The sequence below is a fragment of the Panthera pardus genome, unplaced genomic scaffold, assembly GCF_024362965.1.
Source record: "Panthera pardus isolate Hobbes unplaced genomic scaffold, ASM2436296v1 HiC_scaffold_20, whole genome shotgun sequence".
NCBI classification, from domain to species: Eukaryota; Metazoa; Chordata; class Mammalia; order Carnivora; family Felidae; genus Panthera; species Panthera pardus.
The window spans coordinates 56,277,404-56,565,761 of record NW_026526766.1 but is presented as its reverse complement, the minus strand read 5'-3'; the positions used below and the strand labels follow the sequence as shown (position 1 = coordinate 56,565,761).

The window sequence follows — 288,358 nt, the reverse complement described above, 5'->3', positions numbered from 1 at the left end:
GAAGTATTATTTTTTAAAAGGACTGCTACTTATTAGTACTGATTTTCTTAGGTTATTCAGTCATTTGTTTTCAAGACTAAAAATAAAAATTCAAAATTCTTGGAACCTGGCATCATAGATGGTTTCTAACCTCTAGGTCATCTTAATGACTCTTACCTGAACTCCCTCCAAGTCCCCTGTGGCCCACTGGAGTTCTGGAAAGGGCCTGACTCATGCAGGAGACAATGGGGGATGTCCTCAAAGAACCTCCAGGACTGCTGTTGGCTCAAGATCAGGCTGAAGATCTCTTTTAAAAGTTACATCCTTTGATCTCAGTAGATAGATGTGGAAGTAAATTTACCTTAAGGGAAGAGCATACTACCCATCTCCATCGCTAGAGTTAGAAATGGTAGGCAGATAGGCAGTTTTCCTAGAATGCAGCTTTGGGGTAACTGCTGATTAGAGGCATTTGGCACTTTATTTTTCCCTAGCCCCAGTCCTATAGATCAAACAGGAGGGTGGCCAGTCCTTGGAAGACATTTTGATGGGTAGGAGAGAGGGAAAATTGATGGGTTTAAATTGCCTTCAGCTGCCACATTGATCATGCTTGTTCTATAGGGTGTTGATAAGCACTGGAAGAGTCTGCCTGCTCTGCAGCATTGTGCCCAGAGTGCTACACTTTTATGTTGGGGAGGCAAGTTTAAGCTGAGGAAACTCCACTCTTGGGAACTAGTTTTGTTTTTAATGTTTATTTTTGAGACAGATACAGAATGTGAGCAGGGAAGGGGCAGAGAGAGAAGGAGACACAGAATCTGAAGCAGGCTCCAAGCTGTCAGTACAGAGCCCGACGCGGGGCTGGAATTCACGAACCGTGAGATCATGACCTGGGCCAAAGTCTGCCGCTTAATCAACTGAGCCACCCAGGCTCCCCTCTTGGAAACTAGTTTTAAGGCCATGATTAAATATGCAGCCTATGTGAGAAGATCAGCAGAAAGCCTACAACTTTGTTTCATGAATGGGATTTGTATTTCTTTTTGGTGTGTCAGGACCCAAAGATGTAAAAGCCCCATAAGCCCTTAGCTGTTATTCTGGAGCATAGGCTTTTTTTTTTTTTTTTTCTTGCATTGTGAATGTATATCCAACAGGAATACTGTTTTGTTGATTGATATATCTTTAGATCATAGGACAGTGCCGGGCCTCAAATGTATACTTGCTAATTTGTTGAGTGAAGAAATGATTCGTGGAAGAGATTCCATTTTATTTCTTCACTTTCTCCATTGTCTGGCCTCCCTATATTGGTTAATGTTCAGATTTTCCTGAGCCTCAGTAAGAGGAGGTACCTCTTCAAATGGAGAGCCCACTGAGTCTAGTTAGTGATGGCTGGAGGTGAGCTAGGTAAGAAGTTGGTGTCAGATGAATGATCTTCAAGGAAATGATAGAAACTATTTAGACGGTTTAAACTGAGTTTAGACTTGGGCAACCTTAGTTTGGGTGAGGGATTTGGATTTGCTCCTTGTCTCGGCATTTCTTGGTTTTGATTTTTTGAACCAACATTGTGGAATTGTGTGTCTTTGAAGAGCTTTGTAAAGCTCCTTTTGAGCTTGAGGCTCTTTTTGAAGGTTCCAGATCCATTAGTTTAGTTTCGTTTTGTTTTTCCCAAATATCATGGTCTTTATGCTTGACATTTCTGTGGTATACAGAACGCACTAGCGTTCAGCAGGTTTGGCCAGTAAAGATGGTAGTGCTAATGATTGTGCTTCATTGTCCCCAGGCTTGCTTGGTGGGACTTGGGGCCTTCCTGAGCCCTACAGGAAGTTGTCTTGCTCACTTCATTCTCCAAGAAGGTTAGCAAAGAAAGAGCTTATGCTTTGTTCTGCAGCGCTAATCATTGTGACCATTAAAACCATGTACCAGGCATTGTATTGAACATTTTGCATTCATTATCTCACTTAAGACAGTAATTCTCTAAGATAGGTACTACAGTATTTGCTCTTTACATGTGAGGACATCAACATCCAGAGAGGTTGAGTAACTTGCCCAAATTCACAATTAAGCAGTGGCAGGGTTGGGATTCAGACCCAGCGGGTCTGATAACAGAGCCCCTTTTCTTAATTGCTATTCCATATTAAGATTATTGTCATTTCTCTAATTGTTATTCAACCTCTACTTCTGTTTAGTCTTCTCAAGCCATAGTTTCCTGAGTCTGAGGGAAGATCACTTGGGGCCTTGACATCTAGGATACCAGTGCTCAGAATACCAGGAGCTGCTGGAATGGGAATTGTATGTGCTAAATGTTATTCTTCATGACCTTGGCTCAGTATCCTTTATCTGACCTCTCTGGTGTAGGGACAGCTTCATTTATCCACTATTTCTTTCCTAAGTGTGAGTTTGAGAGACTGGTGCAGCCCTTGGGGCTGTTATTATGTATTGGGACTAACTTCATTTTCTCTTTCTAGTTCAAAAGGCGATGACTTATCAACAGCCATTCTTAAACAGAAGAACCGTCCCAATCGGTTAATTGTCGATGAAGCCATCAATGAGGACAACAGTGTGGTGTCCTTGTCCCAGGTAAGTTGGGTCCAAGGTCCAGTCTTTCTTTAATGCGCTTCACTGGAGGGCTTTTCCCAGGTTTCTTTCCTCATTTTTTTTTTTGCAGTGACCACAGATAGAATGGGGCTTACTGGGAATTCCAGCCTCCAGGGCTGCTGCTTACCCCGTGGCCCAGTGACCCAAAGGCCTTAACCTTCTTTCCTCAGCCCAAGATGGATGAGCTGCAGTTGTTCCGAGGTGACACAGTGTTGCTGAAAGGAAAGAAGAGGCGGGAAGCTGTGTGCATTGTGCTTTCTGATGACACATGTTCCGATGAGAAGATTCGAATGAATAGAGTTGTTCGGAATAACCTTCGTGTACATCTAGGGGATGTCATCAGGTGTGTGTGGGGTTCTTAGCCCCTCAGGGATGGGAGGCCAGAGACAGCCTGAATTATAGGCAGGACCCTAACAAAGGCCTTGGCAGCTGCCATTAGCAGAAGCCTCCTAGCCACGGGAAGACAACATAATAGGGTTGTGTTTTGGTTTTGATTATGCCTCCTTGGGACTTCAGAATTTACCTCTGCATTACTTTCGCATTTCTTGACTTTCATGATGCCTTTATTTATTTATTTATTTATTTATTTATTTATTTTGCCAGAGGTATAATTTATCACATGTTGGATCTTGGTTTAGGATGCCATTTGAGGGTGTTTGTCTACCAAATGATCTCACTGTTGTGTTGGAATAATGGCTTGTGTTGGGGCTGGAGTGAGGTGGGAGTGTGGGCACAGAAGGTGGACTCCCAAGTAGGTTTTTTGTTTTGTTTTGTTTTTTAATGTTTATTTTTAGAGAGAGGGTGAGAGAGAGTGCACGCACGTGGACACACAAGCAAGGGGAGGGGCAGAAAGAGAGGGAGAGAGAATCCCAAGCAGGCAGTACAGAGCCCAACATGGGGCTTGATGTCACTAAGCATGAGATCATGGCCTAAGCCGAAATCAAGAGTTGGACCCTTAACTGACTTAGCCACCCAGGCACCCCTCCAAGTAGGTTTTTTTTTTATTATTTTTTTTAAAGAATCCAAGTTAATCTAGAGGAGAGGCATAGTTTGAGCCAGATCCTGAATAACTTCAATCTGAGTGATTCTGGACTTAACTTTAGGCAAGAGAATTCCCTATCTTGGAGTCATTACTGGCCACTGCTATCCAGCCACCTGTTGCCTGGCCAGGAACATCTCAGATTTCCATTTTTCATGGATTCTAGGTTTCATGTAGCCTTCTTCATGGAGGTGCTTAGTCACTTTCTCAAGATGCTCTGACCACCTGGTTGAGATGATTGTTTTCAATTCTGTTTCTCTGATCCTGACACTTGTCTGACTGAGGCCTCCCTTTATAATATTGGGTTACTGATATTAGCCAGAATGGGTCATCTTTGGATATCTCTCTGAAGATATCTCACTGATACCTCCTTACTGCGTCCTCATTTTGGGAGCTTTAGATGTATGGATCTTTCTTTTGGCTCACTAATTGGGAGTGAGCAACCCCAGTAGCTTATGTTTTTTTGTTTTTTGTTTTATTTAAGTAATCTCTATACCCAGCTTAGGGCTCAAACTCATGACCCCACGATGAAGAGTCACATGCTCTACTGACTGAGCCAGCCAGGCACCCCTCCCAGTAGCTTCTAATGGCTATAGCTGCTACTCCACCTGAATATGATTTGTCTTAGTTCTGCTTGGCTGCTCCTTTGTCCTCACTCCCACTCTATGTTCCTGCCTCTCTTCAGCTAAAGCCATCCCTGCCTTTTCTCTTTCGCTCGCCATCAGCTCTCTGTGCCAGGCCCTTTCAGACACCCAGTGCTTGGGGCTGCAGTGTGGTTGGTAACATGGAGTCTGCTTGTCATCCTCAGCATCCAGCCGTGCCCTGATGTGAAGTACGGCAAACGTATCCATGTGCTACCCATTGATGACACAGTGGAAGGCATCACTGGCAATCTCTTCGAGGTCTACCTTAAGCCATACTTCCTGGAAGCTTATCGACCCATCCGGAAAGGTGAGAGAGAATTCTAGGGACTGAGCTTAAGCATGGTTATTTGTAGGGATACCTGGGAGTAAACCTTGGAATGTCTTTATCTCATTCTCATATAAGTGCTGACACACACATTCTGCACACATGTTCATGTGTACTCTCTCCTTCCCTCTTCCTCCCTCCCATTTTCCTGTTTCCCTACTCCCAGTTCCTGCTTCAGTAGAGTACGCTATATATATTTTTTTTAATGTTTGTTTATTTTTGAGAGAGAGATAGCGTGAGTGGGGGAGGTGCAGAGAGAGAGGGAGACACAGAATCTGAAGCAGGCTGCAGGCTCTGAGCTGTTGGCACAGAGCCCGATGTGGGGCTTGAACCCATGAACCACAAGATCATGACCTGAGCTGAAGTTGATGCTTAACTGACTGAGCCACCCAGGTGTCCCTTTTCTCTTTTGTCTCTAAAGGAGAACTTGGGTCCTTTTGACTGTGTCAAGTCCAAAGTGTATTTTAATATTTAGCACAGCCTGACCATTGGTGGTTGTTGAGAAAGCTTGGGTTATATATAGCCCAGAAGTCAAAATCTTTATTGGCCTCTGGACAAAGGCCAAAACATGATGTGCCAAAATCCCATAAGGTTTTGTTCAGTGCCCTCTTGAATGACAGAGGGACTCTTCACAGTTTAGTTTTCTCTTCTTACCTGATGCTTAATAAGATGGAGGTGGGAAGGGAAAAATGGCAATGTCTAGTGAACGTGGCATTTTAGACCCCAGGTTCTGATGAGGAATTCTCACTTGGTTTGGTATTTGACATCTCTGACTGCACTTGTGTTAATTGCTCACAGGAGATATTTTCCTTGTCCGGGGTGGAATGCGTGCTGTAGAGTTCAAAGTAGTGGAGACAGATCCCAGCCCTTACTGCATTGTTGCTCCAGACACAGTGATCCACTGTGAAGGGGAGCCTATCAAACGAGAGGTGAGTTCTCTCCTTCATCCCAGTACCCAGTTTCATGATTATGAAGTGGGGCAGTCATGTGGTGACTACTAAAACTGTACTGTTTGGGACCAAGCTTCTTTCCAGAGGTGGGAAATCTCCCAACTATTCATTTCCGGACCTACATGTTACTTAGAAATAAGTGATAACCAGTGGTTTTTAAAATCTAGATTGAACCTAGAGGATCTAAGTAGTCGTAATAATTTTTGTAGAAGTGACAATTGATGATGGCATCTAGACTTTCACCTGTTTTCCAGAGTTTCCAGCTTTAGGTCTTAGGGCAGTCCTTCCTAGTAATACTAAGGACAGTCTGAAAGGGTAAAGCTATGCTAGAAATCTTTGCTTTGGGATTTTTACAGTGCTTCTTTGGGGCAGCATCCCCTCAGAAGGGAATCTTCTCATATAACAGATTTCTCTACAGCAGATTATAGAAGGATTTGGAGAAACTCAACTTTGCTGATATTTAATATTGCTGCCTTCTTTTTTCCTTTGTCTCCTCAACATTCAGGATGAGGAAGAGTCCTTGAATGAAGTAGGCTATGATGACATTGGTGGCTGCAGGAAACAGCTAGCTCAGATAAAGGAGATGGTGGAGCTACCCCTGAGACATCCTGCCCTTTTTAAGGCAATTGGTGTTAAGGTGAGCATCCTGGGCCCAGTGGGACATAATCTAGGCTGTGATCAATGAAGGCTCGGTGTCTAATCACAGAACCTTTTTTCACACGTATTTTTCACTATTCCCTTGGATTAGAGGGGGAGTAATATATTCTTTGTGTGAAGAGAACTGTAAATTTATTAAGCTACTAATGGTCTAGAACAGACCAGGTCAATTAAGTTTTTCGTTGCATATCTTTTTTTTCTTTGTCCTCACAGCCCTTTAAAGATGTAAAAACCATTTTTATGTCATGGACCCTATAAAAACAAATCTTCATAGTTTGCCAACTAACATAGTTTGCCACTGTCTATAACAGTGCTATCCAATAGAAGTAGAAATTTAAGGAAATTTGCATTGTGAAGGGTACTGAGTCCAAAACATTTGAGAACTGCAGATCTCATTGTAACTTCCTAACCATTTCCATATCCTGGAGCACACTGAAGATGGAATTATCCCTTTCTATTATGTACCATGCCAATAATTTTATCTTCTGTGTGGGCATTTCCCATGTGCAGCCTGTGGATGAGGCCACAGAAAAGACAGCTTCAAAGAGGAAAACTTGTGGTTGGTGGTAAGGAAAAGCATTCCAATATGATAATAAATCCTGGAGGGTTGTGATTACTAGAGTGAGTGAGCCTCTGGTAATAACTCTTTCTTAGATGGCTAAGCTAGTCCTGGCCCTTGCCTGTCCAAAGTCAAGCCCTTTTGGCTTAAAGACCTCTTACTGTTTCCTAGTCCCAGGATCTTCAGACTTAGCCACACTGATTTCTTAGGAAGGTTTCTCTGCTCCTGCTCTTAGTCTTTTATGTAACTTGGAATCATAAGTGTCAGCTTTCTAAGCATATTTTCTCTGCTAATAAGAGGAGGGAGTATGATCTGAAGTAAACTGTCTTTCAAGCAGCTAATGCTGAGGGCTCCTAACTGATATTGGGGTTGAGCTCTGATTCTCACTGTCTCTAGATAGAGCCATAGTCAAACCATTTTAGAGTGGTTGGGGTTGGGAGAAGGTGGGAGTCTGAACCTAACCATACTCTCTGTACTGGTCCCCAGCCTCCTCGGGGAATCCTGCTCTATGGACCTCCTGGGACTGGGAAGACCCTAATTGCCAGAGCTGTGGCAAATGAGACTGGAGCCTTCTTCTTCTTGATCAATGGTAGGAGACTTGGTTCACCTTGTGTTTGGCTGGACCTTATTCTGAGCTGAGCATGATCAGTCTTATGAGCTGGAGAACTCATGGACACGTTTATTTATACATGTGCACTCGTGTATATTTCATCATCTTTCTTCTGCTGGGGTACATTACAGATAGAGAAGCAATAAGGGGAAGGTATTGCACTCTGGTGCCCCCTGCTCTATCCTTCCCCCACCCTTGAGAAAGATTGTGGAAAGGCTGAAAATATTTAGGGGGAGCAAGTTAAAATTTTTGTCTGCTAATTTATTTGAAAAGGTTTAGGGGAATATTGGCTGAGACCAACTGGCTCTTTGAGAATGATAGAGATCCAACTGGTGTGCTGCTTCTCCTGCTCTAGCCAGAGGTCCCAGAACATGTGCTGTCTTCCTGACACTTAGAGCTTGAATGTGAGATAGTCCTGAGCTTGCCTGATAGTTTGAGTCCTTGGCTTCTCTCTAGCCTAATCTGCTGGCTGTCCTGGGGTAGGGTCTGGTAGAGTCTATGAGAAAGTAGGCAGAGGTTACCACATTTTTGTACAGCATTTGTTTCTGGGCTGGGCAGATAAGAGATCTGATTTCTTTTGGGATTGAGGAAGGCTGTAGATTTGTCATTGGTTCTATTCCGTATCCTTTCAGGTCCCGAGATCATGAGCAAGTTGGCTGGTGAGTCTGAGAGCAACCTTCGTAAAGCCTTTGAGGAGGCTGAGAAGAATGCTCCCGCCATCATCTTCATTGATGAGCTAGATGCCATTGCTCCCAAAAGAGAGAAAGTAGGAACCTACCCAAGGGGATAATGGGGGTTGAAAGGTCCTCGCTTCACTTCTGACCAGACATCCTGTCCTGACAGACCCATGGGGAGGTGGAGCGGCGTATTGTATCACAGTTGTTGACTCTCATGGATGGCCTAAAGCAGAGAGCACATGTGATCGTCATGGCAGCAACCAACAGACCCAATAGCATTGACCCAGCCCTTCGACGATTTGGTAAGGACCCCAAATTTTTTTCAACCCTGTTCTTCCTCATAGATTATAGCTCTGCTGAACTTAATCTTTTTGATTCCATGTCTGTCCTTCATCTTAAGTCAACTAATCCAGAGGATTCCTTTTTTTTTTTTTAATTTATTTCTGATAGAACGTGAGTGGGGGAGGGGCAGGAAGAGGGGGACAGAGGATCCAAAGTGGGCTCTGCATTGACAGCAGCAAGCCCGATGTGGGGCTCAAACTCACGAACGGTGAGATCATGACCTGAGCCAAAGTTGGATGCTGAACTGACTGAGCCACGCAGGTGCCCCAAATGCTGAGGATTTCTTGAAGCTCCTTGCAAGTGATAGGTCGCAGGGTCCTTTCCCTTATCCCATGTCCTATCTAGGGTGACCAACCATCCTGGTTTGCCTGAGACTGAGGGGTTTCCCAGGACATGTAACTTTCAGTGCTAACACCAGGACAGTCCTGGGCAAACAGGGATGGTGGTCACCTTAGACCTGTTCCTTTCTCTCTCTGGAATAGAAATGAGCCCTGTCTGTGTTCATACACTGTCCTGCAGGTCGCTTTGACAGGGAGGTAGATATTGGAATCCCTGATGCTACAGGACGCTTGGAAATTCTTCAGATCCATACCAAGAACATGAAATTGGCAGATGATGTGGACCTGGAACAGGTGGAGTGATAATGAGGGGTGGCCCAGAGTTAGGATGTCTGTTTCTAGACAGTTGAAGGGAACTGGGTAAGGACACAAGCTCAAGATGTAAAGAGACTAATTTTGATTCCTGGGTGAGGGAAAGGAAGTGATTTGAGATTGAATTCAGGAAACTGGAGTTGGTGTGTTCTCGGTTGACACCACATTAGAGTAAACTGGAACTTTGGGGTCGGCTTTATTTCTAGGCCCCACGTCCAGGCTTGACTACTTAAAACCCAGCCAGTGAAAGAACTGCTGGTATGTGTTCAGGGAAATGGGAAGACCCACAGATAGGAGTCAGGGTAAGGGGCCAAGATTTTGTTGTCTCTGAGCCTCCTAAGGCATCTAGGTCTTAGACACAGAGTAGTAAGTAGCTCTTCTCTCTGCAGGTAGCCAATGAGACCCACGGGCATGTGGGCGCTGACTTAGCAGCCTTGTGCTCTGAGGCTGCTCTTCAGGCTATCCGCAAGAAAATGGATCTCATTGACCTAGAGGATGAGACCATTGATGCTGAAGTCATGAACTCTCTGGCAGTTACTATGGATGACTTCCGGGTAAGGATTGCACCCCCATCTCAGGTACACACACATGCACATTTTGACCTCACCTGGCAAGTCTCATCCCCAGCTGTTTTTTTGTTTTTGTTTCTCCTTTTTCTTCTTAGTGGGCCCTGAGCCAGAGCAACCCATCAGCACTGCGGGAAACTGTGGTGGAGGTACCACAGGTAACCTGGGAGGATATTGGGGGCCTGGAGGATGTCAAACGTGAACTTCAGGAGCTGGTCCAGGTAGGGTAACTTGGTCCAGCGTAAGTTACTGCCTCAGAACAACGTAATTGAGCTTAGATGGTCTTGGGGTGTTGGCGGTTATTACAGGAATTGTGAGAGCATAATTCATGAATCTGTTATTCTCAGTTTGGAGACACTAAGGAGCCTGCTCCTAGAGAGCCTGATCTTATACCATGTTGTGGTTGGGAGGGATGCTACTGTTCATTAAGTTTGTTTTAAACTGGGTGGGTATCCTGAACCCTCTTTCCTTTTCTTCCTAGTATCCTGTGGAGCACCCAGACAAATTCCTCAAATTTGGCATGACACCCTCCAAGGGAGTACTCTTCTATGGACCTCCTGGCTGTGGGAAAACCTTGCTGGCCAAAGCCATTGCTAATGAGTGCCAGGCCAACTTTATCTCCATCAAGGGTCCTGAGCTGCTCACCATGTGGTTTGGGGAGTCTGAAGCCAATGTCAGGGAAATCTTTGACAAGGTGAGTTAGAAGCAGCTGATTTTTCTGTTCACTTGCTTGGCAGCAAGGAAGCTATTTCTTTGGGAGAACTGAAATCATCTTGTTCTGGCAGTTCAGCTGGGGCAGTAAAGGTCACTTTAATTTCCTTTCCTTCTTAGGTCTGAGAGACCCAGTTGTGCTAATGCTTGAGTTCATCTGTCTCTCCCATAGGCCCGCCAAGCTGCCCCCTGTGTACTATTCTTTGATGAGCTGGATTCAATTGCCAAGGCCCGTGGTGGTAACATTGGAGATGGTGGTGGAGCTGCAGACCGAGTCATCAACCAGATCCTGACAGAAATGGATGGCATGTCTACAAAAAAGAATGTGTTTATTATTGGGGCTACCAATAGACCTGACATCATTGATCCTGCTATTCTGCGACCTGGCCGTCTTGATCAGCTCATCTATATTCCACTTCCTGATGAGAAGTCCCGTGTTGCCATCCTCAAGGCCAACCTGCGCAAGTCCCCAGTTGCCAAGGCAGGTGTAGCGCTATTGGTGATGTGCACTTTTATGAGTGCTCAGCCTAGTATGGAGTTTGGTTCCTGCAGAAGATTCCATTGGGGATTTCTAGGGTTAGCATTGTAAAGGGAGAATGGAAGATTTGACAAAAGATGGGACAAACTAAAATTAGGAGTGCTTGGAGTATATTACAGGGGAGGAGAGGCTAAATGCTAAGGTAGTTCTATTGCTTCTTTTAGGATGTAGATTTGGAGTTTCTGGCCAAGATGACTAATGGCTTCTCTGGAGCTGACCTGACAGAGATTTGCCAACGTGCTTGCAAGCTGGCCATCCGTGAATCCATCGAGAGTGAGATTAGGCGAGAACGGGAGAGGCAGACCAACCCATCTGCCATGGTGAGTCTGCAACTTTTCCCCCTATGTGCCTGTTGTGGGGACCCAGGGACAATCTCTACCATGCTCTATAGAGTTAAGAGTGTAAGGTTTTGGAAAGATATCTGACCGATGCCCTATTAGCAGGGCATCAAAAAGAATGAATACTGAGGGTTAATCTTTTCAGTCTGGAATTATAAAGGCAGAAAAGATATAGGTAGTCTATATATACTCTGTTTGAGGTAAGCTCTATGAAGGAAATCAAAATATGATTATGTAGATAAACAAATAGAGCAGGATTTAGAACCTGGGATCCATAGACCTGTCCTTCATTGGTGGTCCATGGATCTCCTGAAATTAAATGCAGAATTTGGTGTGTGTCTGTGTGTGTAAGCTTCGTAAAGATAAGGAATCTATATTATCTTGCATATTTCCCACTCTATCTTGGCATCATGATAGAGACTTAATGAATGAATAAATACATGAATGAAAGGCTTCTTTACCTTTTGTAGGGGTTCTGAGACATCCCTTCTTCTTCCCATAAAAGCTTAGAATGTATTGATACGGTTAATGCTATGGAGCACTCTCATAAATCACAGCAATTGGAGTGGCTTCTCAGTGGAAGAGATAGGGTTTGAGCCAGCTTATGAAGGGAGAGTGTAAAGGCTAAGGAAATAAGTATCCCAAATAACTGGCTCAAGAAATAGGATTGCAGGAATTGGGGAAAACTGGGGTAGATTTAAGAGGGCATATGTTACTGGAAGTAAGGCCACTAGGTAAAGCATAATGTGGATGTGGTAAGCACTTTTTTACCTTTTTAAAATTTAGGGGTTTTGTTGTTGTTGTTAGAAATTGCTTATTTATGGGGCGCCTGGGTGGCTCGGTCGGTTAAGCGTCTGACTTCGGCTCAGGTCATGATCTCACGGTCCGTGAGTTCGAGCCCCGCATCGGGCTCTGTGCTGACACCTCAGAGCCTGGAGCCTGTTTCAGATTCTGTGTCTCCCTCTCTCTCTGCTCCTCCCCTGTTCATGCTCTGTCTCTCTCTGTCTCAAAAATAAATGAACGTTAAAAAAAAAAAAAAAAGAAAGAAATTGCTTATTTATTTTTAAAAGTTTATTTATTTTGAGAGAGAGAGAGAGAGTGTCTGAATACGCAAGTGGGGGAGGGGCAGAGAGAGGGAGAGAGAGAATACCAAGCAGGCTCCGTGCTGTCAGTGCAGAGCCCAACATGGGGCTCAAACTCCTGAACTGTGAGATCATGACCTGAGCCAAAATCAAGAGTTGGATGCTTAATCAACTGAGCCACCCAGGCGCCCCTGTTAATTTTTAAAATTTAAGTTTATTGAGATACAATTCACACATAGTAAAATTCACCTTTTTAATGTATAGTGTATCTGTGCATCTTGACAAATGTATTTTTAAGTTCTATAACTACTACCACCATTCAGATAAATTTCTGTCATCCCAGAAATTCCCTCCTGTCACGTTTTAGTCACTTTTTTCCACCCTAAGCCCCTGGCAACCACTCAGATGATTTTGTTCATACAGTTTTGCCTTTTCCAGAATGCACTGACAGGTTTTTAAACAGGGCACTGATGCAGTTTTAGGAAGATTGGCCTTGCAACTTATTCAGGGTGGATTAGAGAGACAGGGAGACCAAAAAACTGCTACAGTAATGGGGGGCAGGAAGGTCAGGGAAGGAATCCAGGCTGGACTTGAGCTCTGGTGGTCTGTGTTTACCAACCCTGCAGGAGGTAGAAGAAGATGATCCAGTGCCTGAGATTCGCCGAGATCACTTTGAGGAAGCCATGCGCTTTGCTCGCCGTTCTGTTAGTGACAATGACATCCGAAAGTATGAGATGTTTGCTCAGACCCTTCAGCAGAGTCGGGGCTTTGGCAGCTTCAGGTAATTATATTGCAATGGGCAGTACTTAAGTTGTCTTAGGAAACTGTACAACCAAGGTTGTGGGAGTCCTAAGGAGGCTGGAGGGTTAATTGTGAAAGTCCCACACAGGCCCCGTCCTAACCCTCTTTTTTGGATCTGCTCTTGTGCATACAGATTCCCTTCAGGAAACCAGGGTGGAGCTGGCCCCAGTCAGGGCAGTGGAGGCGGCACAGGTGGCAGCGTGTACACAGAAGACAATGATGATGACCTGTATGGCTAAGTGGTGGTGGCCAGCATGCAGCGAGCTGGCCTGGCTGGACCTTGTTCCCTGAGGGTGGGGGCGCTCGCCCAGGAGGGACCAGGGGTGTGCCCATGGCCTGCTCCATTCCTCAGTCTGAACAGTTCAGCTACAGTCAGACTCTGGACAGGGGGTTTCTGTTGCAAAAAAATACAAAACAAAAGCGATAAAATAAAAGCGATTTTCATTTGGGAGGCGGAGAGTGAATTACCAACAGGGAATTGGGCCTTGGGCCTACGCCATTTCTGTTGTAGTTTGGGGCAGTGCAGGAGACCTGTGTGGGTGTGAACCAAGGCACCACCGCCACTCCCCACAGTAAAGCATCTGCACTTCACTCAGTGCTACTCAAGCCCTCCCTTCTTCCCTCTACCCAACCTGGGCAGGAGGATGAAGGGCCACAGTTGCTGGGTGTTTATATAGAGTAGGTTGATTTTATTTTACATGCTTTTGAGTTAATGTTGGAAAACTAATCACAAGCAGTTTCTAAACCAAAAATGACATGTTGTAAAAGGACAATAAACGTTGGGTCAAAATGGAGCCTGAGTCCTGGCCCCTGTGCCTGCTTCTTTTCCTGGGAAGGGCCTTGGGCTACCCCTTACTGTCAAGGCACTCTTCAAATGTGAAATCCTGAGAGTAAGATTGCACCCTCTTCCCCTCCTGATTAACAGTGGTATGAACTGCTGCCTTGCCCCATGCCTGCATTATCACTGGATAGGATAGCAGTGGAGGGGTGTGCAGCCTGAAGAAGCTCTAGTTGTGGAGAGTATGGCATTTTCCACCTGTGTTTGATGTGGATGGTAAGGCTAGGCCTGCAGAGCTCTCTCCCTTTTTCTGACCAAGGACTGAATTGGGATGCCCTCCCAAAATCTTAAGGGTTGTAGAAAGAATTTCTGTCTGCAGTGGATGTTCTTTTGAACATCTAAAAATCCTAAACACTCATGCTGTGGTTGAGGGTCACGTACAATTATGTCCACTTTATGTAATTTGTATTATAAAAAAATAGTTTTTTTCTAATATAAAATTCTAGTATTGAATGTGTTTTTTTTCTAAACTTAACATCCTCCCCTGCTCACAGTTTTTCAGATGATTGCTTGCGTAGTTTTGTCCACCTCCCAGTATAGAATATCCTTTTTGTTCAACAGGTACCAACATAATCACTTAGTGCTTTTGGGATCAGTACTGTGATACTGTGATGCCTTACCCAGAGAGGAGTATGGTGCAGAGAAGATAATCCCAAGTCAAAATTTTATTGGTCATCCTAGTGCTTATACCAGTCTCAGGTATGGGTTATAAAGATAGATAATCTACAAGGACATGAGATCATTATATTGGCTGATGAAACTGGACCATTTTGAATTCATGTGCTGTGAAATAGATTTTTGTATGTTGGAGATTTGGGTTGACTTTCCCTTATTTTCCATGACACTTTCTCTACCACATTCTGTCTTTGGTCCTCTTCTGGTTTTCCCACCATTTAGGTGTCCTGATGGCTAGCCTTCAGTCCTGTTTCCACTTTGAACATTGTTATTCTGTCTCATCCATGTGGCTCATCCCTGTGGGTTGGCAGCCTAACCTCATTGTGGGTCAAAGATAAGATCTTTTGGGGGAGAGACATTTGGTTGGTACCTCTGCATCCAGCTATAGGAACAGAATAGAAGGCAAGTACTATTACCCTACGAAATATGTAGAGATACTGGTTGATATGTGAGAAATTTGTATTGGAATGATTGGTTGGTTTTTACATGTCACACAAAGCGTGTCTATAGAAGACAGCGCTATAGACTCTTCAGGAAAAGCAAGAGCAGACTTGCAGTGAGAGGCCTAGTTCTAGTTCTGGCACTTGTGTTTATAGCCATGTAGCTTTGAACAGGGCACTTAGTTCTTTTGGAGCCTCTGGTAAAGTGATGAACATTCTTTTGGAGCCTCTGGTAAAGTGATGAACAGTGCTTTGTAAACTGTAGAAAGCAGGGTGGGGGACTGTCAGCTTACACACCTGCAGATGCCTGCATGCTTAGACCAAGAGGCAGGTCATACAGGCAGTCCATCTTTTCCCTTGCAGTGTTCCTAGAAACAAATTGGATTTTGTAACTTTACTGTAGCTAATCATTTCTTCCATAGGGCAAATGCTACAATTTGAAGATGGATTTTTTAAACGTTTATTTATTTTGAGAGAGAAAGTGCGAGTTGGGGGTGGGGGGAGAGAAAGAGAATCCCAAGCAGGCTCCACGCTTTCAGCGCAGACCCTGATAAGGGGCTCGATCCCAAGAACCCTAAGATCGTGACCTGAGCTGAAATCAAGAGTTGGACACTTAACTGACTGAGCCAGCCAGGTGCCCCTTGAAGGTGGATTTCTAACTAAAAATATGGCATGAAACATTATAGAGTATCAACAGTATATCACAGGGGCAAAAGCAAAGATGGAATTATAAACCTGACATCTTAAGATATATTTGGATCCATACTGATCTACAAGTTGCTGTGAGAGGCTCTAGTCATGCAATAATCCCCATGAGGAACACAGGCCTGCCAGTCATTAATTAGACTGAACTGAGGCGCATGTTAAGTGGTTTGTTACTCTTGTCCAGCCATATAACCTACTGAAGACTTAATTAAAAAAGACTTAAATAGCACTTTGATTTTTCATAAAACTACCCAGATGTGCATAGACTCATGAAATGTCCCTGTGTCAAGTAGAAATTTAGAATTGCATGGTCTTTGGGGTACTGGCTGGCTCAGTTGGTGGAGCATGCAACTCTTGGTCTCAGGGTTATGAGTTTCAGTCCCACGTTGGATGTGGAGCCTATTTAAAATGAAATTTAAAAAATTGCATTGTTTTTGAGACTATTTTGGGAGAATAGTGAGATAGAAAGAAAATACCTTCATTTCCACTCCTGGCCAGCAGGTGGTGAGTTTTGGACTTGGACCCTGTAGACAGGTTTGGGCTAAACCTTTGGAACAAAAGAGTGACAGGAGGCAGAGGGACAGCATGTGCCTTCTGTTTTTCTCAACTAAATATATGGAGTAGAGGGAATATTGTAGAATGGAAAGAGCACTAGATTGGGAATGTGGATTTGACCTCACTGAACCATAACTTTTTTTTTGAGGGGCTTGATTATCATACTACCAGGGAATTGGAGTGGTGAAAAAGGTACAAATTATAGGGCTGCAAGGAACGGGAAACCATACCAAGACAGGAGAATCAGAAGGCTCTGGAGGTGTTAGGGGGAAAAAAGCCTCTGGAAGCAGTCTGAGCTGGGCATTAAAGGAATGTGTGAGACTTGACATGGAGAAGTAGGGGAGAGCAGTCTGAGCAAAAAGCACAGAAGTTAGAAAGTACAGAGCATGCTTAAGAAGCATCAGTTGACTAGCAGGGGAGTGTATTTGGAGAGGTCAGCCACCTCATAAAGAATCTTAAATTCCAGGAGTGAAGTTTATTTTTTTGAAGATTTTAATTTTGAGACACCTTGGTTTCCCAGTCTGTTGAGCGTCCGACTCTTGGTTTCAGCACAGGTCATGATCTTGCGCTTTGCAAGATTGAGCCCCGTGTGGGATTCTTGAGCTGACAAACACAGAGCCTGCTTGTGATTCTCTCTCTTCCTCTCTCTGCACCTCCCCTGCTCGTGCACATGTTTTCTCAAAATAAATAAACTAAAAAAATTTTTTAAGTAATTTCTACACTGAACATGGGCTTGAAGTTACAAACCCAAGATCAAGAGTTGCATGCTCCACTGACTGAGCCAGTCAGGTGCCTTAAGTTTATTTTAAAGATGTGGGCTTTCTGTGCAGTTTAGGCAGGGAAGTGACAGATTTCAGTGCTAGATAGTTCACTTTTTATTTTTTTAATTGTGGCAAAAAAAAAAAAAGCACACCTATCCAACAATTTCCAAGTGTACATAGTATTGTCAGCCATATGCACATTATGCATGGACAAAAAAATTTTTAAAGTAATCTCCAGCCCAACATGGAGCTCCAACTTACCACCCAGAGATCAAGAGTTGCACCACCCTACTGACTGAGCCAGCCAGACACCCTGACAATTCACTTTTTAAAAAACCTGTTTTTATAGAAGCAGTAATGTGCATTGTAGAAATTTAGAAATATATAAACAAATTATTAAAATTAATATTCCCAGAGATCATCTTAATGACTTTAGTTTATATCTTTTGGTGCATGTAAATACATGGTACTGGGTTTTTTTTTTGTTGTTTTTTTGTTTTTGTATGAGAATGATGGATGAGATGAGGTGTTTTGTTTTTTTTTCCTTTTTTTTTAATGGATTCTTTACTTTCTTTAAAATGTCCATAAAATCACATGCTTCCATGTCATGGAATCACTGAATCATATTTCAAGAAAGGGTTTGGTAATTATACCATGACAAAACAAATTTATGTAAAAATTGAATCTCAGATACTATATTCTAAAACAAATATACTTCATTTGTTTCTTTAATACCTAGTCTTCACTGTTAACAGTCTCAACTGTTAACTAGAACAATCACTGTAACAAAAAATTTTGAAATTAGGGATGACATAGGAGATTCATGACTGTTCTTAGCGTATATGTAACCAGAACTGTATTTACGTTTACAATAGATGGGACATGCATAGTCTTCTGCTTGTGGGAACTTGGCCCCACTTGACTGGCCTTTATTCGTTGTACCCTTATGGTCTACATGTGGTATTTTTAAATCAAAATGAGATTATATTGCTTTATATCTTTTTTAAGTCAATCTCTACCATTTCCTTATTTCCTTTTAGTAAATTTTCATTTAATCTGATACTCATACCGTATTCAGTTTCCCAAGTGATCCAAATATGTCATATATATATAATATACACAAATATATATATATTTGTGTGTGTGTGTGTGTGTGCGCGTGCGTGCGCACGCACGCACAAAAGGAATTTAATCTCCCTTTTAAGCACCTTTATTAGTGGGTTTTGTCATTCCCACTTCTTGGCCAAACCAGTATCCATTCTAGGATCACAGGTTGCATCTGTTGTGTTCCTTTATTCAAATGTGTATGACACTTGTTGAAGAGATGGGGTTAGTTGACCTCCGGAGAATTGTAACCATGTGGAGGATGGATTAGAAAGAATAGGGCAACCAATCTGGTGAGAAATGACTGAACTAAGACAGTGATGGTGGAAATGGAGTAGTGGAAATGGATTTGAAGTGCATTTCATAGGTGTAATTGACAGGGTTAAAATTGACTAGATTAGGACGTGAGGGGAAGGGAGGAGTCAGGGATGACAGGCTTCTGACTTGAGTATTGAGATGGATGTGATACCCTTCAATAGGAGTGGGCATACTGGAGGAAAAGGTTAAAAGGGAAAATGAATTTTGGACAAGCTAAATAGGAGATGATATCTAGTAGGCTATTGGATATGTGGATCTGAAGCTTAGATAGAGATGCTTTAAAAATGAGCCATATTTTGTCAATGAGAAAGAATGAAATCTGGCCATTTGTAGCAAAGTGAAGGGAACTGGAGAGTGTTATGCTAAGTGAAATAAGGCAGAGAAAGACAGATACTATATATTTTCACTCATATGTGGATCCTGAGAAACTCAACAGAAGAACGGGGGAGGAGAAGGGGGGGAAAAGTTACAAAGAGGGAAGGAGGCAAACCATGGGAGACACTTAAATACTGAGAATAAACTGAGGGTTGATGGGAGGTGGTGGGGGGAGGGGAAAGTGGGTGATGGCGATTGAGGAGGGCACCTGTTGGGATGAGCACTGGGTGTTGTATGGAAACCAATTTGACAATAAATTTCATTTAAAAAAATTAAAAAAAAAATTTAAAAATGAGCTGTATTTTGAAATATGGCACTTAATGAGATGAGTTCAGGACATTTTTTTAAATGGTATTGGTAAAAATGGACCTGTATTTTGGGGTGGGGTAGTTAGATTCTCACATCATACTCAAAAAGTAACAATCTAAACATTAAAACTGTAAAAGCACCAGAAGAAAGTATTTTGGAAGTCATAAGGAAAATGTTGGTTGATTTCATTACTTTAAAAAATGTTAAATTTTGGTACAGTAAAAGTCACCTTAAAATTTGAAAATAATGGGGCGCCTGGGTGGCGCAGTCGGTTAAGCGTCCGACTTCAGCCAGGTCACGATCTCGCGGTCCGTGAGTTCGAGCCCCGCGTCGGGCTCTGGGCTGATGGCTCGGAGCCTGGAGACTGTTTCCGATTCTGTGTCTCCCTCTCTCTCTGCCCCTCCCCCGTTCATGCTCTGTCTCTCTCTGTCCCAAAAATAAATAAAATACGTTGAAAAAAAAAAAAAAATTTAAAAAAAAAAAAAAAAAAAAATTTGAAAATAAGCCACAGATTGGGGAAAATATTTGCAGTATGCATAATAGGTTGAGATCTCTGGTAAGCAGGATAATATTCCTTCCAAGATGTTCACATCCTAATCCCTGTAACCTGTGAATATATTATTTTACATGGCAAAGGAATTAAAAGTTGCAGATAGAATTAAGATTGCTAACCTTAAAATAGGAGGACTTTAAGATAGGAAGAGTATCTTGGATTATTCAGATGGACCAAATGTGATTACTAGCATCCTTAAAATTGGAAGAGGGAGGCAGAAGAAAGAGTGATGTGATAAGAACTTGACTTGCCTTTGCTAGCTTTGAAGATGAAGAGGGCCAGTAGCCAGTGAATGTGGGCAGCCTCTAGAAAGTGGAAAAAGACAAGGAATGGATCTCAGTGCCTACAGAAAGGATTGCAGTCCTGCCAACCTTGATTTCAGCTCAGTGGGACATGTCAGACTTCTGACAATTTGTTGTTTTGTGGTAATTTGTTATGGCAGCAGTAGAAAAATGGATAAATATAAACAGGCAATTATAGAAGAAATCCAGATGGCTACTAAACATGTGAAAAAGCATTTGTTTTTGTGGTCCTGGGAATGGATGAACTCACCTAGGGAGAGAAAGAGCAGAGGGCTGAGAAGAAATGGTTCGATGTGTAGAGAACTTAGGGATCAAATGGGTGAAGAAGGGGACTTATACCCAGGACCAAGAACAGCTGCCTGGACTCAGACTAATTGTGTCTATGTGAATAGATGTATTTTTTTCCTGTTCATTCGATGTGAAGTTTTTCTCAAGAGCAACATTGGACTGTGTTCCCCTGGTCTCCTTACAGGCTTACCCTGTAGAACAGGGATGTGTGGATTCCAGGATGATCATCTGTGAAGGGCTTGAGAAGTTAAGCCTACAAAATCCTGATGGAATATAGCTATAGTAGAAGTTAATAAGGAACTGACATTCCCAGTCTGCCAAACTCCAAAGACGACATGAGTGGAATTTATCTAGTTCACCTAGTTTATTAGGATTTCCTCTGTCTCCCTACCCCACAACTGGTTTGGCTTTAGGTCTTGTGGTATTGGGTGCCAGTGCTACCAGCCTTTCCTTTGCTTATTGGATTTGGTGGGCAGGGGCCATGGGTACCTAGAAACTTGGCTAACATTCTTGGGAGACCCCTCGTAAGGGGAACCTGAGGTGTGGGGGAGGAGAGATGCTTTTCCATATGGGCCCAGGGGCAGTGCTTAGAGTGTTGAGGGGTCAAGATGTCACCAGCTCCCAGCCCTGCCCCTTGATGAATTTGGGGACCTGCTGCCTTAGAGTGAAGCTGCTGAGGGAGAGCAGCAGTGTGTTGAGAGCTCTGGTCCTTGTGCTGAGATCTTTGGGAAAGTCTGCTTAAAGAGGCTTCCTTTACTCTTCCAACCTGGGCTGGGTGGCTCTTCCCTATAACTGTGGATGACTCCAGTCTTACATCCCTTCCTCTGTGGTCTCCTGCTTTGGGTTTCCTGGGACTCTCTCTCTTCTTGGCTGAAGATAGGGCTGAAGCCTTGTTTCTTTTGCCTGAGGCTGGGACCTTAGGGTTTGAGGGCTCGCCCAGGCCTGGGCAGTTCTCACCAGCCTCCATGAGAATACGTGGCTCTTGGGATGAGATCTGGGCCACCATCTTCACTTTCATTCTTTCTTCTCTCTGAGACCCTTGTTCTGCCCTGCTAGACTCTTGTGGCTGAGGCTGGGAAGAGGAGTGGGAGTGGTAACAATGGGAGACCTGAATAGGTTGAGTTACTGTGCTCTGAACTTTTGGGGGATGACAGCTTGAAGAGTGGGGGCACAAATTAGAGGGATGAATCTGCTGTGGGGGACAGGAAGAGAGTCTCCAGGTGCCTAAAGTTGTGGAGCTTAGGGCAGTGGAGTTGCCAGATGAATGACTTGGGTCAGGGGATCTGAAAGCAGGGCTTTGCTGTAGTTTTTTCAGCCTGAGTTCCAACTCTCTACTCCAGTGCCAGGACTGGATCCCAGAGTGGGTGGGCACCTCTGGGACAGCCCCTCCCTGGAAGGATGGAGTTTCTACTTTAGCCCCTGGGAAGAGCTCTTTCTTAGGTAGATCAAGCTGGTTGGGCTCAGTTTTCAGAGTTTTACCTAAGGTGGAAGGCCAGGGTATTGGCTCTAGGGGATCCACTGCTGGAGGGTTGGACCCCTGGGGGATACCTCTTGGTTGCACATTCTTCCACACAAACTCAAGGTCAGTATGTAGATCTGGTAGAGGAGCAGAGACTGAGTTGGTAGTTGGGGCTGGGAGCTCAGTGGCCCAGCAGTTGTCTCTCTGCTCCACAGCTTCCCCTTTAGGCTTACAGGTATATTGGTCTCCAGTAGGCTCACTTATGGGAGACTTTGACATAGAGTTTGGAGGTGGGCTGGGAATCCACAGTGGGGACACAGGAATACAACAGATCTTTTTCTTCTCCTTATCCTCCACAATAGGCTCAGAGTCAGACAGGGCTCCCAAGGATCTGACTCCATGTGGGTCTTGAGGTAAGCTGCGAGCCGGGATCTCAGAGGTCCAGGAGTTCTTTCTCCTTTTTATGTCCCCACATGTAGCCTCAGAATCAAACAGGACCCCCAGGGGGCTACCTCTGAGGGGCTCCATTGTAAGAGCTGGAGGTGAGCTGAGGGCTAGAGATGGGGGCTCAGAAGCCCAGGAATTCCTAGAATACTCAATGTCTTTCCATGCAGTTTCTGATCTAGTGAGGCCTCCCCTAGGATTGATTCTGTGGAGTTCTAGAATGGGAGCTAGAGATGGGCTATGGGCAGGGGCTGGGGACTCAGAGGTCCAGAGGTTCTTTCTTTGTCCCTTGGTCTCCCACATGGCTTTGTACTCAGACAAGACTCCCTGGGGACTCAGAGAGGATGAGGGAAGACTGGTAGAAGAAACTGGGTCTGCAGAGATCCAAAGATGTTCTCTGCTCTGCCTGTCCTTCCATGGAGTGTGAGATCTTGGTGGGACACATGCAGGACTAGTTGCATAGAGCTCTGGGTTGAGGTCCAAGGCTGGAGACTTAAAGGCCCAAACGTTTCCTGAATCTTGTCTGTGTCTTCCCTGGAGCTTATATCCAGATGGATCACCCAGAGAACTGCCTCCCTGGAGTTCTAGCAGAGGATCTAGGGGATGGCAGGGGCATGGCATTGGAGACCTAGAGGTCTGAGAACTCTCTCTCTGACTTATGGTTCCCCAGAAGTCCCTAGGTGCAGAAAGTCCTTCAGGGATGACTTTCTGGAATTCTGACAGAGAATCTGGGGGTTGGCAGGGAGCTGGCATTGGAGGCTCAAAGGCTTGAGGACTCTCTCTATGTCCTATGGTTCTCCACTGAGTCTTAGATCCAGGTGGAACTCCCAGGGGGCTAGTTCCTTGAGGCTCTGTCATGGGATCTACAGATTGGCAAGGGACCAGGATTGAAGGCTCAGAGATCTGAGGATACTGTCTTTGCCTTGTAGTTTCCCAGAGGGCCTTAGATCCAGGCAGCTCTTCTGTAGGGCCGACTTCTTGAAGTTCTGGCAGGGAGGCTGGAGTTGGGCTGGGAGCTGGCATTGCTGGCACAGGGGCTTTGGGAGCCTCATTTTGCCCCATAGTCCTCCATGGGGCCTCAAACCTTGTCAGGACTGCCAGAAGGCTAGAAGGATATAGCAGAGAGGCAGAGAGTGAATCTAGAATGTGTTGTTGGAGGCTGGGATCCCGTGGCATACTCCACCAGACCTCAGATGGTGGGGAAAGCTTGGAGGGTCTGGTTCTTTGGAGTTTAGGCTGTAGGTGCAGGGCTTGATCCTCAGAGACCCAAGGGACCTCACTCTGCTGCATAAGCCACTGTGGATATGCCTTAGCACCAGATAGGACTCCCTTGTGGTCCATGGGAAAGGACTGAAGATGGAGTGGTGATGATGGGACAGAAGGGGATGATAGAGGAGGAAGTTGCTGAGGATCGAGGGCCATCCCTTCCAGATCTCTAGTATGGATTTCATGAGTAGGTGGCTGAGTTGGGAAGCAGTACTGGGGAAGCAGCAGGTTGGACCTAGTCAGGAAGGCAAGCTGGTTGAAGAAAACAGAAGGGCCGGTAGACAACTTTAGGGGAGAGGGGCCACCTGAGCTCAGGAAGATGGCCTCCAACGACTCACTGTGCAGAGAGGGGAGACCCCAGAAGAGCTGGCTTTTTCTCTGATGTAGATAACTTCCTGTTGCTGTTTTGTGCCTCACAGGCAAGTTGGTCAGGATCTGAAATGTGGGGAAGGATCTGGAAGGGCTTGGGGTCTGTGTATGTACTTGCTTTGGTGCCTCTGAGGCTTTGTGGAGGCCCTGAGAACTGCAGGATTGTTGACATGGGACTGTGGTGGCTTGCCCTCCAATGGGAGCTTCTTTGGGAAAAGAACATGGCTTCAGTGGATCCAGAGATGCCTCCTCTTCTTCCTCCTCTGACTTCTGCTTCCACAGGTGATCAAGGAAAGTCACACGGTACAGAAGTGGTAGGCTCTGAGGAATGGAGAAAGATACTTCAGGCATGAAGCCTTTTCAGAGACCCAAGGCTCTGGCTTCAGGCGTGAAGCCCTCAATCTCTGTTCCACATCCAGAGGGAAGTTACTTACTTGGCCCCACATCTGTGGTCAATAGTCACTTACCTATCTGGTGTTAATGGCCATTACCTAGCCCATATTTGGAGATCAGCATTCCCTTACATAACTGTACATCTAGGGTCAGTAATCACCCACCTGGCTTCAAATCTGGTGTTAATAATGGTCATCCATCCAGCCTCACATTTAAGGCTTATAGTCAGTCAGTCATTCACTTGTGCTTACATCCATGTCAATGATTTTTCACCTGAACTCACATGTGGTGTCAAGAGTCATTCACCCAGCTGCACATCCATGTCACCCACCTTGCCTTGCATCATGTCTCCAGAGTACCACAGTTGAAACTGTCGCCACCTCCCAAGCTGCCACCATCTCTGGATCTGCCAAATCATGAATAAGAATAGTGTCACCAGATTCCCTGGGCTCTGGAGGCAGTTGCTGCCACAGTGTCTACAAGCCAGGGCATGGGTCAACTGGCCCCAGAGAAGCTCCATGTTCCCTTCAGCCCCAAGCAGGCCTTCTATCCACCATTCCATTTTCCTCCACCTAGTGGCAGTTTACCCTGAGGTCATCACTGCATCACAGAACAAAGAACTCCCATCCCCCCCATGCCTAACAGCATTTTCCCTGAATTTAGAGCCAAAAAATTGCCTCTACCAGGCAACTAGTACTTTGTGACTAGTGAAACCTGAGTGATTCCTTTTTGTCTTGATTTCCAGTGCCAGAATTATGCTTCAGGCCTTGTCATTAGGACATAGATTCTAACATCAAACTGCCTTATTCAAATCCTGGTTCTGCCACTTCCTATTTGTGAAATCTCAAACTATTTAAATCTTCTAGTGCCTCAGTTTCCTCACCTGTAAAATGGGGATGATATTCCTTACCACATAGGGTTGTTTTGAAGGTTAAATGAATAAATTCATATGATTAGGATAGTACATAGTATATGTTATATTAAAATTTATTTCTTTTAAGGTTTCTGATTACAAGCCATGTTCTATCTTTAATATATCAAGTCTGTCCTCCCCGCCCCCCCCCTCCACTCTTACTCTCATGTCAGCTATGAACTGTCTTATTTGACTTTAGGTTGTTTGAGATCTTTTTGGCAAGGATTTATGTTAAGGATGCCAGATCAAATGCTCTTGACCATTTTTCTTCATTTGCCCCTCTTTCTCTTAAAGCCAGTACTGTGTTCCACATCAACTCTTTCTTTTATTTTTTTATTTTTATTTAAAAAATTAAGTTTATTTATTTTGAAGGAGAAAGGAAGCAGGGGAAGGGCAGAGAGAGAGAGAGGGAGAGAGAATCCCAAGCAAATTATACACTGTCAGCACAGAGCCCAATGGCAGAGCTTGATTTCATGAACTGTGAGATCATGACTTGAGCTGAAATCAAGAGTCGGATGTTTAACTGTGCCACCAGGTACCCCACACATCATTTCTTTCTTTTAAGGCCAAACTTTAATCTCTGCCATCTCAGTACAATTTAATGCCTCTCTTTTCATCCCACCCCCATCAAAGGCCAGCTTAGTCTCAAAGAAAGAGTATGGAGCTGAAATTAAAGAGACGGGTTCTCTAAGATCATGTCACTGATAGGCTATGTGATTTTGGGCAAGAAAGATTTCTCCCATAGGTATCATGAGTTGGACTAGATTCATTCATTCATTCAACATGTATTTAATGAGTGCTTACTATAGATCAGGTATTGTGCTCAGTTTTGAGGAGATAGAAATAGGACAGAGTCTGCACTAAAGTAGGTCCCATTTCAGTGTGTGCATGTGTGTGTATGGCAAACAGTCAACTAATAGACAATTAAAATAGAAATATGCACAGAGTACTATGGGGGCAGAGGAGGATATCTAATCAGCCTGGAGAAGGAGGTTGCTTGTCAGAGGCTGCTTCCCAGAAGAGGTGATTAATAACTTGGGTTTGAGGAACCAACAAAATGAAAGTATATGGAACAAGAGGAGGACAATTCAAGCAGGAGGAACAGCTTGTGTAAAGGTGCTAGGTCAGGTAAAGCATGTATCATTAGGGAAATTTGAAGGTATTCCAATGTGTGGAGGTTGGGGAAGCAGTAAGAGATGGACCTGGAAAGATAAATAAGATCATAAAGGGGCCTCAATATCAGTCTGAAAAACAAATTTATCCTGAAGATGATGGGAAATCATTGAAAAGATTTGAGCAGGAAAGTGACAAGATCAAGTGTGTGTCTTGGAAAGAATACTGACTCTAGTGAGGGCAAAGAGATTAAGGCAAGAGATTAGTTAGGGAACTTACGCTTTAGTTTAGTATAGGCAAAACATATGATGAGGTCTAAATCAAGGCAGTGAAGGTCAGAATGGAGTATAATGAATTCAAGTAGAATTCCAAAGATATAATTGATTAGACGTCATTACCAATGGGATGGGGTGGAGGAGAGTGGGAGTTGAGCATGACTCTAGGTTTCTAACTTGGGAAACTGAATGTGTATGTTGGTGCCATTTTACTGTGGTAGAGAACACAGACCTTGGAACCAATTTAGGGCTGGGTGGGGAGAGGGTGATAGACTCCATTTAGATATTTGACTGTGGCAAGAAAAAAACTAGGCAGGAGGCAACTAGATACATAGATCTGAAGTTTGGAAGAGCAGTCCATGGTGAAGATGTAAAACTTGATAGCAGCATATATGTAGCAGCCAAAACAATTAAAGGGCTTAAAAATGACCTACTGATATGTAACATTTGGCTCACTGTGGCCAGCATTAAAAACTGGAGTAGTCAACGCTGTAAAACAAGTAGATTGTACATAACAATCAATATTTCAAGTTTAAAATATGATAGCACTAGACTCTCATTTCCACAAAGTAAAGGCCATTTAGAGGTAAGTAAGAGTGGCTTCCCTTAGAATGTATGTCTGCTTTTCAATGCACCATGGTTCTTACCATGTTCTTATTGTTAATGCCAAGACTAAGGGCTAGTTGCTGTTTTTTCATTGTGCCTATGATTTTGTTTTCTTACATTTGTCCATTTTTACTCATTTGTATTACCTCCTGGTATTTGAGTTTGCTACCTCTGGATGAAGAAGGTAAGTTGAGTCCTAATGGGAAACAGAGAAAGCAATATTAAATACTTATTCTGTGTTAGCTAATTTACATATATGGCAGGACAGTTTACCAAGTTATTAATTGTTGTCTCCTTGCTCCTTTGCCAAAGGAGACATCCTGTAGTATAAAAAGGTAACTTTGCTCACCTGTCTTGCAAGAATTCTAGGTTTCTTTCCCATGGAATTGGTAATATGTTTTCTAGACCCAAACCAAAGCTTCAAGACACCTAGTCTACAGCCTTATCCAAGCTCTTGTGTGGGAAGGGAATTTAATTTAGCTGAGTGTTCTTGAGAAGAAGATGGAGGATGATTGAAAGGAGGAATTGCCCAAGGATAGAAGTGTATTCACGCATTGAGAAAAGAGATGTAGTGATGGGTTCCATGAGTGACAGGATCTATATAGAAGTCCACTAGGAGGCAGCAGGACTTCTGATGGGGAAACTTGATTTAATGGTTAGGGCACTAAACATCTAGCATTTGGTCTTGGGAACTGCAGCAAAAGATGCTAGTTTGCATACCTGGCAGAGACGCTGTGGAGCCACCCTGCCTCTGAATCGTCATATGGGTTTATACAATGCACATCCACGTGGCAACCAGGACAGAATCAAGACCCAAGTTTCTTTTCTAAGTGGGTTTTTTTTTTTTTGAGGGGGATTATTTTCTTAGTCACTGTATACCATGCTAAAGAGGAAAAAAGCCCCCCCATCATGATTTAATATTGGATGTCTTCCGACTCCAGTAAATGAGATTTTTGAACCAGATTTAACTTTGAAAAATTAAGTAATGTGATGTTTCCTGCTCTTCAATGTTGTGGAACTAATTTATGCTCTGACATTTACTACTCCATTTAATCTTTACAACTCTTTGAAGTAGGTATTGTTATCTTTTTTCACATAAACAAACTGAGGCACAGAGAGGTTAATATATATTAACTATATAATATACATAGATAAATTAACTAATAAATATACATAGAGCCCAAGTTTGAGAACTCTGGGGAATCGTGGATATTAGTGACAGAAAATAAAATGCAATGGGAAATATATTGATTCATAACTGAACCATCCAGGATTAGGGCTGCCAGCTTTAGGTAGTAGGGTTGATGCAGGGACTCAATGCAATGCTATCAGCATTCAGTTTCCACTTCTTGGCTCTCTCTCTGAGAGTCTTCTGTGCTGACTTTATTCTTCAGTTTTGTGTCATAGCAGGTTCAAGTGAAGCTGACAATGTGTGGTGTTGTTCTGACAACATTGTGCCTGTGGGTTCCAGTTGGTCATGTATCCATCCCCAAACTACTCACTGAACTGCTCACGGGAACAGAATGCTTCTTCTGACAGGTTGGAGTCACACTCTACCTGCACATGGACTGAGACTGAAGAAGCAGGGATGTGGTAGTTCCTACAAAGGAAACAAACATACTGTTTTCAGAAAAGTGTGTGCATGCTGGTATCATAACAAAATAAAACAGATGTCCACTAGAGCCCTCTCTAACTTTCCCATACTGTTTTCTGGCTCAGCCATGCCATTATCACTTTAGGATCTAAGGCTTGAATTGAAATGGGAATGCAGATCCTTTGAAGATTGGGGAAGGGGCGGGATGGAGCCCAGGGTAAGATCTTGAGGAGGAGGAATCTACGGGAGACCCAAACATCTGTGTTGATAGATCATTTAATGACTCTCAATTCCTAGCCCTTTTCACCTTAGAGTTATTTACCTCTGCTCTAATCCACCTCTGACCATATCTGAAGCCTCATCATTAGGAACTGTTCTGCCTTCTGAAATAGTTTGCCATCCCTCTGGCTTCAAACTCTAGATTTGTCCTAAAGCTGCCAATTCTGCAACCTTGTCAGGACATCCATTCATCTTTCTCCTAGTGCATCAACAACCTCTTGCCTTCATTTCCTCCCTCTCTGTGATAGACTTCATGGTCCATCACTCAATCATATCCTAAATGCTTCTCAGTTATTCCTTTCATTGTTTTTACTGGTCAAAATCCCAATTCTGCCTCTGCCAGACCTGCCCCTTAGGAAGCAGTTTAGCCCTATTAGATAAAATCATACATGTGAGTAAGTTGGTGTCACTGTAAATTCATGGTCTACAACTAATGGTCAGCTCCACTATCACTTGAAAAGCATTTATTTATTTATGCCTTACATTTATTAAGTGCCTAATGTGCACTAGGTATTTTTCTAAGTACTTGAGATACATCAGTAATCAAAACAGGCAAAACTCCCTGCTCATGGATCTTACTTCATTTATTCCTTAAAAACTCTCCCATCCTACTCAAAATCAATTCAAACTTTCTTCACTTTCTTCATCTGCTCTTGTCCAGGCTCCTAGCACATGTGCCAGACCTCCACTTTTCAAAGAAACCAGAGGCCATCATATGGGAACTTTCATCATTAAAAACTGTTGGATTTGATCTCCTTCCTTTCTGCTACAGTGAAAGGTGTCCCTCTGGGGACATTCTCCGAAGCCAGGATGGGTGTCCTTATCCTCCCCTTTCCCACTACCACTTTCCACACTAGATTGTAACTTGTGTTTTAATTATCTGAGGGCAGAGACCTTGTCTATCCAGCCCACTGCTTTAACCCCAGCATCTGCATTTGGTTAGATTTCAGTACTTAGAATGAGCAATGGGTGGGATTTCTTGGAGAGCCTCCCCCCCCCCCCCCGCCACCATGACCTCCTCCAGAGCTTCAGAATTCTTTTCTTAGGCTTCCTAGTGGCCACCGCTTGAGGCATCACTTCTGGGCACTGAAGTCAACTTCCCTGGCTTCCTTGACATGTGGGCTGGGCAGTTAAGCTCACAGCTCAGATTGGGGGAGGGGGGGTTTTTCCAAACACCTAGGGTGAGGCCTCTGGGTGGGGAGGCTGCGCCAGGGACCCCCACCCACTGTCTCCCTCCGCCACGGAGACTGAGGAGACTGAGGAGACTGAGCATGGATTTCTCCTTTACTGCCTTAACTCACCAGTTGTTCTCTTCCTTTCCCTCTGCCTCCCTCTCTCTTCCCCTCCCCTTCTCCCCTCCTCCTCCACATGGATGTCTCTCATTAAGGGCCCTGCCAGCAGCCCAGCCCTACTTGCTGCATGGACACAGTTTTGTCCAGTGTCCCTGATCGGCCCGGTGTCCTGCAAATGTCTGGATTGGTCAGAAGACAGTGGGACCTCATGGAGCCACTCCTCCAGGAGGGGTCAGTTTCTCAGACTCTCCTTCCTTCAAACTTATCTATAGGAGGAATGATGTCCACAGTCCCTGCCACCAGGAAGTTGTTTCTGAGGAGATGAAAGGAACTGTGAGGCTGAGGGGCGCCAGTGGGAATGGTGGGAGGAAGCTCAGCACAGGCCCATTACAGCAGTGTCTGTGGGCTGAGGTGGGGCTGACTCCCGAGGGGCAGAGGCCCACCCTGCTGAGGCCTCTAGTAGATAGGCTAGACCCAAGGGTTTTATTTTTTAATTTTTAATTTATTTTTCAAATTTTTATTTAAATTCTAGTTAGTTAATGTACAATGCAATATTGGTTTCAGGAGTAGAATTCAGTGATTCATCACTTACGTACAACACTCTGTGTTCATCATAACAAGTACCCTCCTCAATACCCATCAACCATCTAGCCAATCTCTCACCAACTTACCTCCATCAACCCTTAGGTCTCTATTGTTAAGAGTCTCTTGGGGTCCGGGGTGGCTCAGGACAGGAAAGGACTCTTGATTTCAGCTCAGGTCATAATCTCACGGTGGTGGGGGAGCCTGCGTGGGGCTCCACAACGAGCACAGAGACTGCTTCGGATTCTCTCTCTCTCCCCTCTCTGCCTCTCCCCTGCTTGTGCTCTCTCTTTCTCACAAAACAAATATTTAAAAAAAGTCTCTTGCTGTTTGTTTCCCTCTTTCTCTTTATTTCCCCTCCCATACGTTCATCTATTTTGTTTCTTAACATTCCACATATGAGTGAAATCATAAGGTATTTGTCTCTGACTTATTTTGCTTAGCATAATACACTCTAACTCCATCCACATTGTTGCAAATGGCAAGGCATTTCCATTCTTTTGATGGTTAAATAATATTTCACTTTATAATATATACCACATCTTCTTTATCCATTCATCAGTTGGTGGACATTTGGGCTGTCTCCAAAGTTTGGCTATTGATAATGCTGCTATAAACATTGGGTGCATGTGCCCCTTCTAATCTGTACTTTTGTATCCTTTGGTTAGTAAATACTTAGTAGTGCAATTGCTGGATCATAGGGTAGTTCTATTTGTAACTTCTTGAGGAACCTCCATACTGTTTTCCAGAGTGGCTGCACCAGTTTGCATTCCCACCAACAGTGCAGGAGGGTTCCCCTTTCTCCACATCTGCAGCAACACCTGTTGTTTCTTGTATTGTTAATTTCAGCTATTCTGACAGGTGTGAGGTGGTATCTCACGGTTTTGATTTGTAGCTCCCTGATGATGAGTGATGAGCATCTTTTCATGTGTCTGGTAGCCATCTGGATATCTTCTTTGGAAAAGTATCTATTCATGTCTTCTGCCCATTTCTTCACTGGATTATTTGTGTTTTGGGTGTTGAGTTTGAGAAGTTCTTTATAGATTTTGGACACTAACCCTTTATCCAACATGTCATTTGCAAGTGTCTTCTCCCATTCCATAGGCTGCCTTTTAGTTTTGTTGATTGTTTCTTTTGCTGTAGAGAAGCTTTTTATCTTAATGAGGTCCCAATAGTTCATTTTTGCTTTTTTTCCCATGCCTTTAGTGATGTGAATAGTAAGAACTTGGCTCTGGCCCAGGTCAAAGAGGTTGATGCCTGTGTTCTCCTCTAGGATGTTGATAGTTTCCTGTCTCACATTTAGGTCTTTCATCCATTTTGAATTTATTTTTGTGTATGGTGTAAGAATGTGATCCAGTTTCATACTTCTGCATGTTGCCATTCAGTTTTCCCAAAACCATTTCTTGAAGAGACTATCTTTTTTCCATTGGATATTCTTTCTTGCTTTGTCGAAGATGAGTTGACCATATAGTTGTGGGTCCATCACTGGGTTTTCCATTCTGTTCCATTGATCAATGTATCTGTTTTTGGGCCAGTACCACACTGTCTTGAAGACTACAGCTTTATAATATAGTTTGAAATCCAGAATCTTGATGCCTCCAGTTTTGTGTTTCTTTTTCAGGATTGCTTAGGCTATATGGGGTCTTTTGTGGTTCCATACAAATTTTAGGATTGTTTGTTCTAGCTCTGTGAAAAATGCTGGTGGTATTTTGATGGGGATTGAATTAAATGTATAGATTGCTTTGGGTAGTATATACATTTTAGCAATCTTTTCTTCCAATCCATGAGCATGGAATGCTTTTCCATTTCTTTGTGTCCTCTTCAATCTTTCATAAGTGTTCCATAGTTTTCACAGTCCAGATCTTTTACCTCTTTAGTTAGGTTTATTCCTACGTATCTTTTTTTTTTTTTTTTTTGAGAGAAAGAGAGAGAAAGCGGAGGGAGAGGAGAAGGAGGAGAGAAAGAGATTCCCAAGCAGGCTCCATGAATCCCAACAGGGGGCTCAATCCCAGGATCCTAGGATCCTGACCTGAGCAGAAATGAGGAGTTGGACACACAACACACTAAACTACCCAGGCACTCTGGTATCTAATTGTTTTTGGTGCAATTGCAAATGGGATTCCTTGATCTCTGTTTCTGTTGCTTTGTGTATAGAAATGCAATGGATTTCTGTATGTTAATTTAATAGCCTGTGACTGCTGAATTCATGTATTAGTTCTAGCAGGGTTTTTTTTTGTTTTGGTTTTGGTTTTTGGTTTTTGGTTTTTGGTGGAGTCTTTTCAGGTTTTCTATATAGAGTATCATGTTGTCTTCAAACAGTGAAAGTTTGGTTTCTTCCTTGCCGATTTGGATTCCCTTTATTTCTTTTTGTTGTCTGATTACCGAGGCTAAGACTTCCAGTACTATGTTAAATAGTGATGGTGAGAGTGGGCATCCTTGTCTTGTTCCTGACCGCAGGGGAAAGGCTCTCAGTTTTTTCCCATTTGAATGATAGCTGTGGGGCTTTTGTATATAGCTTTTATGATGTTGAGGTATGTTCCATCAATCCCTACTTTGTTGAGGGTTTTTATCAAGAAAGGATGCTGTATTTTGTCAAATGCTTTTTCTGCATCTATTGACAGGATCATATGGTTCTTATCTTTTTTTAATGTGGTGTATCATGTTGATTGATTTGCAAATACTGAACCAGCCCTGCAGCCCAGGAATAAATCCCACTGGATCGTGGTGAATAATTCTTTTAATGTACTATTGGATTCGGTTTGCTAGTATCTTGTTAAGAATTTTTGCATCCATGTTCATCAGGGTTATTGGCCTGTAATTGTCCTTTTTAGTGGGGTCTTTGGTTTTGGAATCAAGGTAATACTGGCCTCATAGAGTGAATTTGGAAGTTTTCCTTCCATTTCTAAATTTTGTAACAATTTGAGAAGAATAGGTGTTAACTCTTCTTTAAATATCTGATAGAATTCCCCTGGGAAGCCATCTGGACCTGGGCTTTTGTTTGTTGGGAGATTTTTGATTACTGTTTCAATGCCTTTGCTGGTTATTAGTCTGTTAATATTTTCTATTTCCCCCTGTTTCAGTTTTGGTAGTTTGCATGCTTCTAGGAATTTATCCATTTCTTCCAGATTGCCCAGTTTGTTGGTGTATAATTTTTCATAATATTCTCTTATAATTGTATTTCTGTGGTGTTGGTTGTGAACTCTTCTCTTTCATTTGTGATTTTACTTATTTGGGTCCTTTCTCTTTTCTTTTTGATAAGCCTGGCTGGGGTTGATCAATTTTGTTAATTCTTTCAAAGAACCAGGTCTTAGTTTCATTGATCTGCTCTTTTTCTTATTTTTATGTTTGTTTGTTTCTATATCGTTTATTTCTGCTCTAGTCTATATAATTTGCTTTCTTCTGCTGGCTTTAGGTTTTATTTGCTGTTTCTTTTCTAAATCTTCCTTATCTGTAATTATGTTGTATTTGAGAACTTCCTTCCTTCTTCATGTAGGCCTGTATTGCAATATACTTCCCTCTTTGGACTGCCTTTGCTACATCCCAAAGGTTTTGGACTGTCGTATTTTCATTTTCATTTGCTTCCATGTCCTTTTTAACTTCTTTTTAAATTTCCTGGTTAACCCATTTCTTCTTTTTTTAATGTTTATTTATTTTGGAGAGAGAGGGAAAGCACAAACTCTGGAGGGGCAGAGAGAGAGGGATACAGAGGATCCAAAGCAGACTCTGCACTGACAGCAGAGAGCCCAATGTATGCTCAAACTCAAAAACTATGAGATCATGACCTGAGCCGAAGTCAGACACTTAACTGACTGAGCCATCCAGGCACCCCAAACCATTCATTCTTTAGTAGGATATCCTTTAACCTCCATGTATTTGTGGTCTTTCCAAATTTTTTCTTATGGTTGACTTCAAGTTTCATAGCGTTGTGGTCTGAAAATATGCATGGTATGATCTCGGTCTTTTTGTCTTTGTCTGGGAAACTGTCTCTTCATCTATTCTGAATGATAGCCTTGCTGGATGAAGAATTCTTCGCTGCATATTTTTCCCATTTAGCACATTGAATATATCCTGCCATTCCTCTCTGACCTGCCAAGTTTCTGTGGACAGATCTGCTGCAAACCTGATCTGTCTTCCCTTGTAGGTTAAGGACTTTTTTCCCTTGCTGCTTTCAGGACTCTTTCCTTGTCTATGTATTTTGTGAATTTGACTATGATAATGCCTTGGTGATGGTCAGCTTTTGTTGAATTTAATGGGAGATCTCTGTACTTCTTGGGTTTTGATGTCTGCATCCTTCCCCAGATTAGGGAAGTTTTCTGCTATAATTTGCTCACATAAACCTTCTGCCCCTTTTTCTGTCTCTTCATCTTCTTGGACTATGATACGAATGTTATTCCATTTTAATAAGTTGCTAAGTTCCCTAAGTCTACCTTTGTGATCCATTATCTTTGTTTCCCTCTTCTTTTCAGCTTCATTACTTTCCATAATTTTATCTTCTATAACACTAACTCATTCCTCTGATTCATCCATCCTCACTGTTATGGCATCTATTTGGGTTTGCATCTTGGTTATAGCATTTTAAATTTCAGCCTGAATAGACTTTAGCTCTTTTATCTCTGCAGTGAAGGATTTTCTAGAGTTTTCTATGCTTTTTTCAAGCTCAGCTAGAATCCTTATAATTGTTTTAAATTCTATTTCAGACATTTTACTTATATCTGTATTGATTAAATCCCTGGCCATTATTTCTTTCTGTTCTTTCTTTTGGCATGAATTCCTCTGTCTTATAATAAAATTAAAATTAAAAAATAATAAATAATAATAAAAGAAACTAGATCCTAGGTGTGTTTTGGTCTGCTTGTTAAGAGAAGCTTGATTTAAAAAAGAAAAGCAAAGAAAAAACTATTTAAAAAGGTAAAAAATTAAAAATTAAAAATAATAAAATTAAATTAAAAAATTGCTTTTTCTGTATTCCAGAAAAAAACAAAAAACAAATACAATCAACCAAACAAACAAAACCCAAGGGAAGCTAGATCCTGTTTCCCCTGGAGCTGAAGTTTGGCAGCACTCTCTGATCTGTAGACCTAGTGCATGGAAAGGGTTTGTGCTAGTCTTCCCTGCTGCTCTGATTCTCAGGCCAACTTGCTCTGCTGGAGATGTGCCTGGAAGGTGCAGGGGGCGGGGGTGGCGAGCTTGGTGTAATGGCTCCATTCTCCGCTTGGTGGTGCTGTTTAGCTCACTGAGGTCCATCAGTGCCAGTGGCCTAGGGGTGAAATTGGCTTTACCCCATTCTCTAGTCTCCAGAGAGGGAAGTTCTTGCCTTCACACACAGTCAATCACCCCTCCTGTGCCCCCAGCTTCCGTCAGCTCCCTGCCTTCACCCTGTGTCCGAACTGTCCATCTGCCAGGCAGTGCCACCCTACTGGGTTTTATCTCAGGTATGGATGTGTTTCAAAACCCCACATTTCAGAGACCCCCATGGCTCAGACGCTGATCCTCTGGGGCAGCATCTCACCGCACTGTGGCTGGTGCCAGCTTGTCCTAGGCAACAGTTGGGTGACTGTGCAGTGGCAGTGGCTTGGATTTTATGATAAATTGCAATACACAACTGGCGCCAGGGTTTGCTGCACTCAGCCAGTGTCCTTGTTCCTATATTGGTGAATGGGGTAGTTCAATGGCAACTGCCAGGTCTTTTGCCAGGGCGAGGCTGCATTGCCTCTACCAAATGCACTCCAAGCAGAGGAACCGCTTTTCCTGAGTGGCCCAGGGGATCCTCAGACCTCAAACCTCACTGCCCCTTCTGGGGCTCCAACCTGCTTTCTCATTGGAGTACCACCAGGTGCTGACCTCGAAAACTTCAGGCTCTGCGTTCCACTGTTTATAAAACACTGGCAGCATTGAAACCCATTCCTTTTTCCCTGTCAATGATTTTCGGGAACAGTTTTCTTGTACAGTCTCCTGTGTGTGTTTTCACTCTTTGTGATGCACTCTTAGCTTACCTCTCCACAATTAGGGATCCCTCCCCACTATAGCGCCCAAGGATCTTTGCTCCCACAAATCAACACTGCAGTTTCTACCTTCTATGGACCTTTTTTTTTCTTTCTGTTTTTAGACATACAGTTTTGTTCTCTAAGACTTCTGATCGATTTCTTGAGAGTTCAGATTGATTTGATATTAATCTAGCTTTAGGTGTCTGTGAGCCTGTCCATAAGAACACTGGCCAAAGGCTTTTTGAACATAGCAAAAGCTGGGGTGCCTGGCTGGCTCAGTTGTTAGAGCTTACAGCTCTTGATTTTGGGGTCAGGAATTCGAGCCCCTCATTGGGTGTGAAGATTACTTAAGTAAATAAAATTTAAAAAAGAAGAAGATAGGAAAACCTGAAGCCTTCAAATCTCAGGTATTGGTACTTTAATGCATTTATTGAGGGGCTATTGTGTGTAAGGTCCTGGGTTTGATAGGAACTTTAGCTATGTCCCACTAGAGGTGAGAAGAAATATTGCTGTTTTTTTGTTTAAGTTTTTCTCATTATGATAGTATTATATACTGAATTTAGAACACATGAAAAACTAGAATCCCATAAACTTCCAGTCTCAAAATAATTTCCATAGCATTTTGACATATTTCTTTCCAGACTTTATTCATATTTTATATTGATTAAATAAATGTAGGTTTTTGTAAGATAGGAAAGCAGTTAATATTTTAGCTTAAACCTTTTCTACACACTGTAAACTCTTCCTAACCATCGTATTTAATGACTATATTATTCTCTAAAGTAGATTCTCTTAGGTAGTGAGTTAGCCACTCATGTTGTTAGTTATTTCAGCACTGACTTTTATGGGCTTCAGTTTCATAAATTCCAGTTGCTTGCTAAACATCCCAGAGCTTAATTTCCCACAGGTACCCCAGGCCTATCATCATCATAACTTAGGCCATTTTCTTCTTCTGCCTCAATCTGCTCTTCCTGTCATATTCCCCAAAGCATTTAGTATCACCTAATCACCCAGGCAAGAAACAGGAGCCATTCTACATTGTTCCCCCTTCATTTTTTTCTCATAATTTTTGCTAATTTTATTTGCTGTTTTTTTTTTTTAATGTTTATTTTTGACAGAGAGAGACAGAACGTGAATGGGGGAGGGGCAGAGAGAGGGATACAGAATCTAAAGCAGGCTCCAGGCTCTGAGCTGTCAGCACAGAGCCCCACATGGGGCTTGAACTCACAAACTGTGAGATCATGACCTGAGCCAAAGTCAGACACTCAGCTGACTGAGCCACCAGTCACCCTGTGTACTTTTTCTTATAATTTCAGTATCTGCAGTCCGAGCATATCTTATTTTTCAGTTTGTAGTTTCTCTAGACTTTTGCCTATAGAAGTCTAATTCCTCATATGTTTAAATGTATATTATTAGGAGCTCATATTTGGTTAAATTTTAAAATTTGTGCATCTTGAAGGGCCAGATTAGGATGATTTGTTTTAGTTTCTCCTGGGTGTTATGGCACAATACCAACCTGGAACTACTTCCCTTTATTTCTTGTATTGGGCTTTCTCAGACTGTGAGTATGGTATAAATTCAAATCCCAGGATTGTATAAGATTAGGACTATGCTTATAAATTATTAGGGAAAGTTATTAACATCAATGTTGTTAGTCTTTCCACTCCGTTTTGCAAATTTTGTCTTTCTCCTCCCCATTCTTAGTGTCACCACAGATTGGTTTTCTTTTTGCTTCTAGTTGTCAGCATGTAGATTTTTCTTTTCTTTTTTTTTTCTTTCACTTTTTACAATGCATTTTATGTATTTATTATTTTTTTTAAATATGAAATTTATTGTCAAATGGGTTTTCTGTTAACATCTTTAGGATATAGCCCTTTCGGGTGCTTGGCTTTATGTGCTACTCTTAGATTTAGCTTCCCTACTTTGTTAAATCTAAGTACTATTCCTCAGTGGGGCTGATAACCAGCAAAGCCTTGCGTTTCTGGTTTGGGCATGTTTTTAAGACAGCCCTGGTGTCTGTGTTGGCTTTCCATCTAATTTTGGCTCTAGAATTTTGTTCTTCCTACTTCCTCCCTCCCTTCTTTCTTTCCTTTATCTCTCTCTCTCTCTCTCTCTCTCTCTCTCTTTCAAAAAGACTTTATTTTTGGGGCGCCTGGGTGGCTCAGTCGGTTGAGTGTCCAACTTTGGCTCAGGTCATGATCTTGTGGTTCATGGGCTCAAGCCCTGTGTCAGGCTCTGTGCTGATGGCACAGAGCCTGGAGCCTGCTTCAAATTCTGGGTTTCCCTCTCTCTCTCTCCCCTTCCCTCACTCATGGTCTGTCTCTCTCTGTCAAAAATAAATAAACATTAAAAAATTTTTTTGAAAAGACTTTATTTTTAAGTAATCTCTTACACCCAAGGTGGGGTTCGAACTTACAACCCTAAGATCAAGAGTCACATGCTCCACAGAACTAGCCAGCCAGGTGCCCCTCCCCTCTCTCTTTTCTTTCTTTTTCTTCTTCTTTTTTTGTTTGTTTATTGAAAGCTTCCCTTTCTTATGAGCTCAGCAATGCATTAAAAGTGTATTTGCTTGAATTTATCCAGCATTTGGGTGTTTTGCAGTAGAAGAACATTTCATAATATCTAGCCTAGCTAAATGCCAGAAATGGAAATCTTATGGGCTTCGCTTTTTTATTGTTTTTAATTTTTTAAGTATATTTATTTTGAGAGTGATAGAGAGTGCATACATGCAAATGGGGGATGGGCAGAGAGAGAGAGAGAGAGAGAGAGAGAGAGAGAGAGAAGGAATCCCAGGAAGGCTCTGCACTGTCAGCACAGAACTGGACACAGGGCTCAATCTCACTAACTGTGAGATCATGACCTGAGCCGAAATCAAGAGTTGGACACTTAACCGGCTGAACTACCCAGGCACCCCTAGACTTCCTTCTAAAAATTGGATTTTTTCAGGCTTCCTTGGAGATTTTTACATGGAATCTTTGTCAAACACGTGTTTGCTTTTTTCTTGGTTATTTTTAAAATTGGATTTTTTAAAAAAATCAGAGTAGTATATGCACATTATTTTAAAAGTCAGATAGTAGTGTAGGTCTTTTAACAAAAGCAGGTTCTTTTCTCCCACTTCTACCACCAGTCTTGCTTATCAGAGGCAATCACTTAGAGTTCTTTTGGCTATTTTTTCTATTGTTGACCTTCTTATTTTTATGTAATATACTTTTCCCACTGTTTCCTGATTTACCAGTTTTAGACATTATATATTGATTTTTTCAAATACATCTACAAATTTTTATTTTTTTACTATTATTTTTTACTTTCTATAATTTATTTTTTATACTTTACATCCAAGTTAGTTAGCATGTGGTGCAACAATGATTTCAGGGGTAGATTCCTTAAGCCCCTTACCCATTTAGCCTATCCCCCTCCCACCTCCCCTCCAGCAACCCAACTCCAGCAATATTTGTTCTCTATGTTTAAGAGTCTCTTATGTTTTGTCCCCCTCCCTGTTTTTATATTATTTTTGTTTCCCTTCCCTTATGTTCATCTGTTTTGTATCTTAAAATCCCCCTATGAACAAAGTCATATGATATTTGTCTTTCTCTGACTAATTTCGCTTAGCATAATAACCCTCTAGTTCCATCCACGTAGTTGCAAACGGCAAGATTTCATTCTTTTTGATTGCCAGGTAATACTCCGATATATATATACCACATCTTCTTTATCCATTTATCCATTGATGCACATTTGGCCTCTTTCCATACTTTGGCTATTGATGATAGTGCTGCTATAAACATTGGGGTGCATGTGCCCCTTCAAAACAGCATACCTGTATCCCTTGGATAAATACCTAGTAGTGCAATTGATGGGTTGTAGGGTAGTTCTATTTTTAATTTTTTGAGGAACCTCCATACTGTTTTCCACAGTGACTGCACCAGTTTGCAGTCCCACCAGCAGTGCAAAAGAGATCATCTTTCTCTGCATCCTCGCCAACATCTGTTGTTGCCTGAGTTGTTAATATTAGCCCTTCTGACAGGTGTGAGGTGGTATCTCAATGTGGTTTTGATTTGTATTTCCCGGATTGTGAGTGATGTTGAGCATTTTTTCATGTGTCAGTTGGCCATCTAGATGTCTTCTTTGGAAAAGTGTCTATTCATGTCTTTTGCCCAATTCTTCACTGGATTATTTGTTTTTTGGGCATTGAGTTTGATAAGTTCTTTATAGATTTTGGATATTAACCCTTTATATGATATGTCATTTGCAAATATCTACTCCCATTCCATCACTTGCCTTTTAGTTTTGCTGATTGTTTCCTTCGCTGTGCACAAGTTTTTTATTTTGATGAGGTCCCAATAGTTCATTTTTGCTTTTGTTTCTCTTGCCTCTGGAGATGTATTGAGTAAGAAGTTGCTGTGGTTGAGGTCAAAGAGATTTTGGCTTGCTTTCTCCTCCAGGATTTTTATGGTTTCCTGTCTTACATTGAGGTTTTTCATCCATTTTGAGTTTATTTTTGTGTATGGTGTAAGAAAGTGGTCCAGGTTCATTCTTCTGCATGTCGCTGTCTAGTTTCCCCAGCACCACTTGCTGAAGAGACTGTCTTTATTCCATTGGATATTCTTTCCTGCTTTGTCAAAGATTAGTTGGCCATATGTTTGTGGGTCCATTTCTGGGTTCTCTATTCTGTTCCATTGATCTGAATGTCTGTTCTTGTGCCAGTACCATGCTGTCTTGATGATTACAGCTTTGTAATATATCTTGTAGTCTGGGATTGTGATGCTTCCAGCTTTGGTTTTCTTTTTCAAGGTTGCTTTGGCTATTCAGGGTCTTTTCTGGTCCCATACAAATTTTAGGATTGTGTGTTCTAGCTCTGTGAGTAATGCTGGTGTTATTTTGTTAGGTATCGCATTGAGTATGTAGATTGCTTTGAGTAGTATTGACATTTTAACAATATTTGTTCTTCCTATCCAAGAGCATGGATTATTTTTCCATTTTTTGGTGTCTTATTCATTAGCTTTCTATAGTTTTCAGTGTATAGATTTTTCACCTCTTTGGTTAGATTTATTCCTAGGTATTTTATGGTTTTTGGTGCAATTGTAAATGGGATCAATTCCTTGATTTCTCTTTCTGTTGCTTCATTGTTGGTGTATAGGAATGCAATTGATTTCTTCAGGTGTATTCTTATACACTAATAATGAGGCAACAGAAAGACAAATAAAGAAACTGATCCCACTCACAATTGCACCAAGAAGCATAAAATACCTAGGAATAAACCTAACCAAAGATGTAAAAGATGTGTATGCTGAAAACTATAGAAAGGTTATGAAGGAAATTACAGAAGATATAAAGAAATGGAAAAACATTCCATGCTCATGGATTGGAAGAATAAATATTGTTAAAATGTCAATAGTACCCAAAGCTATCTACACATTCAATGCAATCCCAATCAAAATTGCACTAGCATTCTTCTTGAAACTAGAACAAGCAATCTTAAAATGTGTATGGAACCACAAAAGGCCCTGAATAGCCAAAGTAATTTTGAAGAAGAAGACCAAAGCAGGAGGCATCACAATCCCAGACTTTAGCCTCTACTACAAAGCTGTAATCATCAAAACAGCATGGTATTTGGCACAAAAACAGACACATAGACCAATGGAATAGAATAGAAACCCCAGAACTAGACCCACAAACGTATGGCCAACTAATCTTTGACAAAGCAGAGAAGAATATCCAATGGACAAAAGACAGTCTCTTTAACAAATGGTGCTGGGAGAACTGGACAGGAACATGCAGAAGATTGAAACTAGACCACTTTCTCACACCATTGACAAAAACAAACTCAAAATGGATAAAGGACCTGAATGTGAGACAGGAAACCATCAAAAGCCTAGAGGAGAAAGCAGGGAAAAACCTCTCTGACCTCAACCGCAGCAATTTCTTACTCGACACATCTCCAAAGGCAAGGGAATTAAAAGCAAAAATGAACTATTGGGACCTCATGAAGATAAAAAGCTTCTGCCCTGCAAAGGAAACAATCAACCAAACTAAAAGGCAACCGACAGAATGGGAAAAGATATTTGCAGATGACATATTGGACAAAGGGCTAGTATCCAAAATCTATAAAGAGCTCACCAAACTCCACACCTGAAAAACGAATAATCCAGTAAAGAAATGGGCAGAAAACATGAATAGACACTTCTCTAAAGAAGACATCCAGATGGCCAACAGGCCCATGAAAAGATGCTCAACGTTGCTCCTCATCAGGGAAATACAAATCAAAACCACACTCAGATATCACCTCATACCAGTCAGAGTGCCTGAAATGAAAAAAACAGGAGACTATAGATGCTGGAGAGTATGTGGAGAAACGGGAACCCTCTTGCACTGTTGGTGGGAATGCAAATTGGTGCAGCCACTCTAGAAAACAGTGTGGAGGTTCCTCAAAAAATTAAAAATAGACCTACCCTATGACCCAGCAGTAGCACTGCTAGGAATTTACCCAAGGGATAGAGGAGTACCGATACATAGGGGCACTTGTACCCCAATGTTTATACCAGCACTCTCAACAATAGCTAAATTATGGAAAGAGCCTAAATGTCCATCAACTGACAAATGGATAAAGAAATTGTGGTTTATATACACAATGGAATACTACGTGGCAATGAGAAAGAATTAAATCTGGCCTTTTGTAGCAACGTGGATGGAACTGGAGAGTGTTATGGTAAGTGAAATAAGTCATACAGAAAAGGACAGATTCCATATGTTTTCACTCTTATGTGGATCCTGAGAAACTTAACAGAAGACCATGGGGGAGGGGAAGTACATTTTCTCTTTAACTTCTTGATTAACCCATTCATTCTTTAGTAGGGTGGTCTTTAGTCTCCATGTATTTGTTATCTTTCCACATTTTTTCTTGTGGTTGATTTCGAGTTTCATAGCATTATGAAAGTATGCACGGTATGATCTTGATCTTTTTGTACTTGCTGAGGGCTCATTTGTGTCCCAGTATATGGTCTGTTCTGGAGATCTTTCCATGTGCACTGGAGAAGAATGTATATTCCACTGCTTTAGGATGAAATGTTCTGAATATATCTCTTAAGTCCATCCGGTCCAGTGTGTTATTCAAAGCCATTGTTTCCTTGTTGATTTTTTGATTAAATTATCTGTCCATTGTTGTAACTGGGGTGTTGAAGTCCCTTACTATTATGGAATTAGTATCAATGAGTTTATGCTTGTGATTAATTGATTTATATATTTGTGTACTTCCACATTTGGAACATAAATGTTTACAATTGTTAGGTCTTCTCAGTGGATAGATGCCTTAATTATGATATAACGCCCTTCTTCATCTCTTGTTACAGTCTTTATTTTAAAGTCTAGATTGTCTGATATAAGTATGGCTACTCCAGCTCTCTTTTAGTGATAGTGGTTCTCCATCCCCTTACTTTCATTCTGAAGGTGGCTTTAGGTCTAAAGTGGGTCTCTTGTAAACAGCGTATAGGTGGATCTTGTTATCCATTTTGTTACCCTATGTCTTTTGATTGGAGCATTTAGTCCATTGACGTTTAGAGTAAGTACTGAGATATAGGAGTTTATTGCCTTTATGTTTCTTGTAGAGTTGGAGTTTCTGGTGGTGTTCTCTGGTCCTTTCTAGTCTTTGTTGTTTTTGGTCTTTTTTTTTTTTTCCCCCCTTTCTCCCCTCAGAGAGTCCCCCTTAAAATTTCTTGCAGGGCTGCTTTAGTGGTCACAAACTCCTTTAATTTTTGTTTGTCTGGAAATTTTTTATCTCTCCCTTATATTTTGAATGGCAGCCTTGCTGGATAAAGAATTCTTGGCTGCATATTTTTCTGATTCAGCACATTGAATATATCCTGCCACTCCTTTCTGGCCTGCAAAGTTTCTGTGGATAGGTCTGCTGCAAACCTGATCTGTCTTCCCTTGTAGGTTAGGGACTTTTTTCCCTAGCTGCTTTCATGATTCTCTCCTTGCCTGAGTATTTTGTGAATTTGACTATGATATGCCTTGTTGATGGTCGGTTTTTGTTGAATCTAATGGGGGTCCTCTGTGCTTTCTGGATTTTGACGTCTGTGTCTTCCCCAGGTTAAAGAAGTTTTCCACTATGATATGCTCACATAACCCTTCTACCCCTTTTCTCTCTGATCATCTTCTAGGACCCATATGATTCTGATGTTGTTCCTCTTTAGTGAGTCATTGATTTCTCTAATTCTTGAATCGTGCTGTTTTGCCTTAGTCTCCCTCTTTTTTCTGTTTCATTGTTCTCCATAAGTTTGTCCTCCATGTTGCTGATTCGCTGCTCTGCCTCATCCATCCTTGCCACTTGTGGCATCCATTCGAGATTTTAGCTCAGTTACATTTTTTATTTCATCCTGACTAGCTTTTATCTCCACAGAGGGGTTTTCTAATCTATGTCAACTCCTGCTAGTATTCTTATTATCATGATTCTAAATTCCGGTTCAGACATCTTGCTTGTATCTGTGTTGATTAAGTCCCTGGCTCTCATTTATTCCTGTTCTTCCTTTTGGGGTGAATTCCTTCATTTCATAATTTTGAAGGAAGAAAAGGAATTAATAAGATAAAATTAAAATTGAAAAATTAAAAACAACACAAAAAAATCAAATAACGGATGCTATATCCTAAGTGTGTTCTGGTCTGGTTGTTGAGAGGAGCTTGATAGATTAGAGAAAAAAGGGAAAGATAAGAAAAGAAAAAACAAACAAAAAACCAGAAAATGTTTGAAAATTTGAAAAAAATGAATACAGTGAAATAGAATAAAATGAAATGATATAAATAAAAAATAGATTTTGAAAAATTTACCAAAATGTAAAAAATATAGTAGAAAAAATTTAAAGTATTTAAAAAAAAATTTTTAACATTTATTTTTTGAGAGACAGAGAAAGACAGAGCATGAGCAGAGGAAGGGCAGAGAGAGAGAGAGGGAGTCACAAAATCCGAAGCAGGCTCCAGGCTCTGAGCTGTCAGCACAGAGCCTGATGTGGGGCTCAAACTCACAAGCTGTGAGATAATGACCTGAGCTGAAGTTGGACGCTAAACTGACTCAGCCACCCAGGTGCCCCAAAATTTAAAGTATTTTTAATAGAAATGGAGGATAAAAATAAATTTTTTCTCTTGCTGTATTTAAGAATAAGAACAGAAAAGAAAAAAAGAATTGAATAGATGGACCAGCAAACAGACTGAAGTATGATTGAAATTACATCGGTTTTCCCTAGAGGTTGAACTATGAAGCACTCTATAGTCTGTAAACTAAACAGGCAGAGAGACTTGTGTTGCTCCTGCAGAGCAAGGTTGGCCCAGTAGGGTGAGGCTTAGTGTAACAGCTCAATTATCTGCTAGATGGCGCTGCTTACCTTACTGGGGTGGATTGTTGTGGTGCCTGTAGGTGTGTGTGTGCATGTGCGGGAGGGGTGAAAATGGCATCACCCAGCTACCCAGTCTCTAGTATCAGAACTCTGTGCTCTCCCTGAGCAGCATTTGCACACCCCTCCTTTATCTCCGGCTTCCATCCACTCCCCGCTTCTACACTGTCCGTAATCAAGCCATCAGGTTACCAGGAGGTACCTCCCTCCTGAGTTCTACCTCAGGTGTGGCTGTGTTACCCAATCCCTCACTTCTGAGGGACTGCAGCTTTGACCTGTTCAGACTCTGGGGGAGGGAGCACTGAGCAATGCTCACTGAGCAATCGCCCGCTGGTGGCCCACCCCCAGGAACGTTTGGGAGACTGTTCTGCTGCCGATGCCCGGAGACTGCGGCTGGGTGCCAACCCACCCCAGAAAAAGTTCACATGATCATTTAGTAGCAGCGTTTTGGGGATTATGGAATCACAACACATCTGGCTCCAGGCCTCCCCCTTAACGTCCTTGTTCCAGCACCCAGCAAATGCGGTTGTTTTCTGGAGTTCACTGGGACCTTTGCCTGTGGGGAAGCCACACAGCGTCTACCAAATGTCCTCCCAGCAGAGGAACCGCCTCTCCGCATGTGGCCCGAGGACCCCAAGGACCTTGCTCTCTGCTCCTGGGGATTCGCCCTTCTCATCAGAGCACTGCCAGGTATTCAGTTGTGGGGTTTCAGACTCTGCACTCCCCATTTATAGAATCTTAATGGAATTTAAACCCTCTCCTTTCTCCTTTCTCCCTTTTGTGTTCTGTCACTTGTGTACTCTTTCTTTTCCCTCCAGCTGATTTTGGGCAGGGGGGATGCTTTCCTATACTCTCCCTCTGTCTGTGTCCTCTCTCTACAAGCAAAAACAGCTCCCTGCCCTTCACGGGTTTCTCCCCCAGTTCACCTCTCCGTGCTGCATACCTACTGAGTTCTCTGGTTCAGGTTGTGCAGATTGTTTTGTTAATCTTCAAATCAGTTTTCATATATGCAGGATGGTTTCGTGTTGATCTGGCTGTATTTCAGGGATGAGAGGGGCAAAAAAACTTCCCTGCTGTTCTGCCATCTTGGCGCCTCCCCCTATACTGATTTCTAACTATGGAAGGTGAAGGTTAAGCTTTCACAACCATCCCCATTTTCCTTCTTCCAAACTCTTACAATATAATTTTTGGTTCGGGACACCTGGGTGGCTCAGTTGGTTAAGTGCCTGGCTCTTGGTCATGATCTCACAGTTGGTGAGTTCAAGCCCAAGTGACAGCACAGAGCCTACTTGGGATTCTCTCCTTCCCTCTCTGCCCCTCCCCCGCTTAAGTGCACACACATTATCTCTCTCTCAAAAATAAATTAAAAAATAAACTAAAAAAAAAAAGAAAGTAGGAACAATTCTTTTAAAAATAATTTTTTGGGCTGCCTGTGTGGCTCAGTTGGTTAAGCGTCTGACTTTGGCTCAGGTCATGATCTCACTGTTCACGAGTTTGAGCCCTGCCTTGGGCTCTGTGCTGACAGCTCAGAGCCTGTAGCCTGCTTCAGGTTCTGTGTCTCCCTCTCTCTCTGCCTGCCCCCGCTCACACTCTGTCTCTCAAAAATAAATAAACATTAAAAAAAAATTTTAAATACTTTTTGGTTAAATGTATTTATATTGTATAAATGTGTCAGTATTTATATTAAATAGACTATATAAATATTGCTTACCGTTTTGTCAAATAGTATATTCTAATTATGTTTCCTTTTTTGTACATTTTTTTGTTTTCCTAGTACTCAATTTTCTCATTATCTGGTTTTATATATACCCATAGTCTCTCAAGCCTACTTACCATGTGGTCAAAAATCATCAATCATTTGCAATTCCTTGTCCCATGCCGCCTCCTCCCCCACTTTCTGGGTCTATTAAAGTTGGTGGGATGAATTGGCTTCCTTCCCCTGTCTTCTTCTCCAAGTGCTTAAATTCGTTGTTACTTCTGCTCTGCTAAGTCAGCTACCAGTCCTCCATTCCATTTCTGTCTGCCAGAAGCTTGTTGGTACCTTGTATGTATTACCTCTCATTCTTGTCATTATCAATAGTTTATTTTCTTTTTCTTTTAGCAGAATTTTAGGTTAAAGAGAAGATAAACAAATATTTTGATCGACCACATTTAACTGGAAACCCAATAACTTAATTTTAAATGTATGATAGGACATGCTCCATTTTCTTATTACTATTTACAGGTATTTATATGGAGATTTCAAGTTTTTAACAGCATATATAGTTGTTTTTTTGATATATTTTTGGCATATAGCTATTGTGCCATTGTTCTGAACATAATTGTGTGTATCACTGTGCACTGAAATTGCCTTTGTCAGAGGATTTCCTTTATTTTGTGAAGAGGAAATTCACTAGTATGAGTCCTCAAAGTTGACTGCAGAATGAGGCAGAACTGGTGCCCAAAGTTCAATGAAGGTTATCACCAATGCTACATAAATCTGTTGTGAAAAAGTGTGTTTCTTGGGGTGATAAACACCAAAAGAATGCTCCACAGCAGAGAAGAATGAAAAAGCTATTTGTTGTGTAAAAAAAAAAAAAAAATTCAGTTAGTAAAATGGATAATATCAAGAGAGATTTTTAACAAATATATAGCAAATTTGATGTTTCCTTTCAACAGTCATTTCAACATATAAACAGTATGAACAAATTATTGAGACATCTTTCACCCTTTTTTGGTACTGTCTTCAAAATCCACTGTATATTTTACATTTACAGCACATCTCAATTCAGACTAGCAACATTCCAGAGTCCTCAATAGCTACATATGGCTAGTGACTACCATATGGGGCAACACAGAACTAAATTATGAAGATGGTTCAGGATACTTCTGGAAGAACAAAGTTCCTCAACGTACATTCATCAGTCACATTACCTTCTCAGATGGCTCTGGATCAAGCATTTCCTTTGTGATTGAGGTGATCTGGAGAACAGCTTGAGATGATAGAATCTAAACTCTACCCCGGGTCAAAATCCATACATGCACCTGTTGGTCTGAGATTATTCCCTTTTCAGTAAGGACCACTGACTAAAAATCAACTGAGGACCACATTTGTGTGACATTTTCAAAGAAGGAAATAGAGAAAATAATTTAATTTCTGGTATACAAATTCATTAACTTAATGTGGAAAATCATATTATCCATATATAATTTCTGCAACTTGCCTAAAGAGGGGAGAATGACAATTGAGTCCAGGCCCCTTATTCATTTCTTGTTTTTCAGCATCAGTGCAGAAGGAAGAAAGAGGAGCAGAGAGCATTTGCAGAAAATAGGAAGCATTTACCTGTTCAGTCCAGAGCTCTCAAGAGTTAAAACTAGTCTCTACTTTCCATGAGACTCACTCAGGCCTACAATCACTGAGGATGTCAGCTGTTACAGCCCATCCCTCTCTGAAAACAAAACTTTTGGCAGGGAAACTCATAGGAAGGAGTCAGAACCTAGATTGTTTTGGGGTTCTCTGTAGGCCCACCCAAGGGAATGAAAGAATGAGAGACCTGGCCAGTGGGTCTTGCCCACTCGATGGTGGTGTGAGGTGCAGTCTAGAGGCCAGCCTTTTAGCTCCTCATTTGGGACAAATTATTTAACTTTCTTAAGGCTCATATTCTGTGTAGAGCTACACTTGGCCTGCATCCTTCACAGCATGGTTATAAGGATCTTATGGGATAAAGTATAGAGCACTATTCCATACTTGAGTCTGTCCGTTTTCATTGACTGGTCTTGTATACTAATGCTTGGGGCTCTCAGAGTCTAGTGTCCCAAGAGCCTTCTTCAAAGGACCATTTTACTCAGCCTCCTAGAAGATCCGTTTGCTCCTTGTGACCGAGTCTCCTAGTGTCCCAGTTTGGAAAGCTTGATAGAAAGGAGCTCACATGACATGGTAGCTGCTTGCTCTTTGGAAAAGCAGGTACTGATGAATCTCTTCTTTTTTCCTGCACCTCTGTTCCTAGCATGGTCTATGTGATTCCAGGGCTCCAGTGCAGCCGAACTTGCATGGGAGAGTAAACCTATAGGGAATAGAATACGAAAGAAAGCCACTTGTTGAGAAATGAAAGAAGTGTTGTAAAGTCAGTGATGTAGGGGAATGTGATTCCTGCTAGGCCTCCTGGGTCCCCCATTCCCATTCTGCTCTCAGCTACAGCTTGTACTTCTTGTCTTGTGTGGCCATCTGGACTAACTTCTTTTTTTTTTTTAATTTTTAATTGTTGTTAATTATTTGTTTTCATTTATTATTATTATTATTATTATTATTATTATTATTATTATTTTATTATTTTTTTTTTTAGAGGGAGAGAGAGAGTGCACGCCTGAGAGCACAAGTGGTGGAGGGGCAGAAGGAGAAGAAAGAATTTTAGGCAGGCTTCATGCCTGACCCAGGGTCTGATCTCACAACAGTGAAATCATGACCTGACCTGAAATCAAGAGGTGGACCCTTAGCTGACTAAGCCACCCAGGTGCCCCCACTCCCAAACAGGCTAATTTCTTAATGAGGGCAGCAAGATCCCTGCTTGGAGGGTCATGATAGAGTAACTGTAAAAGCTGATCTTCTGATGTTTGGGGACATTGGGGAGGAGGCTGTTCCTTCTGTGTGGCTTTGGCTTACACAAGTCCTCTGCCTGAACCCCATCTCTCTCTTTGGCCCTTACTCTCTCAACAGACCCTCTAGAAAAACCAATTAAGAGTCCCTTTGTGTTAGCCCCTCACACTGTCTTATTTATCATCCTTTCAGCCTGAGCATTCTACAGAGGCTCATCTTCCCATACTATACATCATTTTAACCTTCTTGTTTCCCTTCCTTTAATCATACCCCAACTTCCCAGTGGGCCCTGGGCCTACATCACTCTTTTCATTCCCATCACTGGTCTTTATGTCATTAGAGAACACTCTGCCATTTGCCCCCATATTTTCACTGACCTATTTTACTCATGCACTGATAGCTCTATCTGTTCCATCTTTGGAGCTCTCCTTGCCTTTTTATTCATTGTATGTTTTTGACTCCACCTGACTTTCATAGTTGCTCCTGGATCTCTGATACCAGACCCTACCTCTCCTACCAAAGTTTTTCCTTTTCACCCTCAAGATTGGATTTCTCTTTGTAACCAGTCTTTTTATTATTCTCACCACAAGGTGCCTTTAGCCACTAGCCCTTTTTTTCACTGAATCCCACTTTCTTATTGGACTGTCTTTTACCACAAACACTTGCCTTTTCTCCTCTTCCTTCAGAGCATCCTCAGATCTTGTTCTCCAGCTAGACTTTGTGTCTGGAGCATATTACCTCACCTGACTTCACCTTTTCTCAGGATACTAACCTCTTACTCGTGGCTCCTTCTTACTCATTAAAAAATATATTACTTTAAAAATATTCCCATACCATAGAATTCATCCCTTTAAAGTGTACAATTCCATAGTTTTCAGGTTGTGTAATCATTACCACTGTCTAATTCCAAAACATTTTCATCGTCTCAATAAGAGGTGTACCCATTAACACACTCCTTATTCCTCAACATATAGCATAAGATTTTGAAGTTTCATTCATGTTTTAGTATGTATCAGTACTTCAGTCTTTTTTTATGGCTGAATAATATTCCATTGTATGAATATACCACATTTTGTTTCCATTCATCTGTTGGTGGGCATTTGAATGATTTCCATCTTTCAGTTATGATGAATAATGCTGTTCTAGAAATTCATGTATAAATTTTTGTGGGAATGTATGCTTTCGTTTCTCTTGAGTGTGTACTTTGGAGTGAGATCGTAGGTCATATGATAATTCTATGTTTAAAATTTTTTTCTTTTTTTTTTAAGTTTATTTATTTTGAGAGAGAGTACAAGTGGGGGAGGAGCAGAGAGTGAAGGGGAGAGAGAGAGAGAATCCCAAACGGGGATCCCCCCACCGCCGATGTGGGGCTCAAACTCACAAACTGTGAGATCATGACCTGAGCCAAAGTCAGACGCTTAACAAACTGAGCCACCCAGGTGCCCCTCTATGTTTAAATTTTTGAGGAACCGCAAAACTGTTTTCCAAGCTGGCTGCACCATTTTACATTTCCCAGCAATGTACAGGGGTTCCCTAATGACCAATAACATTGAGATCTTCTCATATGTTTACTGGCCATTCATATATCTTATACTTGGCACCGTTTCTATTCAAGCCCTTTGCCTATTTTAAAATTGGGTAGATAGTCTGTTTGTTGTTTAGTTATAAAAGTTTTTAAATTGTATTCTGGATACTAAACCTTTATAAATATATGATTTACAAATATTTCCTTCAATTCTATGAGTTATCTTTTTACTCTCTTAATAGTGTCCTTTGAAGCACAAAGTTTTTATATTAAAAAAATGTTTAAGATGCACAAAAGTTTTTAATTTTATGAAGTTTATCTATTTTTTCCTTGGTTGCTCACACATTTGGTGTCATATCTAAAAACTCCACTGCCAAATCCAAGATCATGAAGATTTACCCTCTGTTTCCATTTAAAAGTTTTGATTTTAACTTATATAGGTCTTTGATTCATTTTGATGTTATTTTTAAAAAATCAATTAATTTTTATGGAGATATAATTGAGATTTAACATTGTATTAGTCTTAGGTGTAGAATTCATTGTTCTTATTGTGATATAATGCACATAATATAATATTTATAATTTTAATTTTTTGTAAGTATACAAATAAGTTTCAAACTTTAGACACAGTCACAATGTTGTGTAATCATCACCACTACACCTAAGACTTTCCCATCATCCCCAACATAAACTCTGTACCCATTAAATACTAATTTTCTCTTCCTGCCCCACCAACCCCAGCACCTGGTAACCTCTCTTCTATGTTCTGTCCCCAGGTACATCATATTGGTGGATTCATACAATATTTGTCCTTCTGTGTCTAATTTCACTCAGCTTAATGTTTTTAAGTTTCATCTGTATTATATGTTAAAACATTTCATTCCTTTTTTTTTTTTTAAGGTCCTCTAGGTTTAGTCTTTTGCTACAAATGGAGGACTTCCTTTTTTTTTTTTTAAGTTTATTTATTTATTTTGAGAAAGAGCATGAGTAGGGGAAGGGCAGAGACAGGGAGACAGAGAATCCCAAGCAGGCTCTGCATTGTCAACTTGGAGTCCAATGTGGGGCTTGAACTCACGAAACCGTGAGATCATGACCTGAGCTGAAACCAAGACTCATACACCTAATTGACTGAGCCACCCAGGCACCCCAAAACATTTCATTCCTTTTGATGGTTGACTTACATTCCTATTGTATGTATATATTACATTTTGTTTATCCATTCATCTGCTGATGGACACTTAGGTTGTTTGTACCTTTTGGCTCCGTGAATAATGCTGCTGTCAACATTGGTATACAAATATAAGTTCAAGTCCCTGTTTTCAATTCTTTTGGATATACCTATGAGTGGAATTGCTGGGTCATATGGTAGTTCTGTATTTAACTTTTTAAGGAATCACCAAACTGTTTTCCAGAGCAGCTACACTATCTTACATTCCCACCAGCAATGCATGAAGGTTACAGTTTCTTCACATCCTGCAAACACTTCTTATTTTCTGTTTTGTGTGTGTGTGTGTGTGTGTGTGTGTGTGTGTGTGTGTGTGTTTTAATCATACTAGGTTGAAGTGGTACCACATTGTGGTTTTGGCTTGCAGTTCCCGTTTCCTTCATGACTAATGAAGTTAACCTTCTTTTCATGTGCTTATTGGCTATTTGTATACTTCTTTGAAGAAATGTCTATTCAAGACCCTTTTTATTTTTTTTAAATTTAGGTCTATTGTTGTTATTGAGTTGTTTATATATTCTTGATATTAATCTCTTATCAGATACATAATTTGCAAATATTTTTTCCCACTTTATGGGTCACCTTTTTATTTTTCTTGATAATGTCTTTTGATAGTGCATAGAAGTTCTTAATTTTTCTGAAGTCCAATATATACATATATATATGTATACACACATATATATATATACATATATATATGTGTGTATACATATATGTATACATATATACATATATATGTGTGTGTGTGTGTGTGTGTGTGTATATTTGTGTTTGTTTTGTTTTGTTTCCTGTCCTTTTGGCGTCATATCTGTGAAGTTGTTCCCAAATCCAACGTCATGAAATTTTTCCCCACTGTTTTCTCCCCAGAACTTTATAGTTTTAACTCTTAAATTTAGGTCTTTGATCCATTTTGAGTTAATTTTTGTATATGGTATGATATAAAGGTCCACTTCTCAGTACCATTTGTTGAAAAGATTGCCTCCACTGAATGGTTTGGAACCCTTTTCTTTTTTATTATTTTTATTTTACACAGTTTATTTCATTTTACACTTTTCAAGTTCACTTTGGACCCAACACATCTTGGGGTTTTATACACCAAACAAAATGCTCTGCTAGAGACAGTCAAGTTCAGGAACAGTTTCCTTTCACATTCAGAAATATGGAAGCTTCACAAACTTGCATGTCATCCTTGCTCAGGAGCCATGCTAGTCTTCTCTGTATTGTTCCAGTTTTAGTATATGTGCTGCCAAAGTGAGCATGGAACCCTTTTCAAAAATCAGTTAACCATTGCAACAACATGGATGGATCTAGAGGGTATAATCCTAAGTGAAAAAAGCCAGAGAAAGACAAATACCATATGATTTCATTCATATGTGGAATTTCAGAAACAAAACAAATAAACAAAGAAAAAAAGAGACAAAAAATCAGACTCTCAAATATAGAGAACAAGCTAGTGGTTGCCAGGAGGGAGATGGGTGGGAAGATGGGTGAAATAGGTGAAAAGGATTAAGAGTACACTTAATCTTGATGAAGACCGAGCAATGTATAGAATTGTTGAATCATATTCTACAATTGTTGAATCAATTGTTGAATCATATCATACATTCACCTGAAACTAATGTAACACTGTGTGTTAATTATACTTGAATAAAAAGATCAATTTACCATATGTGAAGGTTTATTTCTAGGCTCTTTGTTTTATTCCATTGCTCTATGTGTCTATTCTTATGCTAGTACCATACTGTTTTAATTGTTGCAGTTTTGTGGTAAGTTTTGAAGGCAAGGAAGTGTGAGTCCTCCAACTTTATTCTTCTTTTACAAGATTGTTTGGCTATTCAGGGTTCCTTGAAATTCCATATGATTTTGAGGATGGCTTTTACATTTCTGCAAAAAAGGCTGTTGGACTTTTGATAGGGATTTGTTGAATATAGATCACTTTGGGTAATGTTGACTTCTTGACAATGTTAGGTCTTCCTGTCCATGAACATGCAGTGTCTTTCCATTTATTTAGCTCTTCTTTAATTTCTTACAGCAATGTTCTGTAGTTTTCAGCCTACAAGTTCTTCAGCTCCTTGGTTAGATATATTCTTATGTATTGGTATTTATATGCTATTGTAAATGGAAGTTCTTTCTTAATTTCCTTTTTGGGTTATTTCCTTGTGGTGCATAGAGAAACACAAATGATTTAGTGTGTTGATCTTGTACCTTGTAACTTTGTTGAATTCATTTATTAGCTCTACTAGCTCTCTTGTCAATTCTTTGGGATTTTCTATATATATAGGATTGTGTGCATGTCATCTGTGAATAGAGATAATTTCACCTTTTTTCTCTCCAGTTTGGATGCTTTCTGCTTCTTTTTATTATCTAATAACTCTGGCTAGAACTTCCAGTACAATGTTGATTAGCAGTGGTTAAAGTGGGCACCCTTGTCTTGTTCCCTATCTTAGGGGAATATTTTCAGTCTTTTCTGTGGAGTATGACACTAGCTGGAGGTTTTTCATAAGTACCCATTATCATGTTGAGGAAATTTCCCTCTATTCCTTGTTTTCTTGGTTTTTATCATGAAAAGGTTGGATTTTGTTAGTTTTTTCTGTATCAATTGAGATTATCATGTGTTTTTCCTTTTTATTCTACTAATATGAAGTATTACATTGATTGTTTTTCTTATGTTGAACTACACTTACATTCCTGGAACAAATCCCACTTAGTTTTGAGGAATAATAATGCTTTTAATGTGCAGTTGATTCAATTTGCTACTGTTCTCTTGAGGATTTTTGCATCTATATTCATAAAGGATGTTGTCCTATAATTTTCTTTTCTAATCTAATTTTATTATTTTTTAAAGTTTATTTATTAATTTTGAGAGAGAGGGAGAGAGAGGGAGAGAGAGAGAGAGTGCACACAAACAGAGGAGGGGCAGAGAGAGAGAGAGAATCTCAAGCAGGCTCCATGCTGTCAGCCCAGAGCCTGATTTGGGGCTTGAACTCATGAATCATGAGATCATGACCTGAGCCAAAATCGAGTCAGGCATTTAACCAACTGAGCCACCCAGGCGCCCCTAATTTTATTATTTAAATTTATTTAGAATAAATATACTTAGAATCTCTAATTTTGTTATTTCTTATCTAATTTTTCTTTATCTGGCTTTAGTATCAGGGTAATTTTGACTTCATAGAATGAGTTAGAAAGTATTCCTTTTCAGTTTTGAGGAAGAGTTTGAGAAGGGTTGGTATTACTATTTCTTTAAATGTTTGGTAGAAAAAAAATGGTTAGTAGAATTTACTGGTGAAGCCATCAAGTCCAGGACTTTTCTTTGTTGGAAGGTTTTTGTTTGTTTGTTGATTTTATTTATTTATTTATTGAAGTATAATTAACATACGGTGTTATATTAGTTTCAGGTGTACAATATAATGATTCAACAATTCTATATATTTCTCAGTGCTCATCAAGTAAGTGTATTCTTAATCTCCATCACCTATTTCACCACCCCCCCCCCACCTCCCCACTGGCAACCACCAGTTTGTTGTCTATATTTAAGAGCCTGTTTTTTTGTTTATCTCCCTTTTTTCTTTGTTTCGTCATTTGTTTTGTTTCTTAAATTTCACATATAAGTGAAATCATATGGCATTTGTCTTTCTCTGATTTATTTCACTTAGAATTGTACCTTTTAGGTCCATCCAGGTTGTTGCATATGTTCTTTGGCTGAGTAATATTCCGTTTTATATATATATATATATATATATATATATATATATATATATGTACATTATATATATATATACACATCTATATTTATACATACATACATACATACATACATACATACATACATACATACTGGGTGATTCAGTTGGTTAAGCGTCTGACTTAGGCTCAGGTCACAATCTCACAGTTCATGAGTTTGAGCCCTGCAAGGAGCTCTCTTCTGTCAGCACAGAGCCCTCTTTGGACCCTCTGTCCCCCTGTCTCTCTGCCCCTCCCCTGCTCACACTTTTTCTCTCTAAAAGATAAACGTTTAAAAAAATACCCAGTAGTGGAATTATTGGATCATATGGTATTTCTGGTTTTAGTTTTTTGAGGAACATCCATATTGTTTTCTGCCGTGGCTGCACCAGGGTTTCTTTTTCTCCACATCTTTACCAACACTTGTTTTTTCTTGTGTTTTTAATTTCAGCCATTCTGACAGGTGTTAAGTGATATTCCATTGTGATTTTATTTGCAGTTCTCTCATGATTTAGTGATGTTGAGCATCTTTTAACGTGTCTGTTGACCATCTCTATGTCTTCTTTTTTGGAAGTTTTTGATTACTGATTCAATTTCTTGTTATATGTTTGTTGAGATTTCTGGTTTTTGTTTGTTTGTTTTTTAGACAGTTTAGGTAACGTCTGTGTATTAGGGTTCTCCAGAAAAAACAACCAATAGGATAAATATACATATAAAACAAAACAAAAAATATGTATATATACATACACACATAAATACACACACACACACATACACACACAGTATACACACACACACATATATATGATTTATTATAAGAAATTAGCTCACACAATTATGGAGGTTGGCAAATGCCAAGATGTACAGAGTGAGTTGGGAAGCTAGAGACCCAGGAGACCTGATTTTTTTTTTAGTTCCAATTTAAGTCCAAAGAACCAGGAATGCCGATGATGTAGTTTCAGTCCCAAGGCTGGCAGATTTGAGACCCAGGAATAGCTGATGTTTCACTTCAAGTCTGAAGGCTGGGAAAAAAGCCAGTTCAAAGGCTGTTAGGCAGAAAGCTCTCTCTCACTCTGGGCAAGGTCAGCCTTATAATTCTATTCAGGCCTTCAACTGATTGGATGAGGCTCACCCACATTAGGGAGGGAAATCTATTTTACTTAGTCTACTGATAAAATGTTAATCTCATCCCAAAAAAATCCTCAAAAAAAAACACAAAACACCTCCCAGAATAATGTTTGACCAAATATCTGGACACCCCGTGGCTTAGTAACACTGGCACATGAAATTAACTATCATAATATGTTTCAAGGAATTTGTCCCTTTCTTCTGGGTTATCTAATTGGTTGGTATACAGTTGTTCATCGTATTCTATTATAATACTTTTTATTGCTGTAAGGTTGATACTACTGTTCCCACATTCACTTCTGACTTTAATAATTTGAGTCTTCTCTGTTTTTTTCTTAGTCAATCTTACTAAAGATTTGGGGTTTTTTTTCATCTTTTCAAACAACCAACTTTTGATTTCATTGATTTTTTTATACTCTATTTTATTTATTTGTGACCTATTCTTTATTATTTTCTTCCTTCTGCTTGCTTGGGGTTTCTTTCCTCTTTCTTCTTCTTTTTTTTTAAGTTTATCTATTTACTTATTTTGAGAGAGAGAGAGAGAGCATATATGTGAGCTGGGGAGGGGCTGAGAGAGAGGGAGAGAGAGAACCCCAAGCAGACCCTGTGTTAATAATAATGCAGATCAACTTGGGGCTCCATCCCATGAGCCGTGAGATCATGACCTGAGTGGAAATCAAGAGTCAGATGGTCAACTTACTGAGTCACCCAGGTGGCCCTCCACTTCTTTTTTTTTTTTTAAGTTTATTTATTTATTTTGAGAGACAGAGAGACAGAGAGAAGCAGAGAGAGAGGGAGAGAGAGAGAGAGAGAGAATCCCAAGCAAGCTCTGCTTTGTCAGTGCAGAGCCTGATGTGGGGCTTGAACTCATGAACTGTGAGATCATGACCTGAGCTGAAATCAAGAGTCAGACACTTCACTGACTGAGCCACCCAGGTGCCCTCCTCCTCTTCTTTATCTAGCTTAGTTCTAAGATATAAAGTTAGGTTGTTGATTTGAAAAATTTTGAAAATGTACTTACAGATATAAATTTCCCTCCGAGCACTGCTTTCATTCCATCCCATAAGTTTTGATATTTTTTTATTTGCCTCTAAGTATTTTCTAATTTACCTTGTGATTTTTTCTTCAATACATTGGTTATTTCAATGGGTGTTGTTTAATTTCTATCTATTTATAATTTTCCCAGATTCCCTTCTCATAGTGATTTCTTTCATTCTATTGTGATCACAGAAAATACTTGGTATGATTTCATTCCTTTTAAGCTTATCAATTCTTGTTTTAAGGCTTAGCCTATGGTCTAACTTGGAGAATGTTTCATGCATACTTGAAAAGAATGTGTATTTTGCTATCATTGGATGGAATGCTCTATAGATGTCTCTTAGGTCTAGGTGATTTATACTATTTTTTAAGTCTTCTATTTCCTTGTTAATCTTTGGCATGGTTGTTTTTACACATTGTTGAAAGTGGAGTATTGAAAAAAAGTGGAGTATTGACATTTCCAATTATTTTTTTATGAATTGTCCATTTCTCTCTTCAGTTATGTCATTTTTTGCTTTATGTTTTGGAAGTTCTTTGTTAGATGCATATATATTTATAATTGTTTTATCTTCAGGGTGCCTGGGTGACTCAGTTGTTTAAGCGTCCAACTTCTGCTCAGGTCATGATCTCCCAGTTTATGGGTTGGAGCCCTGGAGCCTGGAGCCTGCTTCGGATTCTGTGTCTCCTCCTCTCTGCCCCTCCCACGCTCATGCTCTGTCTCTCTCTGTCTCTCAATAATAAATAAACATTAAAAAATTTATAATTGTTTTATCTTCTTAATGGATTAATTTTTTATCATTATAAAATACCCCTTTTTTGTCTCTTGTAAAAATTTTTCTTTCAAAGTCTATTTTTTCTGATATTAATATTGCCTCATTATAGCTTTCTTTTGGTTATGGTCTGCACAATATATCTTTTTCAATATGTTTACTTTTTTTTTTAGTGAGAAAGAGAGAGGGAGAGAGAGAGGGCATGAGCAGGGGGAGAAGGGCATAAGGAGAGAGGGAGAATCCCAAGCAAGCTCCACACTCAGTGCAGAGTCTGATTTGGGGCTTAATCCCACTACTCTGAGATCATGACCTCAGCCAAAATCAGGAGCTGGATGCTAAACTGAGTGAGTCCTCCAGGCATCCCTTAGCTTGTGTTTTTAAATGCAAAACTTTGCCTCTTGTAGATAGTATATACAGTTGGGTCATGTATTTTTAATCTATGTTTCCAGTGTTTGCCTTTTAATTGGAGAGTTTAATACACTCATACTTAATATAATTAGTGGTACTAGGATTTATGTCTACAATTTTCCTGTTAGCATTTCATATTTCTTATGGTTTTTTGTTTCTCAGTTACTCCATTACTGCTTCCTTTTTTTGTTAAATTGATACTTCTGGTATGCCATTTTAATGACCTTGTTGTTTCTTTTACTATATTTTTGAATTATTTTCTTAGTGGTTGCCCTGGGTGTAAAAATTATCATAATTTATATTTATTAATTTATCCTAATAAATCTTATCTTTCATCTTATTTTCTTAGCTTTATCTTAATAAATCTTAATTTATGACAATCTAGTTTGCTCCTACATAGTTTGCTTCTATAAGCTTTGCTCCTAGTTTCATTTTCTTTTCCCTCCTTTGTGCTCTCATTCATCAACACAGATTTATTATTATGCTTTATGCAGGCATCTTTTAAATCCAAAGAAGAAAAGAGTTATAAATATGCATTTATAGTATCTTTCATATTTTCCTTTGTTGTTACTTTTACCAGTGCTTTTTATTTCTTTATGTGGATTTGAGTTACTGTCTAGTTTCCTTTATTTTAGCCTGACAGACTCCCATTACTATTTTTTGTAGGTAAGATTTTCTAGCAATGGATTCTCAGTTTTTGTTTATCTGGTCTTGATTTCTCCTTCGTTTTTGTTGGATAGATTAGGTGAGTATGGAATTTTTCTTCCAGAACTTGAGTATGTCAACCAATTCCTTCTGGCCTTCATGGCTTTTGATGAGAAATCAGCTGTTAAACCTTATTGAGGATTCCTTGTGCATGATGAGTCACTTTTCTCTTGCCTCTTAAGAGATTCTCTTTTTGTTTTGTCTTTTGACAGTTTGATTATGATATGTGTAAGTGTGGATCTCTTTGTGTTCATCCTGTTTGGAATTTGTTGAGCTTCTTGGATATGTAGACTAGTCTTTCAGTCAAAGTGGGTGATTTCAGGCCATTGTTTCTCCAGATATTATTTCTGCCCCCGCCCATGCCCCACCTCTTTTTGGGATTCCTATTATTTGTATATTGTTATTCTTGATGGTGTCCCACAGGTCTCCTAGGCTCTTTTCATTTTTATTCTTTCTTTTTTTCCTGCTCCTCACATTGCATAATCCCAATCAATTTATCTTTAAATTCATTAGTTTTTCTTCCACCTTCTCAGATCTGCTCTTGAACTTTTATTGAAATTTTCATTTCATTTATTGTACTTTTCAACTCCAGAATATCTATTTGGTTATATTTTTAAAAGTAATTTCTATCTCTTTCTTGACAATATCTATTTGGTGAGGCATTGTTTTTATACTTTCCATTCATTTTTTTAAGACATAGTTTTCTTTGAACTTATTTTAAACAGCTGATTTAGTGTTTGTCTAGTAAGTTTGATGTCTGGGCTTCCTCAGGGTTACTTTTTTTTTTCCTTAGAGAGAGAGAGAGACAAGTATGTGCACATGCAATGGAGGTGGGGCAGAGGAAGAATCCAAAGCAGGTTCCAGGTTCTGAGCTGTCAGCACAGAGCCCGACACATGGCTTGAACCCATGAGCTGTGAGATCATGACCTGATCTGAAGTCAGATGCTCAACCGACTGAGTGCCCCTTTTTGTTTTGTGTGTGATCACTCAAGTCTCTGCTTGGTTAACTTAGTGATCAGTCAATGATTGGACAGGGGTTTCATTAAATCACTGGAACCAATGAGTCTCCTAGTTTTTGCTAAGGGGATATATGTTTATATTCTTCTGAGATTATTTTTGAGTCACTTGCTGACATGCAGGACACCGTAGGCTACCAACTATTGTGGATCACTGAAGATAAACAAGAGCAACTGCACAGTCTTCAGCAGCTCCCACATTCTCAAATCTGGTGGGGAATCATTGCAGCATAAATGGAGGCAGCTATCTTAGGCTTTCTCCTCTCTGCACAGTTAGTCCCTTGTGGCTACTGTCCTGGTCTCTGGTGGTTGTTCCCCACTGGAGTCTCCCTTTGTTTTATGCAGTATAGTTTCTAATGCCCATTCCTCTGCCCCTCAGTTCAAATTCAGGCAAAAGATTCCTTACTGCTTCCCAGTCCTGAATCCTGCTTCATTACCAGCCCTACCTCAGGCCAAACTTTAATCCTTATTCCCACTCCTACTACCTTCTTCTCCACCCCAGATTAGGGTATCTGGAGTATCCTTTCCTAGGACGCAGTATGAAGGACAATATCTCACCCCAACTGAAATAGAATACCTGTTACAGAAGTAGTTTGAAAATGTGTGAGTTTTAACCTTCTTCAATACAGTCTGGCCTCCAAGTCCTATGTGCTAGTTTCCATTCTTCCTAGAGAATGTCCTGTAAGTAATAATACTTGGAACCAGCTAAAGCACCACCTTTGAAAGAGTCCCATGGGTGTACTGGTGGGTCTTGGCTTGCAAGATCCAAGAGTCTCTGGTATTGATGCAGTCTTGTGGCAACCAATGGACAAATCTCAGCTAAGGAACAATATAAGGCTTTCGCAGCCCTCTGTGTTTATGAGCCAAAGCAGCAAGGATCTAAGAAAGATTGGATTGTGACACCCAGGAAGTTTTTATGGGAGGGGCCCAGTAAAGTTCCAGTTATGAAATGACCAAGGGAAGAGTCTGAGGCATAGTTTGAAGAAAGGCCCCAATTGTTACCTATCAAGGAATTCAGAAAGCTACCCCATGAAGGCTTTGGGAGCTGATTCTGCAGAGGAGATAAAGAGTGACTTGATGAGTCATTCAGAGAAATGGTCAGAAAATGACTTATCAATGTGTTCAAAAGAGAACATAGATTGGAGACAACTGGAAAATGCCTTAGTTTACTTGGACAGAAAGCTGGGGCAGGTCTATCACAGTGGTTTTATTGTGTGTCTAGGTATGTATTGCTCATGGCTTGCTGCCAATTATACATTGTCCCCTCCTGGGAAGTCTTTATAGTCACTTGGGAACTGGAAATTTAGTACCCTCAATGAATCAGGAACACTGCCTGAATACCTCTTGGAAGCTTCCCTTCCTTGATCTAGGCTTTAGATAAGCACTATGGAGCCCAGGTTTTATAGTTTTGTGTGTGCTTACCTCACCAGGTCCTTGAATCCATATAACTGTTAAGTTAATAAAGACCCAATTATGGTTTCTTCTCTGATCCACTTTTCTCTCTCAGCCACCCGTGTTTTGGGGATAGCTAAGTCAAGGTTGCATAGCAATTTGAAAGAAGCCATTGTGCAGGTCAGAGGACAGGCTGATCACAAAAAATTCAGTTTCTACCTTGGATAGTCCTTTTCCTGCCCCCTCAGCTGAGAGCAAGGAAACCAGAGGGCCCTGAGATGTTGGTCATGGTTCACACAGGACCCCAGTCCAAGAAGAAGAGCAGACGAACTTTTGCCCATCATCATGGACAAATCGTGGCACAATGTAACTGTATGGGGAGCAAGAGAGGCAGTCCTGAGTCACTTCCAAATGATGGCAGGACATGACCCAAGGGATCCGAGCGGAGTTGTACACCAACAGACTCCAGCCATGGAGGAGCAGTGCCCCAGAGGTAGAGAACAGAGAGAAGAGTGTCTGGAAGGGATCATCGCTAAAGAGAGCATCTTGTTGGAGTTTCTACTTTAGGGAAAGGATATTGGATACTAATTTAGGGATTCCTTCAAGGGCCAGATAGTCCAGGAAGATAGTGAAGTCCAATAAGATGCCAGCTGCTAAGTCACAATCTGAAGATGTTCTGAGAGTCAATGAGCTGGGAGATGCCCAGAAGCTAAATGTCTGAGTGGTCAAAGAGCTCCAGTGACCAAGAAATGGTCCCTACCACCAAGAGTACTGGTTGCTCAAAATTCAGGATAGCCAAACCTTAAAGAATATATTGTTGTCATACAAATGAACAAAGTAAGGTCACAGTACTGTCATTACAAAATTACACACACACACACACACACACACACACACACACACACCCACACTACTTTAAAAGGATTCAGAAGCTTCTCAAAGTGAGAAGACCCAGTAAAGACCCACCTCCCCAGGACCTGGCTAATTTTTCCCCTACTTTCTTTACTACCTTGACTTTTTTATAGGTGTCTGTGTCTGTGTGTGTGTGTGTGTGAGTAGAGGATTATACAGGCATTAAAGTACCACAAATACCTCATGCAGCCTCCAAGAAGGGAAAGGTGCAACTGCAAGTTGAGTTGCAGAGCCAGCTTCAGGGATTTCTCATGGAAATGACCCTGGCCTCACATAGCCTGGCTTCTAAGGACTCATAGGCCCATCCCAGAGAGGGCTCAGTGGAGATATGACAGCTTCCCAAGTCTTCTATGAACACACTGAGGCCAGAGGAAGGAAGCAGTCTGGCTGAGAACACCTGGATCCCAAAACTTGAGGCCTGAGGAAAGGGCCAGGATAATAATTTAGCCCCAAGTGAAGAGAAAGACAACCTATGGGACCCAAAACAAGAAAGCAAGGAGTAGAAGATGCAGGATTGGGGATCTCCCACCTGGGGCCAGGAAATTAGCAGACACTCTTGTGAGCAAGAACCCTTGATTTCTTCACTGGAAGGAATAGGCTCCTCACCAAAGTACTTTAGGTAAAATGATGAGGAGCTTTTTTCCCTCACTGGCATTGTCCCAGGAGAAAATCAAGGGCAGAAGTTCCCTCTTAAAGCGTAGTTGGTGTTAGCCTCTGTATGGAGCCCAGGCCCAGGTGAAGGCAGAGATGCCTTCATGGCACTGAGGACACTGAAGCTCAGGAGGGCATGGTTCTTGTGGGCTTGATCTTAGAGAAGGATCTGGGGCTCAGGCATGGAGGAAAGTCAGCACCAGTAGAAAGTCTAGGCCCAGGCATAGCCTACAGATGGGCATTTCTGTGACTATAGGGCTCCTCCTTACCCAGTCCAAGGAAAGTAACAAATGTATCATGCAGGCCCTATCAGAGTTGTCTCAGCAGGGATAGATATTTCAGAGACAAGGACAGATATCCCCAGAAAGTTGTAAGATTTAAGGATCAGCAACAGTGCTCCTGCCTTTCAGGAAGCCTGCATCCCCAGCCAGGCCCTGTCAGCGTGGGCCAAAGATGCCAAGTACCTCAAGCCACTCTTTCCACTGCCCCAGGCTCTGTCTTTGGGGATGTATCTCTTCTAGTTAGCCAGAAAGTCTTCCCTCCATTGCCTCCCAGGAGGACAATTTTTCTCAAAAGAAAATTCCAGTCTATGTAGAGAAAATTATTAGTTCTCATGCTAGCATATCCTTCAAATATCCAACAAAGGATATTTATTCATTCTAAATAGATTTGTTTCTGCTAATAGCTGAGTGGTATCTTCTGTCTCTGTTGTGTTTGGGGTATATGTTTTAGAAATCTCATGAGCCTTGGGGAGCCTGGGTGGCTCAGGTGGTTAAGTGTCCAACTCCAGCTCAGGTCATGATCTCACCATTCATGAGTTCAAACCCCACATCAGGCTCTGAGCCTGGACTCTGCTTCAGATTCTGTGTCTCCCTCTCTCTCCTCCCCTCCCCTTCTCACATTCTCTCTCTCAAAAATAAATAAACATTAAAAAAAAATTAGAAATCCCATGAGCCTAGGCTTAGAGGAAGGAGTCAGCTCCACCTTATATTGAAGAACCGCCTGGAGTTCTCAGAGGTAACCAGGGCCCTGGAGGGAAGTTGAATGGCACTTCACACCTGCCCCCATCCCAGGTTCATTGCTCCTGCTCAGATGCCTTATTTTTAAAATACTTTATTTTTTTTTCCATAATACTGTCATTACAAAAAAATACAAAAAAAACTACTATAAAAACATTCAGGGGCTTGTCAAAGTGAGAAAACCTAAAGACCCCACCCCAGGACCTGGCTGAAGCAGTCTTCCCCTAGCTCCTTCACTACTTGACCTTTATACAATTGTGGGAGTGGGGTGGGGTCACACAGGCATTAAAGGGCTAGAAATTCCCCACACAGCCTCCATGAAGGGTAAGAAATAAGTAGCTTCACGTATCACAAAAATGGGATTTGGAAGTTTGAGGGTGGCTAGGCCCTGAGTTCAGAGGTGTGGGGAGAAACCTGTGACCCTGAATCTCTTGGTGGGGAATAGCTGTCATCTGACCCCAAAGCCCTTTCCCTTCCTGATGAAGGCTGGGGGATGGACCCTGCCCCCTACCTCTTAGCCTTAATACAGCAGGCCCTCTTCCCCTCCCTCCACCCCTGCAAACTCCTGAGAGCAGCAGGGAGATCTGGGTAGTGTGGGGGGCTCTCAGGGAGGCTGCCAAGCCCCCATTCACCTTCCCGGCCCTAATGAAAAGTGTCTCGTGCTCAGTGGCCCGGTTCATGGGTTACGGACCTTCCCTTCTTAACTCTGGAGAGGCACAGCTCTAGGTGAGTGCTTCGTGTGTATGAATATGTGTGCATTAACCTTAGACACTGTGGACCTAGGGGTGGGGCTGGGGTGGGAAAGCAGTGTCCTTTCTATCTTCTTCCTCTGCCACTGGGAGGAAGCTGGAGAGAAGGGAGAGGAGATGTATTAGCAAAGCTGAGAGGGGTAAGAGGACATGCTATTTACAGGCATGGACAAGGAATCTCTGTATCTTCAAGTAGCACTCAGGTCACTCTCCAGCCACTGGAGTGGGAACTGGATTTGAAACTAGTGACATGAAAATTGACCCCTGGCCTGGGCTAGCTCTCCCCACCTCCCACCCACTTCCCCAAGGCAGCCCAGCTCTGAAAGGGGTCAGGGACAGGAACATTTTCCTGAAATCCAGTGGCTTTTTTTTTTTTTTTTTTTTTTTTGCATTTTAGAAAAAGTTGCCAGTGTCCAGTGGACATCAAGCTGGGTGCACATTGAGTGGGTGAGTGTAGGGGGTATTGCTGTGGTAGACTCTGGGCTGGCTGGGGCAGAGCCTAGGAACAGGGTAGGTGCTGCTTAAGGATCTGTCGTGTCTGTGGTGTTAATCTGTCTGGGAAGCGAACTTTGAACTCGACAATGAGGTCTCCTCGCTGGGTGGGCACCTTGGGGAAAGGAAGGCCCTCCCCACGGAGTCTCTTCACGGTGCCTGGCTTGATGACGTCATTGCAGGGTAATGGGATCACCCGGCCATCAATAGTGGGAATGTTCACAGTGCAGCCACACAGCGCCTGGGGAAAATGAGGTAGAGAGTGAGGAAAATGGGGGGTTGAGTGGGAAGGGAGGAAAAGATTGAAGTGAGGAAAGAATGTCCCCATTATTCTCCCCTGCCCCCAACACATACACACACAACCTGACCCAGGCCCTACCTCCTTGAGGCTGATCAGGGCACTGTAGAGCACATTGGTGCCATCTCGACGGAAGTGTGCGTGGGGCTTGTCTTTGAGCACAAAGACAATGTCAGCAGGGATGTTGTCAGGTGTGGCATCACCTTCTTTGGGGAAGGTGATCTTGGTGCCTTCCTTCCAGCCACGCTTGATGACAATGTGCAGGATCTTGTCCTCGGTACGCACAGTTCGCCCATCAGGGTTGAGGCGCCGCCTTGTGATCTTCATGCGCTTGGTGGAGCCGTGGTAGATCTCCTCCAGGGACACCCGCAGCTCATGTACCACAGGTGGGTCCTGCACCTTGCGCCGAGGGTATAGTGGTTCGGGGGCCCGCCTTGGGCCCCTACTCAGCCCATTGAAGCCAAAGCGGCCAAAGGCGCCAAATGGATCCTCATCTTCATCCACATCCATGTCATCTGGGTCAAAGCCACTGAAGGGTCTAGTGGAACGGCTGCTGGCAAAGAAGATATCGAAGGGGTTGGAGCCACCAAAGAAGGAGGCAAAGGTGGCGTGGGGGTCCCCGTGAAAGGTGTAGTGAAAGGAGCCACTGGAGCCACCTGATGAACCACCGCCGGTCTTCAGGCCTGGAGGGAGGAGAAGTTAGGGATAGTGTGGCTGGTCCTGACCCCACTCCAATCTCCACCCCCTGCCTTCTACCCCCCAGTTCATGGGCCTAGAGAAAGAAGCCACCGCTCTTCCACAGAGAGGGCTAGCCTAATAGAGTAAGAAAACCTCTGACAAGATTAATTTTTATTCTTAATTATATGTTTGATAATAAAGCACATCATGAGGTTCAAGAGGCTGAGTTACAATAGATAGAAAAACTAAGTAGAAGACTTGGAGAACAGGACTTGTAGTCCTCTAGTCTCTTCCATGTACCCATGTCTCACAAAGCCTCGAGTGGCCGGCTTGGGATCACACTACAGTCATACTTGACTCCCAAATCTTTGTTTATCTCTAAAGACACACAGAGCAAGGGAAAATCAGATAGGATTTGACTACACAGGAAGCCAGTAAGTGACCTGTCCCAAATAAGGTGGGGATACAGTCCAGGAGAAAGCCTGCTTTCATTCTGCTTCTACCCATAGTTCCCTTTTTTTTTTTTCTGACTCCTATCCAAATGGGAAATCAAGAGGGACCCAAAAAGCAGGAAAGCTCATTAGCTTGGAGATGAGGAGCTATTTCATTAAAGTTTTTAAGAGCTTTGTTTCCACACTCAGAGCTCACACTATTGTACAACTCCAGGGGTGCCATTCACACACCGGACAGACATAGAACACAATGGGAACAGAGCTTCTTGGACTTAACACCAAGTCCTATACCCCATACCTAATGTCAAAGCAACCAAAATGCATGAACGAGCAGGCCCACTGCAGGTAATGGCCATAGCTGCTCTCTCTGGAGCCAGGTCCTGTCTAAGGAGCTCAGATTGTGGGAGGCAACCTTCATGGGGAGATGGTAGTGGTGGTGTTAGGGGGTGTGGGGAGGAGTTAGGGAAGCGGTTAACACTGAGAATTTCTCTAGAATATATAGACTCTGGGGTGGGGCCCAGGCTAGGGGAAGGGGCCTTTTTCTTTGAGGCTTTTTATCTAGAATTTCAATTGGCTGTGGAAGTCTAAGCCTAAATTAAATTAGCTTCTTATTTCCTGGGACTGCAAGAACAGATTTGGGTTTCATTAGAAAGGCCAAGTGGCAGGCAGTTCAGAGACTTGTGGCAGCTGCCTCTTCATCCCTCCCCTAAGACTCAGGGTCTGTTCTTTTCTTTTCTTGAGGGTCTGATTACCAGGTAAGTTCAAGAAGCCTGGCAGAGCTCAGTAAGAGAGGGATATTGGACTGATAACAACAGGAGGGGGTAATTTCTCTGTAGGGACTCCTGTTGTGTCACCACCACCCCCTTTTTCATGCTGGGAGCAACTTGTCCCTAGCCAGGGTTGTGCACAAAGTCTGTGTGCACAAGTCTTCTGGCTGGCTGTTGGGGAAGGGGCAGGCCAGACAGAAATATAACCCACATTTTCAAGGCCGCTTGTCCTAACCCAGGCCCCAGGCCCCTGGGTTTCTCCTTAAGGTTGTGCTGTATTCTTAGGAGACCTCCTAGGATGTAGATTGACATTAGGACCCAGTGTCTGGGTTTAGAGGCTGAACTTTGCCCTTCACTTGGGCTTGGTCATGCAGGAGGGATGAAGTTTCTGGGTAGCTCTCCAGCTAACAAAGGTGAGGCCAAGTGGAGAAAAGAGTGCAATTCCTAGACAGGTCACATGGGGGCATGGTATCTGCACTGCTTCCCTCTTCCCAGCCCTACTGTTCCCACCCCTCCATCCCAGAGAGACAAATTTCTTAGCTGAGAGAATACCAAAGATTCTAGCAGATGCCTGTGAATCTAGGAGTTGGCAAGTCTAGTAGGTGAGCAGGGAAGACCTGAAGGAATTAGTGCATGGAGAATAAGAAGAGGGGTTTGGGAGGACTGGGGTGTGCAGAGGATAGGGGCATGGGATACATAGCAAGGAGGGGAGGAAAAGAACATTCTTTTGAGCACCTATCTACTCTGTAGCAGGTACGCACATATCATCAGACTATCTAATTTTGTGGCTAGAGTGGGGAGAGGGAGGAGGAGAATGTGGAAGAAAGGTAGATGCTGTTGGGCAGGAAGGGCAGTTCCTCTTAGGAAGGAGAGTCCTCAGCTGTGACAATGTCTCTTAATATAGCCTGACAGGTGCCTGTGGCTGGCGGGTGGCAGGCGGCCCTGAGGGGCAGGCCCAGAATTAGCAGCTACATCATGCCTGTGGGATGTACTGGGAGGGGCCACCCTCTCAGAGGCTTTATTTGGGCCTTTCCTGCCACCCTGTGCCTGGCCACCAGCTACGTCAGGGAGGGGGCAAGATGCCAGCAGCAGTTCCCCTTCCATCCTTGGATCCCTTCCACTTCCTCAGGGAGGCAAAGCTCCCTCTCTGTCCTGCTGGCCTGAAGTGGCAGGGAAGGAGAGAATCATCTCTCTATATCAGAGCTCCAGTGGTTAATTCCCGGGCTGCTTAAGGGCCAAACTTTTATGCTGATGAATGTAAATGCTCTCTCCTCAGAGAGCCAAGGCACACACGCCTTTTCCCTAACCTTCCCTAGCAGCCAATGAAGCAGCAGGGACTTCAGGCAGGACTAATAAGGCTGGGAGGGAAAAAAGGGAGGGGGAAAGCCTCTGGTTCGGACTTCAGACGTCCCTAGGGCCTGAATTTGAGGAGGGAGAGGGGCAGAGAGAGGCAGGGAGAACTATGTAAGCCAAGGCTGGGGAGTGGTGGTCTCTACTCTCCTCTGGGTGTCAGTGCGGAGAACACTTGCCTCCATCACCCCTCCTCAGCCTCCAGTTCCGTGCTACAAGAACTGGGTCACCCAGCACCCCACACAAGGACAGGGGGCCAGCATCAGCCTGGAGCACTGCTCTCTTACCTTCCTCCCCATACTGGTCATACAGGCCTCGTTTCTTAGGGTCACTCAGCACGTCGTAGGCCTCTGCAATCTCCTTAAACTTCTCCTCAGCATTGGGTTCTTTGTTCTTGTCTGGGTGGTACTTCAAGGCCATCTTCCGGTAGGCTTTCTTGATCTCATCCTCGTTGGCTCCCGATGGGATCCCAAGAATCTTGTAATAATCCTTTCCCATCACAGCCACTGGACCGGCACTTGTCTCCTTGTTTCTGAAAGAAACCCAGGGCCAGTCCTTGAAGCTCCTATTCCCTTTTGACCCAGCCCTGCTCCTGATGATCCTGCAATCCCTAAATGACTCACTGTGTGACTTTCAGCAGGTCATGCCTGTTCTGTAGGCCCCTGTCTCCCCATCAGTAAAATGAAAGGTTTGGACTAGATGGTCTCTTTCAGCTCTGACATTCTAGGATTCTGTGATTCTTTCCTCAGCTCCTAGATTTTCCCAGCAGGAAGCTGGGGGCTGTGGCCTATTAGGGGCTCAGCTAAAGCCCAGGTCCTTGGGCTAGACTGAGGACCCCTGAGAGGCCCTGCCGTGTGAGGTGGCACCATGGACTGACAGGCTCACACACAGAAGCTGGCGAAGATCAGTGTACTGGGTGAGGTCACCTGAGCATCGTGGTCTTTTACGCCATGTCTCAGGCATGGTGCCCAGGCTAAGGGCAGCTGGGGCAGTGGCCCAGGACTAGGGACAGTCCTAGGTCTTTAGCCAGTTGTCCTGGCCAGCTAGGCTGAGTCAGGGTGTAGGTGCCCGGAGTCCTCTCTGCTATTGAAGACCCCAGGCCTCCCTGTCCCTGCTTTCCAGACTATGCTAAGCCTCACGTGTGACAGATGAGAGAATGACTCACAGCCTTTGGAAACTGCCGTTTCTAGCTCTCTTATTAGCAGGGGGGGATGACACTGTCCTTCCTCCAACAAGGGCAACAGTTCCCTTTACTTATTTCCCAGTGTCTGCACACAAAATGTGTATGAAGACATGTCTGTGCCACCTAAGCACTAGTGTTAGTGAACAAAACCATCCTGGGGGTAGGGCCTTTTTAAACCTCAGTTGTTAGAACACTTAGGCACTAATTACCATTTCCTTAATACCTTCCCTACCAGTCCTTCCTCACCTGCCCTGTGGTTCAGGATCTGACCCAGGGCCAGGTCCACACTCCTCTGATAGTCCCTTCTAAGCCAGACACCAGGGTTGTTTTTTTTTTGTTTGTTTGTTTTTTTGGTTTTTTTTTAGGGAGAAACACAGGGCTCTAATTCTTTCACCCTAATCTCCCTTCACCACTGTCTCTGTGGTGGATATGAAGGGAAGGGGACTTTCCTGTAGTTGGGCTATTTGGGGAGATGGCCAGAAGCCATTCTCTAGCCCTTCAGAGGCTTGGCCAACCCCTACCAAGCCCAGAAAACCAGAGTCTTTCTAGCAATGTCCTGGGCTGGCAACCACCGCTGAAGTCTGCTTTTCTGCCTCTCACAGCTTCAGTGAGGTATACAGGGCTTCCTGGCAGGAGTGAGGGCTGTACTTAAGGCCCCAGGAAGGCAGGGACAATGGCCCTAGCTCCTGCCCCCACAGGGCCTGTTGCAGGTGGCTGAGTTGACTCATGGCTCTGGGAGTCACCTCACTGTGACGAAGAGAAGGCTCCATAAAGGCGGGTACTCCCCCTTCTCCCCCTACCAGCATGTCACGCCTGGTGGGGGAAGCTGGGGTTGGAAGAGTGAGAGAAGAGCATCTGGGGGTGGGCAGCCATTTTCGGAAGCAACGGTAAAAGCCGTCTGAGAGGGAACTGGGGGTGGTCTGCCATCTCTGCCTCAGCCCACACCTTCTCTGCCCACCCTAGGACTGGGAAGGAACCCTAGTACACCAAGAGGATGCCCCCAGAAAACCATAGCAGCTTCTAGGCAGAGGGCAAGTGGAGCGGCTTGCCAATGCTCTCACCCTCCTCTTGCTGTCCCTGTATTACCTCTTCATGAGGCCAACTTCCTTCCTGGCACTCACCTGATAACCGTTCTGGACCTATAATTCTCTTGCCTCCACAGACACAGGGCAAGCTCTTTTGGGGACTGCCTTTTTCCTTCTCCTTTCCTCCCTCTTTCCCTCCCTCCCCGTACCCACAAGCCACGTGTTGGAATGACAAAGGAGCCCCATGGCATGGCACTGCCTTTGATGGAGAAGAATGAAGAGGATGTTAATGTTGAGGCAGGAATGAAAAATGAGAAATAGCAAGGAGTGTATAGGGAGGGGAGATGGTTGATACAGAAAATGAAGTATTGGTGGAAGGGGACAAGGGATGACAAATAGAAATGGCTGAGGTGGAAAATGGGTTACCAATGGGTTGAAAGAGAGAGATGAAGAGAGTTGAAATATTGGAAGAGATATTTGTGGAAAATGGATGGATGCCTGAAGGGTTTGGTATAGGAGATGAATGATAAGGGGTACCATTCATTCAAATGTAAGGGTGAGGTAGGAGGGTCTTACATGTAATGCAGATGGGGTGAGGATGATGGTGGGCAATGAAGGGGGATGAGATGTGGAGAATTTGATGTGGTAGGGATATGAGTGCCCTTCTCCAGAGGGACTTACCGGAACTTTACAAACCCATTCAGCGTCCACGCTCGAAGTTTTAAGGGCTCCAGCTGAATTTTAAACATCAAGCTGGCTAAGAAGTCTTCTCCCCAGAAGTGTGGGAAGCTCCGGAAAGCTCCTCGGGCCTGTAGTGGGGGTGCTGCTGGGGATGGGCAGGAGAGCACTGTGCGCTTAAACATGCCCAGCCCAGCCCCTCACCTCTGATCGCTCCACCGGAGCCTGCTTGGAAAGCTGCAGCTCTGGAAGCCACCTCCTCGGGTTCTCAGAGGCACTAGCCCAGCAAGGCCTGTCCGGTGCAGCAGGAGCTAGACCTGATCCCCAGGTGTGGAGAATGAAGGAATAGGGTCCGGCGGCCACCTGCTCTCAGGTGCAGCAATGTCTGAATGGCTGTACGGCTGTGTGACGGTAAGGCTGGCAGTGGAAGCGTGCTCTTGTGAGTGGCAGCGTGTGTACCTGTGCCAGGTGTGGTTGTGAGGGGCTGAGAGGCAGTGAGTTCCTCTCGCCTCTCTCTCCGGGGAGGATCCGACCCCAATCCCCAAGAACCTACTCAATGAAGTCACTGACCCGGAGTCTCCTCCCTCGCAGATAGGCGGGGAGGGGCGGGGCAGAGCAGAGCTCGGCCGGGACAAAAGGCGCCGCGAGGAACCGAGAGGAGCGGAGAGGAAGGGAGGGGAGGGGGCTCGGGCGGGGGAGGGTGGTCGGTGATGTCACCGGCGCTGACAGGCTGGGCTGGCCCAGAAACGCCTCCGCCCACGGAACCCAATCCGACCCGGCCCGACCCTCCCCCCAGCTCAGGCTCTGGCTGCCCGCTGTTAGAGGGTCGCAGACATCGAGCACTTTGCAGACCCCAGTCCCCGCACCACCACGGCAGAAGAAACGATGGGCCTTCAGTGTCCCAGCTCCCCCCAGTCTCCCTCACCCCCCCGACACCAGGACCACTGGCTTCGCGACGCCCCCGCTCCCGGGACCCCTGAGTCCTGGCTCGGTGCCCTCACCAGTGAGGAGCTGCGGGCGCCACCGCGGTCCGTCAGACAGCCGCTGCCCCCTCCCCTGGCTCCGGCTCCGCCGCCTCCACTCTGGACAGGAGTCGCCTGCCCGCCGGCCGCAGACAGCGGGCCGGGGAACCCGCCCCCACGGCTCCGCCTCCGCGCCTCCCATTGCTCGGTCTGCCCATCACTCAACTCAGCTTCCCTTGTAATTGGACAGCCTTCAGCGAGTGCCTTGGTGATAGCCGCCCATTCTCCGCCCCTGTCACCCGGCCACACGCGCACACATTCCAGGCAGTGATTGGTGTCGGTCTGATTGGTGCGCTCTGGGATCAGTCAACCACACCTCTTCGCTAGCTCGTCGTGTCATTGGTGAAAGGGACAGAGGGCGGCAACTCCACGCGCCCTTTGATTTTATTGGTTGGTCTGTGGGGCTCAGACCCGAGACTGGGGGCAACTATATTAGTCCAATCTCGGGTTTGAGAAGGTGGGACGTACTGGCCACCGCTCAAATCCCGGGAGAACCTTCTGGAACCTGTGTAATGTCAAAGACAGCCTTAAAGGAAAACTGCTTACCAGTTGGCGGTGACTCTCGGCATTCTTTCCTTTCTTCATTTAGGAGGGTCGGGGAGCGAATAGTGCACTTTGGAAGGTGTAGTCCCTCCACCAGGGTCAAAAGTTCACCCCTTCTTACCTGTCTTCCATCAGAACTGTAAACTGACCTCGACCAGACCTGATTTAGCTTTACCTTACCTTGACCCGGCACTGACCTGAGGTGACCTAACAAAACAGACCCAGTAGGCATGCAGAATTTAAGCATGCTTCCCCTCTCTCCTTGGTAACCTGGTAGTTCTTCCCAATTTTAGCGCCTCCACGATTCCCGATTCCCGTTGAGTCCCCTTTTCATCCTCTGTATAATCCCCTAATACCACCTCCCTTATGAGCAGCCCCTCCCCAGCAACCCCCACAATCCTCAGTAACATTCTCTCTATAATCTTTCATCTCACTTCCCTCTTGAGTTCCCAAATTGTAGCCCACCCTTTCTTTCCCCTCTTCTTGGCTGGGTATATCTCCTGTTTCCCCCCATGATCTTCTGTTTTATCGTAGCCTTAATCTGTTATGACTCCCATGATCTCCCCAATCCTGGCTCCCCCCTTAACCCTTCATCTCAGCTCCACATGATTTCCTTAACACACTCAGAATCTCCCACCTCAATACCAACCCCCTCCTTCCCCCCATTAAATCTCAGCCCTAGTGTCCCCGCTGTTCAGAGCAGGCAGGGCTGCGGAGGCGGTAGCCAGCGGAAGCCGACGCTTGAGCAGACACGGTGCCTAGCGCCCACGTCACTGTCTCCCAGGCCCATCTGTGCTACAGGGAGCGGGGGTGGGGAGGGGGTAATCCGGGGGTGAAGAGGGGAAAGGAGTTCTTGGGGGGTTTGAGGACAAAAGAAGGGCCAGGGCAGAAGCTCTCACCTCTCTTTCTTTGCCATTTCCCAGAAACAGTTCCGATACCCATGAGTTCACACAATCTGGATAGAGCTGGAAACTGAGGCTTAGAGAACACCAGTACCTGGCTCTCAGAGCAGAGCAGGAGAGAGATCTAAGGGGTCCTGAGGTCAGGTCTGCATAGTCTCCATTATCTGCCTTCCTTCTAGTACTCACCATGGCGGTCTCAGGTGTAAAGGGGTGTGAGCTGTGAAGTAAAGAAAGGAAATGGGGTAAGAGGAGGATGGAGAAGAGGTGACATGAGGGGAATGAGAGAAGGGAGGGAAGATGGGGTGAGGGGGATGGGAAGAGGAGGGGAAGAGAGATAGGGTGGGAGGTAAGGAAGGGGGATGAGAAGGGAAGGAGTAGTGGGGAACAAAGACTAGAAGGGAGGGGAGATGGGATGATGAGGGAATGGAACAGTGTGACAAGGAGGTGGGCATGGTACGGTGAGGGGGCCCAGGACTGGTGCTGGCTCTTTAGATCCGGGGGCTCTCACTCCCTCACCTCCAGACTCATGGGGGCCTGGGCTGTGGGTGGCTCTACTTCTTATTCCAGTTCTATTTTGCCTCCTCCAGCCTTGCCTGTGCCAACACGGAGGCAGAGTTTAGTCACTGGGCCTTACCTGGTCCCTGCTGACGCTATGTTGTGGGCTTAGACCTTGGGGCGGGGGGGGGGGGGCGGTTGTAGCACCTATACCTTCAGGTGCTGATGACATGGACCCCATTGTCTGCTGGGTTCTCTATGGCCACCCTGTGTCCTGTTGCCCTAAGTATCAGGTGTGTGTTAGGAAGCCGGGTGTACAGTGTGCCATAGGTATAAAAATGTAGGCTATGTTGACCTTGTGAGTTGACTTGCCACATCTGTGCCTCATTTCCTTCTTTGTATAATGGGTGTAGAAAACGGGTATAGTACCTCACTGAGTTGTTGTGAAGGTTAATTAAGGTAACACATGCATCTAGTTCTGCGTTTGGTATGTAGTTAATGCTCAGCAAAGTTAACTGTTACTCTGTATATTCACAGATGTCTGGATGTGTGAGTGCATCTGTTTGATGTTTGAGTCTGATTGGGAGTTATTGTTGTATCTGTAATGTGATTTGTAAGTGAGAATATATCTGTGCAATATTTTTGTGTGGTAGTGTGCCTGATTCTGTATTATTTGCTGTGTATGTGATTTTGTGTTAGTATACATGTGTGACTAAATGACTGTGTAGGTCTGTATCGACATGACAAACAGCTTCGTGGATGTTGACATGTTGACATCATGTCTGCCCAGTGTATGCATGAATCTGTGATCGTGTCAGTTCTGAACACTTGCATTCACCCTCCCTCCTTATGGAGACGTCATAACCCTAGGTGTCCCTCATTTTCTCACCCTGAGGGAACCGGAACCCCGGGGGCTGGGGTGGAGGTGGGTGCCACTAAGGAGGTGTTTAGACAGGAGCACATGTTCCCTCCCAGACTGTGTATGGGAGGGGAGCCTCCTATCTTGCACATATCCTGAAGACTTCAGAGGAAGTGCTCCCCCACCTAGCCCATTCTTAGTTCCCTGTCTTGTTGCCATGGCAGCCGTTGCCAGGGGCTCCCACAGTTGCTAAGATCTGGGTGTGGGAGGCTGCCAGGCCCTGTTGCCAGTAGAAACAGAGAATCCAGGGGAAAGCAAGACTACCCCCACAGCTGCCAGCTCTCTGCAGTGACAGGACTGGTCTTTGGACCTCTCCTGTCCCCAGATTGTACCTATGATTTGTATGTGGTAATTCTATTGTTAGTGAGGAGGCTTTCACAGGAAGTTGGAACTGGAATACTGGGATCTACCTTCTGAAGAGACCGTGACTCTAGCATGCCCATTACCATCTTTAAGGTTGAGAGGTCCTTAGAAATTAGTGACTCCTTCATTCTGTCCCCCAACACTTATATGTTTCCCCTGGCAATATTTTTTGTTTGAGTTCCCCTGTGCTTATTACCTGATGCTTCCATCTTGTATATGAATGCTACATTGACCCCTTGATGCCAACTGACTCCTACCTGAGGTCAGACTCTTAGCATCTCACCTGAATACATACTGCATGCTGACACTTGGACCCAGACTTCTGTTCCACACTGAGTGTCAACTTTGACCTCAGCCTGAGACACTGACCTTGGTCTTAGTCCTGGACCAGACATTTCCTCAAACTCAGCCTTAGCTTAAGCCCTTCTAGATATGGATGAGCCCTTATTTTGATACAGGTACTAGAACTCAGCTGCAGATTCAGTTCTGATCCTGTATGCTGATTGAACACTGACCAGCGATCTACTCACTGGTACTCACCTGGTTTTTCTTTTTTATTTTTAGAGGGAGAGTGTGCAAGTGGGGGAGAGGGGCAGAAGGAAGGGGGGAGGAGAGAAGAGAGAGAGAGAGAGAGAGAGAGAGAGAGAGAGAGAGAGAGAGAGAATCTTAAGCAGGTTCCATGCTCAGAGCAAAGCCCGATGCAGGGCTTGATTTCATGACCCTAGGATCATGACCTGAGATGAAATCAACCATTGGATGCTCAACTGACTGAGCCACCCAGTTGCCCCTCACCTGGTTGTTCTAAACCTACACTGACCAGTACCCTAACTATTCAGAGGGGTTATTTCTTGCCTTGGGAGTGAGAGGATAGTGTTAGAAATGGCCAGCAGAGGGCATGCAACATCAGGTTCTAGAGGCAAGCTTTCCAGAGCTCATCCTGGAAAGGGACAGCAGGTGTATTGAGACCTTGACTCTTTTCTCTCAGGTCACGACCGAGAGTTGTAGGTACAACAGTTGGTCTATGAGGTTAACTAAAGAAATTAAGTTTCCCAACCCAGTTATTCTAATGTTCTATGGTCATATGGGTCTCTACAATCTTGAATATGCCTACAGCTCAGCTGGACTTAGGGCTGGGCATTCACCAGAAGGTGCTTAACCATTTGTAGGCATCACAAGTCTCAAGAGGATGGGATGCCTGGTAAGTATCCCACCCCCAACTCAACAGTTTGGTCATATGCTTATACAGCTTCACTACCTTCCCTGGTATCTAGTTACCTTTTGGTGCTATTGAGGAGAAGTCTGCCTCTCCTCCACCTTTGGTCTTAGCTTTGTCCTTGAGGTCACATTGACCTCATCAGTCCCACCTGCCAGACATCAGCCATCTACATTACCTCAACTCTGTTTCTCTTCAGGGTGAGATACCTCTCAGGCCTTCATGGTTTCCTCTTCTGTCTTGCTTCATTCCAGCTCCCAAGACTATGCTCCCCTGGCTGGGTTTCAGTTCATAGTGCCTGGCTCTGATTAGCTTTTTCCAGGAGTGCTGGTACAGTGTACAAATGAGCCAGCCTGCCTTCCACTTCTGACTCTGAACTTCTTTCTACATAGCCTCATGTTACATCAGTTTTTTTTTTCCTGTAGCTACCTCATACTGTTCACCCATATCAAGTGAAGACTACAACCTCCTCTTCCTGAGCTGCTGGATCACATCTTGCCCATTTGTACGATTGCCCAAATGTTACAATTTTGAAAGGAGTGTTATATTTATTTTTAAAAAACAAAGATACTCGAAATAAATGAAACAAACATTTTTTCAGTACCTTCTGCATTTTAGGACAATCCTCAGGCTTGGAAATCCCTGCATTTATGTTTACTTAAAGATGGTACAGGAGGGGCTGAAGTGCTTGCTGCATGAAGCAGCACATGTGCTAAAATTGGAACCATACAGAGAAGATGAGTATGGCCCCTGCACAAAGATGACATGCAAATTCATGAAGCTTCCATATTTTTGGTTTTGATGAATGTTGAAATGTAATAATGTAAAGTGAATGTATATATGAATAAATTAGTATATTACAAAAAAAGAAACAACAACAACAACAACAAAAAAGAGGAACCGAAGATCCCCTTCTGGCTCGACTATGACTTCAGCACTGTGGACAGAGGCCATTAGCGGTACCCCTGGCTATGCCTGTGATTGTGGGTGGGTGGAAGATGATACACACACAGATTTTAGATGGGGCCAGAAATCCTTGCTGCTCACTTAGTGCCTTATAGTGTATAAAGCTCTTTCCTCTCACCAAATTCATTCTTGTCTTCACTCAACTATCAGTCCAGGAGACAAGACAGGAATTGTTTCCCAGACTTTTGCAGATAAGGAAACTGAAGTTCAGCAAGGTCAAACTCCAAGCAACACTTTAGGTGGGGTGGGAAAGAGAACACTACTCCATGCTTAGCAAATTTGGCAGCTACTGTTTCCCCTTTGAAGAATGACTTTCTTACAGCTAAGAGGAGTGCACTTGAGCCAAAGCAGGGCAGTGTGAGTGGAAGTTTGTGTGGAGCCAAGGGTCCAGCAAGCCATGAGAACAAGTGGCAGTTGGGAGGGGGAACAGCCCTTAGAGGGCCTAAAGTTCATCAGGATTGTTGTACTGAGGGTGGGGAAACCTTGCTTTTCATTAGGGTCCACAGAGGCCCTGCTTTTATGTCTCTTTTTCTGTCCTAATGCTTGCCTTCACTGAACTTGAGACAGAAGAAGGGACCCTTAAGATCTCAAGCTGTCTCTGAGCCTGATAGAACTCCATTTGAAAACTCCAGGGAGGAGAGGTATGGGAGAAATGTGAGTGAATGGGGTGAGTTGTGCAGGTTGTAAGAAATCCTGTGACATGGCTACAGGACTGGCTGCTTATGTGTCTGTTTCTAGGGTGGAAAGGGGATAAGCTAGACCACACAGCAGCTGTTTCCTTGAGGTGTACTCCGACAGGCAGCACAATGAAGTGGTTGAGAACATGGGCACTGAAGCCAGACAACCTGGTTCCCGTTTCCTAGCTGTGTGACTGTGTAACCTTGAGAAACTCTCAGCCTCTATTCCTCACTTTTCTCATCTGTAATACAAACCTGAGGGTTGTTTTGAAGATGGTTTTATGTAAAGCATTTAGAACTTCCCAGTGCAGGGGCACCTGGGTGGCTCAATCGGTTAACTGTCCAACTCTTGGTTCCAGCTCAGATCATGATCTCATGGTTTGTGAGTTCAAGCCCCATGGCAGGGCTTCTTTTGGGATTTTCTCTCTCCCTCTCTCTCTGACCCCTCACTCTCTTTCAAAATAAATAAGTAAAAACTTAAAAAAAAAGAACTGACCAGTGCATAAAAGTATTTGAAAATATTAGCAATTATTTGTATTTGGGACCCCTGTGATTTAAAGGTAGAGTATCTGCCTCTAATCCACAATCAAGAGATGCTTTCCTGCCTATACATACTGGTTCTGTTCTTATCAGGTAAAGGAGACAAAGGGGGATTTCAGTCCTCTGAAAGCTTCTCCAGACCTTAGTTTACCCAACTCTGTCATAACACATTAAAACACTGTGGGGCTCCTGGATGGCTCAGTCAGTTAAGTAGCTGACTTTGGTTCAGGTCATGATCTCATGGCCCTCTGTGCTGACAGCTCAGAGCCTGGATCCTGCTTCAGATTCTGTGTCTCCCTCCCTCTCTGTCCCTCCCCCGCTCACACACACACACACACACACACACTCAAAATGATAAACATTTTAAAAAATTTACACACTGCAAAAATGGGGAAGAAACTCTCTACCAAGAAGGACTCAGACTCGGAGAAAATATAGCCAACTAGCTTTCCTACTTTGTAGCCCAGCAGGAATTGGGAAGAGAACTGTGTCTAAAACTGGCCCTTGGTGGTGGTGGTGGTGATAGGATACATAGCATACAGGCTTGGAGGCCTTACCTCTTCCTCAGTTTCTTAGAAAGTTCTGGCTTCTCTTTTCAGTGCTTTTATTTGCCCTCTGTGTCCATGGTGGAGCCCATGGTGAATCAAGTGGAATCACTTGATTCTTGGCAAGGTCATCACCAGGAAACCCCTAGAAAGAGAGCCACAGTGTATTGCATTCTTCCTGGAGGCCATGGTTGTTCCCATCTTAAGATTCAAGAATTGGCCAATGATAGGAAACCACATAGAAACTCAGCAGGTGCCCCAAATAACAGGAAACAGGAAGCCAAAATAGCATCACAATCTCTTTATTATGATTTTCACTGTGCCCAGCCTCTAGGAGCATCAGCTCCTTCAGGAGTGAAGGCTGAGCCATAGGGAGGAGCATGCAGCTGTAGTGATGGGAAAGACAGGGCTTGGGGATGTTCCCCTCAGCTTACTGTCAAGTTACCTTCCTCAGAAAAGAACATAGGAAGGGCACAAGGGACTAGAGGGCATTGGACCCCACAGTTGCTTGACTGTTCTGAGCCCCCCCTCACAATCCTGTGTTTGGCTGGCAGATAGAGCATAGGCCATCTCTTAAAGAAGGCTAAGCTTGAAGGCCTTTGTTTCACATGGATATGGGAAGGCCTTGCTGCTTATACCTTGATGTTCTCATCTATGGTCATGCCAACACATGCTATCCAAACTAGAATGTGATTGGGCTTCTTAGTCACTGGCCCAGACAGATGTGACACCCTGTCCACAATCTTGGTCATCAGGACATGTGGCTCAGAGGGAAGGTTTTCCTTAGTGTTAGTTGGGTCTAGTGGAATTCTGTCACCTGTTTATTTTCTTTCCTTTCAAGGTTGCCAAAAGCAGTGGCAGCAGGAAAGCAACAGCAGGGGAAATGCCCAGTCCTACCCCATTCCAGGACTGAGCTATAGGGAACAGGCATGGTACATTAATATTTTCCATTCTCCAGCCAGGAGATCTCTATTCTCTGAGCTGTAGCCAGGAGCCCAGAGAGAGATCCTGGGCATATTCAAACTAAGTGGCATGGAGAAAGTAGCAATTTTATTCTACTGTAAATTGAGGAGTAAAAAGGGTTATGGTTACAGGTGCTACAGGATGTTGTCCTGACATACAGTTGGTCTGCCTTTTAGTGCCAAGTATATTCCTGCCTTTACTCTGCTAGTTTGAAGGGGTCATGCTTGTAGGATCACTAGAGTCTGCTACCAGTCCTGCCTGGAGGTTATTCTTGGCTCTGCGGTGGTCATGGCCAGCCTGGGCCCCTGCCAGACAGCTTATGCCTCTTGGCTTTAGGGCTTCCTTGCACCACTCTTACTGAAGCCATGAAACCTGCAATGATTGAGGTTATGCTTCAGACTAAGAGGCCTAGGCACAATTCTGGACTCACTCCCCAGTGAGGTGCCCTCTTCCCAGGGAGTTTGACCCTGTGCCTCCCATGTTAGTAATAGGAATGCTGAAACTCCCAGATCTGGCCACTCAAACAAGGCCAGGGTGACATCCCATAGGGAGCACCAGGGCCAAAAAGGCCAGTGTCTGCGCTATAGGCCCAGTCACTTGGACTGAAGGTGGGAAGAGGCAATGTGCTCATGGCTTTGGCTGTTCTCAAAGGAAGAAAAGCACTTGGGAGTGGGCCAGTACCTGGGAGCAAAGGAACTGCTCCATCTCTGGGATCCAAAGGGGCCTTTACTCAAAGCACAGAGCCTACCATTGTTGCAGAAGGCTTGTCTCAGGAGAGGAAGCCACAGAGCAGACCTGGAGAGATTATGTGGCCATAGCTACTGCCTCAGCTTACCCTCTGTCCCTGCAGCTCCACTGTGTCATCCATATGCCCCTTTCTTTAAATCTAAGCATAAGGAAAAGGAGTGTTTGGTGAAATAGGCCTAGGGCAAGTAGTCTTCAGAGGAGCATAAACATAATCTTAACCTCCATTGGTAGTGGGTGGAGCAGGTGGTGCTTGTAAAAAGCACTGAGCTCAATTTGGGGCAGCCAGGAAGAAATGACTGGAAGGAACATTTTCTCAAACCCTTAGAGTCAGACACTAATTTTTGTACTTGGCAGAATTTCAGAGAGTCACAGTGATGGAAAGGCTTGAGGAAAAGGAAAGGGAATCGGTTTCACTACGTTTATGAAAGTTTGAACACCTTCATATATATTGCAGAGGAGCTCCATGGATTGGGACACTAGAAAGGGTCATCCCAGACAGGGGGGTTGGGATGGGCCTTCTGCAACTCTGGTCTGGGGGAACAAAGGAACCTCTTCATTAGTAAAAAGCTACATGCCTAATGGAGAGGAGGCTAGTTATTCCTCCATGTTTTGCTTCTTAGGACTCTTGTGGACTGGGAACTCTATGCTGGGGTCCTCTGGGCCCTCTATAGCATGCACCTACCAAGAAAACTTGCTGTCTTGGAACAGGAAGAGAGATAGTCCCGAATGGGCCTGATCCTACTGTGGAAGAAATTCAGGGCCTGCTTTGCTAGGCCCTGGGATGTACCTGGCCTGATCCGACCATGGTCTTTCACCACTCACCCACAGAAAGCTAGAAGCTGCAGTTCCACAGAGGTAGGCATCACCTTGTCTGTGAAGGATCAGGGAACAAGAAGATAGATTTCCAGTCTCTATGACTGATGCTGAGGCAGGAGAAAAAAAGCGGTTCAGCTCTCAAAGCCCAGAGCTTGTCTCTACTCAAAATTCCCTGTCTGTAATCCAGCAGCCCAAGGCCATTGGCATACAAGGTGATTTACCAGGAGAATAAGCAAGAGTCCCTGTGCTGAATGTGTTTTAATCTTCTCAGTGTAAAACCCCAGGTCTGGCTGCTTCAGAAGCAGTCCTTGGACCCAAGAGTCCTGTGCTTTTGCTTTTTATTTTTTCTGGCTAAACTAAATAATGGCCCCTCCTAGCTGATCAATCTTGGGAGTATGCCTAAGAAGTATTTACAAAAAGTTGTGGGTTTTAAAATGTTCAGAGCCATATACATGAATCCAAATTGATCTTCTGTCTCCTTCATTTCAGTACTGAATAATCCAACCCTTGAAGTTTCTCACCCTGATTCTGGATCAGGCAGTTTCTACAGAAGGAGAGCATATAGTACTCTTACCATGACCCTGGTTGCAGCTCCCCACTTTCCTCTGAGCATCTCCACACTGAGCTGTACGCTACTTCTTCTGTAAGCACCCAATTTAGTACAAGTGCCTTGAACAATGGAGATATGTTAGCTTCTACATGATCAAGCCAACCCCCTCTCTAGTATTAAAATTTGGCTAAACCTAAGTTGTCAGGCTGGAAACAGAACCTGGACTCCGGGGCCAGGGCTGACCCACAACATGCAGTGACTTGAGAACTTAATGAGAACTTAGTAAGGACAGCTGGGGCTCAGACATGTAGGGAGAAGCAGCAACTCAGGCCCTATCTCAGTGATGGGGAGAAGAATGAATCTTCTTCTGTGAGGCCTTGCTCAGACTTTCTCTGATCAAGAGCTGAGATGCAAATCTTCTTCTTAGCTCCAGCTTCTTACCCTCATTGTTAGGGTGGTTGAAAGGAGTCTTCACTGAGGGCTTCTGTGGAACTGCTCTTTCTTGGGCTGTGGGAGAGGCTGGCTCTTGTTCTTTATGCAATGGCACACTTTTTTTTTCCAGGTCTACAGGTGAGTTGAGGTGGAAAGATGGAAAAGCACAAGGCTTCTCTTTTCTTTTTCCATCCAGACCTTGTCCTCACTGGAGATCAAGCTTCGGGTCTCTGTGGTAGCCAAGTTGGATGAGGCATCTAATACAGAGGCCTGTGGTTCTTGCCATCATACTTGTTCTATTCAGGCCCCCTGGGCTCTAGGCCATGTGTTCCCATCTGCAAAGCAGGGGCCAGGGTGGCTCATCTTGGTTTTTAACTGTTCTCCTAAAGACTTTTGGACTTGAAAGATGTGGTGAGAGGTTCCTAGAATTCTGGGTTCCTGGGAAGGGCTGCCTTCCCCTCTTCTAATTAGGACTCCATAGACTAGTTACCTTCTCTGTCTCTAGAAATTAGAATTTAAATAAATAATGGGCTGAAGTGCCAGTGGTGGTTTTCAATAATTTTGTCACCCCAACATACCTGAGGGACATAGCACACACCTACCAGAACAGTGGCTCACCACAGAAGGGATTTTCATTTGGGGAAGAGGGAACCTGTCAGCATCTCTAGGACAGCACGTGAGTCTGATGTGCCCTATTATCAAGAATCACTTGGCCAGAGACTTGTCTATAGGAAATCAGAACCGGCCAATAGAAGGAGTAAACAGAGACCCCCCCGCCCCCCAATCTATAACCAGGAGCTTCACAAAGGAATTTTGATCCTTTTTCAATGAAGAAGAACCAGGTCTCTGAAGGCATGGACAGCTAGGCATGGGTATATGTGTGTGTATGCACATATGTGTGCAGTGGCAGGTCCAGTCTGTGATGTGAGGGTAGGGGGGTGGGTCCAGGAGCGGATACTGCCACAGCTCCCAGGGCTTTTCCTGGTGGCAATGCATTTACTGCCTCTGTTGAGAGGGGAAGAGTAATTTCAGTTCCATAAAGCTTAGTGGCAAATTGAGATGCTGGCAGTGCTCCATCCCCGTAAGTCTCAGGCAGAGGATGGTGGGGGGAAGGGGGAAAGGGCAAAAGGAAAGGAGGGAGAGAAAATCACTGTCCCCCAGCTTCTCTGCTCCATGCTATCCTGGGGGTTTCAGATGAATTGCTGCACTGTTGGGGCGAGCGGCCAAGATGTAGACAACATTTTCCTGCAGGAAGGTAGGCCAATCCACAAATCTGGAGTGGGAGCAAAGAACAGGTTTGAGAGATTGGCTGTAGAGCCTGAAGGCTCGTGAGACCTGGTCCCAGTGGCAGTAAGCTTGAGCTGAGCAAAACTCAGAGAAGCCCTGGCTTTTGGCTGACATAGGTATGACTGGCTGTGCTTCCAAGTTGACAGACCAGCCAACTGATCCTATATATCTGTGGTCAAATGTATATTCTTGGAGCCTGGTTTCTGGGATAGGCACTTGCTGTTTTGGGGTAGCAGTTAGTAATGCCCACTTATGTGTGTTAAAGGGTAGGGGTGCAGACAGCCCCTTAAGGAGGTTCTACTCACCTGGACTCCTGTTCTGTTGGCAGCAGAGCCTTGTCCTGACTCTTGCTGCTGCTGCTGGCTGGGCTACTATCTGCTATGGGACCCACATGGCTGATACTGTTGGACACAATGATATGTGGTTAGCAGTGGGAAAGTGAAAGGTCTGGCTCCTCCCAAACTCTGGTGAACCCATCCATGGCTCTGGACATGCATGTCCAGGCTTTTCTAATGTTTATTTATTTTTGAAAGAGAGAGAGAGACAGAGAGAGACAGACAGACAGCATGAGTGGGGGAGGGGCAGAGAGAGGGAGACCACAGAATCTGAAGCAGGCTCCAGGCTCTGAGCTGTCAGCACAGAGTCGGACGTGGGGCTTGAACTCACAAACAGTGAGATCATGACCTAAGCCCAAGTCGGATGCTTGAGCCCCCAGGCTTTTCTGATATGGGGCCACAGTTTGGAGGAGGGGATGCCCTATGCCTTGGCCCAACAGGAGTCACTGTCTAATGCACAGGAGGATCCTCTCCTATCCGTTGACAGAAGAAACAGAGAGGTACCTTTTATGCCAAGGGCCATTTGGCATGGTAAAAGGATGAGGGCATGTGAGTGGGGCCAGGGATTGGCAGGGAGCAAACCTGACACTGCAGGATGGAGCCTCTGCAAGGCGTTTGCAGAACCAAGAATGCTGGGCTCCGCGGCACTCTGCCTCACTGATAGTGTTCCCACTGCCCCGTGCCAGGAAGATGGCCCGGGCTCGCTCCCGCTCCTTGACTGTCAGAAGCCTTAACAGAGAGTTCTGGGGAAGAAGAGACAAGTTAAGATCTTGGAGCTGAAAATATTTTGTAAAATGTCAAGCCATAGAGAATCCTACCTCCATTACCACCTTGGCAGCCTCCCTTTGAAGCTGCCCAGAGGCTTTCTGGTAGCATTAACATTTGCAGTTGGGTTCAATGCAAATCAATCTTCCTTGGGCAGTTTCCCCAGCTTAGGCACTGGACCACCTGTTACTGGGTAGAAGGTGAGCCCTTTCCTGGTACTGGTCCCTGCTAAGACAGTACCTAGTGCTCCCCCAACCTACCTGGCATGCTTCCCAGGTCTCTGTCACCCAGTATCCCATCGACATTCACCCCAGCTGGCCCTCACCTGGGGACGCAATTGCTGCAGAAGCAGGAGGGACTCATGGGACAAGAAGTCAGGCCACTCTATGTGTCCTCGATGTTCAGGGTCCAGGGCTGCAAACTGGCGGGCTGCCTGCTCCTCTTGCTCCTCGCTTAGAGCCCTGTCACTGTCCCCCCGCTTTGCTGCTTGGTGGCGGTAGCGCAGGAAGTCCTCCAGTGTCAGGGAGCAATCTGTGGGAGGCACCCCATGCTAGCCATGCCCACCCTTTCCTCAGCCTCTGGGGCATCTCCATTCACCCCTAGGCTACCCTCCAGAGCCCCTACATCCATAGCTTTTGTGGAGTCTTTTTCTCCCATAGCCAGGATAACTGAGGCTGTGGTGGGTGGGGGGAATGGGTAGGTGTGTGGGTGCCCCTGCTGGCCAACAGGGACCTATTTACCCCTACCCTCCAAATTCCAGAATACTCCTTTTATGGTTCATCCTAGAAAGTATGGAGGAAAAATGTGCCAGCCCCTCTGCATCTGACAGCACTGTGCAGCCTTACCAGGGATGACTTTACACTGCTGAAAGGTCTCTGTGAGGCTGTACATTTCCTCCTCAGTTAGCAGCAAGTTGAGGTTGTCCTGAAAAAAGAGAAGAGCTGAGTCAGTGGCCATATAGACCAGCAAGAAAGAAAAGCCAAGGATCAAGAAGGATGGAAATAGTATTTCAATTTGAAGGCAATTCTGGGATCATCTAATCCCAGCCTCTAATCAGAATCAAGGAGACTGAGTTTCTAGAAAGGGGAAAGGACTTGCTCAGAGTTGACCAACTCTGTGGCAGAATCTTCCCCAGAAGCCTGGTATCCTGATTCTAGACCTGAGTCCCTTTTACTAAGACAGGAGTTTAAAAATTATTCTGAGATACCCTAGGGATTCCTTGGAAGTGCCTTAGGAAGCTGCTTCAAGGGAAAAGGGGACTAGTGAGTGGGCAAGGTTGTGAATCCCCAACTCCATCAACCGCAGCAGCTCCATCTTTATTCATTTTATGTACCTGGCTTCTGTGTTAGACTGTGCTCAAAGAGGATTTCAGTTAAAAAAGAAGTTTAATTCTAACTGATCCTAGTAGGCTGTATTACTTTAAATAATCCATAACGGTTTTAAAAGAGATGACATAATGACAAAGTCCCTAAAACCAAATGAGTTCTTTTTGTGGTGCCATAGAAGCTTTAATTCTAAAACAGCACTGATATGTTATTTTGTTAACACTTATATACAGTTTTATAGTCTTTAAATTATCAAAGATTCTCTCTAGTAGGTTATTTCTCTCCTAAAATACCAGCAAAGAACAGGAACAGACATATCATGAGTATTCATTTGCGGATTTCATAAAGAACTCAAACAATTCTTTCAATAAATGTGGTGTAACACTGTGAGATGTTCAGCGGGGCAGGAGTGTAGGGTGTGTGTGTGTGTGTGTGTGTGTGTAAGGAAAATAAAGAGGAATGATAAAAGATAAGGGACAGGTAGGCCAAAGCCTGACTGTGAAGTGCCTCAAATGCCCTTTATTTAAGGGCCTCAAATTCCCTTTATTTCTGAGCCTTTATTCAACATTTTTTATTTATTTTTGGGACAGAGAGAGACAGAGCATGAACGGGGGAGGGGCAGAGAGAGAGGGAGACACAGAATCGGAAACAGGCTCCAGGCTCCGAGCCATCAGCCCAGAGCCTGACGCGGGGCTCGAACTCACGGACCGCGAGATCGTGACCTGGCTGAAGTCGGACGCTTAACCGACTGCGCCACCCAGGCGCCCCTCTGAGCCTTTATTCAAATGAGCCTTTATTTGGGGGCAAAGAGGAGTCACCAAATGTTTTTTTTTTAATGTTCATTTACTTTTTAGAGAGAAAGAGAGAGAGAACAAGCAGGGAAGGGGCAGAGACACGGGGACAGAGGATCCAAAGTAGGCTCTGCACTGATAGCCGAGAGCCTGATGCGGGGCTTGAACTCACAAACCATGAGATAATGACTGATCTGAAGTCGGACACCTAACTGACTGAGCCATCCAGGGGCCCCACCAAATGGTTTTTAAGGGCAGAGCGCCATGGTCAGCTCTTTGCTGTATGGAGAATGAATTAGAGGGGCAAAGTCTAGATGCATGGAGAAGTTAGTTGGCTGTCACTATAGTGCAGGTAAAAAAAGATGAGTGGCTAAACTAAGACTTGAGCATGGAGAAGAGAGGAGAGATTGGAGGTATTAGGAGACAGAATCACTTACTGGATGTAAAGGATGAAAGAGAGAAATGAGTTGGTGTTGGTACCTGGGGAGTGGTGGTGGTGGTATTACTATTGACAGAGGCAATAAATGGATGGAGAACAGGTTTTGGGGAAAAGGGGAGTTCGTTTTGGGGCATGCTGAATGTGAAGTACCTGTGAGGCAACAAGATGGATGTAAATCCAAGAGATAAGAAATTCAGGTCTGGACACAAAGGTTTGGGAATCATTAGTGTTTAGACAGTAGCTGTAGCCACTGAAGTGGATGAAGTAACCCAGGCAGAGAGTGTGTACAATGAGAAAAGATAAATGTAACAACAGAGCCCCAAGAAAGCATTTAGGACTGCAGCAAGAAATTAACTAAAGTCATTCAGAATGGTCAGAGAAGATAGGAAGAGTATCAGTAGAGGATACTAGAAGCCAAGAAAAGAGAGTTGCACAATGTAGAAGGTTATATTAACAGTGGTTATACAAATATGATAGGACTTTACTGATTTTCTATTTTCTCTAGTTTCCATATTTTACATAATAACTCTCATAAATACTCAAATCCCTCCAAAAGAGAAGAGGCAATAAGGAAGTGCTAAATACCCCAGAGAGGTCAAGTAAGAAGATACCTGAGAAAAAGTCACTAGACTTGACAATTAGGTCACTGGTGACTTAAGAAAGAAACAATTCAGCAGAATGATGGATGCAGAAGCTGAATTATAGGTGGGTGAGTAGCCACAAGGAGCTAATGGAGTCTTTTCAAGAAGCCTGGCTACGAAGGGAAGGAAATAAAAGGGAAGAGCTTGGAAGAAGCCTTTGTAAAAAGTCTGGAAAGTGTTAGTAATGATGGTAGGACCATGACAGAAAGCCAAGAAGGGGGCCATATATTCTGGGGTGGGGCTGGGGGTTAGGACAGAGACACCTTCAACCTGGTCCCACATCAGAATACTGCAGAGCAGAGTTGCTGGGAGTGAAAAGGCTGGTGTTTGGAGGGGTGGTGACTAGAGAAGATGGTGTGTAGAGCAGGATCTACCATGACATACTTCAGCTGGGGAAAAGATGTGTAAGTGGCTGGAAATAACTGTCCTATACTTCAATTTTGCTTTCTTCTAGGCAGTAGGAAGAAGAGGGGGGATCTGCCGAGATGTTCCTTATTCTGAAATCCGTGAATAATGAAGATACCTGCAGGATAACAGATCAATAAAGCAAGACTTAAACTCTATTCAGATGTGCTGAGAAATGGATATGAATCTGGCTTTTGTCTTTTTAAAAGTTAGAAGGCATTTATATAGAATTTGCAAAGTTCTGAATCAATAGACTGTTGTTATTTAATTTACATAATGATCATATTAGAGATAAAGAACAAATGCTCCTAAGAATTAGATGGCAGACCAAACGACAATCTTAGGACTAAGAAGTAAGTGTTCCTATGTTAGAGCCTACACCTATTGGAGGCAAGCTGGTTAGGATTTCAGGTTGGTTTTTCAGATGAGTACAATGAATGACAACCACAGACTTAGAGAGAAAGCACTGTTCCAAACAAAAGACTTTTTAGTAATTAGGCCTCATCCTACCCATTGATTCTTCTAGCTCAGTGGTTCTCAACTGGGGATAAGTTTTCTCCCCTAGGACACGTTTGGGAGTATCTGGAGACATTTTTGGTTGTTACAACTGGGGTTGGGTGCCACTGACATCTAATGGGGGTAGAGGCCAGGGATGCTGCTAAATATCCTACCATGTATACACTCCCCACAACAAAAAATTATGTCCAAAAATGTCATAATGCTAAGGTAAAGAAAGCCTGTCCTCAAGAGAAAGCTTGAGGATCCATGTGTCTACTATTGGAAACCTCTTTAGGTCACTGCCTAGAAACCAGTGTTCCAAGACTGGGTCTCTAGTAAAAGTGCCAAGTTCCCTGCAGTGAGGCAGCCTACTGTCCCTGTAGTCCAGGCTCACACAGTAGTGGCAGCTCCAGCCGGTTTCTGTGTGGGCTGTCTCGGTCACCTCCGCTGCACTATCTCCTTGGATGTAGCCCATGCGGCGCAGGCAGCCATCATGGAAAACCCTGGTGCAGATCCTGCATGGGAAGAGGCTCTCAGCTGTCCAGACCTCACAGACATCACACATCTCATCATTGACAACCTGAGGAAAGGAATAAATAGGGAGTGTATTCATTCCAGTGTAGGCAGCAAGATCCTATGACCACCAAACACAGAACTACCTACACGGGGCTGAGTGTCCCTGGAGAAGCCCAGAGGAACAGCTCCAACTGAAGGCAGTGTTGAGATGATGGAGCTTTCTCTTGGAGAGACAAGAATCAGTAAGCTTTTCCATATGCTCAGGCTTCTGTGATCATGTTTCTGAAGAGGGATGCTACTAGGATTTTTTGGGAAAAAAATCTGTTCTGAAAGACTGTCCCAAGCATTGCAGGACACTTAGCATCCCTGGTTTTCTTGGCATCAAAAACCAGTAGCAATTCCCACTCACTGTGACCTTCTTGAATGCCCACATATTTCTAAATGCCTCCTACAGGGAATACTACTATCCCTGCTATCGTGTCATTCCTTATCACCACTGCCTCATGTCTCTCACAAAACCAATCCAGGATGTAACATTTTTATTCTTGTAGAAGAAATTCTTTAAGATTGTTCTGGACTCAACTGCACCTTTCTGGAGTTCTTTTGTTTTTGAGTCTCATTTTAACTATACTCAGCCCGTCCTATCCTGCTCTCTGATCCTCAGAAAGTCTAAGACTTGAGGATTGTGCCTTAACTGGATACTCACATGTTCTCTGGGCTCCAAGCAGATATCAGGAGGCTTGTCATCATCCAGCTTCCGGGTAGGGCGGATGAACGCAGGGGGCGTGAAACGATTAGTCCTGTCAAACTCCTCAGGCTCCACTCCACGCCCATCTCGGAGCCTCTCCCAGGCTGCACGGTTGACACTGCTCTCTTCTTGGAGCACTGGAGTGCTTGCCTCTGCTTCTTTCTCCTCCTGTACCTCCTGGACAGAGCCCTCTACGGTGCCACGGCGGGACCCTGGAAGCTCACCGGTGCGTCGGATGGAAGGCCTGTCCCGTAGCCCATCCTTGAAGGCAGACACAGCCAAGCTCACCTTCTGCACCTGCTCCACTGTCTGCCGCTTGGACATCAACACCCCCATGGCTCTGTGGACCAAAAAGCAGAGGGGCCCAGACTCAACCAATGGCCATGTTGGGCCAATCAGTTTCAACCATTCACCTAAATGGCAAGATTTTCTGGAGTTTAGTGGCATGGTGAGGTGGAGAGAACACTTGTTAAGGAATCAAAAGACTCTGCTATTTTTAACTAGCTCTGTGAGTTTGTTTTTCTCATTTATAAAAATGGAAGCTATCTGCCCAGTGCACTTCACAGGGCTGTCATGAGGATAACATTACAAAATGAGCTTAAAAAGTGCTTAGTAGACTGGGAAGTATTCTACAAATGTGAAATTGTATATCTGTCTTTCTTGGTGTCCCAAAGCCAATTAGGTCTAGGGGTCCCACGCCTTTGTTGAGAAAGTTAGAAACTTCAGAGCCCAAGTCTTTCCTCTGCCCCATGAGACGACCCAAGGCTTAAAGCAAGACTGCAGCAATACATTTCAGACTTCTGACAAGAAACACTCCTCCAATAAGTGCTGTGCACAGTGCATCCAGGGATAATCCACATAAAATGCTCATTTTTTCAGTCACAGTGAATGATCTCCTATTTTTAGGGGACTCCTAATTAGATAGGAAACTGTACCACCCGATCCGTATGGTTAAGGTCACAAACAATCCTTTGCCCCCTCTAATTGGTAGCTATGCTTCTTTGTGGGTGTGTTTCTCTTTCATAGACAACCTGACCATTACAAGTGCTAAGGTGCTGCTCACATTTTTAAAACTTCACTAATGTTTTTTTTTTTTAATTTAATGTTTATTTATTTTTGAAAGAGAGACAGAGCACGAGTGGGGGAGGGGCAGAAAGAAAAGGAGACACAGAATCTGAAGCAGGGTCCAGGCTCCAAGCTGTTAGGACAGAGCCCAACGCGGGGCTCGAACCCACAAACCACGAGATCTAAGCCCATCAGACACTTAGAACCTATTTGCACCGATCGGTTTGAACCGATTGAGCCACCCAGGCACCCCACTAGTGTTATTTTTTTTAATGAACTGTTCAATAAAACCTTTACAGATTAAGAAGTAACATTATCCCTGCTCTTCCTTTGCAGTACCAGGGTACAGCACTGTTAAGTGAGGGCATGACATGGCACATTGCAAAGCTGGTTTGCTATTTCCTAGCCTGAAAGGTCTTAGTGGAATTCAGCTGGGGAATGCTTCTTCTAAGTAAAGTGAAAAAGAGAGTCCATTTTAGCCTTTTTCTCAATCCATTATAATCAAGGCTTATTGAACAGCACAATGTGCAAAGCACTAACTACTCATCATAAGACATAGAAGACAGGAGAACAGTCTCACCACTAAAGCTACTTAATATCAGAACTCAAAGAAGAGTGAGACAAAGTACTGGAAATGCCTAAAGGGAGGTTAAGACCACACTACTGGGAGTCAAAGCGGACCCTGAAGAACGGGTAGGAAGCTATTTTCAGTTTGTGTGGGTGAAGAGGTGGCAAAGGGTAGGAGGAAAGGTTAGGGCCAATTAGAAGGCTACTATAATAGTCCAGGCAAGATGTAGAGGATTTAAACTGAAATGATGACAGCAAGAATAATGCTGACGGAGTCTATTTGATACCCTGGAAACAAAATTAGAGAAATTGGTAACTGACTAGATAAAGGGTAAAGGGAGAGAGGGCAGTTTTACGTTCATTTATTTCCCAGCTTTATTGAGATATCATTGACATACAACACGATATAAATTTAAAGTGTACAACGTGATGATTTGATACTTATATATCGCAAAAATGTTTACAATAAGGCTAGTTAACACATCCTTTACCTCACATAATTACCATTTTGTCATTCTTATATTAAGAACATTATAGCTCTACTCTTGTAGCATCTTTCAAATATACAAAATAGTATTAACTATGCTCACCTTGCTGTACCTGAGATCCCCAGAACTTACTTTATAACTGAACGTTTGTACCCTTTGACCAGTGTTTCCCCATTTCCCCCTATCCTCAGCCTTTGGCAACCATAATTGTACTCTGTTTCTATGAGTTCAATATTTTTAAAGTTTTATTTATTTTTGGGGGGGCAGAGAGGGAAGGAGAGGGGCAGAGAGAGAGAGAGAGGGAGAGAGAGAGAATCTCAAGCAGCCTCTGTACTGTTAGCATGGAGCCTGATGTGGGGTTTGAACTCATGAACCTCAATATCATGACCTAAGCTGAAATCAAGAGTTGGATGCTTAGATGGCAAACAGACACATGAAAAGATGCTCAACATTGCTCATCATCAGGGAAATGCAAATCAAAACCACATTGGGATACCACCTCACACTGGTCAGAGTGGCTAAAATTAACAACTTGGGAAACAACAGATGTTGGCGAGGATGTAGAGAAAGGGGAACCCTCTTGACTGCTGGTGGGAATGCAAACTGGTGCAGCCACTCTGGAAAACAGTATAGAGGTTCCTCAAAAAATTAAAAATAGAATTACCCTAAGATCCAGCAATTGCACTACTAGGAATTTATCCAAAGGATATAGGAATGCTGATTCAAAGGGACACATGCACCTGAATGTTTATAGAGGCACTATCAACAATAGCCAAATTACGGAAAGAGCTCAAATATCCATCAACTGAATGGATAAAGAAGATGTGGTATATATATATATACAATGGAATACTACTTGGTGATGAAAAAGAATGAAATCTTTGCAACAACATGGATGGAACAAGAGGGTATTATGCTAAAGGAAATAAGTCTGTCAGAGAAAGACAGATATCATATGATTTCACTCATATGTGAAATTTGAGAAACACAATAGATGAACATAGGGGAATGGAAGGAAAAATAAGATACAAACAGAGAGGGAGGCAAACCGTAAGAGATTCTTAAATATAGAGAACTGAGGGTTGATGGGGGTGGGTGGTTGGGGGGACAGGGAAAATGGGGGATGAGCTTGAGGAGGGCACTTGTTGGGATGAGCACTGGGTGTTGTATGTAAGTGATTAGTCATGGAAAACTACTGAAGTAGACCATACTGTATGTTAGCTAAGTTGGCAAAAAAAAAAAAAAAAAGAGTTGGATGCTTAACCAACTGTACTCAGGTGCCCTGAGTTCAAGGAATTCAGTGTTTTTAGATTCCCTGTATTTGAAATCATACAGTATTTTATTCAGCTTTTCTCTGACTGATTTACTAAGAGGGCAGGAGGGTTTGTTTGTTTTTCTGTTTTTGTTTTTTACTGACAGGGAAGTTTGAAATCAACTAACTAGTGGAATTTAAGAAACAAAATAACTTGTTCTAGTTCTGGATCTGCTGTGATCCAGGACACCTTCCTTTACTGCCTTGGGCTTTAGCTCTCTGTTAATGATCATGTTTGGATTATGTAGTCTTAAACATTTATAATGTTCATGTTCTTTTATCATATTCTTTTACAAGTAACCCAAACAGGTATCTAGTCTGGGTGGGCCTAGGAGTAGAGAGGAAAATGTGTGTATGTTAGTGCTTTTGCTGAGGCTATGGATCCAGAGTATTCTTGAAGAGGCTGGGTCTACAGTCTCCAGACACTGCTCACATGCCTCAAGAGCACCAGCTGTGCTATGGATAGGTAGGAAGCAAGTCTCCCACTTAGAGCAAGAGGTACAGACACACCACACCAAGAGGGAGAATGTAAAACTGACACACAACCCTTTACTGCAGACCTTCTTCACGATCAATTATTTCCAAGGCTACAGGGTTTTCCTCAGAAAACTTTCATGGTATGTTTTTCAAAAGTTTTGACTGTGACCCATAGTAAGAAATATAGTTTATGATGTGACTCTGTAGACATATGGTTATAAACATGTATTCATAAATCTAGAACTGAACCTGTTTTTGTGAAACAATCCTACTTATACTACATGTGATGCCCCCTGATATTTTCTATCCTTTCTATCCTATTTCATTAAAACAATCCTGATAGTGACTCTCCCAAATGATTTCATGACTTCGCAATGAGTCTGGACCTGCGATTTGAAAAATACAGCCTTTGAATAATTTTACATTTTTGATTAGAGAACCACATTTTTGTCTTTTGATTTAAAGATGGTTACTTCTAAAAGACAAGGACAACATTGTGGAATAGTAAGCTTTCCCCGTGACTGCTGTGGTACAAGAACAGAATTCTCAAGCTTGTTTTAAGAGTCTGTGGTTCTAGGGGGTGCCTGGCTAGCTCAGTTGGTGGAGTATGCAACTCTTGATCTCAGGGTTGTTTGAGCCCCACACTGGGTGTGGAGCCTATTTAAAAAAAAAGTCTGTGGTTCTAAAACTGATGGTTGCCAGAGGGAAGGTGGATGAGGAAATGGGCAAAATGGGTGATGGGGATTAAAGAGTGCACATGTCATGATGGGCACTGGGTGATGCATGGAATTGTTAAATCACTATATTGTTCACCTGAAACTAATATAATACTATGTTAAGTATACTAGAATTAAAATAAAATGATATAAAAGAGTCTGTGGTTCTAACAGAGATGGACAGCTACTAACATATCTTTGACTGAAGAAGACCCTACTGAGAGGCTGATCCTCTTTGACTTGTGCATAAAGGTAAAAGAATATTTACCGGCTAATTTTTTTACAATTATAAAAAGGTGGAAATAATGTCAATAGGAGGATTATTTAAAAACCTGTGATATATTCATGCCATAAATAAAGAGAAAAAACTGATTTAATCCAATAGAACACAAAGATCGGAGCAATGATTCTCACTGGCTGGATCCTGGGGGCAGGTGGGGGATATATATCTGAACCCCAGGAGGAGAGAAGATAGAAGAAGTGAATAAATTATAATACATATTTATATCTGTAAAGCAATTATTAAAGTCATCACTTTTTTTTTTTTTTTTTTTTTTTTGTAAAATAGACTACAAAACAGCAGAGCTTGACAGTGTCCTCTTGGTTCTTCGGGAGATACAAAAAGTACAATTGGGGGCAGCCTCCTTCCAGAAGTTGTATTATAAATTTTAGGGATTAGTTATAAGACATTTAGGTTTCTTAGCAAGAAAGTATAGGTTGAAACAAAGTTGAGAAATGCTTATTTGGAGACCTAAAATAACTATACGAAAGTCATTTTTTTAAGAATGATTCATTGGAGGAAAATCAATGGTATGCATTTGGTTCCCACTGGCTTTTTCAGATAATGCAGTAAGAGTTCTCAGCAAAGGCCAGCCAATGAAGAGGGCTGCTCTATAAGTGAACTGACTCATTAATAGTGTATCAGCAAATTAACCACAGGCATCTCCCAACACATTGTAGTCCTGCTACAACCCATTATTCTCTGTAAGGATAACAAGAATCACTATTAAGCTATCTCAACTGTTAATGATGTCACTGCAGTGGTTTGGGGAGTTTATCTTTAAAGGAACTTCAATGAAGACTGAAGATGACATCCACCAGCAAAACAAACATAAAAACAAATTAAAAACCACTTTCCATCCCTGACCACAGGATCCTGGAGTACTTCTATTGCTTTTACCTGAGATGGTTCAGTTTTCTAGGCCACTTTATGTCCATAAGGGCGGAAAATGTAGAGCAGAACCATTAAAAAGAAACCGCCAAAATCCAAACAAGGCCCAAAGTCATTTTGAATAAACATGACTTTGATTTTAAGAGTAAACTGTGAGGACACAATAGAAGTAGGCTTCAAAGAGTGAGGTTTAAACCCTTAATGCGTAACAGAGAGGACCAAACCTGTATACAAAAGACACCTTGATTAAAAGCAAGTGTGTTGAAATATCCATGATGTGCACCTGGGTGTTTGAGAAATTAACAAAATCAGCTCTAATTTCTAGAGAAACAAGTGGTAGTGATTAGTGATGGGTAAAAACAAATGCCTGCTGAGAAAAACCTGGCCCTTCCTGTGCTGGAAGAAGTCCTAGGAAGAAGAGTGAGTTAAAAGGAAATCAAGTTGTAAAGATTCCACAAATGGTAACTAATGATTACTTCTTTGGCTGATGGGTGGAATTGGGTTTTCCACCTCCCTAACAAAGATGAAAGAAGAATAAAAAGACATTGTCTCAAGAATGATGTTACTGCCAGAGAATTTGTGGTATCTAAGGAAGGCTTGGAAAATAACCTCAGACGGCAGGAGCAGGGGGGTGGTGAATAACAGGGACAAGAAGGTAGAATAGAGCTGTTTGGCTATATGATCTGGAGGAAATGAAAACAGATGACAAAACCAAAATCCTTCTTTGGGTAAGAGAAGTTGGTCTAGATGTATTTGTCAGGCAGTAAGACATATGTGGGCAGCTTGGTGTGTGTACGAGACACACCCATTCTCTGCAGAGCACATGCTTAGAACACAGTGATAATATTTATAAGGGCAAAGTAGTGAGAGTAAGAGGAGGAAGGGTTGCTTCATAGAAGGAGCTGGTGGAGAAGTAAGGAAGGGGAAGGCAGCTAGGGAACCACTTCCCAAGCTCTCTATAAAGATTTGTACCTATGAGAAGACTGGGAAATAGCCCTCCTAATAATAGGCAGGAGTCTCCTCATTTGGCATGCTAAATGTAAGGTACATTTACTGTACTTGCTTTCATCGGATTCTTTTTTTATTTTTATGAAAAATTTTTTAATGTTTATTATTTTTGAGAGAGGGAAAGAGAGAGCGCACGCATGCAGGGGAGGGGCAGAGAGAGAGGGAGACACAGAATTGGAAGCAGGCTCCAGGATCTGAGCTGTCAGCACAAAGCCCCGATGCAGGGCTCGAACTCACAGACCATGAGATCATGACCTGAGCTGAAGTCGCCCGCTTAACCCACTGAGCCACCCAGGGGCCCCTGATTCTTTTTTTAAAATTAATTTTGTATCCTGTGACTTTACTGAATTCATTTATCAGTTATAGTAGTTTTTTGGTGGAATCTTCAGGGTTTTCTATATATAATATCATGTCATGTGCAAATAGTGAAAGTTTTACTTATTTACCAATCTGGATGCTTTTTATTTCTTTCATCTGATTCTTGATATAGGGCTGGCAACTGTTTGAAAAAAGCTCAAAAGCATCTAAAAGTGATTGCTTAGAGGTTATGAGGGCTTTCCTAGGTTGCAACAAGGCAAAGAAAACCTCTGAGTGGAGGGACAAAGGAAAATAACCAGAAAGTGGGTTGAACAGGTGGAAAAAGGAATTTCAGGTTTCCAGTGATATCAAAAGAGAAAAAAATTTATATGGTTCCCATGGTCTTCCACAGAGCATGGGTTCTATAAATCTTTGTTAAATAAATGTTGCAGAGATGACTGAACAACATAAGAAGTTTGTTTGAGATCATGGTGTCAGTACCCTTTCTCTTCCTCAACATTGTCCAGAGAGACAACTAAATCTTCAGAACTCAGTTCTAAAAACTACAGAGTCATCCGCTCATCTCATCATATCTACTCTGCTTCTCCAGAGGTGGACCCTGAATGGTGGTGGTTCAGGGGTAGCAGGGATGAGAACAAGTAACCATATAGTAGTTATGGGTAATTTCTCTGACCACAGGGGAGAGCTATAGAATTTTGGAATTTAGCCAGTTTGTATAACCACAGTAAGAAAAGAGAGAATATTATCAAGATCAATGGTCTCCTGCATTTATGGTGTGTCCTGTGGCACTGTGGCCTGGCCCACAGGGCTGTTGCCCTAAGGGCACAAGTAGGAAGCTTGAAAATGTATATCTTCCCCACTGGATTTGGGCTGGAGAAATTTAGCATGTGCAGCATCTGCACATGAGAGTGAAAAATTTCAAGGTGGTTGACAGTTGGTTCCAGGAAGCATGCGCCCAAAGATTGAGAGCCTCAGGGAAAGTCACATACTTAACATAGAAGGTAATTAGCCACAAGGGTATGGAAAATCAGCAGAACCAGGGTCTAAAAAATGCAAAATGCATAGCACAGACTCTAAGCTCACTGCGGACATCAACATCAATCTCAAGACTTTAAACAAAAGCCATCAAAGAGTTTTGCTTTAGGAATGCAGTGTCTCATGACAGTGCTCTGGGAGCCTGTTCATAATCAACCATTCCTGTTGACTAGCTGTAATTTACAGATTACTTTTAGTTTTCATATCTGCAGACTCTGAAAGGGTATACCTGGTACCTCCCTCTCTTCTTTCATTCTATTTATCCAGCACAGCAGCACTGGCTTCAGTCAGTCCAGAGGGACATAGTCAGCCTCAACTGCACAGGGCTCCTTTGGGGTTTCCGAGCAGCAGAAGGCCTAAAGAGTGAATAAAAACTGTCTTCCTGAACTCTGCTCAAGAGAGTGATACATGAAGGAGGTCCTGTTTTTAATATTTACTAAAAGCCATCAAAGCTCTAATATACATGAGAACACAATTATGGCATGATCCTTAGCCTCTGGGGGCTTGGGATGAGTCTTCATGAAAAGCCACAGTGCTGGCTTCCCACAGAAGCAGAGCAACAGTTAAGAAATAGCACATCATTAGTGACTGGCTGGTGTGACTGCACTTAGCAAGCAGAGCTTTTCAGCAAGATGGAGAAGCACTCCTGTTCTCTGCTGTAGGCCCCTGAAGCACAGATTCAACCCCATTTAATAAACTTATTACACCTTAATTATATTTACTTGTTTATCGATTCTACAAATATTTGCTGAGTGCAGCCTAGTATGTGTCAGGCACAAATCAGGCACTTAATAACTGTTGGTAGAATGAACAAACGGAATCTCACTCAGCCTGTGAGAATGCAGTGTATATGTGTGTGTAGGGGGCATGAGTGTAGGATTTAAAAAAAAGGTGTTGCTTGAGCTAAATTTTGAAATATGAGTGGGAGTTACCCGAGTGGCTAAGGAAAAAAAAAAAAAAAAGAATTCCAGGAAGAGGTAAAAGCACATGCCAAGGCATGGATTGCTATATGGGGACTCCATCATAGCTCAGGAGGTATGAAGCCAGCTGGTTGCTGGATAGAAATAGGCAAGCAAAACTGCCTTCACATATGAATCAGCCCCACAAAACTTGTTTGAGACAGTATGCTTAAAATATTTGTTTAGAAGGGAATATGTATTTGGATTTCAGGAGGCAAAAAACCCAGATAATTTAATTTTCTGAGGTCAGGTGGTAGGATAGCCCTGATAAGTTACAGAACTGACCAGTGAGCATGTTGCTTGGCTTTTGGACCCATCAGGAAACTCTTCTCCATAGCCTAAGAGCTGGTAGGTGGTGACTGTAGTGAATCACTGGCGCTTTCCCTCTGGGAGACCCATAAATTTGATTAGGAGACTCCAAAAAGGAAAAAAAAAAAAAAAAAACAGGAAAAAGAGAAAGTGAGCCAGGCACCCCACACACTGTTGCTTTAGTAAGAAGACCCCAGGAAGATGAAACATTCCTCAAAAACAAATAGAATCATGTATGTAAAAGGGCTCTAACTATAACAAGTTATCCAAATATAAGGTATTGTCATTATCATAAGAAGCTAAGAGTGTGGGCAGTTCACTCAAAGCGTATGGGCAAAAGTAATTTGGGGAGGGAAAGGTCAGGGAGGTTAACAGTGTAGCTGCCAGAGGAGGCACATAACCTATAGGTACTCTGTAAAGCTATAATTTCCCCTTACTTTTCTTACTCTATAGTAAATGATTAGAGACATGCAGACTGATTCTATGTAACTCCTCAAGGGCAAGCAACTGTCATACATATCTAGCATAGTGCCTGGCAAGTAGGTTGCACTTAGTAAATATATATGAATCTCTGAGGGAATTGGAGAGGGATGTTATAATGGAAAAAGTAATCACGTCTCCATCTATAAACTGACGGTCTTGGTTTCTTGGTCCAAAGCTGGTAAGCAATTCCTGTCAGAACTTGGTCATTAAGACTCAGGGTGGAATGGATAATGATATTCCCATCAGGAATGAATAAATCAATCTGGGAAATGAAGACCGCAGAAACCAAGAGCATTGTTGGAGAAAAGCAGGTGGGACTAGAAGATAAAGATTCTGTAACTAAAGACAAATGAAATTATTTGCATAAACATGATCCACTTAGGAACAGGTGTACTGGAAAAAATAGAGGGAGTATGGGAAATGGGCTGAGGAAAGTCCTATTCATGTTTGAGGAAAAGGAAGCACTGTCAAAAATATGGCAAATGTAGGAAGAAGAAAACTAAGAACATGATCAGAGAAGATGTGGAAGATTAAAGGCTAAGAATATGATCAGAGATGTGGAAGATTAAAGTCCATAAGTAAAACCCAGGTATATCAGTACATGCACGTGAAGTTCTCTCCCATTTTATTTCCCTTTGGAGAGAGCTTTTTTTTTTTTTTTTAATGAGTAGATTAAGGCCACCAGGTGACATCCTTCACATCCATTCTGGAATGATTTTACTCATGTTGTGTTTAGCAGAGAGTTAGTACTCTTAGGATTTTTGTAATCTTTATGTTTACCCAATGCTGGACATCAGGGAGATGATATTCAAAGTGCAATATTTGGGGAGCACCTGAAGCCACCTAGCAATTTTTCCAGGGACATGAGAGGGTGTGATACCAAGAAGAATGTAAGGAAAAAAAACCCAATGACATATTCTGAATTGGAGCAAAGGTCATATTTCCAGGCTTGCTCCTTCCTCTTCTTCTTCTTTTTTTTTTTTTAAGTTTATTTATTTTAAAAGAGAATGTGGGGAGGGCAGAGAGAGGAAAGAGAATCCCAAGCACCATCAGTGCAGAGCCCAATGAGGGCCTTGAACTCATGAACAATGAGATCATGACCTGGGCCGAAATCAAGAGTCAGATGCTTAACTGAATGAGCCACCCAGGCGCCCCTCCTTTTGATTTTCTTAAAAAAAAAAAAAAAATGGGGCATCTGGGTGGGTCAGTCAGTTGAGTGTCTGACTTCACCTCAGGTCCTGATCTCACAGTTTATGAGTTCAAGCCCCATATCGGGCTCACTGCTGTCAGCTCTGAGCTGGCTTTGGATCCTCTGTCCCCCTCTCTCTGCCCCTCCCCAGCTTGCACTCTCCCCAAAATAAATAAATATTAAAAATACACACACACACACACACACACACACACACACACACACACACACACAACCCTATTTATTTTGGTGTGTTAAGCTGATGAGAGGGGTGTAAACTGAAAGGGGGATTTTAAACACTTTGTAATGGAGAAGTGATGAACCAATGTAAACCTTTGTCAGAATTTACTCCATTGAGGGAGCTGTGCCTGAGGTGCCACACCCATGCATCAGGCAACCACTGAGTTTAAAAAGAAAAGCTAACAATTGGAAAATCAGCTTGTTTTGTTTTCTCACAAGCCTGATCTTTCCTAAGTAACCCCAGGAGCCGAAGACAGCCACTTCTATTAAGGGAGGATGTCACTAGGTTTGGCTATGTGGAAGAAGGATAATAGGGGAACAGGAAAACTCTTTCAGAATGGTTCTCTGATGAATACATTGCTTACTTCCCTCACTATCCCATTTTTGGACAAGAAACCAGACTCTATCCTTGGTCCCAAATTTGCACCCTTGGGATTCAGGTGGAATGAAAGCACTAACACAGCCAAAGGGGTGAGATGAGGGTGCATCACTGTGTTAGGTACAGACCCTTTATCCTCCCCAGAAAATGGACTCCTAATAAACCTTCCTTGGCTCTGCACCTTTTCTGCCCTCCTCATCCTCATGCAGAAGCACTTTGGGGAAAAAAGTGTCCTGCATGTTATCTGTGGACCAAAGTCTGTTGGTGCATGTAGTCAGAGGGCCACAAAGCCACTATGAATCATGTTTCCTAAAAGTGACCCTGTCTCTCCCACCTCTCCCCCAAGGATTCTGCAAGCTGGGAGGGTAGTCTTAGAACACCATCCTCTGAAGCATTCCTCTTGTTCCCCAGCCAAATCCTATCAAAGACCACACCCAGAGGCTTCTTCCCAGCCTCAATTAAGTCCAGAGACAACCAGAGGCCTCCTTACAGTGGGGTTGCCAGTGAAGGAAGCCACACCCTGAAATCTGGGGAAATCAGTTCCTGCAGCAGTCTCATCCCCAATTAAACACTCCTCATTCACTTATTTAGGCATCACATTTACCGACCATGTACTATTGCATATATATTGCATATACTATTGCATATATATTTTTTTTTTACTATTGCATATACCATATACTATGCCTGGTATCTTAATGCAACTTAACAAATATACATTCTTGCTTCTGCCTCTCCTTGACACTTTTTCCCAAATAAATTTCGAAAACCGATCTCAGGATTCCAAGCTTTGTGACCTTGGGCAAATTGCTAAACCTCTCTGAGTCTAAAGTGCCTAACGTTGAAAAGGGGATAATTGCATAATGCTGTTGTAAGGATTACATGAGATGTTAAACACCTCTGGCATTGTACTTGGTATATGGGTGCTCAATAATCCTACATATCTTTTCTTCCTTCCTTCAAAGGACTTTCTCTTCCAGGACCTGCCAGCATCAATTATTCTACCTGTCTTACTGCTTGCTTATGGATAGTCAAGCCCAGGGCCCCAAGTCTCCTATCTTAGCTTCAGAGGGCTCACTTGTCCTCCCTTCCCTTATGTCCTTTGCTCTAATAGAAGTTCCTGCCTCCACAAATATCCAGCTTCGAGACAACCTGGGCTACCACGGAAAATACATTTTCTAATGGGGTCGGGGAAGGAATGGACAAAGGCAGCAGCCCCACAGGGCCCCAGCCTCTCGATCACCTTGGAGGGGCACAATTTAGGGCACACCGAGCCCTAAAAAGGTCAAGGCTAAAGTCCTTTGGGCATATGGGAAGTTACTCCTGGCCTAGATCCCGCAGCAGGATCCTCTCCTTCCAGTCAGAGGTTCATTCCAGGCAGTTCCAGGGCACAGTCTAAGGTATTCCTTTATACAGCGGTCCTCTGTGGGGTCCATCCCCACCGCGCAGGCTCCTGAGGCTCCCCTGTGTTCTCAAACGGTCTTCCACTGAGACACCACCAGAGACCACCCTTGGCCTCCGGTAGTTATACAGAAGGTCTCTGTGGGTAGGCAGTGCGTCCACGCTGTGCCTCCCCATGGCAGCAAATGCAGAGACAGCCCTGGGAGTCTCCGTTCACACAGGGGTCCTCCATGGGGGCGGCTCCCTGCACGCCTCCGGAACTTTCCCAAGGGGCAGAGGCAGGGACACTCGGGGGGTTATCTACTTACACAGGGACTCCCTTAGGGGCGGCTCCCACACAACACCTCAGAGTCCCCGGAGGGTTGTCCGCGGCCCGCAGACCCGTCCCGTAGGGTGCCTGCCGTGTCCCCGCCGCCCCCGCCCCCGCTTACCGGGACCGTCACGGTGCGGGACGCGGGTCCGGGGTCGGCGGACTCTACACCGCGGACCCCGCGCCGCCCATGGCCACTCGGGAGCCGGCGTGCTGGGGCCGAGCGCCGGGAGCAGGCGGCGCAGGCGGAGCAGCAGGCTGAGGCGGCGGCGGCGGCGGCGGCGGCGGCGCGCGCTCCCCAGCACACCCACCCTCCCTGTCTCCCGCCCCGTGCGGCTGCGGCGCGTGCGCCCGCGCCAGAAGACCTCCGCGGGCCGGTGGGCGCGCGTCGCGCTCCGCCCTCCCGCGCCTCGAGGAACGGCCCTCGCAGCTTAGCTTGGCGACCTCGCGCAGGAATGAGGCGCTGAGGGACCGCAGGAAGGCGGCGCCCGGCTCCGACGACCTGTGGGTCCGGGTGCCAGTGGGCGCCCCCGACCAGCTCCCCGCTCTGCGGCGCCGGGTCTTCGGCAGCCGGGCAGCCAACGGCAAGGTCAGTGCCGGCCCGAGGAGGCGTCTCGGAAGGGGGCTCCGCGGCGGCTCGTGGCTCCTGCAGCCCGCACCTGCCTGGGGAGGTGAGAATGACTCATCCAAGCGGCCTCGGCCGGGGGCCCTCTCCTCTCTCGCCAAGCCCAGCTGCCCAGTCAGGCGTCCGGGGGGACGACCCACGCGTTAGGGCACTCACCTTCGCAGTACCCCACTGCGGAGTGTCTCAATGAGCCTTCACAAAGCGCCCTGCTGCCCCCACTCTTCCTGCGCGCTGCTTTCAGAGGTTATTGGTCTTCCATCTCCAGCAGCAGGCAGTACTGTAATGTAACCCACTTATTGCTGCAGAAGCCTCATCCCTCAGACTATCAGAATAGCCAGCTTGTCAGGAGGCCAGAAGTCCTGAGAGCTATAACACGCATTACACCAAACAAACTGTATACTCTGAAGAGGGCAAGAAAAAGATCAAGTCATAAAGCACTTAGCAACAAATTATAAAGAAATAATTGAAGTTATGCAAATGATATGCCAAACACCTTCTGTAATTTCATTTACATTTTTAAAAATATACTTTATTGTCAAATTGGCTTCCATACAACACCCAGTGCTCATCCCAACATCATTTACATTTTTAACATACCTTCATTTTCTTGTGCATTCAAATACTATCTCAAATACAATTCACATTTTCTGAGCATCTAGTATTTGTCCTACACTGTACTAGGTGCTATAGGGGATTTAAAAAAAAGGGGGGGGGGGAACTCGTTTTGTCCTTAAGATCATGGCACTTACCAAAAGGGAATATAAGGTCGATATAGTACAATATATTGCTGTCACTTTTAAACAAAGTGCCAGATGCTATTCTAAAAACTTTATATTAAGTCATTAATTTTTATTCCATTCCTTTGAGGGACTGTACGTTGTTTCTGCATTTTGCTGGTGATGAGAATAAGGCACAGAGAAAGTAAACAATTTGCCTAAGGTCACATAGCTAATATATAGTGGAGATGAGACTGAAGTCTCTAAATTCTGACTTCAGACCCCAAGTTTCTAACTATTTTACTGTACTGCCAATGAGAAGGGAAAGGATACTAATCATTAATGTATGGAATTCTAAAATTAGTACTTATTTCTGGGGAACCAGTATTCTTTTTTGCTTGTGAAAGTAACACAAAAGAACAAACAGGTTTCCATATCGTCTGGAAGCCCCAAACCTTCTTTACAATTACATCATACTAACAGTTTCACATATATGGTTGTCTGAACTGTTTTCAGTAACTTTTATTTCCAGGCTGTTTGACAGGCTTATATGGAAGAAGAGGCTGTAATAATACCACCATAGAAATGTCTGGTGGTTAATTCCTTCATTCAAAAAAATGTATTTTGTGCTCCTACAGTATGTCGGGCATTGAGCTGAGAACCGGAAGGGGTGCAAATAAGATTAAGACACAGTACGTTCCTTCAAGAAGTTGTAATCTCACAGAGGAAGCAAGCATTGACAGAAAACCATAATATAAAACAGAATGAGTTGTGCTCAGTAGAGGAATGAAATGCAATGGGAGTTCCAAGGAAGAGGGAGACCGATTACTTCATGAAGGGAGGAGCTTGGGTTAGGGAAAACACATGATTGTCATTTTTTTTTTTAAAGTTTTTATCTATTTTGAAAGAGAGAAAGAGCATGTGAGTGGGGAAGGGGCAGACAGCAAGGGAGAGAGAGAATCCTAAGCAGGCTCCATGTTGTTAGTGCAGAGCCCAACGCGGGACTCAGTCTCACAAACTGAGATCATGACCTGAACCGGTATCAAGAGTCGGTCACTTAACCACCCAACTGAGCCACCCAGGTACCCCACACGATTGTCATTTAATTTATTGTTGATATTTAAGTATTACAAACAGGATAAAAATTTATCAAATTCTTTTATTTCTTTTAAATGTTTATTTATTTGAGAGAGCACAAGCTGGGGAGGGGCAGAGAGAGAGAGGGAGGGAGACACAGAATCTGAAACAGGCTCCAGGCTCTGAGCTGTCAGCGCAGAGCCTGATGCGTGGCTCAAACCCTTGAACTGTGAGATCATGACCTCAGCCAGTCAGACGCTCAAGCCACTGAGCTACACAGGCGCTCCTAAATTCCTTTATTTTTAAAAAATTACATGCAGGGTTCTCATTTTCAGAAAAGAGCTTTTTACTATAAGGATTGTTTTGAGTATGGAGAGGTTAGTCAGTGCAAACTTTTTATTTTTTAAGTTTATTTTGAGAGAGAATGGGAGCACAATCAGGGGAGGATCAGAGAGAGAGAGAGAGAGAGAGAGAGAGAGTTCTAAGCAGGCTCTGTACTTCCAGTGCACAGCCCAATGAGGGCCTTGAACTCACTAACCATGAGATCATGATCTGAACCGAAACCAAAAGTCCACCACTTAACCTACTGAGCCACCCAGGCACCCCCAGTCAGTGCAAACTTTTTGAAGATGGTTTGCCTTATCTCCTCTAGTGAGGGGGCCAGAATAGAATTATGATGCACAATATAAATTTCAAGGTCAATGGAATAGCAAAAGAAGCAGCAAGTGGTTTGCATTTTCCTGACAATTAGTGATTTTAAAACATCTTTTCATATGTTTGTCAGCCATCTGTATGTCTTCCTTGGAAAAATGTCCGTTCAGGTCCTCTGCCCATTTTTAAGTGGGCTCCACACCCAACATAGGGCTTGAACTCACGACCTGAGATCAAGAGTTGCATGCTCTACTGACTGAGCCAGCCAGGTACAGCACTCTAGCCATTTTTAGTTGGATTACTTGTTTGTTTGTCTTTGGTGTTGATTGTATAAGTTCTTTATATATTTTGGATATTAACCCCTTTAGATATATCATTTGCAAATATCTTCTCCTATTCAGTAGGTTGTCTTTTTATTTTGTTGATGGATCCCTTTCTGTGAAAAAACTTTTATTTTGGTATAGTCCCAATAGTTTATTTTTGCCTTTATTTCCCTTGCCTGAGAAGACTTATCCATAAGTATGTTGCTAAGACCGATGTCCCAGAGATTACTCCCTATGTTTTATTTTAGGACTTTTATGGTTTCAGGTCTTACATTTAGGTCTTTAGTACATTTTGCATTTGGTTTTGTGTATGGTGCAAGAAAGTGGTCCAGTTTCATTCTTTGAAATAGCACCTCAGACTGGTTAAAATGACTAGTATTCATTTAAAAAAATTTTTTTAATATGAAATTTATTGTCAAATTGGTTTAAAATGACTAGTATTCAAAAGACAAGAAACAACAAGTGTTGGCAAGGGTGTAGAGAAAAGGGAACCCTGAATAAATTGTTAGTGGGAATGTGTGTTGGTGTAACCACTGTGGAAAACAGCATGGAGCCTCCTCAAAAAATTAAAAATAGAAATACCACATGATTCAGTAATTCCACTACTAGATATTTACCCAAAGAAAGCAAAAACATTAATTTGAAAAGATATATGCACACCTATGTTTATTGCAGCATTATTTATAATAGCCAAGATATGAAAGCAATCCAAGTGCCCATTGGTAGATGAATGGATAAAGAAGATGTAGTGTGTGTATACACACACACACATGCACACATATATGCACACACTACAGTATTACTCAGCCATAGAAAAGAATGTAATCTTGTCATTTGTGACAGCATGGATATACCTAGAGGGTATTATGCTAAGTGAATTAAGTCAGAGAAAGACAAATACCATATGATTTCACTTATATGTGGAATCTAAAAAACCAAATAAGTGAATAAACAACAAACAAATAACAGACTTGTAAATGAAGCGAACAAACTGGTGGTTACCAGAGGGGTAGGTGGGTGGGCAGATGGTAAAATAGGTGAAGAGGATTAAGAGGTACACACTTCCAGTAATAAAATAAATCATGGAGATTAAAATTACAGCATGGAGAATATAGTCAGTAATATTGTGATAACATTATATGGTGACAGATGGTGACTACACTTACTGTGGTGAGCATTGAATAATGTATACAATTGTCAAATGACTATATTGTACACCTGAAGGTAATACAGCATTGTATGTCAACAGTACTTCAGTAATAAGTATATATTTTTAAAAAAGAAAAAGCAGGGTGGAAGTGAACAATGTAAGTCTGGGGGCAGCCAGGACTCTGACTAGACAGAGTCAAAGTTTGCTGGAGAGTGGCCTGTAACACAGAACTGCTCTTGCAAGATAGAGATTGTGTTTTCAGCTGTTTTTTACTTCATCTTTTAATTATGACGAACATATGCCACAAATATTCTGGGATGGTCTGTGTTTAGAAATTAGATGCCATTATGCCCATAAATTCCTGTCAGTAAGATTGACAAATAATGGTCAGCATATCCATGTTAGTGTCTGGAGAGTAGAAAACATTGTCTATTCAACAAATGTTTAATAAGGAGTTTGGAAAGGCAGAGAAAGGCTATTTGATAAAGAACTCTAAATACTTAGATGTTTTAATAGGGTAGGTGATAGGGAGCCCATTCAAGTTTTTGAGCGGGTAGATAGTTGTATGTTGAAGTCTACCGTAAACACTTAGAAGTGTTATCTTTTAGATAAAGGACTGAATGAAAGTGCATATGATTTTCTGTGTGTTCAAACAAAATTTTAAAATATAAATATGAGAATGAGTGTATTTTCTCTTAGGCCTTAGACAACTCCCTGTTGGGATATTGAGGAGACTATAGGGGGTGGGGAGTAATCAGAATGCCACTGAATCCTATTTTGTCCTTTTCATATTCTGGTGGGTGACCTCCAGTGGAAGATAATCAGTGCACCCTTTTTGCTTACAATACACATCTGTTAGGGGCAACTACCTAGCACACAGTTCCCCTTTGCTGTGAGTGCCTGTAGTACACAAAGATAAGATCCCAGTCACCTTTTCAGACTTAGGCACCTCATCACCTTGCAGCTGCCAATTGATCCAGAAGTAGACACCCAACTTAAATTTGGTGCTGTTATAGTCTATCCTAGGAATTTGAAACTCAGAACCAAGCAACACATGGTAATTCTATGTTTAACTTTTTGAGGAACTGTCAAACTGTTTTCCACAACGGCTGAACCATTTTACATTCCCACTGGAATTGTATGAGAATTCCCTTTTTTTCTATACCCTTAACAACACCTATTATTTTTCTATCTTTTTTTTCTTGTTATAGACATTGTAGTGGATATAAGTGGTGCCTCATGGTGGTTTTGATCTCCCTCATGACAAATAGTGCTGAGCATCTTTCCTTGTGCTTGTTGGCTATTCTTATGTTGTCTTTAGAGAAATGCCTGTTTAAGTCATTTGCCCAGTTTTTGTTTGCTTTTTGTTGTTGATGAGTTCTAAGAACTCTTTATGTATTCTGGATACTAGATTGTTATCATACATTTGATTTGTAAATATTTCTCTCAATCTGTAGATTGTTTTTTTTTTAATTTTTTAATGTTTATTTTTGAGAGAGAGAGAGAGAGAGCGAGCAGAGGAGGGGCAGAGAAAGAGGGAGACGCAGAATCCAAAGCAGGTTCCAGGCTCTGAGCTGTCAGCACAGAACCCTACATGGGGCCCCAACTCACGAATTGTGAGATCATGCCCTGAGCTGAAGTTGGTCGCTTAACTGACTGAGCCACCCAGGCGTGCCTCATTCTGTAGATTGTGAATATACTGTAAATCACTGAATTGTTCTCTTAAAATGTTTAAATTCGTGTTATGTGAATTTCCTCTCAATTAAACAAAACAAAAACAAAAAACAAAGCAAAAGAACCATGCAGCACAGCGCTTGGGAATTGCTGTTGCAGCACCACTGTTCCTGCTGTGGCCCCAGGGCTATGTTGGTCAGTCGCTGCTCTTCCTGCATGTTGGTTCTTCTCTTTCCATTTCTTTTCCTCATGCTTCCAGTCAGTTGAGGGACAGTTTAGCTATTTCCAGTTTTTGATGACTACGAATAAAGTCACTATAAACATTTACATACAGGTTTTTCTGTGGTAAGTTTTCATTTCATCTGGGTAAATACCTAGGTGTATGATTGCTGGGTGTTATGGTAAGTGTATGTTTAACTTGATAAGGAACTTACAAAGTGTTTTCCAAAATGGGTATATCTTTTTGCATTCCCATCAGCAATGTATGAGTGTTACAGTTGTTCTACATCCTCTCCAGTACTTGGTATTGTCAGTTTTTTGTTTTGTTTTTGGCCATTATAATAAGTTTGTATCTGTATCTCATTGACTAGTGATGCTGAGCTTTTTTTTCTATGCTTATTTGCCATCCATTTAACATTTTTGATGAGGTGTCTGCTTAAGTCTTTTGCCTGTCTTAAAAATTGGGTTGTCTTCTTATGTTTGAGTTTCAAGAGTTCTTTATATATTTTGGATACAAGTTCTTTTTTAGTTAATGATTTACAAAAATTTTCTCCCAACTGATAGCTCATCCTTTCATTTTCTCAACAGTGTCTTTTGCAGAGCAGAATTTTTAATTTGATAAAATCCAATTTATCAATTTTATCTTTTATAGGTATACTCTTGGTGCCATATCTCAGAACTTTTTGCCTAACCCAAGATCACAAAAGAGTTTGTCCTGTGTTTTACAGGAAAGAAGGAAAAGAAGTTTATAGTTTTATGATTACATTTAGGTCTGTCATCCATTTTGAATTAATTTTTGTATAAGGTATGTGGAATGGATTGACATTCATTCATTTATATATGGATGTCTAACTGTTCTGGCACCCTGTATAGAAAAGGCTTTCTTCTTTGAATTACCTTTTCACCTTTGTCAGAACTCAATTGGCCATTTTTGTGTGGGTCAATTTCTGGACTCTTTATTCTGCTTTATTTTTTATTTAAAAAAAATTTTTAGGGGTGCCTGAGTGGCTCAGTCAGTTAAGCGTCCAACTTCAGCTCAGGTCATGATCTCGCGGTCTGTGAATTCAAGCCCTGCAGTCAGGATCTGTGCTGACAGCTCAGAGCCTGGAGCCTGCTTCAGATTCTGTGTCTCCCTCTCTCTCTTCTCCTCCCCTGCTCATGCTCTGTATCTCTCTCAAAAATAAATAAACACTTAAAAAATTATAAAAAAAAGTTAAAAAAATTTTTTTAAGTGTTTATTTATTTTTGAGAGAGACAGAGCGTGAATAGGGGAGAGGCAGAGACAGAGAGGGAGACGCAGAATCTGAAATAGGCTCCAGGCTCTGAGCTGCCAGCACAGAGCCCAACATGGGGCTTGAACTTGGGAATCGGGAACAGTGAGAGCATGACCTGAGCTGAAGTTAGATGCTTAACTGACTGAGCCACCCAGGTGCCCCTCTATTCTCCTTTATTGATCTATGTCTTCATCCTTTTGTCTTTAGCACGTTGTCATCTTTATTAGTATAACTTTATAGTAAGTCTTAAAAGTCAGGTAGTGTGAGTCCCCAACTTTATTCTTTTTCAAAATGGGTTTGGATATTCTAGTTCCTTTGCCTTTCTGTATACATTTTAGAGTCAGGTTATTGATTTGTACAAAAAAAATACTGTTGGAATTTTAAATGTAATTGTGTTAAATCTTTAGATCAGTTTGGGGAAAATTGTGAACATTAACTCTTACAAACCTATTAACATGGTATATCTCTTAATTTATTTAGGTTTCCTCTGATTTCTTTTATTGGTGTTTTGTGTTTTCAATATATAGATTCTGCACATATTTGTTATACTTACATATTTCATATTTCTTGTGCAGTTTTCAGAATTTTAATTTTTGATTACTCATTGCTAGCTTAGGGACATACAATTCGTTTTTATTGTTTCTGTATCCTCTGACCTTGATAAACTCATGTGTTCTAGGGACTTTTTTTAATGTTTTTATTTATTTTTGAGAGAGAGACAGAGTACCAGAAGGGGAATGGCAGAGAGAGAGACACACACACAGAATCTATAGCAGGCTCCAGGCTCTGAGCTGTCAGCACAGAGCCTGATGCGGGGCTCAAACCCATGAACTGTGAGTTCATGACCTGAGCCAAAGTCAGATGCTTAACTGACTGAGCCACCCAGGCGTCCTTCTAGGATTTTTTTTGTAGATTCCTTGAGGTTTTTCATGTAGACAATCTATTATCTGTGGATAGAAACAGTTTTATTTGTTACTTTCCAATCTGTATGCTTTTAATTTTTTTTCTTTTATTATTGTACTGGCTAGGATTTCAGGATGATATTGAATAAGGGTGGTAAACTCAGACATCCAATCTTACAGGAAAAGTATTCATGTTTTCAACATTAAGTTATGTTAGCTGTAGGTTTTTTAATTTTTTTTTTAAATTTTTTTTCAACGTTTTTTATTTATTTTTGGGACAGAGAGAGACAGAGCATGAACAGGGGAGGGGCAGAGAGAGAGGGAGACACAGAATCGGAAACAGGCTCCAGGCTCCGAGCCATCAGCCCAGAGCCTGACGCGGGGCTCGAACTCACGGACCGCGAGATGGTGACCTGGCTGAAGTCGGACGCTTAACTGACTGCGCCACCCAGGCGCCCCTAGCTGTAGGTTTTTTTTATTTTTATTTATTTTTATTTTTTTTTTTATTTTATTTATTTTTATTTTTTAATATATGAAATTTACTGTCAAATTGGTTTTTTTAAATAAAAGTTCTCTCTCAGTTTCAGGGAGGCCACAGGGGCTGAGGATGGCCTCCAACAATAGCCAGCAAGAATCTAGGGCCTTCAGTTTTCTAGCCACAGGAAATAATTCTTCCAACCATCTGAGTGAGTTTGGAAGCTTATTCTTTCTTAATGATATTAATTTCCTATTGCTGCTGTAACAAATTCCCACAAACTTAGTGGCTTAAAACAACACAAATTTATTATTTCATTATTTTGAGGATCAGAAGCCCTAAATAAGTCTTAGGGAACTAAACATCAAGGTGGCAGCAAGGCTATATTCCTTCTGGAGGTTCTGGGGAAGAGTCCATTCATTGCTTTTTCCAGATTCTATAGGCCATTGTATTCTCTGGTTTGTGGCCCCTTCCTCTGTCTTCCAAGCCATCAATGGCTGGTCATATCTTTCTCACATCATATCACCTTGATTTCTTCCATTGTCACATTTCTTTCTCTAACTTGCCTGCCTGCCTGTTTATCTTGTAAGGATCCTTGTAGTTACATTGGGCTCACATAGATAATCCAGACTAATCTCCCCATTTTAAGAATCTTAATTTTTAAGAATCTTAATCTAAGGGGCACCTGGATGGCTCAATCGGTTAAGCCTCTGACTTCAGCTCAGGTCATGATCTCACGTTCTTGGGTTTGAGCCCCGTGTCGGGCTCTGTGCTGATAGCTCAGAGCCTGGAGCCTGCTTCCAATTCTGTGTCTCCCTCTCTGCCCCTCCCCCGCTCATGCTCTGTTTCTCTCTGTCTCTCAAAAATAAATAAACGTTAAAAAAAATTAAAAAAAAAAGAATCTTAATCTAAGCCTCTATGGCTCATTCAGTTGGGCGTCTGACTCTTGATTTCGGCCTTGGTTGTGATCCCAGGGTCATGGGATCAATCCCCGCATTGGGTTCTGTGCTGGATGTAGAACTTGCTTAGGATTCTTTCTCCCTCTGCCCCTCTGGCCTACTCCTGCTATCTCTGTCACTCTAAAAAAAATAATAACTTTAATTTAGTCATGTCTATAAAGCCCATTTGCTATATAAGGTAGCATATTCAGAGTTTCTGGGGACTAGGGTGTTGGCATCTTTGGAGAATCATTATTCTGCCTACCACACCAGTCAAACCCTCATGAGAACACAGCCCAGCCAATACCTTGATTGCAACTTTTTGAGACTCTGAAAGGCATCCAGCTAAACCAAGCATGAATTCTTCACCCAAAGAAAGTGTGAGGTAATAGATGTGTAATGAATGTGTTGTTTTAAGCCACTATGGTTGCGGTAGTTTGTTAAGCAGCAGTAGAAAACTAATACAATGGGCATGTACTTGTTAATAATTTTTCTTCATTATCATTTTAACATCTTTAGGATCTGTAATGGTGTCCCTTATTTTATTTCAGATATTATTAATTTGTATCTTTTCCCCCCCACCCTTGGTCAGTCTGGTTAGAGGTTTGTCAATTTTATTGATCATTTCAAAGATCAGCTTTTGTTTTCATTGGTTTTTCTCTATTTTTCTATTTGTAACTTTATTATAAAATTGTTCTTTATTATTTTCTTTTGCTTTCTCTGGGTTTAATTTGCTCTTCTGTTTTTTTAGTTTAAGGTGGAAGCTTAGATTTTTGTTCTGAGACATTTCTTCCTTCTTTTATGATTTTAAATTGAGATATAATTTGTATACCGTAAAACCCACCTGTAAAAAATGCAGTTCAGTAGTTTTAGTATGTTCACAGTGTTGTGGAATGGTGACCAGTATTTAATTTCAGAACATTCTTCCTTATTAATATAAATATATACAAATTTTAGTATGTTGTATTTTCATTTTCTTCAATTAAAAAATATTTTCTTGTTTCCCTTGAGATTTATGCTCTGTGCATTGGTTACTTGTAGTGTCTTGTTTAATGTACAATTTTAGGGTTTTCCCAGATGCTTTTCTGTCATTGATTTCCATTTATTTCATTATGGTCCAAGAACAGACTCTGTATGATTTCAGTTCTTTTAAATTCATTATGGCTTATTTTGTGGCCTAGAAATATGAAATATGTCTATCTTGGTGAGTCTTTCAAGTGCTATTTATTTATTTTTAAAAATTTTAAATGTTTTTATTTATTTTTGAGAGAGAGAGAGAGAGAGCGAGCGAGCAGGGGAAGGGAAGAGAAAAGAGGGAGACACAGAATCCAAAGCAGGCTCCAGGCTCTGAGCTGTTAGCACAGAGTCTGATGTGGGGCTTGAACTTGTGAACCATGAGATCATGACCTGAGCTGAAGTCAGAGGCTTAACTGACTGAGCCATCCAGGAGCCCCAACAAGTGTTCTTTAAAATAATTTTGTTAGGAGGGCATCTGGGTGGCTCAGTCAGTTAAGCCTTCGACTCTTGATTTTTGGCCCAGGTCATGATTTCATGGTTGTGAGACTGAGTCCTAAGTCAGGCTATGCTCTGAGCATGGAGCCTGCTTGGGATTTTCTCTCTCCCTCTCTCTCTCTCCTTCTCTCTCTGCCCCCCCATTCCCCTGTGCGTGCACACACACCCACACACCCACACACACACTCTCTCTCTCTCTCTCTCTCTCTCTATCAAAATAAATAAATAAACATTTTTAAAAAACCCACTATTTTAAAAGAATTTTGTTAGCTGGAGTACTCCCTAAATGTCAATTGGGTCAAGTTGGTTGATAGTGCTCTTCAGGTCTTCTATATCCTTACTGAGTTTCTATTTACTTGTTCTGTTGATTACTGAGAGAGTGGTGTTTAAGCCTTCAAGTATACTTATGAATTTGACTTGTAGTAATACTAGCTCTTGCTCTGTGTATTTTGAGCATCTGTTATTAGGTACATACACCTTTAAGATTGTGATGCTATCTTTGTGAATTAACCCTTTTATCATTACGTAATGTGGCTCTTTTTCCCGGTAGTGGTCCTTGTTCTAAAGTCTACTTTGTTTTTTGCTGTTTTTTTTACTTTTGTTGTTGGTTTTTTTTTTATTTGAGAGAGAGAGAGAGAGAGAGAGAGAGAGAGAGAGAGAGAGAGTGCAGAGAAGAGGGGCAGAGGGAGAGAGAGAGAAAGAGAGAATCCCAAGTAGGCTCAACCCTTAGCACAGAGCCCAATGTGGGGCTTGATCCTGGGATCATGCCCTGAGTCACAATCAAGAGTTGGACAGTCAACCAACTGAGCCACCCAGGTGGCCCTCTGAAGTCTACTTTGATTTTAATATAGGCACTCCAGATTTATTTTGATTAGTTTCCACTGGTACTTATTTTTTCCATCTTTTAACTCTTTATGTATGTTTTGTTATTTAAAGTGGACTTCCTATAGATAGTATACAGTTGGCTATTATTATTTTTATTCAGTCTGACAATGTCTATTACTTTTTAAATGTTTTATTATTTATTTTTGAGAGAGAGAGAGAGACAGAGTGCGAGTGGGGGAGGGGCAAAGAGAGACAGAGACTTAGAATCCAAAGCAGGCTCCAGGTTCCAAGTTGTCAGCAAAGAGCCTGATGCGGGGCTCAGACTCACTAGCTGTGAGATCATGACCTGAGCCGAAGTCAGATGCTTAACTGACTGAGCATCCAGGTGCCCCAACAATGTCTATTGTTTAATTCGTGTGTTTATGCTACTTATATTTAGCATAGTTATTGATTCATGGATTTAGGTCTCTTCCTCTTCATGTTGCTTATTCATTGATTCAGCAATTATTTTTAACATCTTTATTGATAATTTCAAGTGTACAATTTAATGATTTTTTTAATATGAAATTTATTGTCAAATTGGTTTCCATATAACACCCAGTGCTCATCCCAACAGGTGCCCTCCTCAATGCCCATCACCCACTTTCCCCTCCCCCTGGCCCCCCATCAACCCTCAGTTTATTCTCAGTATTTAAGAGTCTCTTATGGTTTGCCTCCTTCCCTCTCTGTAACTTTTTTTTTTACCCCTTCTCCTCCCTCATGGTCTTCTGTTGAGTTTCATAGATCTCACTACATATGGGTGAAAACAAATGATACCTGTCTTTCTCTGCCCGACTTAACAATTCAGTGATTTTTAGTACATTTCTAGAGTTGTGTGACCATCACCACAATTCTTCAGTTTTAGAATAGTTTTACCATCACTAAAAGATCCTTCTTGCTATATACAGTTACTCCTTGTTCCTAACCCCAGTCAACCATAAATCTACTTTCTGTTTGTGTAGACTTGCTTTTTCTGGACATTTGATATAAATAGAGTTGTATAATATATGGCCTTTTGCATCTGGATTTTTTTTTAATTTAATTTTTATTTTTTATTTTAGAGAGAGAAAGAGTGTGAATGGGGGAGAAAGGGAGAGGGGAGGAGAAGGGAGAGAGAGATAGAAAGAGAGAGAGAGAGAGAATGGATCTCAAGCAGGCTCAATGCTCAGTGAGGAGCATGTCACAGGGCTTGATCCCATGATGCTAGGATCATGACCTGAGCCAAAATCAAGAGATCACAGCCAACTGACTGAGCCACCCAGGCATCCCTGCATTTGGAATTTCAACTTTAACATGTTCCTGAGTTTCATGTGTGTTGTAGCATGTATCACTTCTTTCCTTTTTACTGCCTCCTAGTAGTCCATTGTATGGATGTCATGTTTTTTGTTTATCCATTCACCAGTGAATAGACATTTGGATTAATTCATGAAGTTTTTGGCTATTTGGCCATTTATTTCTGGAGTCTCAGTTCTGCTTATTGATCTATATGACTGTCCTTCTACTAGTATTATGCTATCTTGATTACTATAGCTTCAAAATAGTTTTGAAATCAGAAAATACAAGTTTGTTCTTCAAAATCATTTTTTTCTATTTTGGGTTCTTTGAATTTTCACATGAAATTTAGTAGTCAGCTTGTCAGTTTCTGCAACAATGACAGCTTTTATTTTAATAGGGATTGCACTGGATCTATAGATAGATTTGGAGAGAATTGCTATTTAATAATATTTTCTAATCTATGAAAATGAAATCTCTCTCAATCTATTTAGCACTTTCTCTTAGCAATGGTTCAGAGTTTCCTGTATATAGTTTTTATTTATTTTTTTGTTAATTCCTAAGAGTTGTTTTCTTAATTTGATTTTTGGTCACTCATTGGTGGTATTTAGAAATGTAGTTTTGCATTGATCTTCAATCTCATGACCTTACTGAATTCATTCATTAGTTTTACTAGTTTCTTGTTTGTTTGTTTTTTATTCCTTAGTTGTTGTTGTTGTTTTACACACAGGATCATATTATCTATGAATAAAGATAGTTTTACTTCTTCCCTTCCAATATGGATGTCCTTTTATTTCCTTTTCTTGCCTAGTTCTACTGACTAGAATCTTCAGTACAAGTTACATATCAGTGGTGGGAGCAGACATCATTGCCTTGCTCTTAATTTTAGGGGGAAATCACCCCATATTTCATAATCTCCATAAGTATGATGTTAACTATGGGTTTTTCATAAATGTCATTTATCAGGTTGAGAAAATTCCCTTGTCTTCCTAGTTTGTTGAATTTTTTTCACAACAGCAGGGCTCTTATCAGGTTCTATTTTTGTCACACAGCAGTTAAATTACAGGTTACTGAACCTTGGGTCATGTCTGTCAATTAAAGAGAATCCCCCTGGCCCTCAACTCTTGTACTTGTCAACCTATGACTAAGTTAAAATTGAGGATTTCCAGGAAAGGAAAAAAAAAAACCAAAAAAAACAACAACACTCCCTTGAAGCTGACAACAAGGCAAAGTAGATAGCTTCCACCCAAGACCACAGAACAAAATTCTGCTAGATCCCTGTCTTTTACTACAACTGATTTTTATAACAATTATTATGATATTACTGCTTTACAAACTAGCACAAAACATTCATACTCATGTTCCTTTTTCTGTTAGAGGTTTTATCTATTCACTAAGACCTATTCAATGCATACCCTCCTTTACTAATCAAAATGATGGTTGGTTATGTAGCCACTTAAATGCTCAGGAAGACTCTCAGTTAATATTAGAACCAGCTTGAGGGTGCCTGGCTCAGTTGGCTAAGGGTAAGACTTTGGCTCAGGTCATGGTCTCATAGTTCGTGAGCTTGAGCCCTGAATGGAGCTCTGTGCTGACAGCTCAGAGCCTGGAGCTTGCTTTGGATTCTGTCTCCCTCTCTGTCTGCCTGTCCCTCACTCACACTCTGTCTCTCAAAAATAAATAAACATTAATTTTTTTAATTAGAAAATATTAGAACCAGCTCCTATATGTGCTTGGATGATAGGAAAATGGCTTTACAAAAAGATTTGATGTCCATCCCTTGGCCATTCAGCTAATACTTATGGCCAGTTAATCTGGTACTGGGTGGAAGTTTGGAAGCCAAAGGATGGCCCATAACCCCTGCAAACTTCATTGTTGGCAATTTGTCCCAATGCAATAAAAGCCTAATGGTGCTGGACCTAATATAGGGCATGTTCTAAACTCACTCTGTAATCATACACTTTGGTTTGACTCATATGAAGATTGGACTTCTACATATAATAACACAGATTTTGAAATAGATTATGACAGTGATACTTTTGATTATGCTATTAGGAAAATTACTGAACCCAAACTTAGCTTATTCTGCAAAACAGGTGAAAATTTTCACTTGGACCACTTCTTGGATATGCCTTTGAAAGTCCTAGATGAGGGGCACCTGAGTGGCTCATTTGGTTAAATGTCTGACTTGATTTTAGCCCGGGTCATCATCCTATGGTCATGAGATCGAGCCCCATGTTGGGCTGTGTGCTGAGCTTAGAGCCTGCTTGGGATTCTCTCTCCTTTGTTCTCTCGCTGCCCCTCCCCCATGCTTGCATACATGTTATCTCTCTCTCTCAAAAAAAAAACATTAAAAAAAATTCATAGATGCAATTCAAGCTGTTTGCCCAAATTGGCATGAGGTGCTCACTTAAAAAATTAAAAAAAAAAAGGCTTCATGCCCAGTGCAGAACCCTGATATCAAGACCTGAGCTGAGATCGTCAGATGCTTAACCAACTGAGCCACCTAGGCATCCTGAGATGGTCACTTTTAACCAATCTTAAATAATTAGGAAAACTCTAATGATATAACCAGTCATTAAAACTAATAAACAACTTCTGCATTCTCACTATATAAGCTGTCTTATAACAATATACCTTTGACCCTCACTCCACTGTTAGTTTGAGAGCTCCCGGTTGCAAACTATTTTTATGTGTGTAGTAAACTCTAATTTAAAAAAAAAAAAGGATTTTTTTCCCCACAAATTGCTGTTGGAGCCTGTTGAATGTTTTTTCTGCATCTATTAAGGTGACCATGTAGTTTTTGTCCTTTTTTCTATTACCATGGTGTATTACATTAATTGATTTTTATATGTTAAATCAGACATATTCCTGGGATGAATTCCACTTGATCATATTGATTAATCCATTTTATATTTTGCTAGGTTCAGTTTTCTATTATTTTTTTGAGCACTTTTGTGTGTCTATATTCATGAAAGAAATGGTTTATATTCTTTTCTTTTGATGTCTTTGTCCAGTATTTTATGTCATGGTAATATTTACCTAAAAGAATAAGTTGGGAAGTGATCCTTCCTCTACTGTTTTCAGAAAGGTTTGTGAAAGATTGGCATTACATATTCTTGAAATTTTGATAGAATTCACTTTTGAAATTTTATGGGCCTGGGATTTTATTTGTGGAGAGATTTTAAATTATCGATTCAGCGTCTTTATTTGTTATGGGTCTAATTGGATTTTCCATTTCTTCTTGAGTTTTGGTAATTTTTGTCTTTTTAGGACTTTATATGTTTTATATAAGTTGTCCAAATTATTGGCATAAAGTTGTTTATATCATTCCTTTTATAACCCTTATTAATTTCTCTAAGATAGGTAGTGAAGTTTCTTCTTTCATTTAAATTTTAGCAATTTATGTCTTCTTTTTTTTTTCTTGGTGAATCTAACTGAAGGGTTTTTTTTTTTTAAAGAATAACTTTTGGTTTTATTGATTTCCTTCATTGTCTTTGTTTTCTGTAATTTCTATTGTATTCCTTATTTCATTTTTTTCTGCTAGTTTAGGGTTTAGTTTGTTCATCTTTTCCTTCTTTCTTAAGTTTAAAACTTAAATTTATTGATTTGGGATTATTCTTTTCCAATATAGGCATTTACCTATGCATTTTCTTTTGCCTTCTCATCTCCTTTGAATGCTGCTGTAGTGCCTCTTTTTTGTCTTAAGATTTTATTTTTTAAGTATTCTCTATACCCAACATGGGGCTTTAGCCTACAACCCTGAGATTAAGAGTCGAATGCTTTACCTACTGAGCCAGCCAGGCACCCCATGCCTCTTTTTAAATTGTCAATAGTAGAACCTCCTTGCTATCGTTTAGGAATCACCAATTTTATGAGTCTTAAATGTTGCAAAGCAGCAACCAATGTCTAGCACTAAACATCCAATATCTAATATCAGCATTCACTGTTCAGTGCCAGCACCCAATACAGCAGTATTGGTAATTTAAGCTAAAGGATTGAGAGTTCAATGATGGCAGCAGCACTTTAATTGGACTCATTCTTTAGTGTGATGTTGACTCTGTTTACTCTGAGCAGCATCTTTTTGTTCCTGTTTTTAAATTTTGGATCATCAGTCTTTCTAGGGGTTCTCTGACCTACACAGCACCTTTTTAATAAACTTTTCTTTTCTTTTTAATTTTTTTAACATTTATTTATTTTTGAGACAGAGAGAGACAGAGCATGAATGGGGGAGGGTCAGAGAGAGAGGGAGACACAGAATCTGAAACGGGCTCCAGGCTCTGAGCTGTCAGCACAGAGCCCGATACGGGGCTTGAACTCATGGACCATGAGATCATGACCTGAGCCGAAGTTGGATGCTTAACCGACTGAGCCACCCAGGCACCCCTTCTTTATAAGATTTATATATTTTTGAGAGAAAGAGCGCAAGCAGGGAAGGGGCAGAGAGAGGGGGGGACAGAAGATCTGAAGCAGGCTCTGAGCTGACAGTAGTGAGCTCAATGAGGGTCTCGAACTCAGGAGCCATGAGATCATGACCTGAGCCGAAGTTGGACACTCAACTGACTGAGCCACCCAGGTGCCCCAGATAATAAGCTCTTTTTCTAATTAAATCAGCCAAAGTTGTTTTTCTTTTGATTCATTAATAACATGATTGGTCTACGTACCTGCCTTACCTTGCCTCTCAGTTTTGTGGTCTAAAACTATCTTTTTTAAAAAAGTCAGGTCAAATATTATTTTCTCCATACCAGCTAAATTAGTACCCCTCCTCTGGATTTGCATACTACCCTGTGCTTATCTCTATCATCATTTGTGCCATTTTGTACTATTATTTGGCAGGATTTCTATCTGTATTACTACCCTATGAGTTTCTTAAGGGACCATGTTTTCAATGTCTAAGATTTAGTGGGTACTCAAAGGCACAAACATAAATGTTTGGTGTATATTACTTTTAATATTCTTAAATTCTTTATTTTCCTCAAAACTGAATTATATACAGTGTGGGACTCATCAGTTGTGTAGCTCTGTGAGGCCATGGAAGCTCCTGGAAGCCCTTAGTCATTCCTTAGAGTTCAGTTTCTTAGTCTCCAACAGATGAAAGTTAGCTAATTTCTAGGATATGTAGCCTGGTTCTAAGATATTAAAAAGGCACTTTTCTCTGTTTGAGCACGTCTACCATATTTAGGAGAGTAGTTGATAAGTATGCTATTTTTTTCTGCAGCTATTTCTAATTTGTGCCAATAGCATGTAACTTACTAATGGGACTGGTTTAAAGTCCAGTAAAATCCTAGAAAAATAAAATGTTCAGAGCTGGAGAAAGGAGGGAAAAATAACACCATAGGTAAGAAAAAGCTGGCCATAGAAAGACTTTTTTATATCCTCCATCAGGGTGTATGTTACTCTTCTTTGTATTCCTCACAATAGCTCACATGTAATAGATCTACTAATATATGATTTTTTTTTTTTAACTTTAAGTCCCTTCTTACTCTAAAATCTCTTGATTCTCTAATTTTGGGCAGGAAATGTTTGGACCAATAGGGTATATACTTCCAGATGAAAAAGCCAAAGTTATTTTGGACCAAAAAATTGCAGATTTATTTAGCCTTAAAGTCTTAAATGTAGACTGAGTGAAGAAGTCAGAATTTTTCTAAGTCTGGATTCTGGGTCTGCTCTTTGTACATGTGACATTCCCTATTGTAAACAGTTTTGAAATCCTTTGGTGATTGTTGGGAGCACTCTTGTACATGTTATTAGTCTGCTTTAAGAGGTCTTGTGCCTTATGGAAACAGACGGAAAGCTAATTGAAGTTAACGCCTGGAAAGCCAGTGAGTAGTCTTCTGAGAGGATTTCTACTTCTAGTAAAGCACGCAAAATTGAAATGAGGTGTTAGAATTTAGTGATCCACTAGCTCAAGAACAAGTTCCATAAGGGGAGACAGGTAGTTAGAGCTCCTAGGCAAGATTCTTGTTGTGTAGTAGCCTTTGTGGGCAAGCAGTAAACAAAGAGACTTGGAAGAAAGGGCTCTCTGAGATGACACAGAGTAGAGGTATGGAAACAAAAAGTTCACAGTCTATTGGAAAATATGGGTAAATAGGAGTGGATTTACAATGAAATAATTTGCATAGGCCCCTTCCAAGGCCTTGCCTGGAAAGGGCTTAGCAATATTATATTAGTAATATTTTTTCTTTAAAAATTTTTTTTAATGTTTATTTATTTCTGAGACAGAGAGAGACAGAGCATGAGTGGGAGAGGGGCAGAAAGAGAGGGAATCAGAAGCAGGCTCCAGGCTCTGAGCTGTCAGTACAGAGCCCAACTCAGGGCTCGAACTCACAAACCATGAGATCATGACCTGAGCCAAAGTCGGTCGCTCAACTGACTGAGCCACCCAGGCGCCCCATTAGTAATATTTTTTCTTGAAGATGTCCCCTCAAATGTACAAAACCAAATTTCATAAGCTTCAGAGCTCATAAAACTTAGATCTACCCTTGCATTCAAGTACATCAACAATTATGACATGTTAGTTCTGTAGAAGCACTGAAGAAAGACATCCAGTTCAGGGTAACATTTGAGTAGAGAGAGAATTCACCAGCAGGGCAGAGGTTTTTGTCTTTTTATTCCTCACATAGTCTCCAATACCTAGAACATTACCTGGCATATATCAAGTGGTCAGTAAACGTTTTATGAAAGAATAGGAGTGAGGCAAGGTAGATAGTTGGGGATTGTGTATATGTGGAGAAACTAGCAGCCTAATTTAAGGTAGGTGCCTGTTCACCTGTTGGGATGAGCACTGGGTGTTGTATGGAAACCAATTTGACAATAAATTTCATAATAAAAAACAAAGGTAGGTGCCTGTTGGGGAGTGGTGAGTGAAATGGCTGGAGAATAAGTGGGCAGGAGCCAAAGTATAGAGGTTTCTGTTACACCTGCTTGGGTTTTGGACTATCCTAAGGGTATAGTGAACCCACTGAAATCATTAAGCTTGGGAGTGGTGTGATCTAATTTGATTCTATAAAGATCATTCTGAAAGCTATGTGGAGAATAGAGCAGAGGGATTGAGGTTTGAGTTAAGATGGATGGGTTAAGAAGATGTGGTATATATATACAATGAAATACTACTCCATGTATGAAAAAGAATGAAATCTTGTCATTTACAGGAGTGTGGATGGAACTGGAGGGTATTATGCTAAGTGAAGTAAGTCAGTCAGAGAAAGACAGGTATCATATGATTTCACTCATATGTGGAATTTGAGAAACTTTACAGATGAACATAGGGGAAGGGAAGGAAAAATAAGATAAAAACAGAGAGGGAGGCAAACCATAGGAGACTCTTAAATATGGAGAAGAAACTGAAGGTTGATGGATGGGGGGTGGGGAGGATGGGTTAAATGGGTGACAGGCATTAAGGAGGGCACTTTTCGGGATGAGCACTGGGTGTCCTATGTAAGAGAGGAATCACTGGGTTCTACTCCTGAAGCCAAGACTACATTCTATGTTAACTAACTTGAGAATAAAAAGAAAAAAGAGAAGAAAAAGAAAAGAAAAAAAAACTGCTTCAGTATCCTGGTCAAGAAATTATTGAAAATTTAGCTAAGACAATGACATTATAGATAAGATACGGGAACATCTTCAATAAACAATTTAGGTAATAAAATGGCACATGATAGGCAGAGTACATATTGAACTGTGAACATTTTTGAACTGTTGAATCCTTCTGAGGTCCTAGTGATTCATTTGTTCAGTCCTTCAACAAATATTTAATGAGTACCTACTATATGCCAGAGATTGTGTTAGACATTGAGGATATAACAATGAGAAATTTAGACAAGGTGTGTACTTGGAGTCTATGAAAGGTACAGACAAGTAACCTGGCAATTACGATACTATATTGTGATAAGTGCTATGAGAGGGAAAGTTTAAGGTGTTCTAGGAACACATAGAATGAGTAACTTATATAGACTTGTGGGGTTGGCAAAGAGTCCCTGGGGTAAATGATGTACAAGCTGAAACAAGAAGAATAAGTAGAAGTTAGGCAAGTGAAGATATATGTGTGAATTGGAGGAGGGAGAGGAAGGACTCTGGAATCACTTTCTGAAGCCAGGGCAAGATGACTGTGGACCATGGAGACATTAATGGACACATATAACAGAAAGTGAAGGCCCAGATACTGGTGAGAATGAGTTCCCTTATTCTGTGTTAGGATTGAGATGCCTGTGGGAGGAGATGAAGAATATATGGGCTGGGAGTTCACAGGAGAGGTCAGGGCTGGAGATACAGATTTGGGAGTCATTTGGGTAGTTCTTGATGCCATGGATATAGTTGAGATCATGCACAGAGAGTGAACAGAGAGAACATAGAGGGAGACCAAAGACAAATTCTTTTAAGGGGCCAGAAAAAGAAGACAAGCCTTTGAAAGAGACTGAAGGATGGACTGGACAAAAAGAAGTGGGAGGGAATATGATCAAAAGGAAGACGTAGCAAGGAGCCAGAGGAAGGCAGGAGAACAGAGCAAGAGGTGGCCACCTCAATAACTTGCTAAGTTCCAGAATAATAAGTATTAAAAATTAGTCATTGGATTAGACAATGTGGGTGTTGCTAGGGACTTGGAAAGAGCAATTTTTGTAGAGGGGCTGGTGGCAGAAGCCAGACTAGAAGTAATGGGGGAATTCTGAGATGTATCCTGCCAACATCTAGCAAAATGGTAAATGTCCACAGTAGAGGGAATTGGTGAGCACATCACGCTCAACCAAGGTTTTCACATGGCTAATGTGTTCTCATTCAAAACTGTCTTTCACTGAGATTATAAATGACAATGAGGACTTAATACCAAGTATCTTGGAGACAGAGAAGAAAATGAAGAGTCTTTTCTTTATCATACTTCAACTATTGAGGACCTTCTGTGTTTCTGGTTTCTCCTTTATTTTATATATATTTTCTTTAAATACCTTGAACAAAATTATTGCAAAGGGCAGGGGAAGAGGGACTATCTATTTTCCAGTCTTTTGGGTGGGGATTCTGATGAAAAGGGAATAAATCCCTCAAAAGGTTACTGCAAACCTTTGTGTTGCTGGTGCCTCTACACAGGTGTTACCATTTATATAAAATCAGTTTGCACTGCCTGTGTGAAATTGTCAATGTTAGACTTTAGAAGGAGTAGTGGATCCATATTCTAATCCTCTAAGTTATTAAATATAGCCAAGATTTTATTATCTGAAAAATATTCAGATTTATTCCATGGTTTTTAAGAACTCCAGTGAGTACAGGGATTATGAATGTTAGTGAAATGACATCTGTGAATTTTAAAGCGTTTTAGCTAGCCTCATGTAATAGACACAAATTAACTTCAAGAGAAGCCATGTAATATGTGGATAAAGGGCATGGGTGTTGGAGTTAGAGAGATCTGTATTCAGATCCTAAAATTGCATTTGGTAGATATATGCCCCTGGGTATGGTTTCTTACTATCTCTGACTCACAGTCTTCTCCTCATGTATGAAATAGTGGTTAAATAAAGTAATGCATGTGAAGGTCTTAGGTTCATGCTTGGCACTTAATAAATGTCAGTTATTATATTGCCCAAGATTACAAAATTGTTCAGTGCTGGAATCCAAATTTCACAAACATTGCTATGTCCTTTTTATAATATTCTCTTAAACCTATAGATATGTGGACATAGAAGTGATGGTATATACTTTTATGTACTGTATGTACTTATCTATTAGTTTGGAAATATAGGCTTTCTTATTGTGACGTTGACTCCTTTTAATCTTCCTCTCATTACTTCAAACTTATTTATCAAATCAATTCTCTCAAGTATCTGAGTTCTCTTTGACTTACAAATGACAAAAGCCCAATTCAAACAAATTTGAACAAAGGAAAACAAATTCAATCAAAGGTTTATGTAATTGGGATGTCAGGGGTGGAGCTATCTGTAGGTTCTTAAAAAATGTCATCTCTTAGGTCTGTCTTTTATCTCTGCGTAGCTCCTTCCACTCCCACTTTCATTCTACCTGCAGCCTGGCTTCTTGCATATAGCTAGAGGTGGGAACATGGGGAGAGGTTTCAGGGTTATTTCAGGATTTTGTCATCCTAGTTAAGCACTCCCAGAGGAAAGAGAAAACATCTCTCTCCTAGCATCTGTATATACGGTCTAAAGTATGGTCTCTGATAGCAGTGACATGTGTCATATGCCCATTACTAGGACAATAACTGTGCCCAAAAGGACGGGACTCTACAATTGGCTAGATCTGGGTCTCATACCCACTCTATGGCCAGGAGGTAGAATACTATAATTGGAAGCCCCATGAGAACCACATGCAATAGGGTGAAGGAAGTTCTCCAACACAGAGTGTTGCTATTAGTGGAAAAGGAGAAAAAACAAAAACAAACATCCATTTTACCCTCTCAACTGAACCAACTCCTTTCTTAGGCTCCTGGAACCTTTGATTTCTCTTTGTTTCATTTCTCTTCCTTACCCATTAGAGAAAATTAATTACTAATTTTAGATTGCTTTTTCTTTCTAAATATTTGTGTTTCTCTTTCTTTCCATTACAAATGCCATCACTCTAGTCTAGATCTTCACACCTGTTTGTGTTTATAAATTCCAAATTGGCCTCCCTGCCTTGTCTCTGTAAGACCAACCCCCCTGAATTCCATAGTTTATTTATCTTGAGAGAGAGAGAGAGAGAGAGAGAGAGAGAGAGAGAATGAGTGGGGGAGGGACAGAGAGGCGAGAGAGAGAATTCCAAGCAAGCCCTGCACTGTCAGCACAGAGCTGGACATGGGGCTTAAACCCATGAATCATGAGATCATGACCTGAGCTGAAACCAAGAGTCAGGCACTTAACTTACTGAGCCACCCAGGTGCCCCAGCAGAGAGAATTTTTTTTTAAAGCTTTTATATTTTTTAAATGTTTATTTATTTTGAGGGAGAGAGCAAGCACACAAGTGAGTGCGAGCAAGGGAGGGACAGAGAAAGAGAAAGAGAGAGAATCTCAAGCAGACTCCCACCTGTCAGCACAGAGCCCCATGCAGAGCCTGATCCCATGAATCATGAGATCATGACCTGAGCAGAAATCAAGAGTCTGACACTTAACTGACTGGGCCACTCAGGTGCCCCATGGGAAAATCTTAAGCAGGCTCCATGCCCAGCATAGAGCTCCACATAGGGCTCCATCTCACCACTATAAGAGCATGACCTGAGCCAAAATAAAGAGTCAGGCTCAGGGTGCCTGTGTAGCTCAGCCAGTTATGCATCAGATTTTGGCGCAGGTCATGATCTCAACAGTTCGTGGGTTTGAGCCCTACATCAGTCTCTGTGCTGACAGCTCAGAGCCTGGGCCTGCTTCAGATTCTGTATCTCTCTCTCTCTCTCTCTCTCTCTCTCTCTCTCTCTCTCTCTGCCCCTCCCCTGCTTATGCTCTGTCTCTCTCTCTCAAAAATAAATAAACTTAAATAAAGTAATAAAAAAAAACCCAACAAACCAGATAATCTTTAAAAAAAAAAAAAAGAGTCAGGCTCTTAACTGACTGGGCCACCCAGGTCCCCCAAATGCAACTTCTTAAACCACCAAATTCATCATCACTATCATATAAATGATAAATTGGGATTTAATTATTGTATACTTAAAAAAAAATCCTCTTCTTTTTTAAAGTAAGCTCTAGGCCCAACATGGGGCTTGAACTCACAACCCTGAGATCAAGAGTTGCATGCTCTTCTGACTGAGCCAGCCAGTACCCCAATTTTTGCATACTTTTTAAGTTACTTTCACATGTTGTCAAAGAATGACCCCACCTTTGTAGAAGTATAGTTTGTGATAGATAATCTATTGGCTTTTATTAGATTAATCTGTAATTGTGCTTATAAACCTGTATAATAGTAAATTCACATCTCTGAATGGGTATGGAAGTGGATATGGAATATTACTAGAGGAATGTCAATTACTTATAAAAAGACTTGTATTATAGGCCTGAAGTTCCGTTTCTACTGAAACAAAATTTCTGGTATCTATTGACACCACGAGGGTGTCAAGGTATTACTGATGTAACTTCTAAGTGGTACGAGATAATGTCTTCTCAGTGAGACAGACCAAGAACCAGCTACTACTAATAATAATGATTACAACAACTAGCAAAATGCAAGCACTTGCTATATGCTAGTTAAGCATTTTACATACATTATTTTATTTAATCCTCAGAACGATTCCTGAAGGTGCTGTGACCATGAAAATGTGACTCTCATATCTTCCACTACAGAGTGTAATTGATTGGCAACCCTAGCTACTGCATTGTAGACCTGCCATTGCATTTGCACTTAGACCACACTTCCCACAGACTGCTCTTAGCCAGTGACTGAGCACAGCAGCGTTACCAAAGCAGGCCATTCCTGCAGGATGTAAGACTCCTTTGACAGGTTCCTTTGGCTTGAGGATTTCCCATTGGACTTGCCAAAATTTCCTTTGAACTGAATGACCATCTAACACTCTTCCTACCCAACCTTTCTTTTTTTCTCTTCTCTCCTACACAAGGGGACAGACCTGTATCATGTTCTGATAGCTCTCCCACCCTTCTCTGGTTCCCTCCCCATTTTCCATCATAGGAATTCATCTTGCTCCCACCACAGATCTCTTATGTATCTAATTTTATCTTGATATCTGCTTCCTAGAGGATTCAACCAATACTCGTGTTCCAAGAAAACAGGTAATAAGATGAGATTCTGAATATGGTTCACCTGTTTCCCAGTGGGCAAAGATTATTCCTTCCTGGGTGATATGTGAAGTATGAATAGCCCCTGGCACAGAGTGGTGGACCAGTTGCTACTGGGAAAACTTGGTTGAAGGGATTGACTTTGCTGATTTTTTTTTTAACCTCCATTCAGTCATCTATAAGATATGGGGAAAACAATGCATCTAAAGATAATGGAGTTGACTGGCTACTATTAAGCTGAATAAACACTCGAGAAATGAGAATTGGAGGGCTATTATAGGGTTAAAGTCTAAGTATGAGAGCCCTCATACACTGCAGTAGAAGAGAGGACATAGCTGAGCAGCAAACAGATGATTTGATTAGAATGGCAGAGCTCCAGAACATTTAAATTATCAGCCAAGGTAGGTTTTTTCTTTTAAAAAATTTTTTAAAATAAATTTTTTAAATTTACATCCAAGTTAGTTAGCCTATAGTGCAACCATGATTTCAGCAGTAGATTCCTTAATGCCTCTTACCCATTTAGCCCATCCCCCACCCACAACCCCTCCAGTAACCCTCTGTTTATTCTCCATATTTAAGAATCTATCATATTTTTGTCTTCCTCCCTATATTTATGTTATTTTTGCTTCTCTTCCCTTATGTTCATCTGTTTTGTATCTTAAAGTGCTCATATGAGTGAAGTCATATGATATTTGTCTTTCTCTGACTAATTACACTTAGTATAATACCCTCTAGTTCCATCCACGTAGTTGCAAATGACAATGTTTCATTCTTTTTGATTGCCAAGTAATACTCCATCGTATATATATATCACATCTTCTTTATCCATTCATCTATTGATAGACATTCGGGCTCTTTCCATACTTTGGCTATTGTTGATAGTGCTGCTATAAACATGGGGGTGCATGTGCCCCTTCTAAACAGCATACCTGTATCCCTTGGATAAATACCTAGTAGTGCAATTGATGGGTTATAGGGTAGTTCTTTTTTTAATTTTTTGAGGAACCTTCATACTGTTTTCCAGAGTGGCTGCACCAGTTTGCATTCCCACCAGCAGTGCAAAAGAGATCCTCTTTCTCCGCATCCTCGCCAACATCTGTTGTTGCCTGAGTTGTTAATGTTGGCCATTCTGACAGGTGTGAGGTGGTATCTCATTGTGGTTTTGATTTGTATTTCCCTGATGATGAATAATGTTGAGCATTTTTTCATGTGTCATTTGGCCATCTGGTTGTCTTCTTTGGAAAAGTGTCTACTCATGTCTTTTGCCCATTTATTCACTGGGTTATTTGTTTTTGGGGTGTTGAGTTTGAGAAGTTCTTTATAGATTTTTTGGTGGAATCTTTTTGGTTTTCCATATAGAATATCATGTCATCTGCGAAGAGTGAAAGTTTGACCTCCTCCCGGACTATTTGGATGCCTTTTATTTCTTTGTGTGGTCTGATTGCTGAGGCTAAGACTTCCAATACTATGTTGAATAACAGTGGTGAGAGTGGACATCACTGTCTTGTTCTTGACCTTAGGGGGAGAGCTCTCAGTTTTTCCCCATTGAGGATGATATTAGCAGTGGGTCATTCGTATATGGCTTTTATGATCTTGAGGTATGATCCTTCCATTCCTAATTTCCTGAGGGTTGTTATCAAGAAAGGATGATGTATTTTGTCAAATGCTTTCTTTGCATATATTGAGAGGATCATGTGGTTCCTGTCTTTTAGTTTATTGATGTGATGAATCACATTGATTGTTTTGTGGATATTGAACTAGCCCTGCATCCCAGGTATAAATCCCCCTTGGTCGTGGTGAATAATTTTTTTAATGTATTGTTGGATCCGGTTGGCTAATGTCTTGTTGAGGATTTTTGCATCCATGTTCATCAGGGAAATTTGTCTATAGTTCTCCCTTTTTTGGGGTGTTTGTCTGGCTTTGGAATCAAGGTAATGCTGGCTTTATAGAAAGAGCTTGGAAGTTTTCCTTCCATTTCTATTTTTTGGAGCAGCTTCAAGAGAATAGGTGTTAACTCTTCCTTAAAAGTCTGGTAGAATTCCCCTGGAAAGTGATCTGGCCCCAGACTCTTGTTTTTTGGGAGATTTTTGATTACTAATTCGATTTCTTTACTGGTTATGGGTCTGTTAAATTTTTCTATTTCTTCCTGTTTCAGTTTTGGTAGTGTATATGTTTCTAGGAATTTGTCCATTTCTTCCAGATTACCCATTTTATTAGCATATAATTGCTCATAATATTCTCTTCTTATTGTTTTTATTTCTGCTGTGTTGGTTGTGATCTCTCCTCTTTCATTCGTGATTTTATTTATTTGGGTCCTTGCCTTTTTCTTTTTGATCAAACTGGCTAGTGGTTTATCAATTTTGTTAACTCTTTCAAAGAACCAGCTTCTGGTTTCATTAATCTGTTCTACTGTTTTTTTGGTTTCTATAGCATTGATACCTGCTCTAATCTTTATTATTTCCTGTCTTCTGCTGGTTTTGGGTTTTATTTGCTGTTATTTTTCCAGCTCTTTAAAGTGTAAGGTTAGGTTGTGTATCTGAGACCTTTCTTCCTTCTTTAGGAAGGCCTGGATTGCTATATACTTTCCTCTTATGACTGCCTTTGCTGTGTCCCCGAGGGTAGGGGCTGTGGTGTTATCATTTTCATTGGCTTCTATGTACTTTTCAATTTCCTCTTTAACTTCTTGGTTAGCCCATTCATTCTTTAGTAGGATGTTCTTCAGTCTCCAAGTATTTGTTACCTTTCCAAATTTTTTCTTGTGGTTGATTTCGAGTTTCACAGTGTTGTGGCCTGAAAATATGCATAGTATGATCTCGATCTTTTTGTACTTGTTGAGGACTGATTTGTGTCCCAGTATGTCATCTATTCTGGAGAACATTCCATGTGCATTGGAGAAGAATGTGTATCCTGCTGCTTTAGGATGAAATGTTCTGAATATATCTGTTAAGTCCGTCTGGTCCAGTGTGTTATTCAAAGCCATTGTTTCCTTGTTGATATTGTGTTTATATGATCTGTCCATTGTTGTAAGTGGGGTGTGGAAGTCCCCTACATTTATGGTATTAGTGTCAATGAGTTTCTTTATGTTTGTGATTCATTGATTTATACATTTGGGTACTTCCGCATTTGGAGCCTAAATGTTTACAATTGTTAGGTCTTCTTGGTGGATAGAACCCTTAATTATGATATAATGCCCTTCTTCATCTCTTGTTACAGTCTTTATTTTAAAGTCTAGATTTTCTGATATAAGTATGGCTACTCTGGCTTTCGTTTGTTGACCATTAGCATGATAGATGGTTCTCCATCCCCTTATTTTCAATCTGAAGGTGTCTTTAGGTCTAAAGTGGGTCTCTTATAAATAGCATATAGATGGATCTTGTTTTCTTATCCATTCTGTTGCCCTGTGTCTTTTGATTGGAGCATTGAGTCCATTGCCATTTAGAGTGATATTGAAAGATACGAATTTATTGCTATTGTGTTTCTTGTAGAGTTGGAGTTTCTGGTGGTGTCCTCTGGTCCTTTCTAGTCTTTCTTGCTTTTGATCTTTTTCTTTCTGTTTTTTTCTCTCCTCAGAGAGTCCCCCTTAAAGTTTCTTGCAGGGCTGGTTTAGTGGTCAAAAACTCCTTTATTTTTTGTTTGGGAAACTTTTAATCTCTCCTTCTGTTTTGAATGACAGCCTTGCTGGATAAAGAATTCTTGGCTGCATATTTTTCCTATTCATCACATTGAATATATCCTGCCACTCCTGTCTGGCCTGCCAAGTTTCTGTGGATAGGTCTGCTGCAAACCAGATCTGTCTTCCCTTGTAGGTTAAGAACTTTTTTTCCCTTGCTGCTTTCATGATTCTTTCCTTGCCTGAGTATTTTGTGAATTTGACTATGATATGCCTTGTTGATGGTTGGTTTTTGTTGAATCTAATGGGAGTCCTCTGTGCTTCCTGGGTTTTGATGTCTGTGTTCTCCCTAGGTTAGGAATGTTTTCTGCTATGATATGCTCACATAACCCTTCTACCCCTTTTTCTCTCTCATCATCTTCTGGGACCCATATGATTCTGATGTTGTTCCTTTAATGAGTCACTGATTTTTCTCATTCTTAAATAGTTCTCTTTATGCCTTAGTCTCCCTTTTTTTTTTCTGCTTCATTATTCTCTATATGTTTGTCCTCTGTATCGCTGATTTGCTGCTCTGACTCATCCATCCTTGCCACTGTGGCATCCATTTGAGATTTTAGCTCAGTTATAGCATTTTTTATTTCATCATGACTACCTTTTACTTCTTTTATCTCCATAGAGAAGGATTCTAATCTATTTTCGACCCCAGCTAGTATTCTTATTATTATGATTCTAAATTCTGTTTCATACATATTGCTTGTATATGTGTTGGTTAAGTCCCTGGCTGTCGTTTCTTCCTGCTCTTTCTTTTGGGGTGAATTCCTTCATTTCATCATTTTGAAGGAAGAAAAGGAATTAATAAGGTAAAAAAATTAAAATTAAAAAATTAAAAACAACACACACACACAAATCAAATAAATGATGTTAGATCCTAGGTGTGTTTTGGTCCAGTTATTGATAGGAGCTTGTTAGATTAGAGAAAAAAGGGGGGGGGGGAGAGGAAAAAAAAAGGAAAACCTCTGAAAATTTGAGAAAATGAATACAATGAAATAGAGTAAAATGAAATCGAAGTAAAATAGAATTTGAGAAATTTACAAAAAAGTAAAAATATAGTAGCAAAATATTAAACAAATATTTTTAATAAAAATGGAAAAAATAAATAATTTCTCTTTGTTTATTCAAGAAAAAGAAAACTGAAAAAGAAAAAAGAAAATTGAATAGATGGACCAGTGAACAGACTGAAATATGATTGAAATGACATAGTTTTCCCCTAGAAGTCAAACTATGAAGTACTTCGTGTCCATAAACTAAGCAGGCAGAGAGATTTGTGGTGTTCCTGAAGAGCGGGTTTGGCCCAGTTGGGCAGGGCTTAGTGAAATGGCTCCATTCTCCACTAGATGGCACAATTAGCTTACTGGGATGATTGTTGTGGTGTTTGAGGTGTGTATGCGCATGCGCGGGAGGGGTGAAAATGGGGCCACCCAGCTACCCAGCCTCTAGTATCAGAACTCTGTGCTCTCCCCAACCAACAATCATGTACCTGTCCTTTGTCTCCGGCTTCTGTCCACTCTCCGCTTTTACATTGTCCGTGACCAAGTCGTCAGATAGCCAGATGGCACCTCCCTCCTGAGTTTTATGTCAAATGCAGCTGTTTGCCGACTCCTCACTTCTGAGGGACTGCAGCTTTGACCCACTAAGATCCTCTGGGGAAGGTCTCACTGAGCAATGGCTGGGTGCTGGCTGCACCCAGGAATGTTCATGGAACTGTGCTGCTGCTGATGCCCAGAGACTGCGGCTCGGTGCCAGTCCGCCCCAGAAAAAGTTCTCACGATTGTGTAGCAGCATCGTTTCAGGGATTATGGGAAACCACAACACACACCTGGCACCAGGCTTCACCCTTAGCGACCTTGTTCCAGCACCAGTGAATGTGGTTGTTCTCTGGTGTCTGCTGGGACCAGGTGCACATAGCCTCTACTAAATGTCCTTCCAGCAGTGGAACCTCTTTTCCCTGTCTGTCCTGAGGACCTCCTGAACCCCACTCTGCTCCTGGGGATTCGCCCTTCCTACCAGAGCACCGCCAGGTATTGAGCTGTGGAGTTTCAGACTCTGCACTCCCTCTGTTTATAGAGTCTTAATGGAATTTAAACCCTTTCCTTTCTCCTTTCTTCTTTTTCCTTTTTTAGTTCAGTCTCTGCGGCTGTTTCCACTTTTCCACTTTCTCTCCAGGTGCTTTTGCGGGGGGGGGGGGGGGTTCTTTTCCCACACTCTTCCCCCGTCTCTGTTGTCTCTCTGCAAGCAAAAACAGCTTTCTGCCTTCCACAGCTTCTCTCTCCCCAAGTTGACCACTCTGTGCCATCTACCTGCTGAGTTCTGTGATTCAGGCTGTGCAGATTGTTTTGTTAATCATCAAATCAGTTTTCTAGGTGTGCAGGATGGTTTAGTGTTGATCTGACTGTATTTCATGGATGCGAGATGCAAAAAAACTTCCATGCTTTTCCACCATCTTGACTCCTCCAGTCAAGGCAGGTCTTTTATGCTAAGGTAAGAGTCCTAACCGGGAAAACCTGGGACCCTGATGTATAAGATAGGGACATCTGGATGGATGCTTCTAAGGATTTTGGCTCTAAAGACTCCCCTAAGAATTTGCACAGTTGGCCTACTATTCCATAATAAGATTGATAGACATTGTATTGTATTATAAATTGTATAATCCCTTCTCCCATAAGGCAGCAGGTCCCCACTTCAGGAGCCCTACCCCCTCTCCTGGATGGTAGGCCAATAACTTGGGGTTCAATACGAGCACAACCTGGCCAGGGAAATGCTGGAACTGGTAAGGGAGGAAAAATATTATACACTGAAGGATCTGCAAGAATTAGCTAGCAGAAGCAAGGTGGTATACTGGGGGTTGTATTTTGAGGGTGATTTATCAGGGGTTGGAATGTAAGACTGGATAATCAAGAATCCAAAAACTTAGGGACACTTTTGGGGGGTTGCAGGATTTAGCACACTGGCAAGAACCCCAGGGGATGAGGTGGTTCTTAGAGTCTTTAAGAAAGGAATAGCCAGTGTTGAATGAAATAGAAATGTTTGAGCTATCCTGGCAGATAGTAGAAGGAAGCAGCTAAGGAAAGTGGGCAAGCAGGAATAGCTATGTTATATGACGCCACCAAACATACCAATTGATTTTGTTCTATGGGAGGGCTTAGAAGACACACCATTCATGAGGCCATCAGGAAAACACTGGTGAGAATACCATCAGCATCATAGTGGCAGCTCTTCTCTGCAGGTCAGGGATGATTGTAGGAGAGGTGGTTACAGAGTGGGGCTCATTAATATCCATGAGGATGATGAGCTTCAATGTAATAGAGGCCACAATAATTATAATGACCTTTGAGGCCCAAGGGTATAGCTAAGGGACTAGAGCTGCACAGAATTGTAGAGATGGTAATAGAGAATGATGTCTCTAGCAGAAAAAGAGGTAGCAATACCATGGCAAGTATATACTATGATGATTCCCGTAGTTCTTTTCTGAAAGGGACCTCTGGTAGTTTACTCGGGTGGTTGTATACTGGGGAAGGGAAAATGCTCAGACATTTTGAGGACTATTAGACACACAGTTTGAGTTGACATTGATACCTGGAGACCCAGAGCATCATCATAGTTCTAATAGAGTGGGGGCCTATAGGGACCAGGTAATAAATTAAGTCCTTGCTAAAGTCTGGCTCAGAGTGGCCTGCTAGGTTTGTGGACACACCCAGTGGTTATTTAATCTGTTTCTGATTGCATTGATTTACTTAGATGTTAGAATAACCCTCACACTGGGTTCTTAGTCTGTAGAATAGAAGATAGAGTGAGGTATGCCAAGTAGAAACCTCCAAAATTGTTCCTTCACCTTACTTCTTTTCCCAGCCAAGATAGTAAATGGGAAATAATATCACATCCCTGAGAATGACTGAAGACTATTGCTGGTTTAAACAAGCAGTAGCTTTTGTCACAGCTACTGTGCCGGGTATAGTCTAATTGCTAGGGCAGATGGATAAGTCTTCAGATATATGATATATGGTCATTATCTGACAAAAGCAATTCTTTTTTTTCCAAATCCAGTCAGGAAAGAGGATCAGAAACAGTTTGTATTCATGTGGGATGGCCAACAGTATTTATTCATTTACACTTTGGCCTTAGGGCTATGCCAGCTTTCCTACCCACTGCCACAATATAGTTTGATGAGATCTGGACTGTCTGGGTGTCCCACAGAACCATCACACTGATCCATTTCATTGATGGCATGCTGATGTGCTCCAGGTAATGTGGTAGGAGATAAACCCTACCAAGATTAAGGAACCTGCCATTTCAGTGAAGGTTTAAGGAATCTAATGGTCTGGAGTATGTTGGGATAGCTCTCCAAAGTAAAAAATTGCTGCATCTTTTATCCTCTACCACGAAGATGGAAGCACAGTGCCAGAAGTCCTCTTTGGGTTCTGGAAGCAATATATTCTACAACTAAGATCATTGCTTTGGTTCATATACCAGGTAACATGGAAGGCCGCCAGCTCTGAGTGAAACCTGGAGAAAAAAAGAGTTCTGCCGATAGGATCTGGAGAACCCTATGATGTTGGAAGTGTCAGTGATGGGAAAGATGCAACGTGGAGCTTTTGTTAAGCTCCAGTAGGAGAATCATAATGCAGGCCCTTAGAATTCTGACTATTGCTGCCTCTGAATGTTCAACTTGTCAATAGTAGAGATCAATGCTGAGCTCTCTATAGAGCACTGTTTGAGGAAACCAACCAGTTACTTGGTGGCAAGTCAACTACATTGGGCCTTGGGCGGTGGTTCATCCTCCAGAGATAGGTGACTTATTTAGGGTATGAGTTTGCCTTTTCTGCCTATAGTTCCTTGGCCACCATCACTATTTAGGGGCTTATGGAATGCCTAATCTATAAGCAGAGATTCTCACACAGCTTAGCATCCACACATGGAACCTACTTCACAGTAGAGGATGTGTGAAGTGGATCCATGGTCATGAGTCCACTGGTCATATAATGCACCATCCTGGGGCAGCTGGCCTTAGAAATGTTGGAACAATTTTTGTTTATTTTTTATTTAAAAAAATTTTTTTTTCAATATATGAAATTTATTGTCAAATTGGTTTCCATACAACACCCAGTGCTCATCCCAAAAGGTGCCCTCCTCAATACCCATCATCCACCCTCCCCTCCCTCCCACCCCCCATCAACCCTCAGTTTGTTCTCAGTTTTTAAGAGTCTCTTATGCTTTGGCTCTCTCCCACTCTAACCTCTTTTTTTTTCCCCTTCCCCTCCCCCATGGGTTTCTGTTAAGTTTCTCAGGATCCACATAAGAGTGAAAACATATGGTATCTGTCTTTCCCTGTATGGCTTATTTCACTTAGCATAACACTCTCCAGTTCCATCCACGTTGCTACAAAGGGCCATATTTCATTCTTTCTCATTGCCACGTAGTACTCCATTGTGTATATAAACCACAATTTCTTTATCCATTCATCAGTTGATGGACATTTAGGCTCTTTCCATAATTTGGCTATTGTTGAGAGTGCTGCTATAAACATTGGGGTACAAGTGCCCCTATGCATCAGTACTTCTGTATCCCTTGGGTAAATTCCTAGCAGTGCTATTGCTGGGTCATAGGGTAGGTCTACTTTTAATTTTTTGAGGAACCTCCACACTGTTTTCCAGAGTGGCTGCACCAATTTGCATTCCCACCAACAGTGCAAGAGGGTTCCCATTTCTCCACATCCTCTCCAGCATCTATAGTCTCCTGATTTGTTCATTTTGGCCACTCTGACTGGTGTGAGGTGATATCTGAGTGTGGTTTTGGTTTGTATTTCCCTGATGAGGAGCAACGTTGAGCATCTTTTCATGTCCCTGTTGGCCATCCGGATGTCTTCTTTAGAGAAGTGTCTATTCATGTTTTCTGCCCATTTCTTCACTGGGTTTTTTGTTTTCGCGTGTGGAGTTTGGTGAGCTCTTTATAGATTTTGGATACTAGCCCTTTGTCCGATATGTCATTTGCAAATATCTTTTCCCATTCTGTCGGTTGCCTTTTAGTTTTGTTGATTGTTTCCTTTGCTGTGCAGAAGCTTTTTATCTTCATAAGCTCCCAGTTCATTTTTGCTTTTAATTCCCTTGCCTTTGGGGATGTGTCAAGTAAGAAATTGCTACGGCTGAGGTGAGAGAGGTCTTTTCCTGCTTTCTCCTCTAGGGTTTTGATGGTTTCCTGTCTCACATTCAGGTCCTTTATCCATTTTGAGTTTGTTTTTGTGAATGGTGTGAGAAAGTGGTCTAGTTTCAACCTTCTGCATGTTCCTGTCCAGTTCTCCCAGCACCATTTGTTAAAGAGACTGTCTTTTTTCCATTGGATGTTCTTTCCTGCTTTGTCAAAGATGAGTTGGCCATACATTTGTGGGTCTAGTTCTGGGGTTTCTATTCTATTCCATTGGTCTATGTGTCTGTTTTTGTGCCAATACCATGCTGTCTTGATGATTACAGCTTTGTAGTAGAGGCTAAAGTCTGGGATTGTGATGCCTCCTGCTTTGGTCTAATTCTTCCAAATTACTTTGGCATTCGGGGCCTTTTGTGGTGGAACAATTTTTTAAAGGTACAACTGAAGTGCCAGATTTGTGATAACACTCTAAAGCAATGGGAAATATATAAGGAAAACTTCTGGTGCTACATCCCCAATGAGAAGAATACATGGGTCTGGGAACCAAGAGATGCAAGCTTATCAATTACTCACAATGACCCCATGGAGGATTTTGTACTTTGTATACCTGCAGCTCTCAGCTTTGCAGAGTTGGAGGCCCTGATTCCCAAAGAAAGTGTACTCTTGCCAGGGGACACAGTGAGGATCCCACTGAACTATAATCTATGGCTGCCATGAGGACAATTTCAGATTCTTTGTGTCCAGGGACTAGACTGGATTGGCAAAGGTAATTGACCCTGATCATCAGGAAAAGGTAAGTCTGCTTTTACACAGTAGGGACAGGGAGGGAATATGTGTGGAATCTATGTGATGCAGTTGGGCATCTCCTGGTATTCCCTTGACCCATGAATGGACACATGCAGCAACTCCAGCCTGAGAAGGGTGTGATTACCAGACCCTTGAGAAATGAAGGATTAGGTCACACTACCAGTAAGCCATCAAGACCAGGCAGGGTGACAGATGACAGTGAGGAGAATTTAGAATGGAAAATCCAGAGTATGGGTATCAGTTGTGGGCCTGAGATCAACAGCAGTGATCAGAGCTGTAGTTCATTCCATTAACCTGGCCCTTCTTCACGAAAAAAGGCCCCTGGGAATGAAGGAAGAACTGCTCCACAATCGCTTGTAGAGAGGGAGATGTGTGCAACCATGAGAATGTGCCTTTCTTGTCTCTGACTGTGGGGAGCATAACTGATTGATGCCCCCAGCTGCTATATTGTAAGTACGCTACTGCATTTGCTCTGAGGCTATGTTTCCTGTGGTCTGTTTCTAGCCAGTGAGGTGCACAGCAGGGATATTACACCAGGCCCTTTCCTTTGAGGCAGAGGACGCCTCAGACTGATGACTTTGGCCTGAGGATTCTATGTTAGCTTTGCAGAAACTTTCTGAAAGCTTCATGGCAGTCTAAAGCTCTTCCTATCCTACTTTACTTCTTTCCCTTTCTCCTTCCTATGGGTCAGACGTGTGTCATTGTCTGACAGATCTCATCCTTCTCTAGCTCCCTCCCCATTTTCTTTCAGAGGCACTCTCAACCAATTTCTTGCAAGTCTAATCTGATCTTGATGCTTACTTCTTGGAGGACCTGAATGAACACAGGTAGCTATAAATTTACCCATTGTATAGATGAAGAAACTATACTTCAGAGGGATTAAGTAACCTGCACAAGCTTAAACAGCCACTTAGTGGCAGAGCAATGATATAAATCCAGGATTATCTGGCTTCAAAGCCCGAGTACCTAGATGTCATATTCTTGTTTTTCTGCCTCTGCCCCTTCTGTTTGATTCATTCTCCCTTAGTCTCCTGGAAGGGCTTTTGAATATTCTAGTCTGTCTCTACCTTGCAAAGGCAGGAGGAGTTTTTGACTGCACTTGTACCAGAATGTGAAAGGAATAACAGTTGTACTCCTGGGGTTGGTAGTTCTTGAGGTTAAAGAGTCCCCCTGGGGAAGGAGAAACTCCGAGGATATGGTTGGGGCAGTTTTGTTGAGCTTTCCCTCCACTGCCTGGAAAGTCTCCTTGGAGAGTTAAATTGTGAAAGTTTAGTTTTATAAGAGAAACCATATGCCTTTATACTCATTATCTTATTAGAACATGTCCCTCCCTCACACAAAATCTTCTAGGATTTAGTAAGGTTTCTTCTTTTTTTATTAAATAAAACACAAAATTTTTAAGGTGAACACTGAAATGAAAACCAAGGGCTGTCTGGACTTTGTGGCTCAGGTACTATGTCTGTGGAATTCATTCACTTTTTCCTGATGAGTTTATTTGTTCTCCTTTCACTGTTTCTCTTCCCAGTTTTTCTTGAACTCACCACATCAATTCCCACCATTCCACTGAGAATGTTCTTGGGAAGGTCCCCAGTGGCCTCCAGGTTATGAAATCCAATATTCACTTTCTCAGTTCCCATATTGCTTGTCCCCTAGGCAATGTTAACATAGTTTATCACTCCCTAATCTTACCTTAAAATGATCTTCATCTTCACCTATCTTTGGAGACACCACCTTTCACTGTTTTTCTGCCTATATCATGAACTGCTCCTTGTCATATTTCTTATTATATTAGAGTGCCCTAGGACTCAGGCCTCAGCAAACTACTTCTATATTGGGCCAGATACTAAATATTTTTTTGTTTGGGGGCCATATGGTCTCTATTACAACTACTTAAGAAGCCATAGACAGTATAGTAGTTCCCCATTATCTGTGGTTTCAGTTACTCACGGTGTGGTAGCAGATGCTCCTCCTGTTATAACGTCAGAAGGTCAGTAGTAGCTTAACAGTACTTTACAATGCCCATATCATTTACCTCATTTTGTCTTATCATGTAGGTATTTTATCATCTTACATCATCACAAGAAGGGTGAATACATATAGTAAGATATTTTGAGAGAGACTACATTCATATAACTTTTATTACAGTATATTGTTAAAATTATTCTTTTTTATTATTATTTTTGTTGATCTCAGTGTGCCTGATTTTTAATTTTTTTAATGTTTATTTATTTTTGATAGATAGAGACAGAGCAGGAGCAGAGGAGGGTCAGAGAGAGAAGGAGACACAGAATCCGAAGCAGGATTCAGGCTCTGAGCTGTCAGCACAGAGCCTGATGTGGGACTTGAACTCACAAACTGTGGGATCATAACCTGAGCCAAAGTCAGACACTTAACTGACTGAGCCACCCAGGCACCCCTAATGTGCCTGATTCTTAAACTTTATCATAGGTATGTATGTATAGGGAAGTGTGTGTGTGTGTGTGTGTGTGTGTGTGTGTGTGTATGTGTATATATACACAGTTCAGTACTGTCCACAGTTTCAGGCATCAGCTGAGGGTCTTGGAACATATCCCTTGAGGATAAGGTAGTGGGGGACGACTCTACTTAAGTAAATGTTGAATTGATCATTGTCAAGATTGCTATATTTATTCAGTGCTTATGATGAGCCTTGCATTGCTAAGTAAACAATAATTTGTCAACCTAGTATTTCAGCATAGTTATCCGAACATGACTGGAGCTCAGAGGGAGGAAAAGTTCCCTTCCTGTGTACATAAGGGCAAAGAATTCTGTTTTGAAATGTCTATTTCTCTAGGCCCTGTGCCAAATTTTATTTGAAATTCAGGGATTTTGAAAGGCTCAAGTCTCCATCTGAACTCTTTTTTCTTATTAATGTCAGTATTCAGCCTTTGCTAATGACCTGAGAGTAGGAAGTATGTAGGGGTAAGGAGGAGAAGAGCTTCAGCTGCTGGGGGGAATGTGGGGCAGCTTCTTAGTAGGGTCTAAGAAAGAAAGAGGTTACTTTATTTGTTGAGATGCAGTGATTAAACTCCCAAAGTGCATTTTGAGAGACAGTTGCACACAAGAATAAAGATGACAATTAAAATTAATTACTGTTGTTGTAGATGTTTGCATTTCTACAGCAGTTTGTATTTACTAAGAATTTTGTAATCAGTTATTAACTCTCCCTTACCAGAGCCTTGTGACATGGGCAACATTACTACAGATGTTTGTTTCGTCTTCTGGGAAGAAATATGAGCTTCTTTAGCCAAATACGAGGATTAAGGAATCAAAATCCTTATTGCTGCTCTTTCACTGACTGTGTGATTTTGAGAATCCAAATAATGAGAACTTGAACATTGTCTTACTCTGTAATTTTATTATGAAGAATAACTCATGAAGATGGTTCAGGGGGTTGGTAAATTAAAAAAGGTATGTAATAATATTTACCTCTCAAATTCATTTTCTTCTAGGTTTTATTTTTTTAATTTTTAATTTTTTTAAGTTTACTTATTTATTTTGAGAGAGAGACAGAGAGAGAGAGCACGAGCCGGGGGAGGGGCAAGAGAGAAGGGATCCCAAGCAGGCTTTACACTCAGCGTGGAGCCTGACATGGGGCTTGAACTCATGAAATGTGATATCATGAGTTCTCATGATCATGAAATCAAGAGTCGGATGCTTAACCAACTGAGCCACCCAGGTGCCCCATTTTCCTCCAGGTTTAAAAAAAATAAAATTAATAATAGCATTTATAGAGTATTTTTACATATCAAGTACTTAGCCTAGTACCTAGCATATTAATAAACCCTTAATAAAAATTATCCATTATCAATACTGTAATAAAACTTATGTAATATATGCATTATTTTTGCTTCCATTCGATTGCATTCATATTACTGTCTTTGGATGAAGATGCATGCAGATGTACACTCACTTATTCAGCAATATTTGTTGAGTGACTACCATTTATCACGCAGTGTTCCTGGAGCTAGGGACATAGCGGTAAACAAAAAGGAGTTCCTACTCTGATGAAGTTTATATTTTGGCAGGAGGGGGAGGACTCACATTATCGTGGTGGAGAGGCTTACATTCCAGTGGGAGTTAGGCCAAGATAGAGAGGGTAGAAGCATGATTAGGATATATTTAGAAAATATGTGGAGAACTTTTTTCTGATTTTTCTATAAAATAGTATTTTATTATAGCAGTAGGTTAAGAATAAGCTATTAATTTTTATAAAAGTATTTAAATGCATAGTTGTATATTTTATTTTAAAAACAAATATACTGGGGCACTTGGGTGGCTCTGTCACTTAAGGGCCTGACTCTTGATTTTGGCTCACATCATGATCTCATGGTTGGTGACATCAAGCCCTGCATGGGTCTCTGCACTGTTGATAGCATGGAGCCTGCTTGGGATTTTCTCTCTCTGCCACTTTTGTATTCTTTGGGTAAATACCCAATAACAGAATTATTGAATCATATGGTAATTCTATTCTTAATTTTTTGAGGAACCTCTGTATTGTTTTCTACAGTTTTCTAGCAGTTTGCATCTCCATCAACAGCACACAGTTCTTTTTCTCCACATCCTCACCAAAACTTATTTATTATGTTTTTTATTTTAGCTATTCTGACAGGTGTGAACTGATAATCTCACTGATATGAGATGGTTTTGATTTGCATTTCCTTGATGATGAGTGATACTGAATTTTTTCATGTGTCTGTTGGCCATCTGTATGTCTTTTTTGGAGAAATGTCTACTCATGTCTTCTGCCCGTTATTTAATTGGGTTATTTGGTTTTGGGGTGTAGAATTGTATGAGTTATTTATGTATTTTGCATACTAACCCCTTCTCTTACTCAGTAGGTTGTCTTTTTGTTTTGCTGATTGTTTCCTTTGCTGTGCAGAAGCTTTATATTTTGATGTAGTCCCAATAGTTTATTTTTGCTTTTATTTCCCTTGCTATAGGAGACATATCTAGAAAAAATCTTCAAGCTTTTTTATTACATGAAGCCCGCAGGATTCCTGGTTCTTCTTTTAATGGTGAGGCCTCCATGCTCTGCCTTTCTGTTGGAAAACCCTGTAAGGGTAAGAAACAAGAGAACATTACAGGGGAATACTCCCAGAAGATGTCTCTGATCTTGGATTCCTTCTGTTTTACCAAAGGAAAATTCAAACAGGTTAGCCTCTGACATGAAGAGACCTAGGCATAAGTCCACAGCAGCATGTAAGTACACTGAGAAACCTGCATAAAAATAGACCATCTCAGGCACTCAGAACTTAAACTTCAGGCTTGGATTAAGCTCCTAGACACATTAGGGAGACAACCAACAATTATTCTATTTTACATGGAAATGCTAATTTCACTTGCAAAAGAGAAGTACTAAAATAGTATTATGATTATAATAGTAGAAATGTAGGAGTATGAGATTTGTAATGTTATAGACAAATTAAGCATGAAATGCAAATACCACAGTAGAGTGGGCTGGGTATCCAGATTTCAGCTGAAATTCTCTGAAAGGGTTACAATGGCTAGCTAGTTCTACTGATTAAAGGGCCCTAGAGTAGAGTGTTAGGAGAAGGAAGAAGTATAAAGAGAGGATATAGACAAAAGTTAAAGTGGCCTTAATGTTTTTGACCTCTTCTTAGCTCTTCTCAGGAGGCTGTTCATAGATTTGAATATTTATAGTTGTGTATTCTCTTACTGGAGTATGGGTACATGAGAGCTAATTTAATAACTGTTACTTATAAGACTGCCACTTATGATGACTGTGAGTGGTAGCTTGAAGACTGTCGTAGTGTTCTTGGGCTTATATACCAAAATACAATAGACTGGCTGGCTTATAAACAACAGAAATTTATTTCTCACAGTTCTGGAGGTTGGAAAGTCCAGGATTAAAGTGCCTGTAGATTCATTGTCTTGTGGGTAAGGGGCATTAAGGAATCTACTCCTGAAATCATTGCTTTACTGTATGCTAACTAATTTGGATATAAATTTTAAAAAATAAAAAATAAAGAAAAAAAGATTTAAAAACCAAAAAAAAAAAAAAAAAAAAAGGAATTCTTGGCTGCATATTTTTCTGATTCAGCACAGTGAATATATCCTGCCACTCCTGTCTGGCCTGCCAAGTTTCTGTGGATAGGTCTGCTGCAAACCTGATCTGTCTTCCCTTGTAGGTTAGGGGCTTTTTTCCCTTGCTGCTTTCATGATTCTCTCCTTGCCTGAGTATTTTGTGAATTTGACTATGATATCCCTTGTTGATGGTCAGTTTTTGTTGAATCTAATGGGGTCCTCTGTGCTTCCTGGGTTTTGATGTCTGTGTCTTTCCCCAGGTTAGGAAAGTTTTCTGCTATGATTTGCTCACATAACCCTTCTACCCCTTTTTCTCTTCCTCTTCTGGGACCCCAGTGATTGTGATGGTGTTCCTTTTTAATGAGTCACTGATTTCTCTGATTCTTAAATTGTGCTCTTTTGCCTTAATCTCCCTCTTTTTTTCTGCTTCATTTTTCTCTATAGATTTCTCCTGTATATAGCTGATTCTCTGTTCTGCCTCATCCATCCTTGCTGCCGTGGCATCCATCCATAATTGCAGCTCAGTTATAGCATTTTTAATTTCATTCTATTTTTTACTTCTTTTATCTCTGCAGGAAGGGATTCTAATCTATTTTTGACTCCAACTAGTATTCTTATTATTGTGATTCTAAATTCTGGTTCAGACATCTTGCTAGTATCTGTGTTGGTTAAATCCCTGGCTGTCGTTTCTTCGTGCTCTTTCTTTTGAGGTGAATTCCTTTGTTTTGTCATTTTGAAGGGAGAAAAGGAATTAATGAGGTAGAAAAATTAAAATAAAAAACAATTAAAAATTTAAAATATTAAAATTACAAAATTAAACACACACACAAACAAAAAAATCAGATAAATGATGCTAGATCCTAGGTGTGTTTTGGTCTGGGTGTTGAAAGTGGTTTGACAGAAGAGAAAAAAAGGGGAAAAAAAGGAAATCTTTTGGGAATTTGAAAAAAATGAATACAGTGAAGTAGACTAAAATGAGATGATGGGAGTAAAATGGAATTTGAAAAAAATTACACAAAAGTAAAGAATATAGTAGAAAAAAGTAAAGAAAAATATTTTTAATATAAGTTATAATAAAAATGATTTTTTTCTCTTTCTGTATTCAAGAAAAAGAAAAGAAATGAAAAAGAAAAAAGAGAAAAAAAGAAATCATTTGAAAATTTGAAAAAGTGAATACAGTGAATACACTGTAGTAGACTAAAACAAAATGATGGAAGTAAAATAGAATTTGAAAAAATTTACATAAAAGGAAAAAATATAGTAAGAAAGTAAAGAAAAATATTTTTAATAGAAATTTAAAGTAAAAATGAAGTTTTTCTTTCTGCGTTCAAGAAAAAGAAAAGAAACGAAAAAAAAAAAAAGGAAATCGTTTGAAAAGGTGGATACACTGAAGTAGACTAAAATAAAATGATGGAAGTAAGAATTAGAAAAAATTTACACAAAAGTAAAAAATATAGTAAAAAATTAAAAATATTTTTAATAAAAATTGAAAATAAAAATGAATTTTTTCTTTCTGTATTCAAGAAAAGTGTAAAAGAGAAAAAAAAGAAAGAATATTGAATAGATGGACCTGCTAACAGATTGAAATAGGACTGAAATTACTTTGTTTTCCCCTAGAAGTCAGACTATGTAGCGCTTTGTAGTCCATAAACTAAGTAGGTGGTGAGACTTGTGTTCCTCAAAAGCGAGGTTGGCCCAGTTGGGCAGGGCTCAGTGTAACAACTCCGTTCTCCACTAGATGGCGGTGCTAGCCTACTGGGGTGGATTGTTACAGTGCTCGTAGTTGTGTATACTCATGCGTAGGAGCGGTGAAAATGGCATCACCCAGCTACCCAGGCGCTAGTATCGGAATTCTGTTCTCCCAGATCGGCAATCCCGCACCATCCTCTGTCTTCAGCTCTCGTCCGCTCCCTGCTTGTTCACTGTCGGTGACCAGGCCCCAGGCAGTACCTCTCTCCCAAGTTTTGTTTCAGATGTGGCTGTTTTCCCTGGCCCCTTACTTCTGAAGGACTGTGGCTTTGACCTGTTCCGCCCCTCTGTGGGAGAGTCTCACTGAGCAATGGCCAAATGAGCAATGGCCGAATGTCAGCTGCATCCAGGAATGCTTGCTGGACTCTGGTGCTGCCGGTGCCCCAAGATTGCAGCCAGGTGCCAGCCCGCCCCAGAAAAAGTTCACGAGATAGTGTAGCAGCAGCTTTTCAGAGATTATGGAAAATCACAACACACATCTGGCACCAGGCTTCACCCTTAATGACCTTGTTCCAGCACCACCAAATGTGGCCGTTTTCTGGGGTCTGCTGGTACCAGGTGGCTTCAACCGTCTCTACCAAATGTCCTTCCAGCAGTGGAACCGCTTTTCCCCATGTGGCCCGAGAACCTCCCGAACCCCACTCTCTGTTCCTGGGGATTCGCCCTTCCCACCAGAGCACCTCCAGGTATGGAGCTGCGGAGTTGCAGACTTTGCATTCCCCTTGTTTACAGTCTTAATCGAATTTAAACCCTCTCCTTTCTCCCTTTTTAGTTTAGTCCCTGTGGCTGTTTCCAATTTTCCACTTTCTCTCCAGCTGCTTTTGGGAAGGGGTGCTTTTCCCATATTCTCCCCACCTTCCCCCCTCCCAGTCTCCGTCCTCTCTCTGCCTGCAAAAGTGGCTCCCTGCCTGCCCCTGGCTTCTCGCTCCCCAAGTTCGGCTCTCCCGCCGCATATCTGCTGAATTCTGTGGTTCAGGTTGTGCAGATTGTTGTGTTAATCCTCCAATCAGTTTTCTAGGTGTGTAGGATGGTTTAGTGTTGGTCTGGCTGTATTTCATGGAGGGAGCCACACAAAAAGCTTCCATGCTGTTCCCCCATCTTGGCTCCTCGTACCCTATTGGAAATTTTTTGATTATTGATTCAGTCTCCTTGCTGATAATTGCTTTGTTGAAATTTTCTATTTCTTCTTCACTTTTGATAGGTTATGTTTCTAGCAATTTATCCATTTCTTCTAGATTGTCTAATTTGCTGAAATATATAGTTTTTCATAAAATTCTCTTACAATTGTTTGTATTTATGTGGTGTTGTTATTTCTCTTTCATTTATGATTTTGTTTACTCGAGTCCTCTCTTTCTCCCTCCCTCCTTCTTTTTATGAGTCTGGCTAGAGGTTTATCAGTTCTGTTGATCTTTTCAAAGAATTAGCTCCTGGTTTCATTGATATCTTCTATTGTTTTTTGTTTGTTTGCTTCCATATCATTTATTTCTGCTCCACTCTTTATTATTTCCTTCTTTCTGCTGTTTTTGGGATTTGTATATTTTTTTATTTTATCTTATTTTTTTAAATATTTATTCATATTTGAGAGACAGAGAGAGACAGAGCATTAGCAGGAGAAGGGCAGAGAGAGAGGGAGACACAGAATCTGAAGCAGGCTCCAGGCTCTGAGCTTTCAGCACAGAGTCCAACATGGGGCTTGAACTTACAAACCTTGAGATCATGATCTGAGCCATAGTTGGACACCCCACTGACTGAGCCACCCAGGCAACCCTGGGATTTGTTTGTTGTTCTTCCTAGCTTCTTTAGGTGGAAGGTTACGTTGTTTGAGATTTTTCTTGCTTGAAGTAGGCCTGGATTGCTATAAACTTCCCTCCTAGAGCTATTTTTGTTGCATCCCAAAGGTTTTGGACCGTTGTGTTTCCTTTTCATTTGCCTCCATGTAATTTTTCATTTCTTCTTTGATTTTTTGGTTAACCCATTCATTGTTTAGTAGCATGTTATTTAATCTCCATCTGTTTGTGCTCTTTTCATACTTTTTCTTGTTGACTTCTAGTTTCATAGCATTGTAGTCAGAAAAGATGCATGGTATGACTTCAATCTTTTTTTGAATCTGTTGAGACTTGTTTTGTGGCCTAACATGTGATCTATTCTGACAAATGTTCAGTGTGCACTTGAAAAGAATGTGTATTCTGCTGCTTTAGGATGGAATATTCCAAATATATGTGTTAAATACATCTAATCCAGTGTGTCATTAAAAGCCACTGTTTCCTTGTTGATTTTGTTTAAATGATCTGTCCATTGATGTAAGTGGGGTGTTAAAGTCCCCTACTATTACTGTATTGCAGTCAATTAGTTCCTTTATGTTTATTATTAACTGTTTTATGTATTTGGGTATCCCCATATTGGGTTCATAAATATTTACAATTGTTGTATCTTCTTGTTGGATTGTCCCCTTTATTATTATACAGTGTCCTCCTTTGTCTTTTTTTTTACAGACTTTGTTTTAAAGTCTATTTTGTCTGATATAATTACTGCTGTTTCAGCTTTTTTGACATCAGTTTGCATGACGGATGTTTCTCTGTCTTCTCACTTTCAATCTGCAGGTGTCTTTAAGTCTAAATGAGTCTTGTAAGCATCATATAGATCGGTCTTGTGTTTTCATCCACTCTGTCACCCTATGCTTTTTAACTGGAGCATTTAGTCCACTTACATTCAAAGTAATTATTGATTGAAATGTATTTCTTGCCATTTTGTTACCTGTTTGGTGGTGGTTTTTGTAATTTTTTTCAGATCCTTTGTTCTCCTTCTGTCTTTCATGGTCTGCTGGTTTTCTTTAGTGATATATTTGGATTCCTTACTCTTTAGTTTTTGCATGTCTATTACTGTTTTTTGATTTGTGGTTACCATTCAGTTTATACATAACAAATTCTGCATATAGGTGTCTTTTCTAAGTTGATGGTCACTTAATTTAGAACTTATTCTTTACTTCTCTCCCCTCCATGTTTCAGATTATTTGGTCTATTTTATATCCTTTTATTTTGTGCTTCTCTTGACTAATTTTTGCAAATATAACTTATTTTTTTTTTTGCTTTTGTGCCGCCTATTTTTATTACTCTTACTTATGGTTTTTGTTTTCCACTCACAGAGTCCTTTTTTTAATATTAAAGATGTATTTTATATATTTTTCCAAATTTTTATTTAAATTCTAGTTAGTTAAAAAAAAAAGGTTAGAGTGGGAGAGAGCCAAAGCATAAGAGACTCTTAAAAACAGAACTGAGGGCTGATGGGGGATGGGAGGGAGGGGAGGGTGGGTGATAGGCACTGAGGAGGGCACCTGTTGGGATGAGCACTGGGTGTTGTATGGAAACCAATTTGACAATACATTTCATATATTTAAAAATAAAATAAATGAAAAAAATAAATTCTAGTTAGTTAAATACAGTGAAATACTGGTTTCAGGAGTAGAATTCAGTGATTCATCAATTACATACAACACCCCGTGCTCATTGTAACAAGTGCCTGCCTTGATATCCATCACCCATTAGCCCATCCCCCACCCACCTCCCTCCATCAACCCTCAGTTTGTTCCATATTTTAAAGGTCTCTCTCGTTTCACTCTCAAAGAGTTCCTTTTATTTATTTATTTATTTATTTATTTATTTATTTATTTTTAAATATGAATTTATTGTCAAATTGGTTTCCATACAATACCCAGTGCTCATTCCAACAGCTTCCCTCCTCAGTGCCCATCACCCATCCTACCCTCCCTCCCAACCCCATTCAATCCTCAGTTTGTTCTCAGTTTTTAAGAGTCTCTTATGCTTTGGCTCCCTCCCTCTTCAACTTTTTTTTTTCCTTCCCCCTCCCTCATGGGTTTCTGTTAAGTTTCTCAGGATCCACATAAGAGTGAAAACATACGGTATCTGTCTTTCTCCATTTCCACCCACATTGCTACAAAAGGCCATATTTCATTCTTTCTCATTGCCAAGTAGTATTCCATTGTGTATATAAACCACAATTTCTTTATCCATTCATCAGTTGATGGACATTTTAGGCTCTTTCCATAATTCAGCTATTGTTGAAAGTGCTGCTATAAACATTGGGGTACAAGTGCCCCTATGCATCAGTACTCCTGTATCCCTTGGGTAAATTCCTAGCAGTGCTATTACCGGGTCATAGGGTAGATCTATTTTTAATTTTCTGAGGAACCTCCACACTGTTTTCCAGAGCGGCTGCACCAGTTTGCATTCCCACCAACAGTGCAAGAGGGTTCCCGTTTCTCCACATCCTCTCCAGCATCTATAGTCTCCTGATTTGTTCATTTTGGCCACTCTGACTGGCGTGAGGTGATATCTGAGTGTGGTTTTGATTTGTATTTCCCTGATGAGGAGTGATGTTGAGCATCTTTTCATGGGCCTGTTGGCCATCTGGATGTCTTCTTTAGAGAAGTGTGTAATCATGTTTTCTGCCATTTTTCACTGGACTATTCGTTTTTTGGGTGTGGAGTTTGGCGAGTTCTTCATAGATTTTGGATACTAGCCCTTTGTCCGATATGTCGTTTGCAAATATCTTTTCCCATTCTGTCGGTTGCCTTTTAGTTTTGTTGGTTGTTTCCTTTGCAGAACAGAAGATTTTTATCTTCATGAGGTCCCAATAGTTCATTTTTGCTTTTAATTCCCTTGCCTTTGGGGATGTGTCAAGTAAGAGATTGCTGCAGCTGAGGTCAGAGAGGTTTTTTCCTGCTTTCTCCTCTAGGGTTTTGATGGTTTCCTGTCTCACATTCAGGTCCTTTATCCATTTTGAGGTTTTTTTTTTTGTCAATGGTGTAAGAAAGTGGTCTAGTTTCACCTTCCTGCATGTTCCTGTCCAGTTCTCCCAGCACCATTTGTTAAAGAGACTGTCCTTTTTGCATTGGATATTCTTTCCTGCTTTGTCAAAGATTAGTTGGCCATACTTTTGTGGATCTAGTTCTGGGGTTTCTATTCTATTCCATTGGTCTGTGTGTCTGTTTTTGTGCCAATACCATGCTGTCTTGATGATTACAGCTTTGTAGTAGAGGCTAAAGTCCGGGATTGTGATGCCTCCTGCTTTGGTCTTCTTCTTCAAAATTACTTTGGCTATTCAGGGCCTTTTGTGGTTCCATACAAATTTTAGGATTGCTTGTTCTAGCTTCGAGAAGAATGCTGGTGCAATTTTGATTGGGATTGCATTGAATGTGTAGATAGCTTTGGATAGCATTTTAACAATACTATTGTTTGGGTAGTATTTTAAAATACAAACATTTTAACAATATTTATTCTTCCAGTCCATGAGCACAGAATGTTTTTCCATTTCTTTATATCTTCTTCAATTTCCTTCATAAGCTTTCTATAGTTTTCAGCATACAGATCTTTTACATCTTTGGTTAGGTTTACTCGTAGGTATTTTATGCTTCTTGGTGCAGTTGTGAATGGGATCAGTTTCTTTATTTGTCTTTCTGTTGCTTCATTATTAGTGTATAAGAATGCAACTGATTTCTGTACATTGATTTTGTATCCTGTGACTTTGCTGAATTCATGTATCAGTTCTAGCAGACTTTTGGTAGAGTCTGTTGGGCTTTCCATGTATAATATCATGTCATCTGCAAAAAGTGAAAGCTCAACTTCATCTTTGCCAATTTTGATGCCTTTGATTTCCTTTTGTTGTCTGATTGCTGATGCTAGAACTTCCAACACTATGTTAAACAACAGCGGTGAGAGTGGACATCCCTGTCGTGTTCCTGAACTTAGGGGGAAAGCTCTCAGTTTTTCCCCATTGAAGATGATGTTAGCTGTGGGCTTTTCATAAATGGCTTTTATGATGTTTAAGTATGTTCCCTCCATCCCAACTTTCTCGAGGGTTTTTATTAAGAAAGAATGCTGAATCTTGTCAAATGCTTTTTCTGCATCAGTTGACAGGATCATATGGTTCTTTTCTTTTCTTTTATTAATGTGATGTATCACATTGATTGATTTGCGAATGTTGAACCAACCCTGCAGCCCAGGAATGAATCCCACTTGATCATGGTGTATAATTCTTTTTATATGCTGTTGAATTCAATTTGCTAGTATCTTATTGAGAATTTTTGCATCCATATTCATCAGGGATATTGGCCTGTAGTTCTCTTTTTTTTTTGCTGGGTCTCTGTCTGGTTTAGGAATCAAAGTAATGCTGGCTTCATAGAATGAGTCTGGAAGTTTTCCTTCACTTTCTATTTTTTGGAATAGCATGAAAGGATAGGTATTATCTCTGCTTTAAACGTCTGGTAGAATTCCCCTGGGAAGCCATCTGGTCCTGGACTCTTATCTGTTGGGAGATTTTTGATGACTGATTCAATTTCTTCACTGGCTATGGGTCTGTTCAAGTTTTCTATTTCTTCCTGTTTGAGTTTTGGAAGTGTGTGGGTGCTTAGGAATTTGTCCATTACTTCCAGGTTGTCCAGTTTGTTGGCATATAATTTTCATAGTATTCCCTGATAATTGCTTGTATTTCTGAGGGATTGGTTATAATAATTCCATTTTCATTCATGCTTTTATCTACTTGGGTCATCTCCCTTTTCTTTTTGAGAAGCCTGGCTAGAGGTTTGTCAATTTTGTTTATTTTTTCAAAAAACCAACTCTTGGTTTCGTTGATCTGCTCTACCGTTTTTTTAGATTCTATATTGTTTATTTCTGCTCTGATCTTTATTATTTCTCTTCTTCTGCTGGGTTTGGGGTGTCTTTGCTGTTCTGCTTCTATTTCCTTTAGGTGTGCTGTCAGATTTTGTATTTGGGATTTTTCTTGTTTCTTGAGATAGGCCTGGATTGCAATGTATTTTCCTCTCAGGACTGCCTTCGCTGCATCCCAAAACGTTTGGATTGTTGTATTTTCATTTTCGTTTGTTTCCATATATTGTTTAATTTCTTCTCTAACTGCCTGGTTGACCCATTCATTCTTTAGTAGGGTGTTCTTTAGCCTCCATGCTTTTGGAGGTTTTCCAGACTTTTCCCATGGTTGATTTCAAGCTTCATAGCACTGTGGTCTGAAAGTATGCATGGTATGATCTCAATTCTTGTATACTTATGAAGGGCTGTTTTGTGACCCAGTATGTGATCCATCTTGGAGAATGTTCCATGTGCACTCGAGAAGAAAGTATATTCTGTTGCTTTGGGATGCAGAGTTCTAAATATGTCTGTCAAGTCCATCTGATCCAATGTATCATTCAGGGCCCTTGTTTCTTTATTGACCGTGTGTCTAGATGATCTATCCATTTCTGTAAGTGGAGTGTTAGAGTCCCCTGCAGTTACCACATTCTTATCAATAAGGTTGCTTATATTTTTGATTAATTGTTTTATATATTTGGGGGCTCCCGTATTCGGCGCATAGACATTTATAATTGTTAGCTCTTCCTGATGGATAGATCCTGTTAATTATTATATAAGGCCCTTCTTCATCTCTTGTTACAGCCTTTAATTTAAAGTCTAGTTTGTCTGATACAAGTATGGCTACTCCAGCTTTCTTTTGACTTCCAGTAGCATGACAGATAATTCTCCATCCCCTCACTTTCAATCTGAAGGTGTCCTCAGGTCTAAAATGAGTCTCTTGTAGACAGAAAATAGATGGGCCTTGTTTTTTATCCATTCTGATACCCTGTGTCTTTTGGTTGGCACATTTAGTCCACTTATATTCAGTGTTACTATTGAAAGGTATGGGCTTAGAGTCATTGTGCTGTCTGTAGGTTTCATGCTTGTAGTGATGTCTCTGGTACTTTGTGGTCCTTGCAACATTTCACTCACAGAATCCCCCTTAGGATCTCTTGTAGGGCTGGTTTAGTGGTGATGAATTCCTTCAGTTTTTGTTTGTTTGGGAAAACCTTTATCTCTCCTTCTATTCTGAACTACAGACATGTTGGATAAAGGATTCCCAGCTGCATATTTTTTTCTGTTCCTCACATTGAAGATTTCCTGCCATTCCTTTCTGGCCTGCCAAGTTTCAGTAGATAGGTCTGCCACTAGTCTTATGGGTCTACCTTTGTAAGTTAGAGCGTGTTTATCCCTAGCTGCTTTCAGAATTTTCTCTTTATCCTTGTATTTTGCCAGTTTCACTATGATATGTCGTGCAGAAGATCGATTCAAGTTACGTCTGAAGGGAGTTCTCTGTGCCTCTTGGATTTCAATGCATTTTTCCTTCCCCAGATCAGGGAAGTTCTCAGCTATGATTTGTTCAAGTATACCTTCAGCCCCTTTCTCTCTCTTCTTCTTCTTCTGGAATTCCTATGATACGGATATTGTTCTGTTTGATTGCATCACCTAGTTCTCTAATTCTCCCCTCATACTCCCTGGATTTTTTTTTTATCTCTCTTTTTCTCAGCTTCCTCTTTTTCCATAATTTTATCTTCTAATTCACCTATTCTCTCCTCTGCCTCTTCAATCCGAGCTGTGGTCGCCTCCATTTTATTTTGCACCCCATTTATAGCATTTTTTAGCTCCTCATGACTGTTTGTTAGTCCCTTGATCTCTGTAGCAATAGATTCTCTGCTGTCCTCTATACTATTTTCAAGCCCAGCGATTATTTTTATGACTATTATCTTAAATTCATGTTCTGTTATATTGCTTAAATCGTTTTTGATCAATTCATTAGCTCTTGCTACTTCCTGGAGTTTCTTTTGAGGATAATTCTTCCATTTTGTCATTTTGGATAGTCTCTGGAGTGGCGCGGAACTGCAGGGCACTTCCCCTGTGCCACCACAGTCGGACCTGACGTCTGTCCCCAGCCCACTGCTGGGGCCACAGTCAGACTGGTGTGTACCTTATCTTCCCCTCTCCCAGGGGCAGGGCTCACTGTGGAGTGGTGTGGCCCCTGTCTGGGATACTTGCACACTGCCAGGCTTGTGGTGCTGCTTCGATGGGATCTGGCATATTAGCCGGGGTGGATCCGCAAGGTGCACAGGGACGCGAGATGCAGGCTTAGTTCACTTTGCCCTCGGTGGTCCTCTGTGGGAGGGGCCCTGCAGCACCGGGAGGCAGATCTGTCAGAGAGATGGATCCATACAAGCACAGTGTTGGGTGTTTGCGTGGTGCAAGCAAGTTCAGTGACGGGAACTGGTTCCCTTTGGAATTTTGGCTGGGGGATGGGAGAGGGAGATGGCGCTTGCCAGCACCTTTGTTCCCTTGCCGAGCTGAGCTCTGTCTTCTGGGGCTCAACAACTCTCTCTCCCGGTGTCCTCTCGCCCTCCCGCTCTCCGAGCAGAGCTGTTGACTTTTAACATTCTAGATGTTAAGTCCCACTGACTGTCAGAACTCACGGAGTCCGGCCCCTCCGCTTTTGCAAGCCAGACTTCGGGGGCTCTGCCTTGCCGGGCGGGCTGCCCCTCCACCGCCCCGGCTCCCTCCCGCCAGTCCGTGTAGCGCGCACCGCCTCTCTGCCCTTCCTACCCTCTTCTGTGGGCCTCTTGTCTACACTTGTCTCTGGAGAGTCCATTCTGCTAGTCTTCCGTCGGTTTTCTGGGTTATTTAGGCAGATGTGGGTGGGATCTAAGTGATCAGCAGGATGAGGTGAGCCCAGCGTCCTCTTACGCTGCCATCTTCCTTGAGAACTTCTCGTGAATATTTCTTTCAATGTACTGTTGGATTCAATTTGCTAATCTCTTGTTTAATGACATATCTGTAAAGGGATAGTAGCCAAAATCTAAAGGAATTTATCAAACTCAGTATCCCAAAAATAAATAATCCAGGTAAGAAGTGGACAGAAGCATGAACAGACATTTTCCATGGAAGACATCCAGATGGCCAACAGACACATGAAAAGATGCTCAGTGTCACTCATCATCAGGGAAATACAAATCAAAACCACAATGAGATACCACCTCACATCTGTCAGAATGGCTAAAATTAACAATACAGGAAACAACAGATGTTGGCAAGGATGCAGAGAAAGGGGAACCCTCTTACACTGTTGGTGGCAATGCAAACTGAAGCAGCTACTCTGGAAAATCAGAGTGGAGGTTCCTCAAAAAGATAAAAATAGAACTACCCTACAACCCAGCAATTCCACTAATAGGTATTTTCCAAAGGATACAACAGTACTGATTTGAAGGGGCACATACAGCCATCATTATCAACCTTAGCCAAACTATGGAAAGGGCCCAAATGTTCACTGAATGATGAATGGATAAAGAAGATGTTGTATTTTTACACAATGGAGTTTTAGCCATAAAAAAGAATGGAATTTTGCCATATGTAATGACATGGATTGAGCTGGAGTGTATTATGCTAAGTGAAATAAGTCAGAGAAAGACAAATACCATATGATTTCACATATGTGGAATTTAAGATACAAAACAGATGAACATGGAAGAAAAAAAAAGAGACGGAAGCAAACCATAAAAGACTCTTAACTATAGAGAACAAACTGAGGGTTGATGGTGGAAGGTGTGGGGGGGTGAGCTAAATGGGTGATGGGTATAAAGGAGGGCACTTGTTTTGATGAGCACTACGTGTTATATGTAAGTGATGAATCACTAAATTCTACACCTGAAACCAATTTTACCATATATGTTAACTAACTAAAGTTTATTTTTTTAAATTTTCTTTTAATGTTTATTTATTTTTGAGACAGAGAGAGACAGAGCATGAACAGGGGAGGGGCAGAGAGAGAGGGAGACACAGAATCTGAAACAGGCTCCAGGCTCTGAGCTGTCAGCACAAAGCCCGATGCGGGGCTCGAACTCACAGACCGCGAAATCATGACCTGAGCCGAAGTCGGCCGCTTAACCCACTGAGCCACCCAGGCGCCCCAACTAACTAAAGTTTAAATAAAACTTGAAATCAAATGAAGATGAACTAGAAACATTTTTATATGAAAGAAAACTAAGGGAATTTGTTGCCAGCAGACCTGCTCTTAAAGAAATGCTGAAAGAAGCTCCTAAAGAACTGAAAGGACATGATCCCAGAAAGAAACTTTGAACTTCATGTATTAATCAAGAATAACAGAAAGAGTATATATCAGGGTAAATAGGCTACTTTTCTATTTCTATCAAAATATGTAAGAATGTTGAAAGCAACAATTATAACATTGTATTTATATGTAATACATAAGACAGCTTTTATAAAGGGAGAGGATAAGGGACCTTTGTGGTTGTTAAGGCTTCTGTGTTTCACTTGAAGTGATAAAATATTAAATTGAAATAGGCTGTGAGTACTAGGTATGTGTATTATCGTCATTGGAGCAACCACTAAAAAATAATGCAAAGCTATATAGCTAAAAACCCAATAAATATATTACATAGATAAATTAAAACAGAATACTAATACATATGCAAAAATTCCAAAAGAGGCTAGGCCAGAGGAAAAAAGGAGCAAAAAAATATAGAAGACAAACAGAAAAATAATATAGTAGTACACCTAAATCCAACCATTTCAGTTATCATAGTAAATGTGAATGGTCTATGAATGCAAATTAAAACACAGAAATTCTCAGATTGAATTTTAAAAAGACCAAGCTATAGAACTATATGCTGCTTTCAAGAAACCTACTTTAAATATAACTATTCATATATGGAGTCTCTCTCTCTCTCTCTCTCTCTCTCTCTCTCTCACACACACACACACACACACACACACGAATTGAAAAACATATACAATGGAAACACTAACCAGAAAAAAGCCAGATAGTTCTTTAATATCAGAAAAGTAGACCTCAGAATGAGGAAAATTAATAGCAGTAAAGCGGAAAATTATATAGTGATGGATGGGTCAATTACCAAAGAAGATGTAACAATTTTAAATGTGTATGCAGCTAACAACAGAGCTCCAGAATACATGAGGCAAAAACTGATAGAACTGAAAAGAGAGACAAATGCACATGTATAGCTGGAGACATCAGCACTCCTCTCTGTAATAGGGAGACAGAAAGTTAGCAAGGATACAGAAGACATCAACAATGCTATCAAACAATCTGACCACACAGACATTTAGGTTTTAATTTAAATTCCATTTAGTTAACATACAGTATAATATTAGTTTCAGGTGAACAATATAGTGATTCAACACTTCCATACAACACCCAGTGCTCATCACAGTTTGCCATTTTGGTTTGCCTCTCTCTTTTTTTTCCCTTTTGCCCATTTGTTTAATTCCACACATGTGTGAAATCGCTGGTATTTGTCTTTCTCTGACTGACTTATTTAGTTTAGGAAAATACTCTCTAGCTCCATCGATGTCATTGCAAATTGGCAAGATTTCATTCTTTTTATGACTAATACTCCAGTGTGTGTGTGTGTGTGTGTGTGTGTGTGTGTGTGTGTGTGTATTTGGGTAAATAGTAGTACAATTGCTGGGTTGTAAGGTAGTTCTATTTTTAACTTGAGGAAACTCCATACTGTTTTCCAGAGTGGCTATGCTAGTTTGTATTTCCACCAACAATGCAAGAGGGTTCTCCTTTCTCCACATCCTCACCAACATTTGTTTCTTATGTTGTTGATTTTAGCCATTCTGACAGGTGTGAGGTGATATTTCATCATGGTTTTGATTTGTATTTCCCTGATAATGAGTGATGTTGAGCATCTTTGCATGTGTCTATTGGCCATCTGTGTATCTTCCTTGTAAAAATGTCTATTCATATGTTCTGCTTTTTAATTGGATTATTTATTTGGATTGGATTATTAAATTGGATTATTTAATTGGATTATTCTGTTTTGGGGTATTGAGTTTCATAAGTTTTTTACATATTTTGGATACTAACCCTTTATTAGCTATGTCATTTGCAAATATCTTCTCCCATTCTGTGGATTGCCTTTTAGTTTTGTTGACTGTTTCTTTTGCCATGCCGCAACTTTTTATTTTGATGAAGTCCCAATAGTGTATTTTTGCTTTTGTTTTCCTTGCCTCAGGAGATATATCTAGAAAGAAATTGATATGGCTGATGTCGAAGAGGTTACTGCCTATGCTCTCTTCTAGTGTTTTCATGGTTTCAGGTCTCACATTGACATGTATAGAACACACCACCCAACAAAAAGCAAAATGCCCATTCATTTCAAGTGCATATGGAATAATTCATCAAGATAGAACATATCTGGGCCATAAAACAAAATTAAGATTTTAAAAACTGAAATTGTACAAAGTATATTATCTCACTATAAGAGACTTAAACTAGAAGTGATAGTTTAATGACTAGAAAGATATCTGGAAAATCCTCAAATATTTGGACAAAATGCTGATGAAAGAAATCAGAGAAGACACAGATAAACAAAGAGACATATTAAGTTCAAAGATTGGAAAATTACTATTGTTAACATTTCAGCTTTACCCAAACTGATCTGTTAATTCCCAGAAGAACTTTTTTTGTAGATTTACATGGAAAGGCAAAGAAAGAATACCCAAAACAAGTGAGGAAAAGAAGAATAAAGTGGAGGACTCATGTTACCTGGTATCAAGACTTACTGTATAAAGCTACAGTAACCAATACAGTGTGGTATCAGATTTAAAAAAGACACAAAAATCAATGGAATAGAATACAGCAGTTAATAAACTGCAGCTTGTGGTCCAAGTCTGACCCACTGCCTATGTTTGAAAATAAGGTTTTATGGAACACATTCATGCCCATTTTACATATTGTACATATATGGCTGCTTTCATGCTAAAATAGCAAAGTTGAGTAGTTGCTACAGAGACCATATGGCCTGAATATTTACTATCTAGTAGCCTTAAATATTTACTATCTGGCCCTTTAAGCAAAAAAAGTCAATTCCTGAAATAGAGAGTCCAGAAATAAACTCAACACATAAATGGCCAAGTGATTTTTGACCTAAGTGAAAAGCCAAAACAATAGAAAAATGACAGTCTTTCAACAAATGGTGCCAGAATAATTGGGCATCCATTTGCACCCCACCACCACACACACACACACACAAAAGTCTAACTGAATCTTGACCTATACTTCACACATTCCAAATTAACTCAAACTTGAACAGAGACCTAAAAGCAAAATATAAAACTATAAAACTCTTAGAAGAAAACATAAAAGACTTTTGTACTTTGAGCTGGGCAAAGAGTTTTTAGATACACCATCCAAGCAAAAGCCATAAAAGGACACATTGATAAGCTGGACTTCATCAAAATTCTAAACTTCTGCTTTTTTGAAAGATACTGTTAAGAGAATGAAAAGACAAGCCACAGACTGGGAGAAAATACTTGCAAATCAGATATATGACGAAAGACTTGTACCCAGAATATATATAAAGAACTCTTGAAACTCAACAGTACTAAAATAAATGGCCCAATTAAAAAATGAGCCAAAGCCCTTAACAGATACCTCACCAAAGAAGATATACAGATGGCAAATAAGCATATGAAATGATGCTCCACATCGTATGTCATCAGGGAAATGCAAATTAAAACAATGAGATACCACTATACAACTATTAGAATCACCAAAATCTGGAACACCAACGACACCACATGCTGGTGAGGGGTGAGGCAACAGGAACCCTCATACATTGCTGGTGGGAATGTGAATTTATATAGCCACTTTTGAAGACAATTTGGTGGTTTCTTACAAAATGGGACATACTCTTACTATACTAGCAACCATGCTCGTTGGTATTTATTCAAAGGAGTTGAAAACTTATTCCACACAAAAACCTGCAGCTTTATTCATAATTGCCAAAACTTGGAAGCAACCTAGATGTCCTTTGATAGGTAAATAGATAAATAAACTGTGATAACCCAGACAATGGAATATTATTCAGCACTAAGAAGAAATGATCTATCAAGCCATGAAAAGAAATGGAGGAACTTTAATGCATATTACTAAGTGAAAGAAGCTAATCTGAAAAGGCTGCATACTATTTGATTCCAACTATTTGACATTCTAGAAAAGGTTGAACTATGGTGACAGTAAAAGGATCAGTGGTTACCAGAGTTTGGGAGTTGGGGGAGGAATAAATAGGCAGACTACAGAGAATTTATAGGGCATTGAAAATACTCTGTATGATACTATAATGATGGACACATGTCATTATACATTTTCTCAAACCCATAGAAAGTGCAACACTAAGAGTGGAACCCTAGTGTAACTGTGGACTTAGCGTGATTATGATGTGTCAATGTAGGTTCATCAATTGTAACAATTGTACCACTCTGGTGGGGGATGTTGATAATGGGAGAGGTTATGCATGTGTGGAGGCAGGAGTATATAGGAGCTTTCTGTACCTTCCTCTGAATTTTTCTGTGAACCTAAACTGCTCTAAAGTCTTTTGGGCTGCCTGGGTGGCTCAGTCAGTTAAGCGTCCAACTCTTGATTTCAGCTCAGGTCATGATCTCACGGTTCGTGAGTTTCAGCCCTGTGTCAGGCTCTGTGCTAACAGTGTGAGCTTGCTTGTGATTCTCTCCCTGCCCCTCCTCTGCTCATATGCACTGTCTCTTTCTGTCTCTCTCCCATAAAATAAATAAGTAAACTTTAAAAAAAGCTAAATTATGGGAATGCAAGCTGGTGCAGCCACTCTGGAAGTATGGAGGTTCCTGAAAAAACTAAAAATAGAACTACCCTATGACCCAGCAACTGCACTACTAGGCATTTATCCACGGAATACACGTATGCTGTTTCGAACGGACACATGCACCCCCATGTTTATAGCAGCACTATCCACAATAGCCAAAGTATGGAAAGAGCCCGACTGTCCATCGATGGATGAATGGATAAAGATGTGGTATGTATGTATATATATATATATATATATATATATATATATACACACACACACACACACACACATATACATATATATATGTATATATATATATACATATACATATATATATATGTATATGTATATGTACATATATACGTATATGTATATGTATATATATATACGTATATATATATATATATATACACATACGATGGAGTATTACTCAGCAATCAAAAAGAATGAAATCTTGCCATTTGTGACTACGTGGATGGAACTGGAGGGTATTAAGCTAAGTGAAATTAGAGAAATACAAAAATCATATGACTTCAGTCATATGAGGACTTTAAGAGACAAAACAGATGAACATAAGGGAAGGGAAACAAAAATAATATAAAAACAGGGAGAGGGACAAAACAAGAGAATCATAAATGTGGAGAACAAACTGAGGGTTATAGGAGGGGTTGTGGGGGGGGGGGGTTAAATGGGTAAGGGGCACTAAGGAATCTACTCCTGAAATCATTGCTTCACTATATGCTAACTAATTTGGATGTAAATTTAAAAAAATAAAAAATTAAATTAAAAAAAAAGAATTATGTAGGAGAAGCTGTGGGCATAGAACTTGATAGGGTATATAGCAAGTAACTGAGTTTTGGTGCCAAGGATGGGAGAGAGACCAAGGTTTTGAATCTTGGGGTCATTGTTAGCAAAAGTACGTGATATAAGAGAAAGAGCCGGGGAAAGAATGGAGAAGAGTATTAGATTCTGAACATATAGGATTTGGGGTCTCAGTGGATGGAAGGAAAGAGTGGTTAGAAGCTCAAGGAAGACATCAGAGTTAGGGATCTTGATTTGAGAGGCATCTGGACAGAGATGCAAGTTAAAGCTATGGGAATGGATTAAGATCACTATGAGAAGGAAACAGAGAAAAAGAAACAGACCAAAGCCTGAACCCTGGTAGGAAAACCAAGAGAACACAGTAGGATCACAGACAAGGAATAGATGGTTCAAAGAGGGCGCGATTCATAGGGTCACTGGCTGCAAAGACATCAAGGAAATTACAGACTCAAAAAGGGCCACTGGTTTCGCCCAGTGACAAATAGGTCATGGTGGCCCACAATTACATTGCCAGAGGTGGCAGTAGTAGACAAGCAGTCAGGGAGGAGGACCCATGAGAGCTCAGTAGCTACAATGGTTGATGGCTGTGGCCATTTTTGTTTTGTTTGGGAAAATATGAACAGGTTGTAGGCCCAAGTAGGAAGAGTATCTAAGAAAATAACAAGATGGGAGGGAAGAGAGGAGGTCAGGGGCACCAGAGGAGAAAAGGATCAGGCATTTCTTCTACTGAGATGGGAGAGAAGCAGGAAGGGACAAAGCTAGGAAAAAGTTTAAGGTGAAAACAATGGAAACATAGGTATTGTTTCAAAGGTACTATACACATGACCAGATTATTTTTCTTTTTAATCAAAAACTGCTTTTTTGGTGAAATCAATGTAACTCAGGACAAAGGTGGTTTCCAAATCTGACTAATCATTAAAGTGAATTGTGAAACTTTTCAAAAATACATGTTTCTACGCCCAAACCCAGTCACAGCAAATCAGAATCTCTGGTGGAGTGGCCCAGGAATCTGCATTTTAAAGCCCCTTCAGTGATTCTGAAGGTTAGCTGGGTATGGGACCTCCTGAGTATGGTTTTCAACCAAGGATGTGTATCAGAATCACAGGGGCAGGTACTGGTTAACTGAGACTGCAGAGCACAGCTATTCATATTTCAAAAAGCTCCCCAGATGATCTGATGTACACCCTGGTTAAGAACCATGGTAAAGAGATTGGACTGAAAAAATAAACTAATTGGACAGGAAAAAAAAACCCCTAAAACCACAATGAAATACTAACATAAACCTAATAGAATGCATAAAAAAACAAACCGAAACAAAACTGACAATACATTGCTGGTAGAGATGCAAAATGGTACAGCCACTTTGTAAAACATTTTTCCAGTTTCTTACAAATTTATGATATTTACCATACCACTCAGTAATCCCAGTCCTACTTATTACTAAATTGAAATGAAAGTCTCTGTTCACACAAAAACCTGTATGTGAATTTTTCTCATTTTTCTCTCATCCTCAGCCTTGATCCTACTTCCAGATTGTTCAACTGCTTTTGGTTTCTCAGCTTGACTCTCAGCTTTGCTTACAAACTCTTTATAACTTTTAGTTTTAAAAGTTTTAATTTGCATTTCCTTAATGAGTAATAATATTGATTTGCATTTTTTCTCTGTGCTTATTTGTCATCTCTACATCTTCTCTGGTGACTTGTCCATGCAAGTCTTTTCCCATTAAAAAAATTTTTTTTTTAATTACAGATACTTCAAAGTAGTAAATTTGGTGTCAAGAGTTCCCATTGATTTTTTTTCACTTAAAAAAAATTTAAATCTTAGCAAGACAGTTCAGAGGGTATCTGAAAGCATTATCATCACTGTTATACCATGCAACCTTCTTAAAATGATATGTTTTCAAAGAGAAATACCTAGTTTTTTTAGAATGAAAAAGAAATAAATTCAGTTTATTGTTTCAGGTTAAAAATCTCAAGATTATACAATAACCCTTAAAAGCTTCTACTTTATTTTTTAAAATTTATTTAAAACTTTAAAAAAAATTTTTATGTTAAATATAATTTATTGTCAAATTAGTTTCCATACAACACCCAGTGCTCATCCCAACAGGTGCCCTCCTCAATGCCCATCACCCACATTCCCCTCTCCTCCACCCCCCCATTAACCCTCAGTTTGTTCTCAGTATTTAAGAGTCTCTTATGGTTTGGCTCCCTCCCTCTCTGTAACTTTTTTTTCCCCTTTCCCCTCCTCCATGGTCTTCTGTTAAGTTTCTCAGGATCCACATATGAGTGAAAACATATGGAGAAATACAAACTTTCCATGTACATGGACAACAGTAAAAAGAAAAACCCTTTTTCCTATTTAATTATTCTGTATCTTTGAAAAATTTTAAATATCACTGAATAGTTTAATTTAAAAACTCATAAGCTTTTGAATACTGGAGTACTGGTGACCAAACCATGGGTGATGTTTTTGTTTACAAAGTTACTGAGGTGTTCACACCTATAAAATTCTTGTGTTGGAAAAAAATACATAAAACATATCCTCTAAAATGTCTTCTATAAGTAGCAAAGACCAATATGTAAGCCTTAAGATATCACTTCAGAGTTAGAGACAGAGGAAGGGAAAATCCTTAGCAGTAGTATCTTGGTAAATTTTCTTATCAAAAAATTTTTTAATAAAACGCTTGAAGTCTCAGTATTTCTAATTACAGTATACTAAATAGTTTTACTACTTTTTTCATTTCCCTATTCATTATTACTGGCAATAAGAGAGTTTTTAATGTTTTGAGAAAACAATTTTATTTATTTTTTTTTTTGTATTTTATTTTATTTTATTTTTTATTTATTTATTTATTTATTTTTTTTAATATATGAAATTTACTGTCAAATTGGTTTCCATACAACACCCAGTGCTCATCCCAAAAGGTGCCCTCCTCAATACCCATCACCCACCCTGCCCTCCCTCCCACCCTGCCCTCCCTCCCACCCCCCATCAACCCTCAGTTTGTTCTCAGTTTTTAACAGTCTCTAATGCTTTGGCTCTCTCCCACTCTAACCTCTGAGAAAACAATTTTAAAGTTCACTAAATAACTGTAAATTTCCCCATTGATTATTTAAGATCACTTTACCTGGTTTCAGCTTGCACAGTCCTTTTTATGGTCCCAGGCTACTGTGCAAAGTAAGAACTGCCTGTGCTAGAAAATGAATTACCTTAAGAATCATTTATATTGATTAAACTTGGTAGTTTTCATATTGTGCTCTGCAAAATCCTGGGTTCCAGCAAGGTGTTCCAGGACTTTCAAACATTTCACAAGTATTAATTTTAATTTCATTTTTAAAGTGTAGTTTATTTTTATTAATGAACTATTTTTTTGGAAATTTTGGATGTATAGAAAAATTGAAGTGCTAAAAGTCCCTTCCCTTCCTGAGCCCCCTCACACATTTTCCCTTGTTACTAATTATTATATTATTATGGCACACTTGTTATAATTAATGAACAATATTAACACATTATTAATTAAAGTCCACATTTTAGTCAAATTCCAATATTTTTAAAAGTTTATTTATTTTGAGAGAGAGAGAGTAAATTGGGGAGAGGGGCAGAGGGAGAGCACGGGGCTCATGAGATCATGACTGGAGCCAAAATCAAGAGTCATACACTTACCCAACTGAGCCACCCAGGTACTCCTCAAATTTCCATAATTTTTAACTAATCCTCCTTTCCTGTTTTTGGATCCTATCCAGGATAGTACATTTCATTTAGCTGTCATGTCTCCTTAGGCTCCTCTTGGCTGTGGCAGTTCCACATACTTTCCTTGTTTTTGATGTCCTTGACAGTTTTGAGGAGTACTGGTCAGGCAGTACAAGGTAGAAGATGTCCCTCTATTGGAATTTGTCTAGTGTTGTTCTCATGATTAGCCTGGGATTGTGGAGGTTTGGAGAGGAAGATGACACAGGTAAAGTGCCATTTTTATCGCACATTAACTATTTTTTTTAATGAATATACATGGAATTTGAGAAGCTTAACAGAAGACCACAGGGGAAGGGAAGGGGAAAAAACAGTTTCAAACAGAGAGGGAGACAAACCATAAGAGACTTAAATACAGAGAACAAACCAGGGTTGATGGGATGTGGGAGAAAGGGAAAATGGGTGATGTGCATTGAGGAGGGCACTTGTTGGGAAGAGCACTGGCTATTGTATGTAAATGATGAATCATGGGAATCTACTCACAAAGCCAAGAGCACTGTATACACTGTATGCTAGCTAACTTGACAATAAATTATATTTAAAAAAAATGAATATACAAGGCACCTGGGTGGCTCAGTCAGTTAAGAGTTCAACTTAGGCTCAGGTCATGATCTCACGGTTTGTGAGTTTGAGCCCCACATTAGGCTTTGTGCTGACAACTCAGAGCCTAGAGCCTGCTTTGGATTCTGTGTCTCCCTCTCTCTCTGCCCCTCCTCCACTCGCACTCTGTCTCTCTCAAAAGTAAACATTAAAAAAAATGTTAAGTAAAAAAATGAATATACAATATCTACTTCTTTTTTAAATTTTTTAAATGTTTGTTTATTTTTGAGAGAGAGAACGAGTGAGGACAATTCGGGGAGGGGCACAGAAAGATGGAGACATAGAATCCAAAGCAGGCTCTAGGTTCCAAGCAGGTTCTAGGCTCTGAGCTGTTAGCACAAAGCCCAACATGGAGCTTGAACCCACAAACAGTGAGATCATGACCTGAGCTGAAGGCAGTCACTTAACTGACTGAGCCACCCAGGTGCCCCATATACAACACTTGCTTCTTGATGGTGCCATGGCCCCTGCACTCCTGCCAGGCTCTGCTGGCTGCTAGGGGAACAGGACCAGGAGGCAACAGTGCCCCAGAAGAAAACTAACATTTAAGTATAGGTTTTAGTCCAATATGGCCCCATAGGAAGACCCTGAACTCACCTCCACGAGACATACCAAATTACACCCATTTATAGAGCAGTTCCTCCTGAAGAACCAAGGGCCAAATGAACAGCTTCTGCACAATGAAAGATAGAACAGCAAACAGAACAGCAAGAGAGATGAAGACAAGGGTACCTGCTGTGTAGACAGCCAAAGGACCTCCCAGCTTACACCCACTTCAGCTATCTTGCCAGGGTGCCTTCTGTGTGGAAAGCCCCAGGACCTCCCAGGCTGCACACAGCCTCAGCTCCACCTGCTCTGCCAGCACACCCCAGCACAGAGTACCCAGGTATCCTCCAGCACCCACCCACTTCAGCTTCAGCTGTTCTACCAGGGCACCCACTGCACAGAAACCCCCAGGACCTCCAAGCCCACACTGTGCCTCAGCTCCAACTGCCCTACCAGGGTACCCTTTGCACAGACAACCCTGGGACACGCTCAAAAACACCCACTTCAGCTTCAGCTATCCTGCCAAAGTGCCCTCTATGTGTAAAGCCTCAGGACACCCTGGCTTGCACCCACTTTAGCCTTAGCTCTCTGGCCAGGACATCTGCAATGTGGGGAGTCCAGGGACTGTACCAATCCATGCCCACTTCAGCTATAGCTGTCCTACCAGGGTGCCCACTGTGTGGAGAGCTCCAGGACTCTAAGCTCACATCAGCCACAGCTCTAGCCAGCCAGTAAGTCACCGAGCACACACAATATACACAGGGGATATCCATATATAAGACCATTCCTTCAGGTTTAGGAGAAGCAGTTGTTCCACCTAAGCCATAGAAACAAACACAGAAAGTCAAAACAGAGAAGAAAGGGGAAACAGAGAAATATGCTCAAAAAGAAAAAAAAAGACAAAGTCTTAGAAAAAAATTAAACAGAGATAAGCAATATGCTGTATAAAGAACTTAAAGTAATGATTGTAAAGATACTCACCAAGCTGGAGAGAAGATTAGAACTCAGTGAGGCATTCAATAAAGAGAAAATATAAAAAAAGATTTGTCTCTCTCTCTCTTTCCTCTTTGACACCTGAAACTAATTATACACTGTATGTTAACTAACTGGAATTTAAATAAAAACTAAAAAAAAAAAAAAAACAACCAGAAAATATAAAAAAGAACCAATCAGAGTTGAAGAATATAGTAACTGAAACAAAAAATACACTAGGGGTAATCAACAGATTAGTGGATGCAGAAGAAATTATCAGCAATCTGGAAGACAGGATAAAAGAAAGCACTTAAGTGAACAGCAAAAGGAGAAAAGAATTTTTTAAAAATGAGAATAGCTTAAAAGACCTCTTAAACAATAGCACATGAACATTCACATTATAGGGATCTCAGAAGAAGAGACAAGGGACAGAAAATTTATCTGAAAAAATAACAGCTGAAAATCTCCCTAGTCTAGGTGAGGAAATAGACATCTGGGTTCGAGAAGCCAGAAAGTTCTAAAAGATGAACCCAAGGAGATCCATACTACAACACATAATAATTAAAATGTGAGAGGTTAAAGAGAAAGACAGAATTTAAAAAGCAACAAGACAGAAGCAAAAATCTACCTACAAGAGAAACTCTAAAAGGGTATCAGGTGATTTTTCAGCAGAAACTTTGCATGAGAAAGGGAGTGACACAATATATTCAAAGAGCCAAATAGGAAAAAACTGTAGCCAGAAATACTCTATCCAGCAAGGCTACCAAACAGAATAGAAGGAGAAATAGTTTCCCAGATAAAAAAAAGGAAAAAGAACTCATGACTACTAAACCACCCTGCAAGAAATGTTAAGAGGAACTCTTTGAGACTCCTTGAGAAGATGGTGGCATAGGAGGACGCTGGGCTCACCTCATCCTGCTGATCACTTAGATCCCACCCACATCTGCCTAAATAACCCAGAAAACCGACGGAAGACTAGCAGAATGGACTCTCCAGAGACAAGTGTAGACAAGAGGCCCACAGAAGAGGGTAGGAAGGGCAGAGAGGCGGTGCGCGCTACACGGACTGGCGGGAGGGAGCCGGGGCGGTGGAGGGGCAGCCCGCCCGGCAAGGCAGAGCCCCCGAAGTCTGGCTTGCAAAAGCGGAGGGGCCGGACTCCGTGAGTTCTGACAGTCAGTGGGACTTAACATCTAGAATGTTAAAAGTCAACAGCTCTGCTCGGAGAGCGGGAGGGCGAGAGGACACCGGGAGAGAGAGTTGTTGAGCCCCAGAAGACAGAGCTCAGCTCGGCAAGGGAACAAAGGCGCTGGCAAGCGCCATCTCCCTCTCCCATCCCCCAGCCAAAATTCCAAAGGGAACCAGTTCCCGTCACTGAACTTGCTTGCACCACGCAAACACCCAACACTGTGCTTGTATGGATCCATCCCTCTGACAGATCTGCCTCCCGGTGCTGCAGGGCCCCTCCCACAGAGGACCACCGAGGGCAAAGTGAACTAAGCCTGCATCTCGCGTCCCTGTGCACCTTGCGGATCCACCCCGGCTAATATGCCAGATCCCATCGAAGCAGCACCACAAGCCTGGCAGTGTGCAAGTATCCCAGACAGGGGCCACACCACTCCACAGTGAGCCCTGCCCCTGGGAGAGGGGAAGATAAGGTACACACCAGTCTGACTGTGGCCCCAGCAGTGGGCTGGGGACAGACGTCAGGTCCGACTGTGGTGGCACAGGGGAAGTGCCCTGCAGTTCCGCGCCACTCCAGAGACTATCCAAAATGACAAAATGGAAGAATTATCCTCAAAAGAAACTCCAGGAAGTAGCAAGAGCTAATGAATTGATCAAAAACGATTTAAGCAATATAACAGAACATGAATTTAAGATAATAGTCATAAAAATAATCGCTGGGCTTGAAAATAGTATAGAGGACAGCAGAGAATCTATTGCTACAGAGATCAAGGGACTAACAAACAGTCATGAGGAGCTAAAAAATGCTATAAATGGGGTGCAAAATAAAATGGAGGCGACCACAGCTCGGATTGAAGAGGCAGAGGAGAGAATAGGTGAATTAGAAGATAAAATTATGGAAAAAGAGGAAGCTGAGAAAAAGAGAGATAAAAAAAAAAATCCAGGGAGTATGAGGGGAGAATTAGAGAACTAAGTGATGCAATCAAACAGAACAATATCCGTATCATAGGAATTCCAGAAGAAGAAGAAGAGAGAGAAAGGGGCTGAAGGTATACTTGAACAAATCATAGCTGAGAACTTCCCTGATCTGGGGAAGGAAAAATGCATTGAAATCCAAGAGGCACAGAGAACTCCCTTCAGACGTAACTTGAATCGATCTTCTGCACGACATATCATAGTGAAACTGGCAAAATACAAGGATAAAGAGAAAATTCTGAAAGCAGCTAGGGATAAACACGCTCTAACTTACAAAGGTAGACCCATAAGACTAGTGGCAGACCTATCTACTGAAACTTGGCAGGCCAGAAAGGAATGGCAGGAAATCTTCAATGTGAGGAACAGAAAAAAATATGCAGCTGGGAATCCTTTATCCAACATGTCTGTAGTTCAGAATAGAAGGAGAGATAAAGGTTTTCCCAAACAAACAAAAACTGAAGGAATTCATCACCACTAAACCAGCCCTACAAGAGATCCTAAGGGGGATTCTGTGAGTGAAATGTTGCAAGGACCACAAAGTACCAGAGACATCACTACAAGCATGAAACCTACAGACAGCACAATGACTCTAAGCCCATACCTTTCAATAGTAACACTGAATATAAGTGGACTAAATGTGCCAACCAAAAGACACAGGGTATCAGAATGGATAAAAAACAAGGCCCATCTATTTTCTGTCTACAAGAGACTCATTTTAGACCTGAGGACACCTTCAGATTGAAAGTGAGGGGATGGAGAATTATCTGTCATGCTACTGGAAGTCAAAAGAAAGCTGGAGTAGCCATACTTGTATCAGACAAACTAGACTTTAAATTAAAGGCTGTAACAAGAGATGAAGAAGGGCCTTATATAATAATTAACAGGATCTATCCATCAGGAAGAGCTAACAATTATAAATGTCTATGCGCCGAATACGGGAGCCCCCAAATATATAAAACAATTAATCAAAAATATAAGCAACCTTATTGATAAGAATGTGGTAACTGCAGGGGACTCTAACACTCCACTTACAGAAATGGATAGATCATCTAGACACACGGTCAATAAAGAAACAAGGGCCCTGAATGATACATTGGATCAGATGGACTTGACAGACATATTTAGAACTCTGCATCCCAAAGCAACAGAATATACTTTCTTCTCGAGTGCACATGGAACATTCTCCAAGATGGATCACATACTGGGTCACAAAACAGCCCTTCATAAGTATACAAGAATTGAGATCATACCATGCATACTTTCAGACCACAGTGCTATGAAGCTTGAAATCAACCATGGGAAAAGTCTGGAAAACCTCCAAAAGCATGGAGGCTAAAGAACACCCTACTAAAGAATGAATGGGTCAACCAGGCAGTTAGAGAAGAAATTAAACAATATATGGAAACAAACGAAAATGAAAATACAACAATCCAAACGTTTTGGGATGCAGCGAAGGCAGTCCTGAGAGGAAAATACATTGCAATCCAGGCCTATCTCAAGAAACAAGAAAAATCCCAAATACAAAATCTGACAGCACACCTAAAGGAAATAGAAGCAGAACAGCAAAGACACCCCAAACCCAGCAGAAGAAGAGAAATAATAAAGATCAGAGCAGAAATAAACAATATAGAATCTAAAAAAACGGTAGAGCAGATCAACGAAACCAAGAGTTGGTTTTTTGAAAAAATAAACAAAATTGACAAACCTCTAGCCAGGCTTCTCAAAAAGAAAAGGGAGATGACCCAAGTAGATAAAAGCATGAATGAAAATGGAATTATTATAACCAATCCCTCAGAAATACAAGCAATTATCAGGGAATACTATGAAAATTATATGCCAACAAACTGGACAACCTGGAAGTAATGGACAAATTCCTAAGCACCCACACACTTCCAAAACTCAAACAGGAAGAAATAGAAAACTTGAACAGACCCATAGCCAGCGAAGAAATTGAATCAGTCATCAAAAATCTCCCAACAGATAAGAGTCCAGGACCAGATGGCTTCCCAGGGGAATTCTACCAGACGTTTAAAGCAGAGATAATACCTATCCTTTCATGCTATTCCAAAAAATAGAAAGTGAAGGAAAACTTCCAGACTCATTCTATGAAGCCAGCATTACTTTGATTCCTAAACCAGACAGAGACCCAGCAAAAAAAAAAGAGAACTACAGGCCAATATCCCTGATGAATATGGATGCAAAAATTCTCAATAAGATACTAGCAAATTGAATTCAACAGCATATAAAAAGAATTATACACCATGATCAAGTGGGATTCATTCCTGGGCTGCAGGGTTGGTTCAACATTCGCAAATCAATCAATGTGATACATCACATTAATAAAAGAAAAGAAAAGAACCATATGATCCTGTCAACTGATGCAGAAAAAGCATTTGACAAGATTCAGCATTCTTTCTTAATAAAAACCCTCGAGAAAGTTGGGATGGAGGGAACATACTTAAACATCATAAAAGCCATTTATGAAAAGCCCACAGCTAACATCATCTTCAATGGGGAAAAACTGAGAGCTTTCCCCCTAAGTTCAGGAACACGACAGGGATGTCCACTCTCACCGCTGTTGTTTAACATAGTGTTGGAAGTTCTAGCATCAGCAATCAGACAACAAAAGGAAATCAAAGGCATCAAAATTGGCAAAGATGAAGTTGAGCTTTCACTTTTTGCAGATGACATGATATTATACATGGAAAGCCCAACAGACTCTACCAAAAGTCTGCTAGAACTGATACATGAATTCAGCAAAGTCACAGGATACAAAATCAATGTACAGAAATCAGTTGCATTCTTATACACTAATAATGAAGCAACAGAAAGACAAATAAAGAAACTGATCCCATTCACAACTGCACCAAGAAGCATAAAATACCTACGAGTAAACCTAACCAAAGATGTAAAAGATCTGTATGCTGAAAACTATAGAAAGCTTATGAAGGAAATTGAAGAAGATATAAAGAAATGGAAAAACATTCCGTGCTCATGGACTGGAAGAATAAATATTGTTAAAATGTTTGTATTTTAAAATACTACCCAAACAATAGTATTGTTAAAATGCTATCCAAAGCTATCTACACATTCAATGCAATCCCAATCAAAATTGCACCAGCATTCTTCTCGAAGCTAGAACAAGCAATCCTAAAATTTGTATGGAACCACAAAAGGCCCTGAATAGCCAAAGTAATTTTGAAGAAGAAGACCAAAGCAGGAGGCATCACAATCCCGGACTTTAGCCTCTACTACAAAGCTGTAATCATCAAGACAGCATGGTATTGGCACAAAAACAGACACACAGACCAATGGAATAGAATAGAAACCCCAGAACTAGATCCACAAAAGTATGGCCAACTAATCTTTGACAAAGCAGGAAAGAATATCCAATGCAAAAAGGACAGTCTCTTTAACAAATGGTGCTGGGAGAACTGGACAGGAACATGCAGGAAGGTGAAACTAGACCACTTTCTTACACCATTGACAAAAAAAAAACCTCAAAATGGATAAAGGACCTGAATGTGAGACAGGAAACCATCAAAACCCTAGAGGAGAAAGCAGGAAAAAACCTCTCTGACCTCAGCTGCAGCAATCTCTTACTTGACACATCCCCAAAGGCAAGGGAATTAAAAGCAAAAATGAACTATTGGGACCTCATGAAGATAAAAATCTTCTGTTCTGCAAAGGAAACAACCAACAAAACTAAAAGGCAACCGACAGAATGGGAAAAGATATTTGCAAACGACATATCGGACAAAGGGCTAGTATCCAAAATCTATGAAGAACTCGCCAAACTCCACACCCAAAAAACGAATAGTCCAGTGAAAAATGGCAGAAAACATGATTACACACTTCTCTAAAGAAGACATCCAGATGGCCAACAGGCACATGAAAAGATGCTCAACATCACTCCTCATCAGGGAAATACAAATCAAAACCACACTCAGATATCACCTCACGCCAGTCAGAGTGGCCAAAATGAACAAATCAGGAGACTATAGATGCTGGAGAGGATGTGGAGAAACGGGAACCCTCTTGCACTGTTGGTGGGAATGCAAACTGATGCAGCCGCTCTGGAAAACAGTGTGGAGGTTCCTCAAAAAATTAAAAATAGATCTACCCTATGACCCGGTAATAGCACTGCTAGGAATTTACCCAAGGGATACAGGAGTACTGATGCATAGGGGCACTTGTACCCCAATGTTTATAGCAGCACTTTCAACAATAGCCGAATTATGGAAAGAGCCTAAATGTCCTTCAACTGATGAATGGATAAAGAAATTGTGGTTTATATACATAATGGAATACTACTTGGCAATGAGAAAGAATGAAATATGGCCTTTTGTAGCAATGTGGGTGGAAATGGAGAAAGACAGATACTATATGTTTTCACTCCTATGTGGATCCTGAGAAATTTAACAGAAGACCATGGGGGAGGGGAAGGAAAAAAAAAGTTGGAGATGGAGGGAGCCAAACCATAAGAGACTCTTAAAAACTGAGAACAGGAGAGGGAAGATGGTGGCGTAGGAGGACGCTGGGCTCACCGCGCGTCCTGCTGATCACTTAGATTCCACCTACACCTGCCTAAATAACCCAGAAAACCGCCAGAGGATTAGCAGAACGGAGTCTCCGGAGCCAAGCGCAGACGAGAGGCCCACGGAAGAGGGTAGGAAGGGCGGCGAGGCGGTGCGCACTCCACGGACTGGCAGGAGGGAGCCGGGGCGGAGGGGCGGCCCGCCCGCCAAGGAGAGCCCCCGAGTCTGGCTGGCAAAAGCTGAGGGGCTGGACAGACTGTGTTCCGACAGCAAGCACGACTTAGCGTCTGGGAGGTCATAAGTTAACAGCTCTGCTCAGAAAGCGGGAAGGCTGGAGGACAAAGGGAGGGAGAGTTGCTGAGCCCCCGGACGACAGAGCTCAGTTTGGTGGGGAACAAAGGCACTCGCCAGCACCATCTCCCCCGCCCACCCCCCTGCCAAAATCCCAAAGGGAACCAGTTCCTGCCAGGGAACTTGCTCACTCCATGCAAACACCCAACTCTGTGCTTCTGCGGAGCCAAACCTCCAGCAGCGGATCTGACTCCCTCCCACTGCCACAGGGCCCCTGCTGAAGTGGATCACCTAAGGAGAAGTGAGCTAAGCCTGCCCCTCCTGCCCCCGTGCACCTTGCCTACCCACCCCAGCTAATACGCCAGATCCCCAGCACCACAAGCCTGGCAGTGTGCAAGTAGCCCAGACGGGCCGCACCACCCCACAGTGAATCCCGGCCCCAGGAGAGGGGAAGAGAAGGCACACACCAGTCTGACTGTGGCCCAGCGGTGGGCTGGGGGCAGACATCAGGTCAGACTGTGGCCCCGCCCACCAACTCCAGTTATACACTACAGCACAGGGGAAGTGCCCTGCAGGTCCTCACCACTCCAGGGACTCTCCAAAATGACCAAACGGAAGAATTCCCCTCAGAAGAATCTCCAGGAAATAACAACAGCTAATGAACTGATCAAAAAGGATTTAAATAATATAACAGAAAGTGAATTTAGAATAATAGTCATAAAATTAATCGCTGGGCTTGAAAACAGTATAGAGGACAGCAGAGAATCTCTTGCTACAGAGATCAAGGGACTAAGGAACAGTCACGAGGAGCTGAAAAGCGCTTTAAATGAAATGCAAAACAAAATTGAAACCACGACGGCTCGGATTGAAGAGGCAGAGGAGAGAATAGGTGAACTAGAAGATAAAGTTATGGAAACAGAGGAAGCTGAGAGAAAGATAAAAAAAATCCAGGAGTATGAGGGGAAAATTAGAGAACTAAGTGATACACTAAAAAGAAATAATATACGCATAATTGGTATCCCAGAGGAGGAAGAGAGAGGGAAAGGTGCTGAAGGGGTACTTGAAGCAATTATAGCTGAGAACTTCCCTGAACTGGGGGGGGGGGGGGGGAAGGCATTGAAATCCAAGAGGCACAGAGAACTCCCTTCAGACATAACTTGAATCAATCTTCTGCACGACATATCATAGTGAAACTGGCAAAATACAAGGATAAAGAGAAAGTTCTGAAAGCAGCAAGGGATAAACGTGCCCTCACATATAAAGGGAGACCTATAAGACTCGTGACTGATCTGTCTTTTGAAACTTGGCAGGCCAGAAAGGATTGGCACGATATCTTCAGTGTGCTAAACAGAAAAAATATGCAGCCAAGAATCCTTTATCCAGCAAGTCTGTCATTTAGAATAGAAGGAGAGATAAAGGTCTTCCCAAACAAAGAAAAACTGAAGGAATTTGTCACCACTAAACCAGCCCTACAAGAGATCCTAAGGGGGATCCTGTGAGACAAAGTACCAGAGACATCACTACAAGCATAAAACATACAGACATCACAATGACTCTAAACCCGTATCTTTCTGTAATAACACTGAATGTAAATGGATTAAATGCGCCAACCAAAAGACATAGGGTATCAGAATGGATAAAAAACAAGACCCATCTATTTGCTGTCTACAAGAGACTCATTTTAGACCTGAGGACACCTTCAGATTGAAAGTGAGGGGATGGAGAACTATTTATCATGCTACTGGAAACCAAAAGAAAGCTGGAGTAGCCATACTTATATCAGACAAACTAGACTTTAAATTAAAGGCTGTAACAAGATATGAAGAAGGGCATTATATAATAATTACAGGGTCTATCCATCAGGAAGAGCTAACAATTATAAATGTCTATGCGCCGAATATGGGAGCCCCCCAGTATATGAAACAATTACTCATAAACATAAGCAACCTTATTGAGAAGAATGTGGTAATTGCAGGGGACTTTAACACCCCACTTAGAGAAATGGATACATCATCTAGACACACGGTCAATAAAGAAACAAGGGCCCTGAATGATACATTGGATCAGATGGACTTGACAGATATATTTAGAACTCTGCATCCCAAAGCAACAGAATATACTTTCTTCTCGAGTGCACATGGAACATTCTCCAAGATAGATCATATACTGGGTCACAAAACAGCCCTTCATAAGTTTACAAGAACTGAAATTATACCATGCATACTTTCAGACCACAATGCTATGAAGCTTGAAATCAACCACAGGAAAAAGTCTGGAAAACCTCCAAAAGCATGGAGGCTAAAGAACACCCTACTAACGAATGAGTGGGTCAACCAGGCAGTTAGAGAAGAAATTAAAAAATATATGGAAACAAACAAAAATGAAAATACAACAATCCAAACGTTTTGGGACGCAGCGAAGGCAGTCCTGAGAGAAAAATACATTGGAATCCAGGCCTATCTCAAGAAACAAGAAAAATCCCAAATACAAAATCTAACAGCACACCTAAAGGAAATAGAAGCAGAACAGCAAAGGCAGCCTAAACCCAGCAGAAGAAGAGAAATAATAAAGATCAGAGCAGAAATAAACAATATAGAATCTAAAAAAATGGTAGAGCAGATCAATGAAACCAAGAGTTGGTTGTTTGAAAAAATAAACAAAATTGACAAACCTCTAGCCAGGCTTCTCAAAAAGAAAAGGGAGATGACCCAAATAGATAAAATCATGAATGAAAATGGAAGTATTACAACCAATCCCTCAGAGATACAAGCAATTATCAGGGAATACTATGAAAAATTATATGCCAACAAATTGGACAACCTGGAAGAAATGGACAAATTCCTAAACACCCACACTCTTCCAAAACTCAATCAGGAGGAAATAGAAAGCTTGAACAGACCCATAACCAGCAAAGAAATTGAATTGGTTATCAAAAATCTCCCAACAAATAAGAGTCCAGGACCAGATGGCTTCCCAGAGGAGTTCTACCAGACATTTAAAGCAGAGATAATACCTATTCTTCTCAAGCTATTCCAAGAAATAGAAAGGGAAGGAAAACTTCCAGACTCATTCTATGAAGCCAGTATTACTTTGATTCCTAAACCAGACAGAGACCCAGTAAAAAAAGAGAACTACAGGCCAATATCCCTGATGAATATGGATGCAAAAATTCTCAATAAGACCCTAGCAAATCGAATTCAACGGCATATAAAAAGAATTATTCACCATGATCAAGTGGGATTCATTCCTGGGATGCAGCGCTGGTTCAACATTCGCAAATCAATCAACGTGATACATCACATTAATAAAAAAAAGAAGAACCATATGATCCTGTCAATCGATGCAGAAAAGGCCTTTGACAAAATCCAGCACCCTTTCTTAATAAAAACCCTTGAGAAAGTCGGGATAGAAGGAACATACTTAAAGATCATAAAAGCCATTTATGAAAAGCCCACAGCTAACATCATCCTCAATGGGGAAAAACTGAGAGCTTTTTCCCTGAGATCAGGATCACGACAGGGATGCCCACTCTCACCGCTGTTGTTTAACATAGTGCTGGAAGTTCTAGCATCAGCAATCAGACAACAAAAGGAAATCAAAGGCATCAAAATTGGCAAAGATAAAGTCAAACTTTCGCTTTTTGCAGATGACATGATATTATACATGGAAAATCCGATAGACCCCACCAAAAGTCTGCTAGAACTGATACATGAATTCAGCAAAGTCACAGGATACAAAATCAATGTACAGAAATCAGTTGCATTCTTATACACTAATAATGAAGCAACAGAAAGACAAATAAAGAAACTGATCCCATTCACAACTGCACCAAGAAGCATAAAATACCTAGGAATAAATCTAACCAAAGATGTAAAAGATCTGTATGCTGAAAACTATAGAAAGCTTATGAAGGTAATTGAAGAAGATATAAAGAAATGGAAAGACATTCCCTGCTCATGGATTGGAAGAATAAATATTGTCAAAATGTCAATACTACCCAAAGCGATCTACACATTCAATGCAATCCCAATCAAAATTGCACCAGCATTCTCGAAACTAGAATAAGCAATCCTAAAATTCATATGGAACCACAAAAGGGCCCTAATAGCCAAAGTAATTTTGAAGAAGAAGACCAAAGCAGGAGGCATCACAATCCCAGACTTTAGCCTCTACTACAAAGCTGTCATCATCAAGACAGCATGGTATTGGCACAAAAACAGACACACAGACCAATGGAATAGAACAGAAACCCCAGAACTAGACCCACAAACGTATGGCCAACTCATCTTTGACAAAGCAGGAAAGAACATCCAATGGAAAAAAGACAGTCTCTTTAACAAATGGTGCTGGGAGAACTGGACAGGAACATGCAGAAGGTTGAAACTAGACCACTTTCTCACACCATTCACAAAAATAAACTCAAAATGGATAAAGGACCTGAATGTGAGACAGGAAACCATCAAAACCCTAGAGGAGAAAGCAGGAAAAGACCTCTCTCACCTCAGCCGTAGCAATCTCTTACTCGACACATCCCAAAGGCAAGGGAATTAAAAGCAAAAGTGAATTACTGGGACCTTATGAAGATAAAAAGCTTCTGCACAGCAAAGGAAACAACCAACAAAACTAAAAGGCAACCAATGGAATGGGAAAAGATATTTGCAAATGACATATCGGACAAAGGGCTAGTATCCAAAATCTATAAAGAGCTCACCAAACTCCACACCCGAAAAACAAATAACCCAGTGAAGAAATGGGCAGAAAACATGAATAGACACTTCTCTAAAGAAGACATCTGGATGGCCAACAGGCACATGAAAAGATGGCTCAACCTCGCTCCTTATCAGGGAAATACAAACCAAAACCACACTCAGATATCACCTCAAACCAGTCAGAGTGGCCAAAATGAACAAATCAGGAGACTATAGATGCTGAAGAGGATGTGGAGAAATGGGAACCCTCTTGTACTGTTGGTGGGAATGCAAATTGGTGCAGCCGCTCTGGAAAGCAGTGTTGAGGTTCCTCAAAAAATTAAAAATAGACCTACCCTATGACCCAGCAATAGCACTGCTAGGAATTTACCCAAGGGATACAGGAGTACTGATGCATAGGGGCACTTGTACCCCAATGTTTATAGCAGCACTCTCAACAATAGCCAAATTATGGAAAGAGCCTAAATGTCCATCAACTGATGAATGGATAAAGAAATTGTGGTTTATATACACAATGGAATACTACGTGGCAATGAGAAAGAATGAAATATGGCCTTTTGTAGCAACGTGGATGGAACTGGAGAGTGTGATGCTAAGTGAAATAAGTCATACAGAGAAAGACAGATACCATATGGTTTCACTCTTATGTGGATCCTGAGAAACTTAACAGAAACCCATGGGGGAGGGGAAGGAAAAAAAAAAAGAGGTTAGAGTGGGAGAGAGCCAAAGCATAAGAGACTGTTAAAAACTGAGAACAAACTGAGGGCTGATGGGGGGTTGGGGGGGGGGGGAGGGTGGGTGATGGGTATTGAGGAGGGCACCTTTTGGGATGAGCACTGGGTGTTGTATGGAAACCAATTTGACAATAAATTTCATATATTAAAAAAAATTAAAAAAATAAATAAATAAAAACTGAGAACAAACTGAGGGTTGATGGAGGGTGGGAGGGAGGGTAGGATGGGTGATGGGCATTGAGGAGGGCACCTTTTGGGATGAGCCCTGGGTGTTGTATGGAAACCAATTTGACAATAAATTTCATATTAAAAAAATATTCACAATCAAGTGGGATTCATTTCTGGGCTGCAAGGGGTGGTTCAATATTCACAAAGCAATAAACGTGGTATACCACATTAATAAAAGAAAGGATAAGAACCACATGGTCCTCTCAACAGATACAAAACATTTGAAAAAATACAGCATCCAGTCTTGATAAAAACCCTCAACAAAGTAGGGATAAATGGAACATAACATCATAAAGGCCATAGAGAAAAGACTCATAGCTAGTATCATCCTCAATGGAGAAAAACTGAAAGATTTTCCTTTATGGTCAGGAACAAGACAGGGATGGACAGTCTCACTATTGTTATTTAACATAGTACTGGAAGTTCATCTTTATTTTAAAGGACATTTTAGCCAGATACAACATTGTGGATTGATAGTGGATTCTCTTTAACACTTTAAAGATGTTGTTACACTGTCTGCTGGCCTATATGGTTTTTTATAAGAAATCCAGGCATTTGAACTGTAACATATTGTTTTCAAGAGTTCTTTGGTTTTAAGAAGCTTGATTATGGTGGGTCTAGGCATGGATTTCTTTTAGTGTATCCTGTTTGGGCTTCACTGAGCTTTTTGAATGTGTAAATGTATAACTTTCATTAAATTTGGGCAATTTTCACCCACTTTTTTTTGAAAAAGAGAGGGGGGGGCACAAGTGAACGAGGGAGAGAGAGAGAGAGAGAGAGAGAGACAAGTGGGGCTCACCCAGATTGGGGCTTGTGTCACCCAAAGCGAGGCTTGAGCTCACCTGAAGCAGGGGTTGAGCTCTCCCGATCTGGGACTTGAACTCACAAACTGTGAGATCATGACCTGAGCTGAAGTCAGATGCTCAAGACTGAGCCACCCAGGTGCCCAGCCATTACTTCTTCAAATATATTTTCTATGCCAATGATACATATATTATGTATGTATATACAGTAAAACCTTGGTTTGTAAGCATAGTTCATTCCAGAAATATGCTTGTAATCCAAAGCACTTGTATATCAAAGCAAATTTTCCCATAAGAAATAATGGAAACTCAGATGATTTGTTCCACAACTAAAAAATATTCATATAAAAGTGATTACAATACTATAATATAATACAAAACAATAAAGAAAAATATATAAAGTAAAATAAACCAATTAACCTGCACTTAACCTTTGAAAACCTTCATGGCTGGTGTGAGGGAGACAAGGGAAAGGAGGGTTACTGTGTAGGATGACTTTCACTATCACTAACAGAATCACTGCTGTCTCTTGGCTCAATGGAATCTTTTTCTTTTTGTGCAACTTTAACAAGGAATTTATCCAATGACACTTGCTTTTGCCTCTTTTTGAGGATTTTGCAGAAATGTGACATTGTGTTGTCCTTAAACAGATTCATTGCTCACATTGCTACAGCCTTATTAGGATGGTGCTTTTCTACAGAATTTTGCACTGTTTCCCATATCTTACACATCTCCCTAATCTCATTTGAAGTGAGGAATTCCTATGCCTTTTTTTCTTCCTCCTCTGCAGATGAGATGCAGACATGGACTTCTTATAAAATCTTGCAATTCTGGCCACTCACATACTTCATTCGTACTTTTCTTTTTTTTTTTTTTATTTTATTTTTTTTTTTTATTTTTTTTATAAATTTTTTTTTTTCAACATTTTTTATTTATTTTTGGGACAGAGAGAGACAGAGCATGAACGGGGGAGGGGCAGAGAGAGAGGGAGACACAGAATCGGAAACAGGCTCCAGGCTCCGAGCCATCAGCCCAGAGCCTGATGCGGGGCTCGAACCCACGGACCGCGAGATCGTGACCTGGCTGAAGTCGGACGCTTAACCGACTGCGCCACCCAGGCGCCCCCATTCGTACTTTTCAATGATTTCCTTCTTAACTTCAACCACAATCATTTCCTTCTTACCACCTTTCTTTTCAACCTTTTTTCTGCAGGGGGGAGCATTGTATATACTTGCATGGATGTTGACTACAGCACAATATTAGTAAACTCTTGTCATATACTGTATTTAATATAACTGGCAATAAGGCAGCAAAGGAAAGGGTCTATAACTGCACGCAGCCTGACCTAGAATAAAGCAAAGCATTCCTAAACTTACTCTTGTATGGAAAAGCAAAGGGCTGTCTGTAGGTACTTTGAAGTGACAAAAAAATACACTAGTGCCAGTTGTGGGCACCTTCCAACATCCTGAAAAATCACTGATTTCTGCCAAATACCGTGCCCTGAGACTGAATATCCAAGCATGGGAGCCGATCACCCACAATCCTGCAGCAAGAGAGGGAGAGAACCATTGGCTCAGTTGTGATCATATGACATTACCCATCACATACTACTCGTATTGCAAGACAATGCTCATTGATCAAGTTAAGATTTATTAGAAATATTTGCCCATAGAACACTCACAGAACAAGTTACTCGCAATCCAAGGTTTTACTGTATTAGTTTAAATAAAATGGTAATGATATCTTTTCAAAGGAGTTTAAGAAATTCTTACAATTCTAGAACTCATAAGGATATAACATATTAGCCAAAATTGTATTTCCAGATTCTTTTTTAAATGTTTATTTATTTAGAGAGAGTGCACACAAGAGTGGAGGGAGCTGCAGAGAGAGAAGAGAGAGAATCCCAAGCAGTGTCTGCACTATCAGCAGAAACCTGTTGTGGGGCTCGATCTCACGAACCATGAGATCATGACCTGAGCCGAAATCAAGAGTCAGACACAACTGACTGAGACACCCGGGTGCCCCATATTTCCAGATTCTTAACTAACTTTAAAACTTTAATATAGAATTAAACAGATGATCAGGTTAATTAATAAACAATCTCTGGATGCCTGGATTATTTCTAAGAAACAGATGTGGAGGGGCACCTGGGTGGCTCAGTCAGTTAAGTGTCCGACTCTTGGTTTTGGCTCAGGTCATCAGCTTACAGTTTGTGAGATCAAGCCCCGCCTTGGGTTCCATGCTGGCAGCTCCGACCTTGCTTGGGATTCCCTCCCCTATCTCCGCCCCTCCCCTGCTCAAGTGCGAGTGTGTGCTTTCTCTCTCTCAAAATAAATAAACTTTTTAAAAAATTTTAAAAAAGAAACATGTAGAAATACTGCTCACTAAGCATAATTTTGATTTGTTCTCATTTCTTAGAATGGCAATATATTAATAAATATGAAAAAATAAGCAAGTGCACTGGATGATTGTTTACTACCTCAGTTTTCTTAAGAGGATATATAGTAAATGCCTATGAAAAAAAACTAGCTAAAAAATTTTGCATTTCTTTTAGTTTTCTCCTATGTCTGGAGAAAATTTGGTTACTTTCGTTAAAGATGATAATTTATATAATTTGTTGATTATGCCAGGCATTTTTTCTGTTTCTCCAGTAATTAGAACAATGCCTTTAACCTACGCAAAAGCACCCAATTAAATTTTGATGAATCAGTTAATGAATTGACTATGGCAGTGACAGTAAAGACAAAAGTCCAAGACTTAACCTAAAATATGTTTACAACAAGAGGTACTCCCTTTCCCAATTTAAAAACATTTGATTTTGGGGTGTGGGTGGGTTATGGTATTAGCTCCATACATTAGAAGAGAAAGGAAAACTTACAGAGAGAGAAAACTTCAATGAAGAAAGGAATAGAACTGGAAGGATAAGGAATGAAAGGAAGAAATAAAATTTGATTTTTGACAATGAAAAAGAAAAGAAAAAACTGAAAGAAAATAAAGGGAGGACAAATGAAAAGAGATAGAAAGTGATGGATAAAAGATGGCATTTTGAAACATTAGCCTTTTACTAATAAATGTATTATTAGGAAAAGAACTTCTAGGTCCATGGGACAATGAATTATCAACTATTTAAAATACAAATAATGTGTAATAGTTTCATATTTGGGTTTCAGACAGGTTCCCCTCAACATCTTACTTTCTCCCCCCGCAGCCCCCCACCTTTGCCACCCTTCTAATCCTTGCTCTGTCATTCCTTCCTGTCCCCTTAGGACTGCATGTGCACACACCTAAAGAGATCAAAATATCTATAGAGAAATGCACCCACACAGACGTTTATACCTAGAAACACATATGGTCGGATTCAGGAGACCCACCTTCATAATTTATGTCCACATGATACAGAAAAATACACCCACAAGGAGATATCCACAACCTCAGTTTCCACATGAAGACAAAATGAAGTCTAAACCTCACCGCATTGAGATCAAATATATACAAAATAAAATGTACCCAGAATGAAATAATTATTTCAAGAATCCTTCTGTTATCCCCACATATCATTACACAGAAACACCAGCAAACTCTATGTGCATACCGACTCCTGGCATTTAAATCACTTTCTCTTCTGATCCCACACATTATAATTTTCTCTCTGTTTCAAGCACCAGCTTAAATGCCATTTGCTGCATGAAGGTTTCTCAGATCACTCCAGCCAAAAATAATCTCTCTCCTCTTTATAGGAGACTTATATAGCCATTTGTCTATGCCAGGCACACTCTGAGATAATTTGAGTATTTTTGTATAACTGTCTATTATTTCCTATCAAGCTGAAAACATACAACTTTTAAGTGTTCAGGATAACATTTATTACCCCCCCCCCACGTGTTATTCATTAAATAGCCTTTAATAGATACTACTTTATACTAATGGGAGAAAACTAAGGCACACATGAGGAAGGGAGATTAGACTGAGAAAGAGTGGCACTCACTTTCCTCTGTGATGAAGCTGGGGACTGTGGTCATTGCAGGAGCCCAATGTTTAGGATTGTTCTCCCTGCCTCTGCAGCTGGTTAGGAGGATGGAGACTACTGACTAAGAGGATCAGAAAAGGGAGGAGTAAAAGTCAGCGTTCCTCAGATTTACAATTTAAAAAACTCCCATCTTGTCAAACTCTGTGAGACAGTTGGTTTCTTCAGGATGGACAGACGGTAATCAAACTGAAAAGAATGTGGGGCATGGGGCTGGGTCAGTCAGTGGAGCGTGTAACTCTTGATTTCAGGTTTGTAAGTTTGAGCCCCATGTTGGGTGTAGAGATTACTTAAAAATTGAATCTCTTTAAAAAGAATGGAGGGAGATGGGTGGGAGATGGGCTAGATGGGTGATGGGTATTAAGGAGGGCACTTGTTGTGATGAGCACTGGGTGTTGGATGTAAGTGATGAATCACTGAATTCTACTCTTGAAATCAATATTCCACTGTATGTTAACTAAAATTTAAATAAAAAAAAAAGAATGAGGCATAAATTGTAATACTAATATACTAATTTACACTGGGAAATATAATCCCATGAGACCTGTCATACTCCCACTTGCTGGCCAGGGCATTCTCTTCTTATAGGTTTATTTACATTGAAAGGTACATTCTGGTCAGAGTGAGAAGCCTGTAATCAAGCCAGGAGTGTGAATGGGACAGTCTTAGAAAGGGTCCCCTTTCTTCCTTGTGTTCCTGCATTCTTAACCTTCATTTATAGTTTACTGTCTATGTTAGGTCATTGCTAGAGCTGACCAAATTTACCTATTGTAGGCAGATTTTTCACAATATCATCCACATAGAATTGCTTTAAATTTTATGGGACTTTTGTTATCACCCCATTTCACTCCCCCCTCCCCACAAGAGCTCTTTCATTTTTAACTGAAATCTGTCGTATATAGGAATTAAATTTTCAGCACATTTAGAAGCATTTCTTTAAATGGGAAAAAAAGGTATATCTTTTTAAAACATTTTTGAAATCAAGACAAGTTTCATTTTTATAAAAGTTTCTTCTAGATATGTTATTTAAGGCAGAGGGAAATGTATTATTTTCTTTCATTGGATGGGTAATGGGTAATATTAATAACAGTAATATTTAATAGAATAACATATTTTATATAAGAATAAAAATTCATTTTTGTAATCATAGTAACATGTTACTTGATGTGATTATGAATATGATCACATCATATTCATTTATTTATATGATATATGTGATATATATTTATTCATATATTTATATGAATATGATCACATCATATTCATTTATTTATTATATGAATCATTTATTCATATGAATAAAATTTAATCATTTTGATTATAAAAAGCTTTATATGTATATTAATTCAAAAGCATTTTTACGTATTTATTTACTTATTTATCTCCTGTCTTCTGACAGTTTTTAGTTGTTAGTAAGGTATTTAAAAGCATTTTACTTTGGAAGATTCTATTTTTAATTATCTTTTTAGTAAGGCAAATTTCAAATATATTACAATTGTTAAGAGAATAACATACCTTCATATACCTGTCACCCAACTTCAATATTTGACATTTATAGGGAACATAAGTTGTTTCTTCTATACCACCACACTATTCCAACTCCACTTATTTTAGAGAGAGAGAGAGAGAGAGAGAGAGAGAGAGAGAGCGCAAGCAGGGGAGAGTGGCAGAGGGAGGAAGAAAGCAACCCAAGACTTCATGCCTAGCAGTGAGCCCAACAGGAGCTCCATCCCTTCCCCCAGGGATCATGAGCTGAGCCAAAATCAGTAGATGCTCAACCAACTGAGCCACCCAGGTGCCCCTCAACTCCACTGTTTTGAAGTAACTCTCAGAATCAGAGTTATATCAGTATATTTCAGTATGTAAAAATATACAGACTTAAAAATGAGTGTACTACTATTATCAAATCTAGAAAGTTCACAATAGTTTCTTAATATCATCAAATATTCAATCAGTGCTGGATTAAAGTCTCTTGAATTTCTGTGTCTTTTAAAACAGAGGTTCTGCTCTATTGCTGTCACTTTTTTTTCTATATAATTTTTCTGGTTGAAGAAGCTAGATCAATTACCTGTATTCTTGATTTCAGTAATTGCATACCTATGGTTTAGAATGTTTCTATGTCTTCTGTATTTCCTATTAATTGGTAGTTAGATTCAGGGTTTTATCAGATTTAAGTTCAATTCTTTTTGACAGGAATACTTCATAAGTGGTGTTGTATACTTCCTTTAGAAAATACATAATACCTGGTTATCTGTTCATGGTGTCAGTAATGTTTTTGATTAATGATTAGATCCATTAATTCATTAGAGTTTTCACCATGTTGATTTTGAAGTTTTAAGTTTTGCTAAAACCCAGTTTATTAATTTGTTCTTTTATGAGTTGTACTTTTGGTGTAATATCTGAGAAATCTTTGCCTAACCCAAGGTCACAAGGATTTTCTCCTGTGTTTTCTTCTAGAAGTTTTATAGCTTTAGGTTTTATTTTAGTTCTTTGATCCTTTTTATTTTTATTTTTTTAAGTTTATTTATTTACTTTTGAGAGAAAGAGTATGAGCAGAGGAGGGGCAGAGAGAGGGAGAGAGAATCCCAAGCAGGCTCTGCACTGTCAGCATGCCTGACTCAGAGCTCAAACTCACGAACCATAAGACCATGACCTGAGCTGAAAGCAAGAGTCCGATGCTTACCCAACTGAACCATCCAGGTACTCCAACTTTTTATTTTTGAAGAAACCATTCATTAGAAGGGCTACATCCAGAAAGACCTAAATGTTAAGACAGGAAAGCCATCAAAATCCTAGAGAAGAAAGCAGGCAAAAACCTCTTTGACCTTGGCCATAGCAGCTCCTTACTCAACATGTCTCTCAAGGCAAGGGAAACAAAAGCAAAAATGAATTATTGGAATCTCATCAAGATAAAAAGGTTCTGCACTGCAAAGGAAACAATCAGAAAAACTAAAAGGCAGCCGATGGAATGGGAGAAGATATTTGCAAATGACATATCAGATAAAGGGTTAGTATCCAAAATGCATAAAGAGTTTATCAAACTCAACGCCCAAAAAACAAATAATCCAGTAAAGAAATGGGCAAAATACATGAATAGACACTTTTCCAAAGCAGACATCCATATGGCTAACAGACACATGAAAAAATGGTCAACATCACTTATCATCTGGGAAATACAAATCAAAACCACACTGAGATACCACCTCACACCTGTCAGAATGGCTAACATTAAAAACTCAGGCAACAGCAGATGTTGGCGAGGATGCAGAGAAAGAAGACCCTTTTGCACTGCTGGTAGGAGTGCAAACTGGTGCAGCCACTCTGGAAAAAAGTATGGAGGTTCCTCAAGAAAACTAAAAATAGAACACCCTACGACCTAGCAATTGCACTACTAGGTATTTATCCAAAGGATACAGGTGTGCTGTTTTGAAGGGGCACATGCCACATCCAAATGTTCATAGCAGTGCTATCAACAATAGCCAAAGTATGGAAAAAGCCCAAATGTCCATCAACAGATGAATGGATAAAGAAGATGTGGTGTATACACACACACACACACACACACACACACACACACACACACACACACACTGGAGTATTACTCAGCAATCAAGGAGAATGAAATCTTGCATTTGCAACAACACGGATGGAACTAGAGTGTATTATGCTAAGCGAAATTAGAGAAAGACAAATATCATATGACTTCACTCATATGAGGACTTTAAGATACAAAACAGATGAACATAAGGGAAGGGAAGGAAAAATAATATAAAAACATGGAGGGAGACAAAACATAAGAGACTCTTAAATATAGAGAACAGGGGCGCCTGGGTGGCTTGGTCGGTTAAGCGTCCGACTTCGGCTCAGGTCATGATCTCATGGTCCGTGAGTTCGAGCCCCGCGTCGGGCTCTGTGCTGACAGCTCAGAGCCTGGAGCCTGTTTCAGATTCTGTGTCTCCCTCTCTCTCTGCCCCTCCCCTGTTCATGCTCTGTCTCTCTCTGTCTCAAAAATAAATAAACGTTAAAAAAAATTTTTTTTTAATTTAAAATTAAATATAGAGAACAAACTGAGGGTTACTGGAGGGGTCATGGTTGGGGGGATGGGCTAATTGGGCAAGGAGCATTAAGGAAGACACCTGTTGGGATGAGCACTGGGTGTTATATGTAGGGGATGAATCACTGGATTCTACTTACATCATCATTGCACTACATGCTAACTAACTTGGATGTAAATTTAAAACAATAAAAATGAATTTTCAAAAAAAAAAAAGGACTACATCCAGTTGAATTTGTTTACACTGACAATTTATCTACTCTACTAATAATACAAAATCTCAGCAAATGCAAATGGCATTCCATGAATAATTCCACAGTTAAAACTAAACATTTCAATTTTATTTTTTTAAGTTTTTATTTTAATTCTGGTTAGTTAAAACACTTCAATTTTAAATGACATGTGTAAAGACCTCTTTTTTTTAAGTTTATTTATTATTTTGAGAGAGGAAGAGAGAGCAAGCACTGTCAGGACAGAGCCTGATAGCAGGACTCAAACTTGTGAACGGTGGGATCATGACCTGAGCCAAAATCAAGAATCAGATGCTTAACTGACTGAGCCACCCAGGTGCCCATGACCTCTTTATTCGTATATTAATCCTGATTTTTTAAAAGGATATATCCATATTTCCTATGGAAAAATTATGTAGACTCTCTCTAAAAAACTTACAAAGATAATATCAAAAAGTAAGCTGTAAATACTGTCATGTATTTTGCTATACTGCCCAAGTCTTAGCACAAGAAGAGCTGCAAATCTTATATACTTGCATAAAGACTTTTGCCCCACAATCAAATGCCTGTCGGTTTTTTTTATTGTAAAAGGTACATAACATAAAATTTACCATTCGAACCATTTTTAAGTGTACAGATCAATGGCATTAAGTACATTCACATTGTTGTGTTTCTGATCCACTTTAAATCTGTATTTGTACATATATTGTGAGAAGAATGGAATGAAATAAATCATGCATCATTGTGAAAAATCGTATGTTCATATATGTGTGAGTCTAAGGACTCTTTCTTCTGTTCCACTGATATATTTATCAATATTTATGCCAATATCACACTGTTGATTATGATAGTTTTATATTTATCAAATCAGGGAGTAATACTCCTTTGTATTAGAGTTATCCAGACAGAAAGAACCAATAGAGTATACATGTGAGATTTGTTGTAAGAAATTGATGTGATAATGTGATAATGAAGAAGTCACACAACCAGCCATCTACAAGCTAGAGACCCATGAGAGCCAGTAATGTATTTCTAGTCTGAGTGTAGAAGACTGATATCCCAATTAAAAAACCGGAAGAGAGCATATTCTCCTTACCATACATTTTGTTCTTTTCAGGCCTCCAACGGATTGGGTGAGGCCCACCTGCATCAGAGAGGGCAATCTGCTTTACTCAGTCTACCTATTCAGATGTTAATCTCATTCAGAAATACTCTCACAGATATACCCAGAGTAACACTTAGGCAAATATCTGGGCATCCCATGTCCCAATTAAGTTGACACATAAAATTAACAATCACACCCTAAACTTTATTCTTTTTTTTCTTCAAATTTTGCTATCCAAGGGCCTTTGTACTACCATATAAATTTTAGAATTCTATTACCAGTTTCTGCAACAGAGCCTTCCAGGATTGCACTGACTCTGTAGATCAATTTGAGAGAAATGACATCCTTTTTTTTTTTTTTTGATGTTTATTCATTCTTGAGAGACAGAGCATGAGTGTGGGAGACATAGAGTGAGAAAGGGAGACACAGAATCCAAAGCAGGCTCCAGGCTCTGAGCTGTCAGCACAGAGCCTGATGTGGGGCTCGAACTCACGAACTATGAGATCATGACCTGAGCCAAAGTCGGACCTTAACCAACTGAGCCACCCAGGTGCCCCTAATGACATCTTAACAATACTAAGTCTTCCTTCCCATGAACAAAGCATACCTCTCCATATATGGGGTCTATAAATTTCCTTAGAAGTATTTATAGTTTTCACATTTATACTTTTATAGTGTAAGTCTCTCACATCTTCTGGTAGATTTATTCCTAAATTTGTCATATTTTTGGTAATATTGTAAATTGTATTCAAAAAAACTTTAATTTCTGACTGTTGCAAGCACATAAAAATCCAACTGGTTTTGGTACATTGATCTTGTATCAGCCTTGCTAAATTCACTTACTAGTTCTAATAGCTTTTTAATAGATTCTATAACACTTTCTGCATAAACAATCATGCTATTTGCATATTAAGGCAGTTTTACTTCTTTTTCAATATGGATGCTTTTATTTCTTTTCTTGCCTAATTAAACTGGCCAATACATCTAGTGCAATGTTGAAAAGAATGGTTGAGAGTGGATGTCCCTGATCTTAAAGCAGAAAGTATTGTCTTTCCCCATTAGTGAGTTTTTTGTAGATGTTCTTTATTAGACTGTGAAAGGTCCTTTCTATTTCAAGATTACTAACACTTTTTATGAAGAATGGATGTTGGATTTTTTGTCCAATACTTTTTCTGCATCTATTGGGATAATCATATGGTTTTATTTTTTAGTTTTTTTAACTTGTTGGATTTCAGTGATCAATTTTTGACTGCTAAACCAACCTTGCATTCCTAGGATAAAGTATCTTGGTCATTATGTATTATATATTTTATATATTGTTGGATTCAAATGGTAAAATATTCTTAAAATTTTTTGTGTATGTGTTCATGAAGAATATTGGTCTTTAATTTTCTATTCTTGTAATGTCTCTGTTTAGATTTGGTATCAAGGCAATGCTGGTCTCAATTAATAGAGAAGTATTCCCTTGTCTTCAAATTTCTGGAAGAATTTGTGTATAATTGGTACTATATCTTTCTTAAATCTTTGGTAGAGTTCACCAGTGAGGAAATATGGTCTTGGCGTTTCCTTCATAGTGATTTTTTTTTTTACGATAAGATTTTAACTAAAAATCCTCTTTAAATAGATGGATGTATGGTTATTTGGGTTATCTGTTTCTTGTTGAGTAGGGTTTGATGATTTGTGTCACAGAATTTGTTTAGTTGTCAATTAACATGTTAAATTTTATTTATTTATTTATTTATTTATTTATTTATTTATTTATTTAGAGGGTACAAGTGAGTGAGAGGCAGAGAGAGAGGGAGAGAGAGAGAGAGAGAATCCCAGTAGCCAAGACATGGAAACAACCTAAGTGCTCATCAATAGGTGAATGGAAAAAGAAGATGTGATTATATACATATATGGGGTATATTATTGAGGCATAGAAAAGAAGGAAAAATCTTGCCTTTTGCAACAGCATGAATGAATATCGAAGGCATTATGCTAAGCAAAAATAATGAAAGACAAATATTATATTATCTCACTTACATGTGTAACCTAATAAACTCTTGAACCTGAGAACAGTTTGGTGATTATCAGTCAGTGGCAGGTGGTGGAGAGTAGAGGAAAAGAAAGAAGGTGGTTAAAAGGTACAAACTTCCAGTTATAAGATTAATAAGTTCTGGGGGCGCCTGGGTGGCTCAGTCGGTTGAGTGTCCGACTTCAGCTCAGGTCACGATCTCGCGGTCTGTGAGTTCGAGCCCTGCGTCGGGCTCTGGGCTGATGGCTCAGAGCCTGGAGCCTGCTTCCGATTCTGTGTCTCCCTCTCTCTCTGACCCTCCCCCATTCATGCTCTGTCTCTGTCTCAAAAATAAATTAAAAAAAATTTAAAAAAAAATTAATAAGTTCTGGGGGTCTAATATATAGCATGGTGACTATAGCTAACAATACTATATTGTATATTTGAAAGCTGCTGAGAGAGTAGATTTAATTTCAAAGTTCTCATCATAAGAAAAAAAATGTAACTATGTGAGGAGATGGATGTTAAACTTATTGTGGTAATAGTTTCTCAATATATACATAAATTATTATGACGTACACCTTAAACTAATACAATGTTACATGTTAATTATATCTCAGGATAACTGGGTGGCCGGTGCTGTTGCTAGTATCCCCCAAATATACATCCAGACCTTAGTGCTTTATTGCTTGAGGATTATTTTTGATATTAATATGTAGATTGCTGGGCCCTGCCTCTAAATATTCTGATTCATTAAATCTGGGATGAGGCCAGGAAATCTATATATTTTACAGGCTTCCCAGTAATTCTGATGTAAGGCCAGGATTGAGAGCCAGTGGAACAGATGACGTTTTAAAGTTTCTGTCACTAAGAGGTCCCTGGACTAGGAGAATTGAGTGTGCAGGTGCTGCCCTCTAGTGTCTCTGGCTGCTTGCTACACTCACTGCATACTGTAATCTGCTGCATGAGCACTGGTGGTCTTGCTGCCTGACACTTCTCTAGGGCTTCCTGTCCAGCGCCCTGCAAATCTTAACTCTTGGACATTAATAAAAACGCTCATATATAAAAATGTTGCTGCTGAATATCACAACTGTGATTCTCTGTTCCCAGTACCTTGGCACATCTAAGGTGTTCAACAATATTTCCTGATGAGACACAGCAAAACTCCTTTGTAAGGTTTGTGTGGAGGGACAAACTCACATCAGTGGCATGTCTCTCAGGATTTTTCTGTATGGAGTTGTAATATGACCCATGGTACATTTGAGTCAATAAATTAACAGTTTCCTGAAGAAATTCTACTATTACAATAATTGTACCAATGTAGCACAATCATGGAAGCAGAGTCTGGCTTTAGCAAGTTTTCTAGAAACAAATGAATATGAATCTATAGTTGTGTAGCCCTCCAGAGTCCGTAGAGTGTTTTCAGGTACCTCCTCTCCCTTGTTTGCTGTTCACTCTAAACATAAAGCAGAAAGAGTAAATGTGAAGATCCATGCCCACATCATTGATGTGGTCATTACATGAATGTGCCTTTGTTTGGGAAAACACTGGTCCCACTGTCCTAACCACTCAAGAACCCTTCATCACTGAGTATCAAATCAGTAAATAAACCTGTACTAAAGGCCTACCCTGAAAAAACACATAAGATTGTCTTTGGCTCTAACTCCTGAGCTCTGAGACAGAGGAGCAAGGGTGGGTGAGTTGCCGCAGAGGAGTTTGCAGCAGATGGTTTTAATGGCTTAGTGGGATGGCAGTGGCTGTGGGCTATCTGTAGGGTGCACTGGTTGGAGCAGGTGCAAAGTTTGCAGAATTTGATGGTTTTGCCTTGAGTGAGAGGTTAGGCTAATGGGAGACTGAGAACTGTTTCAGCAGTAAAAAGGCTGCAGCAGCTGTAGAAAGCAGGGGCTGGTTTGATAGGAGATACAATATTTGTTCACCTCCTTTTCATCCCATTGGTGAGGGTGAGTGTCCTGGAGGTCTGGGGATGGCTGAACTCACAGCACTTGACACTGGACCTATGAGACTGACAGCAGTTTATTAATCACATATAATCACAGCCCAGGAGAAGAGGACACCAAACACCATACAGGGCCATGTTAAGTCAGGTTAATGGAGGACAGAACTTTTGCAGTAGCATAGAGGGCAGCCACAGCTGCAGGGAGCAGGAGCAGGTTGGGTAAAAATAATAAAAATAAAATATTCAAGCTACATTGTAGGTATATCAACCTGCTACTGAAAAGCTTATGCAGGGGCACCTGGGTGGCTCAGTCGGTTAAGCATCTGACTTCAGCTCGGGTCATGATCTTACGGTCTGTTGAGTTTGAGCCCCACATCGGGCTCTGTGCTAATAGCTCAGAGCCTGGAGCCTGCTTTAGATCCTGTGTCTGTCTCTCTCCCTGCCCCTTCCCTGCTCGTTCTCTCTCTCTCTCTCTCTCTCTCTCTCTCTCTCAAAAATAAACACTAAAAAATTTTTAAGCTTATGTAAGCTGATTTTTGTTCACTTGTCATTCAGTGCTCTGTGGTTGAAAAAGTCTTCTCATTTTTGTGTTATGGAATTTGCAAGTTCAGGAGAGATGTTAAAATGACTGAAATTTATCCCATCATCAGGGTGAGACTATTCTTAAATTATCTTAAATGTAAGGATGTATTTGTTTTAATTTTGTTCTATTAAAAGGACACTTAAGAAAAACATTCACTATTCTTTATTTCTGTCAAATCATTTTTGGAGTATTTTTCCCTTGTAGCTAATAAAAATCCCTCATACTAATGATTGGTGCAGGGGTTTTTTTTTTTTTGCCTTTTGTATCTTAAACTGTGGTGTATATACTTAACATACAGTTTATTTTTTTAACTATTTTTAAGTGTATAGTTCAGTGTCACTGAGTACATTTATAATGTTGTGTGCTGTCATCACCACTATCCTTTTTCAGAACTTTTTCATCATCCTAAAGAAAAACTCTGTACACACTGAATAATAACTCCTTAATCTCCACTTCCCCAACTCCTAGTAAGATTGATTTTTTATTCATGTGAAGTAGTCTTATCTTTGTAACTCAGTTTTTAAGTGTCTTGAGAGCAGGCAGATAACACAACTCAAATGTCTTTGTGCCTTTGACACTTGCCCAACTTAGGGATGAACACAGATTGAATGCTCATTACATCTGTTTAGTGGTGGACTGGGTGCTGGAGGAAGGACCAAATAGCACTTTCAGAGATTTTGAGCCCAACAATTTTGTGGGTGTGGGACCATTCTCATCAGGGCAAGAACTTAAGGAAATTCAGAAGTCCTAGAATGTTGGAGGCATTTCACATTGTTGACAGGGGCCATAAAGTTAACATTAAACCAAAGAAACTACAAGTTTGTAGCCTTTAATCAAAAGTTTTACCAATGATCCATCTCCATGAATAGGCAGGATGCTATAAGATCTGTAGAGGCTGTTCTAGAAAATCAAGCTCCAGAAGTGAGCCTCAATTATGTGCCTCCTGGAAGGCAGTATTTACAGTCTTTTCCCACCCATCCCAAGCTTGACCATAGACTTGGAGGAATCCTTCTTTAACTCTCAGAAAGTTATTTTAAAAGATAGTATCTAGGGGCACCTGGGTGGCTCAATTGGTTCAGTATTGGATTCTTGATTTGGGCTTGGGTCATATTCCCAGAGTTGTGGGATTGAGCCCTACATGGGGCTCTGTGCTGAGCATGGAGCCTGCTTAAGATTTTCTCTCTCTTTCTCTGTCTCTCTCTTTCTCTCTCTCTCTCCTCTCTGTCTCTCTCTCTCCCTCCCTCCACCCCTCTGCCCCTTCCCCCTCTTGTGCACTCTCTCTGCAAAATAAGTTTAAAAAAAAAGACAACAGCTATATCCTTTCCTTGACACATCAAACATGATCCTCTTCTTGAACCTCTTAATACTGACCATCAATTGCCTGTAACATCAAAATCCTCACTTTCTAACACTTAACAAGATAATGGATGTCCTATCCTCTTGTGTGTTTTTTAGTTATCCTCCCAGTACAGGTGATGTAGTTTATGGAGTTATTCTGACCTAATCACTATCTCTCTTATAGGGCATGCAGTATACATAAAGATTCATTATCTAAGGATAGATGCCAGATTTTTGTCTTTTTTTAAGTTTATTTATTTATTTTGAGAGAGAGCATACACATACGTGCACTCAAGCGGGAGAGAGGCAGAGAGAGAGAATCCTAAGCAGGTTCTGTGCTGACAGCACAGAGTCTGACATGGGGCTTGAACTCACAAACCATAAGATCATGACCTGAGCCAAGATCAAGAGTCAGATGCTTAGCTGACTGAGCCATCCAGGCACCACACCAGATTGTTGTCTTACGGAGAGAACTGAGCCATCAGGTTATAGGGAATAGAGCATGAAAGTATATACTTCCCATGACGTTGGCACCTCTAGGCCCAGATTCTGCAGCTCATACAGAGACAACCAGAGACCTTCATCTGAAACACTGAATCACATAAGCTTCTCCTAGACAAATAAAGGCCTGTGATGTCTGCATGCCTTTTGAAATAGGAGAGCTTTGTGATGTAGTCTGGTGGTCTGGTTCCATCTTCTGTGAGGCAGAGATGACAAGGTCTAGAATTTGGGGGCATTAGGTGCCAAGTTCTTGAAAGTCTAGGAAGAGAGATGGCTCGTCAGGTTTAGATTATGTTGAGCCCTACCTTTATTCTGTGGGATGTTGGATATCCCTTATATGCTTATGGCTCCATTATTATTATTGCATTAATTATTTGGCAAGTGAAAAAGAGCCACCAAGAATTAAGGTTGGGACCTAACAGGAGCTGTTGCCGGGTAGGGAAACACAATGACCATGACTGAACCAATTGAGCCACAAACAAGAAGAATTTATCTCTTTACTTTTTCCTGTGACACTTACCCCTACTTTTTTATGGGGTTTTCTCAGTGAATCCAAGAACAGCTCAAAATTTGGGTGATTCTTCTGGTTGGGAGACATTGAGGGCCTGGATAGCTAAAGTCCTTTGGCTACTGGACTTCTTATCCTTTAATCTGTTCCTCTTTTCTCCTGTCTCATTACAACCTCCCCCACAGGACTTGTTCAGAGAACGGGGGTGGAGGTTATGGAGTATGGAAGAGCCTCAAAATAAATTAGAAATAAGAGAAGGGAAATGATGGAGTGAAAAAGATAGAGTAGGGAAAAGAATGGTAGGAGGGTGTGTAAAATTGGAATACAAAAAACATTTGGGAAATATTTACAGGTTTTGTTTGTTTCATTTTAGACACAAAGAGTAAAGGTGCCCAGCTTAATACTCTAACTTTTTTGTTTTCAAGCGTCACCGGAGAGTCAAACAAAGAGCTAAAGATAGAACATCAAGAGGTAAAGTTCTAGTTTTCCCTCTGACTCCCTTCACTATGGGCAAGATTCCCCTGATTCATGTCCCCTGGTGCCAGGAACCAGGTGCTCTAACCACTGAAGGGTCTAATTGCCTCAGCTGACAAATTCTTCCAGATTTTCTTGGGTGTAAGATTCTCCATCTTACCCCATCTGCTGGTAATGAAGAATGAGGAAGTAGGACAGAAGCCCTTACTAATTTTTTGATCCTGTGGAAATCACTTCATCTCTCAGTCTGTGATTCATGAAATGGGTCCTGCCTCACTCACAGTGTGGTTTTGATGATCAAATGAGATTAGGTCCAGGACAGCATGATACAACTGGTTAAGTTGTACACAGACATGCCTGAGAGCATTTACTGTTGGGGTTTCGAATCTCCTCTTACTCAAAGGCCTTCAGCTTCCTATAGGATGTCCCTTCAACTTCCCATAGGATGCCCCTGTATCCTCTCATTCCTTGTAACACTGTCTCCTGGTTTCTCAGCTAGGAGACTTTCCCGGGAAGAAGCTGAGAAGCCATGGGAGCTGCTCTCTGTCATGAAAAGGTGACCACTTGCTCTTTGCAGTCTCCAAACTCCAGCCTGGCCCGTCATCATTTCTGTGCTTGGCCTGGGGCAGGGATGAGGAGAGGGATAATGGCTGGGTGGAAGTAAGACACAAGTGGACACTGAGCACAGTTGAGAGGGTTGCCAGGGCAGAGGGGGACCAGGTGTCTCAGGAGAGAGAAGTCTCCCAGTTCTGCTATGGGCTCAGTTCACAGTGGTCCTGGAACTCAGGATTTCACTAGTATGTAATTCATTAAAGACTCTACATGAGTTTGCACTCAGCCACAAGACAAGTTATCCAGTCAAGAGAATAGACAAATGTGAGCATAACTAAATGTCCATTGTCATATTCCCTTTACAGTTACAATCATTCAAGGGCAGACCTGTGAAACCTGTTGACATTACCTCCATGGTTTTGTCTTGGGGGAGGCCAGTTCCTGGGACAGCCCTCAGGAAAGAGCCTGTCATCTTATCCTCTTCTTAAAGTCTCTAGAGAATGGGACTGGCTCTGAAGGGATGCTATGAACAGGACCTGGGACACCCCATAGTCCCCAGAATGTAGAGTTCCCACAAAGACCTCATTTTCCACAGTTTAGAAATACCGAATACAGGCTGTGGCCTTCTTAACCCCAAAGGAGACTGACTTCAGAATCTACCTGGTCATGTTCCCAGTGATGCCCCATCAGCTAACCATTGGCTTCCCCTCCACCCCCACCTGGTTCCCTTCTCCTAGTTCAGCTTCTCAACACAGGTCAACAGAGAACTCACCTCACCTCCCAGTCTGTCATGGCCCTGTGCTCCCATGGGCTGAGACCTTGCCCAACAAGGTCCAGACCCTCAGTCCAGCCCAATATAACTTACCAGTGGCATTTTCCTTGGAGGAAAAGGAGATGGGTAAACACCCTGGGGGTACAAGCCCCCAAGGTTTCCAGGACTAGGGGAAAGCAGGCCCAATCTCCAGGCCATACGCATTCAGAGAGGCAGGTGTCACTCCATCAGTAATGGTTGCCATCTTCCCTTCCTAGCCAGGGCTGGCTTCCTAAGGAGGGAAGTGTTCGGCGGCTCCTGTGTGCAGATCCTTCCTGCCCCATTTGCAATGCTGTGGCTCTGGAGATTCAGCAGTTGCTGGAGGGTGAGAACACCCTGATCTCTCCCCCTTCATCAGGGCCATCACAAGGCTCCTCTTGCCTAGAGATTTTGTCCATGTCTAGTCTCTCTTTGGAGAAGAGTCAGGGTTCCCTGCACTCCAAAGATCTTCCACTTCCATCTGTAACCTCCACAATGTCACAATTAATGGATCAGAAATGCTTAACACAGTCAGCTGCTCAGTCAGCCAGTGTCAGCATCCCAGACCACCAGGCTGAAGGCCTCCGGCAAAAAAAGGGATTTCAAGTGCCAGATGTGCCCTGGGATGCAGGAGCTCTGTCTTCTTCAAGACTTGAGGAGCCTAGGACTCCTGTGATTCAGCAGGACAAGAGGAAGAGCCATTCCGAAGGTGTACTAAAGAAACAAGGTCAGCTGCCCTTGAATATGTGATTCTCTCTTTTCCTAAATCCAGAGCTCATGAGCCTAAAACTACCCCCGTTGCCTTACATTTTCCTATTTCCCAAAATCCCTGAGACATGTTTATAAATGCATGCAAGATCTTTAGAAGAATTCCTGTGGCAGCTTATAACACAGCCCCAAATATTTTCCAAGCCTGGGGGGGGGGGGGGGGGGAGAACCATTTATTTCATCATAAATGCTACCTCTAAGACCTCTATTGAAAATATGGGCTATTTCTTGAGCTGGTTTCATGAAAGTTGAGCCAGTCCACCCAAACTTTCTGGGTTATTGAAGGATCCACTGTGAATCAAGAGCAAATATTGCTGCAAGCAAATCCCAAACTCCATTGCTCTGGCTCTACCCTCTACCACATTTTAGTTTCTAAGTGGTTTCTGCCCATTGCCTTGGGGACCCGCTGAGGCCTCAGTGTGCTATCTGCAGCAGAAACAGCTACCTTGCTATGGTTCCTCTTTTCTGCACAATGAGTCCCTGGTCTGCCCATAAAGATTTCTTCACAAAAGGGGGTCCCCAGTCCCTTTTTCCTCAATAATTTCTTCTTAATCTCTGTACTGATGAAAATTTCTTCCATATAAGTTAGCCCCGCCTTCTTCCCACATTCCCCAATTTGGGCCTCTCCATCTGACTATCAACAAACTGCTATCAATCTCCCATTTCCTCTTCTGGTCAAGTGTGAAGCCTTAGAGTGGCACCAGCTGCAAAGGCAGCCCCAGCTTCAGTGGAGGTTGCCAGCTGTTGCCCAGAAATATCTGCAGATGCAAAAAGCCATACAACATAAGCCCTGAGACATGTTTCTGCCTGTCCCTATGGGCCTACCGGTCAGGAGAACCCATCTCAGTCCTTAAGAGAGAGGTGGTGTTTCCCTAGAACATGCTCAGAGCTGCTAGAGTTCTCCCTTCAGAAGTGGTTGATTTAGCAGGTTGATTCACTATTGCTGGGGCCTGCCCCAGAAGATCCAGAAGTCCATCCAGTTGCTCCTGTCCCCTGCTGACCAGCAGCCCCTGCCCCAGAGCAGCACACTGACCAGCATAAGTGTCCTGTACCTTTAAGACCTAGAGGCCAGTGGGGACAATGGCCTGTTCTGATCCATTGTGGCAGCAGGGACAGTTCACAGTTGCTTGCCCAGGCTAAGGCAATGTTGCAGAGCTACATTTACTATAAGTGTGGGAAGATCTGCTAGGGCATTGTTCCTGCCCATGTTTGCAGCTGTGGGACTGCAAATCATTGGGTCTGCCACATTCCAAGGGTCCTGGCAGCAGCTAGGTTCCCTTGTGCCCCAGAAAGTAAGTGCCTAGACATGGAGCAATCAGCCTCTACATGGATCAGGGATTGATGTAGTTAATTCTGATATGCCTTGATCAGCAGCAACAAGCCTCACCTGATGCTGTCACTGATCATCCTGATCAGCACCTGCCTGGGTATCTTCCCAAGAAGCCACTGAGAAACTGGAGACAATTTTTGGCCTCCCTGTCAGGGCTTTCAGCTCTTTATTATGTGGCTTTCTTCAAGGCCATGGCCCTGGCAATCACTAGCCAATTTGCAATCATAGAGATATGCCTGGGGCTGTTGAGGGCCCAGTAGAACCTATGGCTCACCAGCACCTAAAAAGCAATGTATAAGTCCTGGGTCAGGCTTTCCGGATGCCAATGAGACTTGTGCAGACAGTGTGCAGAGACTTAAATATAGTTGAATGGAGATGGTGCCTTTAGAGAGCCAGATATCCTGCTGGCCCTGCTCATTCAAAATACCCATCTTGGTGAAACTAAATTTTTATCTGAAAAAGAAATTCCTGGAGATATATTTGGGAAGTCCTACAAAGACAAGGGAGTCCAAGGAAAAAGTTGTGGCTGTCCCAAGGAATATCTGTGCCTATGAGTCCTTTAGGAGTCTAAACAACCAAAGAGGGGCGCCTGGGTAGCTCAGTCAGTTAAGTGTCCAATTTTGGCTCAGGTCATGATCTCACAGTTCATGAGTTCGAGCCCCGTGTTGGGCTTTGTGCTGACAGCTCAGAGCCTGGAGCCTGCTTCGGGTTCTATGTCTCCCTCTCTCTCTGCCCCTCCCCTCTTGTTCTCTCTCTCTTGTTCTCTCTCTCTCTCTCTCTCTCTCTCTCTCTCTCTCAAAAATAAATAAAACATTAAAGAAAATTTAAACAGTGAAGGAAAAACATTGCTTCAGGATCTTCCCATCCCACCAGGTGTTCCATGTGCTCCAGAATGGTCCACCTTAAAGAAGAGCTTGCAGTTAACTAAGGCAGTGTCAGGGAACCAAAAGCATGCTAGTCCTTATGGTCCTGCCCACTGGGCCTCCAAGATCTTACAACCCAGTGGGGACATGAAAGGGGCCCAGGTGCTTTGTGTTCAGCTGGAGGCCAGTGTGAACAACCTTGGCCTGGAGGAACCCTGGAACCCTTAGCCCCTGCAAGGGTGAGGACAACTCCCTGCCCAGCAGAGAAAACAGGACCCAGGAAAAGTGAAGCAGAAGAGAATCACAAACAAGGGAGTGCAGCAGTGAGGCTGTCCCCAGCTGGATAAAACATTTACTCTGCTGAGGTTCAGGGGCTAGGAGGGACTCTTATAAATAGAACCCTCAAAGCCCCTGACTTCCCAAATGTATCTCCAGGATCTTTCTTTTTTATTTATTTATTTTTTAAACATTTATTCACTTTTGAGACAGAGCGCAAGCAGAGGAGGGGCAGAGAGACAGAGGGAGATACAGAATTCCAAGCAGGTTCCAGGCTCTGAGCTGTCAGCACAGAGCCCCTCAGAGCCCAGTGCAGGGCCTGAGCCCACGAACTGTGAGATCATGACCTGAGCTTAAGTTGGATGCTCAACTGACTAAGCCATCCAGGTGCCCCTCTCAGGATCTTTCTTAAGTAAAATTTTAGTTATGTCAGGATGGTTGCCTTGAGTGAGTTGGAACTAGCAAGAATCTGTCTGGGTCTGCAGAGCCACCATTTCCATACTCTCAGCGGATTGATTCCTTTCAGCACCTTCACCAGTTTCTTCCTCACTGTTAGTTCCTAGAGCATCCCCTAGGATACCTTGGGTCAAAAGGCCAGATGAGAATGGTCTGTAAAGCTGTTAAAGCAAGCTGAATGACCTCACCCAAACAAGGATTCTTCAGAATGCCAAAACTGGAGTGACCAGAGCTTAATGGGTCAGACCTTACATTATCAACTTACTGGACAATTATTTGCTGGGCCAAATTTTACAAGCTCAGCATTTAAAGGGACTACATTTTTGAGATCCAAACTTTGCAGGGCCAAAACTTATAGGGCCACACTTTCTGGGGTCAAGAGCTGTAGGATCTGATAAAAGCAGCCCATATTCACAAGATCCCATTCTTCTAGAAGCTGCAGAAACTTGCTTGGGAAATAAGATGAAGCTCTTTCCACACTGGATTAACCCCGAGGTGAAAGGTCAAAGGCATAAGGAATCCATTCTCTCTAAGGATGAGACAGTGGCTAAAACCATGACAAAGAAGGTTGAGAAGAGTCCACCCTCCACCAAACACCCTGTGAGAGGAGCCAAGTGGGAGAAAAAAACAGAAGAGGAGGGCATAACCTTCTTTGATGTCCCCCAGTCTCAGGACAATGAACTAAAGCAACAACCCCTTCAGTCCAGATGCTCTTGGCTCCTGGGCCTTCCCTACAACAACTCCAAGCACTGTCCTCAGCTGACTGGTGACACTCAACCAGAACATCCACCCCAGATCTCAGCTCTTACCTCGGCAGAAGGTACTGGTCTATACAAAGAGAATACCCAATCCAGGAAAAAGGAGTTCATAGGTTCCCAATCCTCTGCATTCCCATGAAAAAAGGTTGTCATCATCATTTCTGTTAACGTGCAGGTGAAGCAGGACCCTCTCCAAATATACTCTATACCTCTAAGCAAAGAACCACCTGTTTGTCCTCCTTATTTTCAAGGCTGTATGTGATGGAGAAAGTAGAGAAAGTAGATAGTAATTCCGATATGGCATAGGAGCTTAGACTCATATTTCAGATAGGTCAGCATTCCACACCACTCTTTCAGTCCCACCTTGGACTGTAGATAGAGGGACTTGAGCAGAGAAGGAAGACCCTTGTCTAAGGTGCATTGAAGGTGCATCAGGCTTGAATTCTATCATGTCTTGCCATGCCATCTATGGGTCCCAGAGAAACAATGTGGGCATGATGACAGTATAAGAAGTAGTGGCCAGGAATGTAGTACGTTTTTGGCCTATAGGCATAATTCACCAATAACTTCTATATATGCCCACAATCTGAAGGGAAGGTTTTTAGGAAGTGTCATAGTGCTCCATCCTTGATAAACACAAAAGCACATAGATAATATGACATGTGCCAGAAGCAAATGATGGGATCTCTCCTCTTTGTGCCCTGTTGTTATTCATTAAATATTTAAGGGCTAACCCATCTGGGAGTCTGCTGTAGCCTGTTGCCAATTTGATCCCCGTTGCCTTTCAGTTGGATGGAATAAATGCCTGCTAGAATGAAGATCAGTTGATGAGAAGGTTCCCAAAAGGGTTACAGTAAAAATGACTTTGATCTGAGTCTTTCAATCAACAGTTCAAATATTCACTTCCTTACTATGTGCCAGGTAATATGCCAGATACAAGGAACACAATAGTGAATACTACACAGGACTTCCTCCATTGAGTTCATGGAATCACGGAGTATATAGTCAAATAAAAATTAACTAAAAGCAGTGTGATAAGAACTGGTAGAGGAAGTAGGTGAAAATACCCAGGAGGGAACTTAACCTAATTTGGCAGGAGGAGGGGGTTTATGGAAATTTTCCTAGAAGAGGTGATATGTAGACTGAGTTTCAAAGGGTAAGAAGAAGTTAGCCAGGAAGCACATGGGGGGGTCTCTGGGTTTCCCCATGCTGAGAGTACAAAATGAGCAAATGTATGGTGTCAAGCAAATAGGCATGCTATGTAAGAGAACAGTGACTTGCTAGAGAAGTGCTTATAATCAATCAAAGGCATATTAAAATGTTTTAGAGATCAAAATGAAGTTGCCAAGATGGAGAATGGGTGGCATTCACTCATGCAGTTTTTCATTCCTTCAACTAATATTGAGCACCTACTATACGCCACATACTTGTATAGGCACTGAGTATACAGCAATGAACACAAGAGGAAAAAACAATGTCTTTAATGAGCTTATATTGATGGTACACTAGGAAGGGAGATAAAAGAAGCATAATTTAAAAATATAATATATAGAAGATGATCAAATGTATGCAAAAAATCAGGATGAGAGGTTTGGGGAAGACTTAGGTGGGGTGCAGTTTTAAATAGGGGGTTCAAGCCAGGTCTCATTAAAAAATTAGCGTGGGCATGGACTAGAGAGAGATGAGAGAATAAATCACTTGAATGACTGAGGAAATTTCAAGTCAGAAACATGAATTGTCTGGAGGCTGGAGCATGCCTGAGGTATTCCAAGGAAGGACAGTGAGCCTGAAGCAGAGTAATCTAGGGGGAAAGTAATAGAGGACAAGGTCAGAGCAGTAAAGGGGCCAAATGGGGAAAGGCCTAGAAGATCATTGCAAAGACACTGATTTTTTGAGCAAATGGAAGTTGCTGTTAGGTCTCCTTAGATCTAACTAATGTTTTACTTTATTTTATTTTTCAATATAAAAATGATTTTATTTCTATTATACAAATGAAATAGAGGTTAAAATTTCAAAAAATACAATTTTCAATAACATCAATGTATGGAAATACTTAAGAATAAATCTGACAGGGAGGAGCCAAGATGGCAGAACAGCATGGAAGTTTTCTGTGTGTCTCACGTCCATGAAATACAGCCAGACCAACACTAAACCATCTTGCACACCTAGAAAACTGATCTGAGGATTAACAACAAACAGCGCAACCTGAACCACAGAATTCAGCAGGTACACGACGCGGAGAGGTAAACTTGGGGAGCGAGAAGCCGCAGGAAGGAAGGTGCTTTTGCAGGTGGAGAGAACACGGAGAAGGTGGGTGGAGAATATGGGAAAAGCATCCCTCCCCAAAAGTAGCTGGAGAAAAAGTGGAAAATTGGAAGCAGCCACAGGGACTAAACTAAAAAGGGAGAAAGGAGAAATGAGAGGGTTTAAATTCCATTAAGATGTAAACACGGGGAGCTCAGAGAGTCTGCAACTCCGCAGCTCGATACCTGGTGGTGCTCTGGTGGGAAGGGCAAATCCCCAGGAGCAGAGTGGGGTCAGGGAGGTTCTTGGGCCTCACGGGGAGAAGCCATCCCACTGCTGGAAGGACATTTGGTAGAGGTTGTGAGGCAACCTGAGCCCAGCATACACCAGAGAATGGCTGCATTCACTGGTGCTGGAACAAGGTCATTAAGGGTGAAGACTGGTGCCAGATGTGTGTTGTGATTTTCCATAATCCCTGAAAAGCTGCTGCTACACTATCTCATGAACTTTTTCTGGGGCGGGCTGGCACCTGGCTGCTGTCTCAGGGCACTGGCAACAACAGGGTCCAGTGGGCGTTCCTGGGTGCAGTCAGCAATCGGCCATTGCTCGGTGAGACCCTCCCACAGAGGGGTGGAACGGGTCAAAGCCACAGTCCTTCAGAAGTAAGGGACCAGGGAAAACAGCCACATCTGAGACAAAACTTGGGAGAGAGGTACTGCCTGGGGCTTGGCCATGGACAGTGAAAAAGCAGGGACTGGATGAAAGCTGAAGACAGAGGATGGGTGCGTGATTGCTGATCAGGGAGAACAAAGTTCTGATACTAGCGACTGGGTAGCTGCCATTTTCACCGCTCCTGCACATGTACATACGCACCTAGTAGCACCACAACACTCCACCCAGTAGGCGAGCAGCGCCATCTAATGGAGAACGAAGCCATTACACTGAGCCCTGCCCAATTGGGCAAACCTCGCTATTCAAGAACACAAGTCTCCCTGCCAACTTAGTTTATGGACTATAAAGTACATAGGGGAAAACAAAGTAATTTCAGTCCTATTTCAATCTGTTAGGTCCATCTATTCAATTTTCTTTCTTTTTTTCTTTTGTTCTCTTTTTCACTTCTTTTTCTTCAATACAGAAAGAAAAAATTCATTTTTATTTTCAATTTTTACTAAAAATATTTTCCTTTAATTTTTTACTATATTTTTTCCTTTTATGTAAATTTTTCAAATTCTATTGTACTTCCATCATCTTATTTTAGTCTACTACAGTGTAGACTAAACTTCTTAAAACTTTCAAACAATTTCTTTTTTTCTCTTTTTTCTCTTTTTAATTTCTTTTCTTCAATACAGAAAGAGAAAAAAACATTTTTATTTTTAACGTTTATTAAAAATATTTTTCTTTAATTTTTTTCTACTATATTCTTTACTTTGTGTAAATTTTTTCAAATTCTAGTTTATTCCCATCATCTCATTTTAGTCTACTTCGTGTATTAATTTTTTCAAATTCTCAAATGATTTCTTCCCCCGCACCCCTTTTTATCTTTAATCTGTCAAACCACTTTCAACACCCAGACCAAAACACACCTCGGATCTAGTATCATTTAAAGGATTTGTGTGTGTGTGTGTGTGTGTGTGTGTGTGTGTGTATTTAATTCTAATATTTTTATAATTTTAATTTTTTAATTAAAAATTTTCTACCTAATTCCTTTTCTCCCTTCGAAATGACAAAATGAAGGAATTCGCCCCAAAAGAAAGAACATGAAGAAATGACAGCCAGGGATTTAACCAACACAGATACAAGCAAGATGTCTGAACCAGAATTTAGAATCACGATAAAAAGAATACTAGCTGGAACAGAAAATAGATTAGAATCCCTTTCTGCAGAGATAAAAGAATTAAAAAATAGAATGAAATTAAAAATGCTATAACTGAGGTGCAATCACAGATGGATGCAGTGGCGGCAAGGATCGATGAGGCAGAACAGAGAATCAGCTATATAGAGGACAAACTTAGAATAATGAAACAGAAAAAATGGAGATTAAGGCAAAAGAGAACGATTTAAGAATCAGAGAAATCAGTGACTCATTAAAAAGGAACACCATCAGAATCAGAGGGATCCCAGAAGAGGAAGAGAGAGAAAAAGGGGTAGAAGCGTTATGTGAGCAAATCATAGGAGAAAACTTTCCTAACCTGGGGAAAGACACAGACATCAAAATCCAGGAAGCACAGAGGACCCCCATTAGATTCAACAAAAACTGACCATCAACAAGGCATATCACAGTCAAATTCACAAAATACTCAGGAAAGGAGAAAATCATGAAAGCAGCAAGGGAAAAAAAGTCCCTAACCTACAAGGGAAGATAGATCAGGTTTGCAGCAGACCTATCCACAGAAACTTGGCAGACCAGAAAGGAGTGGCAGGATATAATAAATGTGCTGAATCAGAAAAATATGTAGCCAAGAATTCTTTACCCAGTAAGGCTGTCATTCAAAATAGAAGGAGAGATTAAAAAGTTTCCCAGACAAACAAAAATTAAAGGAGTTTGTGACCACTAAACCAGCCCTTCAGGAAATTTTAAGGGGGACTCTCTGAGGGGAGAAAAGATGAAAAAAATATATATATATACATATATACACATATATACATATATACGTGTATACACATATATATGTATATATACACATACACATATACATACATATAAATATATATACATATATATTGTATATATACATGTATATATAATATACAAATGTGTGTATATATATGTGTGTGTGTGTATACACACATACACACACATATATATAAAAATAAATAAGTATATACCAAAAGCAACAAAGATTAGAAAGGACCAGAGAACACCACCAGAAACTCCAACTCTACAAGAAACATACCGGCAATAAATTCATATCTTTCAGTACTCACTCTAAACGTCAATGGACTCAATACTGCAATCAAAAGACATAGGGTAACAAAATGGATAAGAAAATAAGATCGATCTATATGCTGTTTACAAGAGACCCACTTTAGACCTAAAGATACCTTCAGATTGAGAGTAAGAGGATGAAGAGAAGTAAGGGGATGGAGAACTATCATGCTAATGGTCAACAAAAGAAAGCCGGAGTAGCCATACTTATATCATACAATCTAGACTTTAAAATAAAGACTGTAACAAGAGATGCAGAAGGGCATTATATCATAATTAAAGTGTCTATCCACCAAGAAGACCTAACAATTGTAACATTTAGGCGCCAAATATGGAAGTACCCAGATATATAGATCAATTAATAACAAACATAAAGAAACTCATCAATAGTAATACCATAATAGTAGGAGATTCAACACCCCACTCACAGCAATGGACAGATCATCTAATCAAAAAATCAACAAGGAAACAATGGCTTTGAATGACACACTGGACCAGATGGACTTAACAGATATATTCAGAACATTTCATCCTAAAACAGCAGAATATACATTCTTCTCCAGTGCACATGGAATATTCTCCAGAATAGACCATATACTGGGACACAAATCAGCCCTAAGTAAGTAGAAAAAGATAGAAATCATACCGTGCATATTTTCAGACCACAACGCTATGAAACTTGTAATCAACCACAAGAAAAAATTTGGAAAGGTAACAAACACTTGGAGACTGAAGAACATTCTACTAAAGAATGAATGGGGAACCAAGAAGTTAAAGAGGAAATTAAAAAGTATATGGAAGTCAGGGGCGCCTGGGTGGCTCAGTCACTTGAGCATCCAACCGGTTCACATCACAATCTCATGGCTCATGGGTTCGAGCCCCACATCAGGCTTTGCACTGGCAGCACGGAGCCTGCTCTGGATATTCTGTCTCCCTCTCTCTCTGCCCCGCCCCCACTCACATGCTCGCACACATGCGGGCATGCACTCTCTCTCTCTCAAAAATTAAAAAAAAAAAAAAACATTAAAAAAAACTTTAAAAAAATAAAAACAAAAAAAAGTATATGGAACTCAATGAAAATGATAACACCATGACCCAAAACCTATGGGACGCAGCAAAGGTAGTCATAAAAGAAAGTATATAACAATCCAGGCCTTCCTAAAGAAGGAAGAAAGGTCTCAGATACACAACCTAACCTTATGCCTTAAGGAGCTGGAAAAAGAACCACAAATAAAACCCAAAACCAGCAGGAGACAGGAAATAATAAAGATTAGAGCAGAAATTAATGCTATCCAAACCAAAAAAACAGAACAGATCAATGAAACCAGAAGCTGGTTCTTTGAAAGAATTAACAAAATTGATAAACCATCAAAAAGAAAAAGGAAAGGACCCAAATAAATAAAATCATGAATGAAAGAGGAGTGATCACAACCAACACAGCAGAAATAAAAACAATAATAAGAGAATATTATGAGGAATTATATGCCAATAAAATGAGCAACCTGGAAGAAATGGACAAATTCCTAGAAACATACACTACCAAAACTGAAACAGGAAGAAATAGAAAATTTGAAAAGACCCATAACCAGTAAGGAAATCGAATTAGTAAACAAAAATCTCCCAAAAAACAAAGAGTCCAGGGCCAGATGGCTTTCCAGGGGAACTCTACCAAACATTTAAGGAAGGGTTAACACCTATTCTCTTGAAGCTGTTTCAAAAAATAGAAATGGAAGGAAAACTTCCAAACTCTTTCTATGAAGCCAGCATTACCTTGATTCCAAAACCAGACAGGGACCCCACTAAAAAGGAGAACTATAGACCAATTTCCCTGATGAACATGGATGCAAAAATCCTCAACAAGATATTAGTCAACCGGATCCAACAATACATTAAAAAAATTATTCACCACGAACAAGTGGGATTTATACCTGGGATGCCGGGCTGGTTCAATATCCACAAAACAATTAACATGATTCATCACATCAATAAAAGAAAGGACAAGAACCAAATGATCCTCTCAATAGATGCAGAGAAAGAATTTGACAAAATATAGCATCCTTTATTGATAAAAACCCTCAAGTAGGGATAGAAGGAGCATACTTCAAGATCATAAAAGCCATATATGAACGACCCAATGCTAATATCATCCTCAATGGGGAAAAACTAAGAGCTCTCCCCCTAAGGTCAGGAACAAGACTGGCATGTCCACTCTCACCACTGTTATTCAACATAGTATTGGAAGTCTTAGCCTCAGCAATCAGACAACACAAAGAAAGAAAAGGCATCCAAGTCGGCCAGGAGGAGGTCAAACTTACACTCTTTGTGGATGACATGATACTCTGTATTGAAAACCGAAAAGATTCCACCAAAAAACTGCTAGAATTGATCATGAATTCAGCGAAGTTGCAGGATATAAAATCAGCGCACAGAAATTGGTTGCATTCCTATACACCAACAATGAAGCGACAGAGAAATCAAAGAATCGATCCCATTTACAGTTGCACAAAAAAACCGTAAACTACCTAGGAATAAATCTAACCAAAGAGGTGAAAAATTTATATGCTGAAAACTATAGAAAGCTTATGAAAGAAACTGAAGAAGACACAAAAAAAATGGAAAAAGATTCCATGCTCCTGGATAGGAAGAACAAATTTACAAAGATGTAAAAGATCTGTATGCTGAAAACTATAGAAAGCTTATGAAGGAAATTGAAGAAGATATAAAGAAATGGAAAAAAATTCCATGCTCATGGATTGGAAGAATAAATATTGTTAAAATGTCAATACTACCCAAAGCTATCTACACATTCAATGCAATCCCAATCAAAATTGCACCAGCATATTTCTCCAAGCTAGAACAAGCAATCCTAAAATTTGTATGGAACCACAAAAGGCCCCGAATAGCCAAAGTAATATTGAAGAAGACCAAAGCAGGAGGCATCCCAATCCCAGACATTAGCCTCTACTACAAAGCTGTAATCATCAAGACAGCATGGTATTGGCACAAAAACAGACACATAGACCAATGGAATAGAATAGAGACTCTAGAATTGGACCCACAAAAGTATGGGCAACTAATCTTTGACAAAGCAGGAAAGAATATCCAATGGACAAAAGACAGTCTCTTTAACAAATCATGCTGGGAGAACTGGACAGCAACATGCAGAAGGGTGAAGCTAGACCACTTTCTTACACCATTCACAAAAATAAACTCCAAATGGATAAAGGACCTGAATGTCAGACAGGAAACCATCAAAACCCTAGAGGAAAAAGCAGGGAAAAAAAAACCTCTCTGACCTCAGCCGCAGCAATGTCTTACTCGACACATCTCCAAAGGCAAGGGAATTAAATGCAAAAATGAAATATTGGTACCTCATGAAGATAAAAAGCTTCTGCCCTGCAAAGGAAACAATCAACAAAACTAAAAGGCAACCGACGGAATGGGAAAAGGTATTTGCAAATGACATATCGGACAAAGGGCTAGTATCCAAAATCTATAAAGAACTCACCAAACTCCACACCCAAAAAACAAATAATCCAGTGAAGAAATGGGCAGAAGACATGAATAGACACGTCTCTAAAGAAGACATCCAGATGGCCAACAGGCACATGAAAAGATGCTCAACGTCACTCCTCATCAGGGAAATACAAATCAAAACCACACTAAGATATCACCTCACACCAGAGTAGCTAAAATGAACAAATCAGGAGACTACTGAGGATGAGGAGAGGATCCTGGAGAGGATGTGGAGAAACGGGAACCCTCTTGCACTGTTGGTGGGAATGCAAACTGGTGCAGCCGCTCTGGAAAACAGTGTGGAGGTTCCTCAAAAAATTAAAAATAGATCTACCCTATGAACCCAGCAATAGCACTGCTAGGAATTTACCCAAGGGATATAGGAGTGCTAATGCATAGGGGCACTTGTACCCCAATGTTTACAGCAGCACTTTCAACAATAGCCAAATTATGGAAAAAGCCTAAATGTCCATCAACTGATGAATGGATAAAGAAATTGTGGTTTATATACACAATGGAATACTACTTGGCAGTGAGAAAGAATGAAATCTTTCTTTTGTAGCAATGTGGATGGAACTGGAGAGTGTTATGCTAAGTGAAATAAGTCATACAGAGAAAGACAGATACCATATGTTTTCGCTCTTACGTGGATCCTGAGAAACTTAACAGAAGACAATGAGGGAGAGGAAGGGGAAAAAAAAAGTTGGAGTGGGAGGGAGCCAGACCATAAGAGACTCTTAAAAACTGAGAACAAACTTAGGGTTGACGGAGAGTGGGAGGAAGGGGAAAGTGATGGGCACTGAGGAGGGCACTTGTTGGGATGAGCACTGGGTGTTGTATGAAAACCAATTTGACAATTAATTTCATATTAAAAAATAAATTAATTAAAAATAAATAAATAAATCACTATACTCTAAATAAATAAATAAATAAATCTGACATATGATGTGCAAGAACATCGAAAACCAGAAAACATAGCTGAAAGAAATTAAAGAACCAAATAGATGGAGAGATATACCTTGTTCCTAGACTAAAAGACTCAATGATGTTAAGACTGTAACGTTAAGATGCTGTAATTCTCCCCAAGTTGATCTATAGATTTTTTTTTTTTTTTTTTTTGGGGACAGAGAGAGACAGAGCATGAACGGGGGAGGGGCAGAGAGAGAGGGAGACACAGAATCGGAAACAGGCTCCAGGCTCCGAGCCATCGGCCCAGAGCCCGACGCGGGGCTCGAACTCACGGACCGTGAGATCGTGACCTGGCTGAAGTCGGACGCTTAACCGACTGCGCCACCCAGGCGCCCCGTATAGATTTAATGCAATATCAAGTATAATACCAGTAGGCTTTCCCTCTCCCCCATATATACACATGATTTTATTAAGTTTGTCATAGCTGAATTTTCCTACAATGCTAAAGTAATTAAAAATGTTAAGAATATTTAAAATACGTGTACAAAAATTCATAACATTGTGTAAGTTAAATATGTTATTTACATCAGCACCAGAAATTATTATACTTTTAATAATCCAGGTTTAATTGAAGCAAAATAATAAAAAACATATTTTTAAAAAGTAGAATTCTTAAGTAATGTTTTAAAGGGATCACTTAGTCTGTGTTGTTAACAACAGTGTTGGGGGTAAAGACTTGGGTAGAAGCAGGGAGATTAGTTATGAAATTATTCCAGTAATGATAGTAGCAGAGGAGACTAAAGTGTTTTTTTTTAATGTTTATTTATTTTGAGAGAGAGAGAGAGAGAGAGAAAGAGAGTGAGCAGGGAATGGGCAGAGAGGGAGACACAGAATCTGAAGCAGGCTCCAGGCTCTGAGCTGTCTGCATAGAGCCCAACGCGGGGCTCGAACTCATGAACTGCAAAGTCATGTCCTGAGCTGAAGTCGGATGCTTAACCAATTGAACAACCCAGGCTCCCTGAGACTAGAAGTGTTTAGATGCTGGATTCATTCTGAAGTAGAGACAATAGGATACTGATATCCATTTACTGATAGATTGGATGTGGACAGTTAGAAGAAACAAAACATCAAGGATAACACCAATGTTTTGGCCTAAACATCTGGCAACATGCAGTTGTCATTAACTGATGTGAGAAATGCTAGGACAGGAGTAGGGTGGTATGTGTGATTAGTGGTGTTGGTGGTAGTGGGGTAATCAGGAGTTCACTTTTACATAGAGATAGATCTTGGACTTTCAAGTGTATATGTTGATTAGATGATTTGGGCATATGACCTTGTAGTTCAGAGAAGAGATTTGGCACACAGACAGACAACTAGATAAATAGATATACACTGATAATGATTGATTGATACATGATAGATAGATAGATAGATGCATTTAAAATCATGAACCATGAAAGTGGGCTGGGGAGACACATAAACTATTACATTAGTGTGATGAGTGCTATCATGTGTGGAGTCCTGTCCCAGGAGGAGGTACTCAGCTGACGAGGATGGGGTCACATAAAGGTTTCACAATAAAAATGACCTTGAAAGGCATCTTACATTCAACAGTTAAAATATTTGAGTACTTACTATCTTTCAGGAACTATGACAGTCACCAAGACATAGGCCTTGCCTCCACGTAGATCATGATCTCATAGGGTAGACGGTCTCACATGCCCAAATTGTCTAATCAAAATAAACACATGGATGTCCAATATTAATCTCAAAAGTGAACTCCTGGTTTCCTATTCCCACTGAATCATACATACCAGACCTGACAGAAAGACAGAGATTGCTGTGAGTGAATGGGATGAATCTCTGTTTTGAACACCTCGTATTTCTCAGGAGGTGGCACCTCTGTTTTCTCCCCCTTCTGACCTACCACACAGGAGCCAAAAGCTAGAGGAAATGCAGGAAGTGCTGTAGCCTCCCGATGATGTGGTATGGGGGACTGTGGGACACTCTTGCCTCACCGATTCCTAAGGAAATCCAGGATGACTCAACATCTCATCAAACCAAGAGACGGTGGCAAGACTTCTCTTCCACTGATAGAACCCCAGCACTCGGCACAATGTGTCCACTGCTAGCTAGAAAATACAGAATGGGAAGAGGCATGAATGTGCCCCTCCCCTAAATGGTGTGTGCCTAAGGGATGGGGGCCCAGATACTGTTGTGGCCCTCAGGTGAGGAGGCACAAGGCCCAATCCTGCTGAGGCAACACCCTCCAAGTGTTTTTGTAAAGCATCCAAGAGATCATAGGAGGTCTTATGACAGGCACATCCTCCCTGCCTGGGGGAAATTGGGCAGAGAGCCACGTAGGAGGATGTCCAGGACTCAGAAGGGTCACAGCAGCATCAAGTGAAAAGCCAAGGTTAATGTGCACACATCCTGGCTTAGATGGAGCAGGTCCTTTCCATGGTCCCCCACAGGCTCCTACCTGCCCCCAGCAGATGTCTGTCATGGAAAAATGGAAGTTTCAAACAACTGACCACAACTACTTGACTTTTATTCCTGCTCACTATGGCAGGGAAGTTACAGAATACTCTGAGCACAGGAGTGAGTGTATGAGCCTTCATCTCTTTGCTCTTGTTCAACTCGGTCATGCCAGCCTCTTGCAAGAAGGGGACCAGGATTCCATGAGCATGATTGGAAACTCCCTGCCCTATTCAAATTCCCAACCTGTTGGAGATCCTCAGATTCAAGGGCTCAGTTATCTTTGCTTGTCCACTCAAAACTGTAGTCTCTCTACTCTGTAGGTCTTTGGGTAAAATATCCCCTGCCCCTAAGTTCCTACATCCTCTGAATCTCATCTTCCTTCCCATAGCTTCATCGCTATTTTGGCCTAACTTCCCATTGCCACCCTATCTATACTTGCCCCTCCCTGTCCAGGCTGAATCCCTGGAAGGATGATAATAATATATAAATGTAGTAGTGAAAAACTGCAAGTTACAAAAATAATATTATAGTCTCATCTTAAGAAAATTAATAGGGCACCTGGATGGTTCATTTGGTTAAGCATCTGACTTCAGCTCAGGTCATGATCTCACAGTTCATGATTTCAAGCCCTGCATCAGGCTCTGTGCTAACAGCTCAGAGTCTGGAGCCTACTTCAGATTCTGTGTCTCCCTCTCTCTCCCTGCCCCTCCCCCACTCATGCTCTGTCTTTCTCTAAAATAAATAAACATTTAAAAATGTTTTTAATTAATAGATTTTATTTTTAGAGCAGTTTTAGGTTTGCAGAAATATTGAGCAGCAAATACAGGAATTCCCATATACCCATTCCCATCCTTGGCCACATACAGTTTCCTCTGTTATTAACATCTTGTATGTAGTGTGGTATATTTTTTAAAATTGATGAGCCAATACTGATGCATTATTGTTAACCAAAGTTCATAGTTTACCTTAGGATTTATTTGTGTTATACATGCTATGGGTTTTGACCAATATATAATGATGTGTATCCACCATTAAGGTATCATACAAAATAGTTTCTATATCTAAGAATCCCCTATTCATCCATTTTTCCCTTCCCTCAAACTCTTGGCAACCACTCTCCTTGTTTTTGAAATTGTGGTAAAAGATACATAACATGAAATTTACCATTTTAACAAGTTTTAAGTGTACAATTCAGTAGCATTAGGTATATTCACAATGTTGTATAACCATCATCACTATTTCTAAAACTTTTTCATCAACCCAAACAGAAACTCTGTACCCATTAAATAGTAACCCACTATATCACCCCACCCTACCCAGCATCTTGTAACTTCTATTTTCTATCTCTGTCAGTTTCCTTATTTTAGATACTTCATATAAGAGGAATCATGCAATATTTATCCTTTTGTGTCTGGCTTATTTAGCTTAGCATAATTTATTCAAGGTTCATCTATACTGTAGCATGTATCAGAATTTAATTTTTTATTGCTAACTATTCCATTTTGTGTATATATTAAATTTTGCTTATCCATTTATCCATTGATGGACACTTGGATTATTTCCACTTTTAACTACCATGAAAAATGCTGCTAAGAAAACTAGGGTGTAAGTATCTGCTTGAGTCCCTGCTTTCTATTCCTTTGAATATGTACCTAGAAATGAAATTGTTGGATCATATGGTAAATCTTTAACTTTTAGAAAAACTGCCACCAAATTGTTTTCTCCCCTGCAATTCCACCAGCAATGAATGAGAGATCTTATTGCTCCATGTCCTCACCAGCATCCGTTGTTGTCAATGGCCTGGATTTTGGCCATTCTAATAGGTGTGCAGTAGTATGTTATAGTGGTTTAAATTTTCAATTCTCTAGTGACATATAATGTCGAATATCTTTTGACATGCCATCTGTATCTTTTTTGGTGAGGTTTTGTCAATTTAAAAAAGTTTTTATTTTATTTTTTGAGAGAGCGTCAAAGTGGGGGAGGGGCAGAGAGCGCTGGGGACAAAGGATGTATGATCTGAAACAGGCCTTGTGCTGACAGCAGCGAGCTCACGGAGCCCAGGGAGCCCAGTGAGCCCAGCAAGCCCAGTGCTCAAACTCACAAACTGTGAGATCACAACCTGAATCAAAGTTGGTCACTCAACCAAAACCCCTCTTTTGTCCATTTTTAAATTGAGTTGTTCAGGCACCTGGGTGTCTCAGTCAGTTAAGGGACCAATTCCTGGTTTTAGCTCAGGTCATGATCTCACAGTTTGTGAGTTCAAGGCTTGCATGGGGGTCTGCACTCACAGTGCAGAGCGGGGGAGGAGCCAACATGGTGGAACAGCATGGAAGTTTTTTGTGTGTCTCGTGTCCATGAAATACAGCCAGACCAACACTAAACCATCCTGCACACCTAGAAAACTGATTGGAAGATTAGCACAACAATCTGCACAACCTGAACCACAGAATTCAGCAGGTACATGGTGCAGAGAGGTGAACTTGGGGAGCAAGAAGGCACAAGAAAGGAGGTGCTTTTGTGAGTGGAGAGAGAAGAGAGACTGGGGTGGGGGGAGAATATGGGAAAAGCACCCTCCCCAAAGGCAACTGGAGAGAAAGTGGAAAATTGGAAATAGCCGCAGGGGCTAAACTAAAAAGGGGAAAGGGAGAGGGTTTAAATTCCATTAAGACTGTAAACAGGGGGAGCACAAAGGCTGCAACACTGCAGCTCAATACCTGGTGGTGCTCTGGTGGGAAGGGTGATTCCCAGGAACAAAGTGGGGTCCGGGAGGTTCTCAGGCCACAAGGGGAAAAGCGGTTCCACTGATGGAAGGACATTTGGCAGAGACTGGTAAAGCCACCGTGTCCCAGCAGACCCAGAAGGTGGCCACATTTGCTGGTGTCAGGGCAAGGTCATTAAGAGTGAAGACTGGTGCCAGATGTGTGTTGTGATTTTTCCATAATCCCTGAAATGCTGCTGCTACACTATCTCATGAAATTTTCTGGGGTGGGCTGGCACCTGGCCACAGTCTCAGGGCACTGGCAACAACAGGGTCCAGCGGGCGTTCCTGGGTGCAGCCGACATTTGGCCATTGCTCGGTGAGACTCTCCCACAGAGGGGCAGAACAGGTCAAAGCCGCAGTCCTTCAGAAATAAGGGGCCAGGGAAAACAGCTGCATCTGAGACAAAACTTGGGAGAGAGGTGCTGCCTAGGGCCTGGTCACAGACAGGGAAAATGCAGGGAGTGGACAAAAACTGAAGACAGAGGACAGGTGTGTAACTGCTGATTGGGGAAAACAGAGTTCCAATAGTGGAGACTGGGTAGCTGGGTGGCGCCATTTTCACCCCTCCTGTGCATACCCATTACGAGCACCACAACACTCCACCCAGTAGGCGAACAGCGCCATCTAGTAGAGAACAGAGCCATTACACTGAGCCCCACCCAACTGAGCAAACCTTGCTATTCAAGAACACAACTCTCACTGCCTAGTTTATGACTATAAAGCGCTACATAGTCTGACTTCTGGGGGAAAACGAAGTAATTTCAGTCCTATTTCAATCTGTTAGCAGGTCCATCTATTCACTTTTCTTTCCTTTTTTTCCCCTTTTACACTTCTTTTTCTTGAATACAGAAAGAGAAAAACTTCATTTTTATTTTCAATTTGTATTGAAAATATTTTTCCTTAAAAATTTTTACTATATTTTCTACTTTTGTGTAAAATTTTTCAAATTCTATTTTACTTCCATCAATTTATTTTACTACTTCAGTGTATTCACCTTTTCAAATTTTCAAGCAATTTCCTTTTTGTCTTTTTTTTCTTTTTTTAGTTTCTCTTTTTCTTGAATGCAGAAAGGGAAAAACTTCATTTTTACTTTCAATTTCTATTCAAAATATTTTTAATTTTTTTCACTATACTTTTTGCTTTTATGTAAATTTTCCAAACGCTATTTTCCTTCCATATTATTTTAGTCTACTTCAGTGTATTCATTTTTTCAAATTCTCAAACAATTTCCTCCCCCCACTTTTTTATCTCTAATCTGTCAAATCACTTTCAACACCCCGACCAAAACACAACTAGGATCTAGCATCATTTATTCGATTTTGTGTGTGTGTGTGTTTAATTTTTTAATTTTAATATTTTTTAATTGTAATTTTTCTACATCTAATTCCCTTTCTCCCTTCAAACTGACAAAATGAAGGAATCCACCCCAAAAGAAAGAGCACAAAGAAATGACAACCAGGGATTTAACCAACACAGATACAAGCAAGATGTCTGAACCAGAATTTAGACTCATGATAATAAGAATACTAGCTGGAGTCAAAATAGATTAGAATCCCTTTCTGCAGAGATAAAAGAAAAAATAGAATGAAATTAAAAATGCTATAACTGAGATGCAATCACGGATGGATGCAGCAGCAGCAAGGATGGATGAGGCAAAACAGAGAACCAGCTATATAGAGGACAAACTTATAGAGAATAATGAAGCAGAAAAAAAGAGGGAGATTAAGGCAAAATAGCACGATTTAAGAATCAGAGAAAACAGTGACTCGTTAAAAAGGAACACCATCAGAATCACAGGGATCCCAGAGGAGGAAGAGAAATAGGGGTAGAAGGGTTATGTGAGCAAATCATAGCAGAAAACTTTCCTAACCTGGGGAAAGACACAGACATCAAAATCCAGGAAGCACAGAGGACCCCCATTAGATTCAACAAAAACCGACCATCAACAAGGCATATCACAGTCAAATTCACAAAATACTCAGGCAAGGAGAGAATCATGAAAGCAACAAGGGAAAAAGTCCCTAACCTACAAAGGAAGACAGATCAGGTTTGCAGCAGACCTATCCACAGAAACTTGGCAGGCCAGAAAGGAGTGGCAGGATATAATAAATGTGCTGAATCAGAAAAATACACAGCCAAGAATTCTTTATCCCACAAGACTGTCATTCAAAATAAGAGAGATTAAAAGTTTCCCAGACAGGATGGCGGAACAGCACGGAAGCTTTTTGTATGTCTCATGTCCAAGAAATACAGCCAAACCAACACTAAACCATCCTACACACCTAGAAAACTGATTGGAAGATTAACACAACAATCTGCACAACCTGAACCACAAAATTCAGCAGGTACACAACATGAAGAGCTGAACTTGGGGAGCAAGAAGCTGCAAAAGGTAGGGAACCCCATTTGCAGGCTGAGAGAGGATGGAGACTGGGCGGAGGGAGAATACAGGAAAAGCACCCCCTCCCCAAAAGCAGCTGGAGAGAAAGTAGAAAATTGGAAACAGCTGCAGGGACTAAACTAAAAAGGGAGAAAGGAGGAAGGAGAGGGTTTAAATTCCATTAAGACTGTAAACAAGGGGAGCAAAAAGGCTGCAACTCCACAGCTCAATACCTGGCAGTGCTCTGGAGTAAAAGGTGAATCCCCAGGAACAGAGTGGAGGCTGGGAGGTTCTCAGACCACACAGGGAAAAGCAGTTCCACTGCTGGAAGGACATTTGGTAGAGGCTGTTGAAGCCACCTGGTCCCTGCAGACCCCAGAAGGCAGCCACATTCGCTGGTGCTGGGGCAAGGTCGTTAAGGGTGAAGCCTGGTGCCAGATGTGTGTTGCAGTTTTCCATAATCCCTGAAACACTGATGCTACACTGTCTCACGATCTTTTTTGGGGGCGGGCTGGCACCTGGCTGCAATCTTGGGGCACCGGCAGCAGCAGGGTCCAGCGGGCATTCCTGGGTGCAGCCAACATTCAGCCATTGCTCATTCAGCCATTGCTCAGTGAGACCCTCCCACAGAGGGGCGGGATGGATCAAAGCCACAGTCCTTCAGAAGTAAGGGGCCAAGGAAAACAGTCACATCTGAGACAAAACTTGGGGGAGAGGTACTGCCTGGGGCCTGGTCACAGAGAGTGGAAAAGCAGGGACTGGATGAGAGCTGAAGAGGAAGGATGGGTGTGTGACTGCTGATCTGGGAGAACAGTCTTGTGGCTGGGTGGCGCCATTTTCACCGCTCCTGCGCATGCGCATACGCACCTACAATCTCTGCAACAATCCACCCCAGTAGGCTAGCAGCGCCATCTAGTGGAGAGTGGAGCTGTTACACCAAGCTCTGCCGAACTGGGCCAACTTTGCTCTTCAAGAACACAAACCTCCACGCTGGCTTAAGTTATGGACTACAAAGAACTACATGGACTGACCTCTAGGGGAAAACAAAGCAATTTTAGTCCTACTTCAATCTATTAGCAGGTTCGTCTATTCAATTTTTTTCTCTTTTTCCTTTTACAATTCTTTTCTCTTTTCTTGAATACAGTAAGAGAAAAATTCATTTTTATTTTCAATTTTTATTAAAAATATCTTTATTTTAATTTTTACTACTTTAAGTTTTATTAGTCTTTAATCTTTATTACTATATTTTTTAATTTTGTGTAAATTTTTTCAAATTCTACTTTACTTCCATCATTTCATTTTAGTCTACTTCAGTGTATTCACCTTTTCAAATTTTCAAAAATTTCCTTCCTTTCTTTTTCATTTTTTCTTTTTAATTTCTTTTTTCTTGAATGCAGAAAGAGAAAAACTTCATTTTTACTTTCAATTTCTTTAAAAAATATTTTTATTTAATTTTTAGTACTATATTTTTCCTTTTTATGTTAATTTTTTCAAATCCTATCTTACTCCCATCATTTTATTTCAGTCTACTACAGTGTATTCACTTTTTCAAATTTTCAGAAGATTTCTTTCTTTTTTTTCTTTTTTTACCTTTTTTCTCCTTTTCATTTCTTTTCTTTTTTCTTAAATACAGAAAATGAAAAAATTCATATTTCTTTATAATTTTTATTAAAAATACTTTAATTTCTTATACTATATTGTCTACTTTTCTGTATATTTTTTCAAATTCTACTTTACCCATATCATCTCATTTTAGTCTACTTTAGTGTATTCATTTTATCAAAATCTCAAACAATGTCTTTTTTTTCTCCCCCCCCCTTTTTTTTTTAATTTCTCTAATCTGTCAAACCACTTTCAACATCCAGACCAAAACACACCTCGGATCTAGTATCATTTAAAGGATTTGTGTGTGTGTGTGTGTTTTTAATATTTAATTTATAATTTTAATATTTTTTAATATTAATTTTTTAAATTTCAATTTTTCTACCTCATTAATTCTTTTTCTCCCTTCAAAATGACAAAACGAGGGAATTCACCCCAAAAGAAAGAGCACAAAGAAACGACAGCCAGGGATTTAACCAACACAGATACTAGCAAGATGTCTGAACCAGAATTTAGAATCACGATAATAAGAATACTAGTTGGAAACGAAAATAGATTAAATCCCTTTCTGCAGAGATAAAAGAAATAAAAAATAGAATGAAATTAAAAATGCTATAACTGAGATGCAATCACGGATGGATGCAGCAGCAGCAAGGATGGATGAGGCAGAACAGAGAATCAACAATATAGAGGACAAACTTATAGAGAATGATGAAGCAGAAAAAAAGAGGGAGATTAAGGCAAAATAGCACGATTTAAGAATTAGAGATATCAGTGACTCACTAAAAACGAACACCATCAGAATCACAGGGGTCCCAGAAGAGGAAGAGAGAGAAAAAGGAGTGGAAGGGTTATGTGAGCAAATCATAGCGGAAAACTTTCCTAACCTGGGGAAAGACACAGACATCAAAATCCAGGAAGCACAGAGGACTCCCATTAGATTCAACAAAAACCAACCATCAACAAGGCATATCATAGTCAAATTCACAAAATACTCAGGCAAGGAAAGAATCATGAAAGCAGCAAGGGAAAAAGTCCCTAACCTACAAGGGAAGACAGATCAGGTTTGCAGCAGACCTATCCACAGAAACTTGGCAGGCCAGAAAGGAGTGGCAGGATATATTCACTGTGCTGAATCAGAAAAATATGCAGCCAAGAATTCTTTATCCAGCAAGGCTGTCATTCAAAATAGAAGGAGATTAAAAGTTTCCCAGACAAACAAAAATTAAAGGAGTTTGTGACCACTAAACCACTGTGACCACTGCAAGAAATTTTAAGGGGGACTCTCTGAGGGAAGAAAAGATGAAAAAAATATATATATATATATCTCTCAAAAGCAACAAAAGATTAGAAAGCACCAGAGACCACCACCAGAAACTCCAACTCTACAAGCATCATAATGGCAATAAATTCATATCTTTCAGTACTCACTCTAAAGGTCAATGGATTCAATGCTCCAATCAAAAGACATAGGGTAACAGAATGGATAAGAAAACAAGATCCATCTATATGCTGTTTACAAGAGACCCACTTTAGACCTAAAGACACCTACAGAGTGAAAATAAGGGGATGGAGAACTATCTATGAGGCAAATGGTCAACAAAAGAAAGCTGGAGTAGCCATACTTATATCAGATAATCTAGACTTTAAAATAAAGACTGTATCAAGAGATGCAGATAGGCATTATATCATAATCAAGGGGTCTATAGACCAAGAAGACCTAACAATTGTAAACATTTAGGCGCCAAATGTGGAAGTACCCAGATATATAGATCAATTAATCACAAACATAAAGAAACTCATCAATAGTAATACCATAATAGTAGGAGACTTCAACACCCCACTCACAGCAATGGACAGATCATCTAATCAAAAAATCAACAAGGAAACAATGGCTTGGAATGACACACTGGACCAGATGGACTTAACAGATATATTCAGATCATTTCATCCTAAAACAGCATAATATACATTCTTCTCCAGTGCACATGGAACGTTCTCCAGAATAGACCATATACTCAGACACAAATTAGCCCTAAGTAAGTACAAACGGAGCGAAACATACCGTGCATATCTTCAGACCACAACGCTATGAAACTTGAGATCAACCACAAGAAAATTTTGGAAAGGCAACAAATATTTGGAGACTGAAGAACATCCTACTAAAGAATGAATGGGCTAACCAAGAAGTTAAAGAGGAAATTAAAAAGTATATGGAAGTCAATGAAAATGATAGCACCACAACCCAAAACCTCTGGGACGCAGCAAAGGCGGTCATAAGAGGAAAGTATATAGCAATCCAGGCCTTCCTAAAGAAGGAAGAAAGATCTCAGATACACAACCTAACCTTATGCCTTAAGGAGCTGGAAAAAGAACAGCAAATAAAACCCAAAACCAGCAGAAGACAGGAAATAATAAAGATTAGAGCAGAAATTAATGCTATCGAAACAACAACAACAAAAAAACAGTAGAACTGATCAACGAAACCAGAAGCTGGTTCTTTGAAAGAGTTAACAAAATTGATAAACCACTAGCCAGTTTGATCAAAAATAAAAAGGCAAGGATCCAAATAAATAAAATCACGAATGAAAGAGGAGAGATCACAACCAACACAGCAGAAATAAAAACAATAATAAGAGAATATTATGAGCAATTGTATGCCAATAAAATGGGCAATCTGGAAGAAATGGACACATTCCTAGAAATATATACACCCAAAACTGAAATAGGAAGAAAGTAGAAATTTTGAACAGACCTATAACCAGTAAAGAAATTGAATTAGTAATCAAAAATCTTCCAAAAAAGAAGAGTCCAGGCCAGATGGCTTTCCAGGGCAATTTCACCAAACATTTAAGGAAGAGCTAACACCTATTCTCTTGAAGCTGTTCCAAAAAAAAGAAATGGAAGGAAAACTTCCAAACTCTTTCTATGAAGCCAGCATTACCTTGATTCCAAAACCACAGAGACCCCACTAAAAAGGAGAATGAACAATATCCCTGATAAGTATGGATGCAAAAATCCTCAACAAGACATTAGTCAACCGGATCCAACAATACATTAAAAAAATTATTCACCACGACCAAGCAGGATTTATACCTGGGATGCAGGCCTGGTTCAATATCCACAAACAATCAATGTGACTCATCACATCAATAAAAGAAAGGACAGGAACAACATGACCCTCTCAATAGATGGAGAGAAAGAATCTGACAAAATACAGCATCCTTTCTTGATAAAAAAACCCTCAAGAAAGTAGGGAAAGAAGGAGCATACCTCGAGATCATAAAAGCCATATCTGAAAGACCCACCGCTAATATCATCCTCAATGAGGAAAAACTGAGAGCTCTCCCCCTAAGGTCAAGAACAAGACAGGGATGTCCACTCTCACCACTGTTATTCAACATAGCATTGGAAGTCTTAGCCTCAGCAATCAGACAACACAAATAAATAAAAGGAATCCAAATAGGCCGGAAGGATGTCAAACGTTCACTCTTCACAGATGAAATGATACTCTATATGGAAAACCCAAAAGATTCTGCCAAAAAACTGCTAGGACTGATCCATGAATTCAGCAAAGTCGCTGGATATGAAATCAATGCACTTAAATTGGTTGCATTCCAGGGCACCTGGGTCACTCAGTTGGTTAATCGTCTGACTTCGGCTCAGGTCATGATCTCACAGCTCATGAGTTCAAGCCCCATGTCAGACTCTGTGTTGACTGCTCAGAGCCTGAAGCCTGCTTCGGATTCTGTGTCTCCCTCTCTCTCTGCCACCGTCAAAGCTCACACTCTGTCTCTTTCTCTCTCCAAAAATAAACATTAAAAAAAAGATATCAGTTGCATTCCTATACACCAATAATGAAGAATAGAAAGAGAAATCAAGGAATGGATCCCATTTACAATTGCACCCCAAACCAGAAAATACCTAAGAATAAATCTAACCAAAGAGGTGAAAAATCTATACACTGAAAACTATAGAAAGCTGATGAAAGAAATTAAAGAAGACACACAAAAAAATGGAAAAAGATTCCATGCTCCTGGTAGGAAGAACAAATATTGTTAAAATGTCAATACTACCCAAAGCAATCTACGTATTCAATGTAATCCCTATCAAAATAACACCAACATTCTTCACAGAGCTAGAACAAACAATCCTAAAATTTGTAAGGAACCAGAAAAGACCCCGAATAGCCAAAGCAATCTGGAAAAAGAAAACCAAAGCAGGAGGCACACAATCCCAGACTTCAAGCTGTATTACAAAGTTGTGATTATCAAGACAGTATGGTACTGGCACAAAAACAGACACTCAGATCAATGGAACAGAATAGAGAACCCACAAATGGACCCATAAACGTATGGCCAACTAATCTTTGACAAAGCAGGAAGGAGTATCCAATGGAATAGACAGTCTCTTCAGCAAGTGGTGCTGGGAAACCTGGACAGTGACACGCAGAAAAATGAACTTGGACCACTTTCTTATATTGTACCCAAAAATAAACTCAAAATGGATGAAAGACCTCAATGTAAGACAGGAATCCATCAAAACCCTTGAGGAGAAAGCGGGCAAAAACCTCTTTGACCTCGGCCACACCAACTTTTTACTCAACACGTCTCTGGAGGCCAGGGAAACCAAAGCCAAAATGAACTATTGGGACCTCATCAAAATAAAAATTTCTGCACTGCAAAGGAAACAATCAGCAAAACTAAAAGGCAACTGATGGAATGGGAGAAGATATTTGCAAATTATATATATATATATATATATATATATATATATATACACACACATACATACACACACACACACACAAAATGGAGTATTACTTGGAAATCAAAAAGAATGAAATCTTGCCATTCTCAACTATGTGGATGGAACTTCAGGGTATTATGCTAAGTGAAATTAGTCAGAGAAAGGAAAATATCATATGACTTCACTCATATGAGGACTTTAAGATATAAAACAGATGAACATAAGGTAAGGGAAACAAAAATAATATAAAAACAGGGAGGGGGACAAAACAGAAGAGACTCACAAATATGGAGAACAAACTGAGGGTTATGGGAGGGATTGTGGGAGGGGGGATGGGCTAAAAGGGTAAGAGGCATTAAGGAATCTACTCCTGTAATCATTGTTGCACTATATGATAACTAACTTGAATGTAAATTAAAAAAAAAAAAAAAGAACACCTCATCACAGTGCTTTTGGAGCCTATTCTTAGCCAGAGTGATTCAGCATGCTATTTTTAGTTTCCATCTCCATTCACCCTTGTTTATCCAGTACTGCAGCACTGGCTTCAGTCATCCCAGGAAAATATGGCCAAAATAACTGAGTTATTTTGGGGTTTCCAAGGACTGAAACTGAGTCTTCTTGGACTTACCTCAAGAGAATGAGGCATCTAGGAGATCTTGCTACTGCTTAGTATTTAATGAAAGCCCACAAAGCTCTAACATACATGGGGACAAATTATGTCATAATCTTTAGTCTCTGGGGAACCTGGATGAATCTTCATGAAAAGCTACAGTTCTGATTCCCACAGAAGCAGAGCAACAGTTAAGGAACATCCCATGTAAGTGACTGGCTGGTATGACTGCACTTAGCAGGCAGAACTTTACAGCAAGATGGAGAGGCACTCCCTGTTCTCTGCTCTGGACCCATGAAGCAAAGATTCAATCCTATTTAATGCACTCATTACACCCTGTTTATCAGCATTTATCTGCTGATACTACAAACATTTGTTGAGTGCAACCTAGTATGTATCAGGCACACATAAGCCTCATAATAAATGGTAAAATAAACAAACAAAACCTCACTCGGGCTGTAGAATGCAGTATGAGTATGTGTGTGTAGCATGCATAAGTGGAAGACCTTTTTAAAAAGGTGTTCATAAGCTACATCTTGAAAGATGAGTAAGAGTTTCTGCAATGGATAAAGAACAATCATTCCAGAAGGAAGTAAATGCACACAGAAAGGTAGGCATATAGATGTAAAGAGACCCATTGTGGCTCAGATAGTATGAAACCAGACTGGATGCTGGGTAGAAATAGGCAAGGAAACCTACTTTCACATAGAATTATTTATCATTAGTCCAAGGAATTGACTGGAAATAGCATGGTTAAAATTTTTAGAAGGAAATACTCTATGACCTTGGATTTCAGGAATTAAAAATGAACTGACCTAGAAAACTGAATTTCCTGAGGCTAGTGTGGTAGGTAGCCTCTCAGATGGCTCCTGTGGAGCCCTGCCTCCTGATACCCATGGCATTGTATAATCCCCTCCTGAGTACCTTGCTTCTGACCAATAGATTATAGCAGCATTGAGGGGTATCACCTTCCATGATTAGGTGACAAAAGATTATTACTTCCATCTTGCTAGCCAGCTCTCTCTATTGCCTTCTTAATGTGCACACTTTTATGAATTAAACTGTCATACTGGAGAGGCCCACATGCTGAAGTACTGAAGGTGACCTGTGGCACACAACTAGTGGGGAACTAAAGCTCTAAGTCCAAAAGAGCCTGATGAATTAAATTCTTCCAACAACCACTGAATGAGCTTGGAAGCAGGTCTATGGTTGAAACTTTGGATGAGACTGCAGACTCTTGGCTGACACCTCGATTTTGACCTTATGAGAGACCATGAGGCAGAGAATCCAGCTAAGCGATTCCTGACCCATAGATACCATGAGATAATAAATAGTGCTGTTGGAACTGGCTAAGTTTTAGGTTAATTCGTTATGCAGCAATAGTAATAAAAACTCTGATAAGTTCCAGGACTTTCAATGTATGCACTGCAATAAGGTAAAGGCCCTGGGACACAAACATTCCTGTCCCTCACCAATTCTCTGGTGAAGTGTGTGTTTAAGTCCTTTCCTCTTTTTTAAAATTGGGTTTTTTTGGGTGGGAAAAATTGAGTTGCTTGCTTTCTTATTATTGAGTTTAAGAGTTCTTTATATGGGGGGAGGAGCCAAGATGGCAGAAGAGCATGGAAGTCTTTTGTGTGTCTCATGTCCATGAAATACAGCTAGACCAACACTAAACCATCCTACACACCTAGAAAACTGATTGGAGGATTAACACAACAATCTGCACAACCTGAACCACAGAATTCAGCAGGTACGCATTATGGAGAGCCAAACTTGGGGAGCAAGAAGCCACGAAAGATAGGGAACCACTTTTGTGGGTGGTGAGGACAGAGACTGGGGGCAGGGCAGGCGGCGGGGGAGAATATGGGAAAAGCACCCTTCCCCAAAAGCAGCTGGAGAGAAAGTGGAAAATTGGAAACAGCTGCAGGGACTAAACTAAAAAGGGATAAAGGAGAAAGGAGAGGGTTTAAATTCCATTAAGACTGTAAACAAGGGGAGCACAAAGGCTGCAACTCTGCAGCTCAATACCTGGCGGTGCTCTGGTGGGAAGGGTGAATCCCCAGGAACACAGTGGGGTCCAGCAGGTTCTCAGGCCACACGGGGAAAAGCAGTTCCACTGATGGAAGGACATTTGGTAGAGACTGTTGAAGCCACCTGGTCCCAGCAGACCCCAAAAGGTGGCCACATTCACTGGTGCTGGGGCAAGGTCATTAAGGGTGAAGCCTGGTGCCAGATGTGTGTTGTGATTTTCCATAATCCATGAAACGCTGCTGCTACACTGTCTGGCAAACATTTTCTTGGGTGGGCTGGCACCTGGCCAGAGTCTCGGGGCACCGGCAACAACAGGGTCCAGCGGGCGTTCCTGGGTACAGCCGATATTCAGCCATTGCTCAGTGAGACCCTCCCACAGAGGGGTGGAACGGGTCAAAGCCGCAGTCCTTCAGAAGTAAGGGGCCAGGGAAAACAGCCACATCTGAGACAAAACTTGGGAGAGAGTTACTGCCTGGGGCCTGGTCACAAACAGTGAAAAAGCAGGGAGTGGATGAGAGCTGAAGACAGAGGACTGGTGCCTGACTGCTGATCCAGGAGAACAGACTGGGGTAGCTGGGTGGGACCAGTTTCACCGCTCCCGCGCATGTGCATACGCACCTACAAGCGCTGCAACAATCCACCCCAGTAGGCTACCAGCGCCATCTAGTGGAGAACAGAGCTGTTACACTGAGCTCCACCCCACTGGGCCAACTTCGCTCTTCAAGAACACAAACCTCACCACCAGCTTAGTTTATGGACTATAAAGAGCTACATAGATTGACTTCTAGGGGGAAATGAAGCAATTTCAGTCCTACTTCTATCTGTTGGCAGGTTTATTGATTCAATTTTCTTTCTTTTTTCTTTTTCTCTTTTACAATTCTTTTCTTTTTCTTGAATACAGAAAAATTCATTTTTATTTTCAATTTTTAGTAAAAATATCTTTGTTTAATTTTTATTACTATATTTTTTACTTTTGTGTAAATTTTTTCAAATTCTACTTTACCTCCATCATTTTATTTTAGTCTACTTCAGTGTATTCACCTTTTCAAATTTTCAATTTCCTTTTTTCTTTTTCTTTTTTTCTTTTTCATTTCTTTTCTTTTTCTTGAATGCAGAAAAAGAAAAACTTCATTTTTACCTTCAATTTCTATTAAAGATATTCTTATTTAATTTTCATTACTATATTATTTGCTTTTATGTAACTTTTTTCAAATTCTATTTTACTTCCATCATGTTATTTTAGTCTACTGCAGTGTATTCACTTTTTCAAATTTTCAAATGATTTCTTTTCTTTTTTATTCTCTCTTTTTGTCTCTTTTTTCTTTTTCATTTCTTGTTTCTTAAATACAGAAAATGAAAAAATTCATATTTATTTTTAATTTTTATTAAAAATATTTTTCTTTAGTTTTTTTCTACTATATTCTTTACTTTTGTGTATATTTTTTCAAATTCTATTTTACCCCATCATCTCATTTCAGTCTACTTTAGTGTATTCATTTTTTTCAAATTCTCAAACGATTTCCTTTTTTTCTCCCCCCCCCCCCCCCGTTTTTCTCTAATCTGTCAAACCACTTTCAACACCCAGACCAAAATACACCTAGGATCTAGCATCATCTATTCAATTCTTGTAAAATCGAGTTTTAAAATCCAGTAAAGAAATGGGAAAAAGACATGAATAGACATTTCTCCAAAGAAGACATACAGATGGCCAAACAACACATAAAAAATGCTCAAGTTCACCCATCATCAGGGAAATATAAATCAAAACCACAATGAGATACCATCTCACACCTGTCCAAATGGTCAACATTAATGTCAGGCAACAACAGATGTTGGCGAGGATGTGGAGAAAGAGGATCTCTTTTGCACTGCTGGTAGGAATGCAAACTGGTGCAGCCACCCTGGAAAACAGAATGGAGGTTCCTCAAAAAATTAAAAATAGAACTACCCTACGACCCAGTAATTGCACTACTAAGTATTTATCCATGGGATTCAGGTGTGCTGTTTCAAAGGGACACATGCACCCCCATGTTTATTTTTTTAAATATGTTTAACGTTTATTTATTATTGGCAGACAGAGAGAGACAGAGCATGAGCATGGGAGGCGCAGAGAGAGGGGAAGACACAGAATCCGAAGCAGGCTCCAGGCTCCAAGCTGTCAGCACAGAGCCTGACGCTGGGTTCGAACTCACAAACTGCAAGATCATGACCTGAGCTGAAGTCGGACGCTCAACCAACTGAGCCACCCAGGCGCTCCTGCACTCCCATGTTTATAGCAGCACTATCAACAATAGCCAAAGTATGGTAAGAGCCCAAATGTCCATTGATGGATGAATGGATAAAGAAGATGTGGTATGTATGTATGTGTGTATATATATACACACACACACACACACACACACACACACACACAATGGAGTATTACTCGGCAATCAAAAAGAATGACAACTTGCCATTTGCAACTATGTGGATGGAACTGGAGGGTATTATGCTAAGTGAAATTAGCCAGTCAGAGAAAGAGAAATATCTATGACTTCCCTCATATGATGACTTTAAATACAAAACAGATGAACATAATAAGGGAAGGGAAACAATATAAAAACTGGGAGGAGGACAAAGCACAAGAGACTCATAAATATTGAGAACAAACAAAGGGTTACTGGAGGAGGTATGGGAGGGGAGATGGGCTAAATGGGTAAGGGGCATTAAGGAATCTACTCCTGAAATCATTGTTGCACTATATGCTAATTTAGATGTCAATTAAAAAATTGGGGGGGGGGGAATGCAAGCTGGTGCAGCTGCTCTGGAAAACAGTATGGGGTTTCCTCAAAAACTAAAAGTAGAACTACCCTATGACCCAGAAATTGCACCACCAGGCATTTATCCATGGGATACAGGTGTGCTGTTTTGAAGGGACAAATGTACCCCCATGTTTATAGCAGCACTATCAACAATAGCCAAAGTATGGAAAGAGCCCAAATGTCCATCGATGGATGGGTAAAGACGATGTGATATATATATATATATATATATATATATATATATATATATATATATGTATATACACACACACACACACACACACACACACACACACACAATGAAGAATCAAAAAGAATGAAATCATGTCATTTGCAACTACGTGGATAGAACTGGAGGGTATTATGCTAAGTGAAATTAGTCAGTCAGAGAAAAACAAAAATCATATGACTTCACTCATATGAGACAAAACAGATGAACATAAGGGAATGGAAACAAAAATAATGTAAAAGCAGGGAGGGGGACAAAAGAGAAGCGACTCATAAATATGGAGAACAAACTGAGGTTTACTGGAGGGGCTGTGGGAGGGGGGATGGGCTAAATGGGTAAGGGGCACTAAGGAATTTACTCCTGAAATCATTGTTGCACTACATGCTAACTAATTTGGATTTAATTTTAAAACATAAAAAATAAAATTAAAAAAATAAAATTAAAAAATATATATGTATAAGTAAAATGTATGACAATAATACCAACAGGCATGGAATGGAGAAATAGAAATATACTATTATAAAGTTCTCATACATGAAGTGGTATAATATCACTTGAAGGTAGTTGGTAATAAGTTTAGAGTTAAACTGTAAACCCTAACAAAGCCACCAAAATAACAAAAACATATTTATAGAAAATCAAATGAGATAAAATGGAATCACAGAAAACACTGAATTCAAAAGAAGGCAGAAGAAAAGAGGGAAAATGGAACAAAGAACACAGAAAATGAATAGCAAGATGATAAACTTAAGCCCAACCATATAAATAATAACAATCCCAATAAAAAAGCAGAGGTTGTGTGATTGACAAAGCAAGACAGAATTGTTATCTGCCTATAAGAAACAAAATTTAAATATAAAGATGCAAATCTGTTAAAAGGATAGAAAAAGATATACTGTGCTAATCCTAATAAAAATAAAGCTGCAGTGGCCATATTAATATTAGATAAAGATTTCAGAACAAAGAGATGGCCAGAGATGAAAGTCATTTCATAGTGATAAATGAGTTAATTAATCAAGAGAACATAACAATCCTAAACATTTATGCTCCTAATAACACAGCTACAAGATAAGTAAAAAAAGGACTGAAGGAGAAATAAATCTGTTATATTCAGAGATTTCAGTAACCATTTCTCAATAACTGATAGAATAACTAAAGGAAAGTCAATAAAATATAAAAGCCTTGAACAATGCTACCAATTAATATAAATGGCATTTATAGGAACATTTCACCCATTAACAGCAGAATACATGTTTTCTTGAAGTGCACATGAAAGATTTACCAAAATAGAAAATATTCTGTCATAATGAAAATCTCAATAAATTTAAAAGAATTCGAGTTCTACAAAATATGTTCTCTGAACTCCCTTCAGATGTAACTTGAATCGATCTTCTGCATGATATATCATAGTGAAACTGGCAAAATACAAGGATAAAGAGAAAATTCTGAAAGCAGCAAGGGATAAACGTGCTCTAACATATAAAGGGAGACCTATAAGACTCGTGACCAATCTCTCTTCTGAAACTTGGCAGGCCAGAAAGGAATGGCAGGAGATCTTCAATGTGATGAACAGGAAAAATATGCAGCCGAGAATCCTTTATCCAGCAAGTCTGTCATTTAGAATAGGAGAGATAGGAGAGATAAAGGTCTTCCCAAACAAACAAAAACTGAAGGAATTCATCACCACTAAACCAGTCCTGCAAGAGATCCTAAAGGGGATCCTGAGAGACAAAGTACCAGAGACATCGCTACAAGCATAAAACATACAGACATCACAATGACTCTAAACCCATATCTTTCTATAATAACACTGAATGTAAATGGACTAAATGTGCCAACCAAAAGACATAGGGTATCAGAATGGATAAAAAACAAGACCCATCTATTTGCTGTCTACAAGAGACTCATTTTAGACCTGAGGACACCTTCAGATTGAGAGTGAGGGGATGGAGAACTAATTATCATGCTACTAGAAGTCAAAAGAAAGCTGGAGTAGCCATACTTATATCAGACAAACTAGACTTTAAATTAAAGGCTGTAACAACATATGAAGAAGGGCATTATATAATAATTACAGGGTCTATCCATCAGGAAGAGCTAACAATTATAAATGTCTGTGTGCTGAATACGGGAGCCCCCAAATATATAAAACAATTAATCACAAACATAAGCAACCTTATTGATAAGAATGTGGTAATTGCAGGAGACTTTAACACTCCACTTACAGAAATGGATAGATCATCTAGACACACGGTCAATAAAGAAACAAGGGCCCTGAATGATACATTGGATCAGATGGACTTGACAGATATATTTAGAACTCTGCATTCCAAAGCAACAGAATATACTTTCTTCTTGAGTGCACATGGAACATTCTCCAAGATAGATCACATACTGGGTCACAAAACAGCCCTTCATAAGTATACAAGAATTGAGATCATACCATGCATACTTTCAGACCACAATGCTATGAAGCTTGAAATCAACCACAGGGAAAAGTCTGGAAAACCTCCAAAAGCATGGAGGTTAAAGAACACCCTACTAAAGAATGAGTGGGTCAACCAGGTAATTAGAGAAGAAACTAAAAAATATATGGAAATAAACGAAAATGAAAATACAACAATCCAAACGCTTTGGGATGCAGCAAAGGCAGTCCTGAGAGGAAAATACATTGCAATCCAGGCCTATCTCAAGAAACAAGAAAAATCCCAAATACAAAATCTAACAGCACACCTAAAGGAAATAGAAGCAGAACAGCAAAGGCAGCCTAAACCCAGCAGAAGAAAAGAAATAATAAATATCAGAGCAGAAATAAACAATATAGAATCTAAAAAAACTGTAGAGCAGATCAACGAAACCAAGAGTTGGTTTTTTGAAAAAGTAAACAAAATTGACAAACCTCTAGCCAGGCTTCTCAAAAAGAAAAGGGAGATGACCCAAATAGATAAAATCATGAATTAAAATGGAATTATTACAACCAATCCCTCAGAAATACAAGCAATTATCAGGGAATACTATGAAAAATTATATGCCAACAAACTGGACAACCTGGAAGTAATGGACAAATTCCTAAACACCCATACCCTTCCAAAATTCAATCAGGAGGAAATAGAAAGCTTGAACAGACCCATAACCAGCGAAGAAATTGAATCAGTTATCAAAAATCTCCCAACAAATAAGAGTCCAGGACCAGATGGCTTCCCAGGGGAGTTCTACCAGATGTTTAAAGCAGAAATAATACCTATCCTTCTCAAGCTATTCCAAAAAATAGAAAGGGAAGGAAAACTTCCAGACTCATTCTATGAAGCCAGTATTACTTTGATTCCTAAACCAGACAGAGACCCAGCAAAAAAAGAGAACTACAGGCCAATATCCCTGATGAATATGGATGCAAAAACTCTCAATAAGATACTAGCAAATAGAATTCAACAGCATATAAGAAGAATTATTCACCATGATCAAGTGGGATTCATTCCTGGGATGCAGGGCTGGTTCAACATTCGCAAATCAATCAATGTGATACATCACATTAATAAAAGAAAAGATAAGAACCATATGATCCTGTCAATCGATGCAGAAAAGGCATCTGACAAAATTCAGCAAACTTTCTTAATAAAAACCCTCGAGAAAGTCGGGATAGAAGGAACATACTTAAAGATCAAAAAGCCATTTATGAAAAGCCCACAGCTAACATCATCCTCAATGGGGAAAAACTGAGAGCTTTTTCCCTGAGATCAGGAACACGACAGGGATGTCCACTCTCACCGCTGTTGTTTAACACAGCGTTGGAAGTTCTAGCATCAGCAATCAGACAACAAAAGGAAATCAAAGGCATCAAAATTGGCAAAAACGAAGTCAAGCTTTCACTTTTTGCAGATGACATGATATTATACATGGAAAATCCGATAGACCCCACCAAAAGTCTGCTAGAACTGATACATGAATTCAGCAAAGTCGCAGGATACAAAATCAATGTACAGAAATCAGTTGCATTCTTATACACTAACAATGAAGCAACAAAAAGACAAATAAAGAAACTGATCCCATTCACAATTGCACCAAGAAGCATAAAATACCTAGGAATAAATCTAACCAAAGATGTAAAAGATCTGTATGCTGAAAACTATAGAAAGCTTATGAAGGAAATTGAAGAAGATATGAAGAAATGGAAAAACATTCCGTGCTCATGGATTGGAAGAATATTGTCAAAATGTCAATACTACCCAAAGCTATCTACACATTCAATGCAATCCCAATCAAAATTGCACTAGCATTCTTCTCGAAGCTAGAACAAGCAATCCTAAAATTCATATGGAACCACAAAAGGGCCCGAATAGCCAAAGTAATTTTGAAGAAGAAGACCAAAGCAGGAGGCATCACAATCCCAGACTTTAGCCTCTACTACAAAGCTGTAATCATTAAGACAGCATGCTATTGGCACAAAAACAGACACATAGACCAATGGAATAGAATAGAAACCCCAGAACTAGACCCACAAACGTATGGCCAACTCATCTTTGACAAAGCAGGAAAGAACATCCAATGGAAAAAAGACAGTCTCTTTAACAAATGGTGCTGGGAGAACTGGACAGCAACATGCAGAAGGTTGAAACTAGACCACTTTCTCACACCATTCACAAAAACAAACTCAAAATGGATAAAGGACCTGAATGTAAGACAGGAAACCATCAAAACCCTAGAGGAGAAAGCAGGAAAAGACCTCTCTGACCTCAGCCGTAGCAATTTCTTACTTGACACATCCCCAAAGGCAAGGGAATTAAAAGCAAAAATGAACTGGGACCTTATGAAGATAAAAAGCTCCTGCACAGCAAAGGAAACAACCAACAAAACTAAAAGGCAACCAACGGAATGGGAAAAGATATTTGCAAATGACATATCGGACAAAGGGCTAGTATCCAAAATCTATAAAGAACTCACCAAACTCCACACCCGAAAAACAAATAACCCAGTGAAGAAATGGGCAGAAGACATGAATAGACACTTCTCTAAAGAAGACATCCAGATGGCCAACAGGCACATGAAAAGATGCTCAATGTCGCTCCTCATCAGGGAAATACAAATCAAAACCACACTCAGATATCACCTCACACCAGTCAGAGTGGCCAAAATGAACAAATCAGGAGACTATAGATGCTGGAGAGGATGTGGAGAAACGGGAACCCTCTTGCACTGTTGGTGGGAATGCAAATTGGTGCGGCCACTCTGGAAAATAGTGTGGAGGTTCCTCAAAAAATTAAAAATAGACCTACCCTATGACCCAGCAATAGCACTGCTAGGAATTTACCCAAGGGATACAGAAGTACTGATGCATAGGGGCACTTGTACCCCAATGTTTATAGCAGCACTCTCAACAATAGCCAAATTATGGAAAGAGCCTAAATGTCCATCAACTGATGAATGGATAAAGAAATTGTGGTTTATATACACAGTGGAGTACTACGTGGCAATGAGAAAGAATGAAATATGGCCCTTTGTAGCAACGTGGATGGAACTAGAGAGTGTTATGCTAAGTGAAATAAGCCATACAGAGAAAGACAGATACCATATGGTTTCACTCTTATGTGGATCCTGAGAAACTTAACAGAAACCCATGGGGGAGGGGAAGGAAAAAAAAAAGAGGTTAGAGTGGGAGAGAGCCAAAGCATAAGAGACTGTTAAAAACTGAGAACAAACTGAGGGTTGATGGGGGGTGGGAGGGAGGAGAGGGTGGGTGATGGGTATTGAGGAGGGCACCTTTTGGGATGAGCACTGGGTGTTGTATGGAAACCAATTTGACAGTAAATTTCATATATTAAAAAAATAAATAAGTAAATAAATAAACATTAAAAAAAAACAAAAAAAAAACTGAGAACAAACTGAGGGTTGATGGGGGTGGGAGGGAGGGGAGGGTTGGTGATGGGTATTGAGGAGGGCACCTTTTGGGATGAGCACTGGGTGTTGTATGGAAACCAATTTGACAGTAAATTTCATATATTAAAAAAATAAATAAGTAAATAAATAAACATTAAAAAAAAAACAAAAAAAAAAACAGAACAAACTGAGGGTTGATGGGGGTGGGAGGGAGGGGAGGGTTGGTGATGGGTATTGAGGAGGGCACCTTTTGGGATTAGCACTGGGTGTTGTATGGAAACCAATTTGACAGTAAATTTCATATATTAAAAAAATAAATAAGTAAATAAATAAACATTAAAAAAAAACAGAACAAACTGAGGGTTGATGGGGGTGGGAGGGAGGGGAGGGTTGGTGATGGGTATTGAGGAGGGCACCTTTTGGGATGAGCACTGGGTGTTGTATGGAAACCAATTTGACAGTAAATTTCATATATTAAAAAAATAAATAAGTAAATAAATAAACATTAAAAAAAAACAAAAAAAAAACTGAGAACAAACTGAGGGTTGATGGGGGTGGGAGGGAGGGAAGGGTTGGTGATGGGTATTGAGGAGGGCACCTTTTGGGATGAGCACTGGGTGTTGTATGGAAACCAATTTGACAATAAATTTCATATATTGAAAAAAAAAAAGAAAGTGGCTTGATAGATTAGAGAAAAAAGGGGAAAGAAGAAAAAAAAGGAAATCATTTGAAAATTTGAAAAAATGAATACACAGAATTAGACTAAAATGAAATGATGGAAGTAAACTAGTGTTTGAAAAAATTTACACAAAAGTAAAAAATAGAAAAAAATTAAAGAAAAATATTTTTAATAAAAATTGAAAATAACAATGAATTTTTCTCTTTCTGTATTCAAGAGAAGGAAAAGAAACAATAAAGAGAAAAAAGAAGAAAAAAGAAAAGAAAAGAAAGTAAATTGAATAGATGGACCTAACAGACTGAAATACGCTGAAATTACTTCGTTTTCCCCTAGAAGTCAGACTATGAAGCACCTTATAGTCCATAAACTAAGCAGGCAGTCAGACTTCTGTTCTTGAAGAGCAAGGTTGGGCCTGTTGGGCGGGGCTTAGTGTAACAGCTCCATTCTCCACTAGATGGTGCTGCTAGCTTACTGGTATGGATTGTTGTGGTGCTTGTAGGTGCGTATGCACATGCACGGGAGTGGTGAAAATGGCAGCACCCAGCTACCCAGTCTCTAGTTTCAGAACTCTGTTCGCCCTGATCAGCAATCGCGCCCCTGTGCTTTATCTTCAGCTTTTGTCCACTCCCCTCTTTTACACTACCCATGACCAAACCCCAGGTAGTACCTCTCTCCTGAGTTTTGTCTCAGATAAGGCTGTTTCCCTGGCCCCTTACTTCTGAGGGACTATGGCTTTGTCCCGTTCAGCCCCTCTGCGGAGGGTCTCACCAAGCAATGGCCAAATGCTGGCCACACCCAGGAAAGTTTGCAGGACTGTGCTACTGCCGAAGCCCAGAGATTGCGGCCAGGTGCCAGCCCGCCCCAGATAAAGTTTGTGAGATAGTGTAGCAGCAGCTTTTCAGGGATTATGGAAAATCACAACACACATCTGGCACCAGGCTTCACCCTTAGCGACCTTGTTCCAGCATCAGCAAATGCAGCCGTTCTCTGGGGTCTGCTGGTCCCAGGTTGTCTCACAACCTCTACCAAATGTCCTTCCAGCAGTGGAACAGCTTCTCCCCATGTGGCCTGAGAACCTCTCTGACCCCACTCTGCTCTTGGGGATTCACACTTCCCACCAGAGCACCTCCAGGTATCGAGCTGTGGAGTTGCAGACTCTCTGAGCTCCCTCTATTCATAGTCTTAATGGAATTTAAACCCTCTCCTTTCTCCTTTCTCCCTTTTTAGTTTAGTCCCTGTGGCTATTTCCAACTTTCCACTTTCTCTCCAGCTGCTTTCGGGGAGGGGTGCTTTCGCCATATTCTCCCCACCGTCTCTGTCCTCTCTCTGCACGCAAAAGCACATCCCTGCCCTCCACAGCTTCTCTCTCCCCAAGTTCACCTCTCCGCGCCTTGTACCTGCTGAATTCTGTGGTTCAGGTTGTGCAGACTGTTGTGTTAATCCTCAGGTCAGTTTTCTAGGTGTGCAGGATGGTTTAGTGTTGGTCTGGCTGTTATTTCATGGACGTGAGACACACAAAAAACTTCCATGCTGTTCCACCATCTTGGCCCCCTCCCCTCTTATACATATATTTTCATTTTATTTTTTTAACTTTTTAATTTTAATTTTAATTTTTTAATTTACATCCAAGTTAGTTAGCATGTAGTACAATAATGATTTCAGGAGTAGAATCCAGGGATTCATCCCCTATGTTTTACATATATTTTTAAATGAACAGCATATTATTGTTATTTCTGTTCAGTCACTTATCTTTAATGAGATATAAATAACAGGAAAATATATGTTTACCTGTATTTTTCCATTTGTAGTTCTCCTCATTCCTTTTTATAATTCTTATTTCCATCTGGTATCCATTTTCCTTATGCCTGATTTCTTTTAACATTTCTTATAGGGTGTGGTTCCTGATGATGAGTTCTTTCAGTTTTTGTATACAAGTCTAAAATATTTATTTCACATTTTTAAAAATCATAACTTTGTTGAGATATAATGCATATATCATACCCATTTAAAGTTTACAATTTAGTGGGTTTTAGTATATTTGCAGAGTTGTGCAACCATCACCATAATCAATTTCAGAATTTTTTCATTACTCTAATAAGAAACCCTATAACCATTAGCATTTCCCATCCTCACCTCCTGTTTCCCCTCACTGTCCATGGGCCTAGGAAAGTAACATAATATCTATCTATATTTGCCTTTTCTGGACACTTCATATAAATTGAATAATATATTGTCAAATGTATTGTAATAATACAATTGTGGTCTTTGGCGACTGGCTCCTTCACTTAGCATAATGTTTCCACACTTCACCCATGTTGTAGCATATATCAGTACTTTATTTGCTAAATAATATTTCATCTTATGGATATGGCATATTTTATTTATCTGTTCAATTGATGCACCCCTGTGTTGTTTCAATTTCTTTAGCTATTATGAATTCCAGTTCAATAATTTAACTTTTTCACTACCCTACACCCTTATCACTTTTCTTAGTCATCCTAGGGTCCATGGCCTAGCACTAATATGGTCTTTTTTTAAGCCCCTTGCTTCTCTTTTCTGTCCATAATTCTTGCCTGGTAAATCATATTCTGGCCAAACTAAATAATCTCTAGTTCACACAGCTGCTGAATCTTGGAGGAGAAAACCATTTAACAATGCTGACTGGATTCATATTACATTTATTACCATAATTCTTCCAAGTCAGCCATTTCCCATTCTCACTTTCTTTATATCTATACCACTTTCCCCCCCTAACACTCAGGTGAAGAACAACTATAATTTCATATAGAAAATAAGTATATTTAGAAAAGAAATTTTCTCATTTTCTCATTACAAATTCTACCAAAATTCCTCCTTCTGTATTCACATAATATTCCTTATTCTCTACACTAAACTGCATCAAGTAGTCCCTCCATCTTTCCATCAATTTCTTCCTATCTAGATAATTCTCAACACACAAATATGTAATAGTACTATCAAATTTCTCCCTTCCTCCCTCCTTCTCTCCCACTCTCCCTCCTTCCCTCCTTTCCCCCCTACACACACACACACACACACACACACACACACACACACACAAACTTCCATTTATCCTATACCCTTTCTAGTTACCAAACAATTCTTCTGCAATTCTTTTGTTTTTCCTTTACAGCAAAATTTGTTTAAAATTTGTACTCATTTGCCCTACTTTTTCACTTGTTTGCTGAACCTCCTCTAACCCGGCTTTTTTTCCCCATGGCTCTACAAGAATGGACCTTGTCAGAGTCACAAATGAGTCATATCTTACCAAAATCAATGATCATTTTCTGTTTTATTCTTACTAGGCCTTTCAATAGCATTTGACACAGCTGACTATTCCCCTTACTTTGAAATACTTTCTTCCTAAAGCTTCTGGAAGCCTACACCCTCTTTTTTACTTCAAACTCACCATCCATTCCTTCTGATTTCCTTTTCTGGCTCTTCCTCCTCTACCTGACCTCAAATTGTTTGGCCTGCTTAATTTTATTTTCTTCTCTAGTTGTACCTTCTCCAAGATTTTATCTGGCCACACAGTTCCAATTATGTCTAGCTACTGACTTTTAAGTTTATATTTCTAGGTGAGACCTCCATCCCCCAAAATCCATATATCCCAAGCCTTTATTTTATCATTAAATAGCACCACCCACCCAATTCCTCAGGCCAATAATAACCTAGAGATATTCCTTAATTCTTTCTTTTACCTTAACACACAACATTCAATCCACCAATAGAAGAGTTTCCAAAATACATCCTACATTTCACAACTTCTTACCAAATCTACTGCTAAAAATCCCATCTAAACTCCAACCATGTCTAGTTTGAGCTAGTTACAGCATCCTAATGGTCTCTTGTCTATTCTTGCTCCCCTAAAGTCTTTCCAGCAAAAAGCAACTAAAGTGATTTCTAAAGAGCAAAACTGATAATAACTCCCCTAATGTCCTTTATAGCTAATTTTCTCCTCATGCATTGCATTTAGTTGTCTTGTCTCTTACTGTTGGAAGAGTACAGGCCAGTTATTTTGTAGGATATCCCTCCATTTGTCCAATGTTTCTTCATGATTAGATTAAAGTTTTGCTTTTTGACCATTATACAACAGAAGTGATACTGTGTTCTTCTCAATGCATTAAAGCAGGAGGCATGTGATTTGATTTGTCCCAATATTGACGATGTTTGATTTGGCTAAGGTGGTTCCTTAACTTGTGGAAAGACACAATGAATCTATGAAAATACTCCTTCCTTCCTCAAACTTTCACACACTAGCTGGAGCAATTATAGACTTTCTAACATCATCATTCCTTCTATATTTGTAAGTTGGCATTCTTCTATAAGGAACTTTCCTTTCTCTCATATTTATTTATATCAGTATAAACTAATTCTTATTTCATTCCATTCAATATGTTATAATTCATTATTATCAGTCTTTATTCTGATGCTCAAATTGTCCAATACTTGGTCAGTGGCAGCGACTTTAAGGTGGCTGCTGTGCCTTTTTGATGTCTTCATGATTCTTTGAGCACTTCTATACTTTATGGTATATGAAGATGTTCAAAGCTAATCTTATAACTTTCGTACCTTTGCCTCACATTTAGAGAATACAGAGGTTTGTTTTTGCACACAGTTAATATATTAGCATCAATAACTCTTTTTTCAAGGATTTTTCTAACCTTTGTTATTGTGGGACTAGAGTGGCCCTTATCTAGGTCTAGAGTGGTCCTGTCCTACAGTATGGCCTTTCTGGAGGGCCAATTGAGTGTCCATGATGTCCAGTGACTTCCCCACTGGACTCCTATGTCTAATAGAACTGTGGGGCCTCCAGAAATTCAGTTCAGCTCACACTTCTCTAGCAGCTGTCCTTAACTAGATCTTACAGAATCTCATTCTATACATGTGCAGATTATCATTCAGCCAGAGACTTAAAGGACACACTATCCACATTTCCAGTACTCCTTTTCTGCACAGGTGCAGAAAAACTCAAAAGCCAAAAGGACTTGTCTCTACTTCCAGAGCACAGCAATATAATGGTGCTCTGTTTGGGCCTCGTTCCTGCACTATAGTCCACAAGGTGCCCCCAGGCAAAGCTGGGGCAATTGTGCAGCTTTCCTCATGTGTTTCTTCTGTCTAAAAGGCCAAAGTCCACTGTGCCTACTGTCCAAACAATTTGTGCAAGTATTTTGTCTAATTTTGTATTTCTTTACAACCAGAGGGATAATGAAGTTCAGTTACTCCATTATTATCTGAAGTGGATTCAACAACTACTCTTCATAGGAATTGTATATAAAATAGAACCCTTAACATGATTACACACTCACTTACATACCCAACAGACACACACATACAATTTTTTTTTATTTTAGTTTTTGTTTAAAATCCAGTTAGTTAAAATACACTGTAGTATTTTGTTTCAGGAGTACAGTTTAGTGATTCAACACTTATATACAACACCTGGTGTTCATCACAACAAGTGCATTCCTTAAGCCCCATCACATATTTAACCATCCCTCTACCCACTTCCCCTCTGGTAACCATCAGTTTGATCTCTATAGTTAAGAGTCTATTTCTTGGTTTGCCTCTCTCCTTTGTTTTTTCCCCTTTGCTTGTTTGTTTTTTCTTAAATCCCACAAATGAGTGAAATCCTATGGTATTTGTCTTTCTCTGACTTGCTTATTTCATTTAGCATAATATTGTCTAGCTCCATGCATGTCGTTACAAATGACAAGATTTCATTCTTTTTATGGCTGAGTAATATTCCATTGTGCGTGTGTGTGTGTGTGTGTGTACATACACACACACACACACACACATATACACACACACACATATACACACCACATCTTCTTTAATAATTTTTAAAAATCTCACTGCAATAATCATCAATATCTACATTTTCACTGAAGTCAGGAGCAGGTCAATTCTGTGCTAGCCAATAAAATTAGACAAGGAAAAAAGAGAAATAAAAATTAGAATGAAAGATATAAAAATTATTGTGTTCTGATGATGGAAACCAAAGAAAATAAACTAAAAATTTTAATCCTTTTTATGAAGTTAGTAAATAGAATTGAACAGCACTTATTTACAATAGCAAAAATAAAATAAAAACAGGAATGAATCCTAATTAAAATAGAGCAGGAACCATAGAAAGAAAACTTTACAACTCTGCTGAGACTCTCACTTATAGTCAAGATAGAGTAACAGGGCCACATTTACCCTACTATCTACAGCAACAACAGAACTAAACAAAATATACAATAGCTCTTAAGACATTAGACACCAAGCAACAAATGCTAGTGATCACTGAGAGATGAGAAAACAATGAGGTGAGCCCTGCAATGGTGTAAGCTTATGGCGTGGACAAAGTTCTCAGTTTGTGGTATAGTAAGAAGGAGCTCAGGTAGAACTAGACAGTCTATGAGTTGAGAAGATGGAGCTGGGAGTCAGAGATGGCCAAGGCATAGTATCTAAGAAGAAAGGGATGGACAGAGAACTCCTGAGATCTGAAGAGGGTCTCCTTCAAGTGTTCAGCAGAGGACTAGTCAGTACATGTATATAAGAAAAGTACCTGAGATAAGATTTTTTTAAAAACATGAAAAGACAGAAAGGCATAATAGTCAGAGATCACACAGAGGTAGATAGAGTATGTATTCCAACAGATAAAGTAGAAAACTTCAAAATAAATGGGACATTGGATAGAGTATAAACAAAGGCCTTGTCTCGGTAGTAAGTAAAAATTAATCCTGGACTGAGTGTTGGTAGGATCTGCCTAATAAGGTTTATAAGGAATACCTGAAAGGATCAAACTGTTTCCAAGTAACTTAACTGAATTATAAAACAAAGCTCAACAATATTTATAGAAAAATGTGGAGACTAGGAAATTCCAAATCCTCACTCTCCCATGGAAACATCAAAAAACAAAAAGAAACTGACAACTGTAATAACTTTATAGGAGCTCTGGAAAATAGTCAAATGTCTATAGCAAACAAGAAAATGTACAATTAAAAAAATCACATTCAGGGCGCCTGGCTGGTTCAGTCGGTTGAGCCTCCAACTTCGGCTCAGGTCATGATCTCACAGTCTGTGAGTTTGAGCCCTGCGTCGGGCTCTGTGCTGACAGCTCAGAGCCTGGAGCCTGCTTCATATTCTGTGTCTCCCTCTCTCTCTGCCCCTCCCCCGTTCATGCTTAGTCTCTCTCTGTCTCAAAAATAAATAAACATTAAAAAAAATCGCATTCAAAACTGTAGAAATTTTATGATGTTTTTACTTGCCTTTGCCACACCCCTTCCCCAGTGGGGTAAGGTTTTGATCTAGAGGGAGTGGCAACCCAACCACCAATTCCCTTCCTCAAACCAAAGGAAGCAGAGCAGACTTTATGTGAACATTTGAACCTATCTGGGAGCTGTCTGAAGGGCTGATCTACCTCCCCTAATTTGGAGTTCATGCAGAGAGAAGAAGTAGATGCTATTCATGAACACTGCAAGGGGACTACAAACCCCATGGACAAAAGATTATGAGTAGAGACATAAAATAGACCATAAAAGGCCCCAAAGATAAGCTGGAGTGAGATTCTTTGAAAGACTGAGACATTTAGAAGCAGCCATGTGTACAAGGGAATTGAAAAAGCCATGATCAGACCCAGTCAAGACAGGCTTCAGAAAAGACCTGTAAAAACCTTACATTTTTACCTTGAGCTTATCCCTAGGCTCAGAGCATGTCCAGCTAATTAGAAAAGGACTACTCCAGGATAAAGCAAGTCTGCAAAGACTAAGAGAGGTAGCTGTTTTCACAAATGCCCGATTTTCAAAAAAAAAAAAGAAAGAAAGAAAGAAAGAAAAGAGAAAACTACAAGGAATACAAAGAAACAGGAGAGTATGGCCCATTTGAAGAAAGAAAATAACATGGTAGAAAGTGTCCCTAAATAAGCACAGGCATTAGACTAACTAGACAAAGATTTTAAAACAACTATCTTTGGGTTGCCTGGGTTGTTGAGCATCTGACTCTTGGTTTTGGCTCAGGTCATGATCTCACAGTTCATGGGATCAAGCCCTGCACTGGGCTCTGCACTGACAGCCTGGAGCCTGCTTGGGATTCTCTCTCTCTCCCACCTCTCTCTCTGCTCCTTTTCTGCTTGTGCATACATGCACATGCTCTCAAAATAAATGTTAAAAAAAACTATCTTTAAATTTTCATTAGCATACAATGAAATATTGGTTTCAGGAGAATTCAGTGATTCATCACTTACATACAACACCCTGTGCTCATCACAACAAATATCCTCCTTAATACCCATCTCCCACCTACCTCCCTCTATCAAACTTCAGTTTGTTCTCTATTGTTAAGAGTCTCTTATGGTTTGTTTCCTTCTCTTCTCCCCTCCCCCTTCCCATATGTTCATTTGTTTTGTTTCTTAAATTCTACATATGATTGAAATCACATAGTATTTGTCTTTCTCTGATTGACTTATTTTGCTTAGCACAATACATTCTAGCTCCACCCATGTCATTGCAAATGGCAAGATTTCATTCTTTTTGATGGCTGAGTAACATTCCATTGTATATATATACCACATATTCTTTTTATTTTATTTATTTTTATTTTTTTAACCTTTATGTATTTTTGAGACAGAGAGAGACAGAGCATGAATGGGGGAGGGTCAGAGAGAGGGAGACACAGAATCTGAAACAGGCTCCAGGCTCTGAGCTGTCAGCACAGAGCCTGACACGGGGCTCAAACTCACGGACCACGAGATCACGACCTGAGCTGAAGTTGGACGCTTAACCGACTGAGCTACCCAGGCGCCCCAATACCACATATTCTTTATCCAGTCATCAGTCAACGGACATTTGGGCTCTTTCCATACTTTGGCTATCATTGATAATGCTGCTGTAAACATTGGGGTGCATGTACCCCTTCGAATATATATTTTTGTATCTGTTGGGTAAATACCTGATAGTACAATTGCTGGATCATAGGGTAGTTTTTTTGTTTTTTTGAGGAACCTCCATACTGTTCTCCAGAGTGTCTGTGCCAGTTTGCATTCCCACCAGCCATACAAGAGGGTTCCCCTTTCTCCACATCCTTGCCAACACCTGTTGTTTCTTGTGTTGTTAACTTTAGCCATTCTGACAAGTATGAGGTGGTATCTCAATGTGTTTTTTATTTATATTTCTCTGATGATGAGTGATGTTGAGCATCTTTTTTTTTTTTTTTTTTTTGGTACAAGAGTGTTCTTAGAGGCTTTATTCACGATAGTTAGAAACTAGAAGCATCCCTGGTGATCATCAGCTGGCAAATGATAAATAAACTGGCACATTCCTACCATGGCATCCTACTCAGCAGTGAGGAGAAACAAACTACTGAAACACACAACATTTAATGGGGTTGGCAAACCATGGCCTATGGGCTGGCTGCCTGTGTTTGTAAACACAGTTTTATTGGAACAACCAACCCCATTTGTTTATCTAGTGTTGGGCTGTTTTCTGGCCACATCAGCATAATTGAGTAGTTTTGGGAGACTGTATGGCCCCAAAGGCTAAAATATTTCAACTTAGAAATATTAAGGGGATGCTTGGGTGACTCAGTCAGTTAAGCATTAGACTCTTGATCTCAGTTCAGGTCCTGATCTCAAGGTTTGAGAGTTTGAGCCTTGCATCAGGCTCTGCACTGAAGGTACAGAGCCTACTTGGGATTCTGTCTCTCCCTCTCTCTTCCCCTCCCCCCCCCTTTGTGTATGTGTGTGTGTGTGCGTGCGCTCTCTTTCTCTCATTGAACATCTTTTAATATGTCTGTTAGCCATCTGGATGTCTTCTTTGGAAAAAAGTGTCTATTCATGTTTTTTGCCAATTTCTTTTTTTAAAAAAATTTAATGCTTATTTATTTTTGAGAGAGAGCGAGCAGGAGCAGGGGAGGGGCAAAGAGAGAGATGGAGACACAGAATTCAAAGCAGGCTCCAGGCTCTGAGCTGTCAGCACAGAACCCAATGCATGTCTTGAACTCACAAGCTGTGAGATCATGCATGACCTGAGCCAAAGTTGGACACTTAACCAACTGAGCCACACAGGTACGCCTGCCCATTTCTTAACTGGTCTGTTTGATTTTGGGGTGTTGAGTTTGATAGGTTCTTTATAGATTTTGGATACTAACCCTTTATCAGATATGTTGTTTGCAAATACCTACTCCTATTCCACAGGCTGCCTTTTAGTTTTGTTGATTGTTTCCTTTGTTGTGCAGAAACTTTTGTCTTGATGAAGTCCCAATAGTTCATGTTTGCTTTTGTTTCCCTTGCCTTCAGCGAGGTAAGAAGTTGCTCAAGCCAAGGTCAAAGAGGTTCTCCCTGTGTTCTCCTCTAGATTTTGATAGTTTCTTGTCTCACATTTAGGTCTTTCATCCATTTTGAATTTATTTTTGTGTATAGTGTAAGAAAGTGGTCTGGTAAAACAACTATCTTATATATGCTCAAAGAACTAAAGGAAAACACAGATGAAGAACTAAAGGAAATCAGAAATGAGCAAATGAGAATATCAACAAAGAGATAGAAATCACTTTTTAAAATTTTTTTAATGATTATTTACTTTTGAGAGAGACAGAACATGAGCATGGGAGGGAGAGAGAGAGATGGAGACAAAGAATTCAAAACAGGCTCCAGACTCTAAGCTGTCAGCACAGAGCCTGACACGGGGCTCAAACTCATGAACCATGAGATCATGACCTTACCCGAAGTTGGATGCTTAACTGACTAAGCCACCTAGGTGCCCCAAGATAGAAATTATTAAAAAAAAAAGAAAAGAAAATCTGAACCTGAAAAATACAGTAAGTAAATGGAAAGGTTCACTAGAGGAATTTAATGGCAGATTTGGGCAGGCAGAAGAAAAAATCAGCAGACATAAAGATAGTACATTTGAAATTATCAAGTCTGAGGAGCAGAATGGAAAAATAATGCCTCCCCCCTAAGTTCAGTTCAAAGTTCAGGCAAAAATGTCTACTCTCACCACTTCTATTCAACATCATAGTAAATTTTCTAATCAGTGCAATAAGGTAAAAAAGAGAAATAAATGGCATCCAAATTGGAAAAGAAGATATAAATTTGTCAGACAACATTATCATCATTCTGGAAAATACTAAAGAATTTACTGAAAAAAACTATTACAACTAATATGTGAATTTAACAAGATTGCAGGATATAACAAAGATATCCAAACAAACTCTATTTCTACATACTAACAATAAAAATTAGAAATTAAAATTAAAAAGCAACATCACTTATAATAGCATCATAAAATGTGAAATAGGGATAAATGCACAAAATATGTGCAAGACTTGTACGAAATAGTATAAAACACTTTTGAGAGAAATTAAAGCTACCCTAAATAAATGGAAAGATGTACCATATCCATGGATCAGAAGACTTAATATTGTTAACATGTCAATTCACTCACAGGAATTTTTCCTACATGTGTACATAGATTTATAAATATATATGAGGTTTGTGTCAACATTATTATTCAGAACAAAAGACTGTGAATAACTATATATCCATTAATACAGAATTGAAGATGAGTTGTGTTATAGTCATATCAAGGAAGACATTCATTAACATAATGGTATTATAAGATTATGTATATCATTAAATGAAATAAAAGGGCACCTTTTGGGATGAGGACTGGGTGTTGTATGGAAACCAATTTGACAATAAATTTCATATATTGAAAAAAAATAAATGAAATAAAAGGGGAAACTGTTCATACTACACTTCCATTTGTGAAGAAAAACATAATTCATTTGTTTTTGGCTATGTTAGACTAGTTTGGAAAGATACACAGAAATCTGATAGGAATAACTGGCTTGAGAAGGAAAACTGGGGAATGAGAGACAAGTGTGAGCAAAGGCATATTTACTATATACCTTATTCTGTCCACTGAATATTGTACTATGTATATATATATACCTACTTTTTAAAATACAATTTCAGGGGCGCCTGGGTGGCGCAGTCGGTTAAGCGTCCGACTTCAGCCAGGTCACGATCTCACGGTCCGTGAGTTCGAGCCCCGCATCAGGCTCTGGGCTGATGGCTCAGAGCCTGGAGCCTGTTTCCAATTCTGTGTCTCCCTCTCTCTCTGTCCCTCCCCCGTTCATGCTCTGTCTCTCTCTGTCCCAAAAATAAAATAAACGTTGAAAAAAAAATAAAATACAATTTCAGTGATTAAAGTCACTTACATGCACCGGTCCTCCAGCAAGAGACCTCATCCCTGCTACTCTAATCTTTCACCACAGGTCCTCTCCCATCCACCCATCTACACCTCTGCTAGAGATAGACTGCATTTCTTACCGCCAAATGCACTCCATAGCCCATTGCTCTGTTCTGCATTTGTTTGTAAGTTTCTCTCCCATCTGCAACATGCTCCTTCCCCCACAGCCTGCACTTTTAGACCCAACTCCTATGTCACTTTACCCAGGAGCCCTCTCTGACCACCCTGATCATCACTATGGTTTCTCTCCTCTGAAATGGGATGTTTATAACCTAGGCTTTGCAAATGAGTGTATAGTTCTGATTGTTCTAGATTATTGGCTCCTGTTTTTGTGAATTAGTCTTATCTTGGAAACCAGACAGTTAAGTGTCTGGATAGCAAGAAGGCAACAATGACTCAAATGTCTTTGTACCTTTGACACTGCCCATCTTAGGGATGAACACAAACTAAAGGCTCACCATGCCAGCAGGGTGGAGGACTGGATGTTGGAGGAGGGACCAAAATAGCTTCTTCAGAGATTTTGAGCACAGGGGTTTTTTGGCTGTGAGACTGCTGTTACCAGGGTAAGATTCTGAAGGAAATTCAGAAATTCAGTTGTTGGGGAAATATGCCAATAACCACAGAGGTCAAGCAGGTAGCATAAATGTATAAATAAATGGGAAGAGAATAGAAGTGTTGGGCCCTGGGAATGAATTAGAAAACTACCGGCCTAATAAAGGTTTCAAACTTCAGGTTATAGAAAATAATAACAAACAAAAACAAGCTTCCTTCAGGCAAACAACATATATCCAGAGTAGATGAATAGATTTAATCATGATCAGCAACTAGTTTATCACCTTAAGTCAGAAGTAGCCACTAACTAACCCCTCTCTGCAGGTAGTCATATCCATGAGGAGACAGAATTCTAAAAACAGCTCTAGAAAACCAACTTTTAAGGAGCTCAGTAAGTGAATCTCATTAGTATATCTCCACGGAAGGCAGTGTTTATCTCTTCCCACCTATCTGTAAGCTTGAGGCCACACAGACTCGGAAGCATTCCTTCCTGCCTCCTACAATCTCATTGAAAGATGTCACCTTGCCCTTTTCCTCCTATAATCCATGGTCCCCTTCATATACTTCTGATTCCCCATCACCCAATGCCTGTTAATATCAAAGTTCTCCATTCCCAAGCCATAACCAGACTCTGCCCTCCCTAAGCTCATGTGTGCTTTTCAGCTATATTTCCAGTACAGAGACGGGAGTTAGTGGAGATTCCTCTGTCCCAGCCACTCTTCCTCAAAAGGTGCACTATATCCCTAAACACTCAGAAATTCAGTTGTGGGACAGGTGACCAGATAGTTGTAAACGACAGAGTCAAGACATCAGGCTGGTGTAGGGTGTGCAGACTGAGGACAAAGTGGAGGCATAGACACTATCTATGAGAAGACACTTTTAGTCCCAGGCTCTGTAACCATTACAGACAACCGGACTTCCTCATCTACAGACTAAATCACCATATACACTTCCCTAAGTCTTTGACACTGCATGTGCCTTGTGAAACAGAAGGTCTTTGTGATGCAGTCTGGTGGCCTAGTTCCATCATCTATGAGGTGGAGATGACAAGGCATAGCATTAGGAGTCATCAGGCACCAGGACTCTGAATGCCTAGATATAGGGATGGTTGGTCTCCTCATGCTAATGAGGTTTAGACCATGTTGAGAAGTACTTTTGTTCTGTGGGATTTCGAGTATACCTTATATGTCTATGTCTTCATCTTCATCATTCTCCTAATTATCTGGCAAGTAAAAAGGAGTTACCATGGATTAAGGCTGGAACCTCAAAGGAGCTGCTGCCCGGTAGGGAAACGTTATGACCATGATTAAACTAATAAGCCTCAGATAAGCTTTTAAGATCTCAGAGTCTCTCCTTTTACCACCACCACCCCCAACTTTCATACCATGCATTCAGTAACTCTCATTTGGTACTTCTCAGAGACTAAAAATAATTCATTACCAGACCATCCTCCAGTGTAGTCTAGTTGAAATTAAACACCTCTCAATGTGGCTTGGGTTGAGACCTAGATGAAATGGATTCTAAATCCCTGGATCTCAGACTACCTCCCCAAAAGTGGGATTTTTCTGGTTGGTAGTCTGTATAGGCATTTTTTAACACAAATCTGTTGGCTATTATACCTACACACTCTTTAATCTGTCCCACTCTTTCTCTTGCTTCATCATAAACCTCATGCATAACTTGGGAAATAAATGAGAGGTATCGAGTATGGAAAATCCTCTAAATAAATAAGAAGCAAGCAGAGAAGAGAAATGTTGAGGTGAAATGAGTATGGAAAGGGAAGTTAGAAAAGTCAATAAAATATAGACATATATAGAAAGGGATTGGGAAATGTATATTAGCTTTGTCTTATTTTGTTTTTTAAAAAATTTTTAATGTTTATTTTATTTTTGAAAGAGAGACACAGAGCATGAGTGGGGAAGGGGTAGAGAGAGAGGGAAACACAGAAATCTGAAGTAGGTTTTAGGCTGAGATGTCAGCACAGAGCCCAATGCAGGGCTCGAACCCACATACTGTGAGATCATGACCTGAGCTATAGTTGGATGCTTAACTGACTGAGTCACCCAGGTGCCCCAGCTTTGTCTTATTTTAAAGATGACCAAAAAAAAAGTGTCCCATCTTCATACTCTTAACATTTTGTCTTTAAGCGTCACCGAAGAGTCAGGATGAGAGATGCAGCATTTAGAGGTAAGGTTCCAACTCTGTTCTGACTCCCCTCACCATGGGCAAAATTCCCTTGATGTGTGTCTCTCTATGACTCTTGGTGCCAGGAGCCAGGTTCTCTAACCACTGAAGGGTCCATTTGCCCCAGCTGATGAATTCTTCCAGATTTTCTTGGGATATCAGAGGCTGGGAATGTTCCAAAATTCACCTTACCCCAGCTCCTGGGAATGATGAATGAGGAATTAGAACAGAAGCCCTTTCCTGTGTCATTTACTAGTTTTACAATCCTATGGAAGTCACTTCATCGATAACTCTGTGATCCATGAAATGGGCATCTGATGATCTTGCCTCACTCACAGTGTGGTTTTGATGATCAAATGAGATTAGGTCCAGGACAGCATGATACAACTGGTTAAGTTGTACACAGACATGCCTGAGAGCATTTACTGTTGGGGTTTCGAATCTCCTCTTACTCAAAGGCCTTCAGCTTCCTATAGGAGTCCCTTCAACTTCCCATAGGATGCCCCTGTATCCTCTCATTCCTTGTAACACTGTCTCCTGGTTTCTCAGCTAGGAGACTTTCCCGGGAAGAAGCTGAGAAGCCATGGGAGCTGCTCTCTGTCATGAAAAGGTGACCACTTGCTCTTTGCAGTCTCCAAACTCCAGCCTGGCCCGTCATCATTTCTGTGCTTGGCCTGGGGCAGGGATGAGGAGAGGGATAATGGCTGGGTGGGAGTAAGACACAAGTGGACACTGAGCACAGTTGAGAGGGTTGCCAGGGCAGAGGGGGACCAGGTGTCTCAGGAGAGAGGAGTCTCCCAGTTCTGCTATGGGCTCAGTTCACAGTGGTCCTGGAACTCAGGATTTCACTAGTATGTAATTCATTAAAGACTCTACATGAGTTTGCACTCAGCCACAAGACAAGTTATCCAGTCAAGAGAATAGACAAATATGTGCATAACTAAATTCCATTGTCATATTCCCTTTACAGTTACAATCATTCAAGGGCAGACCTGTGGAACCTGTTGACATTACCTCCATGGTTTTGTCTTAGGGGAGGCCAGTTCCTGGGACAGCCCTCAGGAAAGAGCCTGTCATCTTATCCTCTTCTTAAAGTCTCTAGAGAATGGGACTGGCTCTGAAGGGATGCTATGAACAGGAGCTGGGACACTCCATGGTCTCTGAATTCAGAGTTCCCACAAAGACCTCATTTTTCACAGTTTAGAAATACTGCATATAGGCTGTGGCCTTCTTAACCCCAAAGGAGACTGACTCCAGATTCTCCTGGTCATGTTCTTCATGCTGCCACATCAGCTAAACATTGGTTCCCCTGCTCCCACCCTACACCGTGGTTCCCTTCTCCTAGTTCAGCTTCTCAACACAGGTAAACAGAGAACTCACCCCACCTCCCAGTCTGTCATGGCCCTGTGCTTCCATGGGCTGTCTGAGACCTTGCCCAACAAGGTCCAGGCCCTCAGCCCAGCCCAACATAACTTGCCAATGGCATTTTCCTTGGAGGAAGAGGAGATGGGTAAATACCCTGGGAGTACAAGCCCCAACGCTTCCAGGACTAGGGGAGGGCAATCTCCAAGCCACACACATTCAAAGAGGCAGGCGTCAACCCATCAGTAATGGTTGCCATCTTCCCTTCCCAGCCAGGGCTGGCTTCCTCAGGAGGGAAGTGTGCGACGGCTCCTGTGTGCAGATACCTGCTGCCAAATCTGCAATTCTATGGCTCTGGAGATTCAGCAGTTGCTGGCGGGTGAGAACACCCTGATCTGTCCCCCTTCATCAGAGCCATTGCAGGGGTCCTCTTGCCTAGAGATTTTGTCCATGTCTAATGTGTCTTTAGAACAGAATCTGGACCAATGTTCCCTACACTCCAAAGCACTTGTATATCCATCTGTAACACCCCCAGTGTTGCAATCAATAGATCAGAAATGCTTAACACAGTCAGCTGCCCAGTCGACTGGTACAGCCAGGGTGCACAATTACTGGGCTGAACACCACCAGCTGGGGCAAGGATTTCAAATAACTGGGGTGCCCAGGGGCCAAGAGACTATGTCTTGCTCAAGACTTGAGGAGGCTAGGTTAACAGTGAACCAGCAGGAGATGATGCAGAGCACCCCCAGCCATGTCTATGGGAACAAAGGGCAACAGCCCTTGAATTCCCAGGTCACTCTGCACACCCTAAACCACGAATTCACTACCCAGACACACCCTATGGCCTTACATATGGTTACTGTCCTCCCTGCCAACCTGCCATTCCTCAGTCCTGAAGTCCTGAGGCTTCTTGAGGTACATGTGAAAAAATGGATGCATTTCCAGAGATGGGGGCTTCCCAGGCGTGTGGAGGAGTCCCTAAGGCAGCTTATGCCAAACCCGCCATTCTTTTGCCAACGTGTAAATGACCAACCAGTTTCTTTCATCCCAAATGATACTTCTAAGTTCTCTGTTGAAAAACTGGGGACCTATTCCTACCAGAACTGGGGTCCATTTATGGGCAGCCAGCCTACCCAGGCCTTCTGGGTTTCTGAATGGTCCACTATGGACCCAGAACAAAGACACCACCACCAGCAAATCCCAAACCATATGGCTCTGGCCTTGCTGTCTCCAGCCCTTAAAGAATCACGTCGCCTCTATCCACATCCTGGGCACCAGGCTCATGACTCAGTGGCCCATCTGCAGCAGAAATACAGCCAGCTATTCTGTGGCCACCCTTCTCTGCACAGTGAGTCCCTGGTCAACACATTAATAGATTCTCAAAACTGCTCCACAAATGGGAGCATATCCCAGCACCCCCTGAAGGATGCTCTTCTCTTCAAGGAACTCTCTGTCCTCCCCCTGCTGCCTAAAACTGTACCCCAATCAGTCCCACCCTCTTCCCCATCTTCCCCAAATTGGGTCACTCCATCTGATTACCAACAAGCTCAGATCAGTGTTCCATTATTGACGCTGGCTGAGTGTGATGCCTTGGAGTGGCACCTGCTGCAGAAGCAGCTCCAGCTTCAGTGGGGCTTGCCAGCGGTTTTCCAGAGACCTCAGCACAGCCAGAGCCCCATACAGTATAGGCCCTGTGGCAAAGCCCAGTCTCCAGAGACAGTGAAAACTTTTTGGCCAGTGAAGCCCATCACAGTCCTCACTAGGAAACTACTCTTCTTTCCGGAACATGCCCGAAGGCTGCTGGAATTCCATCTCCAGAGGCAGTTGATTCACCATCGTTGGGGCCTGCCCCAAAAGATCCAGGAGTCCATCCAGTTGCTCCTGTCCCCCACTGATCAGTCAACTCTGTCCTGGAGTAGCACAGCCCTAGCCAACATGAGTGCTCCCCAACCTACAGCCCTAGAAACCACTGGGGCCGGTGACCCATTCTCACCCTTCACAGACCCAGTGTCAGTCCCCATGCCACACTTTTTTGACCAGACCAAGGCAATATTACAGAGCCACATCAACTCCAAATGTGGGCAGATCCACCAGGGCAAGGTCCCTGCTTGTGTATACAGCTCTTGGCAGTACATAATTCCTGGGGACCTGCAAGTGGCTCCCTTAACCTGCATCCCAGAAAGCAAGCCCTTGGAGCTGCAGGCAGCAACTGACCCTGCCCCACAAGAGAAAGCTATACCCTGGATGCCAATGGCCCTTGACCAACGGCAACAAGCCTCACGAGATGCTGTCACTGAACACCCTAAGCTGCCCCGAGCCCTGTCTGAGGGAGCCATTGAGAAACTGGAGACGACTTTGCGGCACAAGTATCTGGCCTTCTTGTCAGGGCTGCCTGCTCTTTATTATGTGGCTCTTTCTAGGGCCATGGGACCAGCAATCACTACCCAAGATGTGATCACAGGAATGGTGCCTGGACCTGGAAAATTCCCAACTGAACCTCTGACTCAGATGATCTCATCTGAAGAGAAATGTCTGAGTCTTGGGCCATGCTTTCAAGATGCCAACAACACTTGTGCAAACATTGCAGATGAGTTCCAGGCTGAAGGGCAGGTAGAAGAAGATGCCAACAACACCTGTGCAAACACTGCAGATGAGTTCCAGGCTGAAAAGCAGGTAGAAGGAATGATTGAGACAGTGCATCTAGAAAGCCAGATAGAGACTTCTGGGCCCTACACACTCAAGAAACCCATCTTGGCCAAATTAAATTTCCATCTAAGAAAGAAGATCCTAGAGATACAACTGGGAATTCCCATAAAGGCAAGGAAGTCCAGAGAACAAACTATAGCAATCCCAGAGAACACATCCACACAGGAGTCTCCAGGGAATCTGAACAACCAAGGGAAAACATTGCTCCAGGATCTCCCCACCCCACCAGATGTTCCTCATGCCCCAGATCCAGAATGGCTCCACCTTAAAGAACAGCTGGCCATTGAGTTAAAGGCAGTGCAGCAGAACCAGAAGCAACCTAGTTCCAGAGCAGTACCCCATGGTTCTGCCCACTGGGCCTCTAAGATCTCACAACCCAGTGGCGACATGACAGAGGCCCAGGTACTTTGTGTTCAGCTTGAGGCCAGTGTGAACAGCCCCAGCCTGGAGGAACCCTGGAGCCCTGAGCCCCAAAGCCCCAGCAAGAGCAAAGACTCAGCCCAAGTTCCCATGCTGGCAGAAAAGAGAAAGGACCCAAGGAAACCCAAATTGGCAGGGGACCATGGAGAAGGGGATGCCGGGCTTGCACACTGCTCTACAAGAGAAATAAGCCACACTGATGCAGCCCAGAGGCCAGAAGGGATGAACAGGACACCATGCAGTCCCTGGCAACGAAGCCATAGCTTTCATCTTGATGCTTTCTGTGAACATAGTACCCAGCACCCTCAGATTAAGCTTCCAGAGCCACCTCCAAGAATCCCTGGGGGGAAGGAATCTAAGAAGAATGACCTGCAGGACAGTCAAACCAAGCTCAATGTCCTTCTCAAACCAGCAAGGATTTCTAAGAATGCCCAGCCTATGGTGCCCCAGGCATCAAAGGGCCAGTCTATCCTGGGCCAACCCATTCAGGGCAAGCCTTTGCAGGGCCAAACTTTGAAAGGTCAAGTTTTGCAGCGGCAGGTGATGCCAGTCCATACTAATAAGAGGCCCAGCCTTACAGAATCTGGCTTGAGAAGTAAGATGAAATCCTTTCTGCACTGTTTTAACACCAAGACAAAAGGCAAAGGGCATGAGGAATCCATGTTCTCTACAGCTGCGAAGGCGGCCAATACCAGAAGAGAAAATGTAGAAAAGAGCCTGGCTCCAGCCAAAAGTCCCACAGGGCGAACCAAGACAGAGAAAACAGGAGGGGACTCCAAGGCCCAATCTTCCCCCACTGAGAAGCAGGTGTGCCTGGCCTTCTTGGATGGTCTCCATTCCCCAGACAGTAAACTCCGGCACCGCTCCCGCTCCCAGCAACTCCACTCTGCCTCAGTCCTGAGCCACCCCCGCCACTGCCCTCGGCACTGTCCTAGAGTGGCTTTTGCTACCCAACCAGGGAACTTGCCCTAGGTCTCAACTCTCACCTCAGAGGGAAATGTTGGTCTGCTCAAGAAGACCCAAAACAATCAAGACTTTGTAGGCTCCCCAACATCTGCACCCCTTGAAGAAGACTGCTGTCATTTTCATTAATGTGCAGGTGGGGCAGAATGCCACTGAAATACACTCTGTATCTATAAGCAAAGAATTGTCTGTCTCCTCCTTCTCTCCACTGTAGTGTGTTAAGGGAAGGCAGGAGTTGGGGGGGGAGGCTAAAATGTCCTTTTCATCTAGGGAAGAAGCTTTAACCCACACTTAAGCTGGGTCAACATTCCAAATAACTCCTCCCAGCCCACCCTGGACTGTGGAGAAAGAGACAAGCGGTTGAGGCACCTGGGTGGCTCAGTCGGTTAAGCAACTGAATTGTTTTTGGCTCAGGTCATGATCCCAGGGTCATAGGATCCGCACTGAGTGTGGAACCTGCTTAAGATTCTCTCTCTCTCTGAAAAAAAAAAAAAAGCGGGGTTGGGGACTTGGGCAGAGAATGAAGGTAAGGTAAATAAAGAAATAAAGATCAGGCTTGGGGGTGCCCGGATGGCTCAGCTGGTTAAGCATCTGACATTGGTCAGGTCATGATCTCACAGTTCTGGGTTTGAGCCCCATGTCAGGCTCTGTGCTGAGAGAACAGTAGAGCCTGGAGCCTATTTCGGATTCTGTGTCTCCCTCTCCCTCTGCCCCTCCCCCACTCACACTCTGTTTCTCCCTGTCTCTCAAAAATAAAATAAAATAAAAAATAAAGATGAGGCTTGAATTCTATCATGGGTTCTCATGGTGTCCTTGGACCCAGAGGAGTAATGTGGACATGAGGATAGTAGTGACAAGGAGTGGCTAGGAATCCCACAGGCAGAATTCATTGATGACTTCTATATATGCCCACAGTCTTCAGTGGTGGTTTTCAGAGCAGTACCATAGTGCTCCAAACTTGAAGAGGTACTTTGTGTTTATCAAAAGCACAAGTTCCCTGTTGGTTATTAGTGATGAGTGACTGCATCAGCTGGCATTCAGATCAACATGCAAAAGGATTCCCCTTTCTCCATGTCTTTGCCAACATCTGTTGTTTCCTGAATTGTTAATTTTAGTCATTCTGACAGGTGTGAGGTGGTATCTCATTGTGGTTTTGATGTGTACTTCCCTGATGATGAGTGATGTTAGCCATCTGGATGTATCCTTTGGAAAAATGCCTATTTGTGTCTTCTGCCCATTTCTTAACTGGATTATTTGTTGTTGGGTGTTGAGTTTGATAAGTTCTTTATAGATTTTAGATACTAACCCTTATCCAATATGTCATCATTTGCAAATATCTTCTCCCAGTGCATCAGTTGCCTTTCAGTTTTGGTGATTATTTCCTTCACTGTGCAGAAGCTTTTTACCTTGATGAGGTCCCAAAAGTTCATTTTTGCTTTTGTTTCCCTTGCCTCTGGAGACATGTCTAGTAAGAAGCTGCTGTAGCCGAGGTCAAAGAGACTGTACTGCTGCAACTGCACTACTAGGTATTTATCCAAAGGATATAAAAATGCTGATTTGAAGGGGCACATGCACCCCAATGTTTATGGCAGCACTATCAACAATAGCCAAATTATGGAAAGAGCCCAAATGTCCATCAACTGATGAATGGATAAAGAAGACATGGTGTGTGTGTGTGTGTGTGTGTGTGTAATGGAATGTTACTTGGTGATCAAAAATAATGAAATCTTGCCATTTGCAACAACATGGATGGAACTACAGTGTATTATGCTAAGTGAAATAAGTCAGTCAGAGAAAGACAAATATGATTTCACTCATGTGTGGAATTTAAGAAACAAAACGGATGAATGGGGAAGGGAAGGAAAAATGAAATGAGATAAAAACAGGGCGGCAAACCATAAGACTCTTAAATATAGAGAAAAACTGAGGGTTGCTGGAGGGGAGGTGAGTGGTGGGATGGGCTAAATGGGTAATGGGTATTAAGGAGGGCACTTGCTGGGATGAGCCCCAGGATTATATGTAAGTGATGAATCACTAAATTCAGCTCCTAAAACCAGTACTATACTAGATGTTAACTAATTTGAATTTAAATTTAAAAAAAATAGTTAATAAAGCACATAGCTAATATGATAGGATGTCAAAAGCAAATGATAGAATCTCTCCTCCTCTGCTCCCTGTTAGTTATTAATAAGATCTTTCTGGAGAACTCACCTCAGAAGCTGCTGCAGCTTTCTTACCTATATCCCGCCTCCACTGCCTGCTAGTTGCAAGGAATGAGTGATTCCTGGAATGAAGATCACAGTAGGACATGAAGAGGCGCTTGTCCCCCACTTCTAAAGGCTGGCAGGGAGAGAATCAGGAAGGGGAAGCATGTAAATGGAGGTCTGAGTACCTGGGACAGAAGCTGACATGTTCCTGACCAGGACATGAAAAGAGAGCAAAGCCAATTTGTTTTGCCCTCAAAAGAGCCTAGAACCAGGAAGCTAACCCAAAGTTCGAGGGATTTGGGGGGAAGTAAGTAAGTAAATCTGGGCTTTAATCTGCTTGTCTTAGTGTGATTAACAGAGGTTGGCTGAGTGTTGACACTGCTGGGAAAGAACCACAAACACAAGATTTTTCTAAACACATCCAATCCTGTCAAGTACTGCCAGCAGCTTGTACCCAGCCGTACTGTTATGTCTCATTTCTATACCACCTACACCTGCAATCCTTCCCCATGTTCCTCCTTTCCACCAGCCTTGCCTTCCTGAATACATATACACATATATATGTTTATATATGTACATGTTTTTAAATTTTTTATTTGTTTGAGAGAGAGAGAGTGAGCAGGGGAGGGGGGCGGAGAGAGAGAGAAAGAGAGAGAGAGAGAGAGAGAAACCCAAGCAGGTTCTGCACTGTTGGAGCAGGGGGCTCGAACTCACGAACCATGAGATCATGACCTGAGCTGAAACCAAGAGTTGGACACTTAACCAACTGAGCCACCCAGGCACCCCTATATATGTATATTTTTATATGTTTCATGAATATTGTATGGTGTTGAACTCAGCTGTATACTCTCCCAGGATCTGCCTGGTGTCTTCCCCACTCTTGTCCTCTCCCCAGACAAAGACAGCATCAATTAGCCTACCCACCCCAGCCCTTGGTGTCTGTCATCATTCCACATTTCTTCATTATTCCCCCTGCATTTCAGAAAGCACCAGAACCACTCAATTTGATTGCCAACAACAATAACATAACACTTTTAATAAGACTTTTGAAAAGTGTTCTGTTCCATTAAATAGTCATGAAAAGTGGCCAGGGATCTACATCTAGAATTTAATGCCACACATGAGGTCTTTACCAGATAAGCTGCTCAGCACTGAAGAGGGACTGTAGCCCCTTTGGTCTTTCTGGAATGTCCAATAATTTGCACTTCATAGTAATATCTGTTTGTCATTGGTGGAAAGATAACATGGAATTCTCTGAAACCCTTGGAACCTCCCAAGAGGGATACTGAGAGGCAAGCTGAGATCTGTGAGCAGCTGCTAAGAAATGCAAGCCCCTCCAAACCATATCTTGTCTACACACTCCCTCACACATAGATTAAACGAAGTTTCTCCTACAGACCTGTTTTAAGAGGCCTCTCCAATAAACTCGCCATTCTAAGACATTACTAGAGTTCTTTCCTGCCTCCTGTTGTGTCAGCCTGCACTCCTACCCCAACTCCCAGCACCATCAGCAGCCTCTATAGCCCTGGCCAGAAAGTAGATGTCTTAACAGTGGCCATCAGACTCATATTCCCTGACCACCCAAGGAGGCATGAATGGACCTGTCCTACCTTCTCCCATAAACTGGGCTGGGGCAGGTATTGGTGTCCCTGGAAGAAAGACTGGAATCCTTGCCCTTAAGGAAGCTACAGCAGAGTAGCATAGCTGAAGGTTGTTCTTATTCCATTCAATATAAGGTTAAGTATGAATAAAAGATTTCCACTTTCAGAAGGAAACTTCTGGCTGAAATGACCAGAGAATGATCTCAGAGAAAGATGATAAACATGAATAAAGGGCAACAAAACTACAACACAAAGAAAACATTACAAAATTATTTTTACAATGTTTAAGCCAAATCTATGACCCTTGGAGAGGATGAAGAGTTTTAAGGGCAAAGTCACAAGAATGGAATGTGAAAAAAATCAGAGTTAGAATCCTCTGACATTTGACAAGTTACTTAACATTTCTGAGTCCCAATTTCTTCATCTGGGAAAGGGGAATAACTGTACATCCATATCCCAAACCTCAATTACTATTAATGTACTGCTGATTCCCAAAGCCGCTTTGTTGCTCTAGTCTTTCCTCTGAGCTCCAACTAAATAGGCAATAGATAGGAAAATGCTCTATCTTGCCCCAAAGACAATGCAAATCAATTAAAAGTTTCCCAACACCCTCTACCTCACCAAACTGCTTTCTAATGTCGAGAATGGTGTTACTATACCATTTTTTTCAGACCAGGTATATCACTATACCTTTTTGTTCAGACCATATATCAAGTCAGTAACTGGGTTCTAATTTTGACACCTCTCAAGTTGGCCCCTTTCCTCTATTGTTACTGCCTCTGCTTATAGTTCAGTTTCTCATCCTTTCTTTCTTAAAAAATTATAATAGTATCTCATATCCCCAGGGCTTAGGACAGTGGCTGGTGCATGGTAATACTTTAATAGACTTGAATTCAAAGTCTGGCCTGAGGAAGCAGATTAATTATTACATTAATGTGATGACTGCTATGGTGTATGGGGTCCTGCCACAGGAGGAAGTACTCAGCTGATGAGGACCCTAGGGTCACATAAAAGGGTCACAATAAAAATGACCTTGAAAGGCATCTTGCATAACAATTAAAATAATTTGAGTACTCACTATGTGCCAGGAACGACTGCAGGCAAAACAATCGCCAAGACACAGGCCTTGCCTCCATGGAGATCATTACTTAATGGGGTAGACAGTCTCATGTATCCAAATTGTCTAATCAACATATACATATGAATGTCCAATATTAACCTCAAAAGTAAAATCCTGATTCCCTCCCTCCTTGCCACCACACAATCACATATACCAGACCTATTCCAATCACAGTATTTCCCACATCAGTTAATGGTACCTCCTTTTTGCCCATTGTTCAGGCCAAAAACATTGGTGTCATTTTGATTTTTTATCTCTAACAATGTCTCTCCAATCCATCAGAAAATCTTGTCGCTACCTTTAAAATAAATCTAGTACATAACTACTTTGCACTCCCTTTGTTTCTAGTTATTGTAGTAGTATTGTAACGAACCCCTCTGATTCTTCCTGAGACCCTTCCACAGAAACCCAATGGTCCTCAGAGAAAGTCCTTGCTACAGATGATTGATTGACTGATAGACTGATATATGTAAAACCATGAGATTAGATAAGATCACCAAGGAAATGAATGAAATGAAGAAAAAACCCTAAGGATTGGGCTCTGGGACATTCTAACAGTAAGAAATTGGAGGGGAAAAAAGGGATCCAGTAAGAGAGAAGACTGAGAAGCAGTAGCCAGGGAGGAAGGTGGGAAAAGGAGAAAAGTGTTGTATACCATAAGCCAAGAGAGGAAAAGTACTGCAAGGAGAAAGTGAGCAACTGAGTGAAAAGTTGTGAACTGGCCAAAGAAAGTAAGGACTCAGAATTGACCATTAGATTCAGCAACATAGAAATCATTCATGCCTTGAGAAGAATAGACTCTTGTGAATGATGGATGTGAAGGCATGACTGGGATGGATTCAAGAAAAAATGGAAGGAAAACAAATGGTGACAGCAAGTGTAATCAGTTCTTTAAAGGAAGTTTGTTTCACAGAGATGCAGAAAAATGGGGAAATAGAAAGTGGGACCCAAAGAGGACTTTTTTTAAAAAGGTGAGAGACACCAATAACAACAACAAAATCTGATTTAATGGCCAAATTATGGAAACTGCCCAAGTGTCCATCAGCTGATGAATGGATGAAGAACATGTGGTATATACATACAATTACTCAGCCATAAAAAAGAATGAAATCTTGCCATTTGCAATGACATGGGTGGAGCCAGACAGTATTATGCTAAGTGAAATAAGTCACAGAAAGCCAAATACCATATGATTTCACTCATTTGTGGAATTTAAGAAAGCAAAAGGAAAAAAACAGGCAAACCAAGAAACAGACCTTAACTAGAGAAAACAAACTGATGGTTACCAGATGGCAGGTGAGTGGAGGGAAAGGTGAAATAGGTGATGGGGATTAAGGAGTACATTTGTTGTGATGAGCACTGGGTGTTGTATGAAGTGTTGCATCACCATATTGTACACCTGAAACTAATATTACAGTGTATGTTAACTAACTAGAACTAAATAGAACTAGAACTTAAATTAAAAATTTAAATAAAATAAAAATGCACAGAGGAACTACTTAGACATTTTTTCCAAATAAGACATTTGAATGGCAAACAGGTACATGAAAAGATGCTCAACATCATTATCAAGGAAATGCAAATCAAAGCCACAATGAGAAATCATCCCACACCTGTTAGAATGGCTATAACCAAGAAAACATGAGATGAGTGTTGGTGAGGATGTAGAAAAAAGTGAACATTTGTGTACTGTTGGTGGGCATTTAAATTGGTGCAACCATTATGAAAAATAGTATGCAAGTTAAAAAAAAGTGAGAGACATAGCATGCTGGATATTGACTGAAATGATGCAGTCAGGAGGGATAAATTGATGATAAGGGAGAGCAAGGGGAGAACTGCTGGAGCAATGAGGTGGTGTAGAAGCAGGCAATGGGATCAAATGCCCTGTCCAGAAGATGGCATTGGATAAAAGCACAGATGCTTTACTGGTGGTAAATAGAAGGTAGTATTGAGGAAAGACAGTGTGGCTTACTAGAAAGATTCCATCACATGTAACAGAATGTGGGCAAAGACCCAAAAGGGTAAAGTGAGGAACAAGGAAGGGACCATGGCTGGGGATGGAGAGAGGGGTATGGAGACCAAAACCTAAAGCCAAAGGTGGAGATGAATTCTGGAAGTTAACTATAGCAAATTACTCTTAGAGCCTATGGTGTGGGTATGCAACAAAGAGGCTATGTGGGCATAAAAAGGTGTTTCCCATTGATGATCACATGTATGAAGGTGCTCTCAGAAGACTGGAGCACTAGGAGAGATTTCAGGGATGTTCTAGATGTGTGGAGCATAGTGCATGAGACTACAGACAGAGGGCAGGTACAACATTCTGGTTTTCAGAGAGTAGGGATGTTTAGGGAGTATGAGAAGAGAACTGGAAGGCAGAAAGAGGTTATCCTGAGTGGATGAGATGGACATCTGTTTTGGACACTTCATATCTGTCAGAAGGTAACACCTCTGCATTCCCACCTTCTGACCTACCATACAGGAGCCAAGAGCTAAAGGAAGTACAAGAAGTACAACAATCTCACTAAAATATGGTATGAGGGACTGTGGGATGCCTCTGCCTCACTGATTTATAAGGAAATCCAGGATGACTCAACATCTCATCAAACCAAGAGGTGGTAGCAGGACTCTCTTGCATGATAGGACCCCAGCACTTAGCACAATATGTCCACTGCTAGCAGGGTCCAGAAACAGAGGATGGGAAGAAGTATGAATGTGTCCCTCCTGTGAATGTTGATTCTATGTCTAATGGAAGAGGACCCAGCCCATGTTGTGGCCCCCAAGGTGAGGAGATACAAGGCCCAGGTCTGTTGAGCCAATACACTCCAAAAACCAAAGGAGATCCCTGTGACAGGCACATCCTTCCTGCCTGGTGGGAGTTGGGCAGAGAGCCCCACAGCAAGGAGACAAGAGGGGGACCCAGAGTGAAGGGAATGACCCAGAAAGGTCATGTGGTAAGCCAAGGTTAATGTGCACACATCCTGACTTAGGTGGAACAGGTCCTTTCCATGGCCCCCAAGGATCCTAACTGCCGCAGAGCAGCATGAATTCATAGCACTGACCATAGTGCTACAACAAAGGGTTGAGGGCATAAAGATGATATGTAACCAACACCTTCAGGATTCTCAGTTTTCAGCAAAGTCAAGAGCTAAGCAAAGACAGGGTCAGAGCCTGTGACTCACGCAAGACGTTAAGGAATGAAGCCTTGCTCATCCCATCTCATAACCCTAGCACAAACCTCACTCTCTAGCTTAAGAGTAAATCCAGCATAAAAGGCCTCATGGAGGACACAAACTCAAGCATCTACTACTCCAGAAGTGGTGGTAGATGCTAGGAATAAATGGGTGCTTGCTAGGGAACTCTGGAGTTCACCTCTGGCCCTCTGAGGTAACATGTCATGGTGAAAGGTCCTGACCTTCTGGAGCCCTCTCCTTGATCTCTGCAGAGGGCACCTGAGAAGTCTATGGAGAGAATTTCAGGCAAGTGACCACGTGCAGTGGAGGAGAGTGGCTTCTCCACAAAATCACTTCTCCTGTCAAAACACAGAGTCCTAGAAGATAGAGACCATGACTGCTTCATTTTTGTACCTGCTTACCATAGCCCATCCTGGGAGAGCAGTGAACACAGAATGAGAACAGGAATAAACCCCACAGATGCTACTCTCTGCACCATGTAAGAGGGGGCTGGGCTTCTGCTCTTTACCAGCCATCCAAAGCCTAATGTTCCACCTGGGCTCAGGGGCCCATCTGTCACAGAATGAAGAACAAGAATGATTCCTGTGTCCCATGTAGGGAGAAGAAAGAAGGGAAGACAGCCTGGACTTCAGGTGGGGATATGAGCAATGAGCACAATGTAGGCATGTAAGGTGCTAGGGGACACAGAGGACCAGATCCCTGATAGGTCTGGCTGGGCTTGCAGAGGACTGTTCATTCCCATCCATCCCCAGAGACAGTGAGGCCAGGACCTTGAATACTTGGTCTGGATGAGAGCATGAGGAGGGAAAGGGGGCCTGGGAAGGGGCCAGAGGGAGATCTCTGTTTCCAGAAGGAGGGGTGGGCCCTGCCAACTGCCCCCTCCCCCTTTCCTGCTTTGCCGCTCTTCTCCACTGCAACTTCTCTGGATCCAGAGCCAGGCAAGGCGCACATTGGGGATTTTCCTGAAGGTATCACTCCTGAGGTCAAGCCTGCTACAGAAAGCGCAGGGGCAGGACCCTGGGCAGGCAGCTGGACCCGTGGGAATCCAGATGGCGGGAAGAGAATGGGAACGAAAGCCATTCCTTGCGGTAAATGGTGCTGGCAGCTGGGGAGTGTCAGGAGAGAGGGGAGGGGTAAAGTGAGAGTCCAGAGCAGAATCTCACACATAGTCAAAGACACAGGACACAGACATCCAGCCACAAAGAGACACAAACACAAGGACACAAATTCAATGATGCCACTCCAAAACTAATTCAGAGTACCCAGAGACAGGTCCAGGAAACACACCTACATAGACTCAAGAACACCCTGAGTCAGACATGTGGGAGCAGACAGACACTGGCACAAGCACACATGCAGACACAGAGACAGGCTTCACACACGTAAACAGACACAGACCATCTTGCAGACCTACCAACACAAATGCAGTCCAACCAAATCTATCCATTAAAGTTGCTCTCCTCCATAAAGCCTCCTAGGCCACCTCAAACCAGGCCTGTCTCTCCCCCCTCTAAGCTCTGCTTTGTAATTTCTATGTCATTCCTTGTCCTTTAATAAGGATAGTCTTGGCACAGAACAGGTGAACACAAGGGAAAGGAAGCAAAAATAATATAAAAATAGGGAGGGGGATAAAACATAAGAGACTCTTAAATATGGAGACCGGAGGGTTACTGGAGGGATTTTGGGAGGGGGGATGGGCTAAATGGGTAAAGGACATTAAGGAATCTACTCCTGAAATCATTGTTGCACTATATGCTAACTAATTAGATGTAAATCAGGGGCACCTGAGTGGCTCAGTCGGTTGAGCGTCAGACTTCAGCTCAGGTCATGATCTCGCATTTTGTGAGTTCGAGCCCCACGTTGGGCTCTGTTCTGACAGCTCAGAGTCTGGAGCCTGCTTCAGATTTTGTGTCTCCCTCTCTCTCTGACCCTTCCCTGCTCATGCTCTGTCTCTCAAAAATGAATCAATGTTAAAAAAAAAAATTTAATTAGATGTAAATCAAAAAATAAAATAAAATAAAATAAAATAAAATAAAATAAAATAAAATAAAATAAGGATAGTCTTAGATTCACATGCATACCTCTGGTCTCAACAACTTGGCTATGTGCTTTCAAAGAAATGACAAGGTCAGCAAGTGAGTCCACTGCCCTCCTCGGCAGCCCCATTCCTCACCTACACATCCATCTCTATCCCCGGTAGCGTCTCCAGTTTACTGCAGGTCCTGAACCCCAGCGTCTCAGCAGATATAGACTCTAAGGAAAGAATAAAGCAGACATATCCTTTCAAAGTAATGCTGGTGGGTATTACCTCCCAAAATCTTTACTTTGCCTTATGCTTACCAGTCTACCTCCAATGTGTAACCACTACATCAGTGCTATTTTAAGCATAATGCTAACCTTTTTTTTTTAACATTTATTCATTTTTGAGAGAGAGAGAGAGAGAGAGCGCGCGCGCGCGCGCATGAGTGGGGGAGGGGAAGAGAGTGGGAGACACAGAATCCCAAAGCAGGCTTCAGGCTCCGAGCTGTCAGTACTGAGCCCAATGTGGGGACGAACCCATGAACCGCGAGATAATGACCTGAGCCGAAGTCAGACACTCAATTGACTAAGCCACCCACATGCCCCAACCTAACACTAATCTTAACTATAGATAACTAGACACAGAGTAATATCTGCACCTGTACTAGGCCCACAAGTAGCACACGTTTATGACAGTATAGATCATCTGCACTCCAGGAACTCAGTAGCTCCTTCAGTAACTACCTGCACAGTCTTCAGGGTAGGATGTCTCTGGAGGGCTCAGTGTTCAGTGGAATCCAGGAGCACCAAGGTCCCCAGGCCCTTTGACCCTCCTTAGCCAGAAAAGCCTACAGGGGCCCAGTCTACTCCAAGCCCTGTTCTGGGATTATCCCAGCCCCTCAGCTGGAATTCCCACCATACCCTTCCCTGGCTCCTGCCTGCCAAGCTGGGAGCATCTGTTGCCCTGGAACACCATATCAGGAGGGAGCAAATGTGCCAGAGACGTGGGCCTGAAGAGCTGTGGGGATTTCCAGGCTCTTGCAACACCCCAACCTAGGACCTTTACCCCAGAGCCTGGTCCAAGTACCTGTCCTAAATAGGTAGTGGGCCTGCTACACTGGGGAGAGTAGGGGTGAATTAGTACACTTCCTCTCCCCCTAATCCAGGATGTCAACCAGGTGAAATAACCAGGTTATTAACAATGAAGTCATCACCAGAGGTAAAACTGAAGTCAACCATGTGTACCTCCCTTACCCGTTACCTCTCAACATCACCAGGACCTCTAGTATAGGATTCCTTCACACCTCGGCCACCCTAGAGATTGTCAAACACTATTTAGGCTCTATCAGGAACTCACCAAGCCAAAATCTTCACCCAACAGACTGTAACTCTTAGGTGGGCGCTCAAAACTCAGATGTGCAGCCATCCGAGCTTGTGTCCCCTTCCCCAATGTCTACATCGAGCCTGGTCTGAGTACCAAGAGCGGGGCTTGGTTCAGGGCTTCAAGCTCCTAAATATGCCCATGAAGTGCTTGAGAAATTAACAAAATTAGTTTTAACCCTTGAAAAACAAATGGTAGTTATTGTCAAGAACTTTGCAAGGGCTGGAATTTTACTGTATTTTTTTTTAATTTTTTTAAATGTTCATTTATTTTTGAGACAGACACAGAATATGAGCAGAGGAGGGGTAGAGAGAGAGAGGGAGACAGAATCCAGAGCAGGTTCCAGGCTCTGAGCTGTCAGCACAGAACCCGACGTGGGGCTTGAACTCCCGAGCTGTGAGATCATGCCCTGAGCTGAAGTCGGACGCTTAACCAACTGAGCCACCCTGGCACCCCTATTTTACTCTATTTTTAAGGTTAACAAGCTATCCTGTTCTATTTCATGAATGCTGGCAGAAGACAAAAGGCTCCTGAATCAGATATAAAGGGTTTTATCACTCACAGAACAGTCATAGCAAGAGCTTTAGCATGTTTTTTGTATGTGTCAGTTCCCCTTGTCTATCAAATGCCTTGGGTGTAGCACAGAATGATAGATGACTGTTCATTCAGTGGGTTGTGTTACAAGAGAGGAATGCTAAGGTTTGGGGTCTCACTGCTTTTACAGTAAGAAAAAGCAAAGTTGATCTTTGTCCGGGGGGGGGGGGGGGGAGTTGCCTTATCTTTCAAGGTTGCTTGTTGCAAACACAATTCTGAGAAATGGCCTGGAAAACAGTCATGGTCTTACATTCTTGACATACCCAGTAAAAAAAAACATTCAGGAATGCTAAGAGCCCATAGTAGGCTGTCTCTCTCAACCATAATTAGCAACGGGTAAAAAACAATGGTGAGGGGAAAAAAATGTTTTCCATGTGCTGGAAGACCTAGGAGAGACAGGTTAAAAAGAAAATCAGTTCACAAAGATGCCACAAATTATGCTTAATGATAACTTCTTCAGCTGATAAGTGGAATTGGGGTTTTCTGTGTCCTTATTAAAGAAGAAAAGAGATATAGAACATATTATCATAGAGACAATGTGAATGTTGAAGAATTTGTGGTAACTTGAGAAGGGCTTAAAAAAACTTTAAGGGTCAGGGGGGTAAGTGGTGTTAAATCCCACTGGGACAAGAAAGTAGATAGGCCCACGTGGCTGAATAAAATGGAAGAAATGAGATCAGATGACAACCTAAACCTTTCCTTGGTACTGTTTGTGGAGAAAGTAAGTCTCTAAGGTGGCCTTCCCCCATGTTCCCACCTCCTTGTGTTCATGCTTTGTGTAATCCCATCCTCTTTAGTGTGGACAGACCTGTGCTTTGATTGTAATTAACAAAACATGGAATAATAATAGGCTGTTATTCCTATACTTCTGTAAGACTGTCTTCTAGCATACTCATTCTCAGACATTTCTTTATGGCTTGATAAACTGGCCGTGTTGGGAAAGTCCATATACCCTCTAGGAACTGTAGGTGGCTTTTATTTTTTTTTTTTAATTTTTTTAACGTTTATTTATTTTTGAGACAGAGAGAGACAGAGCATGAATGGGGGAGGGTCAGAGAGAGGGAGACACAGAATTGAAACAGGCTCCGGGCTCTGAGCTGTCAGCACAGGGGCCCGATGCGGGGCTCGAACTCACGGACCGCGAGATCGTGACCTGAGCCGAAGTCGGCGCTCAACCGACTGAGCCACCCAGGCGCCCCATGTAGGTGGCTTTTAGACATTGAACGTGGCCTCCAGCTTAGAGGGCCCCCAGGGTCCCCAGTCCTATGAATGCAAAGAAATGAATTCTGCCAACAACCTGAGTGAGCTTGGAGGATTCTTCCCCATTCAAGCCTCCAGATGAGAACACAGCCCAGCCAATACTTTGCAGCCTTGTCAGACCACAGAGGACTAAGCTGGAATCTTAACTCACTGAGACTTTGAGATCATATATTATGTATTATTTTAAACTACCACATTTGTGGTAATTTGTTGCACAGTAATAGAAAACTAATAAACTGCTGCAGCCATGACAGTTAAGAGAAGTGTCTGACAGTAAGGCACATGTGGCCAGCATGCAGTTTGTGTGTGTGCAAGGTACCTGCTTAAAGTTCAGTGAGATTATTTATAAGGGAAAGTGGAGGTAGGAGGAAGAGGGGCTGTTCCATAGTATGAGCCAGGGAAGAAATAGGGAAGGAGAAGGCATCTAGGTAACCCTTCTCCTTCAGTTCATTCTATAAAGACACATAGCTGTGGAGTCTGTGGCCCTCCTAATAGGCTGGAACGATCTCATCCTGCATATTAAATGTAAATTACTATTCTGTCCCTTCATTTGATTTTTTATATGAGAACAGCAGATATCTGTGAAAGGCTCAAAAATATAACTAATGGTAACCTTGTAGAAAATGGGGAGGGATGTCCCCCAGGAAGTAATAAAGTAAAAGAACCTCTGAGAAGAGAAGTAGGGGAAACAACCCAAATCAGTAAGTTTCACAGATAGAAAAAGGAGCTCCAGATTTTCGTTAAGTTCAGGAAGGAGGAACAATCAGAATAGTTCCCACTGCTTTACACAGGACAAGTGTTGAATAAATCTTTCTTAAAGAAATGCTGCAAAGATGATTGGGGGAAGCAAAGAGTTTATTTGAGATCACAGTGTCAGTATCCTCTCTGTAGTTCAAAGTGGGCCAGAAGGGTCTGAGAAGACCAATTCTTCAGAACTTGTTTCTAGAAACAATGTAATCACGAACTCATCATATCCAATGTGTTTCCTCAGAGATTGGTGACTTGGGGTTAGCAAGGATGATGATAGGTAACCAATACAACAGAAATGGGTCATTTCTTTGATCACAGGAGAGAGGTATCCAATTTTATAATTTATCCAGCTTCCATACCATATCACATTTCTTTTGGATATATATGTCAGAGTAGAAAAGCTGGGTCATGTGAAAATTCTTTTTAATTTTTTGAGGAACCATGAAACATTTCTACAGCACTTTACATTTCTATCAGCAATGTACCAGCATTCTAATTTCTCCAGATCCTCCCACTATTTTCCATATTTTTTGAGAATAGTGCTGGTTAGCTATTTACATATCTTCTTTGAAGAAATATCTATTCACATCCTTTCCATTTTTGAACTGAGTGTAGTTTTTATTGTTGTTGACTTGTAGGAGTTCTTTATACATAGTAGATATAAATCACTTACCAGATATATTATTTGCAAATATTTTTCCCCATTCCATGGGTTGTCCCCCCACTCTCTTGAGTGAATCCTTTGACACACAAAAGTTTAAATTTTAAGGAAGTCCAATTTTTCTGTTTTTTCTCGTCTGCACTTTTGATGTTGTTATACTTAAGAAACCATTGCCAAATCCAAAGTTGTGAAGATATTTCCCTGGTTTCTTTCCTAAGAGTCTTATATAGTTTTACCTTTTCAACTGAAGCAAACATACATTCTTGCTTCTCTTTTTGATATCTCTTCCCAAATAAAATCTGAAAAATAGATTTCATGATTCCAAACTTTGTAATCTTTTTCAAATTGCTTAACGTCTCTGAGTCTCAATTTAATTATCCCCGGAGGGATAATTTTACAAGGTTGTTGTAAGAGTTCTATATTTAAACATAGCTAGTATGTATAATGCCTAGCACACTAGAGCTCAATAATCCTATGTAGTCTTCTTCCTTCCTTCAAAGAACTTTCTCTTCCAGGACCTGCCAGCATCAATTATTCCACCTATCTTACTGCTTGCTTATGGATAGTCAAGCCCAGGGCCCCAAGTCTCCTATCTTAGCTTCAGAGGGCTCACTTGTCCTCCCTTCCCTTATGTCCTTTGCTCTAATAGAAGTTCCTGCCTCCACAAATATCCAGCTTCGAGACAACCTGGGCTACCACGGAAAATACATTTTCTAATGGGGTCGGGGAAGGAATGGACAAAGGCAGCAGCCCCACAGGGCCCCAGCCTCTCGATCACCTTGGAGGGGCACAATTTAGGGCACACCGAGCCCTAAAAAGGTCAAGGCTAAAGTCCTTTGGGCATATGGGAAGTTACTCCTGGCCTAGATCCCGCAGCAGGATCCTCTCCTTCCAGTCAGAGGTTCATTCCAGGCAGTTCCAGGGCACAGTCTAAGGTATTCCTTTATACAGCGGTCCTCTGTGGGGTCCATCCCCACCGCGCAGGCTCCTGAGGCTCCCCTGTCCTCCATGGGGGCGGCTCCCTGCACGCCTCCGGAACTTTCCCAAGGGGCAGAGGCAGGGACGCTCGGGGGGTTATCTACTTACACAGGGACTCCCTTAGGGGCGGCTCCCACACAACACCTCAGAGTCCCCGGAGGGTTGTCCGCGGCCCGCAGACCCGTCCCGTAGGGTGCCTGCCGTGTCCCCGCCGCCCCCGCCCCCGCTTACCGGGACCGTCACGGTGCGGGACGCGGGTCCGGGGTCGGCGGACTCTACACCGCGGACCCCGCGCCGCCCATGGCCACTCGGGAGCCGGCGTGCTGGGGCCGAGCGCCGGGAGCAGGCGGCGCAGGCGGAGCAGCAGGCTGAGGCGGCGGCGGCGGCGGCGGCGGCGGCGGCGCGCGCTCCCCAGCACACCCACCCTCCCTGTCTCCCGCCCCGTGCGGCTGCGGCGCGTGCGCCCGCGCCAGACGACCTCCGCGGGCCGGTGGGCGCGCGTCGCGCTCCGCCCTCCCGCGCCTCGAGGCACGGCCCTCGCAGCTTAGCTTGGCGACCTCGCGCAGGAATGAGGCGCTGAGGGACCGCAGGAAGGCGGCGCCCGGCTCCGACGACCTGTGGGTCCGGGTGCCAGTGGGCGCCCCCGACCAGCTCCCCGCTCTGCGGCGCCGGGTCTTCGGCAGCCGGGCAGCCAACGGCAAGGTCAGTGCCGGCCCGAGGAGGCGTCTCGGAAGGGGGCTCCGCGGCGGCTCGTGGCTCCTGCCCGCCCGCCGAGGCGAAGCGTCCTGCAGCCCGCACCTGCCTGGGGAGGTGAGAATGACTCATCCAAGCGGCCTCGGCCGGGGGCCCTCTCCTCTCTCGCCAAGCCCAGCTGCCCAGTCAGGCGTCCGGGGGGACGACCCGCGCGTTAGGGCACTCACCTTCGCAGTACCCCACTGCGGAGTGTCTCAATGAGCCTTCACAAAGCGCCCTGCTGCCCCCACTCTTCCTGCGCGCTGCTTTCAGAGGTTATTGGTCTTCGTCTCCAGCAGCAAAGCTGTACCTTGTTGTGACCCACTCGCTCTGCTGCTGCAGCCACATCCCTCATCCCTCATTCCTTAAGTTTCATTGTCATGAAACTTACCAATAAGGAATATAAAGGACAGTACTATATATAGCTATCCACCTTTAAACAAAATGCCAGATACTAAACACTACGTGTATTAATTTAAACTTCCCAACATGACCATGAAATCCTAAATTTCATTGCTTTGATTATACAGATGCAGAAAGTGAGGCACAGAGAAATTAAGCAACAAGCCTAAGGTCACATAGCTAATACATGGAATCTAGGTATTCTGACTCCACAGCCCATTCTCCTATTTGTTTTACTGTACTGACTCCAGGGCTGCCTTGAGGATGTGCATCAACCCACAGGAATATTTTTTTTTTTTGCAAGGATACTGATTATGTAAATAATTTTACTAAAATTTGTGTTACAGAATTCATGGTCCTATGTGAGGTATACTTCCATATTAGTTTGCTATCATATCAGTGCAGGTAAAGATTCTTGGTACTGTCTATGTACCACCTCTTTCTATGTACCATGTCTTTATTTCAGATGCACCATGCTGGCTAATTTTACACCCCACATATGAGGGAAAGGTAATGATAGTATTATTATTCATAAAGCCAAAACTTTTCAGAACCTGTGTGTCTTGAAATAATATAGGTCTTCTTGCCTAATTTCCTAATACCATTTATTTTATTTTTTTAAATTTTGTTCATATTCATTTTTTTTAACATTTATTTACCTTTGAGAGACAGAGAGAGGCAGAGCATAAGCAGGGGAGGGGGTGAGAGAGAGACAGAATCTGAAGCATGCTCTAGGCTCTGAGCTGTTTTGTTAGCACAGAGCCCAACGCAGGGCTTGAACCCACAAACTCCAAGACCATCACCCAAGCCGAAGTCAGACGCTCAACCGACCGAGCCACCCAGGCGCCCCCTAATACCATTTATTTAATGAAAGTTATATCATTACTTATGACACCACATCATCCATCTTGCCAGCTGTGAATACTGGCTTCTCAAGTTCTCTCAAAACTTAAAATTAAAAAAAAGAAAATAGGGGAACAAGTTAGATGGAGAAGTAGGGACACTTGGATTTTCCTCATCCCTCAAACACAGCTGTATTGAGGTCAGATCACTTGGAACACCCAGGAAATAGATTTGTGGAGCCGCAGAAGGATCTCCACAGTTGGAGGGAAACAGCTTGGCAGGATCGAGGTGCATGTGAGTTGGGGGAGATAAAAGGTGCAGCTACAGAGGAGAGGGAACACTTTCTGTGGAGAGACAAAAAGAGAAAGAGAGGGGTTGTGAAAGTGTGGCATTGAGTTAGCATAAGAGGAAAACCTCTCTGGACCATGGGCTGGGCAGTGAGAAGTACAGAGTGTACTAGTTCTTTTTTGCAAACAGCCTTTGGAGCTGAAACTGAAGTTTTCGAAGTGCGCAACTTTCTCTGGAGCAGGGCCTTGGTGCACACTCCTAGGAAGCAGGGAGCTGACTCTGGAGTGCATAATGTGGTGTAGTGATCTCTGGTGTGCACTGGGAGAGAACAGTCCCCTTCTCAGAATACTCTGGGAAAAGGGTCTATTGCCTCCCCAAGGACAAAAGACCCTTTAGGTACCAGCCAAAGGCATTTCCTCATCAGGGTGAAGAGGCTCTTCTCCAGAGGAGGGGAGCGGTTCTGTGCAGTGCTGGGTCCTTTAAGACTTTAGGTTTTGATTCCCAGCCAAGCACCAAGAAGAAGATGCAGGAGAATTGTGATGCAGGGCAAGCTGACTGCCCTTGCTCTTCTGTAAGGGCTACCTGAACAGCATGGGTTGAGATCCCTGGTCCCAGGAGGAGAGATTGGGATGATGCCATTTCCCCCCTCAACACCAGCGTTGTGGGACTTCAGAGAGCAGCACAGTGGCCCCAGTGGAGGCAGGACATGCTTACACCAAATCCCGCCCCTCTGTGCCTGTCAACTGCTGGAGCAAGGCTGACCCAATGCAGCCAGCCTGTTCTCCAGACCAGCACAGCCACCAATCCCAGGCACCAACAGACAACTGGCTTTTTTGATTTTGCTTTTTCTCTTTCTTTCCTTCCTCTTCTTTTTTTCTTTTGGAATCAGGCTCGTAGTGTCTGATTTGTTTTTTTGTCATTTGTTATATACACACACACATACATATATATATATATATATATATATATATATATATATATATAAATCATTTTTTTCTCAGGCTTTTTTATTCTATTTCCCTCTTTTTTCTTCTGCTTTTTTTCTAATTTGTTTTCCTTTCTCTTTCCTTGGAATCAGCCTTATGGTTTTTTGATTCTCTGTTTGGTTTTCTTGTCTTTTTTAAATGTTTATTTATTTCTGAGAGAAAGGGGAGTGGAGGGCCAGACAGAAGGGGACAGAGGATCCAAAGCAGGCTCCACGCTGACAGCAGAGAGCCTAATGTGGGACTCAAACTCACAAACTGTGAGATTGTGACCCAAGCCGAAGTCTGACACTCAACCAACTGAACCACCCAGGCACCCTACTCTGGTTTTCTTTTCTCCCCTCTCCTTTTTCTCTTGTTATGAACCAGGCTTCCCACCCACCCCCCTTTTTTTTCCTAGGTTACTTCAACAAACAAATCAAGGCACACCTAGTTAAAGGTCCAAACATTCCACCACTGCGAGCAAGGAGGAGCTCTGTAGAGGAAAGACCAGTGGTATAGAACAGCCAAAATTCAACAGCAGAGTGCATGCGACATATACCAGAAACACTCCCTAGAGTACCAGGCCCTGGTCAGTGTATAACCCCTTTTTAATATAGTAGTACTGTCAGGTGCAGGACACATAACAACCTTTCAAAACATGCAAATGACAGGGGCGCCTGGGTGGCTCAGTCGGTTAAGCGTCCGACTTCGGCTCAGGTCATGATCTCGCGGTCAGTGAGTTCAAGCCCCGCGTCGGGCTCTGTGCTGACAGCTCAGAGCCCGGAGCCTGTTTAAGATTCTGTGTCTCCCTCTCTCTGACCCTCCCTCGTTCATGCTCTGTCTCTCCCTGTCTCAAAAATAAATAAACGTTAAAAAAAAAATTTAAAAAAAAAACATGCAAATGACAAAAACATAGCCAAAATGACAGGATGGAGGAATTCTCCCCAAAAGAAAGGTCAAAAAGAAATCACAGCCAGAGACCTGCTCGAAACAATAGCTGAAATAGGAGATACAATTATGGAAAATAATGAAGCTGAAAAAAAAGGGAAAAGAAATTACTAGATCATGAGGGGAGAATTAGAGAATTAAGTGATTCCATGAAATGAAACAATATCCATGTCATAGGAGTACCAGAAGAAAAAGAGTGAGGAAAGGGGCAAAAGGTTTATTTGAACAAATTATAGCTGAGAACTTCCCTAATCTGGGGGAAGGAAACAGGCATCTAAGTTCAAGAGACACAGAGAACTCCCTTCAAAATAAACAAAAATAGGTCAACACCACGACATATAGTGAAACTGGCAAAATACAAAGATAAAGAGAGAATTCTGAAGGCAGCTAGGGACAAAAGTTCCTTAACCTAAAGGGTAGACACATAAGGTTAGTAGCAGACCCGTCCACTGAAACTTGGCAGGCCAGAAGGGGGTGGCAGGAAATATTCAATGTGCTGAATAAGAAAAATATGCAGCCAAGAATCCTTTATCCAACGAGGCTGTCATTCAGAATGGAAGGTGAGAAAAAGACTTCCCCAGACAAAAACTAACAGTTTGTGACCACTAAACAAGTCCTACAAGAAATTCTAAGGGGGACTCTCTGAGTGGAAAGCAGCAAAGACTACAAAGGACCAAAGAACATCACCAGAAACATGAAATCTACAGAGAACACAACGGCACTAAATTCATTTCTTTCAATAATCACTCTGAATGTAAATGGACTAAATATCCCAATCAAAAGACATGGGGTATCAGAATAAATTTAAAAAAAAAACAAGATCCATCTATATGCTGCCTACAAAAGACTTATTTTAGACCTGCAGATTGATGTGAGGGGATGGAGAACCATCTGTCATGCTAATGCACATCAAAAGAAAGCCAGAGTAGCCATACTACTATCAGACAAGCTAGATTTTAAAATAAAGACTGTAACAAGAGATAAAGAAGGGCATTATATCATAATTAAGGGATCTGTCAAGAAGAGCTAATAATTGTAAATATTTATGCCCCCAACTTGCAGAACCCAAATATATAAATCACAAACATAAGCAAACTTATTGACAATAATACCATTATTGTAAGATAATTTAATACTCCACATACAACAATGGACAGATTATCTAAGCAGGAAATCAACAAGAAACAATGGCTATAAATGACACCTGGACCAGATGGACAAACAGATATATTCAGAACATTTCATCCTAAAGCAGCAGAATACACATTCTTCTCGAGTGCACGTGGAACATTCTCCAGAATAGATCACATACTGGGTCACAAATCAGCCCTCAACAGGTACAAAAAGATTGAGATCAAACCATGCATATTTTCAGATCACAATACTATGAAACCTGAAATCAACCCCAAGAAAAAATTTAGAAAGCCCCAAATACATGGAGATTAAAGAACATCCTGTTGGAGTACCTGGGTGGCTCAGTTGGTTAAGCCTCTGACTTTGGCTCAGGTCATGATCTCACTGCTCTTGAGTTTGAGCTCCACTTTGGGCTCTGTGCTGACAGCTCAAAGCCTGGATCCTACTTCAGATTCTGTGTCTCCCTCTCTCTGTCCCTCCACTCCCCCTCAAAAATAAATATTTAAATTTTTTTTTAAAAAAAGAACATCCTACTAAAGAATGAATGGATTAACCAGGAAATTAAAGAAGACATTTAAAAATACATGGAAGCAAATGGAAATGAACACACAACAGTCCAAACCCTTTGGTATGCAGCAAAATCAGTCTTAAGAGGAAAATACATTGCAATTCAGGCCTCTCTCAAGAAGCAAGAATGGTCCCAAGTACATAACCTTACCTTACAACTAAATTAGCTAGAAAAAGAGCCCCAAATAAAGCCCAAGGCCAGCAGAAAAAGGGAAATAACAAAGATTGGAACAGAAATAAATGATACAGAATCAAAAAAAAAAAAAAAATCCCCAGTAGATCAATGAAACTAAGAGCTGGCTTTCTGAAAGAATAAACAAAATTGATAACCCCCTAGCCAGACCTCTCCAAAAGAAAAGAAAGAGGAGCCAATACATAAAATTAAAAATGAAAGAAGAGAGATCACAACCAACACCATAGAAATGCAAACAATTATAAGAGAGTACTATGAAAATATTATATGCCAACACTGGAATATCTGAAAGAAATGGACAAATTCCTAGACAGTCACACACTACCATAACTCAAACAGGAACAAATAGGAAAATTTGAACAGGACCATAACTAGCAAAGAAATTGAATCAGTTATCAAAAAAATATCCCCAAAAATAAGAGTCCTGGGTCTTCTACCTAGGGGAATTCTACCAGACATTTA

General features: G+C 41.4%; 6 protein-coding genes, 2 long non-coding RNA genes and 2 other non-coding genes across 25 annotated transcripts in view; 5 read left to right on the top strand and 5 right to left on the bottom strand.

Annotated features, from left to right (window-relative positions):
• VCP (valosin containing protein) overlaps positions 1–13,848 on the top strand; it is a 15,201-nt gene extending 1,353 nt beyond the window's left edge. The window contains exons 2-18 of one of the 3 annotated variants that reach the window (XM_019454610.2): positions 2,157–2,259; positions 2,436–2,547; positions 2,736–2,908; positions 4,413–4,555; positions 5,372–5,502; positions 6,029–6,160; positions 7,226–7,328; positions 7,982–8,115; positions 8,193–8,328; positions 8,888–9,000; positions 9,408–9,572; positions 9,683–9,805; positions 10,066–10,278; positions 10,468–10,776; positions 10,998–11,153; positions 12,880–13,034; positions 13,188–13,848. In XM_019454610.2, the coding sequence (XP_019310155.1) occupies positions 2,742–2,908; positions 4,413–4,555; positions 5,372–5,502; positions 6,029–6,160; positions 7,226–7,328; positions 7,982–8,115; positions 8,193–8,328; positions 8,888–9,000; positions 9,408–9,572; positions 9,683–9,805; positions 10,066–10,278; positions 10,468–10,776; positions 10,998–11,153; positions 12,880–13,034; positions 13,188–13,293 (2,286 nt within the window). In that variant the 5' untranslated portion in view covers positions 2,157–2,259; positions 2,436–2,547; positions 2,736–2,741 and the 3' untranslated portion in view covers positions 13,294–13,848. Of the gene's footprint in view, positions 1–1,804; positions 1,824–2,156; positions 2,260–2,435; positions 2,548–2,735; positions 2,909–4,412; positions 4,556–5,371; positions 5,503–6,028; positions 6,161–7,225; positions 7,329–7,981; positions 8,116–8,192; positions 8,329–8,887; positions 9,001–9,407; positions 9,573–9,682; positions 9,806–10,065; positions 10,279–10,467; positions 10,777–10,997; positions 11,154–12,879; positions 13,035–13,187 lie in introns of those variants that run through there. The other 2 variants (XM_019454611.2, XM_019454609.2) reach the window with 2 other exon arrangements.
• A 6,057-nt stretch (positions 13,849–19,905) lies between these two features.
• Positions 19,906–24,820, bottom strand: CUNH9orf131 (chromosome unknown C9orf131 homolog). The gene is made up of 2 exons (XM_019454614.2): positions 24,540–24,820; positions 19,906–24,136 (listed from the first exon to the last, which is right to left on the bottom strand). The coding sequence occupies exons 1-2, from the start codon at positions 24,768–24,770 to the stop codon at positions 20,687–20,689; spliced, it is 3,681 nt and encodes a 1,226-aa protein (XP_019310159.2). The 5' UTR covers positions 24,771–24,820; the 3' UTR covers positions 19,906–20,686.
• Positions 24,821–46,295: 21,475 nt separating this feature from the next.
• LOC128778608 (uncharacterized) lies at positions 46,296–49,445 on the top strand. Its single transcript, XR_008424242.1, has 2 exons — positions 46,296–46,916; positions 48,983–49,445. It is a non-coding gene; the product is annotated as an uncharacterized LOC128778608 (long non-coding RNA).
• A 5,254-nt stretch (positions 49,446–54,699) lies between these two features.
• Positions 54,700–54,805, bottom strand: LOC128778779 (U6 spliceosomal RNA). The gene has a single exon (XR_008424491.1). It is a non-coding gene; the product is annotated as a U6 spliceosomal RNA (small nuclear RNA).
• Positions 54,806–67,526: 12,721 nt separating this feature from the next.
• Positions 67,527–75,139, bottom strand: DNAJB5 (DnaJ heat shock protein family (Hsp40) member B5). 8 transcript variants are annotated; one of them, XM_019454616.2, is made up of 5 exons: positions 74,982–75,139; positions 73,984–74,128; positions 71,382–71,626; positions 67,929–68,530; positions 67,527–67,790 (listed from the first exon to the last, which is right to left on the bottom strand). In XM_019454616.2, the coding sequence occupies exons 2-5, from the start codon at positions 74,049–74,051 to the stop codon at positions 67,557–67,559; spliced, it is 1,149 nt and encodes a 382-aa protein (XP_019310161.2). In that variant the 5' UTR covers positions 74,052–74,128; positions 74,982–75,139; the 3' UTR covers positions 67,527–67,556. The 8 variants fall into 8 exon arrangements, with proteins under 8 accessions (XP_019310161.2, XP_019310163.2, XP_019310165.1 ...); XM_019454618.2 differs by having other exon boundaries at positions 73,984–74,125; XM_019454620.2 differs by lacking the exon at positions 73,984–74,128 and adding an exon at positions 74,185–74,439 and having other exon boundaries at positions 74,982–75,087.
• Positions 75,140–80,121: 4,982 nt separating this feature from the next.
• On the top strand, positions 80,122–80,231 carry LOC128778775 (U6 spliceosomal RNA). Its single transcript, XR_008424487.1, has one exon. It is a non-coding gene; the product is annotated as a U6 spliceosomal RNA (small nuclear RNA).
• Positions 80,232–82,451: 2,220 nt separating this feature from the next.
• On the bottom strand, positions 82,452–107,821 carry PHF24 (PHD finger protein 24). Of its 3 annotated transcripts, none has more exons than XM_019454624.2 (8): positions 107,632–107,821; positions 93,382–93,763; positions 92,554–92,739; positions 88,906–88,984; positions 88,386–88,591; positions 87,878–88,038; positions 87,266–87,361; positions 82,452–86,946 (listed from the first exon to the last, which is right to left on the bottom strand). In XM_019454624.2, the coding sequence occupies exons 2-8, from the start codon at positions 93,757–93,759 to the stop codon at positions 86,850–86,852; spliced, it is 1,203 nt and encodes a 400-aa protein (XP_019310169.1). In that variant the 5' UTR covers positions 93,760–93,763; positions 107,632–107,821; the 3' UTR covers positions 82,452–86,849. The 3 variants fall into 3 exon arrangements, with proteins under 3 accessions (XP_019310169.1, XP_019310170.1, XP_053764042.1); XM_019454625.2 differs by lacking the exon at positions 107,632–107,821 and adding an exon at positions 106,972–107,102; XM_053908067.1 differs by lacking the exon at positions 107,632–107,821 and having other exon boundaries at positions 92,554–92,674; positions 93,382–93,509.
• Positions 107,822–145,936: 38,115 nt separating this feature from the next.
• On the bottom strand, positions 145,937–282,209 carry LOC128778606 (uncharacterized). 4 transcript variants are annotated; one of them, XR_008424237.1, is made up of 3 exons: positions 282,056–282,209; positions 221,063–221,158; positions 145,937–148,902 (listed from the first exon to the last, which is right to left on the bottom strand). It is a non-coding gene; the product is annotated as an uncharacterized LOC128778606 (long non-coding RNA). The 4 variants fall into 4 exon arrangements; XR_008424240.1 differs by lacking the exon at positions 282,056–282,209 and adding an exon at positions 237,833–238,061; XR_008424238.1 differs by lacking the exon at positions 282,056–282,209 and adding an exon at positions 236,039–236,905.
• On the top strand, positions 203,074–210,055 carry SPATA31F3 (SPATA31 subfamily F member 3). 2 transcript variants are annotated; one of them, XM_019440032.2, is made up of 5 exons: positions 203,074–203,492; positions 203,991–204,036; positions 204,535–204,595; positions 205,621–206,108; positions 209,508–210,055. In XM_019440032.2, exons 1-5 carry the CDS (start codon positions 203,349–203,351, stop codon positions 209,969–209,971), a joined length of 1,203 nt encoding a protein of 400 aa, XP_019295577.2. In that variant the 5' UTR covers positions 203,074–203,348; the 3' UTR covers positions 209,972–210,055. The 2 variants fall into 2 exon arrangements, with proteins under 2 accessions (XP_019295577.2, XP_019295578.1); XM_019440033.2 differs by having other exon boundaries at positions 203,075–203,492; positions 205,621–205,727.
• SPATA31F1 (SPATA31 subfamily F member 1) lies at positions 259,494–266,240 on the top strand. Its single transcript, XM_019424066.2, has 4 exons — positions 259,494–259,710; positions 260,575–260,614; positions 261,161–261,221; positions 262,246–266,240. The coding sequence occupies exons 1-4, from the start codon at positions 259,567–259,569 to the stop codon at positions 266,069–266,071; spliced, it is 4,071 nt and encodes a 1,356-aa protein (XP_019279611.2). The 5' UTR covers positions 259,494–259,566; the 3' UTR covers positions 266,072–266,240.
• Positions 282,210–288,358: the final 6,149 nt, after the last annotated feature.

Coding starts and splice junctions, on each gene's coding strand:
- SPATA31F3 (XM_019440032.2), top strand. CDS start 203,349: ATGTTGAGCCCTACCTTTATTCTGTGGGATGTTGGATATCCCTTATAT. Junction 204,596..205,620: donor CTGCTCTCTGTCATGAAAAG/GTGACCACTTGC, acceptor TTCCCTTCCTAG/CCAGGGCTGGCTTCCTAAGG. Junction 206,109..209,507: donor AGGTGTACTAAAGAAACAAG/GTCAGCTGCCCT, acceptor CCATTCTTCTAG/AAGCTGCAGAAACTTGCTTG.
- SPATA31F1 (XM_019424066.2), top strand. CDS start 259,567: ATGTTGAGAAGTACTTTTGTTCTGTGGGATTTCGAGTATACCTTATAT. Junction 259,711..260,574: donor CTCAAAGGAGCTGCTGCCCG/GTAGGGAAACGT, acceptor TTTGTCTTTAAG/CGTCACCGAAGAGTCAGGAT. Junction 260,615..261,160: donor GAGAGATGCAGCATTTAGAG/GTAAGGTTCCAA, acceptor CTGGTTTCTCAG/CTAGGAGACTTTCCCGGGAA.
- PHF24 (XM_019454624.2), bottom strand. CDS start 93,759: ATGGGGGTGTTGATGTCCAAGCGGCAGACAGTGGAGCAGGTGCAGAAG. Junction 88,039..88,385: donor TGCAGCAATTGCGTCCCCAG/GTGAGGGCCAGC, acceptor CTTCTTCCCCAG/AACTCTCTGTTAAGGCTTCT. Junction 87,362..87,877: donor GCTCCATCCTGCAGTGTCAG/GTTTGCTCCCTG, acceptor TGTGTCCAACAG/TATCAGCCATGTGGGTCCCA.
- CUNH9orf131 (XM_019454614.2), bottom strand. CDS start 24,770: ATGGAATGGTGGATAGAAGGCCTGCTTGGGGCTGAAGGGAACATGGAG. Junction 24,137..24,539: donor GAGACATGATGCAAGGCAAG/GTGGGTGACATG, acceptor TCCATTCCTCAG/AGCCTACCACTTCTGTACCG.
- DNAJB5 (XM_053908065.1), bottom strand. CDS start 74,165: ATGTTTAAGCGCACAGTGCTCTCCTGCCCATCCCCAGCAGCACCCCCA. Junction 71,627..73,983: donor AATGGGTTTGTAAAGTTCCG/GTAAGTCCCTCT, acceptor GGTTTCTTTCAG/AAACAAGGAGACAAGTGCCG. Junction 68,531..71,381: donor TGACCAGTATGGGGAGGAAG/GTAAGAGAGCAG, acceptor TCCTCCCTCCAG/GCCTGAAGACCGGCGGTGGT.